Source organism: Ornithodoros turicata, chromosome 5 (assembly GCF_037126465.1).
Source record: "Ornithodoros turicata isolate Travis chromosome 5, ASM3712646v1, whole genome shotgun sequence".
Classification (NCBI taxonomy): Eukaryota; Metazoa; Arthropoda; class Arachnida; order Ixodida; family Argasidae; genus Ornithodoros; species Ornithodoros turicata.
Genome location: NC_088205.1, coordinates 12367963 through 12650990, shown reverse-complemented (window position 1 = coordinate 12650990; position 283028 = coordinate 12367963). Strand labels below are relative to the sequence as shown.

Below are 283028 nucleotides of genomic sequence, written 5' to 3'. Positions count from 1 at the left end.
TCAAGCCATGTGTGACGATTGCGTCAAAAACAATGTCCGTACGCCGATCACATGCATTTCGATGACGGCTAAAAGGACATCATCATCTCGGTAGCTTATCGACTTCCTCGGTAACTGTCCTTACGGAAGGACAGGCGTAAAACATTGATATGCTTGTCCCACGCTCGTGCTGGCGATCACGCGTACGCGATAAACATTAAAATCTGGCGGACGAACCGTGACCTACAGAGAAATTTCCCTGGGGTCAGCAAACCCGCCGGACGAAGGCAGGGCAGCCGTCGCGTTTCCTGCCGTCCTTGTTGAGGACGAGCGATCAGTGAAAGTGATGACCTCCAATTCCTTCGCGCTAGGAAGAAAAGAACTTGATAATGGATTGGATAGGTGTCCTTATGGAGGACTCCCAACTGCGTCCTTTTGGCGAAGACTTTCTCGCACGCACTTTTCGAAAGTTCGAGAAAATGGCAGGCAATGCCGATCGCGGTGCCCGTCCTTGGACATTGCTGCAAGAACGCGAAAGATCAACTGTGGTCGCTCGCTTCCGGAAGTGACGTCAGGCGTCTTTGTTATTATTGGTGCTGGGTAAATTAGCATGTGGCATAAGGAATGAGCTTTGTGGTAGGAACCTTGCTGGTAATGTCCTTGCAGTCCATGATACTGATGCACCTGTCTTAATTATTGCATGTAAGGCGGAAACGCGGCCTATTGAAAAGAGTCATTAGACGTACTTTGAACAACAACAACAACATCATCATAATCATCATAAGAGCAAAGTCTGCGTCAACTTAAGACAAGGGCTGATCACAACAAGGAACACGCCGAACAAAAAAAGAAAAAAAGAAAACGTCTCTCCTCCTATACCGTGCCTCAGGGATTATAACCATAACATAACTGCGAATAGTTTTGGCTACAATACCGTTAGATTGCTCTCACGCGAATACATTTTTTTTTTTAATTTCAGTTACCTCTTCTAATCGCTTCAGGTTTGTCCTTCTGCATTATAGTAGTGTCTCGATATATATTCAGAAAAGAAACGTGGAGGTTGTTTACCCGCTGTAGAAATGCCTTGGTTTTCCCGGCGGCTACACGAAACAATACTCTCTCTGGGGTTGTTATGCAAGAAAATAAAGAAGTTCAGCAGAGGGCACACAAACAACAAGCTCGGCGACCGCAGTGACCATCCTAGCAAACGTCGCTATCAAAGGTAATAGTTTCTTGCCCTACAGCAGGATTATCTAATCGTCGACTCCTTTGTTTGTATTAATCGTTCCGTCGCCCGCTTTCTTTGTGACGTGTGTGCCAAGTTGCAATTCTTCTCGCGCGTTCCGAATAAAGATCGTGAAACGTAGCTTTAAATGAACGACGCGTGCTTGCTGTAATAGACTTTGAGAGCAGTTCGGTTTGAGAAAGTAGTTTTGAGGTTCGTTGACATACAGCAGCATGTCATAAGACATGCTCTCTTCCTGCGGAAGTCCCGCCTGCTAGTCTTGCCGTTCTGCTAGTTCTGTTGGTTCTGCCTGATACCACGGTGTCAGGCACAACTACACTTGCGCACAACTATAGCCACCTTAGTGGCGATTTGTCTAATGTGGTGTTCTCTGTACTTGCTGCCTGAGAAGTAGGACGTGAAGAAAAACAATGTGCAAATTTCCGGCGATGCGCAGAATCAAAAATAACAAAGACGGTTAAGAGCATCAACTGTTTACTATATATGCACATTAAAAGGACTTTCGTACAGTAGGCTGCACTTCTTCAGCCTGTGCAGAAGTGCAGCCTACTGCACGAAAGTCTTGTTTTTAATGTGTATATAGTAGACAGTTGGTGCTCTTAACCGTCTTTGTTATTTTTGATCCTGAGAAGTAGCTGTGAATTCATAAAGCATGTCACGTGTTGTGGTCACAAAATAATTCTCTCGCGTGCGCCATCTGGTGCCCAAGGGGAATCGAGTCCTTTTACCCCGATATTATATAGTCTCGGGAGTGATATTCACATTTATATTTTTCCTTCTGTATTCTTCCCCTATATAAGTCCTGTCTCCATCGAAATTTTTTGGCCAGTAAGAGCTACTGTCGGACAGAGAGTGGCAGATATGTAAATGACCGTACCGTAACAAACTCCAAAGCTGTAAGTTCGGAGAGAAAAAATAAATAGAATAAAAATAAAACGCTTGGCACATAAAATTATCTTTATTTCCATCCAAAATGAAGCCCATAGTCGCCGTAACTAATGAAATGAGTTCCTTACTTTCATGAGATTCCTGCTGCATATCCAGGATACACAAAACACGCACAAAGTTTTATAAGGCATATTTTTTTTTCCAAAAATAAATATCCCGTTGAAACGCAATAGCGCACTGCAATCCTACTTGGCGTGGTCACGGAAACACTGTCGAAGTCGGGCTCAATGAAGCACTAAACCGCGTTAGATTTTACGCGGATTCACAACCACGCTTGCGCCCTTGAGCGCAACACCCACGTGACCGGCTCTTAACCAATCTCGATACGCGGTCAACCTATACCTTTGAATAACACGTGGCTGATTTTAGCCAATACGAACACTTTGAACAAGAAACAAACGCACCACTTTTTCTTCTCTCCACCAAACACCGTGGTCGTTTTGTTCGTATCGCCTCATGATGGCGGACGCGTGCAATGATTAGGAAGTGGTGATAACCGCTGGCTGTCCTTCTTGATCCTGTGGTAGTCCTTGCAACATTCTTGTGGTGTGCGCTACGTGCTCCTTGGAAGTTGTGTTACGTGGAGTGTTTAGATTCCCTATAGTATAGAGATATTTGTAGGAAAGGTCAGAACGTGTCATTAGGCAATAATTTTGCTTTCTTTTTTATTTTGTTCGGTGCTCTCGTTCCTTCCTTAGGAATTTCTCCGACAAATATTTCCGCGGGTTGCCCTCAGTTACACTTGTCGCCCTCTGCAGCCAAAAGGGAGGGTATTTAATTTTTAAAAATGGTTTTTAATTTTTTAGTCAATCAATGAATTTCGCCCTAAATCTTATATCCCATTCCTAGATTTTTCCGGATAAGGTGACGGAGAAATATGTCTGCGAAAAGGCAGATGCTAATGGCCGTCATAAATTGGGTGAAGAAGACTTCACGGTGGAATCAGCGTTGAGATCCTCAGCATTGCCGTTGTTCAGCAATGCGACTGAATTTTGCCGTCGCAACACAGCGGGTTCATTTACTAACCTCATTTTACGCACAAGAACGCAGCTGGGAATGTACGGCATGTACGGATTGCCCAGTTGTCATTTCAGTCCATACCAAAGAGCCTAACTGCCACCCAATCCTCTTCCATCCCCATCCAGGGCCGTCTTCTGTCCCGACAATGGACACCGGCAGTTGTTCTGAAGATGTCAACGATCGCCTATCTTCACGACTTTTACTCAGAGGCTGAGAAAATGTTTACGGACGGGTCATGCACCGACACAGGATCCTCTAGTGCGATACACTGTGCGTCTTTCACGGAAGGCTATAGGCTGTCGCACAGGACCTCCTCAACAAACGCAGAGCTCTACGCTATATACAAGGCTTTCAAATATATCAGCACAACAGACAACCCCAACTGGATAACCTGCACAGACTCGAAACCTGCCATCCAATCGCTACAATTCCCGGACATGAACAACTCCCTAGTCTACAAAATTTATGTTTCCCATCAAGATATAGTTAATAGTGGAAAAACAGTTACGCTCCAGTGGGTACCCTCCCATTGTGGCATTCCAGGAAACGAAACTGCGGACGCCACAGCAAGAATGGCTCACAGCCAAGCAACTGTATCGTCATACCGTTCACACCAGATGATGCGAAATGTCTCCTCACTCAAACTACTAAGGAAAAATCAGTCAAACTGTGGAAATCCTATCTTCGTTCATCAGACTACTTAACCTTCATAGACCCAGACCTAGCCTTTACGCCTCCACGGAACGTACCACGAAGCTTACAGACAGCCCTCCACCGAACTCACCTGGGTGTGCCTACCACTAACCAACAGTGTTGTGAATCGCTACAGACCATCGGCCTCCCTGACTGCCCTACGTGTGGCACCACCGAAGACACACTACACATAATAATGCAGTGCCAAAAGTACTCTACAGAACGATCAAGGCTTGAGAGCACGCTCGCTAAGCTGGATGATCGACCTCTCTCTTTCGTGAAGATCATTGGACCCTGGCAAAATGAAACGCATAAGACGGCCGCATTAACAGCATTCTGCAACTATTTAAAAGACTCCCGTATTATCACCCGTTACTAACACTTATGTAAATTAAATCACAACAGCACCGGGATGTACCTCACATCCCAAGTCATGTATATATTTATTGTGTGTGTGTGTGTTGTCGCATGTGTTTTCTGTTCTGTATGCATATTTTATTCATGCGTTATTGAAACGCTTTCGAGAAATGGAGCAGCAGACCCCTCATGGGTGTCACTCAGCTCCAATGTTTGTAAATAAACGGGTATTCTCTCTCTCTCTCTGTCCCGTGTTTGAGGAAAACGGCGCAACCTTCCGTCCCATGACCGGAACCAGATCAATCCCCAGGCGCTTCGCGTTTGGGAATCAGATTTTCTGGAGCGTGATGGACTGGCAACACCTCCGACCGTAAATCGGAGGATGCGGTCCCTTTTCACCGACCGCCGTTTGTCCCTTATCGAAGTATGAGGAAGTATGAGTATCGTGAGGATTGAAGGGGTTGTGACACTTTGATAGATGTGGTTGATTACATCATGGACACGAGCCTCCTGGACACGAGCCTGGAGGGAGCCTGCCGTGACGTCATAGCCGCATGAGTTTCGGTACTCGCAGTGCCAGGCTTCTATACGAGTCTATTACACCTTTTGCTCTAAACTCAACTGCTTGGGCCTCCGGCCAACCCTGCGCATTGGATTGGAAAAAGATAGAAAAATATGGAAACCCAGCGCATCAGCTGGGCCCTTCAGGCAGTTCTTCAAGCCCTCATCACCAGCAGCAGGGCTCCTGCGTGAACTCCGATCATTCCTCACCATTCAACATCGTCTCCCCCTCAAGCAATGGGACAGGGTGCCGCCTCAGCGGCGAAACATCCGGTTACGTCATCGTCACTTATTTGTTGTTTGCTGTAAATTTCCTGTAAAGCTTGGATATCCGGAATAACTTGAGACGAAGTGTCCCAACTTGTGTTGTTGTTTTTTTAATTCCGTGTTAGCGCCGCGAAGCAACTGTGGCTATATGAGCGGCATACAGCCGTGGACAGATGGAGAGAGGACAGCAGGAGGAAGTGGAGGACGGGGGGCTTAGTATGGCGTCCTTTGCCGTCTTCAGGGAGGTGCTGACATGCGTCCGGAAAGTCTGCCGGAAAACCCCGGGGAAAACCTCACACGGCACAGCCGGTGCCGGGATTCGGACCCGCGTTTACCTCCCAATCTCGGGTAGCCCACGTTGTGCTCGGCCCTCAATGTTTCATTAGCCTCAACTAGTACATTACGTCTCTAGACCGTGAACATTCTGGTGTTGTGAATCAAAATGCCACTAAACCCTTGCCGCCAGAAAGTCATGAAAGCCAGGTTCAACTTTATTGTAATGTGCGGCCAATGTGTATAGTGGCCACTCTTCCGACGCATGCTAAGACCCTTTGATTACATAGAAAAAGGCAGACCAAAGGTTTGACTTTTCTGACTAAAACACAACTCCACAAGGTTTCTACCACCGCGGTCAATTTTGGTCTAGTCAAACACCACTTCCTTTCTCAGTCGTCTTTCGATTTTACGGCCTGACGATCCGGAAGGAGCCCTATGGCCAACAAGACCATCTGCCTACTTTGCAAACAAAATATGTCAGATAGGTGATTTTAAAATATGGTACGTAAGACTAGCTGAGTCGGCAACGCAAACGCTTATATGCACGCAGCGGCCTGACCTCGCGCACACCTCATAGAATAGTGCATATGGTGCCGTGGAATGTTTTTTTTTTTCTTTTTTTTTTTTTAGTTTCATGCTCGGAGCGGTGCGCTTGCGTTCCTCGGTTGCAGCGCCACCACAGCTAACAATCGAGTCTTACAAAAGAAAAAGAAATCATGAACTCGAGCGAAAATCGCCTTTTGTAAATATATTGGTGTCGTAAGCAAATACTTTTTTTTAATCTTTTAGACCGTTTGCAGGTGACACGCTCACGTAGATTCTCGCCAGGCGCGAGAGTACCGCTAGACCCCCAGACCTCCGGCACGCGCAGCAGCAGCGACGCTATTTCTTCGGAGTCCCAAAGCGCTTGAGCGCTCTCTATTGTCGTTCAAAGCCAAACTTTCCAGAGCTGAGAATTTTTGTCAAACGCGATTTTGTTTGCCGTCGACACACCGTCGACTAAAGTTTCATCTCACTTGAGCCCTTACTTACACCCGGCTGCATAACGAGCTCGTGATTTTACTGCGAATGACAGGTACTACGCGTTCTTTAGCCTTTCTCCCTTCAAGAACCCTAACAGAAAAGCGCTGAGCCCGAAAAACTAACACGTGCATCACGCTGAGTGCATCGCATGCGTTTGAACGAGTTTTCACGCGAGGCGCCTTGTTTGTAATGCTGTGCAGGGAACCACTTATGGTGTATCCGAAGGAGAAACATCCGTTTTCTTTCTGGTCTCCCCATTCATCATCTTAAAATAAAGTTGTTGTTGTTGTTCTTTCTGGTCGAGGTGGGCCAAGAGTCTCGAGGCTCTTTGTTGATATTCTTCAATAGTGTCTTCTCGTATGTGACTCAGGTGTTAAATGAAGCTTTTTTCGCACCACAGACGTTTCCTGGATACTTGTGACACAGGAGGACAAGCCTTTCGAGTCTTCCGTTTCCTTAAGAGGAAACTTCATCCGTGGGAGATGGTATCACGGCGGAGGATCCGATCACCGTATGACGTGACCCCGTTACTTTCCACGCGAGCCGTGCTTTGTTTTGGATTGCATAAGTGTTACTCCACTGGGGCCCGCGGCATGACTTACCCTGGCTTCCTGCCCTTACGTGGCGGCTGCCTTTCCGGCCTTTGCTTCCGCGCCAGGGCGGGACTTCCTCGTTGACGACCGTTCCCAAACAACCCATCAAAGAAGCTCGCAGCCGGCCATGCACGGTGTAGAGTCGACCTGCTGCGTCTTGACGGTAGTTTTCGGTGGCTCGCTTTAAATGTTCAGTATGTGTCTCCGGGCAGCAAACATCGTCATCTATGCCTATGGTATGAGGGCATCTTAATTGAAAATGAATGCACGACACTTTTTTAAGTCTGATAAATACATTTGCTTAGTGAAACTCTCAATCTTACGCATATCCGCGTCTTCATTCCGGCAGTCAGGTCTGTTCGTTTGTGCTATCTCCTCAGACGTGGTGCGATGAATGCCGTATGACTGCCGCAGGTCATTATGACCATATGACCAAGGGCACTGCTCTTTTAACGGGGGCATCATGAGTAACCCCGAAAGCGGGTCCGCGTCTTGGCCGTTATTGGCCAGGAGAACCGCCGGTTCACAGTTCAACGGTCATAGTAACGAGGGTAAATGATACGTGTTCGCCCCCTAGTGATGCTGAAAATACCGCTCTTTGTCATATTAACGCAATGTCGTATTAACGAACAAGAATTAATGCGGAGGCCATTAGAAGGGAACGGTACCCGAGAAAAGGGGTCATAATAAAGCGGGGATGTCGTATTAACGAGGTTCGACTGTATTTTTCTGTCCATGATTCAGCAGTTTCCTGCTTCTTCTTCTTGTTCTTCTCCCCTGCGGCTTCATAAGGCATTAACCGCACTATTGCTTGGTTCCTAGGCAAATCGAGACACCAACGCGCTTCCCTGAGCGCACCTTCTGGACAAGGTTTGGCCTTCCACCAAATAACCGGGAGTAATGCAGGAGAGTATCTGCACTCTGCAGCCGGGGCGAAACACCCCGATCGCATAAAGTAAAGTGCCGTCTGCTTTGATTATATAAGCACGTTCCGAGAGGACAGAATAAGAAAGAATTTGTATGAAACATTCCCGAATCCTTCTCACGTTCCTTTTCTGTGTGCGTTCATCTCTGAAAGAGCGCGTCTTTTGGATTATTTGAAACCCACATAAATGCTCATCCAAATATTTACTTTTACACGCAATTACTTTTTCGCTACAGAGTTTTATAACACACGAATAATCTTCTCGAGCCATACACAACTACGGTGCTTGGTGAGTGTCTTTCGATAGACGGCTGCCGACCAAGCCACCAACCAACCAAGCTTTGCAGTTTTCTGCAGTTTCCACCAGGGCGGCGGTGTACCGAGACATAAACCATTCCACAAGTCACTACGGTCTTCCTATACTGCTCGTATATCAGCTACATTCGAATGTACAGTTTTTAAGAAGCTTATACTAGCAGACTGCCAAGAAGCAAAAGTTGCACCACAATCTTTTCGTTCGCCCACATAGTGTGGGCACCGGGCTCGCTGCGCTTCACTGAATCCTCTAATCGTCTCTCGGAGATGGTCAATTCATTCGCCGTGACTTTTGCACGAATACGGAATTTCCGGCCACCTTTCTTCCGTTTTGCCTTCATTGCGTCCAGTGAAGAAGAAGAAGAAGAAAAGTACTTCCGCTCTATTGTATCGGCCACAGTGGTCGGGTCTGTGTATTAATTTTGCCCACCCGAGTGTTCTTTAAGGTGCGCCGAAATCTCGACATACGGCACACCACATTTAACGTCCCTCGCGGAAGACGGCGTGACTGAGCAACTTGTACCCTTCCGCCAAGTTGCCACCGTCCTCCGGCGGGTTTGAACCCGCGATCTTGGGATCAGAGTGCAAATACGCAAATATTAATCTTGCTCGACCCCCAATTGAAACATTCCATATTTTCGCGAGAAGGGTCGATGTTTCTATTGACTTTCTGCGCACGGTAGACGTGTCTTTCCGAATGCGCTTTCCTCTTATGCTGGTTCCGGAAAAGGCGTTTTGATTATGGGTTTTTAAATATATATATATATATAATAATGCAGTTGAGGTATGCCCAGATTTTCTAAGCGCGTTAAAAACAGGTTTTCTCGTCATCCTACACGCAGTCCCCAACTTCAGAAGTCGAGCTCCTTACCCCGACCTAAAGAGCGAAACTCTGTCCATTTTTAGCGAATGCCCCGCATACTTTTATTTTATCTACAGCTATCTTTCATCGAATACATGGTAATGGAATAGGAAGAAATGAAAGAAAAAACATCGTCTCGTACGACAGAAGACATTTTCTCTCTCTCTCTCTCTCTTCTTTTCTTTTTGTTTGTTTGTTTTTTGTTTGTTTTTTATTCGCGGGCAACGCTCGTCTTACTGGCTGGTGGAGGATGGAACATGGTGAAAGTACCCAGACAGAAGCTTTCAGTTCGGGAATCGCCGATATTTCGAACAGAGACTGTTCAGACAGAGCTCAACTGTAACAGTCAGTTTTCTAAATCATCTTTCTGTATGGATTGAAGCGAAATCTTCAGGCGAGGAACCGGCGATATTTAGAACAATATCGCCTCATATTCGAAATCGAAATATCGGATATTTTGAACACAGTTCGGCTGTTCGAAATATCGGTGCACGTCGCTTGCAGTACCAATACTTTGAATACAAAATTTCGCGCGAATGGACAGGAACTTCGCAGTCGCTTACTTTATTGTCTGCTCCGCAATTACCTGGCGTGACTTTCGCGCGTAGTTTTTTTCCTGAGTGGCGGCCAAGCGATGGCAACCTTGATATGGGTCAAGATCTGCAGGGAGGCCGGATGTTTGTGTTTGTCGAGGAGGGTGCTTCTGAGCACCTCATCCAAATTGATAGGCGCAAACAAGGCCTAACCGGGGGACTTTCAGGGGAATCGCCTTCGTGGTTTTCGAGGCAACTCCATTAATGAGGCTGCATTATAATATATACACGAGTGATTAATTCATTGGTTTCTAAATGGCAATGAGAAAAATATACATTGACTTCCCTCTTAAAGGTCACGACGAACAAATCAACACTGGATACCTGACAGTTGCGGTTGTGACATTATGGCGGAACTTATTCTTCAAGTACGATTGAACGACGTCGCGCCTTGGGATAGTCATTAACACCCCCCCCCCCCTCTCCCGGTGGTGGATAATCGACCATACATGGATATTACTCCTTGTGGAGCCGGCCTGTTCGCTACCAAATGTCTCTCATTCTCTTGCATGATTCGCTTTTTTGCCTGTTTGTCGACTTTTAGGGGTACTGAAGCTTATAGTATCAGATAGTTTTAGTACATCGTACGCAAATGCGATAGCGTACGTAAGAGATAGCGTTGGTGGCTCTGCGCACTGCGCGAAGCTCTCTTTCTGATGTGGGCGTGCGCAGAACCGTCAACGCTATCCCCTACGGACGCAAAAGCGATAGAGTACGATGTACTAAAACTCTCTATGGACAGACCACGTCGCTCTTCATCTTCCCCCCTTCTTTTTCTTATTATCTATCAATTTGTCTTTCTTATCATCAACAGGTCGACAAGTTGCAAATTCGGGACCGTCGAGCCCGAAATTCGCAGGAACCCGAAAGTGTTCGCAACAGACAGGCGCAAGCCACTTGCCCCGCATATCTCCCCCTCCCCACCCCCGAATATTTGTCTGCGTGTTCTTATCGGGTTGACATAGGAGGGAAAGCGACCCCTTCGCCAATTCGTCGTTGCCTCGCGTTTGGAGATTAGATAGTCGAAACCAGGAAAAATTTCGAAAAATGACCATTACGTAAAAGTAAGTAAGTATGTTCCGCCTACGGTCGACGGTCTCGCAGAAGACTGATAGCTCTCGCACGCACCCCCACACCATGTCTATACAGAACCCGTGCAGAGAGTCGCCATGCGGAACGAATACACACTATACATAAGAAAACGCTCCGTTGCTGTCACAGCGGAGGAGCTCTGAAAACTGCCACTTTCCCTCTTCTTCGGCGTCTTTTCACTTGGTGGCGGTGGCTCCCTCGGAACAGTGTCTCCATGATTCAGAATCCTCAATGGTTTTCCTCAGATGATTTTAGACGTCACGCCTCCCCACGAAATAGGCCCTGGGCGCACTGCAACCTGCAGCCCGGGGCGAGACGCATCATCCGGTAATCAACGACACCGCATTCCTCTTCCTGTTTGTCAGTTTATGTGGTAGACTGGGCCACGACCCACTAGATTATGCAGACCGTATTCCTTTTGCGCCCCTCCCCTGCGCCGCAATTTGCAGGAGGCTAGCGGCGGCGCGCTGGTCATCGAGTAGATATGGAAAATGGATACAAGTTGCGCTCGTTGTTAATAGGTCCAAGGTTCTGCTGAAGACTGCAAGGTAGTGGGTTGGAACCCTAGCGCCTGCTGCGCTGCCTCAGGCTTTCGCTGGGTTCTTCCTTCCGGGAGGATGGCAGCAAACTTCCCCCAGAAGACAGTCCAGGCCGAATTCCGCTCCTTTCGGTTGTGTAACGGAGCGTCACAGTACCGCACTCGGCCCGAAAGGCAGCCGAAGCTCTTTGGCTGCCCGGAGAACATGTGTTTATAAGCCCCAAACGACGTCAACTACCGTATTTTCACGCGTATTAGCCGCACCGCAGATAAGCCGCAGGACTCGTTTTTCGACACATTTTGAAAATGTTTTTGCAGATAAGCCGCACTCGCAGATAAGCCGCGGGTAATACGACGCGACCGCTTTGTGCGCTAAACGAGTGATGCACAAACAAAATCAATAGAGACTCTCAACGCTCGTCGACGCCGCACTCCCTGCCAGCTGCCCTGTTCCTGTACTGGTCCGCGACGTCGACGACTTTTAGTTTGAAGCCGCTGTCGTAGCTGTGCCTCCGCGATGGAGCCATGCCTTACCTATAACTGCCGTGTCCACAAATGCTGCTGCTCAGGTCAAATGAGAACTGACGCTTAGCTGACCACGTTTTATCCCGATGTCAGGTGTATTGAACCCTTCCTGTGGGTCTGCCGACAAAGGAGACCGTAGGGAAGGCCACAAATCCTGTGGTCTACATTCTGGTATCGGCATGATGTATAACAAAGGAGGTCAGTTCTAGTGTTCTACTAAGATCGGATTGTGCCCTTGTTGGGTGTTTTTTGTGGATTGACCAGTTAGTGGTGTTCCAGGAGACATTAATCACTGTAACCCCTTTCGTTAAAGCTGCATGGGGGAACGTATTCGGAAGGTCAGTCCATTCGAATGTAGAGCCGCCCCTGTTCGGTATTGTTCGTGCACTGGCATGGCGGTCCTGTTCCGAAAAACATGCGGAACTGTCGGCCCTTTCGTTTAATCCGGGGTATGGGGAAAATACCAGTGAAAAATAGCCATCAGATAAGCCGCACCCGTGGATAAGCCGCAGAGCGTCCGCGAAAAAAAAATTCGCACATAAGCCGCGGCTAATACGCGTGAAAATACAGTAATTTTACAGAGAAGAATGACGTTCGCAAATCTCTGAACGTATTCAACATGCCCGCGTCGCGAATACAGTCAATAGAGTTACTCGCCAGTTGCTTTATCTCACGAATCTGCGAGTTGTCGCTCAAGCGGAGCATAGAAATCAGGAGGAGAGAATTGTACGAGAGAGTTATGAGAGTTCTGTGGCCCGGAGAGTTTTATGGCCCGGAGCCTTGCGGACAGAATCGATATGGGAACGTGGCCACGCAGAACGGCGCTGATCACGTCACTTCCTGTTCCCGGGTTATATTAGCGCACGTGAACTGTTGGCTTGCCCTAATAAGCACTCCATTACTTGATTCCTTCAATCGGAAAAGATGGCTTTTTGCTTCGGGTAATGGCAGCGGTGCTGGTAACGTTGTTGCAAATCTCCAAGATCCGAGTTTCGAACCCTCATATCAAATAGGCTATCCTACAGTCACTAGGCTATCCCGGTCACACAATCAAAAGTGCGCTGTGTAATGTTTACCATTTCCCTTCAGATAGATGGCGGCCCAGTTCCCCCTGAAGTCTGTCGAGGACGCATACTACCCCCCCCCCCCTCCAAAACTAGGGCACTGCACAGGCCCGGGCTTACCCGAAAGCCCGGCCCGCGACGGTTTTGCGTTCTTTTTTTATGCGGGCCTGGGCCGGGCTCGGGTTTCAGCCACCGGGCCCGGGCCGCGTACGGGCTTGACAACGCCGGCCATGGTCGGGCATGTACGCGAACATATTTCACGAGACTGGACAGCTGAAATTTCATGTTACTTTTTTTTTTTATTGGATATGGGATATCATGGTATTCTCATCTGAGAACTATCAATTTTTTTATATATGTGATCATGCTTATTTCGTGTAATGGGTCTGGATTTCACACGTGCACTCACACACATCTGACATATTTCATTCGCGTGAGAGCGTTCGGACATATTTCGATCACGTGAGAGTCCAGCACGAGGGTCAGTTAAGTTAGGTGTTCTGACATATTTCGTTCACGTGAGAGTTCGAGAAAGTGGAACTAACACCGGTGCATGCGCAATAGAGCGGAGTTGAATCTCTCTTGAACAGCAAGGTACATACATATCGCCCATCGCCCACGCGCCGCTGCGCGCTGCCTTCCCAAGCAAGCAAGCACCAGGCACAGAGCGGCTTGCCGGCAGAGAAACACGGCCGCTCCGTTCGAGTGTACCTCCTCACTCTCCACCAATTAGTTGCGTCCTTTTGCTCGCTGCGCTGTACTCTTTAGTAAATCTAAATGTGCCGCCGGGCCTCGAGAACACATAGAGCAGAGGTGGGCTGGGACCGGGCCTGAGCATGGAAACAGTTGGGTACGGGCTGGGCCTGGGCAGACGGCGAGGGCTGGAAATCCATAGAAGACGTCGTGCCCGGCCCGGGTGTGGGCCTGAAAATTAGGCCCGTGCAGTGCTCTGTCCCAATCCTTCCTGCTGTCCGCTATCTATCTGCTCACGCCCGTACGCCGCCCAAAGCCACAGTTGCTCCGCGGCTCTAACACAGAATCGAAAACCTTTCTTCTTGGGTTAGTTCTGTCCGCATGCAAAGTGTTTCGTCCGTTGTGCCCAAAAGTGATATTCGAAGGACCTTACTGTATCCAGAGAAAAATTTGGGACCAGATATCCTATGGGAAAATTTCCCACCTATTTCGAGTAACTTTAGAGACTTCAGTGGCGAGAAACTGAATATTCTACGGAAGCCTGAGGTTGGCCAAGATCAGTAGCGTAGCCAGAAAAAAATATTTCAGGAGGGGTTCTATGGGAACTTTGCATGAGTGAGGAGGATTTCACCGCCGTTTCCTTCTCCTAAATGCACTACCAGAGGTACGGTTTCGACCGATATTATGCTTATTTATGTTTATTCGTATGTCTTTTTTGTACCCTAAGTATGCTCTTGTCTGTATCTACACAACTTCCGATCCCTGTTTCGTGAGCTCTTCAAAAAGTGAAACAAGTCTAATAGTGAGTCTCTTCCCGTCCACTTGTGTTCCGTCCGTGTCGTTTACTCCAAACTGATGGTTATGTCTTCTACTACTAGTCTGCACCAGCTAGCTTGCGGCCTGCTACTCTGTTCTGAGATTTAAAAAAAAGGTCCTGGTAATGAATAATCTTTATTTGGAAACCCGAGTCTCAGGAAATACTGCAGAGGTCCAGAGGCAGGCTTATGTGCAGGTCCTTCGGAGTGTCCTATGTATATTCTTTTGAAAGGAATTCATTGGCACAGAACCGTTTCCTCTCTGAGGTTTTTAGAAGTTCCCGGTACCAAGGGCAATACCTTTAGGCTTTTCCTAAATTGTGGGCCTCCAGAAACTCGCATGTTCTAGACACGGAGTGGAGGGTTCTGTAGAGTGACCTACGATATATAAAAACCAATGACAACTGGGCGAGCTGACGAGCGTATGTTATACACTTGTTCAGTATCTGCTTAGTGCTTGTGCTGTGCTAGCTTGTGAGTCGTCGTGTCGCGCGTTTGCAGACAGAGAACTAATCCTGAAGTCTCCGGCCACCTTTATTTGTGAGACTCGTGCATCTTTCATCTTTTTTTTTTTTTCGTATTCAGCAATGGGTTTTATGGTACAATTTGTGCTGTATGTGGCGTCATTTCTGTAATAATAACGTTTTTCGCTGTTCGCGGCCGATCTCCTGAATTTGCGCCTGCGTGACCTGGCAACACTGGTTGACTGTTTTTGTTTTGCGGGCGTTGCGCACCTTGAAATCAGCCGGGAAATAAATCGCGCGTGTTTTCATCACGACCTACTAGGTCCTGGTTCCCACCGTGGTATTCATCTATTGCGCCTTGCGTAAGTTGTTCATATGGGTGAAGATTGAATTTGTTGGAGTGCCGGTGGTGTTTAATTTTGAAGTGTGACGCCTGTATCTGCTGCTTTTGTGTCGTTTTTGACATATTTTGAGGGGAGGCATTAGGGGGGAAATTCCTGGGCATGGCACTACTGTGTTGAAATGGGGTAGTCTGTATCTGATAGACATAGTGAAGCACAAGATAGACACATATACACCACATGACATAGTTGTTGCTGCCTGTCTGCCTGTAGTCCTGTCCTTGCATGGCAGCTTGTGCTTCACTATGTCCTGGGCACGGGCCTTTTTTCCAGCCCCATACGAAATTCGAAAAAAGCTAAATACACCGGAAAATGTGTGCGAACATGTATGAAAATTAAAAGGCGCAGGAAACTGAAAGAAAGCTGTACGACTGGCATATGGAAGACATTTCTCATACAGTTTTACCTGTGGCATAATTGTACCGGCGATGCAGCGTGTTATAAAACGGCGAGATTGTGAAGGAACAGAGTTGGACCAGTGCTAGTGATTTATGTAGTGTTACTTCTTAGTTCTATAACATTCTAGTTCATTCGTTCACTGTGTTGCGTCATTCATAATATCTGCATAATATCTGTCCTAAAGTGGCTGAAACAGTTGTATGTCGCTGGCATAAACTGTATTTGAGAATGGAATTTGCTCTTTATTCATATAAGAATCATGTATAAGTTCCAAACAGGTCCAGACCCATAGCACTCACTCAGTAGTGGGTCAAAGTTAGGCAATGGATGCTTTGTGTCCAGCCACGTATTTCCAGTGCCTGCTCAGCATGTTTATGGGCAGCAGCCAAAGGCATATGGGTTGTGCACCAACAGGACTTACTTTCCACTTCTATGCTCTGACTTTGATGACACTTTAAGGCTGCAGAAGGCAGTGAATGCCCCCTAATGAGCAGGACTGAGTACTCACACCACGTGCCTTGCAGCCTTCCACTGTTTCCGTTCCCCTACAGTGGAAGGGACAGCTAGAATGTCTGTTCTTGTTGCTGTAGTCGTCTTTCCCCCATAAACCTTATCATGTGTTGTGCTGTTTTGACACCGCTTTGTCACACTTGCTGACTCACTTTGTGCTACTGCAGGGTGATGGAACGTTCCTCTGCACCTCGGACCAGTATGTTGCCATACAGCGCATGTATCACCACAAAAAAGAGCTAGTACTACACTCTTCTGGGTAGTTTGGTCTGATGCAGGGTAACAGAAGCCTCACTAGCACGGAAGCCTACCAGGAAGCCCAACGTGAGTTTTGTTTATGTCCTATGAAGACAATTTTCAACTTGTCTGCTACCTCGTTTGCTGCAAAACTGGATTTCATTGCGCAACTGTTATTGGCATCTATCGAATATAGCTTTGAGCAACCTATCGCAGCTTTTTAGATGACTAATTCGAATTTCTTTTCTTTTTATTTATTAAATATGAAAACGACTGTGAAGAATAATTTCAATGGCCTGTCTGACCTTCAAGTTACTTTTATGCAAAGGAATTCCACAACTTTTGGCCACCAATGAAGAGCTCTGAATAGAACTCCTGGAAAGATATTTGCCAAATACTCGCCCTATTGTGCAATCTGCAAGAAAGCATGATCAAAGTGTGAGGGTAGTAAGTGTGTACAAATTTTTAGGGACATTGGGTACCTGAAGCCATGGAGGATGAAAGAGAAAAAGGTGCACTAAGAGTTTCCGAGGGAAGAGGAATGCATGGGGCAAGTGACATACGAATGAGTTAGCTTCTTGGAAGCCCTGTAATGGTCACATTCACTGAACAGGCCACCATGTCAGTACACAGACTATTCCAACTTTTCATGTTAGTGCAGTGGGAGGCTGCCCCGCATTATTGCGCTTCTTGAGAAAGTAGGGAAGAGGGAAAAGTGCATATTCCAGTTTCCTTCTCTGTTCCGCGACATCGAGAGCTTGCTTACGCACCAGGTATGCATGCTGCAGTTGTACTTTTTGTATGAATGTGTGTCCCAGGGCTTGTAATCTTAATTTATACTCCTCCTCACATGTCCTTTCCTTTCCTTTTTTTTTTCTTTTCACATTATATTATATTGAAGGCGACCAAATAAATACAACAGAGTTGCAGACTCATAGCCAACAGCTTGTGTTGGGTCTGGATAATCTTATGTACAGACATGAGGAATAATATAATGTGATCTTTAAAACAAGGACAGGCGGATATTATGTACAAAGCTACTTAACTGCAGCATGTTTTCCATTTCTCCTTTTAAAATTGCACTAAATAACAATAAATTACAGCATGTACAAACCAATTAATGTGAGATTTCATCGAGTACGCATGTACGCAATCAACAGTACAATGTGCAAAGCATACAACATAATTAATTGTCAGTGAGTTAGTGAGCCAGATGTTTTTTAGTGCACAAGAAAAGCTTTGTGGTTGTTTCAGAACATTAGGTAATGCGTTTCATTTTTTAATGCAGTTACATTGTAGGTGTTCTCGATAAACATTATTAGTAGTACTGGAAAATGGGTGACAAAATAATGAAACATGGAAAGGACAGCTTACTGTTAACATTGTACACACACCGGTACTCTCCCTAATGCAGGAGCATGCAGTTACTCAGCAAGCATTCTTCACTGGTGATTTTCATCTGTTGAGCCCCTTTTCTACTTCATTCTCCTTTCTCTTATTTAATCTAGCATAGACGTACTGGGCTAGCCAGTCTGATCTTGTTGTTACTCACATTCCAGTTTTCTGTCTTGTTCTTATCATCATCATTAACATTGTCCCGTTATATATTGAATAGAGGATCAATACTCTTTCATGCGTTTCACAGATTCATTCGCTGGACTTGCTCTGCATGGACAACACGTACCTGCCAACTTGGAACAGTTTTCAGGAAATGACTAGCCAAACTTCCCATAGCATGACGTTCAACAGCATCATGTATAAGAAGTACTCTCTTGTTGTGCATGTGAGTGACATACATTGCTTATTGACATATTAATGGTCGCACACGTATGAATACCGCTAAAGTACAACATCTACAAGCACAAGGCGTGTGCAGATACGGTATACCGGTACTTGTGCATGTAACACATTGACTGCTTACTGCACAAACTTCCTGTGGCATACAATCATACATTTATGTGATCAAAATCAGCAAAAAAAGTCATGCCAAACTCTGCCACAAAACCACAAAAACGTTGCTCTCTGTGGGGCATGGCGGCCCCCTCGCAGTTGAATTCAGGTTCCGCTAGGGAACGGAATGCAGCATGCTGATGCAGGAACAGAAATAAACTCCTACATGGATGTTTATTTCTGTTGTCTCGGATTCTAAACTGTTAGCACTCCTGCCCTAGCAGTGCACACAACAGCCATGCTTGAATCGGTATAGCCCGTTTAATATGCACGGAGAGCAATGTGACGATTAAAAAAAAAATGCACTACTGAAAGATTGTCAGTAAGCAGGCAAAAGACGTTACATACGCTAACGTGGGCACACTTTATTCACGCACACCCTGTACCGCAAGTAACTGTAGTCATACAAGAGCAGGTTATCCCTAGACCACATCTATATAGCACACTGTAAAAAATGATGAGCCTTTCTTCAGCACCGTATGGCGTGCGTGAACGAAGATCACGTTAAAAACTTTTGCTGAGCCATATTTTGCGTAAAGCAAAAAGTTTCATGCTGCCCATCTCAGTGCACTGAAAATGCATGCCGATTCATGGCAGGGAACAGTGAAGGCTCACCCGTAAATTTTTATTTATGGCAGTGGTGGATTGTGCACAAATAACACGCGCTTTTGCACAAGAACAATGGCTGGAGCTAACCTGTAGCATACAAGGGAGGACATTGATATGCACTCTATAGCCCTGCACTGGTCGACTTTTTCGGGCCTGACCTGGCCTGGACGCAGCGAAAAATGGCCTGGCCCAGTCCTCATGTATTTATACCGCCCGACCCGGCAACTCAGCGAGTAGATCACGGCCTAGTAATCCCAGCCATGACGCATGTGTCTCTAGAGCTTATCAAACAAATTTAAGAGTACATCTATAAGAAGGGAAGACAAGGTCACAAACATACATACGCTGGCGGTTTGACAACGCGACAGCACGAGACCAAATTATATCCAGAACGCGCACACGCAAGGGCGTTATCTTTAAACTATGATCTTTTTGTGGAGGTAGAGGATGCTGTCGAAAACTCCTCTTAGCTATCCCTACTCCGCTCACCCAATGTGATTGACATGAGGAGTCAGGAGCAATGGCTTTGAGAATGTTCTAGAGCATTAAATCATATGCACAATGCAGTGTCCTTTGCTGGCTTTTGCAAATATAAGCACAGGAATGAAGGAAGCACGTGATGATATGAACTAATAGTCCTTCATTATGCGGAATTAGCTGCGTGACCCGGCTGCGTCTGACTCTCAGAAACATGTTTCTTGGCCCGGCCAGGAGAACCCAGCCAACATCGAGCCCGGGCACGTGAAGGGCACTAATACGTGCCCCCTAGAACCCCCCCCCCCCCTTTTTTCAGAGGGCATGGGGGCTCTTGACGGACTGCTGAGAGCTCTGAGCAATCCTAGTTGTCACTGCCTTGCTCCGTTAAGCAATCGAGCCAGCAGTTTCATTTTGAAGAAATCTGCCTGAACTAGAGGCAGAAACACAAAGGTGCAACTTACACATCAAGATTTTCAAACAACGATTAGATAAATATGGCATAACGTAACGACGGCTACATGAAAAACAAAATGAAATTTGCAATCCGCTTGCAGCATGCCTAGTTGTCAAGCATTACCAACACCTTTTCGGAAGTTGTCAATTTTTTTCTTACATCAACCACGGTGTCATTGGAGGAGCTCATACCTCAACTCGCATGCACAGACACTGAGGAAATTCCTCAGTGCTGTCCTCAGTAGCTCGCCAGTGCTTTGTGCTCGAGCAATGTTGAGGACAGTTGCATGTGCCAGAGGCACAGCCAAAGCTCCTGGCGGACACGAGCCGCGGCAGCAGCAGCGCAGCATGACAGAGCGTTGTTGTCCTGGCTCTGCAGGTTTCTCACGAGACTTGCGTTATACCTTTAATACTGAATTCCAACCATCCCTGTCCATGTCCGACACAGAAGGAACCCATTCCTCCTTCCCAACCAGACACTTCGCTGTCGTCCTTCATCCTCATCATTTCCGCAAACGCAACAACTTGTAGCGTCCCAAGTGTTTGGGCCAATAATCTTTCTTATAGAGGGCCAATAATCTTTCTTATGTTTTGCAGACTACCGAGCATTTCCTGGACTTGCTCTACATGGCCAACACGTACCTGTCTACTTGGAACATTTTTCGGGAAATATCTGGCCATTGGTCATTCAACAGCATTGTGTGCAAGCAGTACTCTCTTGTTGTGAGTGACATACATTGCTTATACACATGGCATGGTCACACATGTATGAACACGACTGCTGTACGGAACCCTAACCTGTTTAGCCATACGTGTTTGGGGGATGTTTTTCATACATGTATGAGGGGATGTTTGTGTTTAATTTATTATATATAAACAATGACATACTAGATTATAACGACCATGTCATAGGCACCCCTTGTCAGCGCCGCATTTGGAAGCTAGCGGTGGCGCTACTCATCGGCCCGGTTATTGCTTCCTCAATTTCTGCAATACTTTGTACTTCAGCTTTCCTTAGTATTTTTATACAAGCGGTTGATGTCCAGCGAGAGATACATCGTTCTAAAGTTGATCACCATCATTCAACACGTTTTCATAGGAGCTGTTGCTGTCGTCTGCTACGGTAGTCGTGTGTCCGCTTCTGCACGTTCAAAATTCAAATTTCCATTGTCCAATAATGACGTAGATCTCGCAGGCCGATGAGTAGCGCCCCTAGCAGATCGTGCAGACGGGCTCCTCATAGGGGTTGCCGATTATGACGTGGTCATTATAATCTAGTACGTTTGCTGTAGTGGTAAAAATTTGCTGTAGTGGTATTTTCGTTAAAAAGGTGTTCGCTATAAAGGAGTTTGACTGTGCTGTAAGCATATTTTTATTCACGATGTATTAATTTTCGCGAATCGTGCATTCAGTTATTTGCGAAGTTATTTGCGCGTAGTTAATTTCGCGATTTCATGGCTGTTTCTTTTCGCGGGATAAATGTCGAACTGTGTTAGCGAGTACCAGTTTTGGCGATTTTTTAGTGGTCACGAAATTCACGGAAAATTAATACATCGGGAATAAAAATACGTTTACAGTATATAGGAGCAGATTACGAAACAGTCAGATACAGTCATGCCATTGAATGTATGGGATTCTATCGGGACCGCAGTTCTCGTTTACTATAAGCAGAGATTTACTACAAGAGGAGTTACTATAAAGAGGTTCTACTGTATTAGGGGTGTGCGAATCCGAATATTTTAAGTCGAATCGAATATCGAATATTCATGCAAAATTTTCAATATGCGACTTTCGCACTAAAAGTTCCCATTTCGTAGCCCATGCCTTTAGTGTAATTTTTATAGCATTAACTGTCACAAGAGAGACATGCAATTCTTCTGTTCAAAGCCCCTACTCGTTAATGTTACATGAGAGTGCTTCCTACTTTTCGGGTGAGCCTACACTTACTGGAGTGGTTACCTTCATTTCAAAATTTTATGCCAGGCAGTAGCATATTATACGGATGAGGCTGTAATTGTTTCAGACAACCACAGGCCATTTGTGAAACAAACGAATTGGCATCCTGCCTCAGCTTTGTCATGAACACCTTTTAGTTTCTTTGCACTCGCCCTAAGAAGTTGCACTACTGAAATTTTTGATGCAAAGGATATCTTTAAGACATCCTTCTTGTTCGTGGGCTGTGGTCATTATTCGAGAGTGCTAACTTTTTAAAGGAAACCTCACAGACATCAAATCAAAGTCCCTCGTCGGCACCGCTAAACTGCATGTGGGAGAGGCGCCGCCCCTTCCACAGACGATGTCTACAAAACTAACTTTGGATAACGTTATCTTAAACTAAACACCGTCCCGCCTGTGTTGGTCCTGCAGCAAGGCAATTTTGTGAACCATGCTTCTCCTCGTGCACGGAAGCATCAGGTGAAGCCCACTTTCGGGTTGTATCGTTCATATTCGCGGAATAGTCGAATATTCGAAAAATCGAATACTGGATATTCGATTCGCGAATCGAATAGTTCGAGCGTTTGATATTCGATTCGAATTCGAGAATTCGAATAATCGCACACCCCTAATATATATGTGCTACCGCCATTGTCTGCCATTTTCGACGACTGCCAAATTTCAATTGTTCATTCTCTTAAGCACCTCAAGGTTTATGTTGTGTCCGTCAGTTGTGTCCTCAGCCTCAGAACCTCAGAACCATTACTCTCCAGTGTGACTCTGGCCTAAATATTAATGAGGCTCTTTAAAGTGACAGCTACATAAATGTGTTCATAAAACTAACACCAAGATACTTTGCATAGTTTGACATTCGATTTGCCTGGCTTTCTCTCTAAAAGGGGACTAGATATGAGACAAATGCATCATACAGACTATGACTGTAGAAAACAAATTTTTTTAAAGACTAGCGTGGCCTGTCCAGAAGCGACAACACCAGTGTGAGGTACTTTTGAAGAGCAAATCTGTAGTAATCGGAGGAGAGTGCACCATCAACAACAGGCTACTTTGGCCACGATGACTGATTTGATAATCAAACATAGCTCAAGTTGTCGTCCTTCTGGTCATTCAGTATAACGGTGCCCTGTAGTCTGCGGAATGTTGCGGCAATGAATCTATGCAGGCATCACTTTGTGGTTACTGCTGTGTCGAAAATCGACTCTCAGATCTGGTTTCCAAATGCTCACTGCTTATGTTCATCAAGGGTGTGCTTTCGTTGGCCAGTTTCGCTCATACATTTTTGTCATGTTTCGAAAGAGGGACTCCTGCCATAATGTCCATAAACATTGTCTTCTCCTGTAGTGTATGTCGTAGGCTTTACACAAAAACTACGCAAGCATTTTCCATAGAATTTTTTATGCATTCATTGGCAAGCTCGTCAGGTATGCGTTTGCAAGTGCAACTTGTAGATGCAGTGACTTTTGAACCCATGTCTCCTGACCAACTACTCTCTTCAAAGAGAATACTGGAGCTGTGCGAATATGCGAATATTTTAATTCTCCATTCAACCAAAATAAGACAAGAAATATGGAACTGTGCATGATATGCCTTGCGTTGTAAGGGGATGTGAAGCTTTTCAGAAGGCCTGAGCAAGTCAGTTACCAGTGAGCACAAATCGCTGTACAAAGTGCACCAGCAAACATGCTATTCGCAACCTATTTTCAGTATTCGAAATTTTCAATTTTTTTTTGTAGTACTGAAGCAAGGTACCGTTATTGCCATTCTGCAACTGAGCTTCACCTCAATACATCCGGGAGTTAGATGAGGCCCACTTCACGTTATGGCCATTGTTCTTTGGTGTGCAACTCCGTTCTGCAACGATGCTTCACCTCATTACTCACGAGCGTTAGGTGAAGCCCACTTTACACTGCTTACAATATTCTCTCACTAAAGGCTACAAATTCACTATATTCAGTGCATTGCATGTTCAAGTAAATGTACTCCCATCTTTGAGTTATGTTCCATAACAGAGGGAAATATGTACAGTTTCTGAAATAAGGGCAGGAAATTCACAATGTAAACACAGAGATAAGGAGATGCACACAAAGCAGGCTGCATAGAACATGTTGACTAACTCTCAATGCTGTCTACCATACGCAACACAGAGGGACTTTTCTCTCACTATGTGTTATACTGTGTGTGCTAGACTCACATGTTTGGCGCAGAACATCATCTAATGAGCACAACACCACACAATATTTCACTACGAGGTACTCAAAGTTATTCAAATTGGGCCTTTTCTGATTATTTAAATTCGATTCACCATTCGAAGAAATTATTCGGATTCAGTTCGCAGTGTAAGTGGAATATTCTTAAACTACTGGCTATGGGGATTTTGCTATTCGCACAGCTCTATAGAGAATACAACAGCAAGTAGCCAGACCTAATGCAGGCATATACAAAGACAGCAGTAATCAGCCTAACAGAGAGATTACCTTGGCAAGGTGTTGACATCTGCTTTTAAACTTCCTAGAGCAGAGTTTCCCAAACTTTTGGCGGTGACGGACCCCCGGAAGCGATGAGAACCAATTCACGGACCCCCCCCCCCCACACACACACACACACACAAATATACCGGAATACGCGCTGTGTACACTGCATTGCAGACCGCGTTTAATATGCGCGACAGGGTATAACACGGAACGAAATAACATTTGTGCAAGCATAAAGGTGGTCAAGTGACTGTCTAGACAGAAGCGAAGTTGACTTCCAACGCCGCGTTCAGTGCGAGGTATCATCTGTAGTGCCACCATCGCTGCAAGAGGTCCGCAGGCTGCCAAATATAAAATGCGCTAAACACAGGAACACTCTTCAGTCAGTTCGAACTCGAAGCAAAACGATATGACGCACTGTATTTCCCATGCTAGCTAGTGCATAACCAGCAACCTCGTCAGCTGCTGCGTGCTTTTGATACAGCTTCAGAAAGGATTCCGGACTGGTTTCTTCTTCTTGTTTGTATGTGTATGACGCGGACAAACGTGCATTGCAGGACTTTTCTATCAGAAATTAGAAGCTAGCCGTTGAAGCATGCTTGTAGCAATTTTGGAAATTCTGGGTGTTTGGAAATCGGGCAGCATGTACGAGCGCGTGTTTGTTGGGACGAAAATCCTCACTGAAATGTGAAAGACGGTCGCGGACCCCCACGGACACTCTCGCGGACCCCCAGGGGTCCGCGGACCACACTTTGGGAAACACTGTCCTAGAGCAATACTCTGTTCGTGCCCTTTGAAGCCACTTCCGCTACATGAATTGAAGCTTCGAGCAATGTAAATTCTTTGCTTTGCTTGAAAGTTTAGACGTTCAACCATGGGGTATTATTACAGCTCGTTAAACTTCTTGCAGCATGTTGAATGTGACTGACACAATTAACGAGACAATTTGAACTCTCCATTCAACCAAAATGAGACAAGAAATATGGGACTGTGGATGATTTGCTTCATGTTATAAGGGGATGTGAAGCTTTTCAGAAGGCCCGAGAAAGTCAATTACCAGTGAGCACAAATTGCCGTACAAGTGCACCAGCAAATATGGCTGGGACTGTGGTGAAACATCATTGAGTGATGCTGCAGCTAGTCCAAGAAGAAAAAAAAGCATAACAATCAGTCAAATTTGAAGTGCTACAACTGTAAGGAATATGGGCGTTATGCAAGCGCTTGTCCCAAACCTAACGGGCCCCAAGCCGCGCTAAATGCAAGTGAGAAAGTCGTGTCTCGAGGAGTTGCACTCCCGGTGTGCGGCTGTGAAATGATAGCCGGGACAGTAGCACAATTCCCAACCAGGTGCTCCAATAACTTGTGCGGGTGGAAGCCATTTCTTTTGACGTGAGCCAGAAATCTTTTGACACATGATGCTCGAAGCAATGTTTACCTTATCTACGTTGTTTGAACGTTGTTTGAACGTTGTTGCTACGGTCCTAGACTGGGATCGAACCTCTCGAGCTCAGCAAGCAAGCGTATTGCCGACTGAGCTGCCGAGGGCTACCACTTTCTGAGGCCCAAGTAAAGTATCGTTGCTGCCATCTCCTTTTCTATTTATTTACTGCTACCGCTACTGTAAACGCTTTTAACGGATTTCTTTCGTCGATAAATTGCAAGGTTTGTAAATAATAAGAGTTGGTAAAACAAAATAAATTGAATTGAAATACTATGCCTGCAATATCTGCCTCCTCAATAAAGGAGACAGCCTTTATGAAGTGCTTGCCTGGATCCATGTTGCTCGTTAATATGACAATTCGCTTTATAACCGAAATTCGCGGGAACGGCCTCGGTCATATTAACGAGGGTTGACTGTACATGAAGCCTAAGTGAAGCGCACATACTCTGCAGATTGCGCATTGTAGTATGTACTTGCTGGTAAATAGGGGCAAGCATAAAGACATCCAAAAGTTGGGCCATTGACAAAATCAACACAAAAACAACAGGTTGGCCTTACCTCTCCAGAGAACGCACTTTATTATGCACAAAATCATAGCCTTGGAAATTTTGCCAGAATAAATTTGGAAATTGCCAGGAGGCTTACCTTTTTACCTATCGCCACCTTAACATGAAAGTGTTCGTCTTGACCTCATATTAAGTACACCCACTCAGTAGAAAGTGTTCTTTATTTTGCAGATGAACGGGGACAAGGACACCTGAGATTAGAAATTATCAACAGGTGAACCTTACCCTTTTTCTGTTTTCAGCAAAAGCATCCAAATTCTCATATTGAGCTGAAATCAAGCGTACTGTAAAAGTATAAATTTTCACGAGGACTTCATTTGCGTGATTGAACTTTTTTCCACGAAATTAAGGTTGGTAGTGGGGATGAAAAAGAAAAAAAAGACAGATCGTCTTACTTGACGACCTTTATACTCACCAATTCGATCTTGTGAAACATTTCCATAATTGAGACGCCACTTTAACATCAGTAGTCTATTCCCACACTATCTCACTTGGCACTACAGATACCTGCTCTCACAAAGCTAGCACGTATGTCATTGTCACAGAACTGGAGTTCAAACATGCCAAACCTGAAAAATTAAGGGTCGGCGAAATTTTCTGCAAGCGAAACACGCTTTCACACAAAGTCGCGAAATTAAGGACCAGCCAATAAAACCCCAATTGTGCTACCACACAAATTCACGAACTATTAAAACAGCGAAATTGACCACTTTTACAGTATGTACTCAGTAGAAGGTGCCCTTTATTTTGCAGGTTAAATGGGACAGGAAAACAAGCAACTTCCACATTTGGTCATATGGAAAACATCGAGAGGTTAGTCTTCCATTCTTTTCTAATTTTAGTCAAAATAATTTACCTATTTATTTAGCCTTACCTTTTCGGATTTCAGTCAGGATATAACTGGCCCCCATGTTAGATACAGTCACTCGATGGAAAATGCTCTTTATTGTGCAGGTGAAAAGGGACAGGTAGAAACACATTTAAAATTGAGCCTTAGGAGTCACCAACAGGTGAGCCTTACCTCTTCCAATTTCAGCCAGAATAATTGGCCCCATGTTAAGTATAGCTACACAGTGAAAAATTTCCTTTATTTTGCAAGTGAAAGGGGACAGGAAGGAAAACCTCCGAAATTGTGCAGAGTAATTCGTGGCAGAATGTTGTGTCAAAATACCTGCAGCACCACTTGTCCCAGCTTGCCGTGACAGACACTCTTCTGATTTGTAATTCTGCCTGTGTTGTTGAGTACCTAAAGGAAACCACGGGAGTGCAAAGAAGCTTTTTCTCCGTTGATGTAGTGGACCTGCTTTACTCAGTTCCGCATGCCACACTATTTTACACGGCATGAGCATGCATTGAGGAGAATGGTGTGGTACCTTTCCAAACTTCCTGCAGAGTCAGTGAGCATTTTTCTGAAAATCTTGAGGTTATACCTGTGCTCGACCTTTGTTACTGATAGTGACAATGTGTACATCGTCTAAGGGCATCTGTATTGAATCCTGTGTGGCTATAGTACCATGTGACATTTTTCTGTACTCGGTTGATCATATCATATGTTGGCAAGGGTGCTTCCCCAGCTAGGTGTAGAAGGAGATGTTAGATATATAGACGATTTTCTTGTCCTTTTCACGGGGCCTTGCATGGATGATAGACGCGGCCCTTCATCCTTTCTTACGGCTACGGTGTTCGTCTTAGATTCACTTATGAAGTTGCAGTAGATGGCTGTAGTATTCAATACACAAACCTCCGTCTAACAACATCGACGGAGCACATTTGTTGGCAGTATTCCCCTCCGCCAAGAAAAGGCCTACCCCTTTCCAGTGTGCTCATTCTCAGATAGTAAAGAGGGAACTAGCTCTCATGCTTAAGGAACACCCTGGTTACATAATGCCACCACCACATGTTTGTGTCGTTTTCAGTGCAGGTGGTTCGCCTGCGGCAAGCTGGTTTCCCCGCTGATCTTATTTCCGCCATAAATAAGGCATTGCTACAAACGTTACTAGCAACGTTTCAGCAAAGTGCAATGACGAGCAATCAGGGGTCCTCCCGTATGTCCTACAACCTGTAGAAATGTTGCTTTGAGATTGCCATGTCCCTCCTGTCTTTTCAGCCCCTAACAAGCTACACAGACTGCGTGGGATTATTTCTCGCAGCGATGTTGCATAAGAATGACCCATAAAACATGCCAACAAGTTTGTCGAGTGCAAGAGTAATGTTGTTCACAGTATTCAGTTTACATGCGTTATGATCTATGCGGGCCAGTCAGGTAGATGCATTAATGTACGCCTGAGGGAGCATCCCAACTCCCTAAAAGGTAACCCCCCTTGCAACCTGACTTTTCATTCTAGACAATGCGGTTGCGACCCACTTTTTAATTTGAGAAGAAATAGTTTCTCTTTACAGTATGCTGTCATACGGGCACTGCAATAGTGGTGATGATGGAAAGGATGCCGTGGGACAAACCACAAGCCGGGGTGTCAGCATGGGACCCGTGGGTCTTACGGAACACATTCACGGGCTGCCACCTGACAATACTGTCTTACCTACCCTCTTCTAGGCTACTTTCTGTCACCACTATTATGCCTCAGCCTCCCCTTAGAGCTATCCCATGCCTGCACCAAACCTTACGACAGACAGATCCCGTTTCAAACCTGGGTTTTTCTGAACAGCAGTCAAGCACTAAACCAACTGAGCTATCCACTTTATTTTTTTTTCCCGAAGGAAAAGCTTTATGCACTTTTACAATGTTTACACTGTGCACAGACACAAAGCACAGCTGAGTAAATTGGAGGGGCTTGGAGGGTTCGACCAAGGTAAATCTTGAATCGACCACCATGTCTCTTCTGTTTATCCTGTCTTCAGATGAGCTTGGGGACTTTGCAGTACCCCTCAGCAGATAACTACGGGTTTATGTGCCATCGTCTGGCAGTGGGCTCTTCTGCTGCACTGTCCATGGCTAATTTGATTTCCCTCCAATGCTTGTCATCCTTGTGTCTTAGTTTCACGAAAGGTCCACTTCAACAATCCCCGGAAATAGCCCCAAGGTGTTTTCAAGATTGCTTCCTGATTAGCCACAGCTGTCCGTGTCAGCCAGAGTAAGTGCAGACCCAAAACGATCAAATTGCAAATATATGCTTCAGGCTTTTTGTGTGTCCAAGAATTTGATCAGCTGCTAGTCGACGTCAAAAATCGGGTTGAACACTTTCTTGAACTCTGCCCAGAAAACGAAGCGTATCCACCCACCCCTCCACCCACCCGTTCAAGATGACAGGAATCCGTTATTAACGCCATGATAACACGCAGCATTCCAACCCTCTCAGTAACTGTGCTTAATTTCAGCTCAACATGAACACTTCTAAAATTTGCTGAAAATGGAAAGTATTGCTCTCTTGGTGTTTTCAAGGGCCAAATTAGCAAGGTCATTCTTTGTGATCTCTTCCACATACAGAGTAAAGAATGGAAGAATACGAACTGGAAAGATAATGGAAAAAGGTAAAGAATAAAAGATCGAGGTTTTCTATGCCAAATTTCAAACGTCATTTGTCGTGACCCGCAAACCATAGCTGCAAACAGAGTGTGCTTTCTACAGAATCACTGTGCTTCAGCTGCACAGCTTTCAGCTCAATATGTGAGCCCTTCAAATAGAAAAAGATGAAGCTCCCTTATTTTTCTTGGGCTACATTTCAAAGATGTTTCTTAGAGTTCTACCCGCAAAACAGGAGAAAGCCAACAACCTTCCAAGCAAGACCAAGAAGTTTCTTTATCAACCTGAAATTTGGGTTCAAATTAAAGCGCATGTTCCACTGACTCTGTGTGCTCATTTCTAGTTCGATTTGAATACTTTTATTTTTTGGCCGAAAATGAAGAAAAAGGTAATTATCTCTTGGCATTTTTTAAACTGAAAATTCGAAGGTTCTGTATCGACCTCAAATTTGGGTTCATATTAAAGCGCACGTTCCACTGACTCTGTGTGCTCATTTCTAGTTCGATTTGAATACTTTTATTTTTTGGCCGAAAATGAAGAAAAAGGTAAGCCTAACCTCTTGGCATTTTTTAAGCTGAAAATTCGAAGGTTCTCTCTCGGCCTCAAATTTGGGTTCATATTAAAGCGCACGTTCCACTGGCTCTGTGTGCTCATTTCTAGTTCGATTTGAATACTTTTATTTTTTGGCCGAAAAAGGTAAGCCTAACCTCTTGGCATTTTTTAAGCTGAAAATTCGAAGGTTCTCTATCGGCCTCAAATTTGGGTTCATATTAAAGCGCACGTCCCACTGACTCTGTGTGCTCATTTCTAGTTCGATTTGAATACTTTTATTTTTTGGCCGAAAATGAAGAAAAAGGTAAGCCTAACCTCTTGGCATTTTTAAGCTGAAAATTCGAAGGTTCTCTATCGGCCTTAAATTTTGGTTCAAATTAAAGCGCACGTTCCACTGACTCTGTGTGCTCATTTCTAGTTCGATTTGAATACTTTTATTTTTTGGCCGAAAATGAAGAAAAAGGTAAGCCTTGGCTTTCAAGGTTTCAAGGTCAAATTTAAAATTTTCAAGGTCGCGACCGGTTCAAGCCCTGGAGAACGTTGATCCTCGGAGACGTGGTCTGGGCCCTGGAGAGCTTTTTGAGGGACGTTCCGGCAAGGGTCGTTCCTCGCGACTACGTGGAACGTCTGGTGAGGCGTCTCGCGAGAAGGCAACACGAAGAAGATCAATACGTCGCGCACATCTTAAAAATACTGTGTGAGGTCGAGTGGGGTCTGTGCGACCAGGAAAAAGTTTACAACGAGTGTTATATGAAGTTGCCCGCGTACGGCACTTTTATGGGTGCCAATTTGTTTGTGTTGGCCAAAGAGTGTGCCAGAGTTGAAGAAGCTTATCAAATATTAGTGAATTCCTGGAATCGTATATGTCGCCACGAAAACGAGTATTTAATCATTGAGGATGAAATGGGGGTACGGAAAAGTGTCTGAGCTCCGATCTTCTTGCGGGTGGTGGTATTCGTGCTTCTTCGTGAGGTTGAGTTTGGTCCAGAGTGTTGATGCGTGCGGGATAACCTCCCGCGCTGGTGAGGGTCTCGGTGTAATTGCGGAAGTTGTCCGGTGGTTTGGCTCTGAAACCGTGCGTGTAGACGCGTTCCGTGGCGCGTGTGCGATACACGTGTGCCGAAGCGCTTTCCATGGGTTGGAAGACGTGTAGCTCGCACAAGAAGTAGTTGTAGAAGCACAAAATCAACATCTACAACATTACGACAATGGGTTAGGTTAGGTTGGGTATAAATAGGGGCGTTGGCTTCGCAACTCTGCAAAAGGGTGACGTCATCTAGTTCTTGGTGTCCTGTCGTCGATGTTGAAATCCAACGGATTTGGGCAAGTACTCGGCCTCCAAAGACGCGCGGGTATATAACTCGATTTCCCCCAGCGCCCGCACACACTCGATGCGCCTCCCTGGCCACCGCTACCTCGGACCCGGCAACCCCCTGCACAACGGTCCACCCGTCGACGAAGACGACCGCATCGCCCAACGCCTCGACCGGGCATACGAAGAAGCGAGAGACGACGAATCCGTCTTCAAAGCCGACGTCCACGCCGTAGGAGACTTCGTTTCCGACTTTGCCGATCGAGGATCCGTCCATTCGTTACTGGGAGCTACCGGCCTAGGAAGCAAGCACCTGTTTGAGAAGTACGTGGTCGGACGTGCCATCTATGGAGGAATGTCAACCGGACGGAAACGTCAACGTGACGATGCCGATAGTGAACACGACATCGACGACGACGCTCGGCATCGAGCGGGCCGGCAGAGAGTCATGGACCTCTTGTTCGGCAACAGCCAAAGCGAAGGAGGACAGGAAACCCGAACGGCAGCCTTGCACACCACGTCGTCCGGAGGCGGCGGAACCGGAGTGGGAAGTAACACTACGAATGTCCCAAACGGAGTTGGACAAATTTTGCGAGCTCCTAGTGACAAGGGCATTGTCACCGTATTCCGTGACTCCAAGATTCTTACCACCTGGGCCTTTATCATCAGAAACCTAAATTTCAAAGTCGGCAAACCATCGTTCTCCCCGATCTTCACCTCTCTCAGCCACATACCCGTGGAGTGCGCGTACTTTTACATGTCTCCGCACCAATTCAAGTCGCTGTTGCCCGGCAGTAAAGCCGTGTGGTGCGGCGTAAAGGTCACCCCTCACGGTATTCGCACACCGTGGAAGACTGGCCAATCCGTAGTCCAGCCAGTAAATTCGGACATGATGGTGTACGGGACCACGGCCATCGGACTCAACCACGTCTACGACACCATACCGGTAGTACCCAAGACCTTCAAACCCGGAGACCCGATGCAAGTGACGGCCATAAACGAACTATCGTTGGATAATCACAAGGACCTCGCCCGCAAGTATTGGGCCAACATGGACACCGAAGACATGAATCAGTACGTACCCACGTGCATGGGCATACCCCGTCACAACCACTTTTACGAATCGATCCTCACCTCTAACGACCACCACTACCCTCGTCTGACGCAACACTCGAACGTTTGGCCGTTCAAGGGCCACGTCGGTCTACCCATGGTAAACTACGACTACTCGTTCGACGGCGACGCTTCCCACCTGAAACGTCCAACGGACAACCCGGTGGTACGCAACGTGTGGCCCATAACGGCTAGCGACAGCTACCGCCTTTCCCAGCGCGAGCATTCGGAAAACAAGGACAACGCCAAGATTTACGAAACGGTCCCCACCGTGCACACCGACGAGATGGCCGACAAGTATTACTCGACCATCGAAAATCCCGGTACCAAGACGGGTCTGGGCCTCCACTCGGTGTCTCCAGTCCAACCGACTCTAGACGTGGGCATATTGGCCGTAACCAAGTCGAACAAGGACGGCACGACTTCGGCAACCTCGTTCCAGGACATTTGCGCATTTTGGCAAGTGGACAGCGAGCTACACGTCTTCCAACCCATGGAAAGCGCTTCGGCACACGTGTATCGCACACGCGCCACGGAACGCGTCTACACGCACGGTTTCAGAGCCAAACCACCGGACAACTTCCGCAATTACACCGAGACCCTCACCAGCGCGGGAGGTTATCCCGCACGCATCAACACTCTGGACCAAACTCTACCTCACGAAGAAGCACGAATACCACCACCCGCAAGAAGATCGGAGCTCAGACACTTTTCCGTACCATTTAATCCTCAATGATTAAATACTCGTTTTCGTGGCGACATATATGATTCCAGGAATTCACTAATATTTGATAAGCTTCTTCAACTCTGGCACACTCTTTGGCCAACACAAACAAATTGGCACCCATAAAAGTGCCGTACGCGGGCAACTTCATATAACACTAGTTGTAAACTTTTTCCTGGTCGCACAGACCCCACTCGACCTCACACAGTATTTTTAAGATGTGCGCGACGTATTGAGCTTCTTCGTGTTGCCTTCTCGCGAGACGCCTCACCAGACGTTCCACGTAGTCGCGAGGAACGACCCTTGCCGGAACGTCCCTCAAAAAGCTCTCCAGGGCCCAGACCACGTCTCCGAGGATCAACGTTCTCCAGGGCTTGAACCGGTCGCGACCTTGAAAATTTTAAATTTAACCTTGACATAACCAAAAAACTTGATTTCCTATAGAGTGACCTTGACAGTGACCTTGATGTTGACCTTGGACATTTAGGTATGACCTTGAACATTTAGGATATGGCCCGGCCCTTCTTCCATCCTGTCGTTATGTTGTTGTCGTCAGTCCATATTATAAAAGGTATATACCCTTTAAATCTTTTGAGTTACCTACAACAACAGCACTTCGACAGGTCCTCGATGACGTCAGCACTACCCGGAGCCTACAGCTGCACTGACACTAACGCCACCTAACCTAACCGCTTTTATAGACCAAAAACGACCTCGATCCTAAGTAGTAAAACGACAACACCCATGCCCATATATGGTTTAACCGGCGACGCCCGACCTCGATAACTAGTATAAAAGGGGGGCTCCGTTCCCACTCAAACTCAGTCCGGCAGCAGGAGGCTGCCCATGCAACACCTGCCCAGGATCTCCCAGGACGAACATGACGACGACCGCCAGTATGGAGACCGAAGACGTGCCGCTACACTACCTCCTGGAGATGACGCTCGGCTCGGACATTCACCGACGGTCGACCCTGGACGACCTCTTCGCCATGGCCGGGAAAGGGGTGAGTTGGGACCTGGCCCAAGCCTGGATGTATTTTCGTCGCCTGGTACTTCGATGGATGGAACATCAGCACGAACCGCAACCGAACCAAGAGGCGGACCAGGAGAGGACGGAGCAGATATACGGACCGCACCGAATTGGGCAAGACGTATTTGCGACGTTCTTAAAAGAAGAAGAATTGTGCACGATGTCGTTCCCGTCATCGACTCTGCAAACGCTCTACGAATTGCTAAACGCATGTACGACTACCACGACCATCAGCGACGAAGACGCAGACCATTTTGCCAGACATTTGCCCATTTTGTGAAGCACAAAATCAACGTCTACAACATTACGACAATGGGTTAGGTTAGGTTGGGTATAAATAGGGGCGTCGAATGAGTAGTCGTAGTTTACCATGGGTAGACCGACGTGGCCCTTGAACGGCCAAACGTTCGAGTGTTGCGTCAGACGAGGGTAGTGGTGGTCGTTAGAGGTGAGGATCGATTCGTAAAAGTGGTTGTGACGGGGTATGCCCATGCACGTGGGTACGTACTGATTCATGTCTTCGGTGTCCATGTTGGCCCAATACTTGCGGGCGAGGTCCTTGTGATTATCCAACGATAGTTCGTTTATGGCCGTCACTTGCATCGGGTCTCCGGGTTTGAAGGTCTTGGGTACTACCGGTATGGTGTCGTAGACGTGGTTGAGTCCGATGGCCGTGGTCCCGTACACCATCATGTCCGAATTTACTGGCTGGACTACGGATTGGCCAGTCTTCCACGGTGTGCGAATACCGTGAGGGGTGACCTTTACGCCGCACCACACGGCTTTACTGCCGGGCAACAGCGACTTGAATTGGTGCAGAGACATGTAAAAGTACGCGCACTCCACGGGTATGTGGCTGAGAGAGGTGAAGATCGGGGTGAACGATGCTTTGCCGACTTTGAAATTTAGGTTTCTGATGATAAAGGCCCAGGTGGTAAGAATCTTGGAGTCACGGAATACGGTGACAATGCCCTTGTCGCTAGGAACTCGCAAAATTTGTCGTACTCCGTTTGGGACATTCGTAGTGTTACTTCCCACTCCGGTTCCGCCGCCTCCGGACGACGTGGTGTGCAAGGCTGCCGTTCGGGTTTCCTGTCCTCCTTCGCTTTGGCTGTTGCCGAACAAGAGGTCCATGACTCTCTGCCGGCCCGCTCGATGCCGAGCGTCGTCGTCGATGTCGTGTTCACTATCGGCATCGTCACGTTGACGTTTCCGTCCGGTTGACATTCCTCCATAGATGGCACGTCCGACCACGTACTTCTCAAACAGGTGCTTGCTTCCTAGGCCGGTAGCTCCCAGTAACGAATGGACGGATCCTCGATCGGCAAAGTCGGAAACGAAGTCTCCTACGGCGTGGACGTCGGCTTTGAAGACGGATTCGTCGTCTCTCGCTTCTTCGTATGCCCGGTCGTGGCGTTGGGCGATGCGGTCGTCTTCGTCGACGGGTGGACCGTTGTGCAGGGGGTTGCCGGGTCCGAGGTAGCGGTGGCCAGGGAGGCGCATCGAGTGTGTGCGGGCGCTGGGGGAAATCGAGTTATATACCCGCGCGTCTTTGGAGGCTGAGTACTTGCCCAAATCCGTTGGATTTCAACATCGACGACAGGGCACCAAGAACTAGATGACGTCACCCTTTTGCAGAGTTGCGAAGCCAACGCCCCTATTTATACCCAACCTAACCTAACCTAACCTAACCTAACCTAACCTAACCCATTGTCGTAATGTTGTAGCATCGACTGTGTGCGGGCGCTGGGGGAAATCGAGTTATATACCCGCGCGTCTTTGGAGGCTGAGTACTTGCCCAAATCCGTTGGATTTCAACATCGACGACAGGACACCAAGAACTAGATGACGTCACCCTTTTGCAGAGTTGCGAAGCCAACGCCCCTATTTATACCCAACCTAACCTAACCTAACCTAACCCAACCCAACCCATTGTCGTAATGTTGTAGCATCGAGTGTGTGCGGGCGCTGGGGGAAATCGAGTTATATACCCGCGCGTCTTTGGAGGCTGAGTACTTGCCCAAATCCGTTGGATTTCAACATCGACGACAGGACACCAAGAACTAGATGACGTCACCCTTTTGCAGAGTTGCGAAGCCAACGCCCCTATTTATACCCAACCTAACCTAACCTAACCTAACCTAACCCATTGTCGTAATGTTGTAGCATCGAGTGTGTGCGGGCGCTGGGGGAAATCGAGTTATATACGCGCGCGTCTTTGGAGGCTGAGTACTTGCCCAAATCCGTTGGATTTCAACATCGACGACAGGACACCAAGAACTAGATGACGTCACCCTTTTGCAGAGTTGCGAAGCCAACGCCCCTATTTATACCCAACCCAACCCAACCCAACCTAACCTAACCTAACCTAACCTAACCTCCTCCTTGTCCTCCTTCGCTTTGGCTGTTGCCGAACAAGAGGTCCATGACTCTCTGCCGGCCCGCTCGATGCCGAGCGTCGTCGTCGATGTCGTGTTCACTATCGGCATCGTCACGTTGACGTTTCCGTCCGGTTTGCCTCTTGGCATTTTTTAAGCTGAAAATTCGAAGGTTCTCTATCGGCCTCAAATTTGGGTTCATATTAAAGCGCACGTTCCACTGACTCTGTGTGCTCATTTCTAGTTCGATTTGAATACTTTTATTTTTTGGCCGAAAATGAAGAAAAAGGTAAGCCTAACCTCTTGGCATTTTTTAAGCTGAAAATTCGAAGGTTCTCTATCGGCCTCAAATTTGGGTTCATATTAAAGCGCACGTTCCACTGACTCTGTGTGCTCATTTCTAGTTCGATTTGAATACTTTTATTTTTTGGCCGAAAATGAAGAAAAAGGTAAGCCTCTTGGCATTTTTTAAGCTGAAAATTCGAAGGTTCTCTATCGGCCTCAAATTTGGGTTCATATTAAAGCGCACGTTCCACTGACTCTGTGTGCTCATTTCTAGTTCGATTTGAATACTTTTATTTGTTTGGCCGAAAATGAAGAAAAAGGTAAGCCTAACCTCTTGGCATTTTTTTAAGCTGAAAATTCGAAGGTTCTCTATCGGCCTTAAATTTGGGTTCAAATTAAAGCGCACGTTCCACTGACTCTGTGTGCTCATTTCTACTTCGATTTGAATACTTTTATTTTTTGGCCGAAAATGAAGAAAAAGGTAAGCCTCTTGGCATTTTTTAAGCTGAAAATTCGAAGGTTCTCTATCGGCCTCAAATTTGGGTTCATATTAAAGCGCACGTCCCACTGACTCTGTGTGCTCATTTCTAGTTCGATTTGAATACTTTTATTTTTTGACCGAAAATGAAGAAAAAGGTAAGCCTAACCTCTTGGCATTTTTTAAGCTGAAAATTCGAAGGTTCTCTATCGGCCTCAAATTTGGGTTCATATTAAAGCGCACGTTCCACTGACTCTGTGTGCTCATTTCTAGTTCGATTTGAATACTTTTATTTTTTGGCCGAAAATGAAGCAAAAGGTAAGCCTCTTGGCATTTTTTAAGCTGACAATTCGAAGGTTCTCTATCGGCCTTAAATTTGGGTTCAAATTAAAGCGCACGTTCCACTGACTCTGTGTGCTCATTTCTAGTTCGATTTGAATACTTTTATTTTTTGGCCGAAAATGAAGAAAAAGGTAAGCCTCTTGGCATTTTTTAAGCTGAAAATTCGAAGGTTCTCTATCGGCCTCAAATTAGGGTTCATATTAAAGCGCACGTTCCACTGACTCTGTGTGCTCATTTCTAGTTCGATTTGAATACTTTTATTTTTTGGCCGAAAATGAAGAAAAAGGTAAGCCTAACCTCTTGGCATTTTTTAAGCTGAAAATTCGAAGGTTCTCTATCGGCCTCAAATTTGGGTTCATATCAAAGCGCACGTCCCACTGACTCTGTGTGCTCATTTCTAGCTCGATTTGAATACTTTTATTTTTTGGCCGAAAATGAAGAAAAAGGTAAGCCTAACCTCTTGGCATTTTTTAAGCTGAAAATTCGAAGGTTCCCTATCGGCCTCAAATTTGGGTTCATATTAAAGCGCACGTTCCACTGACTCTGTGTGCTCATTTCTAGTTCGATTTGAATACTTTTATTTGTTTGGCCGAAAATGAAGAAAAAGGTAAGCCTCTTGGCATTTTTTAAGCTGAAAATTCGAAGGTTCTCTATCGGCCTCAAATTTGGGTTCATATTAAAGCGCACGTTCCATGACTCTGTGTGCTCATTTCTAGTTCGATTTGAATACTTTTATTTTTTGACCGAAAATGAAGAAAAAGGTAAGCCTAACCTCTTGGCATTTTTTAAGCTGAAAATTCGAAGGTTCTCTATCGGCCTCAAATTTGGGTTCATATTAAAGCGCACGTTCCACTGACTCTGTGTGCTCATTTCTAGTTCGATTTGAATACTTTTATTTTTTGGCCGAAAATGAAGAAAAAGGTAAGCCTCTTGGCATTTTTTAAGCTGAAAATTCGAAGGTTCTCTATCGGCCTCAAATTTGGGTTCATATTAAAGCGCACGTTCCACTGACTCTGTGTGCTCATTTCTAGTTCGATTTGAATACTTTTATTTTTTGGCCGAAAATGAAGAAAAAGGTAAGCCTAACCTCTTGGCATTTTTTAAGCTGAAAATTCGAAGGTTCTCTATCGGCCTCAAATTTGGGTTCATATTAAAGCGCACGTCCCACTGACTCTGTGTGCTCATTTCTAGTTCGATTTGAATACTTTTATTTTTTGGCCGAAAATGAAGAAAAAGGTAAGCCTAACCTCTTGGCATTTTTTAAGCTGAAAATTCGAAGGTTCTCTATCGGCCTCAAATTTGGGTTCATATTAAAGCGCACGTTCCACTGACTCTGTGTGCTCATTTCTAGTTCGATTTGAATACTTTTATTTGTTTGGCCGAAAATGAAGAAAAAGGTAAGCCTCTTGGCATTTTTTAAGCTGAAAATTCGAAGGTTCTCTATCGGCCTCAAATTTGGGTTCATATTAAAGCGCACGTTCCATGACTCTGTGTGCTCATTTCTAGTTCGATTTGAATACTTTTATTTTTTGACCGAAAATGAAGAAAAAGGTAAGCCTAACCTCTTGGCATTTTTTAAGCTGAAAATTCGAAGGTTCTCTATCGGCCTCAAATTTGGGTTCATATTAAACCGCACGTTCCACTGACTCTGTGTGCTCATTTCTAGTTCGATTTGAATACTTTTATTTTTTGGCCGAAAATGAAGAAAAAGGTAAGCCTAACCTCTTGGCATTTTTTAAGCTGACAATTCGAAGGTTCTCTATCGGCCTCAAATTTGGGTTCATATTAAAGCGCACGTTCCACTGACTCTGTGTGCTCATTTCTAGTTCGATTTGAATACTTTTATTTTTTGGCCGATAATGAAGAAAAAGGTAAGCCTAACCTCTTGGCATTTTTTAAGCTGAAAATTCGAAGGTTCTCTATCGGCCTCAAATTTGGGTTCATATTAAAGCGCACGTTCCACTGACTCTGTGTGCTCATTTCTAGTTCGATTTGAATACTTTTATTTTTTGGCCGAAAATGAAGAAAAAGGTAAGCCTAACCTCTTGGCATTTTTTAAGCTGAAAATTCGAAGGTTCTCTATCGGCCTCAAATTTGGGTTCATATTAAAGCGCACGTTCCACTGACTCTGTGTGCTCATTTCTAGTTCGATTTGAATACTTTTATTTTTTGGCCGAAAATGAAGAAAAAGGTAAGCCTAACCTCTTGGCATTTTTTAAGCTGACAATTCGAAGGTTCTCTATCGGCCTCAAATTTGGGTTCATATTAAAGCGCACGTTCCACTGACTCTGTGTGCTCATTTCTAGTTCGATTTGAATACTTTTATTTTTTGGCCGAAAATGAAGAAAAAGGTAAACCTTTTGGCATTTTTTAAGCTGAAAATTCGAAGGTTCTCTATCGGCCTCAAATTTGGGTTCAAATTAAAGCGCACGTTCCACTGACTCTGTGTGCTCATTTCTAGTTCGATTTGAATACTTTTATTTTTTGGCCGAAAATGAAGAAAAAGGTAAGCCTAACCTTTTGGCATTTTTTAAGCTGAAAATTCGAAGGTTCTCTATCGGCCTCAAATTTGGGTTCAAATTAAAGCGCACGTTCCACTGACTCTGTGTGCTCATTTCTAGTTCGATTTGAATGCTTTTATTTTTTGGCCGAAAATGAAGAAAAAGGTAAGCCTAGCCTCTTGGCATTTTTTAACCTGAAAATTCGAAGGTTCTCTATCGGCCTCAAATTTGGGTTCATATTAAAGCGCACGTTCCACTGACTCTGTGTGCTCATTTCTAGTTCGATTTGAATACTTTTATTTTTTGGCCGAAAATGAAGAAAAAGGTAAGCCTAACCTTTGGCATTTTTTAAGCTGACAATTCGAAGGTTCTCTATCGGCCTCGAATTTGGGTTCATATTAAAGCGCACGTTCCACTGGCTCTGTGTGCTCATTTCTAGTTCGATTTGAATACTTTTATTTTTTGGCCGAAAATGAAGAAAAAGGTAAGCCTAACCTTTTGGCATTTTTTAAGCTGAAAATTCGAAGGTTCTCTATCGGCCTCAAATTTGGGTTCAAATTAAAGCGCACGTTCCACTGACTCTGTGTGCTCATTTCTAGTTCGATTTGAATGCTTTTATTTTTTGGCCGAAAACGAAGAAAAAGGTAAGCCTAACCTCTTGGCATTTTTTAAGCTGACAATTCGAAGGTTCTCTATCGGCCTCAAATTTGGGTTCATATTAAAGCGCACGTTCCACTGGCTCTGTGTGCTCATTTCTAGTTCGATTTGAATACTTTTATTTTTTGGCCGAAAATGAAGAAAAAGGTAAGCCTAACCTTTTGGCATTTTTTAAGCTGAAAATTCGAAGGTTCTCTATCGGCCTCAAATTTGGGTTCAAATTAAAGCGCACGTTCCACTGACTCTGTGTGCTCATTTCTAGTTCGATTTGAATGCTTTTATTTTTTGGCCGAAAACGAAGAAAAAGGTAAGCCTAGCCTCTTGGCATTTTTTAACCTGAAAATTCGAAGGTTCTCTATCGGCCTCAAATTTGGGTTCAAATTAAAGCGCACGTTCCACTGACTGTGTGCTCATTTCTAGTTCGATTTGAATACTTTTATTTTTTGGCCGAAAATGAAGAAAAAGGTAAGCCTAACCTCTTGGCATTTTTTAAGCTGAAAATTCGAAGGTTCTCTATCGGCCTCAAATTTGGGTTCATATTAAAGCGCACGTTCCACTGACTCTGTGTGCTCATTTCTAGTTCGATTTGAATACTTTTATTTTTGGCCGAAAATGAAGAAAAAGGTAAGCCTAACCTCTTGGCATTTTTTAAGCTGAAAATTCGAAGGTTCTCTATCGGCCTCAAATTTGGGTTCATATTAAAGCGCACGTCCCACTGACTCTGTGTGCTCATTTCTAGTTCGATTTGAATACTTTTATTTTTTGGCCGAAAATGAAGAAAAAGGTAAGCCTAACCTCTTGGCATTTTTTAAGCTGAAAATTCGAAGGTTCTCTATCGGCCTCAAATTTGGGTTCATATTAAAGCGCACGTTCCACTGGCTCTGTGTGCTCATTTCTAGTTCGATTTGAATACTTTTATTTTTTGACCGAAAATGAAGAAAAAGGTAAGCCTAACCTCTTGGCATTTTTTAAGCTGAAAATTCGAAGGTTCTTTATCGGCCTCAAATTTGGGTTCATATTAAAGCGCACGTTCCACTGACTCTGTGTGCTCATTCCTAGTTCGATTTGAATACTTTTATTTTTTGGCCGAAAATGAAGAAAAAGGTAAGCCTAACCTCTTGGCATTTTTTAAGCTGACAATTCGAAGGTTCTCTATCGGCCTCAAATTTGGGTTCATATTAAAGCGCACGTTCCACTGACTCTGTGTGCTCATTTCTAGTTCGATTTGAATACTTTTATTTTTTGGCCGAAAATGAAGAAAAAGGTAAGCCTAACCTCTTGGCATTTTTTAAGCTGAAAATTCGAAGGTTCTCTATCGGTCTCAAATTTGGGTTCATATTGAAGCGCACGTTCCACTGGCTCTGTGTGCTCATTTCTAGTTCGATTTGAATACTTTTATTTTTTGGCCGAAAATGAAGAAAAAGGTAAGCCTAACCTCTTGGCATTTTTTAAGCTGAAAATTCGAAGGTTCTCTATCGGCCTCAAATTTGGGTTCATATTAAAGCGCACGTCCCACTGACTCTGTGTGCTCATTTCTAGTTCGATTTGAATACTTTTATTTTTTGGCCGAAAATGAAGAAAAAGGTAAGCCTAACCTCTTGGCATTTTTTAGGCTGAAAATTCGAAGGTTCTCTATCGGCCTCAAATTTGGGTTCATATTAAAGCGCACGTTCCACTGACTCTGTGTGCTCATTTCTAGTTCGATTTGAATACTTTTATTTTTTGGCCGAAAATGAAGAAAAAGGTAAGCCTAACCTCTTGGCATTTTTTAACCTGAAAATTCGAAGGTTCTCTATCGGCCTCAAATTTGGGTTCAAATTAAAGCGCACGTTCCACTGACTGTGTGCTCATTTCTAGTTCGATTTGAATACTTTTATTTTTTGGCCGAAAATGAAGAAAAAGGTAAGCCTAACCTCTTGGCATTTTTTAAGCTGAAAATTCGAAGGTTCTCTCTCGGCCTCAAATTTGGGTTCATATTAAAGCGCACGTTCCACTGACTCTGTGTGCTCATTTCTAGTTCGATTTGAATACTTTTATTTTTGGCCGAAAATGAAGAAAAAGGTAAGCCTAACCTCTTGGCATTTTTTAAGCTGAAAATTCGAAGGTTCTCTATCGGCCTCAAATTTGGGTTCATATTAAAGCGCACGTCCCACTGACTCTGTGTGCTCATTTCTAGTTCGATTTGAATACTTTTATTTTTTGGCCGAAAATGAAGAAAAAGGTAAGCCTAACCTCTTGGCATTTTTTAAGCTGAAAATTCGAAGGTTCTCTATCGGCCTCAAATTTGGGTTCATATTAAAGCGCACGTTCCACTGGCTCTGTGTGCTCATTTCTAGTTCGATTTGAATACTTTTATTTTTTGACCGAAAATGAAGAAAAAGGTAAGCCTAACCTCTTGGCATTTTTTAAGCTGAAAATTCGAAGGTTCTTTATCGGCCTCAAATTTGGGTTCATATTAAAGCGCACGTTCCACTGACTCTGTGTGCTCATTCCTAGTTCGATTTGAATACTTTTATTTTTTGGCCGAAAATGAAGAAAAAGGTAAGCCTAACCTCTTGGCATTTTTTAAGCTGACAATTCGAAGGTTCTCTATCGGCCTCAAATTTGGGTTCATATTAAAGCGCACGTTCCACTGACTCTGTGTGCTCATTTCTAGTTCGATTTGAATACTTTTATTTTTTGGCCGAAAATGAAGAAAAAGGTAAGCCTAACCTCTTGGCATTTTTTAAGCTGAAAATTCGAAGGTTCTCTATCGGTCTCAAATTTGGGTTCATATTGAAGCGCACGTTCCACTGGCTCTGTGTGCTCATTTCTAGTTCGATTTGAATACTTTTATTTTTTGGCCGAAAATGAAGAAAAAGGTAAGCCTAACCTCTTGGCATTTTTTAAGCTGACAATTCGAAGGTTCTCTATCGGCCTCAAATTTGGGTTCATATTAAAGCGCACGTTCCACTGACTCTGTGTGCTCATTTCTAGTTCGATTTGAATACTTTTATTTTTTGGCCGAAAATGAAGAAAAAGGTAAGCCTAACCTCTTGGCATTTTTTAAGCTGAAAATTCGAAGGTTCTCTATCGGTCTCAAATTTGGGTTCATATTAAAGCGCACGTTCCACTGGCTCTGTGTGCTCATTTCTAGTTCGATTTGAATACTTTTATTTTTTGGCCGAAAATGAAGAAAAAGGTAAGCCTTTTTCTCTTGGCATTTTTTAAGCTGAAAATTCGAAGGTTCTCTATCGGCCTCAAATTTGGGTTCATATTAAAGCGCACGTCCCACTGACTCTGTGTGCTCATTTCTAGTTCGATTTGAATACTTTTATTTTTTGGCCGAAAATGAAGAAAAAGGTAAGCCTAACCTCTTGGCATTTTTTAGGCTGAAAATTCGAAGGTTCTCTATCGGCCTCAAATTTGGGTTCATATTAAAGCGCACGTTCCATGACTCTGTGTGCTCATTTCTAGTTCGATTTGAATACTTTTATTTTTTGACCGAAAATGAAGAAAAAGGTAAGCCTAACCTCTTGGCATTTTTTAAGCTGAAAATTCGAAGGTTCTCTATCGGCCTCAAATTTGGGTTCATATTAAAGGGCACGTTCCACTGACTCTGTGTGCTCATTTCTAGTTCGATTTGAATACTTTTATTTTTTGGCCGAAAATGAAGAAAAAGGTAAGCCTAACCTCTTGGCATTTTTTAAGCTGACAATTCGAAGGTTCTCTATCGGCCTCAAATTTGGGTTCATATTAAAGCGCACGTTCCACTGACTCTGTGTGCTCATTTCTAGTTCGATTTGAATACTTTTATTTTTTGGCCGAAAATGAAGAAAAAGGTAAGCCTAACCTCTTGGCATTTTTTAAGCTGAAAATTCGAAGGTTCTCTATCGGCCTCAAATTTGGGTTCATATTAAAGCGCACGTTCCACTGACTCTGTGTGCTCATTTCTAGTTCGATTTGAATACTTTTATTTTTTGGCCGAAAATGAAGAAAAAGGTAAGCCTAACCTCTTGGCATTTTTTAAGCTGACAATTCGAAGGTTCTCTATCGGCCTCAAATTTGGGTTCATATTAAAGCGCACGTTCCACTGACTCTGTGTGCTCATTTCTAGTTCGATTTGAATACTTTTATTGTTTGGCCGAAAATGAAGAAAAAGGTAAACCTTTCGGCATTTTTTAAGCTGAAAATTCGAAGGTTCTCTATCGGCCTCAAATTTGGGTTCAAATTAAAGCGCACGTTCCACTGACTCTGTGTGCTCATTTCTAGTTCGATTTGAATACTTTTATTTTTTGGCCGAAAATGAAGAAAAAGGTAAGCCTAACCTTTTGGCATTTTTTAAGCTGAAAATTCGAAGGTTCTCTATCGGCCTCAAATTTGGGTTCAAATTAAAGCGCACGTTCCACTGACTCTGTGTGCTCATTTCTAGTTCGATTTGAATGCTTTTATTTTTTGGCCGAAAATGAAGAAAAAGGTAAGCCTAGCCTCTTGGCATTTTTTAACCTGAAAATTCGAAGGTTCTCTATCGGCCTCAAATTTGGGTTCATATTAAAGCGCACGTTCCACTGACTCTGTGTGCTCATTTCTAGTTCGATTTGAATACTTTTATTTTTTGGCCGAAAATGAAGAAAAAGGTAAGCCTAACCTTTTGGCATTTTTTAAGCTGAAAATTCGAAGGTTCTCTATCGGCCTCAAATTTGGGTTCAAATTAAAGCGCACGTTCCACTGACTCTGTGTGCTCATTTCTAGTTCGATTTGAATGCTTTTATTTTTTGGCCGAAAACGAAGAAAAAGGTAAGCCTAGCCTCTTGGCATTTTTTAACCTGAAAATTCGAAGGTTCTCTATCGGCCTCAAATTTGGGTTCAAATTAAAGCGCACGTTCCACTGACTGTGTGCTCATTTCTAGTTCGATTTGAATACTTTTATTTTTTGGCCGAAAATGAAGAAAAAGGTAAGCCTAACCTCTTGGCATTTTTTAAGCTGAAAATTCGAAGGTTCTCTATCGGCCTCAAATTTGGGTTCATATTAAAGCGCACGTTCCACTGACTCTGTGTGCTCATTTCTAGTTCGATTTGAATACTTTTATTTTTGGCCGAAAATGAAGAAAAAGGTAAGCCTAACCTCTTGGCATTTTTTAAGCTGAAAATTCGAAGGTTCTCTATCGGCCTCAAATTTGGGTTCATATTAAAGCGCACGTCCCACTGACTCTGTGTGCTCATTTCTAGTTCGATTTGAATACTTTTATTTTTTGGCCGAAAATGAAGAAAAAGGTAAGCCTAACCTCTTGGCATTTTTTAAGCTGAAAATTCGAAGGTTCTCTATCGGCCTCAAATTTGGGTTCATATTAAAGCGCACGTTCCACTGGCTCTGTGTGCTCATTTCTAGTTCGATTTGAATACTTTTATTTTTTGACCGAAAATGAAGAAAAAGGTAAGCCTAACCTCTTGGCATTTTTTAAGCTGAAAATTCGAAGGTTCTTTATCGGCCTCAAATTTGGGTTCATATTAAAGCGCACGTTCCACTGACTCTGTGTGCTCATTCCTAGTTCGATTTGAATACTTTTATTTTTTGGCCGAAAATGAAGAAAAAGGTAAGCCTAACCTCTTGGCATTTTTTAAGCTGACAATTCGAAGGTTCTCTATCGGCCTCAAATTTGGGTTCATATTAAAGCGCACGTTCCACTGACTCTGTGTGCTCATTTCTAGTTCGATTTGAATACTTTTATTTTTTGGCCGAAAATGAAGAAAAAGGTAAGCCTAACCTCTTGGCATTTTTTAAGCTGAAAATTCGAAGGTTCTCTATCGGTCTCAAATTTGGGTTCATATTGAAGCGCACGTTCCACTGGCTCTGTGTGCTCATTTCTAGTTCGATTTGAATACTTTTATTTTTTGGCCGAAAATGAAGAAAAAGGTAAGCCTAACCTCTTGGCATTTTTTAAGCTGAAAATTCGAAGGTTCTCTATCGGCCTCAAATTTGGGTTCATATTAAAGCGCACGTCCCACTGACTCTGTGTGCTCATTTCTAGTTCGATTTGAATACTTTTATTTTTTGGCCGAAAATGAAGAAAAAGGTAAGCCTAACCTCTTGGCATTTTTTAGGCTGAAAATTCGAAGGTTCTCTATCGGCCTCAAATTTGGGTTCATATTAAAGCGCACGTTCCACTGACTCTGTGTGCTCATTTCTAGTTCGATTTGAATACTTTTATTTTTTGGCCGAAAATGAAGAAAAAGGTAAGCCTAACCTCTTGGCATTTTTTAACCTGAAAATTCGAAGGTTCTCTATCGGCCTCAAATTTGGGTTCAAATTAAAGCGCACGTTCCACTGACTGTGTGCTCATTTCTAGTTCGATTTGAATACTTTTATTTTTTGGCCGAAAATGAAGAAAAAGGTAAGCCTAACCTCTTGGCATTTTTTAAGCTGAAAATTCGAAGGTTCTCTCTCGGCCTCAAATTTGGGTTCATATTAAAGCGCACGTTCCACTGACTCTGTGTGCTCATTTCTAGTTCGATTTGAATACTTTTATTTTTGGCCGAAAATGAAGAAAAAGGTAAGCCTAACCTCTTGGCATTTTTTAAGCTGAAAATTCGAAGGTTCTCTATCGGCCTCAAATTTGGGTTCATATTAAAGCGCACGTCCCACTGACTCTGTGTGCTCATTTCTAGTTCGATTTGAATACTTTTATTTTTTGGCCGAAAATGAAGAAAAAGGTAAGCCTAACCTCTTGGCATTTTTTAAGCTGAAAATTCGAAGGTTCTCTATCGGCCTCAAATTTGGGTTCATATTAAAGCGCACGTTCCACTGGCTCTGTGTGCTCATTTCTAGTTCGATTTGAATACTTTTATTTTTTGACCGAAAATGAAGAAAAAGGTAAGCCTAACCTCTTGGCATTTTTTAAGCTGAAAATTCGAAGGTTCTTTATCGGCCTCAAATTTGGGTTCATATTAAAGCGCACGTTCCACTGACTCTGTGTGCTCATTCCTAGTTCGATTTGAATACTTTTATTTTTTGGCCGAAAATGAAGAAAAAGGTAAGCCTAACCTCTTGGCATTTTTTAAGCTGACAATTCGAAGGTTCTCTATCGGCCTCAAATTTGGGTTCATATTAAAGCGCACGTTCCACTGACTCTGTGTGCTCATTTCTAGTTCGATTTGAATACTTTTATTTTTTGGCCGAAAATGAAGAAAAAGGTAAGCCTAACCTCTTGGCATTTTTTAAGCTGAAAATTCGAAGGTTCTCTATCGGTCTCAAATTTGGGTTCATATTGAAGCGCACGTTCCACTGGCTCTGTGTGCTCATTTCTAGTTCGATTTGAATACTTTTATTTTTTGGCCGAAAATGAAGAAAAAGGTAAGCCTAACCTCTTGGCATTTTTTAAGCTGAAAATTCGAAGGTTCTCTATCGGCCTCAAATTTGGGTTCATATTAAAGCGCACGTCCCACTGACTCTGTGTGCTCATTTCTAGTTCGATTTGAATACTTTTATTTTTTGGCCGAAAATGAAGAAAAAGGTAAGCCTAACCTCTTGGCATTTTTTAGGCTGAAAATTCGAAGGTTCTCTATCGGCCTCAAATTTGGGTTCATATTAAAGCGCACGTTCCACTGACTCTGTGTGCTCATTTCTAGTTCGATTTGAATACTTTTATTTTTTGGCCGAAAATGAAGAAAAAGGTAAGCCTAACCTCTTGGCATTTTTTAAGCTGAAAATTCGAAGGTTCTCTATCGGCCTCAAATTTGGGTTCATATTAAAGCGCACGTTCCACTGACTCTGTGTGCTCATTTCTAGTTCGATTTGAATACTTTTATTTTTTGGCCGAAAATGAAGAAAAAGGTAAGCCTAACCTCTTGGCATTTTTTAAGCTGAAAATTCGAAGGTTCTCTATCGGCCTCAAATTTGGGTTCATATTAAAGCGCACGTTCCACTGGCTCTGTGTGCTCATTTCTAGTTCGATTTGAATACTTTTATTTTTTGACCGAAAATGAAGAAAAAGGTAAGCCTAACCTCTTGGCATTTTTTAAGCTGAAAATTCGAAGGTTCTCTATCGGCCTCAAATTTGGGTTCGTTACGCGTACGCCATTACGTACGCCATTGGTGGTGGTGATGCGTGGGAATAAAATAATGAGCCCCTTCACAATAAGGATTGAAATGCTACGGTATCCAGAAAGATAAGAGAGCTTTGAGGGCAGAGCGTTGGCGGGCTGGATGTGGCCAGGGACCAAGCAATTTTGTGAGAGAGAGGGGCGCGAGAGTCCAGCACGTTAAGGGTTCCGGAGAGTAGGGCTCGGGAAGGTTGGTAGTATGGGAAATGGAGAAGAATGTGCTCTAGATCTACTACAGCACCGCAGGGACTGTATTGGGGAGAGTCAACTTGTGTCAAGCGGTAACTCCACTGCGCCATAAAAGTGACATCGAGGCGCATTCGATGGACTAATGCGGCATCTTGACGAGCGAGGCATGACGAGGCATGCGGAAAACGCGCGCTGGATCAAATCTGCTCAGCATGGCTGGGAGAGAGTACCAGCGGTCCATTGACGGGAAGCTAGAGGAGTCATGAGGCGTCGCGTCAAAGTACGTAACGATGATCTCCTCTCAGCAGCGCTATACGCGTCCGTCTACGAGACGAGAAACCTGCTTCTGCGGCGCTTTCGGCATGTTCATTGCCCTCGACACCGCAATGAGTTGGATCCCATTGGACAACCAGCCTGTGCCCTACAATTCGTAGACAAGGCTGTAAGCCATTAACACATTCATCACCAACGGTGGGGATGAGCCTCGGATGCCAGAAGTTTCAATTGCTTGCAGCGCAGATGTAGAGTAAGTGAACACGACCCATTCCCGCGGGTTAAAATCAACGATGCGCTGCCGAAAGAAAAGTATAGCGTCTATCAGAGCGTAAAAATGGGCTCGAAGGACTTGCGGGGGAACCTGATCTCTTCGTCCCTGGAGGTCCGGAAGACGTACGAAGGTGGGTGGCACAGGCAGAGACCAGGGGGCGTCCATCGGTGTGACGTCCTTATAGCTCTGAAGCCAGTGAGAGCCTGGCGTGTCCTCTGCGCTACGCGATGGAAATCACTTTCAGGACGGTATCGAATAGGCCATTTGCAAAAGTTCGAGGGAGCAGCGCGCATGCCGGGAAATGCTGTGCAAAACCACAGCGCATGCGCCAGTACGACGACGACGACGATCGGAGACGATGGGAAATCGCTGTCGTTTTGCACAGCATTTCCCGGCACGCCCTGCCAGAGCGCGCGCTTCTCCCTTGAAGTTTTTCAAATGGCCTATTTTCCTGAGGACTGGACGATGGAGAATGTGCGCACACAAACGTAGGAAGTGTCGAGCCACGTGGGCCACGTGGGTGTTTCCACGTGGCCACCCCTGCTCGATCTGTATTAGAGCCTTGCATAGGCCCGGGCCCCCGACCCTTTGTGCCCCCGAACCTTATTGGCTGTGTGCTCCGGACTGGGACGACAAAAGACGCAGGCCGGGCCCGGGCCGACAAACATGTTTACGAGAGTCAGGCTGGACTCGGTCACGCAGCCAATTCTATGCAATGGAGGACTATTACTTCATATCATCACGTGCTTGTGTCATTCCTGTTCATATATTTGCAAAAACACGCAAGGGACACTGCATTATGTGCATGATTCAACACTCTATAACATTCTCCAAGCCACTTTACATTGCTCCTGACTCCTCACATATTTCAAAAACACGTTCGCAAAGGTTGGTGAGAGGGGTAAGGATTGCGGGAGGAGTTTGTCGACAGCATCCTCTACCTCCACAAAAACTTGGTGGTGTAACGATAACGCGCTTGCCCGCGTGTGTTCTAGATTTAATTTGCTCTCGTGCTGTTGCGGTGTTAAACCCTTTTTAAAGAGTTCTTGTATGTTTGTGGCCGTGTCTTCTCTTCTTATAAATGTACTTATAAATTTGTTTGATAAGCGCTAGAAACGCGTACGTCACGGCTGGAAATACTTCGCAGGGCTCTATTCGCTGAGCCACCGGCCGGGCCGGGCCGCATAAAAACGTGAAGGTCTGGGCCCGGGACGGACCGTTTTTCGATGCGCCCGGGCCGGGACGGGCGCGGAAAAGTCGGCCCGTGCAGGGCTCTAACGTGAGCTTAACATGTCAGCTAAGCATAGCTATACATAGCTGAACATAGACGAATTTATCAGCTAAACATGTCAGCTTAAATATCAGCTAACATGTCAGCAAAACCTATAAGCTAATGTATGAGCTAAAGACATCAGCACTCTTTCGCTCTCATGCCCCGCCCTGCAATGTCCTAGCGCCAATAGAGTCTATTCATTGACATCACTTCGCCGCCACACTGTAGGTCCCTCGAAGTTATGTTCCCGCATTCGTTCGCTGCTATGTGGTGTGGTGCACTTGCATAAGCTACAAATCACACAGCACAATAACTTTGAAACAGCAAATATACAGTGAGTGCGATATGGGTGATGATTTGGATGGGACCTACAATATATGGCGGCCGATGGCAGCACATCTGCCTGCTAGCGACAGTGGCGGCCTCCTACGGATGACGTCATGTGACTAAACCCTATAGCGACACGTCATTTTGACGTCGCGCATCACCAGCCATTTAGAATGGGGGACGCTTATACATTAATTTTGTTGTAATGTCGAGAAGTAAGGTCAATTCTAAACATATCCCCACTTCTCAAATCCAAGGTAGCCAGTTCAAACCGTACCAGAACCCCTCAATATTCTATTTCACGTGCCCACTATGTTTTCAGTGCTGTATTGCTCCGCGAGGTCACCGCGATGTTCCTGCAACCGGTTCCCTCGCGGCCTGCAGCTTGTATCAGTGAGGTCCGTCATTGACTAGGAGAGCGAAATCTCCCCCACGTCCAGCGCCTAGAATTTGGTGTTGCTGTACGTTAGAACACGGTGATGTGACCCGGTTCCAAGGATAAGGGGAGACTCACGCGGATTATGCTCCTGGAATGGCATTGTTTCGTGTTGAAGACGCGCGCTAGAAGCAAAAGAATTTCATATTTGGATATCGCGAGCTACGTTCTTTCATTGAGCATAATAATCGGAGAATGTCCCTCGGCCTGTTTTGTGCCCCTATAACCTATCAGCCAAACATAGTTAAACATAATTGACAGAAGGGAAATATATCAGCTAAATATAGGTTAACATAGCTAAACACGTCAGCTAAAGTATAAGCTAACATGTCAGCAAAACACGTCAGCTAATATGTGAGCTAAACATATCAGCTAAAAATAGACATAGCTGAACATAACCGATTTTATCAGAAAAAACATGTCAGCTAAAATTTCACCTAAACATGTCAGCTAAAATATGAGCTAATATGTGAGCTAAACATATCAGCTAAAAATAACCATAGCTGAACATAGCCGAATTTACAGCTAAACATGTCAGCAAAACACATCAGCTAATATGTACTTATAAATTTGTTTGATAAGCGCTAGAAACGCGTACGTCACGGCTGGAAATACTTCGCAGGGCTCTATTCGCTGAGCCCAACATAGACATTCTGAGATAAACATAGACATAGCTGAACATAGCCGATTTGGTGAGCTAAACATGTCAGCTAAAATATAATCTAACATGCCAGATAAAATATAAGCTAACATGTCAGCAAAACACATCAGCTAAACACACAGCTGAACATAGCCGATTTTATCAGCTAAACATGTCAGCTAAAATATCAACTAAACACAGGCTAAGCACAGCTAGACATAAGTTAACCTATGAGCCAAACAGAGCTAAGCATAATTGACAGAAGGGAAATATATCAGCTAAACATAGGTTAACATAGCTAAACATGTCAGCTAAAATATCAGTTAAAATATCAGCCAACATGTCAGCCAATATGTCACCTAAACATATCAGCTAACATGTCAGATAACACGTTAAATAACACGTCAGCTAAACATGTCAGCTAAACATAGCTAAACATGTGAGTTAATATGTGAGCTAAACATATCAGCTAAACATAGCTAGACACCTGAACATATCCGATTTTATCAGCTAAATATGTCCGCTAAAAAGATCAGCTAAACATGGCAGCTAAACATGTCACCTAAATTATCAGCTAAACCTAGGCTAAGCACAGCTAGACATCGGTTATCCTAGCAGCCAAACATAGCTAAGCATAATTGACAGAAGGGAAATACACCAGCTAAACATAGGTTAAGATAGCTAATCATGTCAGCTAAAATATCAGCTAAACATGTAAGCTAAAATATCAGCTAACATATATTAGCCAAAATATCAATTAACACGTCAGCTAAACATGTCAGCTAAACATGTCAGCTAATGTGTGAGCTAAATAGACATAGCTGAACATAGCCGATTTTACCAGCTAAAAATGTCAGTTAAATATTTGCTAACATGTCAGCTAAAATATAAGCTAGCATGTCAGCTAAACATGTCAGCTAACATGTCAGCAAAACACATCAGCTAATATGTGAGCTAAACGTACACATAGCTGAACATATCCGATTTTCTCAGCTAAACATGTCAGCTAAAATATAAGCTAACATGCCAGCTAAAATATAAGCTAGCATGTCAGCTAAACATATCAGCTAACATGTCAGCAAAACACATCAAATATGTGAGCTAAACATAGACATAGCTGAACATAGCCGATTTTATCAGCTAAACATGACAGCTAAAATATCAACTAAAGACGGGCTAAGCACAGCTAGACACAGGCTAACCTATGAGCCAAACAGAGCTAAGTATAATTGACAGAAGGGAAATATATCAGCTAAACATAGGTTAACATAGCTAAACATATCAGCTAAAATATCAGCTAAACATATCAGCTAGCATATCAGATAACACGCCAGCTAATAACGTCAGCTAATATGTGAGCTAATCATATCAGCTAAACATGCCTAGACATACCTGAACATATCCGATTTTATCAGCTAAACATGTCAGCTATAATATCAGCTGAACATAGGCTAAGCACAGCTAGACATTGGCTAACGTACCAGCCAAACACAGCTAAACATAACTGACAGAAAGGAAATATATCAGCTAAATATAGGTTAACATAGCTAAACACGTCAGCTAAAGTATAAGCTAACATGTCAGAAAAACACGTCAGCTAATAAGTGAGCTAAACATATCAGCTAAAAATAGACATAGCTGAACATAACCGATTTTATCAGAAAAACATGTCAGCTAAAATTTCACCTAAACGTGTCAGGTAAAATATCAGCTAATATGTGAGCTAAACATATCAGCTAAAAATAACCATAGCTGAACATAGCCGAATTTACCAGCTAAACATGTCAGCTAATATGTGAGATAAACATAGACATAGCTGAACATAGCCGATTTGATCAGCTAAACATGTCAGCTAAAATATCAACTAAACACAGGCTAAGCTCAGCTAGACATAAGTTAACCTATGAGCCAAACAGAGCTAAGCATAATTGACAGAAGGGAAATGTATCAGCTAAACATAGGTTAACATAGCTAAACATGTCAGCTAAAATATTAGCTAACATGTCAGCTAAACATGTCAGCTAAAATATCAGTTAAAATATCAGCCAACATGTCAGCCAATATGTCACCTAAACATATCAGCTAACATGTCAGATAACACGTTAGATAACACGTCAGCTAAACATGTCAGCTAATATGTGAGCTAAACATATACATAGCTAGACACCTGAACATATCCGATTTTATGAGCTAAACATGTCCGCTAAAAAGATCAGCTAAACATGGCAGCTAAACATGTTACCTAAAATATCAGCTAAACCTAGGCTAAGCACAGCTAGACATCGGTTAACCTAGCAGCCAAACATAGCTAAACATAATTGACAGAAGGGATATATATCAGCTAAACATAGGTTAAGATAGCTAATCATGTCAGCTAAAATATCAACTAAAGATAGGCTAAGCACAGCTAGACATAGGTTAACCTATGAGCCAAGCAGAGCTAAGCATAATTGACAGAAGGGAAATACACTAGCTAAATATAGGTTAACATAGCTAAACGTGTCAGTTAAAATATCAGCTAAACATGTCAGCTAAAATATCAGCTAAACATGTCAGCTAAAATATCAGCTAACATATATTAGCCAAAATATCAGCTAATACGTCAGCTAAACATATCAGCTAACATGTCAGCTAAACATGTCAGCTAAAATATGAGCTAACATGTCAGCTAAACATGTCAGCTAACATGTCAGCTAAACATGTCAGCTAACATGTCAGCTAAACATGTCAGCTAACATGCCAGCAAAACACATCAGCTAATATGTGAGCTAAACGTACACATAGCTGAACATATCCGATTTTATCAGCTAAACATGTCAGCTAAAATATAAGCTAGCATGTCAGCTAAACATATCGGCTAAACATGTCAGCTAAACATATCAGCTAACATGTCAGCAGAACACATCAGATATGTGAGCTAAACATAGCATAGCTGAACATAGCCGATTTTATCAGCTAAACCAGTCAGCTAAAATATCAACTAAAGACAGGCTAAGCACAGCTAGACACAGGCTAACCTATGAGCCAAACAGAGCTAAGTATAATATACAGAAGGGAAATATATCAGCTAAACATAGGTTAACATAGCTAAACATGTCAGCTAAAATATCAGCTAAACATGTCAGCTAAAATATCAGCTAAACATATCAGCTAACATGTCAGATAACACGCCAGCTAATAACGTCAGCTAATATGTGAGCTAAACATATCAGCTAAACATGCCTAGACATACCTGAACATATCCGATTTTATCAGCTAAACATGTCAGCTAAAATATCAGCTAAACATAGGCTAAGCACAGATAGACATTGGTTAACCTACCAGCCAAACATAGCTAAACATAATTGACAGAAGGGAAATAATATCAGCTATACACAAGTTAAGAAAGCTAATCATGTCAGCTAAAATATCAGCTAACATATCAGCTAAAATATCAGCTAACGTGTCAGCTAAAATATGAGCTAACATGTCAGTTAACATGTCAGCTAACATGTCACCTAACATATCAGTTAACATGTCAGCTAATATGTGAGCTTATGTGTGAGCTAAACATATCAGCTAAACATGACACCTAAAATAGCAGCTAGACATAGGCTAAGCACAGCTAAACCTTCGTTAACCTACCAACCAAACATAGCTGAACATAATTGACAGAAGGGAAATATATCAGCTAAACATAGGTTGAGATAGCTAATCATGTTAGCTAAAATATCAGCTAATATGTTAGCTAAAACTTTCAGCTAAACATGCCAGCTAACATGTCAGCAAAACACGGCAGATATGTGAGTTAAACAGACATAACTGAACATAGCCGATTTTATCAGCTAAAATATCAACTAAAGACAAACTAAGCACAGCTAGACATAGTTTAACCTATGAGCTAAACAGAGCTAAGAATAATTGACAGAAGGGAAATATACCAGTTAAACATAGGTTAACATAGCTAAACATGTCAGCTAAAATATCAGCTAACATGTCGGCTAAACATGTCAGCTAACATGCCACCTAAACATATCAGCTAACACGTCAGCTAAACATGTCAGCTAAACATAGCTAAACATGTCAGCTAATATGTGAGCTAAACATATCAGCTAAACATGTCAGCTAATATCTCAACTAAACATATCAGCTAAACATACCTAGACATACCTGAACATATCCGATTTTATCAGTTAAACATGTCCGCTAAAATATCAGCTAAACTTGGCAGTTAAACGTGTCACATAAAATATCAGCTAAACATAGGCTAAGCACAGCTAGACATCGGTTAACCTACCAGCCAAACATAGCTAGACATGATTGACAGAAGGAAAACATATAAGCCAAACGATGGTCGTCCATCGACAACGTGATCGACCTGGTATCCAGTGTCCAAGAAGAACAGTCGGAAGCACGTTTTACTGTTGCCGTCTTTTTGGATGTCATGAAGGCGTATGATAGCGTTCTCCATAGTGCCGTTGTTGCTACCCTGCAAGAGTCGGGAGTGGGAGCTCGAATGGTTTCTTGGGTCCGTGACTTTCTGTCCGGCCGGACGCTGTTCGTCCGTACTGCATCAGGAGATACGCCAGCTTTTCCCGTCTCCCGTGGAGTGCCACAAGGTAGTGTACTGAGTCCGCTGCTGTTCAATCTGATTATGGCATCACTCCCGGCGTGCCTCTCTGAGCATATCCGCACCACAATCTATGCCGACGACATCTGCATATGGACATCCGGAGTCCGACGGGACGCCATTCAACAACGCTTACAAGGCGCTCTCAACACCACCGCGTCTTACCTTGCCGACCGAGGACTCCGTGTATCCCCTAGCAAGACAGCCGCCATGGCGTTTACTCGGCGGCCCTTCACCAGCTACCCTCTCCATGTTGCCGGAACCCCGCTTCAATTTGTGACGCACTGCAAGTACCTTGGCGCGATTATTGACAGACAGCTCTCGTGGTCTAAGCACATAAAGAACCTCTCCGTCAAGACGAGCAGATCAGTGAACGTCCTACGCCGCATCTCCGGAGCGTCTTAGGGCCCCACCTGTCGCGATCTTCGCCAAATTCACAGCTCCCTCGTGCTCGGCTTCCTGCGGTACAGCATCCCAGTGCTGCACGGCCTGCGGACGACTCACGAGCGGGAACTCCTGGACATTCAGTCTCGCAGCCTTCGCGCATGCCTGGGCTTACCCAAGACAACGGAAACTTATTCGGTACTTGCAGAGGCCAGGGAACCACTTGTTACCACCCTGCGAGATAGAGAGACCCTCCGCATTTACACGCGGCTAATGACTCGGCACCCTTTCCACTACCTCAGGACCATTGACCACGACAGCCCCGCGTCTGCCTTTGGTAGCGCAGTGCGCCGTCTGAAGGGTGTTGTCCCACCTCCCACATCTCACGTATCGTATGCTACCCCAACATGGGCTCTCGACCAACCTCCCATATGCACATTTATCCATGGCCTCGGGAAAAAAAGCGACACGCCAGCGCCTGTAGCACGTCAACTTGCCCTGGAACACCTAGCCTCGCTGCACCACGGAAGGCCGACCGTCTATACTGATGGGTCTGTGATACCTGGTGGAGCAGCTGCAGCCTTTTATGTGCCCCACGAAGATTTTGAGAAAGCGTCCAAGCTCCCCAACGAGACGTCCTCCACGGAAGCAGAGCTATTCGCAATCAATATGGCCCTTCAGCACATCTCGTCCTCCCCACCTGCAGAGTGGACGATCCTCACCGACAGCAAGCCAGCCCTGGAGATCCTGAGTTCTCACGCCACCAAAATCATCAGCGACCTCCAAACGGCTATCATCGCCGCATGCGACTCTCTTTGCGGCTCTGGCCACGGTGTGCGGCTACAGTGGATTCCCAGCCACATAGGCCTCAGTGGGAACTCCCGAGCGGACGCCGCCGCGAGGCGTGCCCACCAAGACGTCGGCCCGCCAGCTAGTATGCCGCTCACATCGTCCGCCTGTCTTTTAAAGATCCGCGAGTGGTGTGCCTCCGAAATGCGTCGCTCTGTCGAAGACGCTGTACGCTCCAATGCGTATATCCAGTCCATTGACCCGACAATGCAATTCGCTCCATACCAGCAGCTCGTCCGCGCAGAAGAAACGCTGCTGCATCGGCTCCGACTCAACGTCGCATATACACCGCAATACCTGTGCAGTGTCGGAAAGCGTCGCTCAGCTAGCTGCGCTACCTGTGGCGCAGTAGCAGACGTTGAGCACCTCCTACTAACCTGCTCGGAGTACTCTGCAGCCCGCGCTGTCCTCGCCAATCGCCTCCAACGCCTGGGACACGGCTCGCTCTCACTGGCCGTGCTTCTCGGCCCCGTCGCACGCCAACAGCAGGGAGCCGTTACAAGGGCTCTCCTGCAATACCTACAGGACACCCAACTGAGTGTTACGTTGTGAACTGAGAACCGTGGCCCTGGGCACTCGCCCCCACTGCAAAGAAACCGGCCGGGTTTTTTTTCTTCTTTTTTTTTTGCTCCACCAGGGCGTAGCAAGCCGACATAGGTCTGGCTGACCTCTCCTTGCGTGGACGCCACCTCCTGTTTATTAAACTTATATATACCCCCCAAACATAGGTTAAGATAGCTAATCGTGTTAGCTAAAATATCAGCTAACACGTCAGCTAACACGTCAGCTAAACATATCAGCTAAACATGTCAGCGAAACATGTCAGCTAAACATAGCTAAACATGTCAGCTAATATGTGAGCTAAACATATCATCTAAACAGAGCTAGACATACCTGAATATCCGATTTTATCAGCTAAACATTCCGCTAAAATATCAGCTAAACTTGGCAGCTAAACATGTCACATAAAATATCAGCTAAACATAGGCTAAGCACAGCTAGACATCGATTAACCTACCAGTCAAACACAGCTAGACAGAATTGGCAGAAGGGAAATATATCAGCCAAACATAGGTTAAGATAGCTAATCATGGTAGCTAAAATATCAGCTAATATGTTAGCTAAACCTATCAGCTAAAAATAGCCCTAGCTGGGGATAGCCGAATTTATCCCGAATTTTATCCCGAATTAAGCCGAATTTATATCAGCTAAAATATAAGCTAACATGTCGCTAAACATATCAGCTAACACGTCAACAAAACACATCAGCTAATATGTGAGCTAAGCATTGATATAGCTGAACATAGCCGATTTTATCAGCTTTCACGTTGAAGACGCTCGTTTGAAGCAAAAGAATTTCATATTTCGATATCGCGAGCTACGTTCTTTCATTGAGCATAATAATTCGAGAATGTCCCTCGACCTGTTTTGTGCCCCTTTAACTTATCAGCCAAACATAGCTAAACATAATTGACAGAAGGGAAATATATCAGCTAAATATAGGTTAACATAGCTAAACACGTCAGCTAAAATATCAGCTAACATGTCAGCTAAACATAGCTAGACATAGCTGAACATAGCCGAATTTATCAGCTAAACATGCTAGCTAAAATATCAGCTAATATGTGAGCTAAACATATGAGCTAAACATAGCTGAACATCGCCGAATTTATGAGCTAAACATGCTAGCGAAAGTATCAGCTAACATGTCAGCAAAACATATCAGCTAATATGTAAGCTAAACATATCAGCTAAAAATAGACACAGCTGAACATAACCGATTTTATCAGCCGAAGATGTCCGCTAAAACATCAGCTGAACATGTCAGCTAAAATATCCGCAAACATGTCAGCTAAAATATCAGTTAATATGTGAGCTAAACGTATCAGCTAAAAATAGCCATAGCTGAACATAGCCGAATTTACCAGCTAAACATGTCAGCAAAACACATCAGCCAAGATGCGAGATAAACATAGACATAGCTGAACATAGCCGATTTTGATATATCAGCTAAAAATAGGTTAACATAGCTAAACATGTCAGATAAAATATCACCTAACACGTCAGCTCAACATATCAGCTAACATGTCAGCTAACATGCGAGCTAAACATATCAGCTAAACAGAGCTAGACATACCTGAATATCCTATTTTATCAGCCAAACATGTCAGCTAAAATATCAGCTAAACATAAGCTATGCACAGCTAGACAATGGTTAACCTACCAGCCAAACATAGAAAAATATATCAGCTAAATATATTTTAAGATAGCAAATCACGTCAGCTAAAATATCAGCTAACATGTCTGCTAAACATATCAGCTAAACGTAGTTAGACATAGCTAAACATACCCGATTTTGTCAGCTAAACATGTTAGCTAAAATATCAGCTAATACGTGAGCTAAACATATCAAGTAAACATCGCTAGATATATCTAAACGTAGCCAAATTTATGAGCTAAACATGTCAGCTAAAATATCAGCTAAAATATCAGCTAACCATAGACATAGCTAAGTATATCATAAGCTAAATATATCAGCTAAATGAGGCTGAACAATGGCTAAGTAAAGCTAAACATACCAGCTATACATAGGTAAATACAGCTAAACATATCAGACGAACATACATAAGCATATAAGCTAAATATAGCTGAGCATGGCCAAATCTTTCAGCTAAACACACCAGCTTAACACAGCAAAACATATCGGTCTAACATGTCAGCTAAAATATCAGTTAAGCTGAAAATCAACATACCAGCTATAAATAGCTAAATATAGCAAATCTTAGCCAGACATAGCTACTCATATATATCAGCTAAAATATCAGCTAAACATAACTAAATATGTCAGCGAGCATATCTGCAAAGCATAGTTCAACATAGCTAATCATCGCCAAACATATCAGCTAAACATAACTGAACATATCTAAATGTATCACCTAAACATAGCTAAATATATCAGCTAAACATTTCAGCTAAGTATCAGCTATACATTCCAGCTGAACATAGCTAAACATGTCAGCTAAACATATGTGCGAGATATCAGCTAAACATAACTAGGCATGTAAACGTATCAGCAAAACATAACTAGGAATGTAAACGTATCAGCAAAACATAGCGAAACATAATTGACAGAAGGGAGAGTGCGCAGACGCCAAAACGTGTCCTGGCGTTACGGAAGAGAACGAATATTTCGAAGCTAATTCAACTTGGCACGAGGATTTAATTGGCGATGTGTTCTTCAAACAGTGGGTACCAAGACTCCGTAGCGGACTTGAAACTATGATAATTGCGTATGAGGACCTCCAGTTCCGCCTCACAAAAGAGTGAAGATCGCAAGACTCACTACTTCGTAGCAAAAGAGCAGACACGGTTCCTAAAGCAGCTTAAGCGTACCAGTCCGCATAACGAAGTAATAATGGTCATGAATTGAATGAAGATCGAAGATGGAATGAAGATGCCCTGAATTTTTAGGAAAGTTACAGTTTCGTGGTACAACACTCTCCGCAGTCATTCTACTGGCACGCGACTCACGGAACAGTTCTACCCTTTATTATTTATTACCGTGACTAGCACATAGAAGAGCGTTGCTTGCAGTACAAAACATGTCCCTTTCCCTTTCGCATGACAATTAGATAGTACACGCATTTCAAACATAGTTTGTATGACGCTTCGCAGAAGTTTCTTATAAACTGTAACTGTAAAGTAACTCACTTACTTTAACGTGATAACCGCAGCTATGACTAATTACGTTTAAAAAAACTAACTCTTGCTCAGTTACTATATGTGAAGACTAACTGTGAGTTAGTTACTTTTTAGTATCTTACGCACGAGTGAAAAAAAAAATGCGATAACTGAAATGACCATGATGTGGTGGTCAAGAGGTCACAATATAATGATTTAGGACGCCGATATAGGAGGTCAGTTAAGGAAGACACATAGGTATCCATCATTTGAACCCCGGTACCAGCCGTATGTGCTTCCGTTGGGGGCACCTGTGACGTTCTCAGGTCCTCTCCCCTAAACAAGGATATCCTGCTGAGTGTGCCTTTTATGTTTTCATTAGCCGTGTCTGAAACTGTCTTGTCTTGTAAACCAGTCTCATATATCATATAGCAGCATAGGATATCGTTTCGAAAGGAAGGTCAACACTATACGGTCGCTAGAATGAGGTAGGTCAGTCAACAGCTCTCGAATGAACTGCGCTCCTGCCAGGGACACATCCAGCTACTGACTAGCGACTCGCCCTTGGCGTGGCTTTGCGGTCGGTCCCTTAAACAGCCACTAGGGATTTCAGCTGACATGTCGGTCCATGTAAACGCAGTTAACCACATGACTTGTTAAGACACGGAAAGACGGGCACACTAGTTCGAGGGACCGCCACGTCGAAGTGTAGTGGAACAGAAACCTCAGAGAGTGAGTTTATGCGAAGTGGACAGATCCGTGTAATGGTCTTGGTTGAGGCGAATCCCTCTGTAGCAGCCGTAGATTCGCTCTTTCTAAGGTTGCATTCGTAGGCAATTCGAATCATAGCCATATTACCGCTCACACCCCAAGACAACCCAGCCTGTACGGGCCGTTTTGTTCTCTCGATGCCATTACAGGTGTCTCTTCTCCAACAACTTACCCGTGACGTGCACTCTCGTTGGTCTTGCTTCATTAGTACTAGCCTGTGCCCGCCCCGCTGTACTGAAAAACGACTCAACTTCAGCGATCGTCTTCTAGCAGAACGCAGAACACACAGAGTGCCTAGCCTCGCGTCGCTGTTGGCGTCTTCCAGTGACACCTGTTCTGATTAATATGATAACGCCTTGCTACAGGCTAGCACTCCAAAGGTAGATGGTATCGATTTTGTGAATGTAATCTTTGAGTACGTTGGGATGATTCACTCCAGCGAAAAGAGTAGATAACGGTTCGAGTTCCTTCTGCTGCGTTTTTATTTTATAGGGAGGGAGGACAATGAACATTTAGGAGCGTAGACTGTTGGGTAGCTAGTACATAGCTTTTGGATGGTAATGAACTCGCCCTATTGGATTCTTTCTTGTGTCCGATCTTCCCTGCGCTCTACAATACCGAAGTCTATGGACACCTTTGGAAACGAGAAACAGGGCTTGACATTAAAAACGTGCAGAACAAGAGTTCCGCAGGGCTTTGCCTGCAATCACGCCAAAACAGGCTTTATTTCACTTGCACATTGTGTAAGTGCAATATGCAGTATAGCGTCCTTTTATTTGCAGCACTCTTCCATTGCACGCCAAACAGGTGTGCTAAGTTCGGGTCTGCAACCTCACTGTGCGGATCATGCAGCTTCATATTTCGCGGTATTTTATATGTTAGTTAGTGCGTAATATACTTACACCGTGCCTCGTGTAGATCAACTCACTTTCAGTGGACCATTTTTCGTGAGCTCTGCAAACGATAGTCGCAGCACACTGTTCTTCTGCAGTCGAACCGCTCGCATTGTGTTTAAAGACTAGGAACGTGAAGTTTAGATTTTTAATTCGTGTTAGCACTGAGAAACTGTGGCCATGACCGAAGGACCTCGGGAAGGAAACGATACTGCCTCTCTTCCCACATAAAAATCAACAAGGCGTCTTTTATTTTTTCTTTGGAAATGGAAAGTACGCCAAGACGTCAATGTCGCCTTGTTTGTTTCGTCATACAGCGAGTGAGATTAAATATGACAAAATTAGCATGAGACCACAGCTTCCGATGAAATCGAAAGCGTTGCTCATAGCCCTTCGGATGTGAGTATTAGCTGCCGTTTGCGGCGACAGCGCCGAGGCCACACGCTCTTCGTACGTCATGATGGCCTCTCGAGCGCCTTCCCATCTATGAGGACCTTCCAAGCGGAACTGGTACGGAAGGCAAGGCCCCGTGAAACACTGTAAGAACAACGTTGGGTCTTTCACGGCCATGCGAGCTAAATTGGGCCTAACCCCGATGGAAGACGCAAGATCATCCATGTACTCGATCCAGCGTACCTGTGTAGCGTAACGGTCACTTTTGACGCCGATTCTTCTCGTTCTTTGCGATATTTCTACCAGCATAGAACGAGTGTCCGGAACGGAGAGTTTTCCGGTAAAGACAGCGACGGCGAAGCGTGCCTGCATTTCTGCGACAGACCAGAACGCACCGATGGGGTCGATCAAGCCGACAAAAGCCAAAGTCGGGTGCTCCAGCCTGGTGGGGAAGATTAACTTATACAGGTCGACACGGTCTTCCCGAATACACTTGGCGACTTCCGCTGGAAGGAAGTCGAAGTGTTTCCAGTAACCAGTGGCGAAGATGACGTCATCGATGGGGACCTGTTCGCCGTCCTCGAACGTTACAGAGTCAGTGTTGAACCGCGACACGTTGGCATGCACCCTGATGGTCCCGCTAAGAATGCGGGAAGGAAGCACGTCACTGACGAATGGTTGCTGATTGAGGGCTCTGTGCTCGGGACGTAAATTGTAAAGGCTGTGGTCGAAGGCAGAGTTGAGGCGACGTTCGAATAGGTGGCAAGCTGCGCTTTCAGGCAAGACTCTTCTGGCTGTGTCCAGAGCCCTCGTGTTCAAAGAGAGGTCGGTGGGGCGGCCAAAACGTCCGATGCGCGGCATGACCCAGGCACCTCGTCGAGTGCTCAGGTGGACCTGGAAAACGAATACTAAGGGTCACATGTATACGAGCTTGAATAGGTTTTCCACTGACATCTTTCATTGACTTGTAGTGGAATGGAGTAGAAAATTTTACAGATCAACCGGCCTAAACAAATTATTGAGATTTGCTCTAAAAGGTATCAAACTGAAGACAAAGATCGTGTGATACCCGTCATTAGGGTGGCAAAATAATGCATAGAAATAGTATACTGTTGACCGCGTATACTCGCACTCACATGTCAAGCAGTCTTTCATACCTTCGGTGAAGCATTCTGTGTGCGTTCAATAGCCTATTCTCTTCTATTTCTATTCTATTCTATTCTAGCCTATTCTCATTCAAGGCTTTGCCACAGGTGTGAGAACACCGAAGTGTGAAAGGAACCGCGCGTTGCTAACAAGTTATCACCTATCACATTCTGTATAATACTTCGTGATTTGTTACCTGGCTGCAGACGTAACTGAGCTCTGTAGCAATGTCACCTGCTGAGTTTCCCAAGCCCACTACCAGGACAGCGCGATCTTCGAAAGGAGCAGCCTTGCGATAGGAGTGTGCGTGGAGTACACGTCCCTTGAAGTCCCGAGTGCCAGGGAAGCTAGGCCACTTGGGTTGGGCATTGTGGCCAGAACTGACGACCACGGCGTTGACCAGCGCCACAAATGGAAGGCCACTCTTTAAGTCGTTGCCCTGCACAAGCCAGCGGCCAGTGGCTGAGTGGTCGACACAAGGCAGGACAGACGTCACTTGGTGATTGAATCGGATGTACCGTTCCAGACCATACTGGTCGCTATACAACCTGGACAAAAGTGGTTGTCAATCCAATAGAAGAGCTTGCACACTGAAGGACACCAACCTGAGGTATTTAAGTAAAGCGCTGTGGTGCATGAAGTTCGGAAAGTCGGCGGGGGGCGGAAAGTCGCTGTAGGCTGACATCTCCTTGGAGGAGTTGAGCACCGTGTTCCGCGCTACGCCGCCGACACCCGGAGCGGCTTCCTCAGTGTATTGCCACAAGCCGCCCAAGTGGTCTGTCTTCTCGAAGCAGATCACATCGAGGCCTTCCTCGATGCATGCTTTGATCGAAGGCAGACCGCTGCTTCCAGCTCCGACGACAGCAACCAGAGGACGGCCGTCGCCGGCCATGGCCGCTGCAGGACTTTGGGATACCCGTAACGCACTGTACAGAAACTGTGGATACAGCGATGAAACAAATATATAGGCAAGGAACTTCATGTGCAAGTAGATATTTGCAAAATTAATAGGCGCATTTCGCGAACTGGTGGACCGAGCACTCGAGGAACTTTCCTCTGCACCTCTACAGTCAACCTTTCTAGCACGTGCAACAAGAAGTACTACTTCGCGTGCAGAGTTTGGGACATTTGCATGACAATACAACATTAAAATCTTTTTAATAGACAAATATCCTCAATATAAGACGGAACACACCAACGAACGACCGTGTATAGAAGGAATTGAAAGTTGTCGTGTGTCCGGGATGCGTTTGCAGTCCAATCGATACGGAACTCCTCGTAGAGGTGTTTACTAAAACGCATCAGTGAACGCAGTATTCTAGTACCACCATCAATTAACACTGAAAGGTACCTGCGTTTCATTCTCGAAGAACGCGTTCTATTTCTGTGCAACGTACCGTATCGATGTCCTTCTCCGATGTCCATCGTATACCCTGTTGATGTCGATACCTTGTGAGGTGGTGCTGTAGGTAATGCATTTGACGGAACATAAATGGGTGCGACAGACAAGCTCTCACGTATTGAATTCCTATAGTTGCTGAGCGTATTGTAAATATCGAAAGTAAATAGAAAAACGCGCACTCGTCTCATTTCAGTGCGCATGGGGCCTGAGAAACCTGAAACCATTGCACTGAAACAGATCCCACTGGTAGCACAGTAATGCGCATCCGAGATTCGTAGTACCGTTCTTAGTGTATCTAAGATCAAGGCTATCAATGTGTACTGCGATCGAGCTTACGTCTTTTGTGTCGTCAAAAAGGGTTCTGCGGTTAGTACTTCTTACTGTTGGCCTAACCATCACCCCGACCTTACGTCGGTGGAGCTGTCAACAAGGTGTCGTGAAAAGGCGGAAATTTTGCCCGCAGTCATCCTTAAAGCCTTTACGTACGTGAAGAGCGCATACAAGAGTTGAGTGAGAGCAATAAAATCTTCATCGTACGTAAAGTGTGCAAACATGCTTCCTTCGACAACTTCCGTGTACCACCTTCAATAGGTCCTCTCAAACGCCGCTTCTTTTGCCACGATGTGACGAAACATCGGTCGGAATCTTCCTTTTTCGAAGCTCAGAAAACAGAGGCCACCCCCAAGCTCAAGCTGCTGAGGACATCGCCATATTTTTCGACCATGAAGCCATATGCAGGGTATTAGATTTTCTGCCTTATAAAGCATATTTTACACGATTTTCATGTTAACTTGTATAAATTTCGCTTACGGCATGTAAATACTTATGGCAATCATCGTTTAACGCTCCTCGTCTCCTTTGTGTTCCGCACACGATAACGAGATTTTATAGCATGCACCTACCTCATTATTTATCGTGCATTACTTAGCATTACTGGTGCGCAGTCACTATAACCCTCTCATAAAGCACACGCAAAACGTATAGAATTCGTGAATGTCTATTTCCGTTACTAGACTAACCATTTGTAATGGAAGCTGTTTAACATTGTAGTTTTGTATCGTTCTATTGCGCCCTTTTCCTGTGTACAGCAATCCTTGATATTTCAGCTCGCCCAGCCGGCTGCGGCGAATGACTGGTTACCATCCTGTATTTTGAGAACAGCCAGTAGTTGATTTGTACCATAAATGTCCCCCAGAAACCAAAACATGACTTTCCATATGTATACTGGGAGGTATAACGTAATTGCAGTATAGACAAGGTGTCTCACTTCCTGTTGCCTCACTTTGTCTGTGCTGGCAGCCTCGTGTAATATTCAGGGAGACATTTTATATTGACCTTCGTCTTATATTCATTGTGAACTACAAGGCCATGGAAAATGGCATCGGGGCTTTGTGTAGGTTCGTGATCATGAATTGCATGACTCGAGGGTGGCTAGGTTCCCTTTGTTTTGAGCAGAATCAGTGAATTTCAGCAGCCACTTGAAAATAAAGCAAAAAGCATTGGAAAATAATACAATTCTATTAGAAAAAAGGCACGAAGACACAACAAAGATGGAGCGGAGAGGTATAGTAAGGGATTTCGCTTAGTGCATGCATGGAAGCATATGAAGCCTGAACGTCTGAGATGCAAAGAGCGAAGGACGTCACCAACGCGGAACATCTGAGAATGTTGTGTGGTGCATGTGGTCACCCGTCTTCAAGCGCCTAAACCGCAACAAGCAAACGAGCGTCTAAAAATCGCTCTAAAGAAATGAGAATGGCTGCCTTGTTAGGAACAGATGCATGCGAAGAAATTAGAACTATAAACGGGGGGTCATATAGGGAAGTGGCGCGGTAAAGTATGTGTCAAATTTTTAGAATGCGCGAACAAGATTCCAGCACGATTTCATGATTCTTGGAGCTCGAGGCGCTCGCATTCCTTTCAATCTCCTCTATTTCTCTAGGGTGAGGGGCGTACACAGAGTAACGCCAGCAGAGTCTCCCTTCAGCATCCAGCGCATGGACAAACGCAACAGCTATACAGCACAGATGAGAAACTTCTAGCGACAGGTCTGGAACAAGAGCCAACAAAGTCACGATCCGGGTCAGCTGTAGCCTGCAAAAGATAACATCGGAACGTGCACCACCTTTTGCATCGGATGGACTACAGGGGCCAGTTCCTCTCGTATCGGCTGAAAGCATGAAATGGTGACTCGCTAACCGACATAGGCTGGAGTGGTATAGTATATATATAGTCTGGTCCAATGTGGTACCATGAAACACTGAAGGCCCGTGATGGTCAGTGTGGGCTCACGTTGTTCCAGCATTAGAATTTCATATAGACTGTCTATACGTCATCGTGGGTCAAACACGCCCGTTGTATTCCCTTCAGCTGAAGGCCATTCTCAACAAGACCATGCTCCACGGTTCCAGCAGCACGAGAGCGGGTTTCGTTCCTTCCAAAGTTCTCTACATACAGTTTCAGATCCTGAGCTCAAAGAGCAACCTTTGAACTATATAAGTGCGTGGCGTGCTTTTTACGCCTTGAAAGAGACACCATCAAACCAGCATATAATCTGCAGAATGGTCTTATACCCACTGGATGAAACAGCGCATGGGACAACACAAAGAAAGATACAGACAATAGAAGAGCGGTTGCGTTGTTTGTATCTTTCTTTGGGTTGTCTCCTGCGCTGTTTCTTCCAATGGATCTGTGCACCAACTACCCCAATTCTCCGTCTTAGTGAATGGCCTTATGTCAGCATTTTGCAATACCTATCCAGTATTCCTGGACATCCAAAGTATCCTGGGTATCCAGGCGGTTCTGGCTACATAAGTGATACGGCTGAATTCCTACAAGGTGTGCCTAGCAACGTGCTACTGAATGTAGGGTGTAGGGTGCACCTGTGAGTGTAGAGCAAGATCAGACACGGAGCAAGACGCAACATTTTTTGCTCGACTTACTCGTAGGTGGCTTTGCATGTCCGCTTTATTGCACGCGAGAATTACCCGTATTGGTTTATGCGTCGAAAAGAAAATGTAGAGACATTCTGCCTGGAATGTAAAGACCTGATAAAAAGGCGCGATTTTCTCTAGTCGTTCTTCTTGTCATCTGTGCAGCAGCGTTTCGTAGGCTTATTCTGCCAATGTAAGTCCACATTCTATTTCTTTATTCATTCATCTATATACATGCAAAATATGGGCACTCTTGGTTTTCCGGTGTTGAACAGAAAAATTAATTCATCCGATGGTATGCACGGGGCAAGACGCGACAATTTAATGTAATTTAAATTTAATAGAATTTAATGTAATTTAGAAACGTATAAGTCAACAACTATAGGTGACTTTATGCTTGTTCCTCAGATATTTCTTGTTCAGATTGTCTCATCTTGCCCGAGGGTTGTGGCAAGCAAGATGAGACAATCGGCATTTCTTAATTTCTTGTTGTATGTTCACCTTACACCGGCTACGTCCATTCTGCATTTACAGGTCAGAAGCTGTAAGACCCTGAGATTGCGCCTATGGCTAGATTTTTTCGTTTTTTAACAGGAAAAATAAACATTTCATATTCAATTGCAAATTTCTGTCTCACCTTGCCCCACCTTACCCTATATACTGTATACTCTAGCCATATATCAGGTAGGAAACACGGAAGAGAGAATCGTGTGAAATGTCGCGTGAGCACGTGCTTGGTATCACTGTATTGTGTTCTCCGCACCAACCACTATTTCGTCCAAAAATACGACAGGAGTCAAGGAAACGCTCTAGTCACAATTTTTTGCTCTTGGACTTCACGTTTATAAAGACAATACTCCACTCCACTGCGCATGGTTTATCCTGCCTTGGGCGTCAGGGGTCCTCCGGAACGTCCTGACGTCAGTGCCCGTCGCTTATTGTGTACGTGTGATTAGGTTTTTCGCCTCGATTATCGCGAGCGCGCGGTTAATATTGCGCCGCGGCAGGTGTACCTAAAGAGCGTCTTTATATCAAACGTGTTGGGCAGGAAATTGTTATTTGAAGTGTACGCCACACAAGAAGGATCGAGGTTTTCCTAGTTGGAGACCTTGTCTGTCACTCATACAGAGGCATAGATTGGATTGGATTGGAAAAGAAAGAAAAATATGGAGAGGTTAGTCCCGACCCAGTCAGAACTGGCTACTCCAAAACGCGGCAGGCAGAGGCATAGAAAAGCCAATATGCTGCGGATCACCCATTTAAACGAGCATCTGATTTTAGCCATTTTTGTGAACAGCATCGGTGTAGGCTGAAGATCTGCTTTCTGTGCACGAGCACACCGGACATCAAGTGTGAGTTTGAATGTAAAAAAAGGGGGGAAAAGAAATTGAATTCACAGCGGACATTATTTTAACATTGTGCTGACAAGTTGTAAAATGAGCTCCATGAAGCGAAACGTGTGCTCCTTCTAAGGCATCAGGAGACGTCGAAGATGCAGACGCAACGTAATGAACAATAAGGAATCGTGAAAATCAGTCGAGAGATGTGGTCGTAGGCACGTGATTTTATAATAACTGCAAAGCTGATCTCGGCTGAACTGAGCTACATGCCACCACGTCAGGAGTGGACATCTCAAAGATAGGGCAGGGTCCGAAAACAGGCACAGATCGCTAGATCTAAATTACAAACGCGAAATCTGCAATTACTTTCGGACAACAACGAAATGACATGACTCATTCTAGATAGCGAAACAATCTGCGGGACATCCATCACCCAACTGTGACAGGCCAGATACTCGCATATTCATTATAACCACACACACGTATACGCCAGCCACGCACACACAGTTTGCCACAGTGACGTCTACACAATTTTCGGCAGAGTTTCGAGATGAACGCGGCATTGAGATTCTTTCCAACGGGGCTTTGTGTGGGGAACACCTCTGGTTTGTAGAATAGTGTAATAATGAACAGAGTAATAATGAACCACAACTCACATATTAAGGCAACGTCTTCCCGTCGAGCATGCTGGTTTCCTATGCGTCATCCAGTTGGCTCGGAACGGAGTGCGCGTGGAACCCCGAAGACAGGGAAGTCGTTTCTAAATCAGGAAAAAATGCGCCGTTCAAAGACTACCTGCATGGATGACAACGTTGACCTACTTTGGAGGCGGCCGATAGTTGCGCTTTCACTGGATGCTCCTCTCTCCGTTCACTTTCTCCGTTCCGTGAGAGGCCCTCCTTTACGGTTTCCTTACGGCACTTTCACTTTCACCCGTCTTGAGCGCGACCGTCTGCTCTTACGGCGTGCCTAATACTGCGTGTCTGAAGGCGGGAGAGAATGAACCAACGGGGCATCATAAGAGGGACGAAAGCGTAGCGAATTAGTTGATGACCGTCCGTTGTTCCACAATAGAATCGGGGTCTTGTCCGAGATTATTCCGTCGGCGACGTGCGACAGCTAAACGGTGATCTACCACGCTACGAACGGGTGGATATTCCGCAAGTGTTTTTTTTTTATTCCGTGTTAGTACCGCGAAGCATCTGTGGCTATAAGCAGCGTACAGATGTGGACAGATAGCAGCAAGGAACGAGTGGATGGACAGGGGTGTTAGTATGCGTCCTGGGCCGACTTCGGGGGGGAACGACCGGTGCCGGCATTCATCTGGAAAGTCTGCCGGGAAACCCTCAGACAGCACAAACGGTGGCATGATTTGAACCCACCACCTCTCAGTCTTCAGCATGACCTTGGGCAACCACCACACCACATGTACCGTATTTTCCGGTGTATAACGCGCGCGTTATACAGTAAAAAAGTGTTCTGGAGAGGTCCTGCGCGTTATCTAACGGTGCGCGTTATACACCGAAATAAGTTCCTTTTCAGGTCGGTGACGTACAGCTTGGGACAAACGTTTACGGAACACCGAGGTGTCGCATTTCGCTGTTGGGACGACACCCTAGCAGCCAAAAGAAGCAGACACACATACTGAAATATTAACAGAATACAGTCAAGCTCCTTTACAACGAAACTCAAGGGACAGCAAAAAAATTTTGCAGTAAAGGTATTTTCGTTGAAAAGGATGTCCGTTATTGGACCTATAGGGCTCCAGCGGGACCGCAAAAAAATTTGCTGTAGTGGTATTTTCGTTAAAAAGGTGTTCGCTATAAAGGAGTTTGACTGTAGCCGGTCACCCGTTTCTTGTTCGATCTCTTCCTAATATCTAACAGGGGACCGCTCCGATGAAGAAATATGCCAGTGCCGTGTTCCGTAAACTTTTGTCCCAAGCTGTACAAATTCTAGCATCTACCAGGGTGTGCTGTGGCTTTGTCCCAAATCTCTTAGGGTAAGTTGACAAAAACGGCGAAAGGGCACGGAACCTCATAAAAGGTTAAAAGTGTCTGAGATCTGGTGGAACTGGACACACCTACGAAGAGTATAAAATGCTGCTCAGTTTTGAGAACGCACTGGCCGCATTTGCTCTTGAATTGGGCTTTTCATGTCCCTGGACTTCGCGCCTGGCTGGCGTGATTGAGAAGGGACGCGAAACCGAAAGCGGAGAGGAGACTGAAGTATACTGACACCGACTCTGTTGCATAGGAGTTTAACGGCTTTGACTAAATGTGCTTCAAAAAAAGCATATGCATATATGATACACCGCCTTGGTTTATTGTGTATACTGGTGGCTGTAATAAGCTTGTATAGGAACATTGCGGTACATCAAACTTTTTCCAAATTCGGCCCATTTTTAGGGGTGCGCGTTATACGCCGGAAAATAGGGTATTGGCACATCCAGCTGTGTCGTTCAATGGCATATTTCTTACCACAGACACTGCGCTGTGAATGGTAGAAGTGCAAGGGCGCGCTGTCAGTTGATACAAACATTTTGAGCGTGCAACCGATTATAACAAGATCGAAGCAAAGGCCTCAGGACGGGAACAGCTGATATTTCGTGCTGAGACTGTTCTTCTGCCTCGCAAACTGACTCTGTTCGAAATATCGGCGGTTCCCGACTGGAGGTGATGGTTTCGATATTCCTTCCTCAGATCGCTAGATTTCCCACTTTCGATGATGGCGACGAGGTTCGTTTACGCCGGGATTAATCTGGGCCAGCGAGCAACGAGTAGCCGCATAGGTGTCGTAAGACAGGTTTCGTCAGAACTACGAGAGCACTTTCACTTGAGCGCTCGTTGGATTCTGTACTCGAAAAATGCGCTTCTCCCGTTTCAACTGAAGCTAATGGACTACGGGTTCGGATGGACTAACTTGAGTAGAATTTCTTGATCCGTAATAGACTGCTGCGTTATCTTCAAGTCTCTAGTCCGTTGCTTTGGATATACCTAGACATTGAAGTGACATGGATGTAGTTTCTTGGAGAAAGTGGAAGTCGGAACCTTCTGTTCTAGAAAACAGCGTACCATTATCGGAAGTCAAAGTATCGAATTGGTCGAGTGCCGAATTCAATTTCTCCGTGTCTTTAAAATTGACTTATCAACTTATTTTTATCAAAGTATGGAATATTCAAGTTCGCTCGAAGATAGATTTCCAATCATTAATAGCACAAAGGATGACCTTATTTTCTAAGCGCCCTATTTCATGCAGGTGATAGCCCACGTGCTACAGCACGTCGACGACTACAGCTCTACATGTGCCGGCTGTGCAGTCTTGGGGTTTTTTGCAGGGTTTTCCTCAGACTCTTCCAAACATATGTCGGCACAGTTCCCTTAGAAGTCGGCCCAGAACACACATTCCCCCATGGCGTCAGTCGTGACGTTGCCCACCTATGTGAGGCCGACCACGACCACCGCCACCACCACCACGCTCTACACAGCTCTACACAGCTATATGGGAGTTGGACTCTCCCCGCAGAGTTGTTCTGAACGTTTCTTTAACAGATCCTGAGCTGTTTATCACAGTTTTGACACCTGCGTACGTTGAACTCTCAAATGTTGCATCGCATCCAGTTCTCCTTTCCCCTTCCCAGTGTGACCTTAACATTTGAAGAGGATAACACAAAGCAGACAGCATGACAAAAACTGCAGTTTTAATGCTGTACTCCCGCTTCAGCCCCCCCCCCTCCACACACACACACATAAATGGGATGACGATGTGGTGGGTCATTCTCCGCCGTTATGGCGGTATACACTGCCCCATTGCGCTTGTGAAAGGGATGAGAAAGTGATGATGATGGAAAGGTGTCCTATTAGAGTTCGTCCATTAGTCTAGTGCTCGAGAGGAACTCAGCAACAGCTCGTAGGCCTTGCATCAGATGTGAGGGGTCCGACCATGGCCCGAGAATTTTGGCTAAGTCGAACTAGCGTTGATCGACGCGTTGCAGAGCAGTTTCCATGAGGGCGCGCTCGAGATCCCCCCCCCCCCCCCCACACACACACACCTCCTCAAGGCTTCGAAACACCTCCAGAAATTCAATCTTCGCCTCTATGCTGCAGATGATCTCAGAGAGGTATAGGTACATCCACAGGTGCAGATTCAGAGGGGGATCTTGAAACGGCTCGGGAACTTGAAAAGCGGACAGCAAATGATGTCCTTATAGCTTAGACCATACTATTCTACGTCACACAAAACTCGTGGTAGCGGACACCGAAGTCGAGAACACAAGTTCACTTTAGTGAACGGACCATTCCTTCTTGTATGCCGTTCTTTTTCTTCTTTTTGTGGTGGCTTCTAGCTCCGCTGTCTCAAACTGATTGTATTAACTGTCAAATTAAAATTAAACGTCAATTTTGCGTTTTACTGACTATATGCACTGAAATCGATAAGTTGCTGCATCGCGAAAACCCGGGGGGGGGGGGGCGCAATATTTTATATATTTCATGGTTCGCAGTCTCCTCCTGCTGAAGGGTGCTTTGCATTTCCTGTATTGTATTTCCCGGAGAGCTGAGCCGAGGATGAGTGAGCAAAGAGAGAGTGTAGCGCGGGAGGGGGTGAGCAGTGAGGAGGTGACGTAAAGTGTATCTGCTATCCACAGCTCTGTTGGAAACACTCCCTATGTCTCTGAACCTTCCTTAGGGAATGCCGCGACGACTTTGGTGCACTCGGTTCCTGCTTCCAACAATCCACCCCGTCCACAGAGGTTTTCTTCTTGTACTGATGTCCCAGTATCATATTTTTAATAAATTATGTTGCTGTTCGATGCGTAGCATTGCATACAAAAATGCATGCCTACCGTGTGAAACTTTAAATTAAGCATGCTAGCGGCGCACAAAACTACAACGACACAGAGAAGACAGACGAAACAATTCCGCTGCACTCGCAAATACAGAGTGGTTGTAATACGCAAAAAGGATAGCACAATAAAGGGGAACTTCCTTTTCGGTGTGCGCTGGTGTAGTAAGCCACTAATTAAGTAGCAAATTTCCTCAGTCATCGTCACTCCACGTATTTGTTGTTGTCGTTGTATATGAGATGTATTTTTATCTACTCTATAGGTAAGGTTCCGTGTTTTCGGTTTTAATCGAAAAACAACGAATACAGAGGGACATTCCAGGAACGATGACAGAGATAAATTCCTGCGCATGCCCAGCAAGTTGTTGATGCACATCGGAAAACCATACAGAAATACGATGGTTGTGAAAAATGTCCGTTTACTTTTTCGTTAGTCGTAAAACGCCACCGCAGTGAATAACGCCATGTGCAGAAATTACATTGTGATTTCTATTAGCCGATAACTGTCAGGTAAACCATGTACACGCCGTGAAAAACGTCGAAAAACGCCGATTTCGTGAGAATCAATAAACACCGCAAAACATACGCCGAATCCGCCCAAAAGTAAAAAACGAAAACGCGGAAAGCTATCTATAGGTCAGCCTAAGCGGGGAAACACCCAACGGCATCATCATTCACAATTTAATTGTTGTTGTTGTTGTACTATAGGCAAATTTTGTCACTCATGGTCACTACATTGTTGTTGCACTCCAGGCGTTTTTATTCACCCCTGTAGGGTCAACAGTACTTGTTTAAATAAATAATAGCCTCGTGTAGGAAGTTCCTGACGTTTGAGGCTTTCCCCGTTACATGAGTTTCCTCCTTTCTCATCACAGCTGCTCGTAATATCTACGCGACCATTTTCTCGTACTTTCTCCACATATTCCCCAGCCCCAAAGTGTCGACCTTCGTTTTCGACTGGTGATCGCGAAATGTGTCGGCCCAATGACCCACAACGGTCGACCCACAACAAGGCGATCCAGGCCGCGGTGATACGGCGGGAGAAGGGTTGCCTTCATCCGTCTCTTACGTAACAGCTGGGGAAAGAGAACAACAACTCCTCCGGGACCAGTCGGAGCGCCGGCTGTGCCGCAGGTTGACACGCCGTTCGAGTGAGTAGCATTTCTTTCTGTCTCGCAATTTTTGCGCGAATCTCTCGTAACGCGGTTTGGCCATACCACGACGTGGCTATAGTAGAAACCACATCTCTGCGTTGTGCTCTGGGGGATCAAAACCTAACTACGGCTTTAGGTGAAGAAGATGACCGTATAGTGCGGGGCATGTGTCCCGTAAGGGGACACCACTTCTAGGTCCTTACATGCCACAGGTCACGCGTTAGTATCCGTTTACTACAGCGAAAAAATATAATAAACTTGAGTGCGCTCTAAAGTCCTTTAATTTCGCGGCTCCAATGATTCTCGAAACCGGAACACAGGGCACACATTAGCAGCCACTAAATTCCGCGAATTTTCGACTCTGCAATCTGTGGCTCGGTTGGTTTCCTTTGTGATTCGCACGACAGTACTGCCCCTACTAAGTTTGATTGATTGATTGATCGATTTGTAAAAGAAACAAAATTGAGATGTTTGATAAAAACTGCACCGCGCATGCTTGAGTGCATAGCAGTTAAATGCTTACTAATAACACGCCCAACAAGCAGTGAAAATAAGGTTTGCGCGGATTGCAACATTGATTTTGACGTGTAAATTATTGACCGAAAGTCTCGCGTGCTCTTAAAATTCGCCAAATTCGTGAACATTATGGGCTGAAGAACATTAATGGTTTTTACAAGACATAGAAATCTGGTAACAATACCGCCATAACCAAGAAAGCTGGAATATATCGTTAATTGCTCTCTATTGGCTCGGGGCTTTCCATAGGCGTCATGGATGGAGTCGCGGAGTATTACAGTAAGGCTATGCAACTACCTTTATAGCAGATCTTAATCGTTCGCTGTGACGTTGGCGCTCTTCGTACTACTGTTGCCCAGCTTTACTTTAAGCCGGCTTGGCCTTCCTCTAAGTGAGGGGAAGGGAGATATGTAAAAGAAAGATTAATGTAAAACAACACTGGGGCCTGCTATCCTTCGCATTCCTGGCTCGTCAGCTGCTAGCAAATGGAGCCAGGCGCGGCAAAAACGAAAGTGGGGATCACATCACATCACATCACATCAGTCCTATGGATATAAGGAAATGGTCAAGTTAGGGCTGGTTAGGTTACGTTGGTTTTTCCAAAGGAATGGCGCTTGTTGCGTTGCAGCGTATGCAGATGAGTTACGAAAGAGGGAAGTTTGGTGTCCATAACCTTGGCGATAAACCAAATAGGTGAAATCAACTGGAAGGAGTTGCCGTCGCGGGAGAAATAACTTGGAAAGGTAAACAACAAACACGTCAATTAACATTTGGACGTGCATTTATGCTCTGCACGGAGTTGGCAGGAGCTTGCAAGTTTCCTGCCCACGGTTTAAGGTCAAGGAACCCCGAGCTTCCGAAAACTCATGTTAACCTTTCATGATACAGCCTAATGGAGCCAGTGACCTCTACAGCGCCCTCTGTGAGTGACAGAAGGCGTTATTTTGAGCCAAGCCCGCAATCCGCGTGGGTGTGCCGAGAAACGCCAAGATGATGTAACATATTGTTCGAGAGCACGTAAGGTGCGACAGATATGAGGACCCGCAAGTTCACTTGATGAAAATGTGGTACCAGCGAAGCCAGTATACTGTGACCTCTATGAATGTTTGGAGATCTTCTTCGCGGTCCCCGCAACATAGAGACTACAACAGAACGTTCTAAAGACGTCCATCTGACATCCATCCCATGCAGGTTGCCGCCATAATACCGGCTTCCATGATCCATGCGTGCAAAGCGCGCGAAGTGGTTTGTGTTCGTGAAAGTCGCAGGAAATAGAAGAAATGACATTTCAATGAAGGCGGCGCGTTGATGCCGGGCTAATGACGAAGAAAGCTGGTCTTTTCGATTTCCGACAACGGGAAGTCTCTATCCCTGCGGGGTGAAAAAGCGCAAATTGCCTTCAACGCAAATGAAAGGCAGGATAATAATAGATATCGGCTGAACTTGAAGATTGACGTGCATCTCGGAACCTCCAAAGAAAGACATGGCGCACTCCAAGCACGAGTTGTGGTTCGTTTTCGCCTACAAGTATAATCACAGCGAAGGGTAACGGAAAGATGACGTCAGAGCGTATACGACTTTACGTAACAGTAGGCCAGAAGGTGGCACGCATTCGGGGCGGCCGCCTTACATAATCGTACGTTGTTGCGTAATTTGACAGTTCAGGACGGCTGACCTCTTTGAGCGGGCAAAACACTCGCTGTGAGACACTTGATCCTACTCTTGGAAGCAATACCTTTTTGTCAGCATGCTGATTTCGTCTGACAATAAGAGATCACGCCGTGCAAGACTTATTTATTTATTTATTTGCGAAATTCAAGACAGACTGCTGCGTGCAGGCCGCCAACGGTGTGCCGCATAGCTGAGGTGCGGCGCTGTTGAGAAACACAGTGGGAAACCTTTCCAACGGGCATTCCTTATACAGCGCACCTCTTCATGAGAATCTGCATCTCTGATGTATTGGGGTACCTACTTCAGCAAGAATACAATGCGCTGAGGCTGTAAAGCCCAGAACAAAGTGCTCGGAAGTGACCGAACCCCCTGTCTTAACCACAAAATTCCTCCAAAGGCTTGTCGGAAATTTTCATGAAGAGAAAGTAAAGAGATGAGAAAGGGAAGAAATCTCTCAGCCATGCCTTCATTCATTCATTCATTCATTCATTCATTCATTCATTCAGAGATAAATATCAAGGCGATTTGGTCTTGTTGATACAGCTTTGTAACAAAAGTTTACGGAACACTGGAGCAAATAGGAGCGGAAGAGATAGGAGGAGAATAATAGGAGGAGAATAGCCCGGTCACCCGTTTCTTATTCCATCTCTCACTGATAGCTAGCAGGGAGCCGCTTCGATGAAGAAATGCGACAGTGCCATGTTCATAAAGAAGCTCAATAAAGCAAAAATACGGACATGTCCGTATTTTTGTTGGAGTCCGTTCTGTGCCCTTCTGCAGAAAGGGAAGGGCACAGAAATGACTTCAACTACCAACAAATATTATTACTTTAAAAATAATTGCAATTTATACGGGTCTTCCGCACGCGCTCTGTCGGAGGTGTTCCATTTCTTCAGGATTCAAGGTTATCGATTCCACGCTTACACATTGCGTTCTTCTTCCAGAGTCCAGAATGCTCAGAATTCACTGCACGTCGGTGTAGCAACGATGAGAAGGTCTCCTGATCACGATCATAAATATGACGCATTTTTAAAATCCATTAAAGATCCAGTTCAAGGGGAAAAAGAAAGACCCCGATGCCATCCGGACAGCTCCTCTGAACAGTTAGCTTTGCAACGCTCGAAATGCTCACCGAAACGTTCTTCTTCTGGATTCTTCGGGTTCCATGCAATGCACCGAGATTTTATTGCTACTACAAGAAGGCACGTGGTGAAGTCGCCGAAGGTCAGATCCTCCTCGGTAGTCTCTTCGTGGAAGGAATCGAGGGGGACTTTCCCCGTAAATTCGTCCTCGTCGAGTTTCCTGACTATTTTATTTTCCTCACTTTCGATATACATCTTCCTTCGCCACTCCTTGCCCGTTCACATTCTTATAATCTTTACCACCAGCATTTTGCGCAACCGGGAAAAGACGCTTTCAGAGCGTACATTGCATTGCAAGGTATCGTAATTCCCATGCGGTGAAAAATACCTCGTGCAAGACGTTGCTGCTGTTGTTATTACAGTAGAAACCGGATTCAGTCTTGCAATGATAATTAGGGCTCCGTGCCCGCGGCCTTCATTTTTGCATAATTTGAGGGAACGTTTAGAGTGATTAATATTTTTTTTTTTCGGGAAGTGTGGTATTTTTAGGCATTAAATAAGACTCGGAAATATAAATGCCGGGATTCGTGGCCTATGTCTACGATGGCTCTCTTAACGAATCGGCTGCGTGCGGACGTCGGAGTTGCACGCTAAATATGCAATTCGCGGAAATCACTGAGCGTCGCGGCAGTTGTTATTGCAACAGAGACAATATAACATCATTTATCACCGCTGTCATTAAGCTGAAAGCTGTATTTGATACGCATGCAGATCCCTGACCAGGAATGTGTGTTTATCTTCCTCTCATGATACACAAGAATGTCTGTATATATGGATCTCGATGCACATTTGTAATGACAGAGGGAACACATGGTGAGGTGGGAGGAACGCAATCCTGTACGCCAATCTGGCCATGGGAATACTAACAAACCTCTCTAACCTTCTTTTTTGCTGCTTTGTCTCCACTTGTACACCAATCATAACCACACCAGTTGCTTCGCGGCGCTCGCACGGAATCAAACAAGAAAAAAAAAAGGGTCAGCTACATTGCATCTGTTACGAATTATAAATTTATAATAAGTGGAAATGAAAGTATTATTATTTATTTGCGTTACGATACTGCGATCTTTTGCGGGTACAATGAACTTTTCATTATAACCGGAAGCGGATGGACCCCCCTCCACAAAAAAAAGGGGGGATATAAGCAGCAATTTGATAAAGGTGGAAGTGCCATAAAACAGCGATAGTACCCTCTGAAACATTGCGGGAGCCTCAAAACAGTATTCATGTGAGCAAACTAACATTTGTATTCAACAACTTTGGCAGCCTATTAAAAGAAGACGAAAGCTGGGTTTGTCGTGCGGGCTGCCCGGCGGATAAGTACGGTATTCTCACTAAGCAGAGTCAGCTGGCGGTGTACTTCGTATAATCGGGTTCGAAACGCACGCATTTCGGTCGGGACCGTGTGAGATTTCAACAACAGCAACAACAACTTTACTTCAAGTTGGGCGACACTCTACCTAGTACCCCATTGCTGGTGGTGACGTGAGGTAGAGTTTTCGTAATATGAGTGTGAGATTTCGAATAAAGCGATAATTGGGGAAAACGATCTCGTTATAACGAATGTTTACTACGCATTTATGCTGTCTATACCAGGATCGGTATGTCAACTATGCTCTATACTGTGTGCATGCGAACGCGGCTTGACCCAAAGAGGAGGCTTGCAAAAGAGACTGTTGAGAAAGTAGAACACTAGGCGAGAGTGAACTCCGATATGGTGAAACATCTGTGAAGAAATCCGAAGTGAAAGTGTATGATGGAACGGGCCTCTATACTTACAAGAGCACTTCTATGGAGAGGACAGCTTTGTTTGAAGAACAGGATTTCGTTCTGTCTTTAGCACAGACGTCTAACGGTCTTTATCCGCTCTATTCCTGACTTTTGATCAGTTTAGAGTTTGCATGCACAAAGTGAGTGACGTCCAGGAAGTGAAGGAACTTTCGTGTGGACGTTGCGTGTCTTAAAATGGAGTTCCCCACTTGACGGGCAGCAAGAATAGCCGGCCGACTGTGGGAATCTGCGCACACATATGCACGTGAACTTCGCTGTACTCCCTGCATAGTTATAGATAGCATAACCTTCCCTTACCCTAGCATGCATTCAACCGCGTCATCTACTCTTTGGAAGGCAAACACATAAATTTCGTACCTCACATATACTTGTTCACTTGAGGTTTCACGCTATTCAATGCACGCTATTCCCTACTATATGCCCTCCTTTCAGAGTTTACGGCGTTTCTTCACGGAAATGCATCGTGTCAATCCAGATTTGCGGCACAAGGACTCGTGACACGTCACTATTTCAACGGGAGTTCTCTGCAGACAAAACGGTTTATTAACTTGAATAAGGGACAGAAACTTGTAAAACTGGCACATCTGTGGATGTCCAGTCTTACAGGGGCCCAAATAGTCTAGTCATTCGAGCGATTATAGTCGTAGGGACTATAATCGCTCAAATATGGAATCCACAGAAGTCCCCTTGTATACCACCGGCGTGAGCAATGACGGCTACGTCGCAGACAGTGCTGTTTGTTGTCAATTAAGATATATCTACGCACTGCTTGCCGACACGTCTACGGAGTTTGTTTTTTATTATGTTAGTGCCGCGAAGCAACTGTGGCCATGAGCGGCGTACAGACGTGGACAGATGGAAAGAGGACACATCAATGAGTGTGGTGTAGGTGGGAGAGGGGTTAGTGTGCGTCCTGGGCCGACTTCAGGGGTACTGTGCCGACATTCGTCTGGAAAGTCTTCGGAAAACCCAGGAAAAACCTCAGACGGCACTGCCTGTGGTGAGATTCGAACCCACCACCTCCCAGTCTTCAGCACGACCTTGGCCATGCCGCTGAAACGGAGTTTGTTATCGTCGTAGCCAACTGTTCTTTACTGCCTAAAGATGTCTATGACCGAACACACAAAAAACAGAATTTCACTTCATAACACGGCCATGATCAGCCAGCGTGGTTATGTCGTCTGATTGCTTAAAACGGGAGGCGTACGCCCCTTCTGTAACACCTCTCATTATCGCAAAGTGTTACAGAATAAAAGGACTGTGTTACGTGACAGAGCAGGTAACGAACCAGCAAGCCGGTGTGAGCGGCTAGAATCCTCAGCAGACAAAAACAAAGACGGCGAAAACGTAATCGAAGTCAGGTAACTACGTAGTCGTATATTTCCGGACAAGCCAGCTCCTACAGGTCAACATCGCTCACAAATCAAAAGACGTCTGTGATTGGCTTAGGTGTGCACATGACGCCTCCGAGTGACAACTCAGTGCCCCCATATGCTTCAAACTGTTGCTTGCACACTGATCACGTTGTGAAACCATTCATTCACATGTGAATCGGCTTGCCCGTCTTCATGGCGTTCGCCGTCTTCTGCGCGGACTGCATTATCCACTCGCGGAAACATACCTCTCTGACTGTAGCTCTTATGTTGCCTATGAATATAGGAAGCTGGAGTACCCGGAACGGGACAATGACGGCACTGCTTTCAAGTTCAGTGTGGTCGAATGTGTCCAGAAGAATAACACAGAATTTCGAATGCGACCGTCTGGGCAGTGTATATTCCGGGGGAGGTGACCTTTAATCCATTTTCTTCCGGATTTGACCGTCGGAGCGAAAATCAAGGGCACGAGTGGACTTCCTGTTTGTGTGCGAGAACGAAAGTGAAACTACACGAGGATTGGTGGAGGTTGTTGCCGAAAAAGAGAAAAGTGTGCCAGCGCGTTCTGGTCCGTCGGCACGAAGGTTGTTCACCTCCGGGGGGTCCCATTCTCTCCTGGCGAACGCACCAAGGAAGAAAGATGGCGGCCCAAGTGGACGACGCGTTCTGCGGGATCACAATGCACGACACGTAAGTGTTTGTTGTACGCGATGGGTTATTAGTGTACACAATGACATTAAGAGGGACATGGCTCGCAGATCATGAAGGACAAACACATTGGAACAGAAGGGGGCGTGTAATAATAGCCAAGATCTCATCGCGTAGATTTTATCGGTGGGAAGACGTGCGATTCATTGATTGTGTGGTTGAGTTTAGCATGCTTTCCCACTCCCCGCGCCTTTTTTACACGCGAAAGCGCATGCCCACTTTCATGTCTTTTCATAGGCTACTTGTTGCGCGTGCATCAAGGTTGATGCATTCGCGTGTTCCTAGAAAACCGTTGAGTAAGCAAACTTTACTCTCTTTGTGTAATATTCGTACAATTATTCGTACATTTTGACACATTGTTCACGCGATATTCCGTGTATCACACATCAAGTTTACGCTGATCGCGTAGGCTCGAGAATAAGGTGAACCGTACTTGTGCTTGTTGTTACGGACATTCTTCCGACTTTCTAGGGCACTTTCAGTCAATGAAACTTTTCGGCCGACGGAGCGTAATTTACTTTCCCGGTCTCTTTTTCTATACTCGCAGCCGTCTTGCCGAGTAGTATATGACAATGAACGCAATTCACGCAAGCCGTTCTTACACTCCAGGCGTTGCAGACGTATGTCCGTGATCCTTGTTAGTGGCGTGACATTGGTTCACCGATGTACGTTGTGGCAGGAAATGGTGTCACACAAGAACGCCGCCCTGCATCCTACACTGGATTTGTGATGCCTAATCCCCCCCCCCCCCCCACACACCTTCAACCGTATAACCTTGCAGGGCGCGCCCTTAAAGTATGCTGTCTGCACCTGGCACTGCCACATAAGCAAACAACAACAGAGACGTGAGGTGACAATGAATTAGGAAATTTGCCACTTAATTTGCCGCACATAGTTAGTAGTCAAAGACGTTGGTACACATACTTCTCAAATAGCAGCAGCAAGACATCCAAGAAAGATACCGCAATGAAAAGAACTCGGAACAGGCTTGGGGTGGAAAGGGTGTAGTGACATTGGAAGCTTTCGAGTGTCACGGGGCAAAACGATTTGAATTCCGTGTTTACAAGTAGCAAATCAAACTGACTCAATTTGTATACGGTTTTCTATAACTCTAGAACTGTACAACTAACAATCCCCTTGCTAACAGCCTAATGTTCTAGTTCAGTGTAAACTTCAGCAAGAGCCCCGCATACTTTTATTTGTATGTAATTCTGTATTTCCATATTTCTATTAAATATACCTGCGTACATATAAAACTCCGCCGTGTGCACGATGAGGTTACGGCAGATCGCCGACTCGACATCTGGGCCATCGCTCAGGTTACAGGCATATCCAAAACAGATGGACACATCTTGACCCAATATCTTGACATGCACAAGGCCGCTGCAAGATGGGTCCCAAGATTGCTCACACCTGATTAAAAACGCGAGCACGGCACCGCGTCCACGAACAAACTCCAATTGTCCAGGAGAGATCCTGTGGAATTCCGTGTCCGGTTTGTGACTGTGGACGAGGCATGGTCCATCGCGAGAGTGAAGCCAAGTGCAAACAGTGGAAACACCGCTCCTTCCCACCGCCGAAGACGGGGTCTGTTCATCAGTCAAGGTGATGCTGATCCATCTACTGCTGAACGCCATCAAGGCCGAACAACGCGGTGTGCTCTGGACGAGGGTCCTGTTGCACCAGGACAATGCGACCAAACACCCTGTTGCTGTGACGATGGCCGTTATCCACTCCTGCGGCTTTTCTATGGTCAATCATGCACCCACTATTACTCGCCAGATCTCGCCCCATCGGACATCCATCTGTTCCCCTAGGTGAAAAAGGAACTCTCTGGTATCCACTTCGCCAGTGATGATGACATCATTGACGCCGTGGCCCGTTCTTGAAGTACCGAACATTCAAATATTTTCCACGGGGATCTGAGGACGGCTGAGCGAAGTGTCTGGATGTTGGCGCTGACTAGTTGCAAAGTAACATTGGTTCATTCACCTCGGCCACCTCCTTCTGGGCCAGACCGAGAAGTTATGGAACACCCTCTTGTACGCAGTACAATACCAACATCATATGAGGATATATGTCGTTTGTTTATGGAGCATATGTGCCTGAATATGTGGCAACTTTTCCTAGTACTAGTGAGGGGATGTCGAATGCTGTCATTTGCCTGCTGTTAGGAGGCGCCCGACCCGTCTGAGCTTGACATTAGCCGGTCCCCCGAGCGCGGTGAAAACAAGCGCTGCAACAAAATAAGTAGCATACTAGTACACAGCGAAAAATCGGGATATCGAAAAATCGGTTAATTATCGCAGAGTACTAGAGTAGGAGCACAGAGGTAGCCAGTCCGAACTTGTCGAGACTCACTCCGTTTTCAATTTTAGTGTAATCACCATCATCATACTCAGGAGATGTCAGGTGTAAAATCATGATGACTTCAAATCTGAAATTTGTGACCTGCGCCATGAGGTTCTTCCCAGAGTAACGGATGTCCACGATAAAAGCGCACTGAAAACGCGGAGCCGAAAATAGTCTTCTGCATTTCTGTGCACGTTCGTATTCTTACCCCCACAACCACGAAAACCGCCCACTTCTATGTAACGTTTTAGAAATGGGTGTGAAGTGTTTCCGACATGTTTGAAACGAAGCGTACCATTCCGCAATGACCTACATACTGCACCAACAAAGAGAAGTGAAAAGCTGCATTGGAACATCATTACAAATACAATCAGTGGATACTTCAATTGGAACCGCTTCGTCCGAGGACCCCTCCGTTACTCATGGCACGGATTACGGCATGACAGATCTGTGCCGTGAGTCACGGTTGGCCATTATGGAAAATAGCTCCAGTTGAAAAATATCAGCCGCTGAATACATTTCAAGGGATGTTTCAATGACAGCTTTCACTTTTGTTCGGTTAGGCTACTGGGTGGATAAATCATGTCCACTAAGTCGTCAGACCTCTGTGTGTGTGTGTGCGTAAGATAGAAGATTGACCTAGTTGATACGAAGTCATGACTCAGGGACTATGTGTAGTTGCCTTTCGCTCTCAGTGTGCCACCGGAAGGATATCATACCGTAAGTGTCATTGGCTTACGTGACTGCAAGCCATTTTAGTGAAAGTAACATAAGTTGCTTTGGACAGTGTACCGCAGGGTGCACTGTCAAAAGTCTTCGCAAATCCCAAAAGCATTTTATCTATTTTACGCCCGTCATCCAAAGCTCTATCGGTTGTTTTGATCGAAACGATCTTAGTATTATCCAGTAAGTTTAAAATATGAAACTACTCCTTAATTATTTAAATTAATAATGCGTAGTCGAACGGCCCTTCACTAACTGAGAAAGCTTCCTTTCCGCGACATCGCTCGTTGAATCTGATGGGGTTGGAACACTCGCGCAAAGAATGTTGTAGAGGCTTAATCGATAATGAGGGCAAACGCAAAAGCAATTATCTTCATAGAAGTGTGGGTTCGACTCCCGCCACTGTCCCTCGCTGACTTTGCGTTGGCCGCCGACCTTGAGATCTGTATGGAAAGCTTCAGACAATACGGCCGGCGGTGGGGCATGACCCCACAACCCCCAGGCTTTAGCGTGACCTTGAAGCTGTCACCGCTGCCGGACGAATGTCGCGTCCACTTAGCCACTGCCGTCGAACCAGCCAGATGCAGAGCACCCTCTGGATGTGCCTCGTTGCTTAGAGTTTCGAATGGTCTGACCGCTATATTCTTAATCGTTCCAGAGGGCCGAACAGCATCATGTGCCGCGACGAAAGCCGCCGGAAGCGCATCGCCATCATTGGCGGCGGGTCGGCGGGCATCGCTTCTGCAAAGTCCTGCCTCGAAGAAGACCTGCTGCCGGTGATCTTCGAGAAGACCGATCACCTAGGTGGATTATGGTACTACCGCGAGAAGCCGGAGTACGGCGTTCCATCCCTCATGCACGCCACCATCATCAACACGTGCAAGGAGATGAGCGCATTCAGTGACTTTCCTCCGCCCAAGGAGTTCGCAAACTTCATGCATCACTCCATGCTGGTGCGTTATTTTGAGATGTATGCTGAGCATTTTGGACTCATGAAACACTTCCGCTTCAACACCGAAGTGATGCGCGTTGTGAAAAGTGCCGATTATGAGGCTACAGGCTGCTGGGATGTCACTTACAGGTGAGGCCCTTTTACCGTTACGACTAGCTGAAGTACGCTACCATGCACTTATGAGGTGACTTTTCAGCCAAAATGACTTTACGATCTCGGTTCGGGACTTTTTTCTGCACAAATATGTTCTCTCCCCCTAAAAGCAGACGCAATTGCATTTGAATGACAGTATGACAGATGGGCGTCATCAGGTGTCGTGTATGGTAGAGCGCGTCCACGGACACCGCGCAACGAAGACTTCACTTTCAGATGTTTTCGCCATGTTCCGTTCATTGCTCTGAAGTAGCAGGTCCCACGTTAGAAAGGCTTATATATAATATTATTTCACCACCGTCATCATCATGTTGGAATTTCTGGAGAGTACCCACCTCCGACAGTTGTCTTCTACATAGCCTACCCATGTCTCTAATGGTAACCCGACTATGCAGCACCAAGAAGGCAGACGGCAGCCTGGAAACAAAAACAGAAACCTTCGAAGGTGTTCTCGTCTGCTCGGGTCACCACGTCATTCCACACGTGCCTACATTTCCCGGATTAGACAGGTTCAAGGGCGAAGTTCTGCACACTCATGACTACAAGATACCCGAACGATATAGAGATAAGAAAGTGCTGATCATAGGTGTCGGCAATTCCGGAGCGGATGTCGCAGTGGATCTCTGCCCTGGAGCCAAAAAGGTACCTACTCACACCGCTTTGGCGCTTTTATATTGAAGCAGAAGCATCCAAGATAGAGCAACTATGCCGCCACACGTAAAACAGAACCAGGCGTGGTGACTCCAGGCTGCTTCAGCAGAGCAGCTCCGATGTGGGTGCAAAAGGGGCGGTAGCCCTGGGCGCCTTTTCCTGTTCCCCTGTAGGGGAGACGGACGGCAGGGATCTCGGGAGCTCATAAGGTTCGGAAGTAAAGAGAGAGCGAAAATAATTTTCACTGTAGAATTCAGGGTACTATTTCTATTTCGACTTTTCACACTTTCAGGGGGGGGGGGGTTCGGTTCGAATTTTTTTGTAGGGCTTTGAAATGCACAACGCATCTGCAACAGAATAAAAGCCTGTCATATCTATACGGCTAAATATAAAGAGCATGCGTAAGTTCAACGCCTGCAATGTTTTTGGTCTATTGTGCAGTCTTTAGAGAGTGTTTCTAGGAGGTGGGTAGGGTGCCTTATGGTCATCCTGCGCCAGGACACAAGGGACATAGAGCAGCATACACTGTACGGCAGTTTCGAGTACAATTCTAAGTAGTGTATACGAGCATTCGTCGTAAATGCCATTGCAATAATAATCTTGCAATAATAATCTTGTCTTGCAATCTTGATTAAGTGGCACATTACAACAGGTGTACCTGAGCACGCGCCGTGGATGCTGGGTCATTCGGCGCGTTGGTCTCTTCGGGCTTCCTGCGGACTCTGTCCTCAATCGTCGCATCACAAACCTATTCAACCACATGGCACCGGAGTCTCTGGTGAACTTCGTGTACGAGACGTACTCCAACGAGGCATTCAGTCACCGGTTCTACCGGCTCAAGCCCGAACATCGCTGGCGGAATCAGCATCCCACTATCAATGATGCCTTGCCTAACGGGATCCTCAGCGGACGCATCATCGTCAAGGGAGACGTGCTCGAGTTCACGGAGACCGGGGTAATTTTCAAGGGCGAAGAAGGTGAAGAAGTCAAACTCGATGTCGTCATCTTGGCCACAGGTTATTTGGTAAGACACGATTTAACAGTGAATATACTCCATCCTCATCGGTGGATGAAAAGTTCTTTTTAAAACCAGGGGACCTGGGTGGCAGAGACAATAAATGTTTTCAGAATGCTCCGGCGTTTAGCTTGCAGGGGCCAGTAAATCAGTGTCTCCGTGTTCTTGAGCTATGACACTCGTCACATAGCGTCTCCGAGCCAGTATTATTACAACTAGCATAATGCCGTGCGACGGAGGACCACTGAAGCTTCGAAGAACAGTTGAACTATCCGGGGAAACCTACTGTCTATTCCCTCGTATAGGGAGAGGACCAACCCCTCGTTTCTCCGCTGAACCATTCATATATCTGTCGTCCTTGTTGCACGTACATGTACATCGGATCCATCTTGCGATCCTCAAAACATCGATGAACACCGCAAATTTACGGAAATGGCTTACGTACCCGAGTGCGTGACCGCTATCCGTGCCGATCAAGAAGTGTCGCTGTGCCATGAACTGAAGAACAGAAACTGATATGCATACATGTCTCTATAGCGCAATTGACGTTTTTGCCATGCAACATTTGTCGACGATCAATATAATTTCTTGGCATAAAATATTCACCTCGCGGTAATGTATGGCGGCCGTTGATTGGTTAGTCGACCTCGTTATGCTGTATACGTCCCCGGATCAAGTTATGATGCTTGGGTTATTTGGTTTGAACTTCAGAGAGGTGTGACGCTCCTTGTTGTGCAGGCGACGTTCCCATTCCTGGACCATGACGTGCACAGGACGGAGAAGAACAAGGTGTGCCTGTACAAGTACGTGTTTCCCCCGCACCTTCCGCACCCGTCCCTCGCCTTCATTGGACTCCTGCAGCTTCTGGGAGGGGTGTTTCCAGCTCAGGAAGCTCAAAGTCGATGGTTTGCCCTGCTCATGAACAAGAAACTTTCGCTGCCTTCTTCCGAACAGATGATGGCCGATTACACGAAGATGCGTGCACGACTCGAAAGTCGCTACGTTGACAGCCTCCGCCACACTTTCCAGGTATTCTTCATGCGTCGATGACATGCCGATACTCGTCTTTCTAGTTCGCGATAACACAACCGCCCTTGTCAAGTCGCAACCGTACATTCAAATACTCGAAAAAAAATCGTGCTATACTCTCCGCTAGCAAGGTCTAAGCCAATCTGACTTGATTCATTTCAGGCGGACTGGGTAGACTACATGGACGACATAACATCCCAGATTGGTGCCAAGCCTAACCTGTGGAAGATGTTTTGGCAAGATCCGTCGCTCTTCTGGAAGTGTTATTTTCTCCCCTGTCTACCCTACCAGTACAGACTACAGGGCCCTCACTCCTGGTCTGGAGCACGGAATGCTATCTTCACGATGAACGAGAGACTCAAAGGTCCGCTGGACACCAGAAAGATGCCATCAAAAAAGGGGGAGAAGCGGATCCAGAGGGCTGTGCCAACCGTCTTGTGGGTGGCTGGACTATTGGTTCTTTTCATCTACTTGTTGACGTACCTTTTCAAGGGCTGATGTCCCTCACTAATGACGATGTGCCTACCGACAATGTATTGTAGATATGATCCTTCGAGAAATATGTCATCATCTCAGCGCAGAAACCGCTTTGCGTGGGCGAGTGCCAAGCACACTGTTGTCAACTTGTCCTCTAGAACACAAGGCAGAGTAACAGCACGAAACGGCTAACGGCTCCAGTACGACGGGAGCGTAAATTTGTATCGTGCGGAAGGAAGAGAGGATGTACTTTCGTTTTACACCTCATGCTAGACAATCGTGGAAGGCAGGCGTGTGACATTTCTCTTCGGTCGTTAACTTGAGCGAACCACTCGACAACACGTGGCTCGTCAGATACGAAGCGCCCTGTATTCTAGAGGAAGCTGGCAAATATGCAACTTCCGAAATCAGACCACGTGGAAAGCCGAAGTGACACGTGCACGGTTCTACAGCATGCCCTCATGTTTGCATTGTTGCAACATTTATGCACACGTTGCTGCTGAGGGCAAGATTCCGAAATAAACTTGTACGACAAGCTATCAGGATAGGACCACGCTTCTTTGAGCCTCACTTGCATTCACGCGCACAACTTCAAAGTTGGCCTTCGAGGTGTAAACACATCCTCCTAACGAGTGTCCAATCTTCTCACTTTTTATATTTGTAATGTGAAATAACTCTAGTAGTCTCGCTTGTTATATATATATATATACAGGGTGTCCCAGCTAAGTATATACAGATATTTTAAAAATATATATAACACTTTTTCCAAGATGAATTGCAATATAGCATATGCTGAAGGGCACTCCCTAGGAGGGCATAGCAAAGTCCAAATGCAATGTCTTAATTAACTTTCAGTAATTAAATTTTTAATTATAAAAGCTACAAGTTGCTACAAAGTTGTCCCAAAGCTACAAAGCTACAGCTACAAAGCTACAAAGTTGTCCCAATGAGAACATCTGTTCCTTTCGGTTGCCTGATATCGTAGCCGTTTCCAGAACAAAAATCCGTTCGATTGATCGGCTGCAAAAAATTCGTGAAGGAACGCCATTTTTTTCTTTATTTTGTTCATTGCGCTTCTTAGAAGACGCGTCTTTCCTTCATCCCCAATGTGAGAGGGAGAAAGAGCACACTATCGCCTCTCGCGTCCTGGAAAAAGATTAAAAGGAAACAGAACATGCAACCCAAGATAAGGCCAGTTCCGATAGTCACCCGATACATTTGTTTTTGAACATGAAAGAACTGATGTTCTGAGGCTGGAACAACATAGAAGGGACAAATGCATACAAAGCCTCAATTTGCCTAAGAAATTAACGATGAAAGATGAAAGTCACTGGAAAGGTTAGCCAGCTGTAGGACTCGAACCCACATCTTCTGGATTGCCGGTCCAGGGCTCTACCAATTCAGCTAAGCTAACACGCCTTCTCAGCGACTTCCAGGGTGCGTCATCTGAAGGGACAAACCAGCCACTCTGAAAGGAGGTTGAGTGAGAGAGTGGCTGGTTTGTCCCTTCAGATGACGCACCCTGGAAGTCGCGAAGATGTGGGTTCGAGTCCTACAGCTAGCACATTTGTTTAGCTTTTAGCTTTCACATTTGTTTTTGTTTTGTTTCCGCAAGTTTAAGCTCATCTTCGACGCATGAGGCGGCACTGTGCTCTTTCCCCCTCTCACTTTGGGGATGAAGGAAATACGCGTCTGCGAAGATGCGCAATGAACAAAGAAAAAAATGACGTTCCTTCACAATTTTTTTGCGGGCGATCTATGGAACAGATTTTTGTTCTGAAACCGGCTACGATATCAGGTGACCGAAAGGAACAGATCTTCTTATTGGGTCAACTTTGTAGCTTTTATAATTAAAAAGTTAATTAATGAAAGTTAATTAAGACATTGCCTTTGGACTTTGCTAATGCCCTCCTGGGGAGTGCCTTTAAGCGTATGCTATATTGCAATTGATTTCATCTTGGAAAAAGTGTTATATATATTTTTTTTTTTTAATCTGTATACACTTAGCTGGGACACCCTGTATATCCGTAGAAAATTGTAGCGGGATCGGCGAAAAGCAAGCATAGCAAAGATCTCACTGACAAAGGTAAGAAAGAAAAATCGAAGTGGCATCGCAAGCAGCTAGAGGGCATCCCTACTCAAGAACCCGAGATTGAGGGACAAAAAAGGACACACACTACAAGAAATATTTTCTGTCGGTCAATATCAGGGTTTTTGAGTGTGGATGTCAAGTATCACCAGCTCGCCTGCTCTCTCGACGTTCTGTCAGCTAGAGTTATACGCCGACAAAAGAGGAAGTAACCAGAGGTGTAGTATGGCAGTATGGAGAGACCATCGCTGCTCTGCATATACAGGCAGTGAAACCTTACGTGTGATACACATCACCGTTACCATTATGAACTGCTTTGCATATGAGTGCGTTCAGACAGGGCTTTCTGCTTTATATCCTACTTTACTCTGAATGAGGAATAAGGCGTTTGTACCTTCGAGTAACGCTCACAATCATTCCGAAAGATGCAAATACGTTAAGTAACTGGTGTCCTGGCATCCGTTAACACGAGACACCGTTCGACCCAATACAGTAAAACACTGACACCGTATTCAAAGGGAATCCTTCAGCTGTCACCTGCTAGTGCGACGAATGAACGGGTTTTGCCGGTGCATAACTCTGCGAAAAAGACTTTCGTTCAACGCTGAGGACGGGCCCATTGTGTGAACCGACGATTTGCTCTGGATTATCATTATGGGGGGGGGGGGGGGGGGGCGAGGAAGGTGATATATCAGCCTGCTGCTGGTAGTGCACAGGCTGACTATGGTTCAGCGTGTACCTTCTCGTGATGACTAAACTGCCTTCTAGACCTGTCCACAGCACACATAGAACTATCTCTCAACTCCGTGTTAAGAGTGTTAGCACTGTGTTAGCACCGCGAAGCAAATGTTGCTTTTGCCAGCGTGCAGACGTGAACAGACTTGGGGAAGGGACAGCACAAAGGAGCGGGAGGCGAAGGTGCAGTACGTGTCCTACACGCGGAAATGTTCCAACACCATGTTTGGAAAGTCTCACGAAAAACCTAACCTCAGACAGCACGGCCTGTGACAAGATTCGAAGCCACCACCTCACAGTCTTCAGCATGACAGGGCCTGTTGCTACAGCTCGCGTGAGAGTTAACTTGAACGTCATTTCGTCCTCCGGACCCTTGTGGCGCTCAGTAGCAATGACGGCGGAGGATGTTTTGGTCAGTTACAGGAGTGACCCTCGTTATGATGGCGTTGTTCTCTGCTAGGCTCTGGCAGGGTGGCTTTCTTCCCGCTTCGCAGGATCGAGCGGTGTTTAAGGTAGCTTTGACGCGAGCCGTATGTGTGATTGCCATTTTGCAAGCGCAACTTAAAAAGGACCAAGAGAGGAGACGAGACGACACAGAGCTAACTTCCAACAAGTTTTATTGAAGCACATCAGGAGGCAGCCTTGAGTATTGTAAACAATGTAAATGCGAACCCGTCCTGTCCTGGTGCCCAGGTAAGGGTGGTAGCACCCCAACAGAGTTACTCGCGAAATTATCCTGGCAGGGAAGACGAGCAAGAGTGTGTGCCTTCCATTCACCTGTCCGATAGGGAGGTTTCGTACCTCGGCACGTGGTACGTCCAAATGGTAATGCCAAATAAGTTCCTGGCAGGGGTGAAGGTACAGAAGGCCGCGTCCTGGTGTGTTTCAATAAAACTTGTTGGAAGTCAGCTCTGTGTCGTCCCGTCGCCTCTTGCTCATTGTTAAGTTGCGCTTGTAAAATTGTATTCAGCGTGACATTCGGGACACCACAACTGAGCAAATACTGTATCCATTCAGTCGTACAGTACAGTAGTACGGTCATAGACGGGTAGAAATCCGGCGAACCGGTAAGGAAGTATGAAGGGAATTGCCTCAGGAGTCAGGACGAGAGCCGACGATATTTCGAACAGAGACTGTTCTTCTACGGTAGTCTACAGTAGAACCCGTTTATAACGGTACTGACGGGAACGTGAAATCTGATCGTTATATCAGAGTATCGTTATACATGAAGTTTCGCGAAATCGCCGGTCAGGATCACGTCAACGAATTAAACGGTACAAGTAAAACGTCGCCGGACAGGGATGTTTGTTGTGAGTACGAAAGTTCTTTATCTAGCTGCAGATTGACACAGCTGATTGGCGTAGCCAGAGGGGGGGATTTGGGGGGGGGGGGGTTCAATCAACCCTCCCCGGAACCGTACCTTTGGTAAAGCTTTTGGGAAAAGAATAACATAGCTTTTCGTCGAAAGCTTTTCCAAGGACAACATAACAGCCGATATCACGTGCTGCTCTGCAATTCTTGAGGTGGACGACTTTGTCCATTGCTCGTCATCATTGGCCTCACTATCGGAACTGCGGCGTCTTTTAGAATGCGCCTCGTCCACGGGTAATTCGTCATCACTGTTTGAGTGGCGACGCGCGACGGTCAACCGGCTCACATTTTTGGAAGGCACGGTTCTTCGCTACGGGCTACGGGGGAAGGCTACGAGCAGGTGCAAATTACAAGTCTAGCAATGTGCTCAATTCATGAAAACGCGTCCCGTAGCCACATCCGCCATCACAGCAAATCAGAAAAAAACGTGAGGGCGAGAGAGCCATTCGGAGAGTGAGCAACCTCTTTCACCTCCCGCGAGCGCCTTCGAGGTCGCGCGCATCTAATACCGGCAAATTACGCGCGGTTAAACGCACCGCGTTCTCACTTTAATGCTCATGGAGGCTAAGCCTCTTGAAAGTGCCCCCTAATTTATTTTCAATAAAAAAACGGCCGCCGGGAGAATACTGCTCGCTCTACGCATTTTTGCCTGAGCCGACGGGAACCAGCAATTTGATCGCAATATGGGGTTATCGTAATATCGGAGTTAAGGCTGATTCACATTACTGCGCTTACGGCTGCGTACAAAGTCTTACTTGTCCTTTCGTTCCATCCGGAAAGGTGTTCCGTTGCAATGATTCGCTGTCAGCGTACGTCACACGCAAGCGCAACCGTGACCAGCAGCAATGTGAATCGGCCTTTATCGTTATACCGAAGATCGTAAAAAACGGGCTCGATTATCAGCAAGATGCGTCAGGTCGAGACAAACGGATGATCCAGAGCATCCCAGTGAGTACGCAATCATATACTGTATTGTTACACGTAGGAACAACGACGACAAGCAAGATCATCTCCCACTCATTCCTGTTAAACAAACGACTATGGTCAACCTCTCCCATATCTGCCCAATGGAATGGCAGTTACGCTGACAGGTCTACACTTCGAACACAAGCAATCAAGGTCACTACAAATACAGAAGTACCACATACTATACAGGGTGTCCCAGAAAACGTGTCATTGAATTTTAATAAAACAACGTCACATAGAATCATGCGGTCAACAGCATTTGTTCTTACTAGGTTTTTGCCATCTCCTGATATGCATGTCGTGTAAACCAAGTTTAATTATGTAAATTTTTGCGAACTGAACTCGGAAATTTGCCAAGTAAAGGTCACTTTTTTGCCCCACCAATGTGAAGAGCATGCCGAATTTAGTCAAATTAATGATAATTGACAGGGATATTGACGAGCTATCGTATCGGAAAAAAATAGCCGAAAATCATGCTCTACGGAGCTCCCAGAGTATAGCACGCAAAGAATTCTTCAGCACAATCGTTGTCAGTCCAACGAAAGGAGGTTGGAAACCCAGCCCACACAGGCGTGGTAGAGAGAGATAACACAGACATGGCTTATCGCGTCTGGATTCGGCTGGGACCATACCCAGGGTGTCTACAAAATTGCAACCTTCAAATTCCCTGACTTTTCCAGGTTTTCACAGACTATTTCAAAAGGGAACTTTGTGTCTGCTCCTATGTTTTGATACACATCCCTCGTAAAACAGACCATTTATTAAGTACCACTGGCTACCCTACTATCCTGACTGACAGCTTGTCATATACTAGCAAACTGCTACTAGAGATAACATTGTTGCTCGCAATCCACCTCACATCAACACGGCACTTGTCTGCTATTTTCCTTACTAAAGTGACAGTTCCTGAAATTGGGAGAAGGAAGTTATGATACATTCCCTCTCCCAATTTCAGGAACTAACTTTTTCCACTATCACTCTGTGGGCTGGGTTTCTAACCTCCTTTTGACAAACTGACAGCGATTCGAGAAGCATGAGGTTCAGCTATTTTTTTTCCCCCAGATAGGATAGATCCTGAATATCACTGTCAATTCGGCACGCTCTTCACATTGGTGGAGTAAAAAGGTGATCTTTACTTGGCAAATTTTCGAGTTCAGATCGCAAAAATTTACATAATTAAACTTGCGTTACATGACATGCACATCAGGAGGCGGCAAAAACCTAGTAAGAACAAATGCCGTTGACCACGTGATTCTTAGTGGCGTAGTTTTTTTTATTAGAATTCAATTACACGTTTTCTGGGACACCCTGTATAAATGTATGCAGAAATACCATTCTCTTTGCAACAGATGATAAAGCAATACCTGAGCAGCATTGATATAGAGAGAAGCCAAGTATGCCAGCTAAAGGCCTCTCATATTACACAAAGAATACCTACTAAACATACGTGCACGAAGATCTGAACACACTTTAGCAAATACAAAAGTGCTTCAGTATGAAACTCTGCCCAACTGGCCTTCTACATCAGGAAATGACCCTTAGACCCGATTGCACCTAGAGATAAAAGTACTGTCAAATAAACAGCTTCACTTTTAAAAGATGACTTATTTTTTACTGAAAAGTACACCAGGTGACAGCTGACACAAAACTTAACGTAAAAAAATGTGGTGTAGACTCATAAACAACATGGCTCTTGAAAATGTACAATGGAAGATGGCGGGCTAGTAGAATGGAAGACTCAAAGTTCTGTGTGAGGCTTTGCATCTGCATCTGCATCGGAATCCAAATCCACGTCGCTAAGGTCAATGTCTTCAGGCTGCTCAAGCTGAAAGAGGGCATGAAACACTATTGTAGCCAACTATAACAGATAGCCTTCCACTGTATAACTAGGGTTCCGGGTTTTCGGAGTTTATAATTCTTGAGACCTCTGGAAACGTGGCAAAAATGAACCCAAAAGCAAATTACAGTGATACAACATTGAATGGGCTCGTAATATTATGAAATAACAGGATAAGTTCTGTTTGTCAGCTACAGCTGCCACATTTCTGGAGGTCTCAAATTATAAACTCCGAAAACCCGGAACCGTGTGTATAACCTATGTATAACCTATGTATAACCTATGTATAACCTATGTATAACCTATGTATAACCTATGTATAACCTATGTATAACCTATGTATAACCTATGTATAACCTATGTATAACCTATGTATAACCTATGTATAACCTATGTATAACCTATGTATAACCTATGTATAACCTATGTATAACTAGGGCCCTCAGTTTTCGGGTTTTATTTTTTGTGAAAATCGGGGGGTAAATATCGGGTTGAAAATCAGGACCTGCCAAACAGGGTAAAATCGGGCGATATACTGAGAAGTGATGTATTTTCGGGTGAAAAAAAAAAACTTTTATGTGTTGAAATTAACTAATTAATAATTGGGGGTATACGTCGCGAGACAACTGAGATCATGAGCGATGCCACAGCAGTCGGTCTGTGGAGTGTTCAAATTAAGTGAAAGAATATTTATTAAGAGACTGGTAGATAATTCACTGTATAACCACTGCATCCATCACTGTATCCATCGATGAGCATTGAGAGCATGCTCACGCTCGCGTTGGTATGCCGCGTATATCGTTGGCTGTTGCTGCAGCCTCTTTACTACTCCGCGTACTTTGCTGATACAAGATACTCCCTACAAGATTTGAAAGTTGGCTTCACCTAACACTTTCGTGTATTGCGGGCAAACCCACTTCAAGGAACGCCGAGCGTTGCTTAACTCTGTTTCTTCTCTGTTTAGCGTGATTCCTGATTCCTTTACTATTTTTGGTAACAGCACAATCGTATACGAAGAGGGGAGTCAAGTCCTGTAGATCACATAAACAAAATACAGAAACCGACACCGAAGATCTTCAGTGTCGGTTTGTATTTTGTTTATGGTAACAGCACAAGAAAGGGTCTCGCCGACGTCCATGGAAAGCACTAACAGTACAGAATCCAACACTGAAGTTTTCAACTTACTTATTGACACAAGCTTTCATGTAGCAGACTACATTTCTTCTGGTGTGAAAAACATAGGGCATTTTTGGTACGAAACCAGGGTATTACTTTGGTTGGCGTTGCCATTCTGCAAGGCGGCTTCACCTCATTATTGAAACGGATTTTGAGGGACAAGGGACGCTGTCATGGCCCCATTAATCTAACTTATCACTAAACTAACCAAGTTGATGATGTCTTAGGTTAGTTTAGTGAAGTTAGGTTAGATTAATAGGACCATGGCCGCTTCAATAATGAAGTTGGGAGTGCGAGGCAAGCTGCCACAGCCGCACTAATCTGACCTAATATATCACTAAACAAAGTGTATGATGTCATGGGTTAAAGTTGGCTTTCCCGTAACACAAATAAATGAATCGAAAGGTTCCGCTAAATCTACAAACGTACACTTAAAGCAACACTAAGCATTCGCTGACGTGGGCTTGACCGCAATACATCGAAGTGTTAGGTGAAGCCAACTTTCAAATAGTGACGCCTACAAAAGGAACATTTTTCACGCTAGAAATCGGACCTGCATGCAAGCGTTTACAAACCCGACCTGTTTTGTTTACTTTACCAGCAAGACGCGGCGCGGTCGGTAGCAAATCGGGAGCCGTCGCGCGATTGCCGTAGTTCGCGCGTGTGCGGATCAAGTCCTTGGTTTGCACTTTCGGAAGCCCGGTTTACGGGTTTTATCGGGTTAAACCCGAACTATTTTGATGTAAATCGGGGGGTAAAAACGGGCTTTATCGGGTTTTACCCGAAAACCGAGGGCCCTATGTATAACCTATGTATAACAGTTTGCTCAGATCATGCCAATTTCATTTGAGGCCACGTGGAAATGTGAGAAGCTCAATTTTGCTGTGCTTCATTGTGTCACTTGGCTTACTCTAAAGGTACTCACCGGTGCATCCTTGCCATCCCACGGCTCCACTTCCACAATGTCCGGAAGCTTTGCACCTTTGACGGGCACACTGGATCCCCGACCCACGGACACTTCCCTCAAGAACTCGTTGATGCCCTTAAAACTGAAGGAGCCCTTGAGCAAAGAGTACTTCATCTTGCGAGTGTTGAGAACAGCCATGGCCGGGTACCCAAACCCTCCCATCTCCAGGGCCTCTTCCAGCTGCGGCTGGGCCATGGCCTCCGACCACACCCAGCCCCAGCGGTTGCGCTTGAACTTTTCTCCCAACTGCCGGAGCGTGTCCAGGTATCCGTTGCGGCACTCAGACTGGCAGTCGTAGATGTGTGGCAGGATGCTCACCACACAGAGTTGGGTGCCCTCGCAAGTTTCTTCCAGAACGGAGCCCTTTGTGATCTGCTCAGAAAGCATCCCTTTGTAGCTACGCAGGCGTACAACATGAGCTGCCAAATTCTGCACCCGTTTCGACTAATTGATCCAAAGGCTGCGCAGCAGGGTAGTTTCCTTTGTTTCCTCAAGCAGTTTCCTCACTACCACCACCTTTGTTTCCCCACTCTGCTATTTCCCATGTGTAACCACAAAGTCTGTGCAAGTCGTATTAAAGGAGTCATAAAACACTGTCTACGCTGCATCTCACCTTTAAGAAATTATCATTCCCCTCCAAACAGCAATGGTGCAACGTGGCCCAACATTTGCTACTTTCTACAAACCACTGCACATGTTAGAAAGGACACCCTAGCCCAAAGGAATATTCAAAAAGGACGAAAACGTCTCCGCCAAATTATTACAACTACATTTTCCAATTCAACCACTAATAGATAGTACACTGGTCCCATTTAGTTGCCTGGTTTCAGCAATTACTGCTGGCATTACTGTGTTCAGTGACTGGAGTTCACACCAGCAACACCAATAGCACAGCACTGTGTTTGAAAGTAACACATTCTTTCAGTGCGTGTGCATGTGTGTTAATGTATAATAATCTACCAGTATGTGTTATACATAAGGCCCTATGTTTTCCAGAGATTCCGCGAAGTATCGCGGAATCCTTCGTTTGGCATGGAATTTCACGGAATCCCTTATTTTTAGGGGTGTGCAGATATTAGAGTTCTCGAATTCAAATCAAACATCAATCACTCGAAGTATTTCATTCGCGAATCGAATACCCAACATTCAGATTTTCGAATATCCGACTATTCGTCAACTATTTGCAGACTACGAACGACACCTCTCGAAAATCTGCTTCACGTGCATGAGGTGAAGCCTGCTTTACAAAGCTGCCCAAGTTGCAGGACCAGCACAGTCAGATTTTAGTTTAGCTTAAGATAACGTTAGCCCAAGTTTATTGTGCATACTTCGCCTGAGGAAGGGGCGGCGTTTAATTGCCTCATCTACCACAAAATGTCGAGTTATACATTTTTTAAGTTCCGCTAATATTTGAGGGTGCATGTTATGAACTGGAAAGTATGGTAATTAACAAGATCGAGAATAATATTCAACCTCACAGTAGGTATTAACTTTTATTATCCTTACTAGAAACGCTGTTGTAAGAGAAAACAGCAAAATTTTATGCTCCAGTTGTCAACTGTAAATGGCGAAGCACAAAGAAGTAGAGCAATACCGTGCAGCGTTATCTCTGTCAGTGTTTCCTCAACCTTTAGTGCAGTTTGGTATGCAAGGATGAGGACGGCAACACTAAAGCAGTTTTGGGAACAGCAATTGCTCGAGCACACGCAACTCGGCAGTGGTCAGAGCCATCGTCATTCACGGAGGCAGCAGAGGTCACATCCACACCCGGAGAACCCAGGGGGCGCAACATGTTCAGCCTCTCCAAGAATGGATTGTGGACTCATCACTCCACACCGTGCTGTTGTCTACAACTGAAGGGTCTCACCTGTTTGAGCTCTGGAGCCGGAGCACTCTCGGCCACCTTCTCGAGGGCCCACTGCACAATGTCCCCAGAGGTCCTACCACCGTTGTAATCTTCGGCGGAGTTCTTGTCCTTCTTACCGGCCGGGAAGTACTTGATCGTGGGGTATCCTTGTACCTGAGAGATAACGTTACATATGGTCAAATGCCGGACATGGGCACTTAGTTTTTTCTATGGGTGAAACCAGTATAGCATTCCAGTTGCTAGTATGAGCTTGTGTGTGCTGTCAGTCTTCATTTCGTGTGCTCGTTTTCAACATGAACAAGAAATATACAGACTGCCAATGAATAAAGGAATTTACCACAACCCGGAGACATGCGGATCGGTAAAATACTAAAAAGTTGGCCTTTACTATGAGAAGTTCAGAAGGTTCCTTTGCCACATGTCATAATGCTGCATACTATTATTATTTCTGTTACAGACAGATTATTTTGTGCTCGAGTAACATCAAACATTTCAGGCGCAGTCATTTCACCGCTTGTTACATCGCGACATGTCATTTTAACGAATGTGTGGCCCCACAATGTAATATCGACACGTTATTTCGTACTTGAGCATATCACAGTGACGATTTTGGGAAGTTATTCCGATCCACAATCTGAAAGCAAACCCACGCATTGCCAAGTCTGTGTCTTTGACTGGACATATTCACACTTTGGCATCTTTTTGCAAAGGCAAATCAATGTTGCAAGATTCCAAAGGTTGCAGTGCATGTGTCTTAAGATGTCTGTAAGGCCCTAACATGACCTAATGCTGACATGGCCAACGACTGTGTAATTTACCCCATATTGTGAGGCTAGGCCCTGGTAAGTAGTGGCATCCACAGCACCAAGCTTGACCTGTCCCTTGAGCTCAGTGGCCGCCTTTGCCCAGTGTGGGGCCAAATTCTTGCAGTGTCCACACCAGGGGGCGAAGAACTCAACTAGCCACAAGTCTTCACTGTCGAGGACAAGCTCCTTGAAGTTGGTGTCATCGAGCTGCACCACATCATCAGACTGAAAGAAGATCGGAAATTCCGTTAGCACAGAGGTAAGGCCGGGTTACCAGGTTAGCGGCGACAAGGCAGTTTCAAGTATCGGAAGCAAATGTTACGAGAATGGCTGAAGAACAGAAAGAAATGAAGAATTGCACTAGCTCAGTGGATTTTAAACACTTGGTGCGATGCGCCTGACGACACTGTCATGCGCGCTTTTAAAAAGTATGGTTTGTCTAACGCTTTGGACAGAACGGAGGACAATAACCTGTGGGCAGATAGCGACAAAGAAAACTGATGAATAAATAGTATACAACGATATACTTGGTATAATGGTATGGTTTACTTTTGTTCCATATTCTTGTACCCTGAACTCGGGGGGTCGTCTTAGATTCAAGGTTGTCTTCAATTCGAGAAAATACGGTAACTGCTTCTTTAATAATGTTGGATGTGCAAATATTTTTAAGTATGAATACAAAGATTTGTCAGTGCCCATGTGATGAAAGGCTTGCGCGTGTCAAATATACGCAGCATGAAAATGGAAAACATTCTCGTCCATCTTGACAGCCCAGAAGCAAACCTAACCAAACACACACCGGGAGCGAACACACAGCATGTGTGAGAAGTATCGTGTGTTTTGCCTGTGTTGTCCCTCATTGCTCGTTTGTTCACTAATAAAGCTAAGCATTGAGCATCCTTAGGATAAATGTGCTGGCTGCCAAGTAGTCGCAAAGACACTCTGCTTGTATCTTGGTATAAATTTCGCAGAGTTGCTCTGGCTCCATATCATCTGCCTGCGGTTTGTTCATGCTCATTCAGTTTATCTTCGATTAGCTCATTTATTCTTAAATGTCCGATTCAATGGTTGCATGCAGAGATATTCTTTGCTCCCTAACTGAGGCACCTGCTGACCACTTGGAGAAATCTGAAGCAAAGAACCAAGCATCGGCATGTGAAGATGTAAAACAGACTTTTGTGAGCTGTATTGATATCCCCATCAAGAATTGGAGAGTGCCAACCTTTGATCCTCCTCCACCACCGGTCTTCTTGCCCAGGCGCGAGTCCACCAATTTCCTGAGTTCCTGCAGCGCGGAGGCCGCGAATCCATCCGCAGTACGTGGCCCATTGTAGTCGGCGGGACTGTTTTTGTTAGTTCCAAATATCTTGATGGTGGGGAATCCTCGGACACCGTACTGGCCACCCAGAGATTTATCACTGTCTGCATCTACTGCTCCAACTTTAACAATGCCCTGCAATAAATGCAGGATTAGAAGATGTACAACGTCAAAGCAAACTATGTTACAACATGCCAATAGGTCTACTCTATAACAATACGTATTGTTTGTTGTGGTAGAAATTGCAGAGGAGTTCTAAACAACCTTCATGCTGTGGCATTTAGTCAAAAGTCAAACACAAACCTTAAGAGCAGTAGCTGCTTTCGAGTATTCTGATACGAGGGCTTGACAATGGCCGCACCTGAAAATGGTGAATGTAATGTAAATATCTAAAGTACAAATAAAATTGTTATTAGCCACCAGCATCATACAGCAAATAGACAATAGTCTTCATACTATGATGCATTCACTCGGTATTAAAAGAACTCCTAGCAATATACACACTCAGCTGGCAAAAGCCTGTAATAAATGAAGGGCTACTAAGTGAAAGGTTCGGATGCCCTGTGCGATTACTTACCAGGGTGCAAAAAACTCTACAATCCAAAGTTCATCACTGTCTAGTACTCTGTTCTTGAAATTTGCTGAGGACAGTTGAACCACATCCGAAGTGCTGTCGTATAGGGCAGCTGCTGTTGAAGCGATCGCTGCTAACGTGGCAATGAATGCTGAAAGATTCATAAGGCGACCGTTAAGGTCTCCACAATTTTGCGGACGTAGTGCAATGTGGTCCGAGATCAAAACCTCAGAACCACGTCTAAATGCGTTCTAGCTGTCAGGGAAACTTATAAAGGAATATTATATTTTTCAGAACTTCCGTATCTCAAACAGCTGGTAAAATGTAAACTAAGCGTGCTTCCAACACATGTAGTCACTACCTTATGCCAAACAGCCCGTTCACGAAGAGTTGCAAGAAGCCTTCCACTTCACTCATCGTGAAAACAGAGCCGTTTTGTATCACAATTTCGAAATCAACCATCTCATAGTTCTCGAAAACCAGTTTATTGTCACACGATGCCTACAAAACGTGTCACCAAATATCTCCACAGACAAGATCCGCCTACATTTGCGGTTTTGTCGTCGTCATACACAGAAAGAGGTCTTCTGTCAAGAAGCCGGCGAAGCAAAGGCAGAAGATAAAGCTTACCTATCTTCATGGTGACAACTTGTGACACTTACGAGACAAGTTTATAAATACATATAACACATAAATAATGCGTACACGCGGACTAGAAACACTTCTGTAGAAAAAGCTAATGAAGAACTCTGCGTGGTAAACGTGTTTTAAAACATGGAAGCTTTTCGTGGCCGTTCCTCATTGGTCCAATTCAACTATATGATAAGCACATTTTGTGACCGAAAATGGATGACTCAATACAATAATCTTTTTATGGTATCGGCATATTTAAAATAAATCCAGCTATTGGTTAAAGGATCCGTGAACCCGAAGTAAACTTCTAGATAAACTGTGGCAACCAAGAGATGGCAGGGCAACACAAGTGGCTTGGCGTGGCTTCTTGCTTGTGGTGACCCAAGCCGTTGCCAGGTGCGCTCTTGGCGGTTCTTTTAAAAGTTGAAGCCCCCGTGCAGTGATTTATCCAGACCCAACTACACCCCAAATGCTTGGCGACACCCTTGCAATTCCAACTTTAGACACATGTAATTGTAATAGTGACCCTCACCCTTTTTTTTCTTTTTTTTCTTCTTTTTTGCAACATCCCGCGCTTGGTATTATGGATAAACCACTGCTCTCCTGCCTATCGTTCTTTCGCAGGAGCCCACTTTATTCGTTGCAGGACAAGGCACAGCCAACAGATTAGAGAAACTTTTGATTCAACTCAGATTCCTTAACATTTCCCTACTGGTTCACTAGAGCTTCTAAAATCAACAATAAAATAATTTTTGTTTGTTGCGTCAAATGAAGACCAAGGTCTCCTGTGGGTCGCCTCCCTTGGTGTTAACAAATCAGAATTGCTTGACGATTTTGCATCGCACAAAACCATTTCTTACCGCTGTGACCTTGCTAGATAAAACATCAACACTTGAACCATAATTATTCTCCCTCGATTTTCATTAGATTAAGACGCACCTTGCTACAGGTCTTGGGAGCGTTACCGCACACGTTCCATAGTACTCTGGTTTTGACGTACGTGCTACATGCTTCGGGAATCTTATCAGAAGTGGGCAACCGTTGGCCTTGCATCTCATGATACTTTAATATTAATAATTTGGGGCGTTACGTCGCGAGAAAACTATGGTTAGTTGATTTGATCTTGAAGCAGGCACAACCTACTCAACCAATCACGACAACGAAGAGAAAGATTCTTCTTCGACTGACACAGAGCGTTTTCTTTTCTTTCTAGATTTATCGGCGGTGATCACGGAGAACCAGTGAGAATTAAATGTACTTACCGAAAACTGGTTGATCTCTCGGGTTAATTGAGATTCACTGCGCTGCCTGGAAAACTCCTTCTCGATCCCAAAACGAAAGTGTTACAATAAGCGAATAGCCACAGCTGGTTATATCCCACAACATTATCTATAAAACACAGATTTATAATTACCATCTGCCACACGATATTGTTTCATCCTCCTGGTGAAATTCTGCGAAACTAAATGCAACTGTGGATAATCCGCTTACAATATATCAAAACCAATATAGTTGTGCAAATACGGATTCATTTCTTCGGTGTCTAACAAGAAGAACGCCGACATATGACAATATCCCTAAAAGAATTGCCACAAGGCATGTGATCCTGCAACTTTGATCCGATAGCAATTAATGAATTGATTAAGATAAAAGATTGGAGAATATAAGAAAGTCCGTACAGCCTACGCAAGGACCATGTGTTTCACTTCTTGTTTCGTAGTTTCGGTTGGTTCCCGTTTCTTTTTCTTTTTCTCGTCAGGAATACTAGCCTCCCTACAAGGGCAGAGAGGGTAGAAGTTCGCCAAGTTCGCCACGAAGTGACTGACGTGCTTGTCGTAGAGTTTCAATATCACTCGACACGTCCGGCGAAAGAAATTTACATATTTACAGCGAAAAAAATGATATTACGGTACACAAGACAAATACTCGAAGGTGTAATACAATACGGGGCATTGCTATAATATTGCCGACCCCTAGTGGAAAATCCAATTCTTCGTAATGCGACGAACGCCGTAGGATTATCTGGCTGGCTAGGACGTAATTTGTAATGGGGGAAAGCAATTTGGAGCCAAACCATTACAGCGAAAGAAATCATCCGAACATGCGAAAGAATATTGCGGGACAAAATTGTGTAATACGCTCCTTTTTTGGCAATTTGGAAAGCAGCCCTTTGAAAAAAAAAAAGGAAATAGAGAAAAAGGAAGAAAAAGTGGCAAAACATTGCGCATGCGCAGCCCGATTAATCCACCCGTGTGTATCGAACACCACCAGCCTGTGCAATTTAACGGACACGTTGCGACGAGAAAAGAAATAAAAGAGGAAAAGAAGCACGGCCTCGTTGTGAAAAAAATCTTTATTCTCCTCCAAAGTAACTGCACCTGGGCTCTCAAAAGCACAGCTGGAATGCGTGATAGACATTTATGGTCTACGCAGAAAGCCTTCCCCTATAGTATGACACATTTTATACATCAGATACTAATCTGTGAACAACACCTGTATAAAGGTCGTAACAATGAATGTAGATGTACGCCGTATATGCGTTAGCTCACAGCTTACAGACCGAATGTTTCACCTGCACGTTAACATCAATCAATTTTCGACCGCATCCTTCGGACACATTTCTCAAAGTATCATTTTACTTCAACTTTATTCAACTTTTATTCAAACTTTAAGAATGCAATGAAACGAAACCAACTTCACGTGAAAAATGAAGCAAATTTTTCGTCGTTTCGTTTCTGGGGCGTGTGCGTCAAGCATAAGGACAACACGTCAGAACCTACTTTTTGAACTCTTCGGTGGAAAGTGGTCGACTGAAGGTCCTTCAAAATTGGTACCTCTCAATCTATGATGACGTCACGACAAGGACTTCGCAACGTCCAAGCTGCCGTACGCAGCTCTGACGAGAAACTCTTCGTGACACGAGATGTACAAAAGCTGCCTTCTGTTTCATAGGAACAGAATGACATAAATAACATTTACAAACACTGTATACACGTACTGCCAGGCTTCTCTACCGACAAAGGCAATACAACACAATTCGTCTTGCGTCCGATGAAATCACGCCTTGGCGGCGACTCCCCTTCCTATGAATTTGTCCATCACGGTGAAGCCACCCAAGGCACGGGACAGGGCCAGGACGGAGTTGACGGGAAGCATTCTGTGTGAGAAATAAATATAGAGGAGAGCGTAAAAAAAGAAGAAATTATGTGTGCGTGAAAGACAAACGCTGCAAAATCCCTGACGAACCACCAAAAAGACGTGCGAGAAAACAAGACTTGTCAGTGTGAGACCGATTCATCTGACAGATTAGACATCGAACCCTGAGCAGAATTTTAAATTCGGCAGTCACGACAGCCGCCGTAAAACAGGATCAATACGGACGTGTGAGCGCCATTCGCCATGCGACACACATTCTTTCCCGCCGTTACGTAATATGGGTAAGAGACCGCGGCCTTAAATTTCCTCCGAAAAGATTTTTGGGGGATTTGCTGTGGATCACGGGCGTCCCACGTGACCTGCGTTGCGAGACGGCTCGGAAGCCGTAAAAAAGTTTGCGAACGTCCTCCGTTTCGATGTTCCTCGGGCTGGTCACGCACTGCACTGCCGTTGAAAGTGACCTCTGCGGTAGATGAGCAGATGCAAACGTGATTCCTTTCACGCAAAAAGTCGAAGGGATGGTGTAAAGATGCTTAGCAGGGCAGGCGGAATAGAAGGATGTTTTTGCTGGTACTGAAGGGCATATTCCACTGTTGGTATACGTAATGGCTTTAAATACGCAGCCGGTTCTTCTTATAAAGCTTTATGGTAAAGAAAGAAAAGAAGTCATAAAAAGTTTCCCAGCGCAGATTGTCCCGCGCGAAAATTACTTAGGAACCCCGACAAAAATAAAAACGAGGAAAAAAGATGGATAGGGGGTTCCCTGATGTAAGTTGTACTTTAAATCGTTTAAGCGTCAAAAAAACTTCCTGGCGCAAGAACCTAATTACGCAGCTCATCTCATAAAAGAAACAAGGAGTAACGAGAAAATGGGTGTCTTCGTCGTTGTTCCTTAATGTCTCGTAAAACGGCCTCCCGTTAGGGGGAAACGGGAAAATGACCTCACCTCAACGAGGTCAACCAACAACTGAGGTTCGAGCAGAACGTAAGTAGCGAGCAAGTAGCGAGACAACGACTGGAAAACGCGTCTTTATTTCTTTCACCACCCAGGTATAAAAATGTACATATATATATATATAGATGCTTACTTTGGTTTACACTTTGGTTGAACACACAACACTTTTCACTTGCGGCGCTTTCAACAGCGCCGACACTGACCTTGCAACTGACCATTAGGTAGTTCAGAGGGTGGTGGTCCCTCTGTTAGTTTGACACGCACGTATGGTTCATAATCTCAAAGTAGAGAAAGAAACAAGCGAGTGAATTAACGCGAAACCGGCTCCATGCGGCGAGTGAACAAAGCTGACGGCATCGCATGTGGGAATGCACCTTAGACAGTTGTCACATGTGATGGTTTGGGTTCTATGAAAAAAAGAAAAATATAAAAGACAGCAACATGCATCGATGTGATCATGCAGCAGCAAAATGAGTCATTGATGCTTAGATAGAGAAAGAAAGAAAAATGTCACCACAAATACCGAAAGTGATGCCTCTGTGGCAGTCTGGTAACCGCGGACAGCGGCCTGGGGGGAGGTCACGTGCTTATGAGAACAAATAGGAATTATCGAAGCTCTTGCTCCTCTGACGTCACTGCACGAAGCGTCAGTACTTTCGAGTGTTTGTATGTCGTCAAATGCATCACTTAGGGGAATAATTGTTTTTACTTTTTACCGATTACTGACTGCACTGGCGACAATGCGCATATGACGCCATTAATCACCAACATCAATGTGTCACAACCCCTTTAAACCGCATTCAATGGAAGACGAATTTTAGGTGTTGAAAGCTAATAACAGAAACAGATAACAGGCTGACATCAGAAATGATGACTTCTTGCTGTTACTTGGCTTACTGATCTGTCTTCCCAGTGTGAGTGATAAGCTAATGTTGGCTTTCGGGAACCATTTATGAAAAGAGTTGATGTCGACATCCACAGCCGGACAGAAAGTCGATACAGCGTGTTACCTAAAGACACTTACATAATGAATGCTTCACATGTCGTTGAGAAATAAGCCTCTTAGGGTTATGTAACAAACTTGATAGAACACTCAACAACAATAACAATCTGTAAGGCACACGTGTACAATGCATAACCATTAACATATCATCACAGCACCTTCCGAGCTGTAACGTTCGCCAATACTTGCGAATACTGACTAGCACCAATCGGGTCTTTGGTCCAGGAGAAATGACTAGTTTGATTTATTGCTGTACTCATCGCATTTGTGGACGTTTAACTGCGAAAACGCTCGAAGCATTTTGATCCAAAGTATTTCCAGGCACCGTGTCTCTATCGGGAAACACTACGATTTTCTTTCTTTTTTTTCTTGCGTAATAAGGTAAGTTAACATGGTAACTGTAGCTGGAACCAGTTACAGCTAGAAGAGTAACTAAAACCCAGTTACTATTTTCATACGTTGGTTGTAATTGTTATTTAGTTACTTTTTATAAGTAACCTTCCCATCACTGGTATTATTGGTATTTCTTCGGAACGGCTGACTGGACAAGAGGCACCTTGGTTGCGAAGACTCAGTGTGTCATTATCGTTCCTTATGACACGTTAGAGATTTTATAGTTTTTTTTTCGGTATTACGTTTTTAAATTGTGTATAGGATGAATAACAAAGTTGCATGCCACATTTTCCCTGCAGTATCCTCGTCAGGTACACTCGACCGAATAACGACGTTTTTCACAAATACATAGAAAAACAAGGTCAAAAGGTACGTTCCGTTCCAAATCATCGCATGCAACAATTATATATAGCTTTGATGAAGGCTCTTAGGTGGCGGATGATTTCTGTCGACCGACGAAGGCATCCATAGACTTTGCCACTCCGAGCAGAGGTACCATAAGGTTACCCACTTTATAAGGAAGAAGCCTGAAAAAAAAGAACATATTTTCAATCCCCCTGGACGTATTCTTTTTCGTGGTTAGCATAAAACGAGTAGATAAACGGAAAGCAACCTTGGTTCAGCATATCTTCGCTATTTTTAGCTCATGAGTAACATAAATGCTTTAGTTATTATTATTATTATTATTATTATTATTATTATTATTATTATTATTATTATTATTATTATTATTATTATTATTATTATTATTATTATTATTATACTTATATATTATTATTACTATTATTTTGACAATTATTATTATTATTATTATTATTATTATTATTATTATTAGTTAGCCTTTCTGTATGACGTCTTCTGGACTACGTAAAGTGACATCGCTTTGAGTAAGCTAAGCTTTTTTACCCTAAAAGCATAAGATAAGACTAACGATTTGCTAAGACGGTGTGCCATTTTTCATACCTTTCCGTACCATTAAAAGCCGTGCAAAAGAAGCTGCAATGTACACATAAGCAAAGCAACAAGGAACTTCTTACATGCAAGTAGATCCGGGCAGGCAGCGTGCGGGTGACTCGGAGTGCAAAAGCAGACAAGCTCCGTGCAGCAAGCGCCAACGGCAAACGGGAGCAACAAAGAAAGAGGTGCTGCACAAAATAACTCCCATGCGGGGGCTCGTTAAACGAGAGACAACAACGGCAGTCTCCCTTTGTAGTGATGCCTAATTATGCAACACTATATCCTTTCTGGTTTCACAAACCGGTGAGATTAAAGGCGGAACCTCAAGACAACGGGGCTAAGACAACACAGGACGAGCTTTCTCGTGTCACGCCATGTGGATGAAGCACAAACGACATTTGACCGAACGTAAGGCAGCAACACAACAAACCCAATTGTTTCACAGACGACGCTACTCAAACGAGTTATATACCTGCAAACATTGCAGCAAGCAACACTGTCAAGCAGACGGCGCAATATCACTTCTCAGGCATTCGCCGTCGAACAAATTATATACTCACGTCTTGAGAGCTACCAAGGTGTAGAAGGCCTTAGGCAGGATGAGTATCTCGTAGTTGGCGAGCACGGCGTCTATCGTGTTGTCTGCCACCTCCTGTGGATCGAGGAACCCGAACATGCCCGGATTGGCCCCGGCGAACATGCCCGTGTTGATGAAGAAGGGACAGATGGTTGTGCTCTTGATGCCCGTGTAACCCTCCGTGGCCAGTTCCATGGCCAGAGATTCCTGGAGCCCGACGGCGGCGAACTTTGAGGCGCAGTAGTCTGTGAGACGGCAGACGCCACCCAGGCCCGCCAGGGAGGAGATGCTCACGATGTGACCGTGATTCACGGCCAGCATATCCGGCAGGAAGGCCTTGATCACCTGTCGCAAAGACGCAAACTTTTCACGTGCTCTTCTGTCAACTCTACTTCCGCCTATGTCTAAAATACTACACCAAGTGTCACTACAAACTAATATTCGTATTATAACCTCGCCCCTAGACGCAGTGCGCAGAATATAAACGCTCTCAGCGAACACTACTCGCTTCCACCAATTTTCGAGAGACTCCGCAAGACTTCATAGTTTCTGATTCTCCAAGAGTAAGCGAGACGTCTGGCGTCAGTCTCACACCAACGGAGCACCTTCCCGGGCTCCGCTCCCTGCCCCACGTTGGAAGACTGTCAGCAACTGTGACGGGGAAGTGGGAACCAAGATTCGAGGAGGAGTTGCCAGACGCGTATACCAGATGGAGCACCCTACCCTCTGAGCCTCTGACGTCATACTTTTCAAAACTATAGAAATTTATTTTGTGATTACGGTGGGAAGTAACTGTCCCGTGGCTGGAACACACAAACAGACAAACACAACACATGCCTCAATGCTTTAAAACGTGAAAGTTAAATATGGCAGTCGCTGTCTGCGTCCATGGCTCTTCCGATGACTGCCGTATTTCAACTGTTTTATATACTTCTGCGTCACACAGAGAACAAAAATATTTCGAGAGAATTGCGGCCCCTCAGCTCATACCAGGACAACTCATACCAGTCAACTCACACCAAGTCCAACCCATACCGGGACAAGTAATACCACACTCAACTCGTACCAGGACTACTCATACTTCGAAAACTCATACCACGAAAGATTGTTCATGATCCAGTAAAGATCTAAGATAGACAGTGTCTCTGTTTCTGTCATTCCTGATCTGTTTGCTCAGGCCCTGCAGCAGCCCATAAGGCGCGCCAACAGTATCGTTAAATAAATAAATAAATTTATACATGTATCCGTTGTGTGTATTCCACGACCTTTGCAGGGCGTTTCGACAATTGTTTAATGTACCTCAGTAAAATGTTATTTGCGCGAATTTTCGTCGATATAAGCCACATATTTCGCGCCATGAGTTTTCCTGGTGAGAATATGTGAGACACGTAGGATGGCGTAAACTCGGTATACTGAAGACACGATCACAGCTTGTGTGGAAAGTTGATTGAACGAACGAAGAAAACGATGTTGTTAACCTCCGTACACCGTGTCTAAGACGTCTATCAATCAAATGTCAGCGCCACAATGAAATCGATTGACGGACGGCGTGTCGCGTGACTTCTTTCCTCTGACCACTTGTCCAATAAACGTGTTGGCCTTGGCCCAAAAGCACAATGGACAGAAAATACGGGGAGCTGTTTGCTACGGTATGATAGGGCCTGTCGGTCACCCACAGCATTGTGGTGCTTTCTCCTTGCATGTCACATTATAATATCTTCGTAATCTTGCTGACAAGCCATTATCATTGTGCTGCGCAGACCTCGATCCCCCGAATGGTTAATGGGTAAAATAGTATTGACGCGTTTTGCCTGCATTTCGACGCACAAGTTGCCAGAAGGAAAACAACTTTGAATGACCGGTCGACGGGTGACATAGCGGCATGTGGATGGATAGAGTCGACACCACATGTCTGGCAGTGTGCCCACAACACGTGGCTTCTTCTATGAGGTGTACGTGATATAGTACACGTATGTGCCACATGAGTGTTATCCACATGTATAGCTTGTTCCCATGGACGCTGGTATAATTTGCACTACCTACACGCTTGTCTGCCTGCCTGCCTGCCGGGTGAATTCAGTCCAAGGACGAAGTTCAAAGTTGTCAAAAGCTTCGCGTGCCGGACCTCCAGCCCACGAATACACAACCGGAAGTTACGTACAGCTCGGCGCTCTGATACGATCCAGTTAGGCCCCTTATTCAGATGAAAGGACGAAACAAAGCAAACACCGATTATAAATTATCTGATGCAATTTCTTCCCAAATATTATGCGTGGCGGATGTGAGGAGCACTATTAATCACATAAGAGTGTTTTCTCGACTTGTGTTCGGGACCAGAACATGTCTTTATGTGACGTTGCTCAAAAGGGGAAGAGAAATTACCCTGTGCAAGACAGCATCTATTTCGAGCGTTCCTTCCGTGCTGACAGAAACTTTGAGAAGCGTTGCTCGCTCGTTTTGTTACTATAAAGTTTCCAAGTTTTCTGTTTCTGCATGGGAGGTTACCATTAATATACAATTAATAGGTACGTGTATAGTTTAACGATAATATTAGACCTGGACAACGATAATGACTTCAGCTTCAGATCTGCGTTTGCCTTTCTAACAGCAGGTCGCGTCTCCGACAGTGTACACATCCTTCGTAACTCACGATACGTGCCCATCCGATGCTGCTTGTGATGTAGCGGTAGAAGGCGTGATGATAATCCACAGCTCACGTTACGCACTTCGAGACAGAGGCAGACCTTGTAGGGCTATTGTATGAAGGTCCTAGGCTGTTGGACATCAACAGCCGCGTAAGCCGCGTGATCCCGTGCGGACCTTACACGACAGTTGTCTAGGACAGCTGTATGAACAATAACGCCCCTCAATGACGCTCCGACTTAACTTTGTAGTCCGACCGTTGTCTCACCTCGCCTTTGTCTCCAGCGTCTATTGCACCTCAGTGCCTGTACACGCGCATGTGTAGGGGGGTACTTTTGAATGTAACAATGAATGAATGAATTTTATTTCCACTTTAAGTCGTGGTGGGAGCCGTGAAAAAAAAAATTATGATGATGAATACTACGGCGGAACGAAATCTGCACGAATACTACGGCCTCGGTAGCTCGATTGAGAGTGCTGGCCGTATGCCGTTGTTCTACCTATTGTTCTACTCTTGTTCTAACTATGCGGAAAAAAAAGGAAAAAGAAAGAGCCCCGGTAGCTCAGTCGGTAGCGTGTTGGCTTGCTAAGCTCAAGATCGCAGGTCCTACTTTTCTTTCAATAGGAGGCAGCAAACAAGTGCCCACTCGTGGAACCCAGCCCTCCCCTTCCGATTTTTTTTTCGGTTTCAGTCTGCCTACCAACGTCATGATGGCGTTTCTCGGGTAGAGGTCTATTCTCGAAATTATCCGCAGTCCTTCCCTGCGGCACGTGCAGCATGTACCACGTAGTAGTCACACAAATATGTGAGCGAACTCCTTTCGTTTAAATCTGCTCACAGTTATTATTACGAATACTATTTCACTTTTATGTATTTCGAATTCGTTTTAATAGACGGTTTGTAAAACGTGCAGTACCATTTGTAGGCCATTTAAGAGGAATAATGATGATGTTGATATGAAAAATAAAAATAAAATGGGTAGACAAGATATAATGAGAAGCAAAGAAATAACAGATGAATAATATATAATGAGAAATATGTGATGAGGTTCTGAAAGAAGCTTCTTGCAAGCTAAGGGCAGAAAACACCATAATGCATGTCGGGAAATTCGTTGAAGGGTACCTCATGCGCTTTCTCTGAGCGTTTCGGTTTCCTTGTAAACAATAATTGAACACTTGGGGTACGGCGTTACGACAGACACATCTATAACCTTCCCATCAAACAACCAACACTTATATTACGACAGGCACAAGGTCTCCAAACATAATATGCGTGACCTCGACATGCTGCACACAAGTACTGGCGGGCGCTTTTTTCTTCGTGACGATCACGTGAATTCGGAATAAACCTTTCTGTTATGCCTCGCAATAATTGAGGAGGAGGATGATGATGATGGTCGGAGAAAAACATGGAGATGGATAGGAGTTGTGTCGGCGCACATACCCAAGCAGCAGAATGTACTGAAAGTTAAGTGCAATAGGGGTGGCCGGTATGTGTCTTATCAATGTTCTTTAGTATGAGAATTATGTTCAAGGCCTTCTACCTACCCGTCCACCCCTATTGCACTCGACTTTCAGTACATTGTGCTGCTTGGGTATGTATGATATGTACGTGACTCAAAATTGTTTTTGTGCTTTAGAGGCTCACTCACGGTTTCGCAGGAAAAAAAAAATAATGAATAAAAATGTCGCGACGCCCGCAAGGTCACATCTCCAAAATACCCAAACTTCCTGAAAAAATACTGAAAAAAAAATTTGTACACACTCCCTGTTCTAGCTGTGACGTCAAAGAAGCAAGTGCTGCAAGCACGTGGCCCTTCCAGCGACCGCCTCACTGGCAGCTTTTCCCCATAATTGTCTCACGTATATTAAAGTGGTTTCGTTTAGCTCTTGTAATGAATTTTCATCCTTTATTATATTGAAAAAACTCCGCTCCTTGCATTCTCAAACGTGTTGTTCTATACCACCGGCTGTGCTGTCTGAGGTTTCTGTCTGAGGGTTTTCCGAAGACTTTCCTGACGAATGTCGGCAGAGCAACCCCTGAAGTCGGCCCAGGATGCATACTAACTCCCCTGTCCCCCACTCCCTCCTGTTGTCCTCTCTCCATCAGTCCACATCTGTACGCCGCTCATAGCCACAGTTGCTTCGCGGCGCAAAACACGGAATTAAAAAAAAATACTATATATAACGTGTCGTGCCTATATCGTCCGCATTATCAATCGTGAATTGGAATGCTTAGCCGCACAGCTGAACATGCAGACCGATAAGACACTTTTATCACTGCACCGATAAGGCATACCATGGTTCAACTCATGGGTAATCAGTCGTTGTTTTCTATATAGGAGTCCCTGTATGTAAGTTATTTTTTGCTCCGCGATATAGCACCGCCGAGCGATTGTAGGCAGCATAGGAAGGAGTATATGAGAGGCCCCTGGGCCGGCCTCAGAGGGACCTAGTGCAGACATCCTTCTACAGAACGTGCCGGAAAACCTACGGAAAATCTCGAACCCAGCACCCCTCACTGTTCAGTATGACATTAGAGCTAACGCAACACCAGCGATCCACTTTGCGGCGTGTTTGTAGGGTTCAACATGTCCTCTTGAAGCACACATTCATCTGTCGTCCTTACCACGTATCCTAGCTACGCGGTCTTTCGAAAGAAAGCAACAGTGGTGATTTAAGCAAAACAACTCGATAGAGCGTTTTTTTTTTCTTTTTTACGAAGGACGAAGTTCACGAAGACATTGTGAAGCCCTCTAGAGATTAAGGTCACGAGTATGCGTTCTCGTGCGCAGCCCCACCGATAGGAACCCGCGTATTTATCTTCCCACCTCCAGGCGCTGTCTAAGACCGGAAGCGCCTTACACGTATTCCGTTTTCTAGAATGATCTAATTACGTCGAATCGCTTGCGTCACACGTAGGTCCGCGGTGTCTCACGCCGCACGGCAGGACACAATGGGCCAGTGGAACAGCTATGGCGGAGGTGAATATCAGGGATTTTCCCAGGATTTTAGCCTCAGGGTGGTGTTGGTGTCCCGTAAATTCCCCATAAGGAAAAGTGGGGGTGACATCTATATATCCTGCTTTTCTTGCTTTTTTTGGCCTTTCTGGCAGGCACTTGGGGGTGTTAGGGGGTGTGGGGGTGCTGGGAAAGTACCTGAAGGCGATCACAAAACGTTCCGCAGACTGGTTCAATTCACAATGTATGCACGCTGAGGATGTGCAAACGATCGTCCCAATTGACGCTGTAGTACTTTACTTTCGTTTTGGTGGTGGTGGTAGTGGTAATGGAACTGCTTGCAGTAGTCGTCCACGCTACGGCGAACAACGTCACGACTATCGCAGAAGGGATCGTGCGTCCTGGGCCGACTTCACAGGGAAGTGTATCTTACGAGGAAAACATAGTGAAAACACCCAGACAGTACAGCACGCGCCCGGATTCGAACCCCGGTTCCGTGATCATCGACATCCCCTTTAGAACGACCAAGAAGATAAAGATTTACGCGTCACGAGCAGATGTGTCACGTGGCATTTGACCCAATAAAACACGAGTGTGCCCGAGACACTAGGGAAAAGTTAAGAAACTTACGAGCTGAGAAGGTTCAGAAAGGCGAGTTAAGAAAATTGTTGCGCTCCTTATAGAAACAAAAAATCAATAAGTAAGGAACGTGGACAAAAAGTAACATCCAACAGAGGCGTTCATTGCCGCGTCGGGAACATCTGACAGGCATTTTTGGCCGGCAAGCGAGAAATAAAAGATTATGGTGATAATCTCGGTTCTGCGCAAGTTATGGACGCACTTAGGAGGTTCGCCATCCGTTGAATCCCTTTATGCGCTGCGCCCAGCAAGTGTCGGTTCGTTAAAGCTATTTCCCGACTATCATCCCTCGGGGACCCCGGGCAATTTCCGAAGCCTGGTCTCGTAACGCTCGGAGTGTTGTGTCATCTCCGCTAATCATAGGTGTATGCAAAACAGCATCGCTTATACAGCACGCCATTCTACGCACTACTACCCTACCATGCACTCTCCCTATTGTCTCTCGCAAAATACCTTGAGAGGGGACGTTGTTTTTCTTTGGCAGTTTTCTATAGCCTTGAACCGGGTGGCTTCTGGGCAGACATAATGTCGTACGTAATAAATGACCCGCGCTGCCATCATTCAAATTACCATTAATGGTCACGCGTAATTGACCGAAATAAGCGAAAGACTTTTTCTGTTCGAAATTTAGCACGAACACGTGTAAAGTGCGCTACTAACGCAGCCGTTTGAGATGAGATATGATACGCGAAATACTTTCAGGAATAAAGCTGTCCCAATTAATACACCGTGACGTCATCATTCATAATTGAATTGTTGTTGTCTTGAATTGAATTGAATAGTTGGGCAAATTACAGATCATTTTCTGTTTTGATAAATCATGCAACACACCAGAGTCGTCACAATGAAACTACTATAGTACTTATCACTTGTCAGCTCTACAATACGGATGTTGGGAGCGGAAAGGATCGAGACAATAAGAATAAAATATGTAGATAAAACATCTCCTTATAACACGTAGAACAAGAAAGAATAGAACTTTGAAAGTGAAATTAGTGTTGTCAGCTACGTTAGCACTTCCGTTGTTCCGTACAGACTTTGTACAGACTGGTGGCCTTCACGGTGCATTTTGGAATAAAGAGGCGCCAGCGTGAACTACCTTGGGATATTCGCTTCATAAAGAAAGTCACCAGCGTATAACGCCTTTCTCTCTTTGTTTGCTTACAAAAAATGTGCACGGCGATCAACAGTGCGCGTCCCCCAGCTGCGACGACATTCTGTTTGCTTTTGTACCTATACAGGTGGAGGAAAAGTTCGTGCACGGGGAATTTTCCGTCTCACGTTAGTTGCAGCAGGTAGTTGCAAGCTCACGAAAGGACCAACGACCTATCCGCGTCTCATTGCACTGATACAGGTGAAAAAAAAAATTAAAAAGTCGGGGACAAGCATGTCCTTTTGCACCGATTGCGTCTCAGAAACTAGTACATCAAAATACAACAAAGAAAAAGAAAAAAAGTGTTCAAGTTAGCTTCGAGAAGAAGAAATACGAGTAAAAGAAGCTGCTTTTCCTCGGGTGTAGTCGAAAGATGCGTCCGGAGCTACTAAAAAGTATGGTTGTAAAACGCCGCGTTCCAACCTTGTTCATCTGGGTATGATCCACGCCATAATTTTCGCGTCCTTGGTGGGGGAGGAAGAAAATGTGAAACGCCATCTGGTGTGGAGCTGTAGTTATATTTTCTTCACACTCGTTAGACGCTTCCTCTTCCAGTGTTGTCGGAGTCGTGGATCCGTCCCTCCTGTAGATATTGCAAGCCGGAGCATATAGCAATGAAAAGTAAAGGTTCGCTTCTGCTCGGAACAAATGATGGGGGAAGTCACGCGGAAAGGTCACATGATTACCATTGCATGTGTGGGCAGATGTGGAAGGGAACTTTGGAAAGCAACCGAGCAAAGCGTTCATGGAACGGAAACTCCGCAACGGTTCACAGAAGGCTGTGCACTAAGTTATGGCACTTTCTCTGGCTATTTCTTCTTCTGGCTTTCGTGAGCGTAGATTGCCAGTACATTACTTTTCCCCTTTGTATTCTTGGTTAGGACAGGCGCCTTTTTATCAAAGTTAAGGACGCATTAGCTTCGAAGATTGAAAAAAAAAGGAAAAGTCGTATCAGTACCATGAAGCAACTATGGATTTGAGAGGTGCCCACCAGGGGTCACTGTCTCCCCCGCTGTCTCCCTCTCCTTCTCGCGTCCTCCCAACATCTGTACACGTCTGTACGCTGCTCATAGCCGCAGTTGCCACGCGGCGCTAACACAAAATCAAAAAACTAAAACTAAAAAAATAAAGAAGAAGAAGGTACATTCACCAGTGGAGTAGGTTACCCTTCCAACAACTGTTCCGACACATCCATTTTTAACGGGCGAAAAAAAATATTTCATCACAGGAAATATGACAAAGGACTTGTTTCCACAGAACGGATACCTCTTGGCAGTCCGTGTCCTATAAAGCGTCCTTACGCAATGTCTTTTCGCGCACATCCTTCCAGAAGATCTTTTCAATCTAATGTCACTACCAAGGGCCGCAGTTGCAGCATATCTTTCCAGGCTTATCAGATGGCGAATACTCAATGACGCTCTTTCGTCATTCCACGCTACTCGATACACTGCTTTCGCCCGGATTTGACGAAAAGGGTTCAAAGGATTATGGTAACGAATGAGAATAACGAAAATCAATGGGGTAATTTTGACTCAGTAATTTTGAATTCAGACTCGGTGCACTCCAAACGACAGAGCATCAATGACTGAAGTCTCTGTTGTCACTTCAGTTGTTGGCGACCTCCTCCTCCTGTGTCCCTCGCACAATTGAACAATACATGAATGTATGTTAAATTATTGGCTCATGGCCAACACAGCACCAGCTATAAGTCCTATACAGACACTGGTTAGCTTCCCTAGGGACCTCCTGGAAGCCTAATGTGTTGTGTCTCTGCCTCTCCTGTATCTTGTTTAATTCTCTCAATGTTCCGGAATAGGCTGGAATTCAATGTCTGGGAATAGGGACATGAGGTGTACCAGACACACGAAAATCACTTAATTTTTCTAGATCTACACCAGTTTGGTGGTGATCATGATGACCTTGGCGGCTATCCCCGCTGCTAACATCCCGCTCCACCTCCATACCTTGTGGTCCAACGATCAAACAGTTATTTAGTACGCTACGATGGTGTAATTGCGGCCCCCATGGTCACTTTTATCGTTATGCGTCGTACAAATACGTTACGAATACGCTTCCGTAGGCACATTGCAAAAGTTCTTCCAGTCAGCGACCTTCTGGAACATCCGTACGACCTCGGGGAGGCGATAGCCATCAGAGTGCGTCGGACATTGAAAGGGTAACGCAAGGAGGACACGGGCTTTATCAGATCCACCAAAAGAAACGCGGAGATATACTTGTAAAAAAATAAAAAGAAAGCAAATATTTCACATTCGTTTGGCACCTGTGATTCCTGCCATTGCGAGGATATTACCCTGAAACGAGCTGACAAAGAACAGACACACGAAACACGTTACAAGGCAGTTGTCGAAAAACCCAGATAGCGGCAGGACTACGAACACACGCACACACACACACACACTTCGTGATCGCCTGTCGAGAGATTGCCCTAACCATTGCACCACGCCTGCGACTTGCTTCTTTCAGAAGACGGGTCACGCCCACTTCGCACCTTCTCCTCTTGTGCACCAGCCTAGCCAGCCTAGGTTACTAGGTGCTCCTCATTAACTTTATTGGTCCAAAAGCTCGGGGATTTTCACAGCACCCACTCCTAAAAATCTTACAAACCCCCAACCCCTTCCTAAAAAAAAAAAAAACTGAAAGTATAAAAAGAAACAAAGAAATCCAAAAAGCCCCCCCTCCCCCCGAAAAAAAAAAAGAGCCTGAAAGGTTAGCAGACATGGGTGTCGCCCCCTTGCATGAAAACCCTTCGGCGTTCGCAGGAGTTTTTACAGGGGTTGGGGGGGGGGGGCAAAGTGCTTCCAGGAGGGAGGGAAGGCATGCACCCCCACCTCTCTTCCTGGAGACGGACGCTGCGGACCGCGCGGGTGTTCAGAGCAGAGCAGAGTTCCGATGGGGGGGGGGGGGGGCAAGCCGCACCAGGCGTCATCGCCAGAGGAGGCACCGGACGGCAGATTACGGGAGCTAGGTTGGGCAATAAAACGAGACTCAAGAGAATTTTGAAGTCGGAATCGTCATATGAGCTACTTTCTTTGTGTGCAGAGCGTCCAGTGGGAGAGGGGGGGGGGGGGATGCGCTTCACGTAATCGTACCCCAGGCGGAGGGTCGCCTAGGGACGGCTCTGGTTCAGGGGTTCATATTATGACATTGTCCCTGAGGCACTTCGAGGCTATATGTGTTGCGATTGTCCCTGGGTAGAGCTCGCCTCGGCTGTTTTACTTATCTCATTAATTTTCTCAAACCCCCCCACCAAAAAAAAAAAAGAAGTTGCTACACCCCCCAAAAATAGCGGCCAGAAAGGCCAAAAACACCAAACAAGCAGCAGATGTGGGAGTCACCGAGACGTCCAACCGAGATGGAAATCCTGGGAATATCCCTTGCCTATCTGTCGCGCGAAATAATTTTGAATGTCTTCTCGTAAAACACAACAGTTTGCAAGAAGATCCCGTGTAGAAAGTGAAAACTATACTTCCTAGGGGCATTCTGGTGGCAAGGTCGTTCCTGTCACTGACCTTGAAAGTGAGTGACGTCCACTTCCTTAATGGGGGGTAGGAAGTACTACCTGTAGGCAAGGCCGACCACGGGTCGACGTCAAAATGAAGGATGAATTCCCGGAAGGTGTAATAAAGGGTGTGTCAACCGGTCCTCACGAGCAACAGCCAAAAATTGCGGTGCTTTTCTTTTCTTTTTTTTTAAAGAAAAATTCAACGGGACGAAGCATTTGTTCTGCGTAAAACTGACAGCGTCTTCGAGACGTACTTCGAAGCGAAAACCAAGTATTGGGTTCTCTTTGTATGTCAAAGGAGAATCGTGCCCAGAATGTCCACGGCTATAGAATACGTGCTGGGAAAAATGATGTTTGCGATGCCTCTCGCAATTTCCGACGTAAAAAGTCATTATGGACGGCGCCTGTGTTGTAACAATGCTACGAACAACGAGAGGGCTTACAGTAGCGGTGTTATATAAATGTATACGCATATGTACGTACGTATTTTTTGTACGTTTTCTTACCTACTCTAGCGTCAGCTCGTACGTTGTTTTGCGAAAAGTTGTTCAACGTACATCACTTGCTGTCCAATCTACTTTGAAAACGCGTGAAATCGCGCGCGTTTTACTGAATAAACGAAATATGTAATTCATTTCATATAATGATTGTGTTAAACATGCCAAACATGTTCACATTCAAGTCTATCTGTGTCAGCTTACATTTTGTTGCTTCTTTGTATGCTTCAACAACTTAGTTATGGTAGCATTATTTTGCTCAGTGCAACATCCTCTTAGCCTCATTCCTGCGAAACGTTCTTGGGACTTGCAGTGTTTGATAAATAAATAAATATCGCTCACTGCTAAAGGTTTCTGTTTCCGTGCAGTTTGCGCACTGTGTGTGTGTGTGTGTTTTTTTTTTCAAGCTTTCTTACTAATAAAGACATTATTAATAACCTGATCAAAATTGAAACGTTATATTTCACGTAGAAATTTCACCAGGCTGTATATAAAATATATAAAACACCTTCCGGTGTACGATTGGTACTTTTCAATTATATTTACGATTTCTCGTGGGCCGCAGGTATTCGTAGTCAATACTGATTCCGCCAATTATTCAAAGCGAGTGTTATTCACGTACCTTACGCAGAAGCCAGACAGAAAACGCAGCAAGTTTCTTCCAGCTTTGACTCTCGTAGAAAGACTAACAGTGCGACCATGATTGGGGTTCTGTGCTGCGTAATGCGACCGACAAACCCCTTAATGAGAATGTGATGACATTACGCACGATCTGATTATCCCCGATTGCTACGAGTACCCGACCGGCAGAGGTGAGACAAGGCAGCGACCTGATTTCCTCACACACACTTGTCTATGGGGTATGCCGAGACGAAGCAACCGACAACCGCGGCATATCCAAGCTTTCGATGGGAACTACGGACAGTGTTAAAACAGACAGGTCATCCAGTGACAGAAAAAGCAGCCGAAAAACTCGCGCGAGAGGGCGGCAGGCGTGAGCAACTCGTGCGTAGGAATGACCCTGAACTTTGTATAGAAAGGCGCGCCAGGAAGCCGGAAAGCGTCTATATTTACTTCCCGATAGACAGGACTCAAAAGGCACGCAGCAGATCGTGTTATATCCGTGGGCAGACGCAACCGGTGTAATAATCGCTGCGCACGTGTTGTAAAAAACAACTTACCCAAAAATGTGCCAGTGTGTTGACTTCAAAGGTCTTGAGGATCATCTCGTCGGGGATGTCGAGAATTTTCTTTCCGGTCACGACACCCGCATTGTTAACGATGATATCCACCCTGCCAACTCGCTCCTTCACTTCTTTGGCGGTATCGTAGACTGCCGTCCTATCGGCCACGTTACAATGAAACGGCCACGCTTCACCACCCGTAGCTTTGATCATTCGTGCCGTTTCTTCGTTACCGCTGCGGTCAATGTCCCAAAGCACCAGACGAGCACCGCGCTTCGCGAAGCGGACGGCTAGCAGACGACCCAGGCCACTACCGGCGCCCGTTACGAGAACCGTTTCGCCGACAATGCTCTTCCTGTACAAATACTTTCGAGGCACGAGTTTGAGAACGAACGCTTCCAAAATGTAATAGAAAACGAGTGCGAAGTTGTAGAGTAATTGTCGGACACTGTTGAGAACTCCTTCTTCTGCCATGGCGCGTCTGCTTGCGAAGCGTCGTCTGCTCAACTTTGCCGTCTGCTTGGAGAGAAAAGTTTGCTGTCCCTCCCTGCCTCGTAAAGCAGGAGAGGGGATATGCGCTCTCTCACCGAACACTTTCTGCCGTTCTCTAGATACGGAGCCTCGATACGGTCTGCCGGTGTCCTCCTTCATTACAGATGACTCCCTGCGGACGAATTTACGTCTGACGATCTTTCATCAGCACATGTGTTGCCGGATATATGTACGGATTGACGGAATAAATTTCGCGGTGCTCCTTTTGAGGTCAGTCGCTGGTGCCAAACGCTATATCGTTAACTTTCTCACTTTTCACCATTTTTTCTGCTTTAATTGGTCCCCACAACACCAGACTTACAAGTTCAAAGGATGTTTTTACATTAGTGTTCTCCTGGCGGTCCGTTGATAGCAATAGTTCCTTGTAGTTCCCTGGACATAACAGGTTCATGAAAAACGCTTACTTCGCTGGCGACACTGCATGAATACATACACAGGGGATCTCGTTTAGCAGCTACGTGCACAGCACGGTGCTTTCTGTCCCACAAACTTTCCCCCCTTTGACTCACTGGGGAACTACGACTAACCTTGATAATGTGTTGTTATTGCAAAGACAACAGAATGTACAGTGCACACGAGTGAAGGTTTATGATAATGTGTAACCTGTTTGAACGCTGAAAGAAAAAGAAAAACATGACAAGCAGATTGAGTAACCTATCGTGAGAAATCCCCCCCCCCCCCCCCCGGGCACTAATTTTGGTACGGTCTGCTTCATTGTTGGAGTGTAACTGTTGTTATGGGTTTCGGTTGCGCTTTCATGGTGGTATTTTTGCAGTTCGCCATTCGGATACAATATTCTTACAAGGGAAAATATTGGGATGTCGTGCAGCATTTCTCTATCGAAAATGTGTGTGAGTCTACGTCGCGGCCTTGAACAAATACAAAAACAAAAAGTACACTATTGATATACCCCTTCTACACCGTTCATGAACGGGGCAGCAAGAGGATTTCATTTTACCTGTACATACATGGGGATCACATCAATATTTCATATATTTTATTTATCCATACAACCATTATACAAACGAAAGAAAAAGTGCTAGACCGCTGGGATAAACCCGTGAGGCGGTCTCTAATACATCGCAACATTGTGTATTGTAAGGCACCACACGAACGAACTAACACACAAGTGGCTCAACTTCTGAACATAAAATTTTTACATAATTTTCTAAATACATGTACTACAGATACATCCCTAACTTCATGCGGCAAGCTATTCCAAATCTTTGCACCAAAGTAGCTTATGCTACTCAATCTATAGCTGGTTCTAACCCTGGGCAACCGTAACTGCAACGAATCAGACCTGGTAAAATGCGGTGTCACCAATCTCGTTATATTAATAGAATCAACGTGTACATGCCCGTGGACCACTTTATGAACAAGTAATACAGTTCGATATTTGATTAATTGAAAAATTGGCTGCATTACGTAGGTGCGTAAATGCAAATGTGACAGATTCTCTCTGAGGCAGATGCAATATAATCCTGAGGGCTCTTTTTTGCAACAAGTAGACAGGGGTCAGGGTTGTACCATAAGCTAATCCATGCACCTCAACAGCATACGTGAGGTGGGAATGAACTAGCGCATAATAAACAGACAGTAATGTGTTTAGTGGCAATAAGTTCCTAATTTTAGTGAGCGCAAAAATTCCCAGTGACATCTTTTTCCTTACAGCAAGCACGTGTAGATCCCACTTCAAGTGCTTGTCAAATACTAGACCAAGGAACTTGGTAGAATATGCCTCACGTAAAGTTACACCACAGAATACCAATTCCTCGTTTGGGATGACAAATCTTCGTTGTGCAGAGTGAAACACAATATAGGATGACTTATTTATATTTGGAATAAGCTTGTTGGATGCTAACCAGTTTCCAAGAATTCCAAGCTCCCGATTGGCCCTTATGTATAAGTCAACCTCATTTGTTGCTGAAACAAATATGTTTATATCATCTGCATAAAGAATGCTTTTCCCTGACAAAGAATTGGCCAAATCGTTTATAAATGCTAAAAAAAGAAAAGGTCCCAACACAGAGCCCTGTGGTACTCCGACTATGTTCTGTTTTATACTAGAGCATGAGCCATCAATAGAAACATACTGCTGCCTATCAGTTAAATAGCTCCTAATTAACTTTAACGGTAGTCCTCTAACCCCGTATCTTTCGAGTTTACTCAATAAAATCTCATGCCTTTGACAGGTCAACAAAGATGCCCAGTGTTGAGATATTGCGTTCAATATTATTTCTTATTTGTTCAGATATATCAGCAAGGGCAAGTGCAGTAGACTTTCCCTTCGTATAACCACACTGAGCAGGCGAAAGTAGCCTCGCTAAGTTAAAGAAATACATGTTCCAGTCTCTTTAATAAAAGCTTTTCAATAACCTTGCTAAAAACCGACAAAGTAGCTATAGGTCGATAATTTTATACTTCAAGCCTGTCCCCTTTCTTAAAAACAGGTACAATTTTTGCCATCTTCAGTTCCGCAGGAAACACACCATCTTCAAATATCGCATTGGTAACACAATTAAGCGGGTGTGATAGACCGTTACTACATTTTTTAGCAAAGACGTAGATATACCATCACATCCGTAACTATTCGAATTTTTTAAACCGCGAATGATACCATCAATCTCCTCTGGATATTGGCGCTAGAAAAAAAGTACTGGAATTAAAAGGGGGCAGTGCTACAGGTTCATCTACAGCAGCAAAACGACTGACACTTTCAGCAACCTCTATAAAGTAGTTGTTAAAGTTTTCGGCAATCCTGGACTTATCAGTTAAAATGTTACCCTGGGAGTCCCTCGTGGCATCAATCCGATTTCCTTTACCAATCACAAAGGTATGAAAAAAAGAAAAGAAACTGAAATAAGAAAAAGAGCCGGAAGAAGAAAGCACTGCGTTTTGCTTCCATAGCGTCCCATGAACGAAAAGAAAAATTATTAGTCGAAAAAAAAATTATGACTCAGCCTTTTCTGGATTAACTTGTAATATTAGAAGTATCATGATTTTACGGAGTCTGTAGATTCACCATCCCTCAGGAGCTAGAGTAATTAAAAGAGTCATTCAAGCTGCTCCCCAAGCATTTCTTTTTGTTTTTTATTGCATTAAGACAAACAAAGAATGTGGCATCATTTATATGTCTTGTACGTTGCTTTCCCAGAGCAATATTGTCCCCTGCATTCATCAATGACTGCCATGTATGTTTTTCTGTAACAGGCAGACAGGAGTTATGTTTCCAGTGATTGCCTATGCAGTGGTTACAGAGATGAGATTGCGGTGATACAAATCTGTGTGCGTAAAATTGGTGTTCGCACAGGGAAGCAATGGCTAGTGGGATGGACAGACGTGCAGAAAATGACATACCAAGTATACAGTATATATATATTGTCTTCATAGCAGATCTGCAGCAGTGTTGTTTTGAGACTATAGGATAGGATTTCATTCGACGCAGGACAAAAAATCATGGATTAGAAGAATTACCACGTTCCTTTCCTTCCAAGTTGACAAGCTTTTCACACGCGCGAAGCACTTTGCTGCCCAAATGCAGTGCGCATGCCATGGAGGAAGGAAATACAAGGCAAGGAGCGGCCCTTCCCTCCAGACTAGCGTAGCCACCCTCTAGCGGTCGCTCGAGTCAAAATCGCCATTGCTTCCTGTCCACCACGTGATCCCCTCTGAAGTTTCGGTTTTGCAAAGCCTTGTTTCTCGCGCTGCTCTCCGTATGATTTTGCTTTTTGGAAGTAATCTATTGTGAAAATGTGACCACCGTCGTAGAAACGACGTATGGTAATGTGTTCCTGTCCCGGCTGGGGCTCTCGAACTGAAAGCAGCTCTGTCACGGGAACGCGTTTTGTTGGTACACGGTAACTTGCTTTAGTCGCCCGTGTGTCTTCGAGTCATTTTGAATTGTTCATTTGGGACCTCAAACCCCGCCGCAGATTCATTTCATATCTTCTGTTGTTGTGCAAAGCTGATTAATGGAACGGCATTCTTTACCACTTCGTCAAGAAAAGTACATACGTTGGAAGTAACCGTTGTCACACGTGATGTTTCCGGTCCCGCGTACTCCTTTTGCGTTCTGCACACTGTGACTGGTCTTCTAATAGAACAGTAAACATTCGAACACACAGAAATAAAGTGCAAGCACGCGTTCAACGTAATACTGCCTTCTGAACTGCGACCCCACTACAGCTCGCGTCGTCTGCTTTGCTGGAGCCATGCCATGCTGTCTGGAAGGTCACGTGAGCGGTCACGTGGTAGGCAGGAGCATCCCAGAATGCAATGGGGCCGCCAATGTTTCCTTCCTCCATGGCGCATGCGCATATCACCAGAACGCCATACCTAGAAAATTTTGCGAAAAAAATGTCGCGAAAGAGCAAATATGACTTTGAGAAAACATGGTCGTGAACATAAAATGAGAAATCATATCAGACGATTTTGATTCCGAAAATATGTCGATTACAGAACGTAGACGGGTGAACACACATTTGAAACCACGTTTGAAACCATGTTTGAAACACACATATTGGAGCCATGACTGGAGCACTAGGTCAAAAATATCTAATATATTATGAATTATATAATTTCTAAGAACATGTTCCTGTGATACGAGTACTATTTAGTCATTCAGTAATTTTAGCACAACTATTTTCTGGTTTGGAAACCGGAACTGGTAAAAACACCGGTCTCGAGAGGGCAGTGAGATCGCCGTAAGCGCAAAGACGCGGTGTTGCTTGGAGGTTTTCTTGGTTAGATGTGCTAGTGAACTAGAAAAACATGTCTTATAATTACGTTGTGACCGCTCACAAACCCACTGGGGTATGCGCGTGTGCCACAGGTAAATCTTACGATGGCCGAACGCTGAAACGGCAGCGTGATGTGAACTCACAAAATGGAATCGCAGTTGTCAGCACATGCCAGCCTTCGTTTTCATCACAAAAACATATCACAGCTCAGGCACGCATGTCCTCTAAGCTATATTTATGTTCGGAGCTCACACTGCGTTATCCTTCGCTGCGTGCTAATTATGGAAAACAACAGACACTTCACACACTTGTGCTCTGCATTCTCGCGTCATGGAAATCAAAGAGCGCGCAATTGTGAAATGAAGGCTGTCGGCGGTCCAACGGTTTCCTGCGTTAAACATGATCGATGACAACACAGCCTTCGCTGGTTGTGTAAAAGGTGCACATCCCTCACTCGCATTTCAGTGATTGCGCGCAGGCTTTCACTGATCTATTGATTCGTTACTCAACGAAACGACAAGTACCAAAACCTACCTGTAACGAGTGTTCGTAGAACAATACAAGATTTCTGAAACAAGACATGCAGTGTAAAAGGTTTTTGAATTGTCAGAACAACTCTATTGGTCGACAATGGTATAAAAATACCAAGGCGAAAAGCAGTGCGCAATATAAGCTGCATGACAATATACCTGGATTACCTACCGCGAGGTTAAATACATTTTATGCCGTGTAAGTCATACTAAGGAGGAGTATATTTGTGTTTATGTTTTTGGGTGTAACTGGTCAGCATGAGTGTGGAACAACAAGTCTACACTTCTCTACAAACTTTGCATCTTCACAGGCCTACACAGCTCATACCTTTACACATTCTGCTACAGACCACAAATGTCTTGTGCTGCTTCTGATTGGCCATATTCATATGCTTGGTACATCTCCTGCCTCCCCTAGGAAACTTCACATCACCGGACGACTTGAACCTCATTTTGGCGAAAAATACGAGACTGGAAATCTACGTTGTCTCACCTGAAGGTCTACGACCGATCAAAGAAATAGGAATTTATGGACGTATCAGCATTATGAAGCTTTTCCGCCCACCGGTAGGCTTACCTGTCATGTATTCTTCTCCCAAAAGAATTTGCAATACAACTTTGAGGATTAGTGATGCTTACGATTACAATATCATACAATCCTTTAAAATATTTTATAGGCACAGGTAATGCAAACAACACAATTGTATCTCTGCTAGAATCCCACAATAAATACTTCACATATATCGCTTTCATTGTCGCTGAGTGGATTGCTTTTGCTGGCCGCTAATTATGGAATGGCTTTTTGTTGTTATTTGTGTCGTTAATTACAGAACTTTTGTTACTCTTCAGGGCGAAAAGAAAGACCTACTGTTCTTCTTGACAGCAAAGTACAACGCAGCTATATTAGAATGTGTACATTACGGTGACAATGTTGAAATCATAACCAAAGCACATGGAAACATTGCTGTAAGTTATAAAACAGTGGGAACATCCTGCAGACTTTCAAGACTTTCCTTCCATATAGGACACCTTCTCGAGACCGTCTGAAACGGGCAACATTGGCATCATCGACCCAGAGTGCAGGGTGATAGGCCTCCGCCTGTATGACGGGCTTTTCAAAGTAATACCATTAGATAGAGAAAACAGGGAGTTGAAGGCCTTTAACATCAGGTAGGGATGCAAGTAATTGACGCAGCGTTCCTTCAGGGTCTTTGGCATTTCAGGATGGAAGAACTTACGGTGCAAGACATAGAGTTTTTGCACGGTTGCAAAACCCCGACAATTGTCTTGCTGCACCAGGACACACAGGCACGACATATGAAGACCTACGAGATCTCTTTAAAAGACAAAGAGTTTGTAAAGGGGCCATGGCAGCAGGACCACGTAGAAAGTGAAGCCGCCATCATCATCGCGGGTAAAAACAGTTAAATGAAATTGGAACCTTGGTGTGGTAACATTAATAGAACACTATCGAGCTAATAAGTTCTCACAAAACTGCAAGCAAAAATTTGTCTCGTGATGTGGTGTCACAAATAAAATGTTGGAACAACTTGCCAGGGTTGCACCTACACTCAAATGAATTTATGCATCACACATGTTTTCAGTCCCCGAGCCTTTCTGTGGTGCCATCATCATCGGGCAAGAGTCAATCACCTATCACAGTGGCGATCAGTACGTCGTCATCACGCCTCATATAATCAGGGTATGTTAATGATTTGCAAGTGGGTTCTTTTCATTCCTGACACTCAACTTCTCTTTGAAGCAAAGTACGGTGGTGTGCTACGGCAAAGTGGACTCCAACGGCTCTCGCTACCTGCTGGGTGACATGGCCGGTCGGCTGTTTATGCTCCTCTTGGAAAGGGAGGACAAAATGGATGGAACGGCCACCGTGAAAGACCTGAAACTCGAGTTCCTCGGCGAGGTGATAATTCCACTTGGACTGTGATTTCAGTTGGAAGACGTTCCATTGCTATGCAATGACCTTTGTGTCTAGCCCGAAAAAAAGAAGTCGGAAGTATGGGAGATATCATAAAAGCGGATGTTGCACAGTCATCTGCCTTTTTGTAGTGTGTTTTTTAGCTGTCAGACCATTATTTCTATATTTTCTCGCTTGCCAGTCTTGTTTTCCCTTGGCACAGTTGGTGGTGTAGAATGGAGAACGTCTTCAACAGAGGTTTCCTTCTGTGCATGGCAAATTAGACAGCGGCGCAGCAATTTGCTTTGTACGAGTTGCATAGTTGTGGTTCTGCCACATGTGAGCAACATTGTGTGCAGATAACAATACCGGAATGCATGACATACCTGGACAACGGAGTGGTATACATCGGATCTCGTCTCGGAGACTCTCAGCTGGTCAAACTCAACCTGGAGCCCAACGAACAGGGATCCTATGTAGAGGTCATGGAAGTCTTCACCAATCTGGGGCCCATCGTGGACATGTGTGTCGTCGACTTGGAACGCCAGGGACAGGGACAGGTGCAGCTAAAGAGTTCGAACTCCCGTATCTGTTACTTCTAAAACATCATCTTCTTTCAGCTGGTCACATGTTCAGGAGGATACAAGGAAGGGTCGTTGCGCATCATTAGGAATGGCATTGGCATTCACGAGCATGCCAGTATTGACCTCCCGGGCATCAAGGGCATCTGGCCACTGTGTGTCGGATCGGACGGACCGCACGACAACATGCTTGTCATGTCTTTTGTGGGACAAACAAGGTAGTCACTCCTCCTGCTCTGATGTCAGAAATGATGTCTTTCACTTGGTGGTGGAAGGTGCAGAATCCTGTGGACCGGAAATAAATTTTGATAATATGGACTCAAAACAATCTGGAACTCAGAAGCATATCGAGAGCTAGCTTTCTGTAAGGTTCCGTGAAGCGTGATTTGCTTAGCAGTTAGAAGAAGTGAAAGCAGGGGAGTTGCTCTCAGAGACCTCGAGTGTCGTAATATCTGTTTAGTAGCCGAAGTGCCATAAAACAAAAAAAATCATCATCCTGTTTTGACAACGGGTGGTTTTTTTTAAACTTATAGTCAGTATTCTTTTTCTCGTTGCCGTTTGGTAGGGTGTTGATTCTGAACGGCGAGGAAGTTGAAGAGACCGAGCTTCCTGGGTTTGACACAACACAGCAAACTTTCTATTGTGGAAACGTGTCGAATAAGCAGTTGATTCAGGTAGAGGTCTTCTTGACAACCCATCGCTTATTTGGTGATCCGTATGACGCCTTCACTGATCCAAGGGTAACTGTTGCACAAATAGGTGACAGCACTGTCTGTTCGGCTGGTGGACAGCTGGTCGAAGCAGCTGAAAAACGAATGGAAACCTCCCGGAGGACGCAACATTAGTGTTGTCGCCAGCAACCAATGCCAGCTGGTGTGTGCTGTGCGCGAGAAACTATATTACCTGGAAATTGGAGACGGAGAATTGAGGCAGTCGAGGTATGCTCGCCGGCAGAGAGCCCAGACACGTTAAGGCAATGAGTGCTCGTTACGCGTTTACAGTACGTGCGAAATGGAGCACGAAGTGGCCTGTCTGGACGTCACTCCCCTCCAGGACGGGGCCACCAAGACGGACCTGTGCGCTGTCGGCCTGTGGACTGACATATCTGTCCGTCTGCTTCGGCTTCCCACATTGGAACAGCTGCACAAAGAAAGTATTGGAGGAGGTAAGGCCCTTGCCATAGTCACCACTAACGAACACAACTATGTCTTTTTGTGGGTTAGCTGTTAGACAATTTAGTAGGGATGGGCCAACACGAGTCTACGAATCATAGGCAGGGATTCGAGATTTGGGAATCTCGGTGCCCAAAACAGCGAATCAAATCTTTCGAATCCACGAGCCACGTCTGTTTGTTCCTTTTAAAAATTGGTGCTTCCGGAGTCCGCCGTAAGCCTGATTGCCCGGCGGGCCCAAAACCAAAGCGTAAAGCTTCGGCATTACAAGTTTAAAAGTAACACGGTTTTGCTTTTGATTGTTTCTTAGTTTTATGAAAAGAATTCAGACACGATAATTTATGTATTTCCTGCAGTTGATGAACAACATGTTAAACAATACACCTAGGAAGAAGTATGTTTTCTCCTCAAAGTGAACTATTATTTAACTTGTTTTTCATTAAATCAAATTCTGCTTTAAAACACTTTTCAGTAGAAATGTTTCTTCCTTGGCTTTTTAAACTCTCTTTTTTTAACAACGGATTCGTAAGATTCATTATTCGCAGAACCTTCCTTGGATTCGGATTCGGGAAATTCTGAATTCGTCCCGTTTCTACAATTTAGGATGAAAATTACTGGTGAAGTTTTTATAAACTCTATGGTCTATATTGGAATTTCTTTTTTCTGGTGAAAGTGAGAAGCTTTAGCAATCCAGCGGTGTTGCTTGTAGAAGCTGCCATTGTTTGTCTGTTCGTCTATCAAATAACACACACAAAGTTTTCCGTTTTCATAATGTTTGTAATGAGGAACCAGTTCTGTACTACCAGCGTTGGAGTAACTTTCAAAGGGTGAGACTTATTAAAAATTTCCGTGTTTTCGCCTTCCCCGCAGAAATTATTCCTCGGTCCATTCTGACGACCACGTTTGAAGGCACTGCTTACTTACTCTGTGCTCTAGGAGACGGATCTCTTTTCTACTTCTCACTCGATGTCAGCCACGGACATCTGTCGGACCGCAAGAAGGTCTCTATACGGACTTCTCTGTAGCGGTGTCGTAACTCGCGGGATGTTACATGCCACTGCAATTTCATGTCCAGGTAACCCTGGGCACGCAGCCGACCGTGTTAAAGACGTTCAAGTCCCTATCGACCAGCAACGTGTTTGCCTGTTCGGATCGTCCAACCGTAATCTACTCTAGCAACCACAAGCTTGTTTTTTCCAACGTGAATCTCAAGGAAGTGAATCACATGTGCCCCTTAAATTCGGACGGATATCGGGACAGGTGAGGAAGCGTCGTCTGCTATTATGCTTTCGTGGCAGGTTTCAGTTTAGCGTGCGTATAGTGCTTGTGTGTGCTCAGAATAAGAGTCAGTTTTTTTTGTTACTTTTGATGTCACCCGTCAAGTGGCTCGATTCCTGCCACTGTCTGGCTTTTTAAACGACTGCCATATTTGAATTGTATTTTTACTTTGCCTAGTTCAGTATACTTTAGAAAAAAAGCTCACAAGAGTAACTATAATAACACAGCACACATACTTTGACGTAGTACACAAAATTTTTAAAAATATAATTAGTCTTGGCATGTAAGATTCCAAATTCTGTTTTTTTTTAAACAGGCGTCTTACACCGAGTTGTTTCAACATCACATGGGGTCTCCATATGCATGTGTTTTTAAACCGTCTTAGAAACATATTGGCATGTAGCACTATCAAAAAGTTGCAAATATTCCTGCCTTTTGTGACACACCAAATTGTTGGCCACTACCTAACAACGATCATGTCTTTCATTTAGTTTGGCCCTGGCAAATGACAGCACCTTGTTAATAGGAACAATAGATGAAATTCAGAAGTTGCACATCAGAACAGTACCTCTCGGGGAGCTTCCAAGGTACGTCCGCCTTCTGTGCTGAAAGTACTGTGCATGTGTAGAATGTTTATTTCCAATTTTCGAGATTAGAGCTTGAGAAAATGGAGATGAAAGAACAAATTCAATGTCAATAGAAAACTTATATTTCAAAATTTGTGCTCCCTTTGTCCCTGCATTTCAGGCGAATCGCTTATCAAGAGGCTACACAAACCTTCGGAGTGATCACGATACGACATGACGTGCATGACAACAACGGACTCACTCCTGTTCGACCAAGTGCCAGCACCCAGGCACAGAACATCACTTACAGGTGTGTTCCCATGCTTCTATCTCTATCTCCCAATCGACATCTTTCATACTGATGTGTATTATCTGCAATGCACACTTGTGTGTTTGGTAAAAGACATATGGAAGTCTAAGTAAATCACCTATGAAAAATGTGCAAACAAAAACTGACATACTGTTCCAGTTCCAGCATGACATCTGTTTTTAAGCCTGGCACAGGAAGTACATCCAGTATGGACCAGTTGGGGCAGGAAGTTGAAGTACACAACCTTCTCATCATTGACCAGCACACGTTTGAAGGTGAGAACGGCTTTAATTGCTGATGAGTTAATATTTTGTAGTCGTGCAGTGCTTAATATATCAGCTTTTTAGCTATGTGAGTTAATATCACAGTTGTATGCAAAATAACTTGAATATCAGAAAATGTACATGTTGAAGTAGATTGCATTACATTGCCTTTTTGTCAGAAATTGCGGTTTGCTCTAGTTACTTCTCAACAAGTTTTTGAGAGGTGACCAGAGCAAAGCACAGTTTTAAAAACAAAAAGCGGGACCACGAAATTTAAGTTTCCTCATGAGTTATTTCTTGTTGCGTTTCAGTACTACACGCCCACCAGTTCATGCAAGCGGAATTTGCCATGAGCGTCGTGTCGACCCGACTGGGAGACGATCCCAATGTGTATTACATCGTGGGCACTGCCATGGTGCTGCCAGATGAATCTGATCCGAAGCAGGGACGAATAATCATCTTCCAGTGGGCTGATGGTGAGACCAGACAAAGGAGATTACCGCGAGTCTTTTTGTCAAAAAAAAATTTTTTGCAGGCAAGCTGCAGCAAATAGCCGAAAAAGAAATCAAGGGGGCCCCCTACTCCCTGCTCGAGTTCAACAGCAAACTATTGGCCAGCGTCAACAGTACGGTGCGGCTATTCGAGTGGAATGCAGAGCGGGAACTCCACAACGAATGCAGCCACTTCAACAACATCCTCGCTCTCTACCTGAAGACGAAGGGGGACTTCATTCTGGTCGGGGATCTCATGCGCTCCATGTCACTGCTCGCTTATAAGCCTCTGGAAGGAAGCTTTGAAGAGGTAAGCGCTCGTCTGAGGCAGTTCAGCATTTCTGACAGAAGCTGCTGAGCAAAACTAAGTCTCTCTCTGCCACCTGTTAAGAGCTCAGCTGTTAGGGTGTCTCGGATATTTTTTTTCCCTTCCACGTAGATTGCCAGGGACTACCAGACAAACTGGATGAGTGCAGTGGAGATCTTGGATGACGACACGTTTCTCGGAGCAGAGTCCACTACCAATCTGTTTGTGTGTCAGAAGGACAGGTGGGGTATTCCACAATCACAGGGGCACAGCTTGCCTTTACTATGAGGATCGTACCACTTAGTTGGGTTGAGGGGAATGCGCGTGACAAGCACCTCTTTTTTTCTTTTTTAACTCGCTCGGGGGTTTATCGTGGAATTTTGCGGAAGAGTGGCCGTCGTTATGCGCTATTAGTGGCCAGCATGCACTTGGTGAAGTACAAAAGCTTTATTTGGCATGCGAGTAACCGAATCCTTCGTAATGATTGCAAAACAGTGCAGCGACAACCGACGAAGAGCGTCAACACCTGCAGGAAGTCGGTCAGTTCCACTTGGGGGAGTTTGTAAACGTGTTCCGGCACGGTTCGCTCGTTATGCAACATCCTGGAGAAAACGCTTCCCCTACACAGGGATCTGTGCTCTTCGGAACAATTCACGGCGCCATAGGTAAGCAGGGAATGGTTAGGACAGGTAGAGCAACTTCACGGGTTATGTGATAGGCAAAAGTTTTGTGTTGGTGCAGCGGTTTAACCTGTTGCCGTCACAGAATACAAGTAGAGCCCGAAGTTTTAGGGATTCACCCTATTCTTCCCCGAATTTGCACCCCAAATTGAAAACTTGAATTGAAAATTGAAATTTCAAAATTGAAAACCCCGACTTTAGGGCGAAACCCAATTTTTACCAGGCAAATTGCCCTCTCTGGGATGTCTGTAGGAATGCACCAACGTACTTGTTTGGCAGAAAAATGCAGTTACATCACCGTTTGTACCAAACCGCTACAGTTAGTTTGAATAACTGAGCCCGATTTCTCCCCGATTTTAGCGTAATGGAAGTTTTTTCACCCGAATTCGCATGAATTTAGTGCAGGTGTTTATTTATCCGATTTTTACCCCCTGAATTTAGAAAAAAATATTTCCCGAAAACTTAAGGCTCTAAATACAAGTAGCTACACCAATATGCGACATTACCATTCCTGAACTTTCTCGCATTTGCTGTAGATAGTACCTCCTTTCATGTATCGCTACCTGGCCATTGTTCAGAGCACATCATATTTTACATGCAAACTTATAGGCACACTCTGTTTGTACCTTATTCCACATAGCATAATATATATTGTGAACACCTGAGTGTTTCTTGTTGTTTATAGGTCTTGTAGCACAGCTGCCTGCTGACTTCTACAACTTCCTCTATGAGGTGCAGGCCAATCTCACCAAAGTGATCAAAAGTGTGGGGAAAATAGACCACATCTTATATCCTTTTTTTATGCTGCAGTGGATAACGATAAACCATTTTAGAGGACCCGCGCCCTTATAGCGCGAAAAACCTTTATGCGGACGTTCCTCTACGTACATGTGGCACGTAATTCTAACAAGAACATTACGGGGTGATAAGCAACTAGAGGATATGATGAAACGTTACGGCTACAAAGTTACTACATACTTCTCCAATGGATACTTTCTTTAACGATTGTCACCTGGCGGTCATTCTCGACGGAACGAAAAACGGAGCAGCCTGTGGGCTTCATCGATGGAGACCTCATTGAGAGCTTCCTGGACTTGAGCAGAGACAAAATGCAGGAAGTTCTGCAAGGCATTCAGGTACGCAGGATTAGAGCCCCTAGCTTTCCGCGATTCCGCAGAATTGGCAATGTCTCGCGGAACCTGCTGTTCCCCTCAGAATCGTCCGGGATTTTCTTTCTTCTTTTTTTTTTTTTTTGCAGAATATTATGTTTTGCAGAGTTATATAAGGATTTCAATGGATCTGCGACATATTTGTGGTTTAAACCCGATCAGTCGCGATTGAAGTGCCCGACGCCACTTAAACGACTGAATGTCCCACGACAAAAGGAAATTTAATGACAGCAACACCCGGTGAGAGATTGACAGAGATTGATTGATTGATTGATTCTTTGCGCACTGAAAGGTTACGAAAGGCTGGAAAAGTGTGCGGGATGAGTCGGTACGCAAGTCTTGGGAGAATACCTATGGCCCTGTGTTTTAGGGTAAAACCCGGTACAGCCCACTTTTATGCCCCCCTTCCCCCGATTTGCATCACCACTTTGGGTAGAACCCCAAAACACCTGAAAATGAGTTTGGCAGAGTGCCAATTTAGCCACCAATACGGACACTCAAGTCCGCTGTTCTGAATCTTACGTTCATCTAAAATATGAGAAGCACTTTTTTTCGTCTTAAATATCTACTTTTTCTCCCGATATCACCCAATTTGACCCTGTTTCACAGCTCCTGAAAAAAAAAACAAAAGAAAAACACTACTACCCCCTCATCCCCGATTTTCAAAGAACATAAAACCCCAAAACACAGGACCATAACAATACTCCACTTTTTTTTTTTTACACTTTTCTCACCCGCAGAATCACGCAGATTTGTAAATCGCACTTCGCAAAATAACTTTTCCACCACAGAAAGCTAGGGGCTTTACTGGATGAAATGGTGGTTATCTCTGTCTGTCAATTTTGGTGGATGCTAAGGATCCTTATGGAAAATCCACTTCACATTTACCCAAAAAGTCACTACGTGTGCCGGACAATAATGCTATTATTCGGAAGTAGGACCGACTACTTAAGTAATTGAAATCGGACCTTTGGACTGCATTAAAAGCAGTCTTCTCAAGCACCACTGCATAGTGTAAAGTCAGTGCTGTCCTTCAGCTACAGTGGTCATGTGCATTATGACTCATCGATGTTTCAAATAAAACCAATTCACCTTCGAACATAATTTGTCAAGCTATGGACACAAAATTATCTGTACAGTGTTGTCGGAAGAGCAATTGAAGTGATGCACATCACCTCATGTGTGTGTGTAGACCTCAGTTTCCAAATGCTGCCTTGTCATGCTACCACATGTTTCTTGCTTGGCTCTACTTCTACCTCTATACATTATAATTCGGGTCAGATGCTTACAGAAACCAAATCGAAAGCTGTACTGGTACAAAACTATGTGCTGTAAAACCCTTAATATTTACAACCCCCAATTGTCCTAACTGAAAAAATGCATTAACATATATGCACGAGGTAATTTAAGTCAGGAAGAGACACTTTAAACAATATGCTACAACCGCATACTTGAATTTCACAGCTGATTAGCTGTATGTGAGTGTGTTGAATTTCACAGCTGATTGCGTAAGTTACTATCAAACACTCGGACTACTTTGCAGTACAAGCAGGCACAGCGCTGCTTTTATCAAATGCGGTACGGGCAGTCTTGGGCTCGTCACGAAGCAACCCAATCAAGTCACAATTTGTTGCATCCAGAATTCAGGAAAATTTAGCATACACAAATGTGCGCCCTTCCTGTGCTCGGTTCATGAAAAATTAGGGCAGCGAACATTGTTGTCTTAAGGTAGAATGCCTGCACCAAAGGTGGCTTGCCTTTCAGATTGATGATGGAAGTGGTATGAAGAAGGATGCAACAGTGGATGACCTCATCAAGATCATAGAAGAAGTCAGTCGAATTCATTGAACTCTGCTCTTTACATTTTCATCTCACCACTCGCTGCCATTTGGAGTCGAAGGAAGCTCTGCAGTACCATGCTTGGCTGCATCTGTGTGGATTTTTAGTGCAGAGGGTGTCACAAAAAGAAAGTATTTTTGCCGAGCTGCCGTAGTCAGGCCCCTACGGAGGACAGGCGGTCACAATGGTAAGAACTGCACTATCGCCCCATTGTGAGCTTGGTGCAAGATTTACTGAGAAAATGCCACCTCAGCGTTTCATTCGCTGGCGGATCGTTTTATGTTGAAACCGTGAGATTATGTTATGCATAACATTAATGTACAGCACAGCCTTGCGACTAATGCAGCGGTCATTCGTCCTGTTGTAAGGCGCTGGCCCGTAGGAAATAAAAGAGTTTGAGAGGACGGTTTGTACTTTTTATACCTGGCCATTTCAGAGCCGTCTTCTCTGCAATCTCGTGCTCACTGTGTGGAACAAAGGAATATACTCTGCAAGAAAAGTTTGTACACACTGTTGCCATGCCACATTTTGATTCAGCATGCTTTGCACAAATTTTTATTCTTTACACACAGTATAAATAACATTTTATCAGACATGGTACTTTTCATTTATCTGTCCTGAGGACACGGGAACAAGTTTCAGTCATGTTGGCTCTGAGGAAGCAAGCTGAGCAGCAACATAGATAAGGTGCATGCTTATGAGGTCTTTCTCGACCTGAAACACAATTTCAGCCAAATCAAGCACTTCTCTGTTGTATTTTCCCATGCTCTTACCCTTAAAATCAACTGTTCGGCTGACGTTTTAAAAGGAAGGTAGCTTCTCTTCAGCTTACTCTAGTACAAGCACAAAATCTGCCAGAAGGCCTGTTCACTACTCAATGTGGCATATCGCGAATTGTCTCGTCAATCATAACTGCCCCTCCAGCCACATTATCCAGTGAAACAAGCAACCTTCCGATGGCCATTTGTAATCGCAGGCTTTCTATGCTGGAAATCGTCTGCAGCAATCCATCGAGGTGCATGACCCAGGGACTTTATGTGTCACACTGCAGCGGTGGAAGGGGAGGACTAGATAGTGTTGGCATACATGACTAACGACTTTCGTTTTAATCCTGCAGTATAGAGAAAAGTTCTTCAGCAGTGGCTGCGTACCCTCACGTAACAATTCGAATGGCCGCGCCAGGTACTGCTTCTGTATCTTTTGGTAAAGGGTGAAAGAAACTGTACATCAACTTATAGTGTTTTACGTGTTCTGGCTGAGCCATGACAGAGTCCAGGAACAAGGCTATGTCCTTCTTGCGCTTCAGGGCGAGTGCTTCATCGCTCTCTGACCCAAATACGGGCCCGCGAGACAAGGGATAGAATTCATACTCCACAAACCTCTTGCTCATCTTTCCGTAGAGTTCGAGGAACTGCTTGTACGTCCTCATCACTTTCTGAGCAGGCGGAAACTGTCTGGTAACACGGACAACAAACACATAGTACCTCTCGGGGTGGTAGCGCAGCTTCATGTCCTCCAAGGACAAGGCGACAATACGTCCCTCTGAGGCCATACTGAACTCCTTTGGGTTAAAAGACAGCTTCATGGCACACTCCTGCGTCTGATGTCCCAAACTAGCAATGTTATGAATGAGAAAGTTGATGCTGGTCGCCAGGGTTGCCACACTCTCCCGTATCCGTTTCTCAAAGTGCCTGGCCGCCTCTGCATCCGTCTTGTCGAGGGACATGGATCGACGGAGGTACCCTATCGCTTGACCCGTGACGTCTCCGATGCCAGAGTAGGTCATGATCTTGAAAAGTGACAAGAAGACACCAGCATTGCGCCGAAGCACATTGTAAGCGTCGCAGCACAACCTGATGAACTGGGTGTCGCTCCCGTTCTTGCGGATCACGTACACCATGTCGGGTGTGAGAGCCACAGGTGCACGGTCTCGTCGAATGCCACCCAACGTTTCTGCCTTTCCGAGGACCTTTCCAAAGTCGATGTGCAGCATGTGGCCAGAAGTGGCCAGGAGAATGTTGTCGTTGTGGCGGTCACCAACGCCCAAGATGTAGGTGGCCACACAGCAACCGGCACAGGAACGGACAAAGTTTTCGATAGCCGCGTGGTAGTTAGCTGGATCGGGGTGTTGCTTGAGGAGCCAGTCGGCTATGGTTCTCGTGTTGAAGGATCCAGTGATGCCCAAGTGTTCAGTCTGGATGTAACGCAGAGTGCTAACATTGCGAACGGCTTCGAGTATACCGCGATTCTTCCCCGTGGCTGTGCACTTGAAGGTCAGCATCCTGAAATTGTGTAAAGTTTCTTTTTTAACTTTTTTAAGAAACAAGGGCAGCTTCACACCTGCATATTCTTGAACATGCAACCGGTTTTAATGCCTGCAATGACAATGTTATTGCATCGGATAACAACGTTAAAGCTCATTAAAAAGCTCGCAGAGAGGAAATGTGAGTACCTGAGATCTAGCCCACTTTCCAGCCACAGCTTATCCATCAGCTGAATGAGATTCAGAATAAACATGTCTTGTCGCAAGTCATCCCCCACTTTGTAGATGGTCTCAAACTTCTCAGCATCGGTATCCGTTGGCCTGAATACAATCTTCATGGGCAGGGTCTTCGAGGGGAAAACGCAGCAAGACTCTACGTCGATTCCACCGACGCTCAACGCCGGGTCGAACGGCAGTGTGGCACTACATTCCTGCAGCGACTCATCGACCCGCATCAGACCATGGCGCATAGTTTCCTCCCGCTGTGTATCGGCATTCTTCACCTTGAGCGCGATGTCCGCAAAGGTACTGTCCAGGCTCATCTGGTTGCGGACGCTACGGGCCACTTTTTCTCCGGCCATAAATGCTAACGCCTTGATCATGATGCGGACACGGCATCTCATCAGCGGTTCCTCAACCATGCATTTTAGGAGCCAGTACAGCTGATGCGCCAAGCGTACACATGTCCTCGCTCTTTGCAAAAGGAACAGTGCCAGGTGACTGTCGTCCCAACATTCGTACTTGAGAGATTCGACCAGGTGTGGAAGGTAGAGGGACAGCTCGTCGCTGCCCAAACTCTGCAAGCACTGCACTGCGTATTTCCTCACCGTGCTGTCCGGATAGCTTGGCGTGAACAGCGCCAGGGCCTCCTCGGGAGTCAATGGGTTCCATAAGTCCAGGAGGGCGTAAGTCTCGCGAATGTTCACCGCGAGATATGCTACGGGAAGGGAGAGGAAGTGGGGAAGTAGACTCGCATGGTCGCACAAGTGGTGTCTGTGCTCCCACAGTTTCGTACGCATGCTTTGGTTCAACGGCTGCAAGAGGTCATCCGTCATGAGGTCCACGAATTCGTTCTGGGTTTCAGCGTCGAGTTCGGTGAAAGCCTTCCTTTCGACATTCGAAGACTTGAGCGGAACCTCCAGGTCACTGACGTACGGAAGACTGAGAAGGATGCTGCCAACATTGTTCTCGTTTCCTGAGGCCGGGCCATTGATAGAACTCACTGTGGGAGGCCACAGACCCAGAAGGAATTCCCCGCCATTGAAGCGACCCGGGTCGAGAAAGAGATTGAGTCCCGTCCATCCGACGACTTCGTCGTGCCCGTCGCGCAGGCCCATCACCGTTAAATAGAGCCGAGCTTCTCGAGGGAGATGCTTGATTGGGATGTCCTTAAAGCTGAGCGTCTCCTCAAAGCTGGCGCAGCTGAAGAACTTCTTGGTCACGTACACGTGGCGCGTTTCCTTCCTCGCGATGGCGCGCTCCCCGTAGACGATGCAGCTAATTATGCGGAACGTGTCATAGTTGTTGACCCAGCCCTTCTGGAGCTGTTGCAATGTCTTAATCTTGGGGCAGAAGCAGTGAGAAGCGTCGAGAGTCCATCTGAGACTCTCATCAAAGAACTCTACCTGAAAATCGACGGCGCGTTTAGAGGAATACAAGTAAATCAGATGAGCTATACATTTTTCCAGTTCTTCCAAGAGCTGCGTAATGAGGTACACCTTCTTGGTGTGGCCGATATCGTCCCTCTTTTCCGCGATGTCTGCGTAAAAATTTCTCAAATCGGCAACGGCCTGGTAGAGGTCGGCCGTCTCGGTCGCTTTTAGCAACGCGCACAGATTCTTCACTGATTCGCACACTTTCTTCACCGCTGTGTCTGTATCGTCGGGCTCCACGGGACCCACCAGTTCTTGTGCTATGGACTCAAAGGACAAGACCCTGTCCTTGATGTGGTCGAAGGAGGGTTCGTCGAAAGCGTCACACTCAATATTGAGATCGCACCATTCTCGCGTACAGAGTTGCCAGTTGCGCGACACGGCATTTCGGTCGACAACCGTCAGCCAGATGTCTTTGTCCAACCTCTTGCAGGCGCACACGTGTTCGTAGTCGCTCAATAACGATTCATTGGAAAGATACTCATCGTACCCGGTGACTTTAAACACGTACTCGCCTTTGGGGCTCCCGAGGAAAGGCTTAAGGCTGTCGATCAAGTAGCCCACTTTGGTTCCCGCTGGACAGGAGAAAGATACGGGTTTATGGAACTGCTGGGCAAACACTTTCATTCTAACCGTAAAACTCTCCGCGAAATTATACTGCAATGTTGGACTGATGATAAGTCCCGTGTATGGCGTCGCCTCTGGCTGCACTCGATTGGCAAGTTTTGTGAGCTTTCGTTCCAGCTGTTGACTATGAAAGTTGAAGCGTTTCTTGCGAAGACAGCCTGCCAAGAAGCGAAATGTATGGGGGGCGCTTTGGTGGCTGACGCTCGTTCGAGGGGACATTGAGGCACTTCGTGGCCTCTCAATTCTTGGGTCCAGTGTGTCAGGTACCTGTAAAAGAGATGTCTGTTTCGTCGTACAGCTTAGTAAGTAGGATATCTCACGATAAAATTCTGTAGTTTCTTAAGGGAATGAGCGTGTGCCCTGGAATAACTCACTGCTTGCGCTTTATTAAAGGGAAAGTTCGCTCTGTCTGACCCTAAACAACTCTCCTGCGATATACAAAGTGTGTTTTTTCTCTTTTTTGACAGAGGCTTTATTTAAACAAACAATTAGAGAGTCATAAATTTCGTTTTTGCAGGTGGGGCTAATGGCCAGATGGACATCCAGTAGGACAGTGTATGCAACTACTGGGCTACTGATTAGCTAAAATTCATTAACTTATTAATTATTATTAGGTGTTTTCTGGGAAATGCCAGCAGAACTGGAGCTAGTCATTATTCAAGTTCATCCTCCTCATTAAACACAATGAGAAGCGAACGGACCTTGAAATATAAATTCCCGAATTTTGCTATGCAAATGAGCCGAAAGGAGCGACAGACATTGCACGTGAGAGGGCCACGTGCTGGAGTTCATTGGAGTAGGCGCTAATTTGTTGGTCAAAGAGACCACTCTCCGACCCAGGTAAGGCCAAGATCACGTCGTTTCTGCGCTACAGAAGTGCATAGTTCTGGTTTCGGCTCATTTGCATAGCGAAATTCGAGAATTTATATCTCGAGGTGCGTTCGCTTCTCAGGGTGTTTAATAAGGGCGATGGATTTAAATAATGACTGGCTCCAATTCTGCTGTCACCCATTTCCCAGAAAACATCCGATTAATAAGGACATTAATGAATTTTAGCTAATTAGTCGCGCAGTATTTGCATATGCTGTCCTACAGGATGCCCGCCTTGCCGCATAACCCACCTGCAAAGATGGCATCAGCGCTGCTCTCACAGGTTTCTTTTTTAATTTCCTTCCTTTTTTTTCTTTTCGATCTGTGTCGAATAAATAAATAAATAACACCGTGTATATTTCCAGTGTTGTTCGTGTATTGTGGTGACAGCCGCCTGGCGGACACTGACCCACGGGGAGGAGCAAGCAGGAGAACCTGCTGACCAGCTCGTGTGACGCACACATAAACTTCCGCTAGGATGACCACGTGTGCGTGCACTCGCTATACACGTCCTCTTCACGTATTGTGTTCTAGCGGCTCTCCAGCGAACCACGCTCGGCGCCCTCCAAAAGAAATCCACGTGGGCAGCACAAAGGGCCAAAACCGGTCTGGAGTGGGACCGACGCGAGCTCGCGCCGTTCGTGCGGTCTCCCCACTGGTCCCCACTTCTGTCGTCCCCATACTGCGCCATCTAGTGAAGACGGAGATTTTAGGAAAAAATATTTCCGGAAACAGCACCACAAGCGATGCTGCCCCGACGACCGCTTGATAGGTCGCGCGTTCAAAGACACGGCCCACCCGGGGGCGGACCGTGTTATCAAGGGGCCCCTCTCCAGTATATGAGGGATATGCTCCCGTTTGCCTCCCTCCACCGCGTACGCGGAGTTGAAGGACGGAGATAATTCTTTTCGGCGCCTCAAGGTTATGCGCATGCGCGTAGCCCGTGGTGAAAAAGGTCCGTACCCCCAGGGAGCTTATAGCGCCGCTATGAACTGAAACTCGGCCCATTATCCCATTATCCACGAGGCGTCAAGGTCAGCGAAACCGAAACGTGAAGGGCTGTTCTGCCTCCCACATGACAGTAATCTCCCAGGATGCAACGCGTGCGCTAGGAGCACCGGGATTTCCGCGACAGCGGCGATCGAAGCAAATCATTCACAGAGTTGAGGTCACGAGCCGAACAGAATTGTCGTCACGCTGACGTCGCGCATATCACGCTCTTCGGGGGAATTGCAAACCGTATGGATTCCAATGATTCATAATACCGACAATAAATTCCCCGCTCCAGCCAACGAAAGGTGAGGCAGTGATGCACTATCCCGCGGCAACAAAAATTTATGAATCGATGCCTGATGAGGGAACTACCCAGGGATCCCCCCCCCCCCCAAGTGACACATAATAACATACTCAAGTAATATACCGCTACCGAATTCCGACACTCCCTTTTATGGCGAACATCTTGGGCAAATCTGGCTGGCACCATCCCTTTCACGGAACGGAAAGAATTCTATCGAGGTATCGGGCTACTTCCACTGTACTTATCCACTACGATACCGACAAAGCTAATGCAAACGCTGTTCATTGGAGGTTACAAGGGAATGGAATGCTATACGGGAATGTGTACCTGCGTCTCCATATTGTCTCGCTTGCGCGTTTTCTTTGCAGTTGTTCCGTGTCTTCTTCTCCTCCAAGTTCCCTGAAAAAAAAAAAAAAAAAAAGATGGAGAAAATATATGTAAAGGGTACTTTTTGATAGACACGATCTGATAAGATCACAGACAAAATGCAAATACTACACAGACGGATGCACTCGAAGGACTGCATCTCCATAAAGAGGTGGCAGATAATAGGTTGAAACCATGGACAGGGTTCAACCTCTGCGGACACGATAACTCGTGGTAAAGACGTGCCAAACCTGCCGTTCGTGAAGCCACGCAAAATGCATCCTTGAGGACATGAAAAACTTGCTGGTTCACGCTGCCCAGCGAAAGTCACATAGAAGCCACTGTACTGAATGAGGCGTGGCAAATCGCATTTGTTCCTGCTTGGCAGTGTGTTGTTTCCCCGGTGACATCCAACCAGGAAATGCTACAAAAGTGTCCCTACAGCGACGGCGGAGCCGTTGAATATATCACCGATTGAAGTACGCGATATTGAAAAATGGAAAATTCAGCGATCTAGCGAAGAAGCAAGCAGCACAAATCCTGCAGACAGAAGCAAAAGCCTCAGGTCCGGAAGGAGATGCCAATATTTCGAAGACTGTTCTTACTTATGATGGCCAGATGCGTATACGAAGAGGGGAGTCAAGTCCTGTAGATCACATAAACAAAATACAGAAGCCGACACTGAAGATTTTTGTTTAATTTGTACAAGCTTTCGCGTGGAGGTCCACGCTTCCTCAGGTACCTGAGTACCTTGGTACCTGAGGAAGCGTGGACCTCCACGCGAAAGCTTGTACAAATTAAACTTAAACAAAAATTTTCAGTGTCGGCTTCTGTATTTTGTTTATGCTGGCCAGTATGATATATGCATTGATTGAGAAGTTACCCGTCAAAAAGAACTCGTTACAAATTAAGCTACCGTGTGAAGTTAATAACCAAGATCTTCAGCCGAAATGTAGCTCGCAGTTACTGAGTTACTTAAAAAGAGGAACTAGTTACTTCCAGTTACATCGGACATCAGCATTACGCAGGTGCAGCGCGCGTGAGCAGCTGAGTTAGACCTTGAGTTGCTAGCGAAGGAGTGCAACACGCTTATTTCGTTTATATCCAACAATAGACCTCTTCCTGTTTGTAAGCAAATGACGTCATAGTGTTCGATAGAGGTCGAGCCCGAAAGCCACGGTCCTGGGGCGATTACGATGGTCCCTCAAAGGGACGCGACCTTCGGTCCTACTTTTCTTTCAGTAGGGGGCAGCGAACGAGCGCCCGCTCGTGGAACCCAGCCCTCTCCTTCTGATTTGTTTCGGTTCCAGTCTGTCTGCCAACGTCATGATGACGTTTCTCGTGTAGAGGTCTATTCGAATGCTTTCCATCTGACTCCTTGTGGGCGCACAATGGTTCAGCTTCATTTCAATGGCAGCAGTTATTACCTCCTGAGTAAAATACTGTGATTGATTGAATATCACGTTTTATGGCAAAACATGCCACGAAGAAACCGGAGAGAAAGCAATAAAATATGTGCACGTGAGTGAAAAGCGAAGTAAAAGTAACTTGGAACTTAAGTTACTTTGGCAAAGTTACTTGAAAAAGAAACAAGTTCCTCTGAAAGTTACCACGGCGCAAAAGTACCGAGTTAAGTTAAAAGTTACAAAAAAAAAAAAAAAAGATCTTAGTCACAGTAACGAGTTACCTCGAACTCTCGGTATATGTACCGGTAGTAATACTGCGTAATTTCTTCGAGGGTCTCCTTTATTCTCGTCCACTTTTCGAATCCTTTTAGTCATATGAAAAGAAGGCCTGTCCTGCGTTTGTCGGAAACAATTCAAGGAGTCAAACAGACCTCGGCTACAGAGGGAGTCAACCGTGCTTTTCCGAAATCGGGTCCGCGTGTAAGAAACTCTTCGCAAGATGATTCACTCTCACGAACCTGCATATTCGTCACCGAAGGACACCTACCTTTGCGCTTAGCAATCACTGTGTGTTTGAGGGCTTCATAATACAAAGTCGAATCAAATGTTCCGTCGTGCGCCGAATTTGTTGCGAGGCGTCCGGCAGTAGAAGAAGGAGTCCTCGCTGTACCTGGCTGTTTATACGATGTCCCCCACTAGTCAGCAATTCCTTTCCCTCGCGTTAGCAGAGAAATCGGCGAGATTAGATGTCCTCTCTCAAGGTGTGTATACGTAAAGATAAGCGGACAAACATACCGGGCTGTGGAGGTCTGATATCTTTAGTATTCGCGTCAAATACTGGAAAGACGTGGGAGGGCCGTATAAATGAAGTTATCGGAGCTATATTGAATATGTGAAGTCTTCAAGGAGCACGGAGAGGGCGTAATAAAAGGCATAAGAGGGCCTTCGGAAGGAGGCTCAGGGACACACTGCAGGGAATGGGGTCGGCTGTTGGGAGTCTTTGCTCTTTGAACACAGATTCCTTTCCATAAAAGGGCCCACATGATGAACGCTCACCGACCATACGGGTAGGACTGGTTACCAACCGATATTTGCCCTTCGAATCTACTCTCGCCTGGTTCCGGCTTCGTGGTGAAGTTTATTTACCACCGGCGCACCAAGAGAGTAGAGAGACTGACAGCAGGACTTTCTCCGACGTACGTGCACTAGATACGTTCCAAACAATTCCTAATCACTGGAAAGCCCGCTAACAAAGGTTTGACACACAGTTTCTTCCATATTTGCGTAATGTGTTCCCTATGGGACCTCATTCTGGCCAGGTCGTCTGTGAGAGGGTCTTTTGGCCAGACATCCACCTTCTATGTCAGATAATGTGCAATTCGTTTTACGAGGGTAACGCCGTACGACCGAGAGATCGATTATTTTCGCTAAGAAACTGCGAACCTACTTACATTTCTCCACATAGTACCACGCAGTCGGCTTATGCCGGTAAACATACGACATAGTGCCGTGTTCCGCCCGGACATCCGCGCTTACCATCGTTGCATTCTGCGTGTTCCGGCTGCCTATCTGTCTCGCAGTTCATAATTGTAGCAATATTTTGTGACGTCTATCGAAAGCGAGGAAACATTCCTTTTCCAGAGGGAATCCGAGGGTACTCGAAAGCGATGATTTGTCCAGCCCCCCCCCCCCCAAATGTTCAGTGACACCCCCCTAACTTTTTCAGCTGTTTACCCTCTACAGGGGATGCCCTTTAGACACATGTCGGTAATGGTAGGTGTAATGACGTAACTAAAATAATGACACCCCCCCCTCCATTTTTTTTCTAACACCCCTCCGGGCTTGGGATTCTGGACGAACCACGGCCCGAAAGTTATCAAATTGGTTACGTTGGTTCTCGTAACCAATCAATCATGAGCTGCTCTAGAGGGTGGCGGTTACTAAAACAATAAAAAAAAATCAACACAAGAACAAGAGAGAGGAACAAAATGGTGCAGCATGAAGCATTGAGATTTGCAATAGAAAGCACAACAGGAAAAATATCCCCCATGACAGCAAATAAAGTAGCGGAGGAGTTACACAGTGAAGGAAGTGACCTGCCGATCTGCCTATACTTCAAGTACCATCTCCGAGGAGACTGCAATTTAGAGCTACTTTATCGTACGAGACATGAAACACAGATAAATAGGGTTCGTTCACGCGTGACTTATCGCGCACTTTGCTCGCTGTACGCCAAGGCCAACCAAGAAGGCCAAAAATGCCGTCTGTGTACCATTCCTGATCTTTAGCTCCACCGCAGCGAAATTTCATCGTGGTCCATATGCACTCACCTGCTGAATGTTGAGCCCGCATGAGAGTGAAGAGAGATCCCGCCTGTGCTTCACAAGAAGGATCACTTGCTACATGATTGACCTCAATTGCTCAGATGCTCGCTTTCGTCCCCTTCCTTTAGATGTGCACTTGAAACCCTCCCTTGTAAACACGGTGAGCCGTCAACGCTAAACGACCCTTTTTAGAAGATACTCGTGATCCGTATATTTTGTTACGCCGACTGGATCGGACATGTGGACTAAGAATGTTCATACAGAAGGGTCACTAATATTAGAAAGGAATGAACCGACAATTTACGCTTATGAATCTATTAGGAATGACTGGTCCAGAAATAAAAGTGAAATTCACGGTGAAGGGACAAAGCGCAAAATAGGACCTTAGAAAAACTCGTTTTAAGCGTGCAAAAATAAGATTTTTAAAACGGGGTCCGAGGGCACCACGAGGCTAGAGAAAGGTACACTGAACGTAGCACACTATAGTGAAACTGGTAGGAGGCGGGGTTCGTCTCTTTGTAGGAGTGCCACTCACTCGGTACTACCTGATTTTTACTGCCTGGATTTGAGGGAAGTGCACCAACAGCAAAATCACATATACAACAGACACGTGCAAAGCAGGGTGATTTCACGCCGGGTCAGGCAGGCTGGCAGAACGTAACTTCGACCATCTCTGAAGCAAAAATTTTTTTGATGTGCTGTTTTCAGTCGTCATGAAGAACGTTTGTGAGTAAAATGAACGATGTCACGAGTGGGAATACATATATGGGATGCGCGCTGTCGAATTTTCGCATTTTCCGTAGACACCCCCTCACAAAAAGACTGTTGGGGGCGTTGCCCTAATTCACAATATGATGTACTCGCTATGCGAAGGAAGAGCATTTCGAGATGAACACAATGATGTAGATCACTTTCGGGTATCACAACTGGGGGACCAGTTGTGAGGTTCCCAAAACGTATCATATTTTACAAATGAGACAACTTTGCGATTTTTTATCTCCTCAAAGGCAAACCTTAGGATCTTCAGAACTTAGGAAGCAATGCTACCCACCCCAGACAATACGTGGAAAAAAATTCAGCTGAGTATGTCAAATAGTTATGAAGATACGTGGCATCAAACTGCGTAGGAAGCGCAATGGTCGAAATGCCCACATTTGAATGATAATTCATTAAAAAATAACCACCAATGATCATCAACTACTTTCACCGCCAATATGCCTCCTAGGGACAAAGCTTTAACATATGTTTGAAAGAAAAAAATTGAAGGGGTCGACCGGACCAGCCTGCCTGATCCGGCGTGAAATCACCCCAGCACTCAAAAGTTAAGTTACCGAATGCCAGGTAGAAAATCAACTGAGTATATATAGGACACTAAAGACTCAATCTTGAAAAGTATTTGAGTAGAGCACCGTATATATATATATATATATATATATTCGTAAGAGAAATTCGGAACTGTTTCTGCCACCAGACTCGACGTAGGGCAACAGTGCAAGGACACATTGTGCCTATACGCACGGCGACTCTTCGAACGAGCAAACATCGTCAGCACTTCTGAACAGATCGTTGTTCATGCACTGTCACCGGTCGACGACCGAGGCAAATTGGTGACCAGCATCGCCCTACTCAGTTCATGCGGATAACTGCGATGTGGAGGACAGAAATAAAGCGTATAGTAGTAGCGTAAAGCGTATATAGTAGTAGTTGAAGAAGCTCCTGAAGGCAACATCCTGCAGTGTGGCAGCGCAAGGTATGTGTGGTGTAGTGTGTGAACTGCCCAGTGGGAACTTGCTGGCTACCAATTATCGGCCGGTCATCGGCAGTCGGCAGGCAAACGACGTCATCGGCCAAGGATGCTTGAGACAAGCATAGGACAATGTTGTTGGCTAACGGACGCTGGCCCCACAACACGCCCTGACACCTTGTCGACATCGTCGACGACACCGTGTCGACGTGTCGTTAGAGCCTTGACATGCACCGTCTGACCAACATCGGGTGATTGCCGCGAAGAGATTCACAGAAAAGAACGCACAGCCGCTATTTTTTCGGTAATACAGCAAAGCATATCACGAGATTTAAACCGTATTCTTTTCTGTAGACACTTCTTCATTAACGAGTGTTCAAAAAGTTTGCAAAAATGATTTGAGGAGTATAAGTAAGCAACAATTAAGATATATCCGTTCATAAATGTTCAATCTAAGTGTATAAGTAAGCAATAAGTTCATAAGTGTGGGAGGTTCAGTGTACAGATGTGTGTTGCCGGCAATAAATATCTGCAATTTTCTTTCGTTCTGTTCCTTTCAATAACTTTACCTGTTCTAGAGTTTATTGTGAAGAAATCTGGCTATAGGGTTTTCCGCAAAAGCCTGCCACATATGGTTGATGGTCCAGACTTGGCCCATGCTTGACCCATTAGTATAGGTGGCGGTGGCGGTGGTGGTGGATGAAAGGGCTCGCCGTTGTCGGCCTCACAGAGGTGGGCAACGTCACGACTGACGCCCTGGGGGAATGAGCATCCTGGGCCGACTTCTAAGGGAACTGTGCCAACATATGTCTGAAAGCGTCTGAGCAAAAACCCAGGAAAAATCCCATTAGTAAATGTGGCTACAGGCCAGTGCTCAGCCAACAGCAGCCCTACTTTTACGCACTGTTGTGTCTAGATGGTCTAGATTGGTTGCAGTACGGCCCTATCGTCTATAGGTCAGCATTTTCTAATGGCTGAATGTTGGTAATAGCAAGTTGGCCCGGGTGAGGCCAATGTCAAAACCCATTCTGGTGGGCAACGGCCCGATTTCACACCGATTTTGTTTTTCCCATTGGGTGGTGAACCCATCGCCATCGCTCTACAGCTATCTCGCGCTAGTGGTTCTGTTCTGTTTTGTAGAAGTACGTGGTAATAAACCTCTACCCGATTGAATACCTTGCGTACAAGACATCACGCTGGCGACGAGCGAGGCCAAGAATGTCCACGCAAGGTGGAACAGCAGACTTCAACAGCACATCTTGGTCCCTGTGGATCAAACAGTTTTGCCAGCTACATTAAACTGACTGAATAAAGTGTTCCTTTCGGTTGTTAACGTTTGTAGACGTCCTCTCCTTTAGCTTCCATTCGCGCTGTTCATCCAGACACATTTGTCCGACGCATCCACTAAACCTGAGGTGTGTCTGCACATCTGCTTACCGCAAAATGACGTTTCCGGAACATCTGAAATGAAATGTATGCTGTGCAGGGGCGGATCCAAGAGCCTTCTGCAAGGCGTGTGCGTTGGTCTAAGACAGCATGCTATACATACACTGTCTAATGGTGCCGACAGCAATTGAGAGAGGGGGGGGGGGGTCAGGACATCCGGAGCCGCTCCTGATACCGCCCAGCCAAGAACACCTCAAGTTCATCGTTTTCTGTACCTCCCTGCTTCCCGAAGAAGTATATAAGGAGCAACTTAAAATATGAGACCCAAGTTATACTGGCTACTGAAAGAAGTTGTAAGATGCAAAGAAACCCCCAACAACAGTATTCAAGATAGGGTAACTTGAGTAGTGGTATTGAACAGTGGTATGTCCAGAATCGAGCAGGGTGTGGAGGTGGGGGGGGGGGGGCGCAGGTCATTGGGGGAGATGGTATTATTAGTTATACGTTGTAACAGCTTGATGTACGATTGTCGACGAGTGTTTCAAGCTGAAATAACAAAAACCCACTCTGGTGGGGGCGCCGCCATACATTTGTGGGGAGGGGGGGGAGGTCTGGATAAATCGCTGGTATTTAGATTACGCGCAAGGCTGACAAATATATATTGGGACAGCCGCTCCTTCGCCGCAAGTCACAGGAAGAAAAGCTGCACGTGCAAGCAAAAAAAAAAGACCGCCCGTGAATGTGCGATCGTCAACCTCCTCCGTCACCCATTGCCGCGACCTTCGAAGGTTCGAACAGTTCTCACCGAGCGTGACGTTCAGAAAGACAAAAGTTAAGCAAACGTATGGCAGTGAAAGCGGGTCTTTGTTCGACCGATGACATCTCGTTACATGGGACGGTCAGCCAGAAAAAACGAAAGACCACCAAAAGTGAAGCGCGCCGCGACCAAAAAGCTTGCCGGAGGGACGAGCGGACGTTACTCTACGGCCCCCCAGTAACGTCGAGCGAGGGGAGGGGACTACCCACTTTTCAAATCCAGACGGACGAACGACGCTTCGGCTCCTCCGCCGGCCCTTTTTTTCTTTTCACTCCAAGCACACACACACAACTATCGAAAACGTTTCTTCATTCCGGATCACAGGCAGGTAAGTCGAAACGTTTTTGGTATCGGCAAATTAAAGAGGAAGCTCCTCGTGTTGTTTACAAGATCCGGACAAAGCCTTTGTCGCGAGACCGGGTTCATCGAGGGACGTTTATTGTCACGCCGCGGCCCAATTTTTTTTTTTGTGCAAAAACTGTAGTCGAACCTAAAATACGTGCGTCGTGAATCCCTTATAGCTGTCTTTTGGGAGTTGTATTCAAACCGACTGGGTACGCAAACAAAGCCGGCCTAGAAGATGCCGTTGCTGTCCACTTTGTTCACCCTGAGCAGGGGGGCCGATAACATATCGTAGCATGGTGCTGTCCGAGACCCATGATTACATGATTCGTGAAACGCTATTGTGGTGATCTTACGTGGTATCACTGAATCGGCTACCCTCACTTTCAACGCGCAGCCTACCAAATTAATGCTTTTGTCATGCCCCTCGCACGACCTATGAACCGAGCAATTAGGGGAGGTCAATCGTTTCCGACCCGGCACCTTTATAATTGTTGTCGGGCATACTTGAAATGTCCCGTTGTTAACATTTTGAGGCACAATTTAGAACGTTCTTTTCTTTTCTTTTTCTTGCGATCTAAAGGAGAAGAGTTTAATTACGAAACGGCTCGCAAACGTCTGTGCCAACGGTTGGTTCATTTCAATATTGACAGCGATGGTTTCCTGCTTGTTTGCCAGTGCGGTAGAAAATATACGTATACCTACACTGCATACAATGAGTGAAGAAATATGTTTTGCACATTGACCTTGAGCGGTTCTCTCCGCGCCACCCAAAAAGATTAAAGGCAGCCAGATGCTCTCAACATGCCGAACGATCCTCTTGAAATCCGGCATGTCCTTTCTTTTTCTTTTCTTTTTTTTCCTTCTCAAAATAGATGCTCGCGAACCGAGAAAGGAGCTCATCCCTTCATCAGAATGTATATTGCACCACGGCTAGTCGCCTACCGAACGCCCACAAGTTCCCTTTCGCTTGTCGGTGGGGAGGGACAACCATTTTGGGGACAATGGCTCGCTCGCACCGAGACTTCACTTTATGTAACACCTTCAGTCCGTCGTTTACGAACACTACGATTCTTTTCGCCAGCCCGTGGTGGTCAGAAGGCAGGCCAGAAGCGAGTAGGCTGCACGCTTTTCTTTTTCCTCTCGTTGACGCGTCTTTTTCAGCGTTCTTTTTTTTTATTTTTTTTATGGTGTTACTCATTAGAAAGGGCGTGTTCCCCTTTCTCCTTTTCTTAGCGTACTGCAAAAACGCTTTAATTTCGCGGCACCAATCTTTCGCGAATCGGATACAGGGCACACATTCGCGGCCAGTATTTCTTTCACGAATTCGACATGCTACTATTTGTAGCTTGGTTGGTTCGCTTCGTGATAAGGCCGAGATTGCCTGTACCGCATTTGATAAAAGCGGCATTGGTAAACACGAAATAAAACTGCAACCAGGGTTCAGGAAGGGGTACTCGAGGTTCCCGTGTGTACCCTTCCTGAACTCCGGTTGGAGTGTTGTGCTTACCACATAGTCTGACCCAAGAGCAGACACACTTGTATCGAGCTGTTCTATAGGCACATTGCGCATGCTTGTGCGACGAAGTTGTTCAAATTCTTACTAATATCCTTGCAACGTAGCAGTCGGTTGTTACGCAAAATTTTCACGTGCGCTCTAAAACATACGCGAAACGTTCAATAAGCGAAAACTAGAGGTGCGCGAATATTAGGAGTTTTACAGCATGCAGATGTGCGACGTTATCTGCAACTTCGCGGCATGTCCAGTTATTGTGACACGCTTTTCAGGAGCATTTTCCCCACTTGTTGCGTTCCCTCCAAACTACAAAAGCGCCCCCACCCCCACCCCGTATTCCAAGCAAAACTCCCGTCCCATTCCCAACGAAAAAACGACTTGTCGGTCGGTGGTATTCCACTGCTCTACATTGAATACCTTTTTTTAACGACAATGAGGTATGCAGAAGTTAGACGTATTAAACCTGTCTGTCTGTCTGTCTGCCCGCGTGCACTGCATTTCTGCGTTCTATAGTGCACATCGCAAGTCGTACAGTGATTAATGCCAAGAAGCGCCGTATCGCAATGCTAACTCATGCGTGCCCCATCTGCTTAATGAAGAGCGCCTATTTGTGGCTTTCCCGCAATGCACCGTCACGAAGGTCCACACGCCCAGTGCACGCGGGTCCTCTTTTCGGTAGTCAGGAAGTTCTACGTGTATTTCCCGCTGCCGAAATAAACGAATGCAGGGAAAAGAAACAGCAAGTCTTGCTCGAGCCTTGTATAGAGTTCAAGGGGTCGACAGACCAGAGGAGTATGCTTCGCATACATTTATAGGCCATTGTTCAGGTCTATAAGGAATGGTAATCCTCGTGGGTGGACATTGGATTTCATTGGAGCACGTCGGTCCGGATAGTTGTTTTCAGGGCGTGCTCGTAAAATATGGAGGAAAATATTTAGAATGCAGAGGCTGCCGGAGGTTGCTAGATGGGCTTTGGACCACCTTCTTCGGCCGACAGTCTTTTCTCTATCAATGTACTCTTTTTTCAAATTCTATAAAGTACGTGGAAGTCAGCAACACAGGCGTCTGTGCTTAGCTCCGAAGAAATGGCAGTATGAAACATATTTGGCTTGCTAATTAGTTTCTAATGGGTTTTACACGATCTAGTCTCTGAAATCGACGATGGCTCGGACCACAGCTGGATACATCCAGGGCATGGCACATCCAGGATTTTTCTGAGGAAGGTGTCCGGTCTTGAACAGCATGCAACGTACAAAACTTAGGGTCAATAAACCTCAACCCGACAAACGTCATCTTGGCTTTGGTAGACAGACCGAAGCTCGCGTCCCTTTCAGAAGCCATCGTAATCCCCTCAAGACCGCCACTATAGCTTTGAACGTAGTTCAACTCTATCAAATTCGTGGCGCTGTCGAACACCATGACGTCATTTGTTTACAGACAGGTAGAGGTCTATTGAAGCACCATGTCACGACAAAAACTGAGGAGCATTCAGGGCATCCGGACCCCTACTGAATCCGCTCCTGGGACCAGGACCTCGGACCATGTAGGGGTAGAGGAATATGCAGAATCTCAATGCCTCAAATGTTATTCAGGATGCGAACGAACAGCCTCGAGAAACGGCTTTCGCTGTCGTGGTCCGAACGTGTTTGCTGCCATGCTTTACGGGGCATGTATGAGGTGACAGATAACGCACGTCCACCCCAATCGGATCTCGAAATATCAAAAGGGTCACTTCTACCCGCGGGGACGATTCTCCCGATAGAGCACAGAAAGAGGAGGTTAGCAGGTTTCGCGGTTACGGCAGCCGGTTTCGTCTTGTTTTCCAAAACTTTTACGTAAAAGAGGTACAGGAGACATTGAAACGCCTTCAGTGGGACAAGATGCGTCAAGTAGCCGCCGTTTACGATGCCATAACGTGAGTGCCTCTCGCTTCTACTTTCTCTTCCCAACCACGAGAAGACCCGTAAAGTAATTCATTAGTAATTCATTACAAGTAACCCAGCTACTGTACCTAATTATATTCTCAGTAATTAACTGCTTCAATGGTTGTTTTCGGTATTACGTAATTGTGCCTTTAATTTAACCACTTTTGCGGGCAAATTGTAACGCACTTTGAGCTACTTTTGAAATTACTTTGCACACATTTTGCACGAGAAAAGGCCCCTTCTTTCAACATTTACTGTGGCATTCTTACGACATTCACAACGTTTCTTTGATGCTTTCGCAGCCTCAGTTCAGACCTGTCTTTATGTATCTGCTAAGCATAGTATTCAAACTCCAGTCATTTCATTTGTCCTTTCAACTAATATTTCCGCATCTGCACTCTGTTCTTCATGGAAGAATAAAGTTGTGCATCAAAATTATGTATTGAAATAAATGCAGCGCGGTGTAACCCAATTACTTTCAGACTAACTGCCCTTATTAAATTACAAGTATGATGTTGCAACTGTAACTGCAATTCAACTGCTTCGGAAAAGTAATTTTTAAAGGTCTGGCCACGAAGATTCGTAATTTGCTCGGTTGCAACGTCCATATGAGATCAAATGTTACGTAGTTTCCGGACGTTTTTCAGACTTTTTCTTTTTTTCACTAACTCGACGTCTAGCATAAATTCTGCGGTCCATAACGTAATTTATTTTCGAACGATACCCATGGATAACGATGGACACCCAACGATGGCTCATGACTGACCTTGCATTTAGTCACGTGATGTCTGTGCCGCGACAGGCGCGGTTACCGAGTCCCTCCAACCATATGGATCCAGCTGCGAATCCCCCGAAATAGCGCTACTTTAACAGGAAACACGGGGGTTACGTGGGAGCTGCACTACATCAGCGCCCCTTTTCACCATCTCGGGTGCGTGTGTATGTTTACGATGTGGAGTGTATCAGAAGCCTCTTCCTGACAGCCGTATATGGCGGGCCCCTTCCTTCAATGCATGTCGTGTACTTTTTCTTGTCGATCATCTTCTTCTGCTTCCAGGATTTTCTGCTTAGTTATCGCACATCACCGAGAAATTTTGAGACACTCAATATAATTTCATCACTGCTTTTCAAATCGCAGTAATTCACCCTCCAGGTGTGAGGGATCTCTCGACCAACCGTAGTTTACCCAGAAGAACAAGCACGGGTAGGGGTGAGGTGGGGTCATAATTATAATGACGTTGTAACGCGAGCGAAGTAACGGACAGGGCCGTGTTCTCGCTGCAGCACGTTCAGATTTGCTGACTACTATAGTACGAGAGTGGCCGGCTTCACTCTCGTCCTGGTTGGCTAAGCAGGCAAAGTGGAAAACGGTTCCTCGTGTCGGAATACTTTTTTTTCTAATCCTGATACCCTGATAGCCGAGGTAGATAACACCTCCAGCGATTTCTTGCATCACACGCGCATTGATCGTTTTTCAGGATGACAATCGAGGTAGAAGGAATCGACCACAAGAGCCTGCCGGAGGACGGCATTGAAGAGATATGCAAAGAAGAAGTGGAGGAAGACCTCAAGAATGGTGACCTGAAACCTATCGACGGTGTTCCCATAACGGACGACGACGACAAGATAGAGACCGATAAAGTCGAGACAGAAGAAGCCCCCAAGGACGAAGTTCTTGACATTGACCAGGAAGAGGAGGAGGGGGAGGAGGAGCCCAAAAAGGAGTCGCGTCTGCTGAAGATTGCCCCTCCAAAGTTCTGGGAGAAGTAAGGCATTTTTATGTGTACATCCTTCTTCATAATTTGTTTTTTGGTCCCCCCTTTTGTGTTTCGTTTGTCTTTTTTTCCCCTGCACTTTACCACACCAGTAATGTGATTTTGAAGCGCTTTAGAGTATTTCGGATAACATACGTCATTGACCACCTTTGACATGGTCTTTCCATTTTTGTCTCTCAACTTCGAAAGATCAAGTTACGGTCGACAGAGCACAACTTTTTATGAGGCTGCGACAATTCTCCCCCAACTTATATCAGATAAATGTGTTACTTGCATCGAAGTGAACATTCTTAAAGCAGCGACGAGGACAACCGTAGCGTACGGAATACTGAAAGTCATGCCCTTGCGGCATCAGGGCAGACCGTACCGCCAGTTTCCCGGCAGTTGCATCAGATAATTAAAATACTCCTTTCGGCTTTCTGGAAAGGCATATGCTTCTCGCTAAGTCGCAACGATGAACGCAACACAGGGAGACACTGAAACACGAAGCGATGTCTGTCCATGTTTTATGTTGCGTCTGTCGTTGCGCCTTGGCTAGAAGGATTGGAAAAGACGGCGTTCTTCTGAGAAACAATAAGAATGACCGAGGCGCGCTTTTTAGACGTCATTGCTAGTGACGCAGTCATGAAGAACATCTGCGCTTTACCGGACATACCACGCAGAATATAGTTTTTGTCCTCCAGCTTCCCTTGTAGCACGAACTTCTGTTGCTTTTGCAGATGGTTCAAGAAAAGTGAGCCTCCAACGGAAGCCAGCAACGGTCCCGTAGATGAAACAGAAATGGTCGAGAAACAAGAAGACAAACCCGATTCGTGTGAACCTGAAAAGACGGACATCGAAGAGAAACAGGAAGAGGACGCGAAGACGGACGAAAAGTCCTCCGCCGAGGTGACCATCCCCGTAGGAGATACAGAAACCACCACAGAGAACCTCAAGGAACCTGAGGAAGACAAGACCCTCGAGAAGGCGGTTCTGCGTGACCGCATTGCCATGTACCGCAGCAAAGGGTATATACTCGCGGGCGTTGCAGTGGGGTTGCTGGTCCTTGTCACCATCATTTTAGTGGGTACCGCATTGACAGGAAATGGTCTCGCTTTCGAAGAGGACTGGAACACGCCCGTGGCAGTCACCGAATGTGGTCCCGTCGAGGGACACTTCGAGGACGGTGCCGTTGTCTTCAGAGGCATTCCGTACGCACTCCCGCCGACGGGCGACCGTCGTTGGAAGCCGCCGCTGCCCTTCCAGAAGCTGGAGGACTGCTGGGTCGGAACGCGCCAGGTCCACGAGTTTGGACCTCACTGCTACCAAAGGGAAGTTCCTGGAATGAAGTTGAACATGAGCGAGGACTGCCTTACGCTGAACGTGTACAGCCCGTCGTTGTCTCGGCGTCGACAGCGTCCCGTTGTGGTGTACATTCCGGGCAGCTCCCTGATGGGAGTGAGCGAGTCCGATCTGGGTCTGTACCCGTCGCCCAAGATGAGCAAAGACAGGGACGTGGTCTTCGTGACGTTCAACTTCAGACGGAACGCCTTTGGTTTCATGGCGCTCGACGAATTGGCGAAGACCGCCCATCCGCCGACGTCCGGGAACTACGGCCTCCAGGACCAAGTGGCGGTTCTCAAATGGGTGCAGCGGAACATTCAACAATTTAACGGCGATCCCAACAAGGTACGTCCACTTTACAATGGTAGGAAGCAATGTGGGGGTGTCAACAAGGGATGCGTTCGTTTATTGGACTCGAGCAATAATAGTAGACTCCTGGTGGGCGAAAATGCCGCGGCGTCGTCCACTTGACAGCGTCTCCTGTTTTAAAATTCGAGGATTCAACACTAGAGGTGCTCGAGAGTCGACTCGCAGCGACTCTCCTTTCGATGCCATGCATGTCGCCTGTGTCCCGCTCGCCGTTCCTCGCGAAATTCCCGTATAAAATTGAGGCAGCCTCGTCTCCACGATTTTACAGACATTCATATGACCGCATCCACAAGGAACATTTCATGGACTGGATGCAGGTTGCTGAGGTGAACACAGAAGCTGTTCATAACAGTTGAGACGTTGATAGCTATCATCCGAAGTTTGTGTTTATTTTTATTTACAACGCAGTATGCCGTGTCAGCCCATATAACGAACGTACGTACTCCTATACCACGTCGCCGCGACTTCCAGTTGCGTATGGTTCTACAATTACACGTGACAGGAAGCAAGATAAGGTCGCCATCCTGATAGGGGGATAGTATTACTGGGTGAATAAGGCAGTGTACTGTTATCTTGGACGATTTGCAATCCCAGGTGACACTCCTCGGTCACGGAGCTGGTGCAACATCTGCTCTTCTCCTTATGGCATCGGAACTTTCAAAGGGTCTCTTCAGCAAGGTCTGGGTCACTGGACCTTCAGTGAGTTTCACAAACAAGACCTTGGCCGATGTAGCTATAGACAACGAGGAGTTCCTACGGTAAGGACATGTCCTTAATCACATATTATATGAATTTTCCACCGTTGTTGCCAGCCTTCAGTGGTCATGCAGAAAATGGTGTCAAACTCGTCTATCACATTTGTCCTTTCACAGCAAACTAGACTGCGAGAGTCTCTCCTGTCTAAAAGAAAAGTCTGCCGCGGAAGTGTTGTCAGCTGTTCCGAAGTCATGGTACAACCATCAATTCCATCACTTGCCAAGCACAGAGGAACCAGATAGCCGTAGCTTGGCTTTTGTTGATGGTAAGAACACTCCACACCAATGAAAATTACCCGTCATCAAATTTTGCCGTTTGACCATTACCGTTGCAGTCATTGAGGTGCTACTAAATTCTGCAATAAATCTCATTTTCAGGCTACTTTCTGAAAAATTCTGTCAATGAACTATGGAGCACCGGAGAACACAACACAATCCCCATTGTGATCGGTTAGTCCACATTAAGGTAACCAACAACAAAAAATAATCTCGGCTGTTTCGCCATTCAGGTTCTAACCTGCAAGAATACGCGATGGAAAACGTGCTGCGCCAGAATGCAGACGCTGCTGAAGTGTCAAAGTATGTCAGAGACAAGCTTGACACCATAGACCAGAGGCTGGCGGAAGATGCTTTGGAGTTTTACATCAGCAACAACACTGTGCCATCAAAACAGCTTCACACTATGGTAATTCTTCTTGTCAAGATTTTAGGCATAGGCCAACTTTGACCACTTTGGGCATTCCCATATCTAACGGGCCAATCACAGGCACTGTGGGCAGTTTTGAAGCGCATCAGTCAAAGTTCGGATTCTAGAATACAGATGGCGGCTGGGAGGCACCTGGTGCAGAGCGTAGTATGGTGTAGGACACAGAATTTAGACAACCCGGAATTAAATTAGTAATTACAGTGAAAATTATAATACCAGAACACTCATATAAACTACAGCAAGTTTTCCTGTGCACACAACACAAGATAAGATGTCTACCCTAACATACTGCTCGGCGCGTTATTTTTTTATAAAATCTCGAGCTCAGGAATTCAACGACAATGCACTTAACATGAGGTCAACAGGGGAGATGAAATACAACCGAGCGCAAGAGTTAAAATAAAAACAAATTACTCGTTCGAGCGCTGTTGTAATCGCAAGATTTTGCTTCTTCATGTGGGCATGTAGACTGTCGTATTTTCGGGTTTTGTGATCTTTGAAAATCGCTCGGCAAAAATAGGGTAAGCTCTAGCCATATTGTGCGTGGGAAAAAAAAAAAGAAAGAGAGAATGCGTCTTGGATTTCAGATGAACACGAGCATCCGTGTTGAATGCACAGTGCTTAGCATTCTCCAGCGCCTGTACTGGTGGCTGAATTTGCACTTTCGCAAGTTCGTTTCTGTGGTGTTTCAGGTTTTACCGGGTTTAACCCCAAAAGAGCGCTACGTGTATTACAGCTCAAGAGCACGCGGCTTTTCTACGGGCTATGAACTCTCGCGTACATATATCAAACTCATTTGTTGTACGTACGAGAATCACAATGAGACAACTCAAAACAATTTCCTCCCTTCTTGCCGAAATAGATCTCGGACGTGCGAGTCACTTGCCCATTGCAAGTGTTGACCCGTGACCTCCTCAACGCAACAGGAGGCGGCGCACATTTTTACATCGTGGACCAACCGCTGAGCTCTCCAGTCACCCTGTCCTCCGCCAAGAAAGCCACGACGCTGTCTGCCCACGGCTTGGACGTCGCGGCCATCCTGGGACAGCTGGACCGCTACCTTCCCAACGCGACACGCTCAGATAGACAGTTCCAGCACAACCTCCAGGAACTGTTCTACACGTTCGTGCACAGCGGAACGCCCTCCCTTGGCTCGCAACCGCTCAAGGAGACGCCCTTCACAAATTACGTGGGCGAGAGCGTTCGTAGTCGCTCTTCCCAGCACGAATCGTGCGACCTTTGGAAACGGTACGACGTTCTCTCCAAGTATGCCAAAAAAGATTGAGGTTGCTATTGGGTAGCGTGAGAAATGCGCCGAAACTACTTAAAAGTAAGGAGGTTATTTTTTTTTTAAACTTTTTTCGCTGCCCACCACAGAAAAATCTCTATGGGGGGGAGAGTTGTATTTCCCTCCGCAGCCATTACTTTTGAAAATGGTGGAGAAAATGTTACCATTGGCATCTAACACTTGCAGTGAACGCGAGCCCAAAAATTTATTTGATTTCTACAAACGCCATTGCATATAAGTCATTTTCTCAGCTACACACAGAGTCATCGAGAGCGACGGCACTGGAGCACAGTCTCTTTGTAGCCAGTGTTTAAGACTGATCTCTTGAGTGGCTGGAAGTCGTACATTCACTCTCAGTGTTACATGCCATGTTGTAGGATTTCTCTATCGACATTTTTGTTCTATCTCTGTGAGATACGTCACTCTTAATCGACAGGTGATGCAGATCGCGTCCACCTCGTTTTAATGGACCGGGCTGCACGAGCCAGTTAGGTCTGCACGTCACGAGCTGTACGTCAGTTAAATTGTAAGCTATGGTGTCATTCAACAGGGGTGTTCCGTCACTGGAGCTTTCTTGTGCCAGGCATTCCATCAAACTGTACCGTACAAGCTGAACAACCATGGTTTACACCCACTGTAAACGATGCATGAAGATCTGTTTTGGAACAATCTATTTAACTAATTGTAATCTCATTCTAAGCGGTTTTGAACGTTCCTGGGGGCATTTCTCAATGTACATAAAATTAACTAGAATATCACGATCAGAGGGCTACATGCTTCAGTAAAATCGTGCACACTTTACGCTAAAGGCTGCACAAGCACAGCTGTGTAGAGTGTAAGTGCTGTGGCCAGGACTGTAATACACGCTGTTGCTCCATATAAAACCCATTCTTTTAATACAAAAATGGTATTGAAATGAGGTGCCGTACATCCAGCATAACTGAAACAAAACCTGCACCTACTTATAGGATTTTCTAGTGAGTATTTATCGACGGTGAAATGTGTATTGGCGAGGACACCTTCTACACGGCTCGTCATTTTCTGCACTAGGATCTCCACTCAATGTACGCCACCTTAGTTTCCAATCGCCCCGCCATGAAAAATACTCATTTTTACGAATCTCATTGTGCCTTTTAATTTAAAGCTTCACCCGCGCAACAGCGGGAGACACTTCATCGATTCGTCATCATCGTGTGTCCGTTGTATCATTCGTTCACCATCGTCAGTTTTTTTGTATACATTTTATAGTGATCTTTTTTGTGCTGCTTGGATAACTGTGGGGCTTCTAGGGAAATGTCTGCTTCGAAAGCAGAACAAATTACGTCGCCTGGAGTCCTCTACCCCACAAAGTCACTTTTTTTACGTATGTACTCCGTAAAAATGAAATAAAGTATCTTTTCAAACAAGTGCTTTCTAGTATGGCATTGTCAGAGCCTTGCATGTCCTAAACTCTGATAGGCATCAATATTCTTCGTGAGATATACCAATATTCTGATTCCTCAAAGCAGTAATGCAGTGACAATATGCACTCCTCAATACCCTTCTCCATTCATCAAGCACTCTCTGAGGGGCCACCACAAAAGATATTTTCACTGAACAGTGGCTTGCCAATTAATTTAAAAAACTGCCACCAAAAGCCCCCGATATCTTGACCTGATATTATCAGGTCAGGGTGACGTAGCATCAGCATGGCAAGCAACCGTAAGGTATCATTCCCTACAGAAAATTTGGACACAGCGTTGTGGTACCTGTAGTGTAGCCAACATCACTCATTCACCTGTGGGCTTCTCTGAAAAAGTTCAGGGGTTTCCAGATGGTGCGCAGGCCAAAGACCTCTCATACACATTAGTGGTCACCTACAATTATTATTCTTGAGCTCATGGTATATGTTTAGAGCCTGAAATTGTCGGGAAATTTTTTTTTCTTCTAAATTCGGGGAGTAAAAATTGGGTAAATAAACGTGTGCTCTAAATTTATGAAATTCGGGTGAAAATAACCTCCACTATGCTAAATTCGGGGAGAAATGGGTCTCAGTTGTTCAAACTAACTGTACTGGTTTGGTACAAAATGCTGATGTAACTGCATTTGCTGCCAAACAAGTTTACATGAAGGTCTCAGTGAGGGCAATTTGCTGGGTAAAAATATGGTTTCACCCTAAAGAGGCAACCTTCAATTCGGTGTGCAAATTCGGGGAAGAATCGGGTCAAACCCTAAAACTTCAGGCTCTATATATGCTGCACAATCTACAGCAGCAGCCACAACCGAAAAAAATTGATGTGTGCACGCCCGTAACCACTGGGCTGAGCAGAATGATAATTTGTGACTGTACATCACAAGACATCTATGACCACAGGCAGCGCCATAGTGGCCAATCCTAATGAAGAGCATAGCAGAGTGTGACAGATTGCAAAGTATCACAGTGATAATACATGTAATAAAACAGACACTGGTATTCACATAAATAAATCCATCCCGAGAACTTAAATATGAAACGTGTTACCAAAATATGCGAGTTGTGATGGCTACCCTGTGCTGCCCCCTTCAGGAACTGTCTACTCTGCAAGCTTTGTGAGGCTTTTGACCCGCTTGAGCCTGTCTCACTTTCTCCCCTTCTTCGGCAAGAACCCACCTTCTTACTAAGGTTTCCTGGTGGCAAAAAAGCAATGTTCAAAAAATCCGCAAGCAACGTATTTTTCTTTAGCTCCACGTGGAGATTCCTACCTGAACCATTAGGCTGCGCACACATTCTGGGGTGGACAGGTCCACATCAGAGGGCAAGATCACATAGCACAGTAGTACGGTCTGAAAAAGTATGAACGTTGTACATTCTGAAGGTATTTATGAAAGGGTGGAATCTGTTCAGGGAAGGGTTCCCTTGTGCTCTATGTCGTGTGTGTACAAATATTTCGATGCACCGTGACCTTAAACAATTTGAAGGATAAGGTAAAACATGGTAGACATTTAAAAGTACTAAATTTGTCGCAAGTTACCACTGATTAGTACAATCTGTGTTGGAGCCACAACTCTAACTGTAATGACAGAAAATGGTTTTAACGTAACCTTTAATGTTCGGTCCTGTTAACATCGCTGAACATGACCTGTTACATGGCTCATCTGTGAATAACTAAAAATAGTCTATAGGCATAAAGTAAAAACACCGAGATTAGTGAACAACAAAGGTGCTGCACAGCATTTCTGAAAGACTCAACAGATGTAGCTTTTTAACTAGGTAGCATTGGGACACAAATTTTGAAAAGGTTTAATATGTCTCGTGTATCTCCTATATCCAATGTTTTATGTATCTCCGCAGACAATAAATGTGTTTACAATAAAGAAGACAACAGTACATAAACATGACCACCAGCTGAATGCTCGAAATACGTCGCAGCGTACAAGATAGGACGTGCCAGACAAATTGACTACTATAACTCGACACACTCAACTGAGAGCAACGAAAAATGTTACCTTCGTAGAATTGAAGTTGAGCCTCACGAGGCCACTGAGGGACGTCCACGATCGGAACCTACAGTCCTGAACTTCACGCAATTCAGCTCCCTGCGTACTTCGTACCAGGACAGAGAATGTAGCGTGGTAGAATGGGGGGCCGTCTTTATACAGCACTGGAAATAACGCGATCTGTCAGGTAAACCAGAGTAATAACATAATCCGCAAGAAAAACCACCCGTTACCAGTAACGTAGCCAGAAAAATACTTCCGAGAGAAGTTCTACGGGACTTTTACCCGTGAAACCCCCAATCATCATCATCATCATCAAATTACGTCATCAAATTCTTTCAGGCACTCCTGCAATAGTCTCCATTGAGACTGCAGTATATGTAAATAAATAAATAAATAAATAAAGTTGTTGTTGTTGTTACCCTGAGGAGGATTTCACGCTCATTTCCCCGTTTGGAGGGGGGGGGTTTGTGCTCGAAACTCCCTACAGACGAGTTCAGCAAATCCCAGAGTGCTTAGTGCCGCTTTGAACTGTGGGAGTTTACTAATACGAAAGAAATTCGGAAGAAATTCGCTGTCAGAACCTCATGGTCGCATGCTTAAGGGACTGTCATGAAACCTACCAGAACTAGTGCGGCGAGTGGAGAACCCCGGTATCTACGAACGTGAATTTTTGCCCTCGCCTCAACTCCCAAGTACAATTCCCAAGTCGACTCCCAAGTACAAATGCAGTTCTCAAATCAAATGTTCAGGAATTCCCATATCTTACAGTAATCGGTGCCATATTTGGATCCAGTTCGAACCACCCATCCCTTCGTCCGGAAATGGTGATAGACTGTGTACCGTGCCGGGAAGTTTGGACGCAGCGTACACAACCTCTGCCACAGTTCCAGGAGTTCCAAATCCTAAAAAAAGAAGCACGCTTATTCGCGGCAGACTGTCTGCGCAATTGTTATTTGTTGACATTCTTCATGGAGTATTAGTGTTGGGCCAACAAGAGAAGTATGTCACATGGTTTGTATAACAGTGTAATCAGCACATAGAAGATGGAAATGTACCTTTCCATCCTCTTGCACTATCAGGCAGCCCAAGCCAAATGACAGAAAGAAGGCCTGCAAAAGATTGCTTATCAGTCAAAAGAGAAATACAAAAAGTACAATTAAAGATGCCATTCAGTATAAAGATACGTCAGCTTTTGGTACAACACAGAATTTGTCATTGGTTCAAATGGGAAGAAACAATTGCTATAATTTCTTGGAACATGAGTACCCTAAGGCCCAAGTTCCCTTTACTTCTTTACTTAGAGCATTGTGGTTTCTGGCTTTAGGTTTCCCAAAATCGGCAGTAAAGACCGGGTCTTATATCAGGAGCTGTAAAATCAGGCTGTATGTACATATCGGGTGGAAAAGCAGTTTTGAGGTCGAAAATAAATAAAGTGTGCATCTTGCATTTCAGACAAGAGGCTCTGCTGATTGTGCAGTGCTTTGCATTCTCTAGTGCCTGTATTGGTAGGCGACTTTGCACTTTTGCAAGTTCAATTTTCGGGGATTGTCAAGGTTTACCCGAAGTGGTGATGATGATGTAAAACGAGGTAAAAACACTTTGTACCTGGTCTAATTCTAAAACACAATGTCCTATCTCTACTGCACCTTTCTCAAGTAAACAAATATCTGCCATGTTATCGACTTTAGTTTCATTTAGTCATTCATTCTTTAGGACGTTCATCTTCCCAGCTTCACGACCACATCGAACGGTTATCGCCCTTCTCCAAATCACACAATTTGATGCACCTCCTCGAAAAAAAGCTGTAACTTTTCATCTATGGGATAAGGGTCTTCAGTCAAGTAGTAGCTATCATTTTCATCTTCTCCTCCCTCTGCTGTCTCTGTACAATTGTCTTCCTCTTGCCTGACCAACACTGTCTGGGGGGACTCCCTTGTTTCAGGCTCTTCTTTATTGGCGAGCCAACAGTGACGCTGATACCTATCAGGAGATAAATGAATCAAGGTGCGCAAATATTTGTAACAGTACAGAAACTTGCAACAGTGTACCTTCTGCTGCTCATTTTTGGAGGCAAGCTGGAGTTTGTGGTGCCTTTCTCTGGCGCTGAGCGAGATAGAGAACCCTTTCCAAAGTACCCCTGAAACGTTTCAAAATTTATAAAACGCGAACAGGGGCTAAAAGTGTGTACCATGTAGTAGAGGTTTTTCATCTCTTCTGAAGTGCCGATTTCGACACCGTCCGGTTTCAGCGTTCCTCTGTAGAACTGCCATGTGACAATACTCTGTTTCTCGTCGCTGCCCAGGTGAAATATGAGAGGAAACGGTGACTTCTTCGTGGTTGTCACGCGTTGTTTCTTTTTGATTTCAAACAGCACGGTTGCTGCCATGCTCACATCTGTACGGGAACTCAAATGCCTCAGTTAGAGGTTTAAGTATACGTACATGTGCTTGAACTCAATCAAGCTAATAAGAGGCAAACCGGGAAAACCGTGTACCGTAGAACAATTATACGGAAAGAACAAAACTACTAAATGCATGAACTGAAGAAGGGTGAAGGACACTGGTTGTAAGTGGCTAGAGTAAACACCTCTTTCTGCGCGTCTAAAATCAATAATCTTGTGCCGAATTTATTCTTAGATCACTAGGCATTTGACTGAGAAAAAAAAAAGCGTTCAAAGAGTGCATGAAAAAATGCAACAACTACAGCTGCCACCTAGTGCCCAGAGCAACGGACGCTTTTGCCTGTTACGTGTGAAAAAGTGAAAATCTTCTAGTCATCGCCTCCGAATATAATCACTTTTTTCGCCTGTGGTATCGGTTCATAGGTTCATACCTGCCCTGATTTAAAAGGGACTTCAACTACTTGAACCTGGCAGAGTCACAAAGCACCTAGCGGGAAACGTCGTAAGCTCACAATGTTCTTTTTTTTAAACTTCGTTGGTGGTCTGCTAGCCCGAACGTCCGGAACAACATTTCACTGTGACTTACGTGTGCACTACTGGGTAATGTTGCAGTTTTGAAGCAACAGTTAATCGACGAGTGTCATAACGCAAAAATGTGGCAAGTAACCAAAATGTGCAACGAAAACAAAGCTTTGTGAACAACTCGTTGCGCGCGTGACAATGGTTGTCCCGTAAACAAGAGAATGTTGACTATGTCTTCCCATCAACTACCATCCAGTGTCAGGACGTGCACAACGATTAACACGTTAAAGTTGGTCGTGGTGAAGCTTTATATCGTTGTGGTGGTGTTAGGGACAGTATGTGGTGAAGTGCCTTTATTTTCTTCGCAATCACGTCCAACGCGACACGGCAATGAAACATTAGGCTCTTCTCCAACAAATACAACGTCCGACGTCGACTATCAGATTGACAACTTGGTACATGACAGTGCGCAAAGTCCGGCCGATGTGACGAAAGCGCGAATTTTGAAGTCCTTCGAGAAGAGTTCGAAGTTGCAAGGCGATTTTCGACATTCTTCACCTTTGCATCGAAATTGGCCGCAATCGGATAGTTGTTATAGGAGGGCGAAGTGTGAACCCTTGTTGGATAACACTTGTTTTGGTGTTGAACTGCCCTATGCAGAAACGAGCATTCAACTCGTTAATGATTCCACCTCTCAACTTGAGATACAGGTGAGTTGTTTACAGCGCACACTTTAAAACACAGCAAATATTAGGGCTGTCGAAGAGAATAGATGACCCTTATAAATAGACATCATCCCTGTTGAAGCAGAAAACGTTTGACTGAATGACCTTGAAAATCACACTACAAAATTGGAATCTGGCATAATTGTCACTAGTAAGGCATGCCATCACTTCGAAAAAAACTACACGCTTTTGGAGCTGTTTTGCTGTTGGAGCTTAAAAACACAATCTGTCATGGTTAAAAATAAGTAATGCTATCACATTTTGCGAGAAAACTTTTTCACGCTGCTGCCTTTCAGGAGCGTCTGAACCTATGGCAAGGCCTCGAGCAAATTCCACGTTGTTGGGCGGTAGTCCAACCCTTGCTATGCGCCTACTACCGACCCCGTTGCCAGGACGACCAGGTGGCCCTTCCGAGCCAGGAGATGTGTCGCCTTGCGAGAGGTTTTTGCAAGATAGCGGCCGTCGGTTCCGAGTGGCCGCCCTTCTTGCGCTGCGAAGCGGACTTCTTCCCGTCGGGCTGCAAGGTAGGCAAGGCAACGCTCTGTGAAAGTTTGACACTGCTTTTTTAAAATTTTCTTAAGATTCGTAAGTCAATCTCTTCACAAGATGTGCAACAGTTACCTTCCCAAGGTACACGAAAGTGGTTTGTAGTAGAATAATGCAAACAGATGTACAGACGGCTCACCATGATTAAAGCCCCCAACTTTCTGTGGTGGAAATTTTACTTTTCCATGAGGCGGTTTTTACAAATCCGTAGGGTTCCTTGGGGCAAGAGAAAAGAGGAAAAAAAAAGGTGGTGCATTCTCCCAAAATCACATACCGACTCTTCCTGCGCACTTTTCCAGCCTTTCGTAACTTTTCAGTGCACAAAGAAAGCCAGACTCAACTCTGTAAATTTGTCTCCCGGCATTGCTGTAGTTAAGTTTCCTTTCGTAGCGGCACATTCAGCTGTGTACGGGCCGGCATTATTAGTGCTGTCAGGCATTGCAGTCGCAACTGATGGAGTTCAGTCCGCGAAAATGCTGCAGCTCGATTGTAATCCTTATTTCTGTAATTCTTCTCTAATTCTGTAAGGTATCAAATATTCTGCGGAAAGCTAGGGGCTCTACGCCTGATAGATGATTTGTGCCTCTAAACAATGTGTCTTTAGAACAGAGTAATGCCCCTTTTGAGGGAGAGGCCTTCTACGATTCTAACAACTGGAGTTCATACAATGCAGAATGAACTACGGGAAATAAAATTCAACACGACTGGCCAGTGTGGCACTCCGCTGGTGGCTACACCTAGCCAGAGCAGTTGGTACCAGGAGGTGGAGGGCTGCGGAGTCAGGTGCCAACACCCGCTGCTCAACGAGGAGGAACTTAGCAGCATGCGCACCTTTGTCGTTTTTGTCACAACCTTGGCAGTCATAGCGTCTCTCTTTGCAGTGGTGAGTCATCCTCTACATGAAATTGATGTTTCTTCCGCTTGTCAGGAGGTGCAGGTCATCGTTTACTTCACTTCTATGTGACTTGATTATGTATTTCCTTACATGCACAATCGCTTTCAACTTTCCACAAAAACTCCTCTTGATGCCTGGTGTCGTAACGATATAGCGCTTTTATATCCATTCGAAATCATTCTGGACACCTCGTAATCAAGTGTCAGCCCCAGAGGTGAACGTGAGATGAATTTTGTTTCAGCTCACTTTCCTGATTGGCTGGAAGGAAGCAAGCCAGTATCCAAACGTAATGGTGTTCTACATCAACTTGTGCCTCCTGTTTGTCTGCATCGGCTGGCTGTCACAGTTTGTGCCCGGTGCCCGAGAGGCCATCACGTGCAGGAGAGATGGCACACTCAGGAACGGAGAACCGAGGTACATCCGCAATTCTGCCAACGCTTCATTGTTGTTTAATTATAATTAGCCATTTTTAAATTTTCTAAGGTGTCGGAAACTTGTCAGTGCGTTATGTGCTGTCCGTACATAACTGTTATGGAGCAGAGAATAAATAACTCGATTGTTTTAATCAGCTCTGGAGAACACCTGTCCTGCATGGTGGTGTTCTTCCTGGTCTACTACTTCTTGATGGCGGCCCTCTGTTGGTTTGTGATGCTCGCCTACGCCTGGGACCATCGCTTCCAGAGCCGAGGGGGTCCCCAGAGGGAGGCATTGGGGGCAAAGTCTGCCTACTTTCACCTGGTCGCCTGGAGTGTGCCCTTTGTGCTCACAATCTCCGTGCTGGCCCTCGGAGTGGTATGGAAATTTGTAACCCTAACCGTGTATTCACACGAGCGACATTCCCTGTAGAAGCAGATGACGCGATGAAGTGTCATAGCCACAAGATATATTCCGTAGCAGACGACAGGAAAGACGCTGACGGTGTCGTCTGCTAAGCGCGCAGTACGCCGCTCCCGATATTCCGCACCGTGTGAATGCTCAACATAACACAGGTCGGAACTTTGTCTCTGTGAGCAGTGTTTTTGCTTTTCCTTCCACTAGAATCTTCCGTGAGGACGTCTCTCGTGTGAATACACAGTAAAGGGCAGCAGTAAATAGTTTTGTAGACGAGAACTGATTTGAGAGATTGATTGTGCCAGCATCAATATCTGCATTGCTGTTTTCATTGCAGGTGGATGGAGACTCTGTGATGGGCATCTGTTTTGTGTCATCTCGTAACCCTGTGGTGCGTTCTGTGTTTGTGTTGTGCCCTGTAACGGCCGCATATCTGGCAGGCAGTTATTTTCTTTGCAGGGGTAAGCCATTCCGATACCTATTATACTCGATCGACGTTATAACAGAAATCTCTGTTGGGGCTGTCAGATGGTACTAGGCTTGTCGGTGTATTGTCATTAGGGCCGTCCTGGCCATAGACCTTGCAGGTCTATGTTCCAGTCCAAACTATCAGGCCGTGGATCAGTCTGAGATATTTTGTCCACATCCGCCGTCACTGACTCTCAGTGAGAGCTGTAAAATTGAGCATGCAGAGCTCAAAGAGACAATTTGTTAGTTATCCTTGCAAGGTATTGCATGTTTTCCCCTGGGCACACGACCCTGGAGCTACTCAAATATCATGCACTGATTGGTGTCATGTCCAAAGGTCAGCAAAACCAGTCTAGAAACATATCCTTATCTTCCTTTTGTAAATAATGAGCTAATAGGAATTTTTTCTACTCTTGCAGCCAGCTAGTTGACACGTGACGTAAGTAATAGCGCCATTAAATGTGACGTGAATAGTTAAATATTCGCTTAACAAGCATTAAACTTCAGAATGTGGGTATGACTGTTTGTTTGAATGGTACAGCTCCCATCAACCTTAATAATAACACCGGAAAAAATTTGGTCTCGTTTCCGAGCGCGATAATAGCCACCCTGGGGGAATGTTAAGTGAACAGTGTCCTTGCGTTAAACCAAGAGAATAATTTTATTCAATTAAGATTTCCTCACGGCCTCAAGGGTTGCTGTAATCGCGCTCGGGATCGAGACCATATTTTTTTTAGTGTTCTTATTAAGGTTGACGTGAGGTGTATATAGGTATGTTTCATCCTGTGATATGTTTGGGTTTCTTTGTTGTTTCAGAGCTTTATAAACTGATCACCCTGAAATCCAGCAACGGAGGAGTGTTGAATAATCGGGTCCGCGCGAAGATTCAGCGCATGATACTTCGGATCGGTGAGGTCACATCATTTCTTCGTCCTGTCTTTCTGTGTTCTGATCTCCATGCTGCATAATTTCAGGCCTCTTTGTCTTACTGATGACTGTTCTTGTATCGTGCACTTTTGTCTGTCACGTGTACGAGTTTCGCAACATTCCTGTCTGGCAAGCAACCCTGAGAGATTACATCGCGTGAGTCTTCACTTTAGAATTACACTGGGCAGCTGCACCTGTGTGCTATCTTTGTGTGTGTGCTTTCCTATGCAACTCTCACCATTGCTAAGGTGCTTCCTATGTAGCCTTGATACCGATGTCTTCATGTCTCTCGTAGCGATGCCCTTAGTCTGCTATGGATTCTGTCTATTCTACATCCAATGTCACTATGTCAACCCTGTTTAAACCACTTCCTACAACATTTACTAGATGTATCACTGCAGATATGGCTGTGATGTTGTCTTATTTGGCGGCTTCCAGGACACTACTTTAAGTATGACAAGATTTGCATGGAGCTTGGGAATATAAGCATACAATTTATATTTGCATCTCAGCTCTGTCGCAAATACTGTAGCCCAACATGAAGTGCATGGCTTGATGTATGCCATATAATATCGGCATGTTGGAATTAACAAAAAAAATTATGATGGTCACTGGCTTTGCTACATTGAGTATTCTCTGTGGTTTCAATAGCTGTCGAGCCAAAGTGTTGGCAGCACAAGCTGCCATCCCAGACTCTTCTCCCCACTGCAACATTGGCACCAAACCGAGCTTGGCCATGCTACAGCTACACCTGATGGCTTTTCTCGGAACTTGCGTTGGCTTGTCTTCTTGGATCGTCACTTCTGCAACGGGCTCCACATGGAAGCGCTTCTGGCAGAGGTAACCTGCTCCTTCGCCTCACATTTTACGACACTACAGAGAAACTGCTGTAGTGGATGAGTTCATTCATTTGATGCATATTTTACTCCTACATATGTACAGCTAAGTAACACTTACAACAGCTAGATTCATAGCAAACTCCAGTATCTAAACAAACTTAAGTAGTGAAAAAATGACTAGGAAGCAAGCGAGCTGGTGAAGATGATGCATAATGTAAAAAAGTAATATAAAGTAATGTAATGTAAGTAAATGTAAGTAATGTAATGTGAGTAATGCAAAACTTAAGTAGTGCCAGTAAACTAACAGGCAAAAATGGGAGAAGTCTAGCACTCGCAAGTGAATAAAATAAGTATTTAAAGAGATTGAAACATTAAACATTAAAATAAACGTTTCAATCTCTTTAAATACTTATTTTAGTGCCAGTAACAGCATTCTTTGTAGGCGAACTTTACATGGAAACCTGTGTTCCTCCGCAGAAGTATACTCCGGCAGTCATCAGAGGAGCCCACAAAATTGCAGAGGCATAAACTGATTGCTGAAGCATTTGCTCGCCGTAATGAACTCAATAGGGGTCAGGGAGGTCTGCACAGCACACACGACGATCCTGTTGGTAATGAGCTATTCTATCTTCGCTTTGTAAGCTTGTAAGGCAAAATAAACAGCCACGATGACATTGTTCACATGGCAGGAATGAACCTGGACTTGAACAGTGTGACGTCCCAAGATCTGTCTTCCACGTGGGCAGCCGCACTTCCGGGTTTCTTGCACAGGAGGGGAGCCGTTGCTGGTCCCAATGTCTTGCCTGTACGGAGATACTCTTCAACATCTGGTGCGTGTTGTTTCGTTTACATAGTATAAATAGGGCCTGACTTTTTCGGGTTTTATTTTTGGCCAAATTCAGGGGGTAAATATCGGGCGATATTTTTCATTTGAAAATTCAGGTGTGTTCGGGTTAAATCCCGTTGCGGCATATTCTGTCGTCAGGAATTCGGGTGTCTTCGGGTGATTTTTTTTTTGTTTAATTAAAATTTGTCTTAACATGGAACTAATGTTTAGCAATGTTATCAAACTTTATTTTAATGCACGCTTACGAGTGTGCCACGCGACCCGGATGTTTTCGGGTAGATTCGGGTTAAACCCGAATTTTACAGATTTTGTTCGGGGGGGGGGGGGGGGGGGGGGGAAATATCGGGCGGATACGGGTTTAACCCTAAAAAGTCAGGCCCTAAGTATAAACTGCCTCGCCACAGTGCCGGCAAAGTTTCCAAATTTTTACTCTCAAAGAGCCAACATCTATTTGCCTTTAATTAACAATGCCCAATTTTAATCCACATGTGTTGTGAAATGAATGTTTTGAGATGGTTACTGCATCTTCTGTTTCCATGTTATATATATAGAGCATAAAGTTTTAGGGTTTAACCCGATTCTTCCCCGAATTTGCACCCCAAATTGAAGGTTGCCTCTTTAGGGCGAAACCCGACCTTTACTGAGCAAATTGCACACACTAAGACGTCTGTAGGAATGAACACTAACTTGTTTGGCAGCAAATGCAGTTACATCACAGTTTGTACCAAAGCAGTACAGTTAGCTTGAGTAACCGAGCCTGATTTCTCCTCGAATTTAGCGGACTGGAAGTTTTTTCACCCGAATTCGCACAAATTTTGGAGCACGTGTTTATTTACCCGATTTTTAACCCCGCATTTGGAAAAAAAAAATGTTTCCCGAAAACTTCATGCTCTAGTTGTATATCTTCATTGCAGGACAGTATGGGCAAACAGTACCGGGTGGAATAAATGAACTGCTTAACTCGGAAATTAAAATTCTACACTCACTTACAGATGTAAGCCGCCAGATGTCAATGAGCATTCGGCGCCAATCCTTGGACTCCCAACTGAGCTATCAGTTGACTGCCGAGCAACGGTGGCTGGCCGCCCAGAGAGCCATCGCTCGGAATCAGCGTCGCAAGACACGGCGGGAACGGGAACGCCTGCTTCAGCGCCAGTCTCCGTTCCCCCTCCCATTCCGACGCGGAAGTGACTCATCCATCCAGAGCACTGCACTGCGTCGCTCTGCTCGACACGCCCCAGCAGCTGTGGCGAAGGCGACAAGTACGGGAGACCTCAATCCGGGCTCGGTGCTTTCTCAGAAGCCACCATTCCGACCCAGGGTCCTGGCAGCTCAGCAGAAGAACGGAACGCTCATCAACCCTCCCTTCACCCACGGAATGTCAGACCAGAGCCGGCCACGCGAAGCCTCCGTTTCTGCCGCCAATACGACCGCGCAGGGCACAGAGGCATCAAGCAGCGCAGCGGCTGCCGAGGCGTCGGCGAAGACCTTTCCCACGCTCATGCCACCTTTTTCTGCCGTCCCCAATCCGTACGCGCCCTACATGGGCGTACCTTACGGTTACCCACCGTTCTACCCTGGCTTCCCATATTTCCCACCAGGGATGTACCCGTACGGACAGGCATTTGCCTCGTACCCGGACCTCCACCCGCAGCATACGCCGCTGATACCGCTTCATCCTATGCCAGACAGCATGAGCGAGACGAGCTTTATTCCCATAATCACGTCGGACTCTGAGTACACGGACGTGGGAATTCGGAGCTTCGACGAAGCGCAGCTGGAGGCAGCGAGGAGGATAGTGGAAGAACGGACGAGGATGGTCGGCCAACCAGGCTCGAGGCCGCAAACCAATCAGGAGACCCAGACTGAACAGACCGTCACGGAATCACCCCTACCGAGGGCGGAGCTCAATCCCACGAGGCTCTCTGTGAAATCTCCCACCGAGGCCATAGAGATGAGGGAGATCGGCTCTGGGCAGTCCCGAAGATCTAACCTCTCGAATGCGTCGAGAGCGCGCAAGTCCCCGATGTCACGAGCGTCCGTCATGAACCCTCCGCCGTCGTCCGTATTTCCTCCGACTGCTCACGCGCAGAACAGAGCAGAGCTCCAACCGCGGAGTCCTTCACAATGTACGGCGCAGAATTTGTCGGTGCACCTGGAACCGTATTGCAACCCACAGGTCACGAACGACGGGAACCACTGGCAGCAGCAGCAGCAGTGTTGCAGCGGTTGTCCGTGCGGACAAGACCCTCCGGCGCGCAGCGGCTTGGAGAATCCTTACGGAAATGGCTACCTTCAGGGACAGCAAGTGGTGGGGCCTTATTACGGCGAACACCACGTCAGTAGCAGTGGTCCGGCCGATTCCTGTCCGTCCCATTCGGACGGGGTACAGAGCTGTCACACGTACATGTTTGCTCCAGTGGCTTCTCCGACGCACGTTCACTGCTCTCAAAACGATGCCCCACAAAATGGCGGCTTCTTCGGGCCAGCGGAGCAACATCACACGTTCGGCTACAACGGTTGTGCAATTGCGACGTCGCCCTGCGAGGGAAGCTCGGCTGGTCACGCAGGAACGTGTCACAATGGGGGACCGCAGGACGCAACGGGGTTTGTGTCGCGATGAGTTTCGCCCTAGAAGGCTGTCTTGAAGTGCCAACAATGCCTCTACAACAAAATTTGAGGAACATGTTTTTGTTTGCATACACACTTTCGGGTTTTCCCCGGTTTTGGTGCTCTTCGTTGCGGTGCTAACCGCAGGAACGTTGTGCAATGAGCATTACGAACATTTTGTTTACAATTTCTAGATTTTTTAACTGTAGGATCTGTGTTACACAAGTAGTGCAGAGAATCTAATTTTATGTGACACTCGATGTGCAGGAAAGATTTTGGGGGTTGCAAGAACTTGTGATCGAGCAAACCAAACTGTTCAAACACAACATGATCTCTTTGTAGCCAACAGTGTGAGGCATGCGAATGTTGTTCACAAATGTATATTGTTGCTTTTGTTTTGAGTATGAAACAGCCTCCTGTCTTTCATAAAATTTTTACGTAAAATTTTTGGATACATTCACACATGAAAAAAAAAAATTAATAGGTGAGCAGTTTTTCATGACCTGCTGAAACCATAGTTTCTAACCATGTGCAAAGAACGCCAGCTCAAAACTTGCTCGATAGCACTTTGAGCATTGCGCATTGTGCGATGTTCAAGATGTCAGAAAAGCAATTAGAAACAATTTTTTCCCTCATAAATTTGAAAATCACAGACATATCATGTAATGGCCACAGTTTTGGGCTGGCCACTGCTCCTCTTTCAAACTAATTTGCATTTCTCGTTGGTAGTTTCCAGTTTGCCACTGCAATGCAGCTTTGTTACATAGAGCATGTTTATAAGGATACTTTATAATCACACTAAGTCATGCTGTCAGGTGTTACTCGAAAATTTTGCGCATTTGCCGTACCAACACAATCTTTTACGTACTTGATAATGCCGTATAATCTTTTACGTACCATCATCTTTGTGTCCAGCGACTCGGAACGAAGAAAAATTATCTGCCTGGAATACATACTGAACACGAACTCACTATACTGAAATGCACAAATGTTTCTGGTATTGAGCTACATTGTTATTAGAGCCTGAAGTTTTCGGGAAATATTTTTTTCTAAATTCGGGGGGTAAAAATCGGGTAAATAAACATGTGCCCTAAATTCATGCGAATTCGGGTGAAAAAACTTCCATTGCGCTAAAATCGGGGATAAATCGGGCTCAGTTATTCAAACTAACTGTAGCGATTTGGTACAAACGGTGATGGAACTACATTTTTCTGCCAAACAAGTAAGTTGGTGCATTCCTACAGACATCCCAGAGAGGGCAATTTGCCTGGTAAAAATCGGGTTTCACTCTAAAGAGGCAACCTTCAATTTGGGGTGCAAATTCGGGGAAGAATCGGGTAAAATCCTAAAACTTCAGGCTCTAATTGTTATCACTCGGTCAGGTCCCTGTTCGGAGTACCCAGTTTCAAGCCTGTTACCTTCTTGCCATAGTCGATTCCCTAACATACAGGTTACCAGTGATGGCCACTAACTACTTCTACAGTAGTTTAACTATAACTACTAACTACTTCGCGATGGAGTAGTTTAACTACAGTAGAACCCCTTTGTAGTAAACTCTCTGGGACCATGATGAAATTTTACTAAATCAGGAGTTTTATTATATCAGGTGTGCCATTGAATGTACGGGATTCTATCGGGACCGCAGTTCTCGTTTACCATAAGCAGAGTTTTACTACAAGAGGAGTTACTATAAAGAGGTTCTACTGTAGTAGTTCAACTACTTTTCAGGGGAGGTAGTTAAAACTACTTCTTTAACTACTGCAATGTATTTTAACTACATCTATAACTACTTAACGTTGTCGATTCACACCAATCACATTCTATAGTGTTCTTGGACACCTAAATATGAATCACAAGCAGTGATAAAAATGAAGATTTAGTACACATGCACGGCACAATTGCTCTACACCTCCGTTCTCATCAAAGAAGTAGCTCAAGGTACAAGTCGGAAGCGCAATCGTGCCGTAAAGCTTGCGGCAAAATCGCAAGTAGTTGGCGCCTGCAGTAACCTAACTACTGTAGTTAACTACTTGAAATAGTAGTTTAACTAGTAGTTGCCACTACATTTCTGCAAGTAGTTGATAACTACTTTTTAACTACAATCAGGTAGTTTAACTAGTAGTTTAACTACATGTAGTTAACTACTGGCCATCACTGCAGGTTACACGTTAATCAGGTAATATACATCAACAAGACTTCCGTTTGGCGATGACCGGCATGTTTTATATGTACCCGTTGCTCACAGTAATTTGGTGAGAATATAATCATGAGCGAAACGATGTGAGTTCAAAGTCCTACATTGTGAGAAAAGTGAGCAGTACGCCTTTCCTAATCTTATCACAGTTCAGTGACACTTCAACGAATTTATCTTGGCACACGCCGAAACGATCGCACGTGTGCAGTACTCAACCCCAAGTTAATCTTGGAGATGCAACGGACAAGCTTTCCTCTTTCTGAACCGTAGTCGAAGAGAGATGCTGTGCGAGAATTGAACTGCCAATAGCATCTATCTGGTGAGTGCATACAGAGTGTTTCTCGTTGCCTTCAAGGTAGTAACTGTCAGTACAGTTGTGACCACAAGAAAAATATTGTGAACACTTCTAATTTTGTAACAGAAAGTGTTTGTAAAATGTAGTGTTGTAGTCTTGTTCAAAAAGGAACAGCTAACAGAAAAAAAAAGTGGAGAAACTGCTAGCAGTGCACTATGATGGACCCTTACCGCTGGTGCAGATTTAATGGGGTCCAGATCTCTTGACCCCACCTCAATTTCTGCCGTCAGATAATGCTTCGATGGACCTCTTTCAATTGATTGTGTGTGCCTGAAGCCTGTGACTTCGAAGGCGCTACGGAACATTCTCTCTGCACTCGACAAGTGACACTTTAGAGATCTGGTTCATAAACCGTTTCAGCCGGAACACCTCTCGGAATACAACGCATGCTCAGAACATATGCGGGGCACAGTTGCTTCACAGCGCTAAGACAGAATTTAATAAAAAATAAAAAATACATACTATGCTTAATCCTTGACTGCCAAAAGATTGTAGGAAAAATACATAGAAGTAAGAGCAATAGTATGAATAGAAAGGGCCTCACCTAGTGCAGTGAGGTCCCGAGAAGGGGGAGGGAGGGTACAAGTGATGGTCTGCTAACACAGTTCCCGCGGTTGGCTATCTCCACAGAGTTTTCCCCCATTTGTCTGGCTCTCTTGACAGAAGCTTCGTTTCGCGAAAAAAGGGTTTCGGAATTATTACAAAGGCAACTGTGCTCCACAAGTTCGTGATTTTGAGATTAAGATTTCAGTTTAAAGGTTGTCTTTTTAAATGCTCTCAAATTAAGAGCAGACACACTCCGGTTCGTTGACTGCTAAGAGGTGAGCCCATTTGTACCCTGCTGCTGTAGTGGTGTAGTCCGAAAATATTTTGGGAAGGATTCTATGGGGACTTTAAGTGGTGGAGGAGGGATTCCCCCTCAATCATTTCCCTATCCCAAATGTACGACTTCGGGGGGTGGGGCTGAACCCCTCCCCCCTTGCTATGCCCCACCCCTGCTGCCGTTATAGACGTCGTTTTTGCAGTTGAGTTCTGTGACAGGGCGGACATCCTCTCGTGAAAGAAGCAAGCAAGCAAAGAAAGAAGCAAAGAAAATGTGCAACTACAATTAAGTTTGCAATTAATTTCGGGCAAAAGCGAGATAGCAAATTGAATGACTCCTAGTTGCAAGCCATTTCACGTTTAAGAAATCGTGAAACACGAACGTGCGTTAAAATATCCATCCCCGAATTCCGATACGCAAACGAGCCGAAACCGAAATCGCGGCGACCCGGAACGCGCGGAGTACAGCGCTCATTTAACGCTCGAGAGCCACGTGATTTGGAGCGATGGAGATGATTGGAGGAGGTGCCGCTTCACTGGCCAGATAAGGCTCCGTCGGCGAGGGTGACGCGCTCCTCAGGTGCGCTTTTTCAGTTTCGGTTCATTTGCATATCGAAATTCGGGGATGGACATTTCAACGCACGTGCGTGTTTCAGGATTTCATAGAACCTGGAATGGCGTTCAACGATCGAAGGTTGGCCCCTAGTTCTGCTGTCTCGGTTTTGCCAGAAATTTCCTAATTAAAGAGTTCATTAATGATTTTCAGGTAATTAGTCGACCATCTTGTAGTTACATACTCTCTTCCAGAGGATGCCCGCTTCGCCGTAGAACTCACCTGCAAAAACGACATCTATGCTGTTCTCATAGCTTTTTTTATAAGAATTCTGTAAAGGCTAAAGAAAAACATCCTGTATTCTCTAGCCTAGCCCCCTTTTTATTCCGTGTTAGCACCGCGAAGCGACTGTGGCTATGAGCGGCGTACAGATGTGGACAGATGGAGAGAGGACACCACCTCTGGATCCGCCCTCCTTAATATGATCGTTACCGAACTCGATGTAAAATTTATCAATGGCATTCTTCATGTTTTCGCATCGGAACACCCAGTATTTTTCGGTTTTAATGAAGATACGCGGCCTGCGCTGCTTCTAGGCGGCCAGCGAGAGCGAGGTTCAAATGTTCAAACAAACCGTGCCGTTAGCAAGCTCGTCCGGGTTGCAGGCTGGAGGTGTTGTGGTGTGATGTTGTGAGCGAGTTTCGGAAGTCCATCATTTGCCACTGTGAAGAAGAAGCCGGGTGCAAGATGGCTGCTAGCGGCAAATGTTCATTTGTTTGACTGCTTGTGAGTGTAGCTGGCAGAAAAGATACCACACTGGAACCGGACTGGTTAGGGTTGACTGTACGCAGAAGTGCCAAAAAATGTGGATGTCATCACGCACATTTCAACGAAATGTCAGTGCCCCCTGAGTGAGAGCCTGCAAGCAATACGTTCCAAGGTACAGAGGCGAAACTAACAATGTGACGGCAACGAGGGTAAGCCTCAGTCCAACATCGATCCAATGCTCTTGGAACCATAGGTCGGCGAGATCATGATCGCGGCAGCCTTGCCAGTGCTCGTGATCGCACTCATGATCGCGATCATCAGGCTTTGATAAGGCACTGTGATCATGATTGTGCCGACCTATGCTTGGAACACGGCGCGTTTCTATCCTGCAATTCTCAAACAAGTGGTTCGCATGTCAGGGGCATTTATCAAGACGGTTCCGATGAAGCTACAGAAGGAGAAATACATGTGTTACACCAGTAAGGGCCAGATATGGCTCATTTGAGCAACGCTTGTACGGAACAGGCGTTACCGATCGCAAAGTGCCGATGACTAAAGTGCATGGACGCTTGTACAGATGTTCAGTCAGAGTACAATTCTGAAGGACGCTCTCCATTGACATACATGGACTTGACCAACGTTCAAGGTAAATTAATCTTGATTACCACAATTTGGGAATTGTTGAGAGCAGTGAATAATGTGTCAGTACATTGTTCTTTGTAGAAAATTCTGTCACGCCAACTTCTGCACCATGACTGTTCCCCGACACTGAAAGACCTGGCCGTTGCATGTGAAGTGAGACGTTGTTACAGAAAACGATCACTCCTTGTTTAAAATAGAAGAAATGCTGTCACGCTGTCTCTGCTGCTGCATCAAAAAGCGCAGACCAATCTAGGATGTGCGGTACGTCTCTATACCTACGTGGTAACCTGATTGATTTTTAAAAGAAAAAAAAAATGACAACCTTATTCTCACTGTATGATTCATTCCACTGTTTTGTTCCCTTACATTGAACTTACATACAGACATAAAAATATATATAATAATATAAAATTACAGACATTCGTCATGCAGTGAATGAAGCTGGGCATCCAGACCTTAAATTTCGGGGTTCTGCGTACCCCGATGTATTGTTATGTATTTCCAGCCAAACAAAACGCTTTTGAACATGCTTTCAGCATGGTCGTCAAGCAAATCCAACCCAAATTTCAGAACCGCTGGATGACCTTGACAGTTTATGCGCTTCATATCGCTTTCGACATTGTCACACAGAGTCCCACACAGTCCGCCAAGTATACAACGATGCAGTGGAAGGCGAGGGAAATGGATGAGCGTCTACTTGAGCGAGTGAGGCAGTCAGCCCAGCTGTATGTCTCGGTCCCAGCCAATAAGGCAACCAGTCGCGCAAACTTCACAGTATGGTAAGCCAATAGAGATGCTCCCAAACGATATTGTGATGCGTTGAGTGTTGCATGGTGAACTAACTACAAAGCAAACCGTTTCAGCTGTGCGTATCCCAAGCAGAAATCAACAAGATGAGCGGACTCTCCCCCCTACTGCTGAAGTTTATATCCTGCACATGGTAGGAACATTTTCCTGTAGGTTAGAAGTGCATTACATATCATAACTCCGTAGTCAACATCATAAAAAAGAAAAAAAAAGAACGCGTACTATACCAAGCATACGATTCCCTAAGTTGTCATTAATTTCTTCCCTTTTCTTTCTCCCAGGTATTGTGCATGAGTAGCTGGTGCTCTTAACGAGTGCCTACATCTCCATTTTTGTTCTTTGTCATTCCATTCATGTTGCACATATTTCCAAATCTGTACAAACATTTCTAACACTCTGTACTCATGAAACAATCGTGTGCTTTGACGTAAAAAATGTCATCTCCTGTTCGCACGTCAGCGGAGCAGATGCTTGGCACATCGGTCACAGGTATGTAGCTTTCAACGTTTTCCTTGATTTTGTGGCAGATTGCACCTTTTGTACATTGTTTCTTCTTCTAGGTCTTAGGGTGTTAATACGTGCTTCTCGAGGGCCGTCTCAGGAGATCTCCCCACATCGGAAGTATATACCTCCACCTTGCTTCTTTGCTTCAAGCGATAGGGCACAAAGCAATTTATATAATTTACTTTAGCCTTTACAGATGAAGTGCTCAGAATGGTGCATACCATGATGCTTATCAGGAGCACCACACCGCGCGGCTTGACCTCGTATTAGCTCTTAGTCAACCAGCATTATCTTCATTAACTTGTCAGTTGTTCCTTATTGCTCGTGTCCGTATCACGGCGTGTAGTGCCAACGCTGTATAGGTTTACCTATAGTAAAAGCGTGTTCTGACCTGGAGATTTCCTGCCGTTGGGAAGTGCCCGCAAGTTAAGCATGTGAACATTTTATGGAATAAATATTCATTTGATGTGTGCTGCCACGAGACAGATTTGTTCATGTCCTGTTTTTGTCGCGCTTTCCAATCTGATCCACGAGGTGACTCCTCAGCTCAGCAGGCAAGGTCATCAGATGAGAGTGTCTGCAAGTAGCGGTCCTTATGTTTCTCTGGTGTCTGGCATAAAGCGTACGTCCACGAGTCCGGGTAAGATAGGAGGAATCTAAGACTACAATCGCAGCGCAACGGATTTCCATACATGTACACATACGTGCTGTTTCTAAGTGGACGTACACTGTCCTCTTCAATCGTCGTTAAGTTATTCCGCCCGATGTTGAGAAACTCCAGAACTGGCATGTCCTCGCCAATGTCCTTCGGCAGCGAAGTCAGGAGGTTTCGTTCCAAGTCCAATTCTTTAAGCATGGGTGCCGGTCGCGGCAACATTGCTCTCGTGAACTTCTTCAGGTGACTATCCTGAATGATAACCAGGCGAAGATTTTTTAGCTCTGACAACCAGTCGTCTTCCACATAGCCAATGCGTGATTTGTAAATGTACACTCTGTTCACACTCTGTGGTAGTCCGTTGAAGTCTCGAGTCAAAGCCAAGTAGTTGTAGTTATGAAACTCTAGCTTTTCCAACATGTTCAGCCTGTTGAGCATGCTCCAGGTATCGGGCAAGGTGCTGTCCTTGAACACAATTATTTCCAGCGAGTTTTCAAGTCCCCAAAATGGATTCGGCCCAGAGCCAAACTGCGCGTAGCTCTTCACTTTGGCGCCGTTAAATTCGAGCGCGGACACGTTGTAGTCCATGAACACTCCGGCGGGGTAGTAGTCGAGTTCGCCGTCTTTCACGGTGAACCAGACATTTTCATAGTGCAGGGCACTCCTGGCGAAATGGTAAAAGTCGCCCACCTTAAAGATGTTAACGCACGTGTAGAATTTGTAGCTGTTGCACTTGGCAGTACACAAATCGGAGCGGTCTTTGTTCTGGCACGAGGGAGCGGACAATGCCGTTCGCAGAAGGTGTAGCACTATAAGTAGCCAAACGTGATGCGTTGGAGCCATCCTTATACTGCGTGGCTCAGCACATCGAATGACACGTGCGTTAAACTTTCAAAACCGGTTGGGACGAAGGTTGTTCGCACAAGTTCAAGGCATGCATAGACATGGTTATCCTTGTAAACTTCCGTTACACATATATTGCGTAAGTACATTTCGCGAAAACTCACGGAAAGCGAAACTCTTCCGTGCTATAGCAATGAATTGAACCAGTCATATGAACGGGAGGAGTGGAATCAACGAACGAGCTTTTCTAGGTCTCTCGTTAGTCACGGAGCCTCACGAAAGCGCGCTCAATGTTTCGAACGTTCGATAAGGCTTCGCTAAGTCATGTGCAACGGCGATGACGTAACGTTTGGTACGAGTGCAGGAAATCATTTCAGTAGCCCTCCGCATCAGAACAAGTGGTGCGTGAAAATCTGAATGCTTTTCAATGATGTACGACCACAGAACCGAGCACTACAAGGAAAGAACATCAACGCGCAATTCGGAAACGACTGGTGGTACGACACCATGAAAGTGGCGGCAGCTAGAAATTGCAGAATGAATGAATGTCGATTTAATCACTCTGGAGCACATAATGGCCCATGTTCTGATTCATTTTTTATATATGTTTTCCTTCTGTCTCTCTGCCTTGGGTGGTGGGGTCACTTCCTGCCACCAATGTCCTGTCGTCCATGTACCAACCTCGTTCTGATACTAAGAACAGTCTATTTACCCTCAGCACAATCTCACCACCAGGCAGGCGCGTGATTGTCAAAGTACGTGGGACGAATAGACTTCGAAGCCGCCACGGAAATACCTCTCGTATAAGTTGAGCGTGACAAACGAAGGTCGTCAGTCCATGCAACCAAAGGACGGTATTCGTTCTAGGGCTTACGCTCGTAGTGAGCAAACCGGACTGGGCGGCCCCGTGTACAGCGATGTTCGGATATAACGATTACTCGTCGCTGTGACACCAAGATACATTGAATAGTCGCAAAGGAGGGTATTTGCATCGATGTGAACCGGTGAACACTATTTTGCAAGAAGTGTGGAAACTCGCTCGAAAACAAAGCTTCCGGGCAGAGCCGTCGCGAGGCGAGTTTACGCCCAGGGCAGGGCAAGACTGGAGCGACTCCCCCCTCCTCCTCGCCCGTTGAGGTCAGAAACCCTGTAAACAAAGAAAAGAAAACGCTTATTTGCACTGCCGAGGTATATTGAAATGTCGCATAAGGCGGGTATTTGCATCTTAGCGGAGCGAAGGTCGATAGCGCACCTGAGGAACACGCGGAAGTGTTCCCCGGCTGGACGCAACAGGTACTATGGACCTACGCGCTTCTTGACGGTGCATGCCCTGACCATATCTAGCGGGATTTCGCGTTGACTGCATTGGTGCACCAATGCAGTCAACGCGAAATTCCGCTAGATCCCGCTAGGATCGGACATCCTGCTTTCGATGCCAAAAATAGGACACCGTCTGGCTTTCCCCTTCCACTGATGACCAACATTTCGCGGACAAGTCGATAGTGCTCGAACAATAGATCCGCATAAGTTCAGATTGGCACGAAAACCGGCCAGATAGGAAAGTATACCATAGGATAGGACATCGCGAGTGACTGCCTACCAGATAAGGGCACACCTCCCATCATCTCTCTGCTCATTGGTCAGCCCCTGGAAGATAAGGGGCGGGCTTCGCAATAAATAAGAGCAACGGTATTGAAGAGGTCATTGGTGACATCTGTTTTGACAACCAGCTCCGTAAGTACATTTCCACTTGTTGATAGCGTCGCGTCGCCTTTCAAGCACGTCTTTGACGTGGCTGTCTCAACGGTGGTGCTCATGGGTACCTATCAAGACTCAGGACAGGACTTGCTCAGCGAATCTCTGGAGGAGTAATCTGTCTCTAGCTATAATGGCGCAGCGTCACCGACAGCAACCGTTCTCATCGTATAGAGTTCAAAGATTAGATAAACTCTTGTATGGAAGAGAATCCGGAGACAGCATTGCATTGGTGCTCTGCATCCCTCGTAGGTGCAAGTGCACTCCGCCTATGCACTCGGCTGCCAGATGCAACAATTGACTAGGAATAATGTATTGTACATTCTTAGCCCCTTAGCACCAATTTTTGCGAAGCGCATAAGTGACTCAAGGATAACTACACAGTAAATCATTTTACACCTTTCTTTGCTCAGAAAAGGTGTATTCTTGTAAGAACACCATTTTCTATTCCGCAAAGGGTGCAAGAAGAGCATTACTAATAGTGTTATATCAAGATACACCTCGTTTTATCCAATGTCGATCATTAATGGTGCAAAGTGGGGAATTGAAACAGGTGTTTATCGTCTAATACAGTACACATTTTTTACACTCCATTTGAATTGGGAATACGGTGTTAAAAATGGCGCTTTATTTCGCCAGAGAAAAATTATGCTGGTTTCACAGCTCCGCTCAGCAAGCAATCACATTATAGACGATAACCTGAGTTAGAAACACAGTATTTGACAGGGAATAATGTTAGGTATTTAGCTGATATATTTGACTTGTTGCAAATGTGGGTGTTCATTGCAAAGACGTATTCCCGTCACGGTTACAAACGTTTCCCGCCCCACCACATGTAACGAACGTTCCCCAGCAAATTGTATTTCAGTATAAGATCCATCCAACACGCCAATATAGGCTACTGGGGGTGCCCGAGGTCTCCAGGCCTCGGCACTCACCTTGGCCCCACAGTGTTACCAAGCTACCGAGGCGTGCCTGCGACGCACTGCGTTCCAGCTTAGGTTCCACGATGGAACCACGGCTGGAAGCCTGCAGTGTTCAGGGTGGTGCTCGCCATAGAAGCAAGAACGTCGAACAGTGTGTCTCGACCACTGGTCTCGGCATGCTGCCACAGAAGCTTTCATTACACTAGCTATTTGCGAGGGAATATTTGCCAGCAAACAATTCCATAATAAAGGGTGTTTTTAATAGAAGACTCCCCTTTTAAGGGTGTTTTTGTTTTTTAACGCCCATTATAATAGTGTTTCATTAGGAATACACTTAAGTAACGGGTGTATTAGAAAACGCCCATCATTTGAGTGTAAAGGCAACACGAAAAAGGTGTGCGCCATGGGACAAGCCATTTACACCAAAAAAGTGTAAAAGAGTTTACTGTGTAAGATAAGCTCCTCAAAAAGAGCCACTGGCGGCAGTGAAGTGGTCTGTCAGATGTGGCGCTCACGTGGGTCTTGGCTGATGTCACTTCGAGTAGTACCTTTGAAATATAGCTTATCTCGAACGGGGAAGCACTCCGTATCGGAATGTTTGTCAAGCACCCAAGTCTGTACAGTTGCACATTTTTACGTCAGCAAAACGATTCCCGTGAGAAACTGCATCCCATGCAGCCATGCTTCCTTGCTAGTGTTACTAGCTCTATAAACCATATTTTCCAGTCTTGAGACCACTCTGGTCTAATCCGGTCGGCTCCGTCGTGCGCCGTTATCGAGCATAATCTCAGGGCATCGACATGCGATCCGTTCTTGCCTCCTTGTTGTCGAGGCTTGTGTTTACACTGGAAAGTCCCCATATCGAGCGATGTGGGAGGAGGGGACTGAAACGTAGCAGAGATGGGCTCCCTTTTTGGGATACTCTCATCAAAGGTGTACTTGAAATTTTTTATTTTCCAAATTGTATGGTCGTAACCTTTTGGAAGGAGCTTAACCGTGCAACTCTGGTTTGTACTAGACACGTACTGTACTAAGCACTTGTGCATTCCACACAACGCCACTGAAGGTTCCATATTATTTCGTCCTTTGTCCAAATCTCGAAGGCTCTCTGCGCAACATTTCAGCAACCGCGTGGATGTCAACACCATATGGCATAAACGAAATGGCGTTCTATATGGCGCACACAACAAAGAGATCGTCCTAGCAGTGCTTTGTATGTATTACTGCTGGTGGCAAATAAACAACCAATCAATAAATGAAATACTGTAAATCCCTTATCGTTCGCACGCCCCTAAGTTATCGCGGATCTCACAAATTGAAAAATTCGTATTAAACCAGTTCAATTGAAAATTTTAAGGGCACATGAGAATTCAGAGAAAGAATTGACACTTTGAAAGCAAGAGAGAGTGCTAGAACACCGTTGATGACGTCACAGAGAAGATACCCCAAGCAGCACAATGCACTGAAAGTCGAGTGCAATAGGGGTGGACGGGTAGGTGGAAGGCCTTGAATAGACTCGTGAAACTAAAGAAGATTGATAGGACACATACCGTCCAGCCCTATTGCACTCGACTTTCGGTACATTGTGCTGCTTGGGACCATGCCTACCGGAACCAATGACAACGTGCATGACTCAGAATCTTATCAGTAGATTGGTTGCGGTAGACACGTGTCTCACCGTACGGCCATGTCTACCCAAGCAGCACAATGTACTGAAAGTCGAGTGCAATAGGGGTGGACGGGTAGGTGGAAGGCCTTGAACGGACTCGTGACACTAAAGAACATTGATAAGGCACACACCGTCCACCTCTGTTACACTGGACTTTCAGTACATTGTGCTGCTTCTGCTTGGGGGTGCTCTGGAGCCACGTTATCAACGGTCTACTAACGCTCACTATTGGTTCCGGTAGGTGCGATAACTGTACGGTTACTGTATCAAACTTGGTTGCCTAATTGTTAGCATTTGAACAGCTTGAAATGGGACAATCAGGCCACGAATATGAGCTCTGTGCCGCGCGAAACGAAAGGGTTTTACAGTAGGTGACTTTGGATGAGGTTCAAGAAACCGTATACGTGGACATTGGGGTAAAAAGCTGGTGCCGGATAGATCCCCCCCCCCCCCGGGTGAGGGCAACAAGCACCACGCAAGCCGTTTTACTGTCCACCGCTAGAGAAATGGTCATCGTAGATGCACAGTTCCGCATCCAATGTGCAAGCTCTCTTTCTCGGTGGCATGAGAAAGATTCTCGTAGCATTCCTCAAAGAATAGGCACCGCAATCCCTGCGCAGGATGTAACAGATGCGTTCACACATAGGAATGCGTCAAGACCTATCGTGTCCCTTACTCGTGGTCATTATCTTATCGCTTGTTTTCAATACGTTGCCAAAAAGAACGCTCTCATGTGCGATCCTCGTGCTATATGTAATTTGCGTGATATGTCTAATCTGAGGAGCCGGATCGCGAACGCATCCCGATTAGCACCGAAAGAGCTGAAATGGCCAAGAATACGAAGAGGCTTCAAACAAATCAATAAATCTTTTGTTAGCGCGTCTGAACAAAAATGAATCCTTCTGTACATGTTCTGTACATGGTCGTGGTCCTTGCTACTTGTGTCGAAGGCCCGGTGACATGACACACTAGTGTGCCCCAGTGGTCTACCCTCATGCTTGTTTTTGTACACTCTTAAAAAAAAGGTGTACTTTAACTCCTTTCCTTGCCACATATATAACACCCTTTTGGAGAGTACAATTACGCTCAAAAGGGTGTCTCCTCACTCCCTCAAAGGAATAGCATAACACCTTCTCCCTGCCGGGGAGTAATATTACTCTCTAGTAGGGAGAAAGGTGTTATGCTACTAGAGTGTATGTGTGGCTTTAATTCTAGCTACGGCTATATCTGTGAAGTCGTGCTACCTGCAGTATGGGGGGGGGGGGGGGTGATGAAGCGCCCCAGCTGTGTCGACTTCACAGGGAACTGTACATGTTTGTGAACAAACGTCTCGGAGAGCCCCGGAAAGCCGTGGCTATACAGTGACCAGTCGTGTAACATCAACCACCGTGTTGTTTTTTTGCTGCAGATGGCGCGAACAGTGCTGTCCCTTGTGCGAGCCATGAGCCGTGGCGCTCCCCGACCACGACTACAAGGAGGATACTACCAACAAAGACGTACGTTTCAGCAGTGTCCTGCTTGCAAAATGCTGCTATCTGCTGTACACACTTTCTTTTCATGGATACCAGTTAGGGTTCTTCGCTATCGCGTTAAACCCGATTTTTCACGATAGTTCCCCCCCGAACAAGTTTTCAAGAATCCGGGTAAAACCCGATATCTACCCGAAATCCTCGAAATCGAACTTGTCGTTCTAGCTAAACCGCCGGGAAAGTGAATCATATGATTAGCAAAGAGAGCTGTAGAGGGATACCACCTCTACAGCTGCGGGGTGGTACGCAGTCGTCCTGATATGCTTGGAGCCCAGAAGTGTAACCAGGCTCCGGAATAGACGGGATTCAGAGCTATTTGTGACAACCTAGTTGTCCTCCTTTTATAATCCCCTCCTGCAGGAGTGAAAGACGAGCTCTTGTGGAGCTCGGGCAAGTGTTTGGATACCACAGTCATTCACTGTCCCAGTTCCGAGCGGAAATATAAATTTCTCGTCCAAGTGTTACAGCCATGGCTTGTTTCTGTTAGGTTCAACTCTTTAAAAGGAGGATATAATATGCAAGAGACGGGCGAGTCGCCCGTGATACATGAGTTTCGCTCTGCCCAAGCAGCTTCGACTGAGGAAAAACTGCGTCAGACGTAACGCGAGCTTCCCTTTGCTTCTCAGCCTTTAGGTACGTTGCACCCTCACGTGGAGAGCTTCGAATACAATTGCACGTACACGTACGGAGAGCACAGGGAACACCCAACATCTCGCTCCTTAACTCTGGTCGTACCCGTAACGGGTTGGTGGCTTCAGATGTCTTCCCTAACGTGACGTATAGGTCCAGACGCTTCCGGTACTGTTTGTGGAGTTGTCCCATCGGATGGACTTGGAGGGGGAACGCAGGGCAAACGGGAAACAGACAGCTGATCATCGTCAATGCTGCTTCCTCGGTGGTCAAGCACTAAGTGCTTTGCATTTCGGCGAACGGTGCCCTGATCTGTGATAACCCAGTAGGACCGAGGAATGTCAGCCACACTCAATATGGTTCCGTGACGTTTAAGGTCAGCTACCCAGACCTTCTGCTGATGTTGGAACTCCTCACGTTCTCGGACAGAATGGCGCCTGTTGAAATTTATTTCTTGCGCGCTCACAGAGATCGTAGCGCCCGATTCCGCCCCGAATTCTCGTATATGTAAATAGCACCCGATTTTTACCCCCCGAATTTGAAAAATCACAAAACCCGAAAACGAAGAACCCTATATGGATACTCCATTTATATGTGAGAGCCACCCTGCTATACGGGCTTATAGATATCATCATGATGTATAGGAAAACCGAGAGGCACAGACAAAAAATAAAAAAAATAAAAGGAACACACGCACACACACAGATCGTCAGAAGTGTCGTCCTGAGGTGTGTGTGTGTGTTTTTGTCCGTGCCTCTCGGTTTTCCTACATCATGATGAAATACTAGCTTGCCTGCACCCTATCTCTACTCTCACATATATCATGGGCGAGACCCATAAAAGTACTGAATGTACAATATAAGAATGTATTTCTCATTGTGCAGTACGCGAAAAAGCTCGGTACAGCTTACTTGTTAGGTTACTGCTGTGTGCCAGACATGCCGCTAAAAGACGACGGTCTCGGCACCCACGCCAATGGTGCATTCCACACGGAGAGGCCCACATTAGGGGCGCCTATAACATCGGGTCAGAGTGCACCTGCGCTGTCGGGATGGACTCTCACCTCGCTAAGCAGCCGGTTTCCTTCGAGCATCGGAGCCACTCGCTCGTAGGCTCGACATGTAGCCCTATTGATCAGTATTAAATGCTTTATGTTGCTGTAGCCCACTCGGGTACATTTCAGTTAACGATTTCTATGTCCTGTTTGTGTAGTAAAGTGTAGCATCTTACATTCTGATGCAGGCATGTTGTGAATGTTGTATTATAAGTACGCAGCGGTGCGCACACCTATGAAAAGGCTATATTGAAAATGGACGACTTTCTTTGCATTGGATCAACGATGATGTGCGAAAAATGTTAGCTCACCGTGCATCCTACTCAGTCCTACTCTTGTGCCATAAAGCACCAAAACACAACCCTGTCCTATGTGTATCGGACAACGCATTTGAACTCAACGTGGTATGACATTAGACATGGCAACACACTTGCTAGCTTTAATTCGAGTACCCAGTAAAGACAATTCAAATAAGTGGAGCCAACTGGAATTTAATTATCGGGACATATGGTTGATATCGGCTCGCGAAAGCTTCGAAACTCGCGCAAAAAGAGAAGACGTTCCATGACAAGCAATGTGCCATCATCTCCTTGGAAGAAGAAGAAGAAGAATGTGCCACTGAGGCTGAGGTGAAGATGCTGGCACGACTGGGGCCCGCCTTGGCTCGGCGGTTAGTGCAGCGACGCCTGATTAGCAGTGAGTGGAGGCTTGAGGCTATCGCTACTTGCTCCGGATATCTTTTGCAGTATTTACTCTTTGGGAAAAAAAAGAAAAGAGTGGCAAAGCGACTGGCATTTCTATCCCCGCCAAGGGCAACGTCCGAATTTTTGAGTTGAAACCCCAACGGTTGCTCTTCCTATTGTATACCCCTTTTGCCCTTACAAAAAAAGGCAACGGAGCAAAGGCAAACGGTGAAAGCATAGGGAAATTGATGCGAGAAAATGGAGTCTGGTTATATTTCAAATGTTTTGGAACGCGCGCTCTATTATTGGTTTGTGGTGCTTTGTGTATCGCCTGACGAATGCCGAATAAAAGGTACATTGTCCTCTAAGGTACGCTTGGTATACTTTCCAATGAAAGGCAGTACTGTTGTATCCATAAATAGAGTGAGCTATCTCGTAATAGGTACGGTCGCTTTGCATTCCCGCCAAGAGGAACTCCATTCTCTCGGCGTCGCGACGACTGTGCCATTGGGCTCAGAATCAGTCAAGGTCATCTTCAACGATGACAACGCCTGCGACCTCAACTACATTTGGGTATGAAACCTTTTCTTTTTCGTTCTCAGTGATTATTCAGGGCAATAACGAATTTGTCTGATTGGCAAGAAGCGATATAACCAGTAAATTCCCCAGAAGTCGACCTTTGGGGGCGGGGGTGCTGAGCTTCCAGAAAGTGGAAGGATGTTTATGCTACCGCCAGCTGTATTGCGCAATCTCAGAAATTTTCGAGGGAAGGAGAATACCTAGCTGCAACATACTCAAGCTCGATGTGGATACGCTGAGCTTCAGTGTAACGGCTCAGTGTAATTGACCTCTCCCTGTTTGTAAACAAATGACGTCATAATGTTCGACAGCGCCACCAATTTGGTAGGCTTAAAGTACGCTGGAAGCTAGGGGCCCATTGGACACATCCTAGAAAAGTCGCAAACGTCACAGACGTCTCGTACGTCACATGGATGTTGCACGGACATACACAAGGATTAATTAAACGCCGTTGCAGACATAGCTTAATTGCAAAGAAGCAGTCTCGTCACAATTACAGATGTTCCACACCCTACTACACTTAACCAGCGTCCCTCGAAATATTTAATTTTAGTGTATTTGGTTCAACCGGTATGCCATAGTAGCTGGTATGCACGGCTAACGATGGATGCCAATGATTGCATTGCTTACCGGTTTAGAGGGAGATCGCCATATGAGCACCTGCATGCTCTTCGTTTTAGGCGAGGGCAGTGTCATTTTTGTCACGGGATGTGGTTGAGCAAGCTGGCCTTCCTGCCGCCTTAAACTTTCACATATATTCTAAAATTGTGTAATTTTGAAATAAAATGTATACTATAAAATATAATATAAAACGATATGTGAGTCATCAGTATTAGTATTCGTAGTAGTCAGTAGTTAGATATTGCACCGATGAACCTGTCACGGCACTCTTAACAGATTGCTCAGTGAATTTCAATGTTTACGCACACGCATAACATGTGAATTGGTTTGCTCTTGGTGCAGCTCCGTGACAATTGTCCCTGCCCCAAGTGTGTCCACCCCGACAGTAAGCAAAAACTCGTAGACACAGCAGCGCTCGACTTCAATGTAAGGCCACAGCAAATGGCAGTTACGCCGGACGGCTCCCTGGACATTATTTGGAACGAGGGACAACACGAGTCGGTCTACGACCCAATCTGGTTCGTTCCTCCGAGCCACACGTTAGAGAATATCGTATGTTTATGAAAGCAATACGCAGGTTATACAAGAACGCCCGTAGCTACATGCTAGACTCCTTCCACAAAGCTGCGTCCAGCTCGAAGCCTCCGCCCTTGGAATTATGGGACCGAGTGTCCATATGGAAGAACATGCCCGAGTTGTCTTACAAGGAATTCATGACCACCGAGGAAGGCCTCTTCCGCTGGCTGGACCTAGTCTACCGCTACGGGGTCGTTATCTTACGGGACGTGCCACAAAAGAAGAACCAGATTCTGGAAGTCGTGAACCGGGTGGCCTACGTCAAGTCCACAATCTGGGGAGACACTTTCGACGTCGTGTGTCAGCCAGTCCAGAACGACCCCAAGCATCTGGCCTACACTGGCATGTATCTGGAGCACCACACAGATATGAACTACAGGGAAAAGTCTCCAGGTAAGTCCCACTCAGCACGCCATAACCCTACTCAATGGTGTTTGTGCCACAGCAGCCGTCTAGCTGCGGGTCTCAAGCAGTTCCTGTGGTGACCACGAATGCATTATGAAGCACTGTTGAAGCTGTTCCGATATTTTTGCTATTGGATTGACGTATCCCGAGGGATCTCGGAATAAAGCAAATATTCCGGGCATTTTCACGATGAAGTTATATTCGAATGGCTCAGTGGGCCTGTTGGTACATAGCTATACGAAGAAATTGGAGCTGTAAGGACAAGGGACATGAAGAACACACGTATACACCGTCGCAGGAGCAGTCGGTCCCGTGTCAAGGGCGGTTCCAGGATTTTTTCCAAGGGGGGCAAAGGTCTTCCGGGGTGGGGGGGGGGAGGCAGCGTGCAACCCCCTCCCCTACCACCTCTTTTTCTGCAGGCGGACGTTGCGGACTGTGCGGGTGTACAGAGGATCCTATTATGATATCCGAGAATAATCATTACGACCCGTGACTAAAAAGTGCACTATTTTCACAGGCGACTTTGGGTCTCTAAAGGGGTGCCACGGCCCCCCCTTGCCCCACCCCCTCGGTACGCCCACGTCCCGTGTACGGGTGTTCTTTGTGTCCCTTGTCCTTACAGCTCCAATTTCTTCGTATGTACTCAAGTTATATTCGTACACTAAACTGACCAGTGCTGAAGCCCACATCAAACCGGAGTCGAAGGAAACCAGACAAAAATCTGAAATGCTTCAATACCTCGTGACGGTTGCAGGGCTGCAAATGCTGCACTGTCTAGAGTCCTCGAAAGACCCAGGTGACCATGGCGGAAAGTCCTTCCTCGTGGACGGTTTTATGGTTGCCAACTGGCTGAGGCAAAACAACCCGGCCGCCTTCCACATTCTTTCCTCTACGCCTGTTCAGTTCAGCATCAGCTCGCATAATGTGAGGTGTCTTTTGCGCTTGCGGGGCACACTCGCTAATAAATCCTCCTAAAAATGTCCAGATGCGGTACAGCCAAACGACCCCGATCATCTGCGTTGGGAAGGACGGCAACACCGAGGAGATCCACTATAACAACCGCACCATGGCACCTCTTCAGGCGCCACCGCAACTCGTCAAGCCTTTCTATCACGCCCTCAAGTATGCGATAATTACTCCACGAAAGTACCAGATCTGACTGACTGAAATAATGCGTGTTTCAGGGAATTCGTCCAGAAGTTGCGCGACCCTGCATCCGAGCTGTCGTTCCACATGGTGCCGGGTGACCTTGTCGCTTTCAACAACCGACGAGTGCTGCACGGACGAACCAGCTTCGATCCGACAAAAGTTTCCAGGTACCAGGGTATTTGCGTAGCAATTATGCGAGTGTCGCACTGGAATGACGTCCGTCTTGTTGTGGCCCAGAGAAAACTGCTCTTGGTATAACGATGCCTCCCAAATTCTAGACGTACCTTTTATAAAGGGCGCTTGAATTGCTCGCACATTTCTATGGCGTCTACTATGTGCACTACAGCATATGAGTCATATGAGCTTGTACTTTACTTAGTAAGTGAGAATGCTTTGGGAAAGCCCGGAGCTTCCAAAGCAACGAAGGAAGGCATAGCATTATATGGTGCAAAAAAGAATAAGAAGAAAAAGACTCAACACCTCTAATGCAGGCTGGTTTTCTGTTGCAGGCATCTTCAGGGCTGCTACGCCGAACTAGACGAAGTTTTTACGCGGTATTTTGCCATGCGCAATGGAAAGAAATGACAATCACTCTCATTGTTCTCTGTATAAAATTTGCAGATCATTACATATAGCAACTGTGAGATTCTTAGTCAACCAGCATTATCTTCATTAACTTGTCAATTGTTGCTTGCTCGTGTCCGTATCACGGCATGTAGTGCCAACGCTGTATAGGTTTACCTATAGTAAAAGCGTGTTCTGACCTGGAGATTTCCTGCCGTTGGGGAATGCCCACAAGTTAAGCATGTGAACATTTTATGGAATAAATATTCATTTGATGTGTGCTGCCACGAGACAGATTTGTTCATGTCCTGTTTTTGTCGCGCTTTCCAATCTGGTCCACGAGGTGACTCCTCAGCTCAGCAGGCAAGGTCATCAGATGAGAGTGTCTGCAAGTAGCGGCCCTTATGTTTCTCTGGTGTCTGGCATAAAACGTTCGTCCACCAGTCCACGTAAGATAGGATGAATCTAAGACTACAATCGCAGCGCAACGGATTTCCATACGTGTGCACGTACGTGCGGTTTCTAAGTGGACGTACGCTCTCCTCTTCAATCGTCGTTAAGTTATTCCGCGCGATGTTGAGAAACCCCAGAACCGGCATGTCCTCGCCAATGTCCTTCGGCAGCGAAGTCAGGAGGTTTCGTTCCAAGTCCAATACTTTAAGCATGGGTGCCGGTCGCGGCAACATTGCCCTCGTGAACTTCTTCAGGTGACTAGCCTGAATGACAACCATGATAAGATTTTTTAGCTCTGACAACCAGCCGTCTTCCACATAGCCAATGCGTGATGCGAAAATGTACACTGTGTTCACACTCTGTGGTAGTCCGTTGAAGCCTCGAGTCAAAGCCAAGTACTTGTAGTTATGAAACTCTACCTTTTCCAACATGTTCAGCCTGCTGAGCATGCTCCAGGTATCGGGCAAGGTGCTGTCCTTGAACACAATTGTTTCCAGCGAGTTTTCAAGTCCCCAAAATGGATTCGGCCCAGAGCCAAACTGCGCGTAGCTCTTCACTTTGGCGCGATCAAATTCGAGCACGGACACGTTGTAGTCCATGAACACTCCGGCGGGGTAATAGTCAAGTTCGCCGTCTTTCACGGCGAACCAGACATGGTCATAATGCAGGGCACTCCTGGCGAAATGGTAAAAGTCGCCCACCTTAAAGATGTTAACGCACGTGTAAAATTTGTAGGTGTTGCACTTGGCAGTACACGAATCGGAGCGGTCTTTGTTCTGGCACGAGGGGGCGGACAATGCAGTTCGCAGAAGGTGTAGCACTACAAGTAGCCAAACGTGATGCGTTGGAGCCATCCTTATACTGCGTAGCTCAGCACACCGAATGACACGTGCGTTAAACTTTCAAAACCGGTTGGGACGAAGGTTGTTCGCACAAGTTCAAGACATGCATAGACATGGTTATCCTTGTAAACATCCGTGACACATATATTGCGTAAGTACATTTCGCGAAAACTCGAGGAAAGCGAAACGCTTCCGTGCTAGCAATGAATAGAACCAATCACATGAACGGGAGGAGCGGAATCAACGAACGAGCTTTTTTCTAGGTCTCATCGTTAGTCACGGAGCCTCACGAAAGCGCGCTCAACGTTTCCAACGTTCGATAAGGCTTCGCTAATTCATGTGCAACGGCGATGACGTAACGTTTGGTACGAGTGCAGGAAATCATTTCAGTAGCCCTCCGCATCAGAACAATTGGTGCGTCAAAATCTGAATGCTTTCTCGTGCACAGAACCGAGCACTACACAAGGAAAGAACATCAACGCGTAATTCGGAAACGGCTGGTGGTACGATACCCAGCCTATATATATACGGCTCTGACGATACCATGAAAGTGGCGGCATCTAGGAATTGCAGAATGAATGAATGTCGATCGATTCAATCACTCTGGAGCACATAATGGCCCATGTGATTCGTCTTATATACAGGGTGTCCCAGCTATATAAATGCGAACATATTTCTTAAATATATATATATCACTTTTTCCGAGGTGAAATCAATTGCATTATAGCGTAGGCTGAAGGGCACTCCTGAGGAGGGTACCGTTGGAGGGCATTAGCAAACTCATAAAGCAATGTCTTAATTAACTTTAACTTTTTAATTATAAAAGCTACGAAGTTGTCCCAATGAGAACATCTTGTCCCTTTGGTCACCTGATACCGGAGCCGTTTTCAGAACAAAAATCCGTTCGATAGATCGTCCGCAAAAAATTCGTGAAGGAACACCATTTTTTTCTTTATTTTGTTCATTGCGCATCTTCTGAGACGCGTATTTCACTCACCCCCAATGTGAGAGGGTGAAAGAGCACACTATCGCCTCTTGCGTCCTGGAAAAAAATGAAAAGAAAACAGAAAATGCAACCCAAGATAAGGCGTGCGTTCCACAACTAACTCTCGAGTAGGAGCTGGTCACGTGACAGGGTTGTACCACGTGACCATGGGAGTAGGTTAACCCTCGGCCTCGGGTAGGTTGTGGAACGGGCGCGAGTACGATTCTCAGCATGGCGGCAGCAGACGACAGTGACATTTGGGCCTAGGGACATCAGAACCGCTGTCTGCTGCTTCGCTTTAGTGTGACATTGTTGACTTCGGTATGGGGTCATCTGCGTGGGTTCGTAAAGCATTCATGCCACGAATTAGGGGTACTTACCGCACGTTCCGAGAAAGGGTAACCCATGGAACACATGGTAGTCAACTAGACGTCCAGACCTGTTCTAGCCCTTGACTTTAGGGATAGTGCCCAAACTAGACGTTGACTAGACGTCTAAAAGTCTTACCATTATTTAGACGTCTAAAATTAGTGATTTACTAGACATCTTGTAGACATTTAGTAATTGACGTCTAATTGTAGACGTCTTGTAGCTGGCCTTGTATGTACCACATATTAGAAATCATCAAGATTTTTGTTTTATTAGCTTTTTAAGAGGTGTGAACACATTCACACATCACATACAGTCACTATATTATAAGAGGTGGTTTTAAGCTTAGCTTTCAGGCTTACAAAACTGAAGTTCAATTGTTACAAAACATATGCAGGAAACTGAATTACTTGATGGCAGAGTTAACATAATTGTGATGTTCAAGTTGTCCGTGAACCGGCCCTGGTGAGTAAGTCTGTTCGCCTTCTGATCCCGAGATCGCTGGTTCGAACCCGGCCAAAAACAGCAGCAACTTAGTGCCAGGATACAGGTTGCTTAGACATGCCATCTTCCACAAGGGACATTAAATACGGTGTGTTGTGTGGTGAGCTTTCATTGCACATTTAAGGACACTCAGGTGGGCAATCCACAGACCGACTGCTGTGGCGTCGCTCATGATCTCAGTTGTCTCGCAATGTAAACCCCAATTGTTATTAAGTCTTCCATGCTGGTATTTGTCCACAAGAGTCGTCACAAGAAATCTAAAAAATGTAGCCAAATGCAGAAAGAGAACTGGAATTAGGAGGGCCATCCAAAAATAAGTTTCCCGATATTTGGTATTCAAAGGAAACACCACTAGGACAAACTGAATGGTGTAGTAGTTGGGTGTGACATCCCGGCACTACAGATGTTGGGTAATGGAGTGCCGTTCACCTAATGTGTCAGGCATTCAAGCATGGATGTAATGTTTCCGAGTACGTCTGACTATCCTAGTACGGAAGAGTTATCCTACTTTTCGTTAAAGAAGAAAAGAGTGAAAGAGTACTTTAGAGAATATCCACTCACAGTTAACACCTGTTTATACAAAACACTTTACAGGCATTGAAATGGTGTGTCCTCTATACAGGGTCGTGAAAATGTGCACAATGAACAGTACAGTGGGAGATCAGCTATAACACCACGAAACGACGTTTCTTTTCTGAAATTCCGAGAATTGTTAACGGAGACTGGCGGGTCACTGGTACTGCACTCTGATACTAATGAGAACAAATTTCCTTCAGCATGGTCAACGAAAGTTATGCGAGATGGGGGCCACATTTGCTCGGTAACATTTGTAAAGAGCAACGAATGAATGCAGCTTGCATTTTCCTTCAATGGTATCAAGACGGTCAAGATGAATTTCTTGGAACAATTTTTATTAATGAAACCTGGATGCATTATGCAAGTGCTGAGACAAAATACCATAGGAAGTCATGGTGGGTGCCCGGTGAAAGCATTCTGAAGGAGGTCAAACTCGCGTTTTCGTCTGGAAAGGCTATGCCGACAATGTTTTAGGACTATCATTGTGTGCAATTTGTAGATTATCTCACATGCACAATGACAGTAAATGCAGATGTACTGCGAGATCCTGGGAAAGCGTCAAACTACAATGAAACAAAAACGCACAGGACTTGGAAGGGTGTAGTACAACCACGTCAACGCTGTCTGCACTCGTCTTGAAAGACTCGGGATTTGTTCGAGAAATTCATCTGGAAATTTGCCAAAGAGAGAAAAAGTACACAAGCGAGCTGGTGCAACGTTGAAATAGGAAGCATCACCTTGAGCATGAGGAGAATGAAGTATACAGGAGACACACAAACGTGAGTTTCCTTTTCGTGGGCTTCCTGTATACTTCGTTCTCCTCGTGCTCAAGGTGATGATTCCTACTTCAATGAAAATTTGCCCAATCTGCTGTTCCATCTTCCTCTCAAAGCACCCCTCGGCAGTCACCAATTCGCAAGTGATCATGAAACACAAATTGATCAGGTGAAATGCAAAGTGAATGCCTCACAGTTTCAAAAATGTACAGCTAAATAAGTGACTGTGTTAGGGAGTAACGTTGAGCTCTAATCTGTACATAAATTTTTTCAATGTTGTGCTATAGGTTTATTATTTTGATCACAGCAGAGGAACTTTTGTTGGATGATCCTCATACATGGAGGAAATTCCTTATTCTCTTACTTTCCATCACACGTGTGTGGAGCAGCAAGTACAATCTGTTTGCAAATGATCATACTGAGGTAATAAAACTGGACTCTGCAACAACCTTCAGAAACTATGCAAGGAATGGACCACATTAACTTTGTCCAATTATATTATGACCAAATGGATAGTATGTAGTCTTTCATGTTATGTGAGTTGTATGCCCATATATTGTAACAAAAGATCAGTCAAATGAAGGCAGTCTGACTGAGGTATGTAGATAATTTAAATAATGTCCATACATATGATGATCCGAGTGTTTTTGGCTCACTGACATGCATATACACTGACAGCATCCACAACTAGAAGACATTACCGGAATCTAAGTGCTGTGAAGTAATATTTTATTTTACTGAATATATATCTTTTTTTCTTAACGGAAGCCCGCATTTGTTCGGGGCAATGTTTTTTGAACTAGCGTTCCTGATGGCGTTACCGTTGCTGGTAAATGTAAATTCTGTACGAAGTAACTCCCCTGCACCAACACCTTAGCACCAACTGCTACACCAACTTAAAGAAATCAGCAACTAAATTATTGAATCACTGAAACGTCAATAAAAAAGTCGACGACGCCGACGAATCGTGCAGCGCAGCACTATAAACCATAGCTCCACAAACACAGCAGCACTTTGCACGTACTGTGGGCAGCAGATAGCAGATGTTTGTTTACTGCACATAACATTTTCCCACAAGCTACACAGCTGCAGCAGTAAATGGAATCTGACGTGACTTAGGGATTTCAGAACCCTTCAAAAAATCTTGAAACTGCCCATGGTATCTCTTTGAAACCACTGAACAGGCAATGCGCTACATATTAGGCACACCTGTAGCTCAGTAGCAAAGGCACTGATAAAATGTTTGCAAAAAGAACAGCGATTTTCAACACATACATCACAAAATACGACACTCGTCGCTGCAACAACGATGGCGATTGCATAATGATGATGATGTTGGTGTAACTTCCGCTGGATTGGCATATGTGTTATTTAACATTTAACCTCCACCATCCAATTATAATGAACGGCCACGGAAATTAAAGATATTACAAAAAATAAGTACTCAATAAGCACGAGCTAAAGCAATGGCAATGACGCCTGCCCGTCTACCCAATCACCATCCATCATCCATCCATCCAACCAGTTCGAACCAGTTCAGTTTCAACGGTTGGAACTTCAAACTTTCCGGACGCGCAACGGGTAGCAGTTGGTGTCTTCACGGCTGCATTCCACTGGTTGTTATACGAAAATCTTTCGAAGTTCTAATCTCCCGCGCGTTTTGTCTTGCAATTTTTGAGCATAGCGAGAACGTACGCCGTGCTGTCCAGTGATAAAAACTGTTGAGCGCAGCAGAGCTCCCAGAGTACTGTGGTGGACAACGTTTCTTTGTTCTCTGGCTTTCAAGTTTAAGGGGTGAGTTCACTTTTCATTAAAGTATGTGCCTGTTTCTGTGCACCAAATCGCATGTAGTAGAGATGCGTGGCATAATATTGGAATATCGTTTCCTTTATTTCGGCTTCGTATCACCGATTGAAGCATATTGGAAGTGTGGGTTGACCTGACTGCACTTGCATTCAAAGTAGTGATTAACGTTGTATGTTCGGCAGTACAACGTTTCATTAAGTGCCTTGGTTCGTCTTTGTGCTAAAACAAATACGGTATCACTAATTAACCATCGAGATTAACGAGTTTTCGATGACTGTTGAAGTCTTGAGTAAACGAAAGTCGACAGTTACGGTTTGCAGGGCGGACATGCCGGAACATAAATGCTGGTTAGTTCATTGTCATGTCAGCCCGACTTCGGTTGTTGCATTTTTCGCTGGTAGTGAAACTACACACTGAAAATTTTGCGCAAGTACTTTTGTTTGCATATCATGGTTTCATAGCAACTGGGTTTTTCTTTTTATAGGTGCTTGGACTATCTTGCATCGGTGGATATGAAAATAGTGGTAACCTACCCTACGAAACAGCTGTTTGCACATAAGCTTAACAGTTCCCTGTGAGGTGAGGGGAAGCAGTTGTCACTGACGTGTGACTGTGTTGCCCTCCAATGTTCCTGATGTTCGATGTGCCCCCTAATCTTACTCTGGAGGGTGCCTCTTTAAATTTTTTGTCAACAAAGTATTGCAAATATAGTTGGTGGAAGACTCTAACTGCTTTCCATTTACATGGTTGTCTTGTGGTTAACGAAATCGAACTTTTTTTCAGATGCTGTGAAAGTCAGCAGGGAAGTGCGATGTAGAAGAAACGACTGCCAGAAGCTTGCTAAGGGACCGCACAACCTGTGTGGGCAGCAGACAAAATATTCATCAAATGGTACAAAACTAGTATTTTTGTGCTTGGTCGTTTTGAGACATCCTTGGTATTGTATGGAGAACAGCGTGACTATGTCATTCCGTCTTACTTCACCAAACAGCTATCTGGTAGTAGTGCAAGATTTGAGTTCCTAAAAGGTTTATTCACTGAAGTCACCTCAGCGCCATACTATAGGTCCCGCAATGTTTAGTCCTTGCATTTGTTTGCTGCATTACGCTTTTTAGGTGACTATTAACACAAAAAATATGGAAATTGCTCAGACATTCTACAAATCACAGAGCAACAAGTTTTAAACACCAGATATACGGTGAGTATAATATGGGTAACAGCTTGACTGAAATCTACAATAGGGCCGATGGCAGCAAATCTGCCTGCTAGCGACAGTGGCGGTCTCCTGCGGATGACGTCATGTGAATAAACTTGTATACTACTTGTACGTACTTATAATATTTGACGTGGTGATACAGCTCTTGCTTTGTATTGTCTTTTATAATATACACAGTGTTTATTTTTATCCTGTACAGAAGTTTTGCACCAAAGTTATGAGAGCAGCACAGATGTTGTTTTAGCGTAATTGAGTGATGGAAGTGCTGCGCCAATCATGGAGTGCTTAGCAGTCGCCTGCTCGACCAGGTAAGGTCGTGTGTCACGAGAAAACGCCTGTCACATTGATGTACTTTCACAGCGAAAGCTGTTACATCCTCATTTCCCTGAGATCCTGGCAGCGTCTGCTAGAGCCCTGTGCAGATAAGATTTTTAGCATCCGCGTGCACGTTATCCGATCCGCACCGTTGCATACACAACCGTTTAGATCCGCAAGTTTCGAAGGACGCGTAAACACAGCCGGAAGAATGTTGGTATAATTTCGGATGCCTCCATGCTCTCATGGAAGGACTCATGGCGACAAGCAAAGATAAACCTTTCAACAAACGCGATATGGAGAGACTTCTGGAACGCTTCCTCACCGGTGCTCGTGTGGACGCCAAAATGCCTTCTCTCCCGTCTTGGCCGTGCATGGTCAAAGGTGAACCCGGACATGCGGTCGCTGTCGGTGCGCAATACAAATAAATTGCTAGTAGAAAAATTACAGCATGCGGTATATCTGCATCCGACCTCGAGCCATCCGATCCGCACACCGCAGAAAGTGATAAATTCTCATCCGAATCCGCAAGTATCTTACGGATATCCGCTTCCATCCGCGGATGGTGCAGGGCTCTAGCGTCCACATCAGGTAGTGACGCGCAAACAGATTTTCAGCTGTTGCTGCAATTTGTGTTGTGTAGCTGTAACAGTTCTGTGATTTTCGTACGTGCAGCTTCTTTTCTTTGTGTCTCTCAGATCAGTGTTGATACAGCTTTTGCTCTTATGTGGCCAGACAAGCATCCCGTGAAAGAGTGTGCATAGCCACTAAACAAACTAGTTAGAACTAGCAGGCTACATAATGCTTTCTGACATGTTTTGTTCTATTTTCTAGCCACAGTGAGTCATTGGAGGCAGTGCTGCAGCACCAACAATCACTCGTTGGAAGAAAGGAATGAGGTGGCCATCAACACCCTGCTGCCAGTTCAACACTCCTCAGTCAAAACACAAGACGCCTGCTTGGCGGCAAAGTCAATTCAGTTTTAGACAAGAGTTTTGTACCGTAGACTTTGTGTGTGGTTTACTGCGAATAAATGTTTATGCTGAGATCCGTGTTGCTATCAATTATATCATATTTCTGCATGAATGCATGCCAGGACGGTAGCAGGACTAGTCATGGTCTAAAGGTGGCTAAAGTAAGGTACAGGAAATGTATAACCCTAGACCTGTCGCCTGAATAGAGGGATAAAATTGGTCTAGCTGTAGACTTCATGTCTAATACATGGTTAAGTGTCTGACCCTGTTCCAGACATCCAGGTCAAGAGAGTGTCTAAATCACGGCTAGGTACATAGACATCGGATGTCTAGGGCTAGATGGCTAGGTGGCGTAACGTTAGACGTGTTATTTGACGTCTAGTGGAGGGATACTAGACATTTGGTCTAATTGCCTAGACATTCCTTATCTCTTTTTTTAGACGTCATTTAGACGTTTACTAGCCCACCATGTGTTCCCTGGGAACACTGTTCTCGTCCGCAGCTAGCTCTAAAACGCACAGAAACAGGCTTCGACCTTCACATGCAACGATCTGATGTGTGTTGTATGTATGGTTCCGTGCATGTTGCTCTGAAGAAAAGATCAGGTCGCAAAATCCGCATTGGAACTTTCCTGGATCCTCTATGATGCTGCCGAGACGAGCAGCAGCAAAAGCAGACGACCGTATATTTCAATGCAGACGACAGCTCTGACGTCACTACTCTTAGCTACTCCCGTCTGATAGGGAGTAGAGCGAGTCGATCTCGAGTAGCTACTCTCGAGTAGGCGACCCGCTTTTGGAACGGGGGTCGTGACGTCATCGAGTAGGTTTTGGAACGCGGAGAGTAGCTACTCCCTACTCTCGGGTCGACCCGGGTGAGTTCTGGAACGCAGCCAAGGGCAGTTCCGATAGAGTCCCCCAATACATTTGTTTTTGAGGCGGCACTGTGCTCCTTCACCCTCTCACATTGGGGGTGAATGAAAGATGCGTCTCCGAAGATGCGCAATGAACAAAATAAAGAAAAACACGGTGTCCCTTCACGAATTTTTTGCGGACGATCTATCGAACGGATTTTTGTTCTGAAAACGGCTCCGGCATCAGGTGGCCAAAGGGACCAGATGTTCTCATTGGGAAAACTTGGTAGCTTTTATAATTAAAAAGTTTATTATTGAAAGTTAATTAAGACATTGCCTTAGGAGTTTGCTAATGCCCTCCTAAGGAGTGCCATTCAGTCTATGCCATAATGCAATTGATTTCATCTCGGAAAAAAGTGATATATATATTTTTAAAAATATGTTCGCATTTAGCTGGGACACCCTGTATGTGTTTTTCCTTCTGTATCTCTGCCATGGGTGGGGTGGGGTGGGGGGGGGTCACTTCCTGCCACCAAAGTCCTGTCATCAACGTACCAACATATTTCTGATACTAAGAACAGCCCATTTACCCTCCGCACATTCTCACCATCAGGCAAGCGCGTGGTTGTCAAAGTACGCGGGACGGATATACTTCGAAGCCGCCACGGAAATACCTCTCGTATAAGTTGAGCGTGACAAACGAAGGTCGTCAGTCCATGCAACCAAAGGATGGTATTCGTTCTAGGGCTTACGCTCGTAGTAAGCAAACCGGACTGGACGGCCCCGTATACAGCGATGTTCGGATATAACGATAACTCGTCGCTGTGACACCAAGATACATTGTAGTCGCACAGGAGGGTATTTGCATCGATGTGAATCGGTGAACACTATTTTGCAAGAAGTGTGGAAACTCGCTCGAAAACAAAGCTTCCGGGCAGAGCCGTCGCGAGGCGAGTTTACGCCCAGGGCAGGGCAAGACTCCAGCGACCCCCCCCCCCCCTTTCTCGCCCGTTGAGGTCAGAAACCCTGTAAAAAAAGAAAATAAAACGCTTATTTGCACTGCCGAGGTATATTGAAATGTCGCATAAGGCGGGTATTTGCATCGATGTGAACCCGTGAACACCATTTTGCAAAAACTGTAGTACCATAGTGGAAACACGCTCAAAAATAAAGCTTCTGGGTGGCCCTCTCATACAGCGACGGTACCGGATATAATGATTACTGGTCGCTGTGACACTAAGATATATTGAATAGTCGCATAGGCGTGAACCTCCGAACAATGCTTTGCAAACAGGGTAGTACTATAGTGGAGAATCGCTCGTAAACAAAGCTTTTCGGCGGCCTCGTATACAGTACGTTCGAAAATGATTACGGTCACTTTTCGCTGTGACACTAAGACATATCGAACATCGATCTGGATCTGCAGACCCACAAATACCCTGCTGTGACATCACTGGAGTCGCTAAAACCGCCGTGAAAGCATGGTTTCTGCTAGATTCAGGTTCCTGGTGAGTGAAAGCCACAAACCTAGCAGCCAAGGTGACTATGCACATGTGCCACTGATGTACTATACACTGACCAACAAGGAATCAGGTCTCACGCTTTTATATGACTCAGTTCATTATGTACAGTCCATTCCAACTCAAGTCTGGCAAACAACTGAGGTGGTGAGCATGCGATAGTTTTATCTTGGATATTCATCTTTATTATTTATGTCACTATATTTACTCATTCACGCTTTACCAGCAATACAGTACTACAGCTGCCATTATAAAAAAATCTGCACACTTTTATCTCAATGGTGGCCATGCCTTGTGGTCTTGTAGTCTTTGTGATCCAATACTTGTGTCTTTTGGTTCCCTCATTAACGCAAGCTGTGACGGAGAACACACTTTGAAAAACGAAAAGTCTGTACTATATGACTTTCACAATACTAGATACAAGCTGTGTCATGAAACAGAATCTGGGAAACGTGGGATTGTGCGCTTCAAGCTTAATGATGACATACTTTCTGAAAAATTCTTTCGAGAGGGCGACGACCGTTCAAGACTGAATAAAGGTCGTGACAGATTGTCATGCGGCACCTTTGATGTGAAATGAACAGAGAGCACTCTCCATGCAACCTGTTTATCACAAGAAATGTACCCTCAGCACAGCCCATATCGATAATACTGATGTTACTGTTGCCCATCTTACACAGGATAGGAATAGATTCTCCAAAATTTTCAGTTCTACATGCTTAATGGTCGCTGCAAATACACTTTAAATAAACCTTTGGAATAAACTTTGTATAACGTCATATTTCACTTTGCACACACGCAGATATAGGCACTCATGATTCTCCACGAGCGACATTACATGCAGCAAATATGCTTAGCGAGCTCAAAAAATCAGGTGCTTTTGTACATGCAACAGAGGCATTTTTCACGTCATTTTTCAGGCATTTTTCAACGTCACGTTACGCTGAGTTGCTGAGTACCTATGATGACCTGATGCCAGAATTGAGGAAGGTACATTCTTTTGTGACATTTAACTGGCAAGATCTCTATCAGTCCTAGTGCACTTGTGAACCAGAAATAAGGAATTGTTTTGGTGTGATACACATCTTTCAGTACAAACTGCACTGCTGTACATAAAGTGAGCGCTTCTGACTTCTGATCGAATTGGTCAGATAAGCTTTGAACATCTGCCAAGTGTTACTAAGAGGCAAAACTTCGGTTTAAATAAGAAAAAAAAAAAAGAAAGAGTGGGAACATTCCTGTGGTACCGAGCGATAACTGCATTATTGGAACCAGAGATAAAGGAAAGCGGGGGAAAAAAAATTTGAAAAAGTGTCCACTACTCTCCAATGTCTTGCCCCTCTGTTCATGTTGTGCATTACAAACTTTGTCCATCACCGTTTTTAAGCATACAATGAGCAAAACACTGCAGCAGACATTGACCCTGAAAACTTGCGTACAATATGCAACATCGAAAGAAGAAAAGAGGTGGGAACCACCATCATCTTCACTTCGTTAATAGAAAAGGAAGCAACGACCAGCTGTTAACGGCTTCTTCTTTAGGTTGTTTGAAAAAGATGCGGCTGACAAAGTTCCTGCGTTCTCGTGTGGTATATCACAATAGTGAGCGTCACTCAGACGAGCTGAGGAACACGATTTTCCCAAAAATGCAACTCATGACATCTCCACCAAGCACGAAAATATGTGACTCTGATGCTCGAGTTGAACTGTCACTTGTGTAAGAGAGTTCTGCGTTGCAGCACCTTTAGACACTACTTCTAAGTAAAATTAATATTTTACTAATTAATGCTTTGGCCCCAGAAGAAATGTTTCTCCTGGCGTGGCAGTGAAACAATTACGCTGCATCTTTAATATGTTCATATTTATTGTGGATTTAAAAAAAAAAAGCCCCAAATTTTCTGCATTTTTAAGCTTAACTACGCGACAGAAAATAACTACGCAGAATATTCTTGACAAATAGAAGATGGAATGTACAAAAGAACACTGCTAGAAAACCAGCTAAGTTTTTGTAGTGTATAGCTTTCAACATATGGGAACAATATGCATGTATAATTTGACATGCAAAGCTCGCCGTAAAATCCCCTACGCATCATCAGATTCTCGCGCCACCATGTAGCGACGACGTAAAAGTGACGCAAGTCCACGTGTTTGACTGCGGTAGCGACCAGGACAAAAAAAATAAAAAATTCATTGTTTCACAGTAAGGACCAGCCCTTTGCCGCAGCTAATGACATCTTAGTTCCTAACCATCCCAGAAACGCTCACAATCACAGACGCTTCTCCCAAAGTTTTGTTTTACCCTAACCACAGTCATTATCACACCAAACAGTGTACTACCTTCCATGTGCACCGGTGAAAGACATCACCCGGGTGCAAGAAGCTGCCCCCATGCACCCCTTTCTTCAACATGCACACACCGAGTCCGCGTCGCCGACGTTGTAACGCTGCTGTTGCCGCAGGGCAACAGTTCGCGGCGGAGAATCCTTGTGGGAACGGAGTGGAGGCGGCATCATGGGCTTGGAGCTCTTCAGCTTGTGAGCCAAGGTGAGAAAGATGGCCTCAACGTGGTCAGACTCGCTGTCGTCCTTAGCGGACGTCTCAAAGAGTGGCATGTTGTGTAGGTCAGCAAACTTCTGAGCCATGTTTGTGCTCACGGCCACCTGCACGACACAGCAGTAATGCTTCGCTTGTGGCAGTATTATAAAAAAAAAAGTGTGAAATAGTGATTAAGCTGCAAGCTGAGGTAAGGTGCAAGATGTACGCCCCATGGTAGGTCCCTTTCTCCTCCCCCTAAAAAAAAGAAAAAGAAGAAAAAAAGAACAGAAAGAAAGAAGAAAAAAAAAATCGGAAAAATATTCTCGGCAGCATGCTCTTCCATGCATGTTGCCATCAGTGATTTCCCCAGAAATTCACTGCTGTGGGGGGTGCCGAGCTTTCAAGGGGGAGGGGGGGTTATGCTTAGTGACGGTTCCACTTCAGGATTTTTCTTACACACGGAAAGAATTGTGGCACAATGGTGACATCTCTGCACAGCTTTCCCGTTTTATTTGTACATGTTATTACGTTAGAACACAGTACATTAGAATACAGATTCATTATGGACGGCATTTCAACATTAAGATGCATAATCACACGTCCGACACAGAAGAAAGACTAGCACCTTGTCTCACCAAGCTCAATGAATACGTAGCACACAGATTGGACAAATGCATGGTACGATCATCTGCATGACTCTGGTCCTACAGCCCAAGTTTGACAGTACAGGATGTAATTCGCTGCGCCAAACTCTCTACCAGAACATGTTGCTGGCCGAGCTGGGTGGGGTCACCTGACAAATTTCAGGGGGGTGTTGCAAAAATGCAGGGGGGGGTGTAGGGAAATCCCTGGTCGCCATGCGTTCGCAGCATGCACAAATGAAACGTTACCATCCTACCTTGTCCTTGCAATCGCATTTGTTTCCCACCAGGATCCGAGGCAAATCCCCCGTGAGGCGATGGGAGTCGCACTCCTCCAGCCAAGCAGGCAGGCTCTCGAACGAGGCTACCTTAGTGACGTCGTAAACAAACACGACCGCGTGGACGTTGCGGTAATAGTGCTGTACCATGCTCTTTCGAAACCTCTCCTGACCAGCGGTGTCCCATAGTTGGAGCTGAAAGAACGACAGCAACACTCTTCTCTCAATCGCTCGATGACACTAGACATGTACTCGCCTTGATTTGTTCGCCGTCCACTTCGACCGTTCTCTCTCTGAAGTCGACTCCGATTGTCGCTTCAGTTTTCAGTGGAAACTTTCCTCCGCAGAATCGAAAGGTCAAGCATGTCTTGCCGACGTTCGAGTCCCCAATTACGATTATTTTAAAGATCCGTTTCTGCTTTTCGACGCTTACTCTACTCGCAGCCGGTTCTCCGCTCGCTTGCTTTTGTTGACCGCCTTCGAGCATTGTAGACGTCAGCTGTTTCGGGCTGCGCCTGTGTTTGCTCAGTGTCTGGTACTGTCAGCACTGCTTCTAACTCAAGTTTTAAAAATAATACTCCTAGTCTTCACAAACTACTCCTTACGCATATCAGTTCCGCATTAATTGAGCTGCTCAAATGTGAAATGCAATTTTAGGTGCAAGTAGTGATGCTTCTGCTTGTTGTACCTCGGCCGCCATTTTTGTTGTCACAACGGAAAGATGATAAACAAACTCTGTCACGAGTCGTTTGCTCCCTCTGGGCTTCTTGACATCTCGAAAGATGTTCAAATGTGCATTAAGTTCAAGAAATGTTAGCAGTTTAACACGCAGATCAGAAGAGCGAAGATTAGGCCTGCGCGCGTAGCCCATTTTCGGTTTCGATATCACATGCGATTAAATTTTGAACAATTGCTGCATGATTGATGACAAAAGCCTACGCGTTAGCGACAAGTAAAACAGACGACAAGGCGTTAGCTCATTTTTCTTTTGGTTTCTGTATTTGTTTCTAATTCCGAAGGAATAAATGTTGCAGGATGTCGTAGGTTTTTCTATTGATGTTGCCTTTACCACCAGTCTTGCTCTCTGTCCCCGACCCATTTCTTTTCTTGTCACTCATTAGTGTTCAAAAGCGCGAAACCTCAATAACGCGAGCTGCTACAGAAATCGACCGTAATTTTCCTGCTTTTTCTGGCAACATTGTATGATGCTCCAGAGGCCGCCATTTGGGGCGCCGTACCACGCGGTTTTGGGCACGAGTGTGACTCGTCTTCAGTTTCATTCATCAATTCTTTCCCTGGCTTCGGGATGTCCCCAAGCCAGCCTTTACCTCCGAAAGAAAATGCCCTTTTTAAGAGAATATTGGTGGGTATGATCGGTGTACACAGTTATTTACACTCGGCGTAGGCCTACACCTGCTCAAATTTACTCGGTTATCACGACAGATAACACTATTGGTCATCATCTTTTTGACAATCGTGAAATATTGGGCAGTTTTGGTACCATCTGAGGGTTCTTCTTAGCGTTAGTGGACCAACGTGTGCCGAGTGCCGGTTTGTGAAGCCGCCTCCATGTATGGAATTTCTTTGTGGGATATTTCAGAAATGCTACGAACACAAACAGTACAAGAATGGCTTGAAATTTGCGAAGCAAATTTTGACCAACCCAAAGTTCGCCGACCATGGAGGTAGGTCTTTGTAATCTTCACTGCCACATGTCGTACATTGTCTGTTATGCGCAATAATTTGACGGCCATACGTACGCACGCAATAAAAATACATTTGCTACCCATCACGACTTCATCTATGTACCATTGTATTTGCACATCGAGTACTTCTGTGCTGTTCCTATATGAATACGAGTGCCTTTTAGAAATTTAAAAGCTAGATTCCTTCTGCTTCACATTGAAGTGAACTTTAATGTCAAATCTGTAGCAAACATGAGAATATTCTCAAGCATGTACTCTCGGTTGAAGAAAAACCTGTAACTTTCTTGCCAAATATATTTCTTTAAATAATAGTTGGTGTTACATTTCAGAGACCCTAGCCATGAAGGGCTTGACCCTCAACTGCTTAGGCCGCAAAGAAGAAGCGTATGAATATGTTCGCAAAGGTTTGCGCAACGACCTAAGGAGTCATGTCTGTATCCTTTGTGACAGCCCTACATGGGAGATTAATTAAATGACGTATGTGTTATAGTGCAGAGTAATCAGCAACGAGGAGAACCCCTTATGCAGGCTACATTGTCAGTTCCAGACACCGCTTGAACTTGGGCGAATTTTCATGCTATCTATTTTGTAGTAGTTATATTTATCACTTTGGTAGTCATACATTAGAGTTTTGTTAAGTGCCTTCTGTTTACATTTATAGCCTAATAAAATGTTTGTATTGTGGAAATAGTTCAATACAGTATTAATATATACCAAAAATAGTTATGCCATGCATTTGCTATCTTTGAGGATTATATCTGTTAATCAAAAAAAGGCATCTCAACCTTAACTGGATGACACAGGTTGGCACGTATATGGTCTTCTTCAACGTTCGGATCGGAAGTACGATGAAGCAATCAAGTGTTACCGTAATGCTCTCAAGTGGGATAAGGTACATCTTCACTTTGTGAAATGCAACTTTGAAGCATATTCCAGATGAATGCCATTGTTGCTGTTGAAGAAATTGTTGTATTCATTGGTATAAAGCTACACATTAAACATACCGGCAAGAGGTGTTGATGTGTACTATGGCACCTGTCAGAGAAATGCTTCATGATCCAAGACCTGGTTCAACTGGAGCGATTCTTTTTGGCATGTGCATCTTGCTCCGATATTGGGTTGTGCACATACCAGAGATGCTAGCACGTCCTTGCACCCATGATGGCCATTTCTAATCCGTTGGCATTTGTAATTTTTCGCTTCAGGACAATATTCAAATCCTTCGGGACCTGTCCTTGCTGCAGATCCAGATGCGAGATCTTGAAGGCTATCGGGTATGATCTAACGTTGTTTGACACGTTTCGATTCCGTAGGAGTCGAGTTGTGGGGCGGTAAAATCATCAGTACTCTTTGTTCAGGACACAAGGTACCAGTTGTTTCTGCTGCGTCCAACGCAGCGTGCATCCTGGATTGGCTTCTCCATGGCTTACCATCTCCTCAAGGACTACGACATGGCACTCAAGATCTTGGAAGAGTTCCGCAAGACACAGACTGTCAGCCAGGCGGTACGGCCCTCTTTCGTTTTTTTGTCTTTGGGGGCAAAGTACCGTTGGTTTGAGAGCACATTTTATAGGAAGTGTCTCAGGGCGAGAGCCGCTGATATTTCGAACAGGAACTGTTCGTCTTTGCACCATCATCATCATTGGCACAGTATCTGAAGACTTTAGGGATGAAGGGTATTAGGGGACTAGGGATGAAGGGTATTAGGGGACCAGGGATGAAGGGTATTGGGGTATTTAGAGATTAGAGATGAAGGGTATTGTAGTCAACAGCTCAGTGGATAGGAAAAATACATAGTCTTTCTCGTAAAAGACTGGATGGATTTTTCATGTTCACCGAGATGTTGACCTACAGTACCAGCACCAGCACTGGGATAGAGTATCAACCCTGGCAATGAAGGTCCCCATTAATCATCTCCAAATAAAGTTGTTGTTGTTGTTGTTTGCTTGTAGAACTGATATCCCTACTGCCCCACTACAACTACCTGATTTATCTATTTTAATTTGGTTCAGTTTCAATTTATTTGCATTACAATAATGTAACACATGACACGGCCAAAGAGCAACAGAAATGTCGCTTATTTAACCGTAGAACTCTCGTATAGCTCATCAAGGAATACGTAGTTGCTTTTGGTGTGCCGGTGGGCTTGTCACGATTTAAGTCACGTATGATGCCTCGAACAACCGGTAATAATTTCAGAAACACGGCTACGACTACGAGCACAGTGAGCTGCTCCTGTACCAGAATCAAGTGATGCAGGAAGCCGGGGAACAGAAGGAAGCCCTCCACCACTTGGATGAGTACAAGGAGCAGATACGGGATGAGCTGGCCTGGTACGAGGCAAGAGGTCAGTGTTGCACCCCTAACTCGTTTAATTTATTTTCGCTGCTAATAGACTCCTTATAAGTAGGGAGTGACTTTTAAACCCGATTCCACCCGGTTATTCCCCCCCCCCCCCCCCCCCCCCGCCGCCCCGAACTGACCTCCGACCAATTCGGGTTAAACCCGATTTCTCCCCGAATTCCAGTCACTATGAAATCCTAAAGTGACGTTTCCACTGAAGACGAACAAAGGTCGCCATGTGTAATGCGTGTAAGAATGGGTCACATACGTTCCCAGCAATACACCCATGTGTGCTAACACTGCCTATGTCTTCGGGGATTACCGCTGCAAGGTCAGGATCCCGCAAAAACAACAACAAAAAAGAGAGATCAGGAAATGACTTAATACATGAGAGGAGAAACAAAAACACCCGATAACACCCGAAGGCACAATCATTGCCCGATTTCTCCCCGAATTACAGATTTAAAAAATAGCGCCCGATTTTTACCCCCCGAATCTGAGAGAGGCATTTAACCCGAAAAAGTCACTCCCTACTTATAAGTCCCTTTTATAAACGTGTGGTGTATGCTGAAATGTGTTCTATTCGCACATGTTTCGAATCGGGTGCAGACATTTTCAGTAAGTCTTACATGACACTGAATGAATAAGCATATCTGGTCCTTGCTGTGTCATTGTATTTGAGGGTTTTCATGTAACGTTTACGGAATCCTAGGTATTCTTGTCCTTCGCCATGCATTACAACATTGTATCAGGGAGCAAATGGAATCAGGGAGCGTATGCTGGATACGCTTATTTTGGAAAGTAAATTCCAGAAATTACATTGATGCAGCAAACAGCTGCATTCACTCGCTTGCATCTTGAAATGTAACTTTGCGAGTTATTTTGTAAATAACCTACATTGTTATTAATCCGCTGACATTTGAGTTACTCCTAATCTGTGTCCAACGCAAAAGCGAACTAGCAACAGCTGCAAGCAGTGATTTGCTGCAGATGATTATTATTATTATTATTCGATTTTAATGGTGCACAAGCAACTAAGGCTGATGTTCTGCAGAGCCCTGGCCGAGTGGTTGCCCAAAAACTTGAAAAAAGTTACGTTGTAAAGATCGTGGCGGGTTTGTGCACCCAAGACTTGTAGGGCTTATACTATTTTGGTTTGCTTCCAAGCTGCTTCGTGTAAACACTACAGTCCCCTGGAGATGTGGTTACCGTAAACAAGGTTCTTATGTTACCGTACCTTGTGCTGTGACGTGCGCCATACTCTCAACAACTTGTGACTGCCGTATATATGTCGAAACTGCCTGCAAAATACTTTTGTTCTTTTAACGAAACTTTCACGGTTGTAAGTCGTAAACCGGGGGGGATACGCCGAAATTTTAGGTTCTATGTCTGTGCGCGCTACTACCCCTGTAAACATTTTCCATTTTTTCCCGTTTTGCAAACAGCGAGCCTTCTCCTGGAGCTTGGGAAGTACCAGGCTGCCGAGAGCGACTACAGGGAACTGCTACAGCGGAATCCGGAGAACCACCAATACTATTATGGCTTAGCTCGCGCCCTTCGTCTAGGTGAGATCAACGTTGGATGGCATTCTCGAAAAATGTTTTTTTTTTTTTTCTGCGCTGGGATTGGGTGCCTGTGACATGGTCGCTAAAATCTACAGGTTTTCCTGCTGATTTTAATCCAAGTGCCAGCTAAATTAATCCGTGTGCCACGCAAACTTTATGGGGCACGGATTAATTTAGCTGGCACTCGGATTAAAATCGCCGGGAAAACCTGTAGTATGTCACGGTTAAAACCAGGGGAATAAAAACGAGAATGAACTTGCATTAGTGTAAATTGAGCCACCAATACAGGCGGCAAACAACGCTGGACACCGCGCGTTCCATGCAGCCGCTTGGCATCTTGTGTTTGACTGGAATGTGAAATATGCTGTTTTTTATTTGCCACCTGAGAAGCTGCTTTTCCACCCAGTGTTGCCCGAGTTTGACATATTTTACAGCTCCCGCTACGAATCCAGATTATTATTTTTTTCTCCCCACTTCCGCTCGATGGAATTCGTAAATTACTGTCGCTGATTGCGTGCCAACCAATAGGTACAGCTAAACCGTGGTGTGATGTATGCCAATGTAAATAGTTTTGACATTCTACAAAAGTTCTAAAGTTTTTCAAGAACCAATACTTTTTCCTTTTGAATGTGACTAAGTTGCTGTGCCAAAGCACGAGACAACTACGGGGAGTATACTGCGTGAAGCATGTGAAATGAAGCGGTGCTGAAGCTTGTCAGCATGATACTTTGTTCCATCTTATTTTTTGTGTATTATGCTGCACTGAACCATCAGCGTAAGATTCAAGCGCAAAATAATTAAAAAAGTGACGCGCAGAAGTGCCTGAATGTCGTCTCGAGCTCGTCACATGAACACTTAAAAGAGCTTTTTGCTGCGTTTGGTATTTATTATTCCAAATTCTTCTCGTTGAATCTGTAAAAGAAGCATGATTTGTTTTTTTTATCGTACAGAAGACAAAATAGTTTTGAGCAGCATCGAAGTTTCACATTATGCCTTTGCATTGCAGACACTCCCGAAGAGCAGATTCGACTGTTTACGGATTTACAGAGCAAGTACCCCCGTGCACAAACGCCTCGGAGATTGCCGCTCAACCATGCAACGGGTGAGTGGTAGCTGCTTCCTTTCCCAGCGTTTCACTTTGCCGCTCCAGTCAGTCTATTCCGTAGTGCAAACGTATACAGTCAACCCTCGATTTACGAACACCCTCGGTTCCCCGAAAAATCGTTCATAAATCGAACGATTCATAAATCGAAAATTCAGTTAACTGAGTACTATCGAGCAAATGCAACAGTATTTCCGAGTTGGGATTGTGTTTGTAATGCCATATATTGTGTAATTTTGCTTTTGACCATGCCTTCTGCTGTATCAATCTCACAAAGAACAGACGTTAGCGCATTTACACTCTGTTTATTATGCAATACTAAATTGTTTAATTTTGCTTTGGACCATGCCTTCCGCTGTGTCAATCTTGGAAATAAGAGATGTCACCACATTCGCACTAGACTGGTCTCGGATTTCCTCCGTGATTTTTAACCTCCGTTTATTAATCTCCGGGTGACAGCGACCACCTTATTCATCAACTGAGGTCAAGAACACTCGGTCGCACCTTGTGCGACCCCGGAAAACCCGTTTGTTGTTCGGATTTTGAGGGGTTAAGAACCGAGGGTGCAATACCTGGAAAACGTTTTGTCTGTTCAGGCGTCATTCATAAGACCACGGAATTATCCCTTTGAAGGTTTATGTTGACCTCGGAACGATCCGTTCATAAATTGAGGGCAAAAACTCTGGGGAACTCCTAGTTGGTTCCCAGAAATTCCGTTCATTATTTGAATATCGAGGTTCACAAAACGAGGGAAAAATTAATGGAAAAAGTTTGGTTCCCCGTGCTCGTGTTCATAAAACGAGGGAATTCATAAATCGAAGGTTCATAGATCGAGGGTTGACTGTACCACCTTAATAAAGGAACGTCGATATTGCAGGGGAGAGGTTCCATTCCTTGGTTGACCACTACATGCGCCGTGCGTTGAGGAAAGGCGTGCCTCCGCTCTTTGTTGATCTTAGGCCTCTTTATAGCAATCCCGACAAGGTGAGGAGGATGATCCTTACTTCGTTCGACGTGGGTGTTGTACGTAGAAAGGAGACATTCATGGCTGCTTGGTGTCGTTCGCAGGTGAAGATAATCGAAGATCTATTACGGAACTACATTAGGTCCTTAAAACAGTGGGAGGTGTTCTCTGAACAAGGTAAGAGACGCTGGGCCAAGCATAATGTGTCTTAACGTAACGAATGATCTGGTTACAGACAAGAACGGGGAGAAAGAGCCAGCGACGGCCCTTCTCTGGGCCTACTACTATGCAGCGCAGCACTACGACCAGCTGGGTAGCACCAGCACGGCATTGGAACTGGTCAATGCTGCCATTGAACATACGCCTACCTTAATAGAGCTCTTTGTTGCGAAGGCACGCATATACAAGGTGTGTTGTCACTTATTTCTTGTTGTGGCTCAGTCCTGCACATTTCCATTGGCTAGTCTTGACTCTTGCCATGCTGGGTGCACAGAAGCAAAATGAGAAGAACTGTCGAATTGGCGGCATGCTCTTTGTCATAGGCAGCTCTCCTTAGGTCAGGTCTTTCACGAGATAATTGTTAAGGGAAAGGGTGTGGGAGCCTATGGAATCTTTGGCAGATCCACATATAGGTTGGCAAGGAGGCTTTGTCACCGTATTAGGCGCAATTTTATTTACGTGTCCCTACTCAGTCATTACCTTGCTCGGTTAGTTATTGACGTCGTACGGCATTTTAATTTCTTTGCTGCCGAAGTGAGAACTGAGCAAGATTGTATAGGGGAGACTACTACAAACCAATCCACAGATGCTGAGATGCTCAGCATTAGAGTATGTGACCTGCACCCCGTTTTCTTGAAATTGCTGGGGATCATTTTAGTTTCATTACAATTTTGATCCTCACCAATCGCCCCATTGCAGCACGCTGGAGATATTGAGGAGGCCTTGAGGTGGCTGGACGAGGCACAAGCTCTCGACACGGCGGACCGCTACATCAACTCAAAGTGTGCAAAATATATGCTCAGGGCGAACCTGGTCAAAGAAGCAGAGGACATGTGCTCAAAGTTTACTAGGGTGAGTCACATTTTGCACAGATTGCTAAAAGTTGCTCTCCAAAGAAATTTTTAAATTCTAATGTTGTCCTTTGTCTTGTATACTGGTGTTCAACCTAAGAACAGCACGAAATGCTGTCCATCAATCCTAACAGAGTTGCACCACCTGAGAAATTATACCGCAGTTCCAGCAGGTGCCCTCTATAGGTAAAGCCCCTAGCTTTCTGCCGTGGAAAATTAGCATTTCCGCAAAGGTGGGATTTACGAATCCGCGGGATTCCGCGGGCATGGGAAAACAGTCAAAAAAAAATATTGCAGCATTCTCCCAAGATCCCTTAGCGACTCGCCCGGCCTTTTGTAACTTTTCGTGCAAACAAAATTAGACTCAACTCTGACAGTCTCTCTCCGCGTGTCCTTGTTCTTAAATTTCCTTTCATCGCGGCACGTTCGGCTGTGTAAGTGCGTAGCAGTATCAATTGTGTCAGACATTGTTGTCGCGACCATTCGATAGATCGCCCGCAAAAAGTTCGTGAAGGAACGCCATCTTTTTTCTTTATTTTGTTCATTGCGCATCTTCCAAGACGCGTATTTCATTGATCCCCAACGTGAGAGGGGTAAGAAGCACAGTGCCGCCTCATGCGTCGAAGATGAGCTTTAACTTGCGGAAACAAAACAAAAACAAATGTATCGGGTGACTCTATCGGAACTGGCCTTATCTTGGGCTGCATTTTCTGTTTCCCTTTAATCTTTTTCCAGGACGTGAGAGGCGATAGTGTGCTCTTTCTCCCTCTCACATTGGGGATGAAAGAAAGACACGTCTTCTAAGAAGCACAATGAACAAAATAAAGAAAAAAATGGCGTTCCTTCACGAATTTTTTGCGGGCGATCTATCGAACGGATTTTTGTTCTGAAAACGGCTACGATATCAGGTGACAGAAAGGAACAGATGTTCTCATTGGGACAACTTTGTAGCTTTTATAATTAAAGAGTTAATTAAGACATTGCCTTTGGACTTTGCTAATGCCCTGCTAGGGTGTGCCCTTTAGCATATGCTATATTGCAATTGATTTCATCTTGGAAAAAGTGTTATATATATTTTTAAAAAATCTGTTCACACTTAGCGTGGACACCCTGTATATCAAATAATTAGAGACTGAAGTTTTCGGGAAATATTTTTTCCTACATTCGGGGGGGGGGGGGGGGGGGGGGTAAAAATCGGGTGCACTAAATTCATGCAAATTCGGGTGAAAAAAACTTCCAGTACGCTAAATTCGGGGAGAAATCGGGCTCAGTTATTCAAACTAACTGTAGTGGCTTGGTACAAACGGTGATGTAACTGCATTTTTCTGCCAAACAAGTAAGTTAGTGCATTCCTACAGACATCCCAGTGAGGGCAATTTGCCGGGTAAAAATCGGGTTTCACCCTAAGGAGGCAACCTTCAATTCGGGGTGCAAATTCGAGGAAGAATCGGCTAAAACCCTAAAACTTCAGGCTTTACAAATATTCTGAAAAAAAAAAAGCACGATTCTGAGCGAAACAGCAGGTTCCGCGAGACATGGCCAATCACGCGAGATAGTTGCGGATTCTCGGAAAGCTCTCTGTAGTTTCGACATTGGTGCACAACTTGTCGTAATGCGGTCAGCTACTGGAGCCAATAGGAACAGGCGTATTGCAGGACGTACCATCGTTAGAGTGAACGAGACAACATATTATGTGATTAGGGGTATGTGACTTCAGAGCTGTGTTCAGTGTAAATACGTACTTACGCTCTAAATTTCTTATCTTGTGTGTTTCTAACGAGAATGATTAGAGCCTGAAGTTTTAGGGTTTTACCCGATTCTTCCCCGAATTTGCACTCCGAATTGAAGGTTGCCTCTTTAGGGTGAAACCCGATTTTTACCTGGCAAATTGCCCTCACTGGGATGTCTGTAGGAATGCACGAACTAACTTGTTTGGCAGGAAAATGCAGTTACATCACCGTTTGTACCAAACCACTACAGTTAGTTTGAATAACTGAGCCCGATTTCTCCCCAAATTTAGCCTACTGGAAGTTTTTTCACCCGAATTTGCATGAATTTAGTGCACATGTTTATTTACCCGATTTTTACCCCCCGAATGTAGGAAAAAATATTTCCCGAAAGCTTCAGGCTCTAAGAATGATCAATTTCTCAGGAGGGCGTGTCTGCTGTGGAGAACCTGAACGAGATGCAGTGCATGTGGTTCCAGACAGAGTGTGCCCTGGCCTACCAGAGGTTGGGCAACTGGGGAGAGGCGCTCAAGAAATGCCACGAAGTGGACAGGGTAGGGCCAGACTGTTCTCGCCACAACCTCTCTCTCTCTCCCTCTCCTAATCGTGGACTTTTGTGCGGTGTAGCATTTTAGCGAGATAATGGAAGACCAGTTTGACTTCCACACGTACTGCATGCGGAAGATGACCTTGCGAGCGTACGTCAGCCTCCTGCGTCTGGAAGATATCCTGCGCTCTCACCCCTTCTACTTTAAAGCTGCAAAAGTGGCAATCGAGGTACGTGTCTCGCCGTTGTGCTTCCTTCCTTTTTTTTTTTCACTGACTGGATTTTCTGCCCCGTGCGGGACTTAGGTATATCTCCAGTTGCACGACCACCCGGTTACCGACACAGAAGCGGAGGAAGAGATCAACACGGGTGAGTGGACTTTCCTTTTGCTGGAGATGTGACGCGAACTTCTCTCCCAGCCATTGAAGAACCTAGTGTCAGGAAGAGAGGAAATACTTGGCCAAAATGTAATCCCGTTGGCTTTACTTTTTACCGAGGCAGAATGCATTACTAGAGCCTGAAGTTTTCGGGAAATATTTTTTTTCTAAATTCGAGGAGTAAAAGTTGGGTAAATAAACATGTGGTCTAAATTCATGCGAATTCGAGTGGGAAAAAAATTCCACTACGCTAAATTCGGGGATAAATCTGGCTCATTTAACTCGTTCGGCACAAATGGTGACGTAACTGTGTTTGCTGACAAACAAGTGAGTGTGCATTCCTACAGACGTCTCAGCGGGGGCAATTTGCCGAATAAAAATAAAAAAATTCAATTTTCAAATTCAAAAAAATTCAAAAATCAAAAATTCAATTTTGGGTGCAAATTCTGTGGAAGAATCGGGGGTAAACCCCCAAACTTCAGGCTCTATGCATTACGCCCAGTCTCTGGTAGAGTCCAGTGAGCAAACTGTACTTCTTGTGCTGCGAGAAAAATGCAGCCGTAAAAATAATTGATCTAAATGATGTGACACAGAAGTCTGCAAACCATTCCTTAATGTTGTGCAGTTCATAGTGCCGGATTACTAAGAAAACAACCTGTATACTGTGTGGATGCTGTTGATGTTCTTCCAGTCGTCAAGGTTTTGTTGCGTACATTGCGACATAGTTACCAGAACGCTTGTTGTAGCCATCACCTTGCACCTATGTGTACACTGCACATATTGGGACTTCCGTTAACAATATGTGTCAAATGCACAGTCAAAAGTTGGCTAGTAAAAACAGTCGACCACATTTCACTGAACTTTATTCTCTAGAATGACTGCTACAGACTATGACTGTGCAATGTGTGCGTGCCGCATAGAATACTATATCGATTTTCATTATTAAGTAGCACAACTTTCTTCTCACTAAGTTTTACGCCTTTTATTACATCGCGTTTATGCATTCCGCTTGAAGATACGGTGCGTTGAAAAATGGTGTGTTGCGTTGTAATGCCCAACCAGAGTTGAAGTCCACATAGGAGGAACAATTCCAGGTCAAACCCTCTAGAGCAAGCCCCCTTGCGGAACACTTGCATATAACTGGTACTGCACGAGGTTGATTTGTTCAATACATCCTCTTTCCTTCCTTCCATTAGACCGTAGGCATAGGCTTTCACCCACAAGTGTTCTTTGTAGAAGAATATAGTTTGCGTGACAAAGACCATGAAATTTTGACAAAAATCACAAAAAAATACAATGCAAGATATTGCCGGTATCACCCACCATTATCATTGCACTTAAGTGGTTGCTCATGTTCCATCACCACGGTCTTAGTGTTTAAGCTCAGCTCGCTATGACTCCTTGTAGGTAACCGTCCAAGAGTACTCTTAAGTACAGTGTACTGGTCGTTAGAATCTCCTGAAGTGTGTAGGAATGTAAAGCAGCGTGAAAGTACAGCACTTTTTAGGATGCCGCGATTTGTATACCATTTCTGAATATGTACAGTTTTGTCTCTCAGACGAGTATTAAGCATAATGCAGATAGAGCAAAGCTAGACTTCAAAGAACCTTCGCGGCAATGACTTTTACGTTAGGACTTCGATACGCGCATGACTTTGCGAGCGCTTTTGAAGCATACCTCACGTTTTTAATGGGGCTCTAGTAAGTCATGGCAAATTGGCATAACATGGCTGTCGAAAGGATCCGGTTTCCATTAACTTTACGTGAATCCTGTCAGTAGCCACACTGGCAAATGGAGTAACATATAATGCTGTGCAGGGGCAAGCTCTTTGTGTGCAAGCTTCTGAAAATATTGTAGTTGATTTTGAAACATAGAGTGTGTTGCGTTAGACCCCATTTGTCATGTCATACTATATGAGGGGGAATGTGACAGTTTTGTAGTGGTCTAACATAAGTGCATTGTCATACTGGAATCCTAAAGATAAGAAGAAAGTCCCCACGACGAGTGTGTGGCCTTTCAACTGATAGGAATGCGTGCATCATGTCCCCACATATACAACCCCCATTTGGCTTCAGATCACAGTCCGTGAGCTCCTGCAGCTTGCCGTTCTGTGGACACTGCAGCTGTTCCATGTCAGGTGCTTTTCCCACACCTAAAGCCACTCTCTTTGGCCGTGCAAGGTTGTCATGCCAATAGTTAGAGCCGCCACTGGTTTGGTTTCCGAGACTTCCTTAGGGAGCACTCAACAACCTTGGGAATCAGGTGCGTATGAAGTAGACGAAACCGCCCGGCTTGACCTTGCCGATGGGTGCATTCACGGGGAGGTACACCTGACGGTGGAAACGTGTGCACTTGTGATTGCATGGCTGGCTACAAAGTCCACAATGTCAATATATCCATGTTGCATCCAATATCCATCCATGGGCAATGTCCAAGTTTTTGTTTTAAGTTCTTAAGCACCTCCACTGTGCGAGATCATCAAATCGTCACTGCATCGTCAACAAGTCAAGTCAAGTCAACGTCATCGAGTTCAGATAGATTACCTTCTTCTCTGTGGTTCCCTCATTGATCCTCATCTTTCTGGCTTACATGGTTACATGGATGTCCTAACAATTGACAACGCGTAAGTTGCTTTAGGGAAGAGCTCATTCAGCTGTCGCAGCCGTAAAATATGTATCGAAATATAAAGCAGCCCGTTTCTCTTTAAGTGGCACCTTCACCATTTTGTGGGCTTTCAAATTCGATGTGCAGAGTGCATTTGTGGATCCACATCTGCACTCCACAATGTTTGGGACAACTACTGTAAACAGACGCCCAACATTCGCATGGAAGGTGGCTGATTCAAAGAGTCTCAAGAAATGCGTGTGTGAATCACATATATGCAACTTTGCCATGTGGGAAAACGATAACACATTGCTGTAGTTAAGGTTGCGTGTGTGTTACCTGCGGCGTTGGTGGAGGTGGTGGTGGAGGTGCTGGTTGAAAAGCAGACAGGAACTGTGTCCTGGGTTCCCTCTGGCCAAAGACACTGTTGTTTTCAATGTCGTTCACTCGTGCCGGGAAATGCCCGCCGTGGAAGATGAGGAAGTTCTTCCGGGGTATCCGTTCGGGGTCCAGGGTACCACCCCTCCGCCGGGAAAATCGACCCTCCCGCTTACTGCGCTCGAATTCCAAGATGCTGATGCGCTCATCGTTGAACTTGAAGATCCGAGGGTGCTCACCATCTAGCCTTCCTCCCAGCACGTAGTCGTACTACATACGTACGTAGAACATGTCGTTATAGCCCGGAGGAGGAACAAGTCTCTGTTAGAAATATCTGTGGCCCTCTCCCTGAGACACTTTCCTTAGCGTTTCCTTACTGATTCGCTGGATTCTCTACCCTTCTGTATTGTTATAGCGGCAGTTAAGTTGCTGGCAGTTACAGGCAGCTGTTTTGAAACAAGTTCATAATGGACTAAGCTCAGTTCAGCAAGGTGTTCCTGATTCTGCCTGCCAAGCTGTGTCTCCAGACAACGAAGCCATCAAAGTGGTGTACCTGGAGGCAAAAGCATACCTATGCAGTACTTGCATTTATCTGTGTTATGACACAGGTATTGCACCCAATGTATCAAGGTCTGCTGGGGTTTCTCGCAGGGAGAGGAGAGACTCTGAGTATGTCTGGGAAATTGTCAACGTAAAAGAAAACAGAAACAGCGTGCTACGACTCCTTGAAGACTTCTCCACCACTTTGCACCTGCATGACCCGTTGTTCACAGCGCACGTTACTTTTGGTGTGCTCGGGGTCTCCTACGTACCTACAAAGCGGCCGTCCGTCCTTCGGAAAAAGTATACTGGGAGAGGATGTGTCCTGTGTCCACGGGCACACACAGTGCCTTTGGGCCCATGGCTACCTACCTGCGGGAAAGTGTTCTTTGGTGGGCTGGGCTGTGGTAAGATGTTCACCACAGGCTGAAGGAAGGTCAATGGTGGTGGTGGTGGTGGAGGGATACTTGGAGGTTCTTTAGGCGGAGGTGCACCAAGAAGGAGCTGAGGGGGGAGGCCTTCCTTGTTTGGGTCGGGGGGAGGAGGGAAGGGATCCTGGAATGGGTTTGTAATCTGTTAGTGGGAGGTGGGGCATGTCAGTCTGCACCCGACAGAACGGCGCTCGATGAAAGCAACACCTGCATTTGAGCATGGAAAGTATGACAAGTTGCACACGTGATGTACCTCAAAAAGCCTTGGTAGTTGGGGTATAAGTTGCAGAAAGGCTTGCGGGTCTCCGTTGAAATGGACGGGCAAGGCGTTGGCATCAAATACTCCGCGGTACTCGAAGTGATTGGGTCCCACGTTGGTGAAAAAGAAAGATGCCTGGGGCTTTGGGTTACTGCCTGTGACCCCTTTCCGTTTCTGCACTTGATCTTTGTTGTACTGCACACAGACGCACGTATGAACGATCTGAAAGATATCTTAAGAACACACAACAGTTCCTACCTTGTATGCTTTTCCAGTCTTCACGTAAGCAGGATTCTTAGTCTTTGGGTTAGCCAGATGGGCAGGAACCCTGAGTCGAGGAGCAGGGGTAGGCTTAGTGGACGCGACCAGCGTCGGAGGAACCGTGCGCACGGGCGTGGGTCGAGGAGCAGGAGTTAGCTTAGCGGACGCGATCAGCTTTGGAGGGACCGTGCGCGCAGGCGTCCGTCTCGTTACTGCCTTTGCCCTCGGTTGCCTCGTGGGCACGGGAATCCTCGGCACCCGTTTGGTCGAAGCGAACAGCCCAGGGGGAATGGTAGGCCTGGGCTTAGGTTTAGGCTTACGACTGGTGGGGACTTCTTCAGCGTCGTGACTTCCGCGAGGCGATGGTGTAGAGGTAATCTGCTGAGGTACGACGAAAGCTTTGGGGGGTTTGAGTCGTGTGCCGAACGGTAAGAGCTGCAGTTTTTTGCTCGGTTTGGCGACACTCTCCGCAGTGTCCTCTCCGCGCGAGTCCATGGCGTCCGACAGGAGGTAGGCGTCCATGGGGTCTTCGGCGTCGCGTGCTGCGAGCAATCCGCTGCAGCAGAGTAGTAGGACAAGGAGCAGAACCTGACCAATAATGAAAGTTACGTTGTGATATCGTGTCAGGCCGTACACTGTGCGGGTAACTTGGGTGACGACATGCCTGTGTAGGAGTGAAAGTCTCTCAAGATAACCTCGCACGACAGCACCTGCCCGTCGCAATTTCATCGGTCGTCGTGTCATGCGAAGAAAATTTCTGAACTCTAATCATTCTCATATGCAATGATTCCAACGAGGATGGCCGAATTCGAGAAGTGGTCTCCTTCAGCAGAAAGTGGAGTATATTTGCGTTTGCTTTGCGGCGACCTGACCTGCGGCGCGAAGGTCTCTTGTGGGGGCTGGCGCAAGGGGGGTAGAAGCAATGCAACCACATAATTCCGCGCTTATGTAAAGACGTCGCATTGGAGGAATCGGGCTTACAATAAGTTCATATATGTGAAGTAAAATTTTCAGCTGTGTTTGAGACTTCCTGTTGTGTCTGTCCCTTCGTGTTGCCTAGTCTCGGGGGTTTTTACATTATGCATCATCTTCACCAGCTCGCTTGCTTCCTAGCCATTTTTTCATTGTCATTCGAGTCGTCTTTATTGTGCCCACAGGGTTGCTTGTTCGTGCAAATTCAGCCATACTGCAACTTTTTTTCTTTTGTACGGAAAGCCCAGTACAATGTGCGCAGAAATCTGGAAAAATTGTCACGTTGTTATATGGAACGGGATGTCGGAAAAGTGATATTGTGCAACCTAAAATATTAAGTAGTTCCAAATAAAATTCAGCGATGAGATGGAGGCCTGTGTCTTTGTCAAGAACTACACGGTTTCCGTGTAAGAAAGTAGGCGAAGAACCTAACCACCCCCCTACCCCCCGCATCACTGTAAGGCGGAAAAAGTTTTTGAAATAACTTCGTTTTAAAGCGCCGTTGCGAAATGCGCGGCGATGGAACAAAAACGCGGTGCCCATAAGGAACGTGGGCTCGTAGAACTGTAGGTGTCTGCGAGGACACGCCAACTTTGCATACGCTACACGCGTGGGCTTCTGTTATTTCGCGTGGAAATTCCGTCCCGGTTTTCACGCGATGCTTTTCGACTCTGACTTCCACCTTCTCCAAACGCCGTTGCATTGCGAGAACGAAATCATGGAAGAAGTGGCTCCCCTCGTGAGGTGATTTTCGTAGAGCACTGCAGGTGAGGGGTGAACAGACCACAATGTTCTTTTAATTGCGGTCCAAGAATAGTGTTTGCACATTGTCGACCCGAATTGGTGGCTAAATTACCGGGCTAAATAAAGCGCATGCTGCAACAACTTTCTTCCTCGAGTATTTTCGTGCGCCATAGACTCGACGGGAATTTCGTACGCGATAGATCCTGGTGTTTACAGGTTCTGTTTTTTTTTTTTTTCTTCTTCTTAAACGGGACAAAAAAAAATCGGGCTTTATCTCAGGAGCTCTAATATCGGGAGAGAGAAAAAAAAAAGGGGGGGGGGTAATTCTCGCATTTGAAACGAACACGAGATGCCGAGCGATTGTGCTAAAAGCACTGCGCTAAGCGTTCTCAGATTCCCGTATGGCTGAACTTGCACTTTGACAAGTTCGTTTTGAGCGTTTTTCGGGTTTCACCCCAGTGACGATGATGCAAAGCGCGGAGAAAAAAAAACAGGTTTCACCCTAAAACACAAGGCGCCTTACACTGGGCGCATATCCACTTACATCATACGGTACATGATGGGTGAAAAGAATTCATCTTTTTTGTCATCCTTTGGTGACTGAAGGCCAACGGGAATCGGGGTCGCCTTTTGTTTCCTTCTAGCCAGTGACGCCACATCTTATTTCATGATCCTGCCCTTGTGTCCGATACCTGCCTGGCGGGGTTAATTGTGTCGAGACATTCAGTGTGTGCTTGCAATACGGCTGCGAGACACGCCATCTCTGCCTGCTTTCGTCCACTGGATGGACAGAACAAAAACACTGCCGTTTAATGATTCTTTACGACGCTTCGAGCCACCGTACGAAATATTTCGGTAAAGTTTCGCAATTTTCCCACAGATTGGATACACGTGTTGTACATTATGCTTGAGCAGTTTTCGAAGCGGTCATACAGCTGTTGCCTTTATTTCGGTCGCGCGCATCTCTGTGACGTCCGAGATCCTCTGTCCGTCACAGGTCAGGAGTTTGCGCACGGCTTTCGTTTTGGGGAAGTCGTTTGAATGCTATGTGTGTGGGGTTTGCGTGTGAATATGGCAAATCGTGTATCGTTTTCCTTCTCTCTCTATCTCCTTTTTTCTATATTGGTAAAATCTTAGAAGGGAATTACGGGGGATGCCAGCCTCAACCGACACAGGAAGTGCGTGTGTGGTTTCTCTGTGTGGAAAAGTCGACGAAAAGCTTCGGTGGCAGCCTCCACCATCGGTACCGATGGCTCAACCCCATCAGATCATAACGCTGCCTTTTCCGCAACCTGCGGAAACTAATGAGAGATAATCTAATACTATAATCTATAACTATATCTATAATCTATATATATATATCTATCATCGTTCCATGAGTATCTGTATATCTATATCTATATATATATATCTATAAAATGAAAAAAATAGCCGGAGCTCTTTGGCTGCACGTCTATCTATCTATTCACTGGTCTATCTATCTATTCACTGGCTTGCACTGTGGCATTGAGGAGTGCTCAGTCACCCTCCCAGGTGTATATCGCTCGCTGAGTGACCCCTGGTTTGCCAATCCCGAACGATGCGCAGCTACCCAGGGCCGACGAGCCGCAAACACGGCGAAACACGTGTCCTCTGGTGCTGTCGCATCGTTCAATGAGTATCTGTTTTTCTACGTGCAGCCATAGAAGCCATTTTAATCTGTAAGTTTGAATTTCAAACACGTCTAGCATCATTTAATTATTTTTTTAATGGCTTTTCCCCCTCTTTATATATATATATATATATATATATACTATAATCTATAACTTTTCTGAAGGTGCTTTTTCTAGCCGTCAGTATATATTTGGAGTGGCCACAATACAAGGTTTGAACTTGTCGTATGCGTTGGAGGAGGATTCGAAGCGCTAACACAATTTGTGCGGGGTGGGGGGTGGAAAACTGGTATTCTTCGTGGCTGGAAACGTGACACCGTGAATGCAATCTAGAGAGGAACGATTGTTTACCTACGCCCAACGTTGATACCATTTCTGCATCTGAACGTCGAGGAAACAATGGACGTTCGCGTGAGTTAGCCACAATGGCTTCACTAACGGGATCTTCTCTCCACATCGCCGGCCGGTCGGTCGGATTTTTGATGACCCGCGACGAAGCGATTTAATTCAGCCTTATTTTTCACGCTCAGCTCGGTGTGCTTTTCCTTCAATCGGTGCTCGAGTGACAATGGCTCCACGGCCATGGGAAGCTATACCCTGTTGTGCAAGAGAGAAGAAAACTGGACTCTCCTGCATGTGACCGTATGCGATGTAGACACGATAATTGTGCGAATACGTTTCTCTTGTCATTTACGGTGCATTATGGCTGACCTTGCGCGGGGGTCATTAAATTGGTTTTCGTTAATGCAGTAAGTTGTGAAACAGTTTCTGAAACGGCTCTCAGAAAAACGTTTTTGCAGAAAAGAAGTACGTGAGAAGCACTTCGCAATACAGGACGGCATAGAGCTGCGTGTTTGCCACGAGAACAAGTGCAAATATTTGCATGAGCTGACATGCGGAATTTTTCTTTTCGAATCTTCAACGGAAATTTGGAGGAGCTACAATTGTAAAATGAAAAAAAAAAAAATGGCTAGGAAGCAAGCGAGCTGGTGAAGATTATGCATAATGTAAAAACCCCAAGACTAGGGAACACGAAGGGACAGACACAACACGAAATGAGACTTCGTGTTGTGTCTGTCCCTTCGTGTTCCCTAGTCTCGGGGTTTTTACATTATGCATTATGCTACAATTGTCTTCTTTCGCTCGGGCTTTCACATTCTGGAGCGTTCTTAATTTCTCAGCGGTTTGGCGTCGGGACCAATTGGACATTTCTCTCTCTGCATATATGCATAGAAAGGAAAACAGAGATAGAGAAAGAGAGAGAGGAACGAATAGAAGGCGGACGTTGTACAGTCCACTCGTGTGACGAGTCTGACAAGAATAACCGAAAGCCATGCAGATGGGGTATCTGAACCAATTTTCGGCGTCTCGGCGGGATCCACAACTGGTTCGGCGTGCACGCATGCGTTTCAACAAATCGTGATGGACTTGACCATCCTTGTTACGCGATTGCTAAGTGAACTCTGATTACGATGTGCTTGGTCAAATATTCGTTATCACTGCAAGATAGGCACGTAGTGGTAATATCTGATATGTGGTGGCGTAATGTAGTATAGTAATATAATAGTAGCATAATCTCAATTTGAATGGGAACCGAGTTGTGGTTGTTCGAGTCTGCGCACCACGCGGATTTTGAAACGGAAGCCCCCCACGTGCAGTGGGTGCTGGAAACGTCTCCCCACATGGAGAGAGTCGATGTGTGCGGAATAATATATTCCTGGCGCGAATCTCGTTGTACAGGAATCCGTTAGTTTACCATCCGCGAGATTCAGCCGGGTAAAAAACAAAAAAGAAAACAAAGAAACTTGAAATAGTTCGATAATGCTCGATATATAGAAATATAGTTCGATAAAAATTCGATAGAAATAGAAAAAAATTCGAAATATAGAAATTGTTCGATATATAGATATAAAATACTTGTTATAGTTCGATATAGCTCGATAGTTCGATACTGCCCGATTCACATTAGTCATAATTGGGTGGCATAGGGATATTGCAATGGCAATAATCAGCTAAACTACTGGATGAGGTTTCCCTTTCAACTCGGCACAGAACATTTACAAAATATGTCAAGCACAGTGTATGAAATATGTATTGTGAGGAAGAATAATCGATATCGCATTCTCGAGCATAGTCGCACATGAAACAGTCGTTCGCCCTAACCTAGTACTCTATAACCTCATAAAAATTAGAGTGATTAAATTTTGACGATGCCATCATCCAACGCAATGTCCAACTGAAAATCCGCGAACGTTAATAATTTGTAGTAATTGCTAAAGAATTATGAACAGCAAGGCCATCAAAAGTGCTGCTACATACACGATTTTGCGGTACTTCGATGATTTTGTTCTCAGCCGTTCCTAGGGTAGTGAGCGCAGGCACTGCGCGCGCTTTCCGTGCTAAGGGAGCCGGTAGATAGTGACACTTCCGAAGGTTTGCTATTTCGTTGACTTTTTCTTTTTTTTCTTTTGTGCTGAAGTAATTTTGGGACGAAAAGCGAACTCGTAGTCGTAGCATACTGCGTACGCAATGATGTCCGTAGTTAACATCGTGTCGAGCGAATTTGGCAGCTTCTTCGTTCAGGGGGTGTTCGTCTAAAAGGGGGTTAGGATCAATATCGCCTCGCTACTGCCGTTAATATTCACGTAAGATACGTGCTGTGGAATATGGATCGGATGGGGGCAAGTCCGTTCGTGAAAGATCCAACCGGTGTCATTTTGAAGAAGAAACACGCGATCTCACCTGAAGAGAATGGTATCCGCGCATGTTTCCGTCACACAATATGCACACAGCAGTGACGAATGACTTTCTCAAGAGACGAGTGGAGGAACACACGGTGGGGGGGTCTCGGCCCCGCGCGACGGGAGCATCGCTGCTTGTTGCTCGAAAGAGGAGGGCACGTGCTCTGTTGGATGATTGTGCGGAGAAGATGACCCCCCATCCTTTGTGCCGCCGTGGCCTACTTGGAGGGGGCTGGACGGCGGTGAAAGTGCGCGAGAGATGCGCCAGCGGTTGACCTCGCCGACTTCCTTTCCGCTGGGCTGGACACGCTACGCTCTTTGGAATATTCGCTTCCGAAATGCTACTCCCAGCATCTGGAAAAAACGAGAGCGAAAGAGCAACATTCCATCTGCCACTCACACGAAAGAAAGTATGAACCATGGAAGAAGAAGAAGAAAGTCCGTGAAATTCGGAATTTCCGTGTCTGTGTATTAGGGGCTGAAAAAGCCTCTACAGAGAGCAGCATACATTATAGAGCTATGCGACCTATAGTCCTTGTAGTTTACAACTACTACTTATTATTATTACTTTATTGTTATTTTACTTTACAATCGAAATGAGTTGCAGTTCCGGCGAGTAATGAATAATCAGCATTATTATAATTGAACCTCTGTATGCGATAAGGGGATAAGTAAAAAAATCCGAAACCGAGAAAGGGGGCCTGATCTGGTTGCCCGTCCCATTGACATACATGCATTTCCCATTTCTTACCTTCCTGTAGCCGGCCAATGAATTGCAATAAAGTCTTAAATTTTCTTTGGCAGGCGGGAGCTGTACATACTGGTATGTAGATGTCATTGCAGCAAAACTAGCAAAAAGGGGATAAATCGACTTATCCCCTTATTGCATACAGAGGTTCAATTGTCGAACTAGCAAGACCTTCTTGGCCACAAAAATTCGGTAAGAGCAGTTAACAATTTGCCGATTCGTCTCCTACCCCCTATCAAAAGATATAGACAAACAGAAAAAAAAAAAAAAATACTAGAAGAAAATCGGACACAATATAAGAAAGTCGGGTACCAGAAAATCATTACAGGTTCCTTTCTCTCTCTCTCTCTCTCTTTCTCTTTTACGTCGGAGGGGAGCTCTCGAAATCCGAGCAATCACGCAGGAATCTTTTTTGGATACATTGCCGAACACAATACCCCCTCGGTCTGCTGTGCGCATCTCGGATGTCATCGAATTATGTTGATGGAAGCCGGAAGCGAACTCCTGACAACGGGGAAGAGTTACGTTGTATGTATCTCGTCATCGCGTGCGATCAAATTGCAGGCATCTTCCCGAATCATTTGCTTCTTGTTTGATCGGATCATTATTTGTCCGAGCATGGCGGTGGAAGTGGATCCTTTGTGTTCTGGCAACGTTCCTTTTGCTCTTCTTATTCACTCACCACCTTGTAGGGTGGTCGTCGTGACCAACCCTGGTACGCTGTAGTGGTTCCACGATTAGGAGCAAGTGGTGTCTCAGTGTGGCAAGCAAACGTGGAAAAGGGGCAACTTTGAACGATTGAACTGTGGGGTGGTTGCCGAACGAGCCAGACACGGGTATTCGAACGTACGCTCGTTAATTGTTCGATTACTTTCCATCATATACTTTGTGTTTGTTTGTTTTGCGTCGTCTTCTTTTGCGCTTCTGCCATTTTCACTGGCCTACTCAGTTTGTGGTTCGTCCCTCAACCAGCTATGTAGAATTGAAGGGAAATTTTCAGCTGACAAAAAAATAAAAAACAAAACAAAAACGGCAGTCAATTACGGTGTAAATCTGCAAACGTGGCACGTACCCAGGACAAAACAACAACTGTCTTGTAAGATCTTGACTGGGGAGTTTCATTGCCAGGGGCGATACTCTAGCCCATTGCGGAAACGTTAAAACCCTCGCTATCATTTTTGGAGTCAAGAAATTCCACCAATACCTCTGGGGACGGAAGTTCACGCTTTTCACGGTTCACAAGCCACTAGCGATGATCTTGCGGTAACCATTTCGCGATTTTACGGAATGCAAAGCCGGGGTTTAGGTCAACTCTCGCCAGGACGAACGCCGTCAAGAACCTTTCAGGTGAAGACATTTTCTTGAGAATTAAGAAACGAGAAAAACAATGCGTTATTCTTTCTTTTGTTTACGGTGCTTTCTACCATTTCGGGGGTCTTTTGTGTCCCGGAAGCGAATCTAATGAAACGAACGTGTGGCAGAGTGTTCGCACGCGTAATAGCTCCTAGCATGTAATGGGAGTCAACGGCTGCTTCGTTAAAAAGAGAGAGAGAGAGAGAGAGACAGAAAAAAAAAAAGGGGGGGGGCTGCGTTTTCTCTCACGAACATCTTTGGCCTTCGAGGAAAGCATCAAACGCGTTTCGCGGATCTGCCAGTGAGTTGCACCAAAAGACAGAACAAAGAAAGAGAAAACGCCTTTGCTTTTCTGGAACCCTCGAAAGACGAAAGCGGTTGATGCGGGCTCATCCCGTTTAGTTGCCATCCTCCGCTGTTTTTTTTTTTTCGACGCGTGCAGTTATTGTTACGTGTGCCCACGATGGGTCGACGAGGCGGAGGGTGTCTTCGTACGCGAACGCGCGTCCTTGTCGCATCCTTGCCTGATGAGCGAGGCCGCTCTTTTTAACCAGTGTGCAAGGACACCTCTGAAAGGAATCGTGCACTACCTGTCTCTCTGAATAGGGGCGTCCGGCCGGGCGTCCCTTGGATCCCAGCCATGTCTCGTTAGTGCAACGTTTAATTGGCACAGGCGGAATTCGAAGTATGGTGTTACAGAATGGCATCGTCCATCGTGCTCTTCTGTGGAACGCTCGAAGAACAATGACGCCAACGTGTTGCCCACGTTCTCTATGGCTGCTTGTCACTTGGCGGACATTTTGTAGACGATTGTCCGAACGCGATCAGTTGCGCTAGCTGCAGCAATTGAATGATTGAATGTTGTGTTCTTCCCTCTGTGTTTGATTGCTCCGTCCACTACGACGTTGCGGCAGCTACACCCCGAGAACGAAGAAAGGAGTAAATTGGAGAATAATTACAGCGTGCAATCATCTAGATTGCAATTACTCCCTATTTTTAGTCCCCAACTCTGAAATTACTTCCCAGCATTGCAAACGAGTCCCTAAATTTCGCGTAACTTTCGTGCATTTTGTCACCGAAAGGACGAAACGTGCTCCTTGTTTTTCGTGGAGTGTCCACAAGGAATCCTGGAAGTTGGAGTATGTCGGAGGGGAAAGGGTCGTACAGCTCCCGTCAAACTTAATAATAACACGGGAAAAAATTGTCTCGTTTCCGAGCGTGAGAACAGGGGCACTGGGGGAACGTTAAGTGAATAAAATCCTTGCGAACAAAATTATTCTTTTAGTTACAGAATAATTTTGTTCGATTAAGGTTTCCTCATGGCCCCAAGGGCTGCTGTAATCGCGCTCGGGAACCAGATTTTTTTTTTTTCACTGTTATTATTAACTTTGGCGGGAGTTGTACATGTTTGTAGCTTGCCTCGGCTAGATCTCGTTGTTTACGTGAGTTCGGGAGACACAGCTAGATTGCAATTACTCCCTATTTTAGTCTCCGACCCTGAAATTTATACCCCAGCACTGCAGGCAATCCCTAAATTTCACAAACTTTCATGCAAACGTGTGACCCGAAAGGGACCGATGGTTCCAGCAATTTATTTAATCCCCGAAATGACTTAAATCGTTTCTTTTTTCTTGGAGTGTACATAAGGAATCTTGATGACACGTCTTTACCCAGAGACGAATCCTTGCGGACGAGAGAAGCCCTTGTGCCCATATAGCGAACGAAAACGGCACAGACAGCTAGGAAGGATCGACCCTTACTTTCATTGAACAAGAAAGCGACGCAATGATGCGTATAGATGATGACTTTTCGTGATGGTTTCATCGAGAACCGCCGTGCACGTTTTTAAGCATGGCGCATGCGGAAGGAGTCATCAACATTGGTTTCGTCCTTCCTGAATTTGTTTTTTTTTTTTTTAAAGGTCTGAGGACTTCCTTCCGTCGAAACCTTTTTCTGATGGTGTAACTGCCTTCTTCTGGTCGTGAGTCCACAGGGGGCGTGACCCTTTCTTACTTCGAGAATGGATTCTTGTCCAGGAGTCAAAGGAGACTGCGAACTGACGGTGTTCGCGTTACCCAGTGCAAATTCGTGCTCCGTTGTTTTATGTGTCGTGCTAATATTTCTCGGAGACATTTTAGGACAGCTGTACATTGCTTGCACTTAGCGTGCAATTAACGCGCACCAACACTATATGCCTGTCGGGCATGACTTCTGTTGACCTCCGTTAAGTACAGTTGCGCTCTAAGCACGCCTAATATCGCTTACAGTCGGTGAATACCTAATGTGATGAGCGGGCGTTTTCATCATCGCTCTATTGCTAAGTAACGTGCTTCGAAAGTCGGCTGGTATAAGAACCGTGACATTGGCAAAAAAGGAGCGTCGAAGCTCCACGAACCGCACGGAAAAGGTCGCCGTGGCGTGTTGCAACGAAGAATAGGGCCCTTTGTTTCGTCTGGCATTTGTCTTAGCAGTTCTTATTGTGCGGCGGGCACTGCCGTATGCACGCGCATGTAAGCCCTTCATGGTTGTAAAGTATATTCAAGCGGGAAAATGTTTCCTTCCCATGAAAGATTGTCATGTCGCTGCCTTCATCGGCGTCTGCTACGTGAATTGACGACTTTGAATAGAGTGTATCTGTTATACGTATAGGGGCGAGACATATACACCCCTCGATGAATGGGATGTCACGAGCACATACGAAGGAGCTTCGGCGCGCGGGCGTTGTTGCGTTTTCGTTGAGGAAAACCTTCGGTATGTCCCACATTAGAGCCAATGTTCTCTCATAATGATGCCCTCCTGGATCCACCTTCTCGGACACAGGAACCTCCTCAAACGATGTCCAATACGTGACGCAAGTTAAGTTGAGTAATAGCCAGCTCATAGCCGCCCATCGGGCTCTTCGGTTAGAGTTTTCCTTTCTTTGGCGTGTACGATGTTCGCCGAATACGATTGAGCTTTACACGCTTTTGAATTTGCATAATCTATAATAACGTTCTTTGAAAGAGAAACAATTTTCGAATGGAAATCAATGGACAGGCGACTTGTTTGCGTAGCGCTCTGAAGTCAGGTCACGTAGGGGCTTCGCGTAGAGCACCGTCGTGTTGTTGTCTCAGGAAAACATTGTCACTTGACAGCTTCAAAGTTATGATTGTCGTTTTCGTTCGTACCGAACGATACTTCTTTCGAGACACTGTTCTGTGCAGGAGTTCGCGGAGAGGCTAAACATATCCCTCAAACTGACGGGGCCGGTGTCCGTGTTTGACCGTGTGTCTATACGTGTTGGCATTTCCACCCATAGTAGCTCCTTTTTACTGTTAACAGATAACTGCTTTGACTGTGACCTAACCGGTCAAAATGTGGCCAATGTACGCGTTGTGTACCTTCTTTCAGAACATATCGTCAGCGAATGAACGATGTGGACTTCTGTCGATGTGCTGTCGAAGCCAAAGTTCCCCATCCGAAACCGTTGTCCTTAGGGCATGTTTGCTCGTATCATCGACGTGTTATGGCGTTATTACAGAATTTTAGTGCATCGGCAGGTAATCACGACACGCCAGAGGCCTAATGATTCTTGTGCACTGTCGTCACGTTTGGTCACGTGACATGGGAAGACATTGCCGCACCGGAGTCATAGCAGGAGGGCATACCGTGAGTTGCGGTATACGTGCAATTACGAGAGCAAATGAGGCTTGTGCACATGACGTCACGCGCAGCCTTGGAGCCACGTGACATGGGGACGCGTCACAGGCATCTTACTGCGGGCCGAATGAGGCAGCAGCATGTGTTTTTGCAATTTTCTCTCGTAATTGCACGCATACCATAGCAACTCACGCCATGCTCTCTTACTGTGACTCCGGTGCGGCAATATCTTTTCCCTTGTCACGTGACCAAACATGACGTCACTGCACAAGCTTCGGCCCGCAGTATGACGCCTGTGACGCATCCCCATGTTTTTCCTATGTCACGTGGCTCGAAGGCGCTCAAAGGCTCTGCGTGACGTCATGGGCACAAACCTCATTCCTGTGAAGTGAGTGATATCACCTTGCTGATCTTTGACTTGACAGCTTCCTGTATCGTATCGTTTTCGCTGTGCGCTTCCGATCCGCTAAAACGTCTTCCGCGGCGTGTGCTCCAACAGGTGCCGCCCCCTGTTCAGACTTAAATCGCGGCACCTTTGGGCGACCTGCGACATTTGACCCGTTTCACTCTAGGTTGTGTTATCCATCGATGGACGATGGCACATAATGTCCGGTCGATTTCGCTCGGCCACCGGTTCGTGCCGCATGGCTAGCCGATGACCCGCATGCGCATAAAATGCGGCATCGTCGTGGGAAATGATTCCGGCAGAAGCTGCGAAACAATCCGTCGACTGTCGAAAGACTTGTATCGTGCGCGGAGAATTCCTTTCCTGGTCGGCGATAATTGAACTGACCGGGTCAGATCGTGACCGAAAGAACCCCCAGTGAGTCGTCCAGCCATATTCTACGCAAAAAAGTTGAACGCCTCTATTTGTGTGCTCTCCGGGGCACAAACACATTGCCACCGGAAGTGATGGATGGTTTGTTTGGAGTTACATATATCTAGTGCTCTTACTCATTGGCATTTGTGCGCACGAAGGGCTTGTTTCTCAATCGGTTGGGTGTTGGGGTAACGCGGTTCATACTTGGGCTTCCTGTAGACGCACGGTCAACTTTCCTATCAAAATTTTCAAATAATTTTAAGTATCGTGAATTGTTGAAAACTGCTCGTGTAGAATATGGGACTGCACTCGCCGGCTCGTTCTGCAGTCCCAGTTCCTTTGCGTGTGTTTTCTTCGAAGTACAAAAAACTGAGGACAAAAAAAAAAGCTTCTACTGTGAACCGAGTGTTGGATGAACGCAGTTAATATCAACAGATACGGAAAAGGCAAGAAACCGTGACAGCACCACGAAGCAACTGTGGCTATTAGCGGAGTACAGATGTGGACAGACGGAGGAGAGTACAGCAGCAAGGAGCGGGGAGTTAGTATGCGTCCTGGGCCGACTTCAGGGGAAACTGTGCCGATATTCGTCTGGAAAGTCTTCGCAAAAACCCAGGGAAGATCTCAGACGGTGGTAGGTTCCGAACCCACTACCTCCCAGTCTTCAGCACGTCCTTGAAAAGGTCGCAACATGCTTGTAACTGCGAAAATGAACGTGCCCTGTTGCATTTAGCAGGAAGCGGAGAGAGAGAGAGTCGAAAATTTCGTTTAATTAGCGTGTCAGGCTGAATTAAAGTATCCGTTCATCCGCCGAATCCCGACACTGTATGAGCAACGAAGATCCTTAACGGGATCCTTGCGGATATGCGGAACACCCTAGATGACAAGGTGAAATCTGCAGGCCTTCCAAGGAGAGATCGCTGCAACGGCCCCTGGGAAAATGTGGATCGTGCTTGACCCCTTTGATCCGCTGACCCTTTTATTCCGGCTTTGTGCGGCGGGTCATCTCCGCCAGTTAATTGGGATCACGTCAACCGGGTGGTTAGTTTTCATTTTGCCGTTAGCTTAAAAATTTAGGTCTCGCGTGTAATGCCGCGTGGGTCGCCGCGGTCTCCGCTCCCGAGTGTGTGCGGCGTCTGAACTGACGCTCGGTCTAATTGTAAAGGTCTTTTGCACGACACCTGTCCCAATCAACGTTGCGGGAAGAGTCCCCCTCTCTCTCTTTCGGAAGATTGCGTGCGCAACATTCCTGTGCGCTGTGGATAATTCATTACGGCGCTGATGGTATGGTTGTTCGTAATTTGTTGTCCCTGAGATGACGGTGCAGATAATATGCTGAGTGGTTGAAATGACTGTTTACCGCACCAAGGCTGAGGATCGAATCTGACTGTGTTTTTTGCGTACTTTGCTTGGATTTTTCCACGGATGTTTTGAAACCATCTCGGCATACTTTCCCACGAAGCTGGCCCAAGGCTTACGGTCTCCGTTGTGCAGCATGTCGCTGCCATGCATGCAGTTCGTTTAGGAAACTTTGTATGTACAGGAAGAGCGTACAGTGAATTTGAGGAAAAATGGTGATGTCGGCAAAGAGCAGCAATATACATGCGAGTCTTTTGTGCGCATTCCATAATGTCGCACGCGAGTCCATCGAGAAGATACGCGTTTAACAAAGAACTGTGCATAACTGAAGGACTTTCTCTGAATGATTCCGAAAGGAAAGACGTAACACTTGCGAACCGTTCGTTGTCTGGAAAGAAATTGTCAAACAGGACCGTTTCCTGCTGTACGGCCCGGAAACATTTGTTGGAAGTGTCTTCGATGTCACGGTTCCGCCGCAGACAATGTCATCTGCCACGGAAACGTCTCGCTCCAACAATCGCTTTCATTACGAGTCATTGTCTTTGTGGTGTATTGTTTTTGGCAGCAAAAAATAAGAGTGCCCCGTCAAATATTTAGAGTTCTAGCGTCGGTGCTGTTACGTAACGTCTATTTAATTTTTACGCATATTATTGTGGCAGCGTTAACAGCGGCTTTTTAAGCGGGATTTCCGCTCACTTTTGTGTGTTATCCAACAAACGGCTCGATACTTTTGGTACGAAAGGTGACCTCGATATATACAGCCTCGAAATATGCGGTATATTTGTAAATGCATTTTACAGATATTTGAGCATTTCTCGCTTCTCTGACTGGAAACCTTGCGTCGTCAACGTGTGCGCGCTAACTCGCCTTTGTGCAACTGGACTAGACAGTGCCTACTGACTGCTATAAGCGTAACGTATCCTCAGGAGTCCGTCCAACATAGTTACGTTTGTTCCGGTCGTCGCCGTGGAAGCCAGCAAGCCATGTGAAATCGTCTGCGGCGATTGGCAAAAACAGACGGAGGAAGGAGAGGAGTTAAACCGACGTCACCGAGATAAAGAAAGCCTGCGTACTGTCTCCTCTCAGTCATTCGCCACGTGGACGGGGAGTCGCGATGTCGTCTGCTTCACTTAGGCCAATTGGCGCGGTCGATTTCAAACGCAGGCTTTCTGTGGCTGCGAGTGGCTAATGGCTGCTCGCCTAGGCAGATACGGCCCCGTAGCACGATCGTGATTGGCGGACTCTTAACGATTATGTCACGTCGATCAGGCTTTGATTACTCCAGGTGGCGTTGGCTGAGCAGGGCTTTTTTTATCTCAGTGGCTTGCATGAACTCGCGTGTATGGCTAACATGCGATGCTGTCGCGCGCCCCCTCATGTAGGAAAGCCTTCACTCCGTCATCGCTATTCAGCTGACGTCACCAGTGTGGCGGAAAACAAAGCGCCGCGTGGTGGGTGTGGCTTCAATTTCAGCGTTATGTTTTGCATAATAATCGCACCAATGGCATAGTCGAGCGGGTTAAGGTGTCCCGCTCATTGGTGGTGGCCAAGGTCGTGCTGAAGACATGGGAGGTGGTGGGTTCGAATCCTACCACTGGCTGTACTGTCTGAGGTTTCCCTGGGTTTTCCTGAAGACTTTCCAGACAAATGTCGACACAGTTCCCCCTGAAGTTGGCCCAGTACGAATACTAATCCCCCTCCCCTGTCCCCCCCACTCCTTCCTGCTGTGCTCCCTACACCTGTCCACATCTGTGCGTCACTCATAGCCGCAGTTGCTTCGTGGCGATAACACGGAATTTAAAAGAAAAGCGTAATAATCTCCTTTCCCAGCTGAATTCACATTACATTGAGTAGATAAGCAGCACAGTAGCAAGGATTGCTGGAGCTGAGTGCAGCATGTAACTCAAACCTATAATGATGTTATTGTGCTTTACTGGTATTGTGACACCAGAGAACAAATCAGTGTGATATTGTATTTCAGCCAACATGGCACCCAGTGAATTGAAGAAGCTCAAGAGCAAGCAGCGCAAGGCACGACGACGAGCTGAGCAGGAGAAAGATAAACGGGAACAAGAAAAGAAGGGCGATCCAAAGACTGGTTCCAAGCAACAACAGCCTCCTGCACCACCACCACCCCAACAGCAGGACGGGGCTGAAGTAGATGGCATTCGAGACGAAGAGCTGGTGCCCGATCGCTTGGCCAGGGTAAAACTTTTTTGTCTCATCCCCTGCTGGATGTGCCTGACAGTGTGTGTGTGCTTTTTATCTTTTTTTTGAAGGAGTTTTACATGTTTAGATGTTTGTGTTTGTTTGTCAGCCTGCTCTGAATTAGTGGTTCGGTGCACCAAGATTGGAGGGGAAGGATAATGGTGGATTTCGGTAGTCCCACAGAAAGAGAACGTGCGAGCACCCCCTGTTGCCAATGGAATGGTCTCTGTTGTACGATACGAGTTACCCCACACGACACGTTGACATAAAATCAGGGGCGCAGGAATTTACGAGCGCGTCGCTGGACGTCATCACACGCGGTGCGTTGCGGGAGTGGATGTTGCCATCTCACATGTAGGTGGAGGAACAGTAATTATGACTCCAGAACACTGTGTGTAAAAACGTGGATATCAATGGTGATCCATCGTGAGGTGAGCGCTGTGTTTCATTTTTGCTCCTTCTGATCTAAGGAGCAGAAGAAGCATGCCTTTTGAATTTTGAATGCAGAAAGTAGACATCCGCAAGTATTCATCTTTCTAGTGGAACGGTAAAAGTGAAAAATATTTTAAAACTTGGCATGTTTTATCGCTATGTCACGGCAGCGGTTATTTATCCAGATCCCCCCCCTACACCCTCCCCCCCCCAAAAAAAACAGAAGACCCCCCTAAAATTTTGAGAGATTGCACAATATTTCGTCAAAAGCACGTAAGGACACCCCCATGCGGAGCCCAACCCCTGCAGCACCACCATTTGTAGAACCAGGAGTGGGTAAGTGCAGCGGAGTAGCAGGCAAGGGTGGGTGGAGCAACGGCAGTAGTGCTTGACTCGCACTGTATTGCATAATTTTTTTTATGGAGCAGTGGAGTAAATTCCAAAACACGTGCAGGTGGAGAACCCACTGGAGCAGGCTATCCAGTTCCTGCGACCCCTGCAGCAGTTGAGCCCCGAACGTCTAGACACGCATTTGTTGGCCTTTGAGATCTACCACCGGAAGGGTCGTCCACTGCTGATGCTGCAGTCGCTTAAACGCGCTTTCCGTCTTCAACCTTCCTGCCCGAGATTGCACGCCCATCTGGTCACCTTCCGTAGCGTTGGTGAGTCCCCCAGTATTGTTCTTTCATAGTCTCCAACTGCAAGTTCTCCACCATGAACACGGGCGCTTTCGCCACAATTCAGTCATGTCAAATGTGACCCGCATACTTAGGGTTCTTCATCTTCGGGTTTTATGATTTTTGAAACGAAAGGCACATGAAACAAGCCACCGCTGTGGCATTGGGACGAGGAACAAGAATCTTTATATTTCCGCTCGGAACTGGGGCAGTGGATGACCGCCGTATTCAAGCACTTGCCCCAACTCCACAAAAGCTCGTCTTTGACTCCTGCAGGAGGGGGATTATGAAAGGAGGACAAACAGGTTGTCACAGATAGCTCTCCTTGCTGATATTATGATTCACTTTTCCGACGGTTTACCTAGAACGACACGCTGGAGGACGGCAAGGATTTCGGGTAAATATCGGGTTTTTACCCGAATTCTTGAAAACTTGTTCGGAGGAACTATCGTGAAAAATCGGGTTGAACCCGAAAATGAAGAACCCTATGTGTGATTTACATAGACATCTTACTTTTATGTTTATGTAGCAATGTTTCTATGCAGCATGAGTCATGTCACAATTCTAACCAAGCACTTCGAAGGTTAGACTCGAAGCTCCACTAAAAGAAGTTTCATGAACGTTTCAGTGGCTGAAAGGAAAGATCTGCCAGGACCTGTTCTGGAGGTACTCAAGCAAGAGCTGGAGGAACTCTACCAGGGTTGCACGGCACAACAGCTCAACGAAGAGTTTCTATCCAAACATGCCCATTCGTTTCCTCACCTACTCGAAGGTTTGATCACACGCAATCTCTCTAGTTGTGAAACGCAAAGCTTTACGCAGAATAGTCCTGAGAACCTCTGTTTGTGTATTCCTTAGGTTGTCTCATGATGTACTACCTGGATAAGTCCAAACAAAAACAGGCACTTCAGATGGTCACATCATTAAAAAACAACAATCTCGAAGATGTCACCATTCAGGTATGCTGGCTACTGCATGTGTTCTAAAAATATACCGTGTGTACCGTCCAACCCAAAGATTTCTTAGCATGACCCTCACGAGCCCGTGTCATAATGGCTGAGGGTCATTAATTGGCGGCACAAATACTCAAAAGCGTTGTTCACTGTATAGGATAATCGAGGGTTACACTTCTCCTGAAACTTCCTGTGTGGTCCTGAAACTTCAGGTGCTTAGGTCTCATGAAGAAACATACTTATTAGGACAAACCAAAAAGAGTATTCTTAATAACGGGCATATTTTGTTGGGTGCTCCACAATAATATACCAACTATGAGGCTATGTGTTTTTTCTTCGTCTGTGTACGCCTCCAAAAATACCTTATTATTGACACGATGACACACACCGTTCCTACGGTGCATGTCAGGCTAAGAATAAGATCGACAACATGTCAGGTCTCTGTCAGTGTAGCTGCAGCTCGGAGCTGCACATTCTGTTCTGCACACGTCAGTGGAGATAAGGTGCACGAAGCTTGCAAAATCTTTTTGTGTAACATTCGTTAGCAAGGCACACGCTCGCACTAAAGGAACATGAGGCCTAATTAGGCTTTATTGCGATCGTGTGTGCACTCCCCCTTTGAATATCGGTCTTCTCAGCGGACGAAGAGAGGAGACGACAGGACAGGTGCTAGACTTCCAACAAAAGGATTTATTGGCAACATAGTACAGTCTTAAATTTGACACTCGGGAGGTTAATGTGTCATCCACACACTCGTCATCCTTTTTCTTGTCCCACGTTTTTAGGAATTTGACTTCATTATCAAACAGAGTGATAGAAGCCTGACTCACACACTGTTGCTCATTTTTCCTTATTTCAAATGCCTCTATTACTTCTCTGGTACGCTGGTACGATCTGATACGCTGGTACGATCTGATACATAAGATCTGGTACGCTGTCGTCTCCTCTCTCTGTCCCGTTCCCAGTGCTAGTTCGTCATGCAAGATCAACACCAACACGCCCGGTTTTTCACCTTGACCTCACATTTCTGTCTCACCCATGTGCAGACGTGCGTGCGTGCCCTGGAGTGCCTGAACAAGGGCCAGCTGGGACCCTGCGAGGAAGAAGTGGAACAGTTCCGCAAGCAATGCCACCAACGGTTTCCCTGGGCGACCGCCTTCCGTCCCGCGCAACCCCCTCCCACAAATAATCACCAGCAGGAACCAGAGGAATGACACCTATTCGCAGTGCCTCACAAAGGACGTGTGTGTTGTTTGGCCCCCGGGACTTGGGGCCGCCTGGCTCTTGCGGGGGTGCCCCACAATAAAAGCACCGTGTGCGTTTTTGCACTTGTGACCCCCCCTCCCCTCCCCCCAGTTGTGATCACCTCCAGGACGACCAGTCTCTAAAAATCACACCTCGGGGGGGTTGGACGGCAGTTTGAGGCTCGCACGTTTGGTGACTAGCAGGACAGTTTGAGCTCCTCTGTGAATCTAAAGCAGTAAACTTTTATTATGATGATCATGAAGGAAGGCTCATGTACTTTATTTTACTGTCACCGTTTCCTGCAAATGCGTGGGTCTTTCGTTTAGCGTGGCATGAACGAGTGTGCCGGTGGATGTGTAGATGAGGCTCGAATTGTAATCTGGTCCATTCTAGATGAGAAATGAAGCATAATTTGAAAGCATCTAATGTAGACGGTGCCCTGCATATGAAGCCCATATTTAGACGTACCATTTTTGTGAGTGTTGCCTCCTCCTTGTTCTTGAATGTCTATTAAGGCTTGTTTGGTCATCAATAACATCACTTTTTTTACATTACGGTGATTGCGGTACTTCAATTCAGTTGTTAGTTTGTACAGCTCCGGTCATTAATAATAACACTGGAAAAAATGCGGTCTCATTTCCCAGCTCGATAACAGCTACCCTTGGGGCACTGAGGGAATATTAAGTGAACAAAACCCTCTTGTTAAACTAACAGAATAATTTTGTTCAATTAAGATTTCCTCATGGGCCCAAGGGTTGCTGTAATCGCGCTGGGGAACGAGACCACATTTTTTCCAGTGTTATTATTAAGTTTGACCGGAGCTGTACTCTCTAATGCTTAAGGGAACTGTAAAAGCATAGGACGACTCCTATTGCATTGCCGAGCTATGATAGAAAGCGTAGACAGCGGGAAAATTTGTCAGTCTGACGATGGTCAGTGAAGGACAGGCCTCAGCATGTAAATCTGTGATGTTTGTGAGGTGCATCCCTGACTTGAGGCTTCTTAATCTAATTTGGTTGGAAACGTGACTTTTGATTTAGTTTTGTGGTGTGCTTTGGGATGGCCCTCCTCATAGGCAGTGTTCTAACCGAGGTTGCACGTGGAACACTGAAACAAGGTGCGAAGAAAAGGTTTTAATTGATGTGGCTCAAAATTTGTGTGGAATTTGTCGCAAACTCCATTTAGCATGAATGCATGCTATGCTGCTACCAATGCATGCTACCAAGTGTAGTGCAAACAAATCCTTTTTTCAGTAGCAGTGATGGTAGCCAGTGGTAGTAGCTAGAGAAAAGTGGCAGCTGTCCCTTCAACTCTTCCTCCTAACTGTTGCACATTGCTACCGGAAATGGCCAAAATATCTCAACTAATTGAGTATTGGGTGCTTGTTTTGAAAATGTAGCTATTGTACTCACGAAATACTCTTGAGTACCTCATACACGATATAGTGACATAGTAATACATACTAGTAATACCATGCGTTCATAGCGTGGATAAAAATGGAAGATAGCAAGATAGCATGCAAGATAGATTGCCAAATTGTGACATGAGGAATGTAGGGGTATTTATGGCAGAAGCATAAATTCTACGCAAGGCACTTTGCTTTTTGAGGGTCTCATCAGCGCCCTCGCAAAGTAATGTACCTTCATGTTGCTGCCTGTGCCAGCAGGGTTACATACAGCACTTGCCGAAAGGTACCACGTACCTGGTGTAAAGTGTGGCCTATGACACTAGCAGTGAAGGCTATGTTCGGACGCTTCTAAGCGACTCCTGTTTTCAGCTTGGTAGTGACATCGCTTTCTGTACCTTAGAGCAATGATTCGATCGAAAATTGTCATGGTACCGCCCGTTTGGAAGTACTAGCCGTCGCAAGTATCTTCGTTTTTCAGAAGTTTCTGCGACAGTGCAAGCACAGTACTCTCTTCACCATACCAAAGTATTGGCATGTTCGGGGAGACTCAACTGAGAGACATTAAATGAAGGCCACTGAAGGAAGGCTGAATTGAAGTGGAGGCCCCAGGTGGGACGCATATGTCCCGCTGTCACGGAGAGTTTGTGCAGTGCCGATGAACAGTCGCCTCGCTTGGTAAGACTGAGAGGAGGGCACAAAGGACCGTATTTATTGGCGTTTTTTCACATTCTATAAAAAAATGCGTTTACTCTGCAGTGTCAAATAAATTCACTTAAGAGAGCCGAGATTATTCCGCGAAAAAGAATCTGAAACCTGGGTGCGCTTTCCGTCGCGCCGTACTGGTGACGTATTCAGAAGAGTGACAAATTAAGCTCAAGTGCGGTACATGCCTTTCTGTAGGGCACGCGTAAAAGCACGGTGCGTTCACCACATTACGTAACTGAGGGGTGTTATTTTGAAGAGGTACACATTCTAGTAGTATAAAATAAACGTTAAAACTTTTCGGTGGTCGCACACACCCAGGAAAAAAATAATAATTTCCCTGTACAGCGTTTCCACCTTTTATTGACTGCATATTCGTATAGAATACTGGAAATACATAGCAGTCAAGATCGTCTCATCATAAACTGTCGGCGATGTCTCTTGCTTTTGTGCTACCCATTGGTGCAGCTTGCGTCAAAGTTAACTTGAACACGGCTCCAGCCTGCGAAGTGGGAAGAGAGCCATCCTGGCAGTGCCTAGCAGAAAACAACGCCTTCATAACGAGTGTCACACCACACAGTGTCACAACTGTAAATGGACGAGAAAAACACCCTTCGCCGTTATTTCAACTAAGCACCACCAGGGCCAATACGCTCTGCAAGTAACCGAGCGTTCTGCGCATATCTCCTCTCCCGGTTACTCCACTCGGGAAGCGCCATTGGCTAAGGCGTCGCCCTCCCTCTTCCCTCTCACTGCTCCTCTCATGCGCAGAGACGCACTTGCACAGCGTTGTTCAAGTTAACTCTGATGCCAGCTGTACATCATTCTCAAAGCAATGAAAGCACTCCTACCAGTTTAGTGAATAGACGTTTTAGGGGGGCACGGGTTCGCATCCGGCATTGCGTTTTGCTCGAGGTTTTTCGGCATATGTCGGCATAATTCTCGACAAAATCCGCCTGACGAACACGGACTGAATGTGGATTAATATTTCAGAAATGGCCTCGCTGGCAATGCTGAACACTTTTCTACAGTGGTGGCAACAGTAGGAGAAACGCGCTTGGAAAAAGTACAGGACGAATATTTCGTGAGGGTGCCCTCCAAATTCGTCGAACAGAGTTTTTCTGGCCCTGCCGAATTGTCTGCCGCGAAAATTTCCATCTTCTTTCTCTGCAAGAAACGCGAAAGTGAGGCTATCCCCGCGCATACATTCGCGTTAGTTTCGTTTTCTATGGGGGCTTTGGAGATGTTAGCCCAAGTCTGTCTGACTAACTCCACAAACGTGCGCGATTATCGTGCGCACCTGTTGCAGCTGGAACTTCCATATAAAACACATGTGGATTGCTTTCAGCAAAATGATTTGATGCGTAACAAACGGGCTGCGTGCAGCTTCGAACGTAAAACTCACTGCGGTTATGCGAGTGCGCTATCGCATCGAGAGCTGCATAAGCCTAACCAGTAGCTCGACGATGAAGAGCTCTTGCGAAAGCTAAAACTCCACGTGTCACGCTCCCTTTTTGAGCACCGGAGAATTCAATACGCTCGCGGTCGGCGAGCTTCCAACGAGACGCGAATTCGTAGAGGTGAGTCGAGGAGCAGCATCTGGACAGTGCTGTTCCACATGCTCAATAATTTGCATTCCAGTTATGTTTGGAGTGGTATCTTGAGCAGCATAACGTCTCGTTAGGCTACTGTTTCTAAAAGGGTTGATGTTGTTTCGTTGATGTTGACTCGTGAGATTCCGCGCGCGTGCGTGGCGCTTCAAATCTTTATTGTTGGCAGGAGTGCCTGGGTGCTATCTGCGTTCTCCAGTTCTTTTGTGTTTTTTTTGTGTTTTTTTTTGTTCGGTTTTGCTGGGGCAAGTTTGCTCGTGTTTTACCTTAGAGGTAACGCTGTTCCGAGGTTTGGAGGTGACACGTGTTCGAATCCCCGCACCGGCTGGCGTTTTCTCTGGGTTTTCCGAAGTCTTTCCAGACGAATGTCGACACAGTTCCCCTTGAAGTCGGCCCAGGACGCGTACTAACCCACATGTCTCCCCCTCCTTCGCACTGTCCTCTCTCCATCTGTTCACGTCTGTACGCCGCTCATAGCCACAGTTGCTTCGCGGTGCTAACACGGAAGTAAACGAAGGTAGTGTTGTTGAAGGCACTTGTTGTGGAATTCCAGCATTCTAGGACCGATAATTCGTCTGCCTAGTGGAAATATAGGAAATTTGAAGCGATTGTTGCTGTATGTAATAAGATTTTTTAGAAAATGATGTTTTACGCCCAGTTCTACTAGCTGTCGACCGCCGTTTGACCACATTTCATTCACTCGAAAAAGCTTTATTCTTAATACTTAGTGAACTGATCAGGCTAAAAATGTCTCCACCCCACAAAGGTCTCTACCACGAAGTGAAAGTAACAGAAATGTTTATTTCTGCTGCCATAACGTCGAATAAGAACGCTGTGCTACACAATAAATATTTTTCATAAATATATTGGCCTATGGGACACACGTCTGTGGTGTAAGTTTCACACCGTACAAAACACCATTCTTTATTGATTCTGCACACGAGGGTTTTATAAAACACCCTTCTCAGTAGTGCATTCTAAAAAAAAAATCACCATTTCAAATTGCATATTCTACATTGGTATTTGAAATACCATTTCACGGGGATGTATTGCATTTAAAACGGTAAAAAAAAATATCGGGATAGGTGTTTTGCAAACAGCTTCTTCAACACCTCTTTACCTCTTTTTCCTTCTTACAAACAAACAAACCTTCGTTGTTTATGCTGAGCAATGAACTAAGAGGCAAGCGAGCTGGTGTAATGAACGGGTAACATTTCCTTGAGAATGAAGAGACCCTTTGCGTGTCTTCGTCTCATACTCAAGAAAATGTTTCTTACAAGTTCGCTGTTATTTACACCTTTCAGTTGAGCCTGCAGAATATAAAAAGGCGAAAAAAAAATTACTGTGTTGCAATGAAAGACGTTTCCTCAATCATGAGACTCGGTGAATAGCGAGAGTGTGACGACACGGGCCCGGGAGTTCCCACAACATGCTTTTTTTTTTTTTGATGCGTTCTAACGGATACCCCCTCTAACGTTTCTTCATACATGACCAATCACAACGACACAATTCTACAATGTTTCGTGTATCATATAATTGCATATTTTGGCATATTTCTTCCTGATCGTCGTATAATATGATGGTTTCATATTAGCCATATAATATGACAATTCTACACAACTCTACAATGTTTCGTGTATCATATAATTGCATATTTTGGCATATTTCTTCCTGATCGTCATATAATATGACGATCGCATATTATGCCATATTTCGGCGCCATTCGGTTGCACATTACGTCACATTTCGACGTCATTTGTTTTGCCTTTCCGTTCCCTTGCACCGTTCCCTTTGTTTTGCCACTGTTCACGGAGGTCATCGGCCCCAAACCCGTGTTCCAGATATACACATCTAAGCTACGACCACGGTCCCTTGATCAATCTTGAGCTATCCCTTGAACTATTAATGGACCGTGATACTACGCTGCTTTTAGGCTCAGCGGCGTCACTAGGGGGGTGAGGAGGGTGCGATCCGCACCGGGTGATGCGACAGAAGGGGGTGACGTGCTGCACCAGTACCGCCGCCTCCTCTCTTTGTCTGTAGCGAGGCGACGCCAACATAAGAAGCCCTTGGCGAGCATGTGATTTTTTTTTCTGCGTACGATATGATACTGTTATTTATCGTGTATCGCCTCGGATGGAAAGGGTCACATTATTGTGGGGGCTATGGGGTGGGGGGTTGACGGAGCTCCCGCACCGGGTGACGCCACTGTTTAGGCTGTTACGTTCTACGCAATCAATGGATTGGGCTAGCCACCACTAGCGCCCAGAACCAACTTCTGAAGGCGGAACGCGCGACAAGTAGACAGCGAGTTCAAGTGTTCGAGTTCACCCGGGTTCGACTCCTACAGCTGGCTAACCTTTTCAGTGACTTTCATCTTTCAAGTTGTGCTTGATAAAAATAAGGAAATCAAAGCATTGCAATTTCTGAGCGCCGTTCTCGTGAAAGAAACGAACAGCACAGCGAAGAGCTGTCTGGACATGTGGCGCTATAGCTAATTGGTCGGAATAACATCCAGCGACATAGCGCACATTTTCGCAGTACGTGGTCTTAACTGTCAAAACCACGTAAAAATGCACGTGTGTGTGCGTCTGTGCACTTTCTGAAACCTGACTATGACTATGGTGGCATACTGCAATGACTGCAATACAGGAATGTCTGAATGTGCGCGCGTGAACGTACGTCCCAACTGCCAATAAGGAATGTGCATTTTCATTTGTAGAACTTTTTTTTTCACATTTTGGATAATTACAGTTCCAAGGTACGCAAAAGTTTTCGGAGCAACATTCCCGGCATCATCAATATTTCTGCATATTTTGTGCATATTTAGACGTTTCGCGCCGCATATTTTGGAAGATTTTTATGCATAAAATCCCGGGCCCTACACTCTTAAAAATGAGGTGGTGGTGATGGTGAAAGGGCTCGCCGTTGTCGGCCTCACAGAGGTCAGCAGCGTCACGACTTACGCCCTGGGGGAATGTGCGTCCTGGGCCGACTTCTACGGGAACTGTGCCGACATATGTCTTCAAATGAAGTTCACCACATAGCACGCTCCTAGTCAACCATCATCGCGGGTGACATCGTTCTTTCCGCTGATGGGGGGGCGTACGCCATTTTTGTGGCATTATTCGGTTCATAATTGTCACAAAAATGGAGTACGCCCCCCCGTTTTCATCAAATCAAGGAAGAGAAAGTTGTCATTCGGGATGATGGTTGTCTAGGGGCGTGCTATGCGGTGAAGCTCTGTTTTTAGAGTGCAGTGATGACTATTGCGAGGTCATATACGCACGGCCTTCATGTTCATGAGAGTGCAGGAGGCACTTCTTGGTATAAGCGCGGTGGTAAGTATCTCTGTCGCTGATAGTTCAGGTTCCTAAGTACGACGCAGGGTTTTAATTGAGGAACAATTAGGTATAACAAGCCCACAATTTTTTTTTTCCTGTCACTTTCAAGGTCATGTTCGAGCGTGAATGTTCTCAGGACGTTTTCCCCATTTTCCTCGAGGTTGATAAAGGGCGCTGCATTTGCATTTGCCTGAAACCCGAGCTTCGATAGCGTATCTACACGCGAGTCCTGCTTAGCTGCAGATCTCCGTTTACAATCGCGCCACCGTGGAACGATTCCGCATTATAGTGGCGCAACTTGCAAGTCTGCGTCGTCGAAGCCCTTGGTGACAGTTGAACATAAACAGACTTCCGAAACTCGAACCCGCCTGACTCTCGCCTCCGGTGTCGTTTTTCAGTTCGTGCGTTGTGCTTTGCAGGCGTCTGCCGGAGCTCGGTGAGGTAGGTCAACGATTTTCCTTGCCTTTAAACTCCATTATTTTCCCCCGTGAATATCTTGATTGGCACCGAACGCACGTGGCATCTGTGGTCTATCAATAGTTGAAGGGCAGCATAATGCTCCGGAAGGAAGTAGCGCTCGGTCTCGAGCTTTTCGTTGTTTTCGTCGTGTGATTCAGTAGTGTTTAGTGTTCGCCGTCAGCGCAAGACGTCCGAAGGTGAGCACGCTCGTATGGTTTGTACGCGCGATTTGATATCAATTTGCAAATCTCTGTTTTGCTGCGACGAAAAATTGCTAAACTGACGAAGGCTTCAAGCAGAACCTCGAAGGAAAGAGGAAGTGTGAACGTGTAAATAATATACAAACGAAAACATTCGTTTCTGGGATACAGAGGATCAACGCGCGTTTTTACCCAGTTTTAGCAACACTTCGAAGGGAGCGCGAAACGGATGGATGGATGGGCAACATATGCGTGGAGTGGGAACTTTTGCTGGAGGGTGCCCACGAAATATCACGTGTAACGACGAACTTTGCTTTTTTACATATCTCAATTTTTACTCGCTGCCGATACTCCATAACTGCTCGACACCACTTTTTCATTCAGGGGTAAGGATTTAAGTTTGTCAACTATTTTAGTCTTGGACGGTTATGGTCTTTCCGTTTTTTTTTTGTTTTTACATCTTCGTGCGCGGTGCCGTAACCAACCAAAGGTTCATTGGCAAGGGTAAAGCAAGCTATCGATCAGAATCCAAGTTTGAGGTGAATCTCTTGTTTGTCCTGATAAGATACCACATCAGCACGCGCACACTGTCTTGCAAGGAAGATTGGACACGGAACGCGCTCCCTGAACATCTCCCACTCACTCTTTAAGATTAACGAGGAGGATCTCGTGCAAATAAATAAAACGGAAGGTTCACTTCCTATACCTCATCATTTCAACGCGCTCTTATCGGCGAGAACTGATAAAGATGCATTAATGCTGCGCAAAGGTCATCGTACGTTGTTGTTGTTGTTTTTCTTTTTCTCTTTCTTTTTCGCTGTATACGATTACATGATACGATATGCAGTTCGCTGTGATATTTCAAGCGCACGTTATAGAGAACCGTGTGTTGGGCAAAATTATCGCATGGAGCGACCACTGTGGCGTCCGTCATGGTCATCGTTGTCTTTGTGTTTGTTTTATGGTTAATTCAAGTCGTCAATCCGCAGTGAATTCGCGCGTTTCGCCAGTCGTTTCAGGTTCGCTCTTGAGCACTCGCCGAGTTCGCCGCACGCACGCGATACTTCCATCAAACTCTTATCTGGAGGGAGATTGCTTTTCGCTGGGGGATTGGGTCCCACCGTACCTCATTCTTTTGGTATGGCTTCGAATTCAATTTGCGCGCTCCAGATCGACCGGCGAAAATTGCCATATAAATGTTGGTGGTGGGATGATGTAGGGGGAAGGTGCGGTCAGCCTGCTCAGTTAGTGGCGGCTCGGTGCACCCAAGGGAGGGTGAAAGAAGGAGGGGAGAGATGATGGTGGCACAGGAGAGGGAGGAGGGGTGTGCTAACCCTCTTGCTCTGGGATTTTGGGCAGTCCACCCAGGCAGGACTACCCACCACAGAAAACACGCGAGCATCCCTGAGTAGTCGTCATTGGGATGCTCCCTGTACCACGCTAAGTACCAGGATTGTTGGCGAAGTTACCCCATTCAGCTCGTGTACCGAACAATGTACCGACAGTTCAGTTGCATGGGGGTGATTGGCGGGTATTTTGTCGGCACACCGGTTTATATCGCGCAGTTTTACGTACAATAAACAAAAGAAAAACAGGCATCAAATACCCGTCCTAAAAGTGCGCTCTCACCATCAGTACATCCTAAAGCGGCGAAATGTGCCGTGAAAATGGGCGTGCATGAAAAAATGAAAAAATGGCAGTTAATGAAAGGTGCGTGCCAGCAGGATTTGCAACTGGCCTTTGACCCATACCCAAGGTAAACAAAGGCTGTCACAAGCTTTTGTGCTCGCCGCAACCGTGCAAAATATATCGATTAAATTCCCATCCAAGTATTTATAAATAAATAATTTCGCCGGCGATTTGGCTATCGTGACGTTTGTTTCTGTTCTGCCAAGCAGTCGAGCAACCGATTGCTGATTACGTTTTGTCGTATCTCCAAACAGTCTTCAATTGCCTTTGCTTTTGTCGCCTTTACGCTTCCCGTCCCGGTCACGCACTCGTGACTTGACTCATGCTTATGGCATCGTGAAATTGAAACCGGATGTCAACATGCTCTTTTATTTCAAACGCTACGAGTATGACGTTCTGCTGGATGACATTTTGCATTTGTCATTTACACGCAACTTGTCAGTCGTTCCTCCAAACCTCCAAATCACTCTGTTTCTCAGTTACCTCAGCTACTTCATCACCTAACACGTGAAGAGGAGCCAATTGCACAGAATTATACCGTTGTCGGTGCCAATTTATAAAAAGCGCAACGTGTACGCCTTTTGTGACAAGTACCATAACTTTATATGTGTCACAAAAAGACGTACGCCTCGTGTTTTCAGCCAATCAGGGAAGAGAACGATGTCATTCGGGATGATGGTTGGTATATCGGATCCTAGTGTGCAGTGGGGGGGGGGGGGGGGGGGGGTCTTCTTTCGTGCGTGCGGCCCTGCCAAACAAAGTACTCCACTCATGGGGCAGGGGTCGGAACTTATGACTCCAGCTCACTCATCTCCAGCTCAGCTCCTTGGTTGCTCACTCATGGTCACTCACTTCTTGTGCAGCTCACTGTTCGCTCACTCATGGTCACTCACTTCTTGTGCAGCTCACTGTTCGCTCACTCATGCTCACTCACTTCTTTTCTTGTGCAGCTCGCCGTTTTGCTTACTCATGCTCACACACTCTCTGCTCAGCTCTCCGTCTGCTCACTCATGCTCAACTCGTTCACCACATTAAGCGTGAGTGGGCATGAATGAGCATGCTCACCAGTCAGTTTTGCTAAGGTATATACCTTGGCAAAACGCCTGCCATCCAACCAAATGTTTGCACTTTAACATTTATAACACTGCGCCGTTTGGGATTGTTGTACGTTCGGAGGAATACACCTCTCCCTGTTTACAAACAAATGACGTCAGATGGTACAACAGCGCCGCCAACTTGGTAGACTGGAGCTACTATACCAAAAAATCAATGAGTCACAAGAAAGCAACGTCTTTCTTTTCGTACTGTAAAATATTTATGCAATTTCTTACATTGTGCTGTTTCGGCTTCGCTATGTCTACCAACGTCATGATGTCGTCACAGTGACGTTTCTTCCGTAGAGGCCTATTCGCCCGAGAAACATCGCTCGTCCGTCCATATGGCTATTGTAAGTGACAGAAGGAACGCCCCTTCTGGTCATGCAATTGGAGTGACAGTCGTGGTGTTTACATTACGAGTCGAAACTGTACGTGTAGATAATCCATCATGGAGAAGGATAATGCATCTCGTGGAGAATGACATCGTCTTCGCGGCCTACCGCTTTCGCAGTTCAAGGGTCTGGTGGCCTTCCTGTTTTTCTGTATTACCACCGTTGCTTTGAGCGGTGTGTAGACGTGGATAGATGGAGAGGGAAGAGAAGGAAGGAGTGCGAGGGCGACGAGGTTGGTATACGTCCTTGGCCGACCTCTATGGGAACTGTGCATGCCTCACAGCGTCTGAGAAAGAAAACCCAATGAAAATACCTAGACAAGCACAGCCGGTGCCGGGATTCGAACACGTGCCGCCTCTCTGCCCGCTGCTTGACGTAAGTCATGATGCAAACGTATGAAACTTGGGACACGCGGACCTGAGGTGACCGCTACTCCCGCATATTTTTATTTTTATTTATTTATTATACTTTTTGCCGAAGTGCAGTAGGAGAGGAAAGCGACCAATCCTCACAGAAAGAGCTCCTAGAAAGAGCTGTAATAAAAGGGGTCACGGTGCTACAGACAGGCAACTACTTTCGGCAGAAAATAAGGAATTTATTTAGGATATTGTTTAGAATTTTTTTATATTTAGGAAGATATCTAGGAATTTATTTATATTTAGGAAAATACTTTGGAATTTATTATGGAAAAAATAAGGAATCCTTGGGGCAATTTGTTCGGAAACGGTACTTTTTTATGTGTTTCCAGTGTTTGAGCCGTGAGCCACTCCTTATGTATCTTGACGCCATTAATTTCCTAACCAGCGGCATGGCCCGCTCGTTGCGGTGGTAGCCAAGGCGGTGCTGAAGACTGGGAGGTGGTGGGTTCGAATCCTACCACCGGCTGTGCTGTTTGAGGTTTTCCCTGGGTTTTCCGAAGACTTTTCGGACGAATGTGGGCACAGTTCCCCCTGAAGTCGGTCCAGGACGCATACTAATCCCCCCTGTCCCCCCACTCCTTCATGCTGTACTCTGTCTAGCTGTCCACGTCGGTACGCCGCTCACGGCCATAGTTGCTTCGCGGCGCTAACATTGACTGAAGACAAAGGATTAATTCGGCTATCGTGAATGGCATGTCTCTTTATGTAACATCCACACAATCTACGGCGGTCGCAACAACTCCTCAAGGTCACAACCACGGGAATTGTCTAAAAACGATAAATAATAGCGGTATTAACTATTGCAAATGTCGTCCTTCTGGCAGCGCTAGATAACGCTTGAACACTTTGCTGACAGACACTGACTTCGCATTCGCTGAACGTAGCACAGAATCTGTCTTCGTAAACCATGACGCGATGACACGCCATAACAATATAATTTACATTAACAACGCGATACAATAAAAAAAAGCACCAATTCAGACGAAGAAAGTGTATACACTGCGTTTATCCTGATTTGTTAGTAGCACTGAGCTGCATGTAATTTCTGTCATATCCGTTCGGACTCTCTTGTGGGAACATCGCCTCTAATTAACCTACCCTGTGACGCGCACGTGCTTCGAAAGAGATGCAAAGTAGCTAACTGCTGAGACAGGTGCTCACCATGTAGAAGGTCTATGACGTTCAAGGTCATCATGTACGTGATTCCTCGAAGGAAAACCTGTGGACAGTGAAAACAAAGCTATAAAATGAAAGCTCGCTGACATATGCACATAGCAAAAAATCTGTCGGCTATTATGGTTTGGCATAACGTATCGGCGTATGTATACCGAAAGGAGGAACGCCTTATTTACAATCTGTAAGTTGTTTTCAGACGCTTACGAGGAAGCGTTAGCACTCCCTTATTGCTTCACTCACGTAATTGTATACATTGTAATGTTCCCATCTACTGTATCCCTCGAAGCAACAATATCTTCACAATTGTCCGCATTCTTCGAAGCTCGCTTGCGACACCAGGGCTGCTGTAAGATGGTCGGATGATCCCTGAGTGGAGGGAATGGCAAGAGATCGTGCTGCGGCAGAGTATACAGGTCGAGAATCAAATAGAAAAGTCCTCGAAGCGCACTAGAATCCCCGTGGGCGGAACCGGAATACGACCTGAATGAAAGGGTCCCTTGAAGCGCATTAAGCTTCAGGAATCCCTTAGGGCGGAGCGAGAATACGGCCTGAATGAAAGGTTCCCTTGAAGCGCAACAAGCTTCAGGAATCCCTATGGGCGGAGCGAGAATACGGCCTGAATGAAAGGTCCCTTGAAGCGCACTAAGATTCAGGAATCCCTAAGGGCGGAGCGAGAATACGACCGGAATGAAAGGTCCCTTGAGGCGCACTAAGGTTCAGGAATCCCTAAGGGCGGAGCGATTTACATCTACTTGCACGTTTTCCCTCGTGTTCCTTCCTGTTGGCCAGGGTCAGAAATGGCGGTCAAGGCGCCCGTATTGGGCTCCCTTTGAGAACCCAGCGTTTCTAATAGTTAGTCCAGAACAACTTTCAAGTGTCCAAATCGAGTCTCACGCAATCACGTACTCTTCTGATTGAAGAGTACTATAATCTTGCTACTGCAGTTTGGAAAGTCCAAAACATACGCAAAAAGTTGGAATCACATAAATCACATAGTACCGTTACGAGAAACCATGAATAAAGAATAAAAAAAAAAGACAGGCAAAGAATCGTACTACTGGCGAAATATAGCTGACAAGCAGTGAGCGGAAAGCTCCCGCGACGTTCTAATACGACTTTTCGTGGTTTTACCAACGCTGTGTTACCAAGTGTAAGTTTTAATGCAACGCCACTGCACGTTGTGTCGGACGATATTTTAACCACGCAAATTCATTAACGTGTTACCCGCTTTACCGGTACTTTTAAAAAAGCAGTGAGGCATCACTCCAGCACCAGAACTATATAACCAGCTCTTTCGAAAAAAAAAAAAAAAAAAGAATACTGTCGTGCCTGTAGCGCGCGCTCTATGTCCTTGATCTGAGCACGCTCCAGAAACCCCTCGACTCTTTCAGAGAGTCTGAAAGAGAATGAGTGAGGCTAATGTCACGGGGACAGAGACCCGATGGTGGGTGCCGGTCGTAGGGCTCGGTAATCTTTACGTCACGGCAGCAGTTCGGACGCCTACCTCCAAGGTCACGCTGCTTTGCACAAGGCTCATTCAAGAAAAATATATTGCATGGCCCGCCCTTATAGAGTGATCGATTAATTAAGCAGGACTTCGAGCAATCTGATGTATACTTGGGGAATGTTTTGTTGTGTTGACTTGGGAGTCTCACGCTAGTCTAAGAGAATGTTATATTCGAACGAAACGTTTTTTGTGCATTTCAGATGTATGCGGTAAAACCGAGGGATGGTAGCAAGATTCTCTGAGGAGCATGCGTCTCCTTTGGGATGGAGCTGCGGAGGAGAGTCGGTGGGTGTATATTGTACGGTATCTCATCGGTTGCCCCGTCACGTGCACGTTTCAGCATGCTGCATACCCTGTGGATATTAAAACACGTACAATACACTAAAGTAAGGCCCGTACACAGCAATCTTGCGGAAGGTGTAGCCAATGGTAGCGGTTCTGTAGGGCGCGCTCCGTCCACTCCGTCCCTCTCGCTCCGGAACCTCTGCTAAACGAGTCCTCAAGCAAAGAGAGCGTTTCGTATGCACGTGATGTGTGCACGTTGCGTGCGCAAAGCGCCTCTGGGTGTCACTGCATGTTCTTTTCCGGTAGAGCCGTGTTCCGATGGGGGGTCCAACCGGCGAAGAGGGTGGAGAGGACGAAAAGCACTCCGACTTGCTGGTAGGAGCGCGGGAGCGCGCTACACTCCGCAAAAGGATATCCCGCTTAGTAAAGAGGAGCGCGCTCCATGTGCTCCGGAGAGCCGACTTTGCTGCGTAGAAGGGGGGTGGGGGAGAAGGTAATCATGTAGATGTAGCGCATTATTTGTAAACAGCTTTAAGCCCGTTTCAGCGCATGATTCCCCGATGGGCCAAAAACAGCAGTCTATGCACACACGCTGCTGAACTGTCTCCATCGTGAAATGGCACGGACGATGCATGCAGGCGTGGGAGGCCTCTACAGAGCGAGTGAAGGGGCTTTAAGTGTTGCACGTGCACTTACTCCAAGCTGCCTCGTTTCGGCGGTGCCTTTTACGGTACCGAGAGTCTTATAACAAGTTTGTAACAAGTAGACGGACATCTCCGGTGATGGTGATGTGATAAAGAAAAAAATGGGGATGCGAGTTTCGTACACCTAGGACCTTCATCGACTTGGTCCCTTGCCTGAGGTGGGTTAGAGGTGACGAATACAGCACTTTATACTCGCGCGCTCCAGTAAATGGAATCTCGTACAATTGATGTGTTACCTTGTATTTTACCTTGCCAATGATTTTCAATGGCATGCTAACACTTGCCTTGTGAGCATGTACAGATAAAATACTGTCTGCATGTACAGCACTACGGTCTGCTGCATACTGTCTGCATGTACAGATAAAACACCGTCCGTCTTCTTCGCTGATGAGGCTGATGTATTTCTTTGCAGCTTCTACTGTTATAGGGTTCTCCCTACTACTTCTCATCTTCACCACCGTTGTTTTTCTCAAGTTTGATACCATCTACCGGAAGCTCCTTAACGAGGTAAACAGGCAATGGAGAACGAACGTCGACACTTATGGGGAAAAAGAGAGCCATATCGCTACGGCCGCGGTACAATTGGCAGCGCGCATGACCGGAAGGCACTGGTTCCCACAGCCACGCTTCGTCGTCAACTCTTCCTTTGGTTCGTACGTAGACGTAAAGGGTCTAGACGCCTTATTCTCACTCCGCCTTCAGGGATCCCCAAAGCCTCTAGTCCGCTTCAAATGGCCTTCTTTTTCCGCCATATTATCGGTCCGCTCTTGGGGATCACTAAAGCCTGTAGTCCGCTTCAAGGGGCCCTCTCTTTCCGCCATATTATCGGTCCGCTCTTGGGGACCTGTAAAGCCTAGTCCGCTTCAAGGGGCCCTCTTTCCGCGATATTATCTGTCCGCTATTGGGGATCCCTAAAGCCTATAGTCCGCTTCAAGGGGACCTCTCTTTCCGCCATATTATCGGTCCGCTCTTGGGGATCTAAAGCCTATAGTCCGCTTCAAGGGGCCCTCTTTCCGCCATATTATCGCTCCGCACTTGGGGATCACTAAAGCCTGTAGTCCGCTTCAAGGGGCCCTCTCTTTCCGCCATATTATCGGTCCACTCTTGGGGACCTGTAAAGCCTAGTCCGCTTCAAGGGGCCCTCTTTCCGCGATAATATCGGTCCGCTCTCGGGGATCCCTAAAGCCGTAGTCCGCTTCAAGGGGCCCTCTTTCCGCCATATTATCGCTCCGCACTTGGGGATCACTAAAGCCTGTAGTCCGCTTCAAGGGGCCCTCTCTTTCCGCCATATTATCGGTCCGCTCTTGGGGACCTGTAAAGCCTAGTCCGCTTCAAGGGGCCCTCTTTCCGCCATGTTATCGCTCCGCACTTGGGGATCACTAAAGCCTATAGTCCGCTTCAAGGGGACCTCCCTTTCCGCCATATTATCAGTACGCCCTTGGGTATTCCTAAAGTCTTAGTCCGCTTCAGGGGGCTCTCTCTTTCCGCCATATTATCGCTCCGCTCTTGGGGATCTCTAAAGCCTAATCCGCTTCAAGGGGCCCTCTTTCCGCGATATTATCGCTCCGCTCTTGGGGATCCCTAAAGCCTGTAGTCCGCTTCAAGGGGACCTCTCTTTCCGCCATATTATCAGTACGCCCTTGGGTATTCCTAAAGTCTTAGTCCGCTTCAGGGGGCTCTCTCTTTCCGCCATATTATCGCTCCGCTCTTGGGGATCTCAAAAGCCTAATCCGCTTCAAGGGGCCCTCATTCCGCCATATTATCGTTCCGCTCTTAGGGATCCCTAAGCCCTATAGTCCGCTTCAAGGGGCCCTCTCTTTCCACCATATTATCGCACCTCTCTTGGGGATCCCTAACGCCTAGTCCACTTCAAGGGGCCCTCTCTTTGATTCTCGAAGCGGACTCTGCCGTACCGCTTTATTCCCTTGCCGTTCAAGGGCACTGGGCCACATCCGCATGATTCCAGGTTTCTTTTTTTCTTTTTGTCTGTTGTCATGAGGGACCATTTCTGACAAATGTTCCGGTGCAGCGTGTGAAATTGCGGGAAGGATCTCAGACAGACAAGTTGTGGAGGGATGTTGGACTGGGATTTCGAACAGCAGCCAAATTCTACTTCTTCAACATCACCAATCCGGAGGAGATTCAAAGGGGAGCTCCGGCTCAGCTCAGAGAGTTAGGACCATACACGTACAGGCAAGTGAGCTCGTGTACCTTGCTATTTTAGTGCTGATATAGCATTTTTAGGCACTTAGAAGGCATTTCGCGCTTTGCCGCCGTATTCTCGTTCTGCCCTCATGAGTACAAAGAGCCTAGTGCGCTTCAAGACTCATTCACAACAGCCTTGGCAACGCTTCATGCATGCACAGCGAATGTGTGCTCAATGCACCGCAAATGCTATTGGGTTGTTGGGTATTGTTGTGGGCTACAGTTCAGTGCATCGGTATTCAAAAATGCAGTAGTGCGCATCATGCCGCGCATACACGGAACACTACGATCGGGCCCGTTCCAAAACTACACGGCCACGGTAGGTATGCGCGCGCTTCTCCTGCTGTCTCATTGGATGCCGCCAATCTTTGCCACCAGGGGATCCCATTCGTTGCCGCCAAAGACTGCTCTGTTTTCATTGCGTTTTTCTTCTAAATGGTAGCGCTGTGTGAACTAATTGTGCTTGCATTACACTAATTGAAACACGGGCTTTCATTTGATAGCAAGTCGTTTTTGCATTTTAGTGTCCCTTTAACGACGGCAGTAGCTCGCGCAGCGGACGAAAGCTACCGTAAGGCACGCGTGTTGCAGTAAATGGAGGTGGTGGTGGTCCCTATGAAAGAGCTCCTGACAGAGGTGTGCAACGTCACGACTGACTCCCTGGGGAATGGGCGTCCTGGGCCTACTTCTAAGGGAACTGTGCCGACATATGTCTGAATGCGTCTGAGGAAAACCCAGGACCTAGTTGTTTCTTGTCTTAGCGCCTTTATCTTCCAATCGAGAAACCGCACCGTCCTCGGTAGCTCAGTCGGTAACATGCTGGCTTGCTGAGCTCAAGATCGCGGGTTCGATCCCGGCTGAGGGCGGTAGCAATGTGGGGGAGGCAAGCATATTGCTTCCAGCACCGTGTGTCAGAGATTTCCGGCTCACGTCAAAAGAACCCCCGCGGCACGTGCAACCATGTCGCCACACTGCGCAGACAAACCTTACTGTAACGTCGCGATACCATTACCATTGAGAAACCGCAAATGTACCAACGTCTCTCGTGCAGGACCAAATGGGTGAGGGATAACATTACGTTCAACGGGAATGGTACCGTCACATTTACACAGAAGATATTCTACTTCTTCGACGAGCAAGAATCTGGAGGTACCGAAGACGACGTCATCACTATCATCAATGTACCATTAGCGGTAAGCTATAGTGTAAGAAACAAGAGGGAAGAACTGAACCTTGTGCCTTTGTTCTTCTAGGCCTTTGCCGACCAGATCAAAGGGAAGAGCTTTGTGGTCAGGGGTTTGGCTCGAATTCCAGTGAAGAAGTTTAATCTGCAGCTCCTGGTGCGGCGCACTATACGCGAGCTGACATTCCAGGGATATCCCGATGTTCTGGTAACTCTAAAGGAAATGGCCAAGGACCGAGAAAAAGATTTGAGCGGCCTCTTCCGTTCGGGGTTTCGTACCGCAGTCGACGTCCTTGGCAAGAAGTCTCAAGACTCTTTCAAGACGTTTTCCTTCATGGGCGATGTACGTACGCCCACATAGTTCTCCCATTGCCTTTGGAAGGGTGTGCTCCGTTCACTGAACTAGGTTTCTTCCGTGTAGAAAAACGGAACTCGCAGTGAGACAATGACCATGTTTACCGGTGAAGGAGACATCACCAAGGTCAACAACATTCAACTTGTCAATGGGGAAACGTAAGTAACACTTCTGTGCAATGGTCGCACATTAATTTTTGCTGTTCTTTTTCTTCGGCTGACAGGCAGGAGGTAAGAGAAGCGTTTTCATTGGTTCCACTGTGCATAGAAATATTTAAAAAATATATTAAAAAATACAAAGTTATCAAGTTGTGCTTTAAATTGGATGCTAGAACAGTCTTCGAAACAATATTTCCAAAGTACATCATCATTTCAGTCACGTGCCAGTGTGGACGGAACCATGCAACATCGTCCAAGGCTCATGTGAGTCATCTAACGGTGAAATAGTTATTAAACGGTAATAGCTTCTGGTACCATCGAAATCCACTACAAAAATCTTCCGCATTTCCAGTTGGTCAAGTGCGACCCCCATTCTCCGCCTCAAATGACCAGGCTGTATTCATACCAGATCTCCTCAGGTGAACACGTTTTTACATTAGCGGTGCGTTCAATGTGTTCTTTGGAAATCAGTTGTCACCATTTCTTTTCATCTCATGAGAACTTAGGATCAACGCTAGTCAACTCTTTCATAACCACACTTACTTCCATGGATCGTGTGCCATAGACTGAGACTTGCCAATACTCGTGTTCAACCCAAGAATGGCAAACTTGAACCCCACCCTACACTTGTTCCTATATTGGCTGCAATAGCTATAGCCGCAACACTCTACGTCACGAGAAGTATGTAGTGCTCCGACCCCCGACGGGGGGTCCCCGAAATCCACCATTAAGAATAAACGTTTAAGAATAAAACATTCAACAATAATCCGCTTAAAAAATACACGGTTAAAAATATATCTCCTAAAATAAACCGCTTACTATCCCCGCTTACAGATCACCGTTTAATAATCCACCATTAAAAATAAACTGTTTCAAAATCCCCTCACCATCTAGCACGGAGGCGGACCGATTGCAATTTACGCTGGGTTATATCATATGTTATGTTAGGTTAGTTTAGTTTGGTTTCGGTTAGTTTGGGATAGTTTAGGCTAGTTTGGTCCTGTGAGGTTAGGTTAAGCCCCTTGCTTGCAGTTCACCTTGATTTTGCCCATACCACATGACTCTAGCAACTGTAGGGTGGATTTGGGGGGATTCTGAACCGATTTATTTTAACGATATATTTTTAACTGTGGATTCCTTAGCGTTTATATTTAAACGGGGATATTTCGGCGATTATTTTTATGCGTTTATTTTTAAGCGTATATTCTGGGAGATATATTTTTAACAGTGGGTACTTACGCGTTTATTTTTGAAAGATTATTCTGTGGTCAAAATACGTCTGTCACCAGTGATATCCGTTTCAATCAAAATCAATCTAGTTTCCCCAAAATGGTGGCACCCAGTAAATAAGGATGAGGTATAAGTACTGGATGGATGTAATAATAGAGAACTGTATTTTGACCTGTGATTTGCCAGAGAGCTCAAAACGTGGGTGGGGTTCCAGGTATAGGCATGTCCCATTAATGGCCCACTCCCTTTTAATACACGGCACTGATTTCTCCTTACTTGTTATAGGGCTGACGAACTCGGTGTCGTGTCGTTCTTATAGGTTGAGTACGGGTGTACAAAAAAAAAAAAAAAAAGAAGGAGAGGAGAAAGAAAGAAAGCACTCTAATTTTGTGAAACCCGTACAGTAGGTAGTCTATGAAAATACCCTTATAGGTCCGCGTGGACAAACATGCGTGTAATACGTATGGTATAGTCCCATACATAATCTTAGAAAAAAAATTACACCGAACGTAATGCATAGTGATGACTTCAATGGAAGCCGAAAGTGATTACGAAGGAATTGTGCGATCTCCGTCGCCCTTCCAGTCTCCGGAGAAAAGTTTCACCAACCATGTTCTGCTAGGACTCAGAAAGTTTTTGTGTGACAAGGCTCCAGATAGTTTCGGTGCCGATCTTCCAAATATGAATTTCAGGTCATTGCCTCTGTCGTATGCTGGAAAGTCGGTGGTCAACCGCATCAAGACACGACGCTTTTCGCTCGACGAGAAAGCGTTCGCCAGTGCTGAACTCGTTCCAGAGAATGCATGCTACGCTGGCTCAAGGACACTGCCCTCCGGCCTTGCAGATTTAGGACCTCTACGAATGGGTACGCATCCACAATGCAGATGTGGCATTGCAACAACGTGACCTGTGCCAATGCGACAGGTCAAGATGAGCGTGTTGTTCTTGTTCATCTTGTATGAAAACACAGAAAGTATCCAGTATTTCTGTCGAGATAAACAGGAAAGACGTCGGGGAATAGAGAGTTGCGACAGATGACGTTTACGACGTCAGATGACCAAAAACAGTCTCCATTTGCAGGAGCGCCGATTGCAATGTCACTGCCTCACTTCCTGAACGCGAATGCCTCATTACAAAATGCCATACAGGGCTTGAAGCCGAATGGGGAACAGCACATGCTGTACTTGGATAGTGATCCCGTAAGTGAAAGTGGAAACATAGCGCTTTGTCTTGATAAAGGTTATTTTGCAGGTAACTGGCGTCACACTGGCTGCAAGGGCACGCATTCAACTCAATGTTCTTCTGCAGCAGGTTCCGGGCTTCGAGTAAGTCAAATCGTAGGAGGTTACAGTACGGGGACTTTGGCATAGTTTCTGCAAATAAGTATGTAGTCAAATATCGTCGCACAGATAGGGACATTATCCTTAGCGCATTTCGACATTGTTTAGGCATTCTGTCGACTGAGAAGCTCTATATGCCTCGCGCCTTACCGCGTGCCACATGCTGAACTCAGGTCATATAGAACAAGGTTGAATGCTGAATGGGAACACGCTGGAAAGAAGGAAATATTCTGGGGTCTTTGTGTCGACGACCTGAGGCTGACAACGATTACGAGGCGAGACCCAATGTCAGGCATTGGTAACGCACTAGGTTGTGTCTATAGGCTGGAAAATGTGAAATAGTTGATAAATACAGTGTGATTATTGGCAAATCCAAAAGGATCCCGAAAGCTGTCACAAAAAAGTTAATATTGTACCAGTCGGTCTCCATAAATCTAAAATGCCATTTGGATGAACTAATACTCCCGCTACTTCGATTGATAACATATGCTTGTAAATCTCTAGTGGACTGCTTTGCGGTGGACTGGACGATGATAGTGCTGGTCACATACTGAACTGTCAAAACACGTCGGCTATGCCAAGACTGAACAGTCCTCGGATACCACGTTTCTTTCAACTGACTTCGCCGAGACGCAAAGAAACTGGTGATCGTTGCAGATGTTCAAACACTGAATGTACTGCACGTGGCTTTCCCCAGTAAACCAGAAATATCCCAGGGACGTCCCAGAAAAGTCTCAGACGTCACCTATGTCCAGGAAGTCCACCAGACGTTATTTGGACGTCCACAATGTGACAATGAAAATCGTCCGACATTGTATCTCCCAGGGACATCTGCAGGATGTAAAAAGAATTGCCCCACCGCGTTGCATTTTGCGCACATATCTGGGACACGTGACGCTTACTGGAATGACGTAAGCAAAGCGAGAAACATTTAGGGTTTAGACCATTATTTGCAGAGCAATCACATCATGGAAGATAGTTTGAATTAAAAACACAATGTTTGTGAGAAAGGGACGCCAGAAGTATCAACGGTTATGCTTCGGCGTTGTTGGCACACGAACTAATTAGTTACCAAGACGTCTTCACCGTTACAATCGTAGTTCACCGCGCTGTACACTTACTGAACGTACTCCTACAAGTCTCATTTCAGTATATGCTCCATCCAGTACGCCAAAAGAGGCCACCACAGGCCTCCGTAGGTAGTGCTCACTCGATGTCACATATGTGTGTATGTGCGAGTGCAAGCGGTCTCCCATAACAACAATGGGATACGCAAGGTCACGTGGCGTTGCCGATAGGTGCTGTATCCATAGCTATATTATGGAGGTAAGAAACTAAGGAGAGGGCTAAAAGATCGGAAGGCCGTGGGACCCCTCTAGCGGTCGCTCCTGGCAATACCACGCCCATCTAGTTGCCCGGTCACGTGATCCCCACATGTTTCGGCGTTATGGCGGTCTGCGCGGAGGCTTTGAAGTTTAGCAAACTTCATCTTCAGCAAACGCCTTACCTTCAAGCAGTCCATTCGCACAATACTTTGAAGGTTATGGGTTGTTTCAACATTTGCCGCGTGATAAATCGCAGCAAAATAGCAAAACAGAAGAGAAGCCAGGCAATGTCACGATGACGTACGTATATCTTCTAGCGATTTAGTGATCCATTGCTTCCACACTGAGATGATCTATCTTGTGTTTCAACGGGTGTGATAACTTCGAACTCCAAATATGTTATGAAAGCGGAAACAAGTTATTCGGCCGCAGCTCGTCTCTGTATTCAGGTAAGATACGCCGCGGACATGGAGGACGCCATGTTTTATGACGTCTTGCCGTGACGTTTATGGGTCACGTGTGTGGGCAACTAACCACAATGCCATGCGCGGGTCGCAGCACGCTCGCTTGCATTGGGAGAGGCGCTTAGGGCTTCTCCTTAGTTTCTTACCTCCATGAGCTATATACAGCGGTTGCATACCGCTCTCAAATAAAAGATGTCAATTATTTATCCAAAACAATTTCTAAAACGTGGACAGATAACAAAAACTGAATAATAATGCATAGTGCTCAGCATACAAGCTAATTTGATATGAAACGGTAAACGTCCCATTCACATCCAGATATCCAACAGAGACGTTCATAGGATGTCCCCCGGACTGCAAAATGAGGAAGAAAGTCTGTTCCCAGGGACGTCGCACGGACGTAAACGGGACGTTCACGAACATCCCTGGGATATCCAAATGTCAAATTCAGTTCTTCCCCAGGATATCCTTGGGACATATTTGGTTTACTGGGTCTAACTTGGCATGCCGTCTTGGACCTCCACTGTATTCCACTTGGGCGATACATTAAAGATTTCGCACAGAAAGCATACCCTATTTGCGAACTTTTAGCAAAAAGGCTCCACATTCCACTCAAATGTCAACCGCATAAGCGTCCGTCAGACCACTCGCCACATCAGCAGCTCCTTGGGCCCCCTAACAGAGAACAGGCTGCGGTGGCACAGGTCCATGGGGGAAGTACTCCAAAGATGTAATACGTATTTCGAAACTTTTAGTATTGGTTTACTTATAGACCCAGAAACTAATCACAGCATCATTGAGGGAGGAAGCTTGACCATCATCCGCGAGAGCAATATAGCGAAATTCAGGCGCCACTTCACCGTTCTAAGCATTTTGCCACGCTCCCTGGTGGCTGTATAGCGGAGGCAGTATTCAGTTGCATGACTCCTGCTCGACAATCACGAAATGCTCTTGAAGACTGAATGTGCTTGGGATCAATCGGTGGGTTCAGACCAGAAGCTTTTGGAACGTGGTCATGGTTCGCCATATCACTCTTCTCTCCGCGGTGCCGACCACCTCCCGTGGCTTAAGAGATGACTGCCTTGTGAAGACTGGGAGGTGACAACCAATCAACCGCGGAGCAGCGATGCTGCACGAGACAGCAACGTCTCAGTAGGTGACCAAGAACGGGCAAGGACGACATGCGCACTACCGACAGCTACCACTACAATGCTGCATTTAGTTCCCTAGTGTCAGTACCCAGGAAGAAATCTGCGGACTAGTGGTGCAGCAGAAGACCTTTGGCATGACGGAAGAAGCATATTTCGGTCAAGGCGCCTCATGTACCGCATGTGTCCACTCCAGGCATGGCAATACTGAGATAGCCTGGTAAATGGCAAGTTGCCAGTTGGAGGATGGGAACCGGTGTGTATTGTATGGATAACAAGTTTCCCGGTTAGTTGAACTCTGAATAAGCAGGACGTGATTGTACTTGCAACGCGCGAGCAATTTCAACGTGTAGAGTCTGTTTTTATGTGTGCTTCCAAAATGTTATGTATACCTTTACGACTGACGTATGTTGATGTTACCACGCGAGTGAGTTCAATGAAGATCGTTACTGGTTATCTCGCTCGATAGATGTTGTAAACGATGTCATTTAAGACACCTGTCGCACTTGGTTCCCATTTGATTTGATCTCCTGGAAGCGGGAGTGTTCTAAGTATTCTAAGCTTTGAAGTGTACAGCAACGAATTAAAAATAACAATATGATCTCTCTCTTCCTTTTTCAGTCCTTTCAAAAACATTCAAAGTCAAGTGGTGCCACTCTTCTGGCAGGAAACGGTAAGCAGTTTTCCTTTCACGATGCCATCATTGCGACCCGAGGTATCGACGTACAGTTCACCATATACCCAAGGTACCCACTTGTAATGGCGCGACGCATACGTTTCGTATTAGGTACTGCTCAAAAGCAGCCTGAGTACAAGTTTCGAAACGAAGCCCACCGAAAACGTTGGTCTCCGTTCCACTACACACGGTTCGTCCTTGTTCGGATATCTTCAAAAAAATAGGAGCCCCGTAGGCAAAGCAATACATTTGTGCCAGATTGACGGTGTGAACCACATATCAATATTTAAATATTGCGATATTAAAATGAAACACACAAAAAACCTGTCCGTTACAAATAGCGTGCTAGAAACAATCGCGAACCGCGCCGGCACGCTGTTGACGATTCCGCAGTGTCCGGATATAGCGATGCGCTGCGCGAGCCGCGGTACACCTCGCAGGAACAGCGTGCATAGCGCATCAAAATCACGACCGCATCAAAATCCTTTGATCCCACCGTTTGGCCACTGCGCCGTCGAGTGAGAAGCTAGCACCAATAGATTTGGCGACAACCAAACACAATTACTCTGTCCGTATGCCCAGTGCATCCGTCACCAAGTTATCAAGTAGGGTTCCGTCAAGTAGGGTTCCGAGTTTTCGGTTTTTATTTTTGAGCGAATTCGGCGTATGTTTCTCGGTGTTTATTGATTTTCACGAAATCAGCGTTTTTCGATGTTTTTCCCGGCCTGTACATGGCTTACCCGACAGTGATCGGCGAATGGAAATCACAATGTAATTTCCGCACGACACTCATTCAACATGGCGTTGCTCGTTGCGGTGGCGTTTTACGGCCAACGAAAAAAGTGAACGGACATTTTTCGCAACCATCGTATTTCTGTATGGTTTTCTGATATGCATCAACAACTTGCTGGGCATGTGCAACAATCTTTCTCTGCCGTCGTTTCTGGAATGTCCCTCTGTATTCGGTGTTTTTCGGTTAAAACCGAAAACACGGGGCCATACTTATCAGTAATATATGTACCCATATAGTATGTGCCCGTTCACAACAAGTATAACCTTACTTAGCAAGTACTGTATGTGCTTGTTTGAGTGTTCTATTCACTTTCAATTTGTATATAAATTAATTGTGGAACCATCGTCACGTGCAGTGTGCTGACGCAAAAGAGAACACGCTACGTAACATTCGGCTGGCGACGAGGCTTCCCTTCTACGTTAAAACACTCGCCACTGTCCTGTTTGTGCTCAGCATGATCGCCTTCGCGGCCGCGCTCACCGTCCTCATCAGGTGAGTTTGTCACGGTCTTTAAACGGACTGTGAGGTTATGACCCCGCAACTCCAAACACTGTATGGGTTCCTGCCCTGAAATAAACATTAGGCATTTTGGACAGCTGGTGTCCGTTGGTTATCCGAGAACATGTAGAAGTTTGCGTAGCGTGTCAGACGCAACGACGAAGTCCCTTCGTCCATAAGCATCGGGCTGATATGGAAGGGACCTTTTTCACATACCCGTCGTATCCGAGCGGCTCTCCAACGAACCACGCTCAGAGCGCGTCAAAAGAAATCCTCGTGGGTAGCACAAAGGACCAAAACCGGTCCGGAGTGGGACCGACGAGCTCGCGCCGTTCGTGCGGTCTCCCCACTGGTCCCCACTTCTGTCGTCCCCATACTGCGCCATCTAATGAAGACGAAGATAACCCTCTCCGGCGCCTCAAGGTCGTGCGCATGCGCATAAGCCGTTGTGAAAAAGGTCCATTCGTCTGGTGATTTGTTGTGAAGGTTACTCAAATTTGAACTCCGACGTCGTCTGCGTCAGGTGAGAGCAGTGGACTTGGTAACGTCACAAACTCCAGCGACACACACTTTTCAACTGTTCATTACTCTTGTCATTTATGCCGTGCTGATTTTTGCTGCTTTAAAAATTGTAATGTATATTTTTGCAGCATGTTCAGCATTTTGTAAATTGTTTATGAATGATATTTGCAAAGCGTGAGAGTGATCTGGTGGTTCATTGTGCGTTGTGGATCACTACCTCGTCGAACCAATGCACAGTTTGACAAAGTTATCTAAAATACGGTTCATTTATGTAATTCTCTGCTTCTGGTCTAACAGGTAGCTAGTGTTACCGAACGTCCTTCGTGATATTTATGTCGGCTTTCGATACAGATGTCGCTTGAGTACGACAGTTGTTGCTTCTTGCAGGTTCGCTCGATACCAGAAACGACGTATAACTACAAAGGACGAGAAACAGATCTCTGTTCTTCTGCTCGAGGGCTCCGGCCACCAGCCGTCGGATATCAAGTCTTCCATTGTATGATTTTTTTTCCTATCTTTTTTTCTAAGCTACGAAAGAAGAAAAGGCTCTATTTTTGATAATCTCTTCTCCAAGAGAAGGAATACTCGCAGTTTGTACCATAGCCTTCCTTCTGAACGTACATATTGAATAAAAGGCGATTTATTTTGTTTTTCCCTTCTCTTAAAAAATCTCGGTGAAACAGGGGAAGTCAAGTCCGATAAGAAATGTAGCACAATACAAAAAGCAACACTGAAGCTTCCTTAGTTTAATATATACAAGCTTTCGCGTGGGGGACCACGCTTCATCAGGTACAAGGTGTGAAGTTCGCGTATACAAGTATATAAATATATATATACAGAGAGAGAGAAAGTTTACAATAAGCAGACCCGACAAAAATTTGGGGGGAGGTACATACTGAAAACAAAACTGATACAACTGGAAAGCTACCAGTTCTTAAAAAAGAAAAAAAAAAGTCCAGTGAGGAAAATTCCACTTGTTATCGCAATATTGCTGTGTCTGTGCTGTAATCATCTAGTATGAGAACGTGAAAATGGAGAAGATCTCCATCTTGTTTTGCATTCGTCAAATCTCTTCATGCCATCGCGAGGCATTCAGTCAAGGTTCCACCAACTCCCCCAGCTGGATCCCAGCGTCGATAGCGTTTTGCTAACCGTCGCGCAATGTTACACCGTACAGGAGACGAGTAGGATTTTGCAAGCCCAAACGTTGCAGCGCCACACAGAGGCAGCAGTGACCACACCGAACACGTATGTCCACTTTGCATTTTGAAGTATGCTTAGAAATTGCATTTTCTCCGCGAGCGTCTGTTCAGCCGAAATGTAAGGAAATGACTCCTCCTTACTAGAGGTGTACAAATATCGAAAATTTCGAATACGAATCGAATACGAATATGTGCAGGATTGTCCTTCGAACATCGAATCGAATACCGCACGTCATAGGATAGACGCTTCTAAGAGTTAATTAAGTTAAGTGTTTTTTTTTAATTTAAAGAGTTAATTGAGTCCCAAAAACAAGCATCGTCCCAGTTGTGTTCTGCTGATCGTTAGAAAAATGTCTCAAGTGCTAATGAGGAATATGTACTCGCTTAGCATAGGGCATACATGCGTAGATGCACATGTAAAGTAACATTATTTTTACAATGAAACAATGTCCTGTTGTTCTCATGAGGCAAGCTGAAAACCTTGAAAAAAAAAAAAAAAAACTTGCACTTCAAAAATTTTTCATGAACAGTGAACACCTGTGTTGGCATTCTAAGTGCTGGTGAAACACACAGAGTGGAAGTAAAGGGCAATGCCATGTTCGGAATGCCGGGGATGGTTTAGTGATGAGCACATCTCAGAAGGAAAATGAAGGTGGCAAGCGCTCTCTTCATGCACTGGCAATGCCTTCCGCATCTGTCGTGTAAGCGAGAAACAGCACGGTTTCAGTGTGCTCTCACGCGTGACGTCACGCGTGAGACCATCGTTCCCGACGGTAATGCATAGTTTCGAACAACCTAATTCATGAGCGCAGTAAAACCACGAACCTCGACGATGTTGTATGGCTATGCTCATCACGCGTGATTGTTTCCGCCACGATCGTGTTGAGTGCTTCTTTTATTTCGCGGCGAAAATCTGCCTCAAAGCTTTGTCGCGCCGACGCGCGCGAGTCGCGAGCAAAATCGCTCCGTGCAGGTCGGGCTTATATGCGTCTTGCTATCAGGTGTAACAACAGTTAGTGCAGTTTCAAATGACTTTGCAGTGTTATTGTCGTCCTAGTTGGCACTTTTTAACATGCGCGGTCGCACAGCGCCGGAGTTGGAGAAACAATGTCGAAATATCGTCACGTCCCACTCCTCAATTATCGCCGTCATTGCACGCGACCATGATTCTATTATATACGATGTCGCTGACAACCGCAAACTGAAACCGAAAAAAAAAAAACACGTTCGAGAAGCGGGTTTTGGCTGTGCATGCAATGGCACTGTGAACGGCGGTGTTCAGCTCAACACCAACAAAATTTCGACCGGAATTTCACCGGAATTTTACCGGAATTTTGACCGGAATTTCACCGAGGCCTCATACGAATGTTCAGAGTTCGTTTGCAATCCACTAAAGCCGCGACTGTGTTGACGATGCACGAAGAGTACCGTGGTTTCGCGTTTGGCTATGGCGGGCTTTAAAATGGCGACTGCACACAACTGTGTACTTGTTTCGGTTTCAGTTTCCGAACGTGTAGCGACGCATTCGGAATGAGCGTACCTCGGAAGCTCCGCGCGTCGCTTTGCAGCTGTATACTATACATAGTCGTCGTTGTTACCGCAACGTACAAATTCCAGCGCACAGCCCGCAACAGCTTTGCAATAAACTGCAATAATATTCAAAAAAAAAAATCGAATATTCGAGTTTTTACGAATATTAAATTTTCGAATTACGAATCGAATGTCGCAAATATTCGATTCGTATTCGAAATTTCGAATATTCGGGCACCTCTACTCTTTACACATTAGTGGACTTATTGAGAATAAAATATTGACAGCTAATTGACACATCATATTTCGCTTTCTGGACGGGGTGTCCCCAGGTATTATCATACCTTGGTGGTGGTAGAACTGCCTGCCGTTGTCGGGCTAGTGTGACATCATTCTGATGCTTTTAATTACGCTAATAAAGCTAACTTTGCGCCCGTCTGACATGGCAGGGTCACCGAAATCAGAGAGGTCACAGGGGAAAAAGCAAGCGTGTCAAAATTTCCCGAATATTTATTAGACGTAACGGTATATGATATTCTGTCAATTTCTTCCTTCTGGAATTGATTAAGTATTGTCCTTGAAGGACGAAAACGAAGGGTCTTCGGCTCTGAGACATTCAGGATCAGCGCCCCAAAAATATGCAACGCGCGGTAGTTTAGCAGAGGACGTGGCACTTTCAAGTATACATGGTCACGAGTTGTTCGCACTTGGCAAGATGCACCGCTTTTTCTATGGATTTCCTACAGGTTTCGTAGCTCTCCTCGTCGCACTTCGCTTGAAACACCACGCAGAACCCGCTGATGAAACTCCCTACTGTTTGGATACGTGGCCGCTAAGGCCCGAAATGGCGTTTGCTGCAACAGGCCCGACGCGGCTGAAATGGGCGTCTCCTTCACGCTCTTCCTCTCTCGTGACTCTGACTCCTTCAGGTACAATCAAGCTGCTCAACGCCAAGAAAGTCTAAACTGGTCTAAAGTCTTGCCGCAAATGAAGGAAAATAACAATAATAATAATGGTGCAGTTCTGTTGGACGTTTTGCGACATGTTTCACGTGCCGCAGGGTAGGACTACGGGTAAGCAAAAAGAGAAGGCCGGGTTCGCCGAGCCACATTGCGAAAACGAAAACGGAAACTGAGGCCTTTCCGCTTGCCCGTTAGTGCGCAGAAGTGCTACAGCGACGTTCCGTGGAACAAACTCAAGATGCAAGATGCCTTCGAGAATGGTGCTGTCGCCGTTCGTCGTCAGATGGCACAACGA

At 45.6% G+C, this 283028-nt stretch overlaps 18 protein-coding genes and 1 long non-coding RNA gene across 47 annotated transcripts; 10 read left to right on the top strand and 9 right to left on the bottom strand.

Moving 5' to 3' along the window:
• The first annotated feature begins 15097 nt into the window (after nt 1–15097).
• On the top strand, nt 15098–29840 carry LOC135394049 (uncharacterized). 14 transcript variants are annotated; one of them, XR_010422755.1, is made up of 8 exons: nt 15098–15211; nt 16327–16483; nt 18042–18179; nt 20483–20608; nt 26488–26530; nt 27070–27129; nt 27271–28627; nt 28717–29840. XR_010422755.1 is itself a non-coding variant. In XM_064624495.1 (7 exons), exons 3-6 carry the CDS (start codon nt 18066–18068, stop codon nt 27286–27288), a joined length of 318 nt encoding a protein of 105 aa, XP_064480565.1. In that variant the 5' UTR covers nt 15098–15211; nt 16327–16483; nt 18042–18065; the 3' UTR covers nt 27289–27326; nt 29762–29840. The 14 variants fall into 14 exon arrangements, 10 of the variants coding, with proteins under 10 accessions (XP_064480565.1, XP_064480564.1, XP_064480563.1 ...); XR_010422757.1 differs by lacking the exon at nt 27271–28627; XR_010422756.1 differs by lacking the exon at nt 27271–28627 and having other exon boundaries at nt 28704–29840.
• Nucleotides 29841–33655: 3815 nt separating this feature from the next.
• LOC135395208 (uncharacterized) lies at nt 33656–36177 on the bottom strand. Its single transcript, XM_064626448.1, has 2 exons — nt 34839–36177; nt 33656–33888 (listed from the first exon to the last, which is right to left on the bottom strand). The coding sequence occupies exons 1-2, from the start codon at nt 36031–36033 to the stop codon at nt 33656–33658; spliced, it is 1428 nt and encodes a 475-aa protein (XP_064482518.1). The 5' UTR covers nt 36034–36177.
• Nucleotides 36178–57481: 21304 nt separating this feature from the next.
• Nucleotides 57482–59056, top strand: LOC135395207 (uncharacterized). Its single transcript, XM_064626447.1, has 2 exons — nt 57482–57669; nt 57712–59056. The coding sequence occupies exons 1-2, from the start codon at nt 57482–57484 to the stop codon at nt 59054–59056; spliced, it is 1533 nt and encodes a 510-aa protein (XP_064482517.1).
• Nucleotides 59057–64079: 5023 nt separating this feature from the next.
• Nucleotides 64080–71883, bottom strand: LOC135395307 (flavin-containing monooxygenase 5-like). Its single transcript, XM_064626539.1, has 4 exons — nt 71720–71883; nt 65994–66325; nt 65585–65936; nt 64080–65136 (listed from the first exon to the last, which is right to left on the bottom strand). The coding sequence occupies exons 2-4, from the start codon at nt 66278–66280 to the stop codon at nt 64159–64161; spliced, it is 1617 nt and encodes a 538-aa protein (XP_064482609.1). The 5' UTR covers nt 66281–66325; nt 71720–71883; the 3' UTR covers nt 64080–64158.
• A 5119-nt stretch (nt 71884–77002) lies between these two features.
• On the top strand, nt 77003–92149 carry LOC135395306 (flavin-containing monooxygenase 5-like). The gene is made up of 6 exons (XM_064626538.1): nt 77003–77056; nt 87994–88416; nt 88836–89082; nt 89744–90115; nt 90845–91135; nt 91298–92149. Exons 2-6 carry the CDS (start codon nt 88010–88012, stop codon nt 91631–91633), a joined length of 1653 nt encoding a protein of 550 aa, XP_064482608.1. The 5' UTR covers nt 77003–77056; nt 87994–88009; the 3' UTR covers nt 91634–92149.
• A 6209-nt stretch (nt 92150–98358) lies between these two features.
• On the bottom strand, nt 98359–106119 carry LOC135394046 (protein disulfide-isomerase A6 homolog). Of its 2 annotated transcripts, XM_064624483.1 has the most exons (8): nt 105949–106119; nt 105322–105469; nt 105048–105105; nt 104649–104879; nt 103439–103651; nt 102621–102773; nt 100712–101125; nt 98359–98598 (listed from the first exon to the last, which is right to left on the bottom strand). In XM_064624483.1, exons 1-8 carry the CDS (start codon nt 105956–105958, stop codon nt 98512–98514), a joined length of 1314 nt encoding a protein of 437 aa, XP_064480553.1. In that variant the 5' UTR covers nt 105959–106119; the 3' UTR covers nt 98359–98511. The 2 variants fall into 2 exon arrangements, with proteins under 2 accessions (XP_064480553.1, XP_064480552.1); XM_064624482.1 differs by lacking the exon at nt 105949–106119 and having other exon boundaries at nt 105322–105482.
• A 2166-nt stretch (nt 106120–108285) lies between these two features.
• On the bottom strand, nt 108286–126148 carry LOC135394045 (epidermal retinol dehydrogenase 2-like). 2 transcript variants are annotated; one of them, XM_064624480.1, is made up of 3 exons: nt 125589–126147; nt 112976–113337; nt 108286–109108 (listed from the first exon to the last, which is right to left on the bottom strand). In XM_064624480.1, the coding sequence occupies exons 1-3, from the start codon at nt 126063–126065 to the stop codon at nt 109009–109011; spliced, it is 939 nt and encodes a 312-aa protein (XP_064480550.1). In that variant the 5' UTR covers nt 126066–126147; the 3' UTR covers nt 108286–109008. The 2 variants fall into 2 exon arrangements, with proteins under 2 accessions (XP_064480550.1, XP_064480551.1); XM_064624481.1 differs by lacking the exon at nt 108286–109108 and adding an exon at nt 110121–111985 and having other exon boundaries at nt 125589–126148.
• A 3766-nt stretch (nt 126149–129914) lies between these two features.
• LOC135394043 (DNA damage-binding protein 1-like) lies at nt 129915–142390 on the top strand. 2 transcript variants are annotated; one of them, XM_064624477.1, is made up of 24 exons: nt 129915–129996; nt 131834–131982; nt 132265–132381; nt 132440–132585; nt 132639–132829; nt 133020–133117; nt 133178–133336; nt 133690–133890; nt 133951–134129; nt 134477–134585; nt 134671–134849; nt 134913–135076; nt 135954–136084; nt 136159–136343; nt 136853–136948; nt 137109–137237; nt 137397–137512; nt 137812–137976; nt 138036–138301; nt 138431–138540; nt 138794–138963; nt 139664–139766; nt 139991–140114; nt 141912–142390. In XM_064624477.1, exons 1-24 carry the CDS (start codon nt 129924–129926, stop codon nt 141993–141995), a joined length of 3444 nt encoding a protein of 1147 aa, XP_064480547.1. In that variant the 5' UTR covers nt 129915–129923; the 3' UTR covers nt 141996–142390. The 2 variants fall into 2 exon arrangements, with proteins under 2 accessions (XP_064480547.1, XP_064480548.1); XM_064624478.1 differs by lacking the exon at nt 129915–129996 and adding an exon at nt 130845–130977.
• A 135-nt stretch (nt 142391–142525) lies between these two features.
• Nucleotides 142526–170314, bottom strand: LOC135394042 (phosphatidylinositol 4-phosphate 3-kinase C2 domain-containing subunit alpha-like). Of its 5 annotated transcripts, XR_010422753.1 has the most exons (7): nt 170203–170314; nt 169459–169539; nt 169238–169383; nt 149023–149094; nt 144439–146810; nt 142760–144268; nt 142526–142700 (listed from the first exon to the last, which is right to left on the bottom strand). XR_010422753.1 is itself a non-coding variant. In XM_064624472.1 (6 exons), the coding sequence occupies exons 2-6, from the start codon at nt 169481–169483 to the stop codon at nt 143140–143142; spliced, it is 3744 nt and encodes a 1247-aa protein (XP_064480542.1). In that variant the 5' UTR covers nt 169484–169539; nt 170203–170314; the 3' UTR covers nt 142526–143139. The 5 variants fall into 5 exon arrangements, 4 of the variants coding, with proteins under 4 accessions (XP_064480542.1, XP_064480543.1, XP_064480544.1 ...); XM_064624472.1 differs by having other exon boundaries at nt 142526–144268; XM_064624473.1 differs by having other exon boundaries at nt 142526–144268; nt 144439–146795.
• On the top strand, nt 156878–168140 carry LOC135394044 (neurotactin-like). Its single transcript, XM_064624479.1, has 8 exons — nt 156878–157066; nt 162000–162287; nt 163016–163964; nt 164583–164746; nt 164861–165009; nt 165122–165193; nt 165253–165428; nt 166312–168140. Exons 2-8 carry the CDS (start codon nt 162001–162003, stop codon nt 166732–166734), a joined length of 2220 nt encoding a protein of 739 aa, XP_064480549.1. The 5' UTR covers nt 156878–157066; nt 162000; the 3' UTR covers nt 166735–168140.
• Nucleotides 170315–173105: 2791 nt separating the features above from the next.
• On the top strand, nt 173106–182251 carry LOC135394040 (protein smoothened-like). Its single transcript, XM_064624471.1, has 12 exons — nt 173106–173829; nt 174141–174368; nt 175064–175273; nt 175527–175699; nt 175855–176077; nt 176454–176577; nt 177401–177493; nt 177559–177667; nt 178163–178351; nt 178828–178961; nt 179040–179180; nt 180190–182251. Exons 1-12 carry the CDS (start codon nt 173341–173343, stop codon nt 181818–181820), a joined length of 3744 nt encoding a protein of 1247 aa, XP_064480541.1. The 5' UTR covers nt 173106–173340; the 3' UTR covers nt 181821–182251.
• Nucleotides 182252–184232: 1981 nt separating this feature from the next.
• On the top strand, nt 184233–202382 carry LOC135394038 (gamma-butyrobetaine dioxygenase-like). 5 transcript variants are annotated; one of them, XM_064624467.1, is made up of 9 exons: nt 184233–184320; nt 195709–195796; nt 198639–198769; nt 199739–199914; nt 199974–200365; nt 201132–201301; nt 201363–201499; nt 201562–201693; nt 202036–202382. In XM_064624467.1, exons 2-9 carry the CDS (start codon nt 195709–195711, stop codon nt 202109–202111), a joined length of 1302 nt encoding a protein of 433 aa, XP_064480537.1. In that variant the 5' UTR covers nt 184233–184320; the 3' UTR covers nt 202112–202382. The 5 variants fall into 5 exon arrangements, with proteins under 5 accessions (XP_064480537.1, XP_064480538.1, XP_064480535.1 ...); XM_064624468.1 differs by having other exon boundaries at nt 184257–184320; nt 195706–195796; XM_064624465.1 differs by lacking the exon at nt 184233–184320 and adding an exon at nt 191583–191684.
• On the bottom strand, nt 187598–190043 carry LOC135395305 (protein slit-like). The gene has a single exon (XM_064626537.1). The coding sequence runs from the start codon at nt 189948–189950 to the stop codon at nt 189000–189002; it is 951 nt and encodes a 316-aa protein (XP_064482607.1). The 5' UTR covers nt 189951–190043; the 3' UTR covers nt 187598–188999.
• On the bottom strand, nt 202119–203843 carry LOC135394039 (leucine-rich repeat-containing protein 24-like). The gene has a single exon (XM_064624470.1). It carries the CDS (start codon nt 203395–203397, stop codon nt 202447–202449), a length of 951 nt encoding a protein of 316 aa, XP_064480540.1. The 5' UTR covers nt 203398–203843; the 3' UTR covers nt 202119–202446.
• A 3854-nt stretch (nt 203844–207697) lies between these two features.
• Nucleotides 207698–210950, top strand: LOC135394037 (uncharacterized). 3 transcript variants are annotated; one of them, XR_010422752.1, is made up of 4 exons: nt 207698–208389; nt 208886–208980; nt 209185–209292; nt 209817–210950. It is a non-coding gene; the product is annotated as an uncharacterized LOC135394037 (long non-coding RNA). The 3 variants fall into 3 exon arrangements; XR_010422751.1 differs by having other exon boundaries at nt 209185–209925; nt 210767–210950; XR_010422750.1 differs by having other exon boundaries at nt 209185–210950.
• Nucleotides 210951–213348: 2398 nt separating this feature from the next.
• Nucleotides 213349–217458, bottom strand: LOC135394036 (putative Ras-related protein Rab-33). The gene is made up of 3 exons (XM_064624463.1): nt 216990–217458; nt 216713–216928; nt 213349–215939 (listed from the first exon to the last, which is right to left on the bottom strand). The coding sequence occupies exons 1-3, from the start codon at nt 217218–217220 to the stop codon at nt 215682–215684; spliced, it is 705 nt and encodes a 234-aa protein (XP_064480533.1). The 5' UTR covers nt 217221–217458; the 3' UTR covers nt 213349–215681.
• Nucleotides 217459–217922: 464 nt separating this feature from the next.
• Nucleotides 217923–252412, top strand: LOC135394028 (N-alpha-acetyltransferase 15, NatA auxiliary subunit-like). The gene is made up of 21 exons (XM_064624456.1): nt 217923–218096; nt 218334–218418; nt 218769–218873; nt 219243–219331; nt 219645–219713; nt 219798–219944; nt 220639–220786; nt 222228–222347; nt 223354–223449; nt 224327–224433; nt 224518–224590; nt 224649–224821; nt 225332–225484; nt 227636–227764; nt 227838–227987; nt 228063–228126; nt 248617–248840; nt 249730–249937; nt 250581–250724; nt 250811–250911; nt 251952–252412. Exons 1-21 carry the CDS (start codon nt 218040–218042, stop codon nt 252117–252119), a joined length of 2610 nt encoding a protein of 869 aa, XP_064480526.1. The 5' UTR covers nt 217923–218039; the 3' UTR covers nt 252120–252412.
• LOC135394032 (uncharacterized) lies at nt 229069–239020 on the bottom strand. Its single transcript, XM_064624461.1, has 6 exons — nt 238718–239020; nt 232605–233195; nt 232341–232541; nt 232029–232211; nt 231078–231386; nt 229069–230464 (listed from the first exon to the last, which is right to left on the bottom strand). Exons 1-6 carry the CDS (start codon nt 238739–238741, stop codon nt 230393–230395), a joined length of 1380 nt encoding a protein of 459 aa, XP_064480531.1. The 5' UTR covers nt 238742–239020; the 3' UTR covers nt 229069–230392.
• A 3291-nt stretch (nt 252413–255703) lies between the features above and the next one.
• LOC135394027 (platelet glycoprotein 4-like) lies at nt 255704–279689 on the top strand. Of its 3 annotated transcripts, none has more exons than XM_064624455.1 (15): nt 255704–255840; nt 266354–266438; nt 267555–267649; nt 269172–269335; nt 270399–270540; nt 270601–270873; nt 270952–271043; nt 271261–271307; nt 271396–271462; nt 272966–273138; nt 273354–273472; nt 273525–273598; nt 277172–277223; nt 278375–278511; nt 279427–279689. In XM_064624455.1, the coding sequence occupies exons 2-15, from the start codon at nt 266417–266419 to the stop codon at nt 279539–279541; spliced, it is 1572 nt and encodes a 523-aa protein (XP_064480525.1). In that variant the 5' UTR covers nt 255704–255840; nt 266354–266416; the 3' UTR covers nt 279542–279689. The 3 variants fall into 3 exon arrangements, with proteins under 3 accessions (XP_064480525.1, XP_064480523.1, XP_064480524.1); XM_064624453.1 differs by lacking the exon at nt 255704–255840 and adding an exon at nt 259489–259655; XM_064624454.1 differs by lacking the exon at nt 255704–255840 and adding an exon at nt 259714–259870.
• Nucleotides 279690–283028: the final 3339 nt, after the last annotated feature.

Excerpts from the sequence above, each read along its gene's own strand:
- LOC135394042 (XM_064624472.1), bottom strand. The coding sequence starts at position 169,483 with ATGTGTGCGCAGCCTAATGGTTCAG. Across the intron at positions 169,384-169,458 it reads TGCGCAGCCTAATGGTTCAG|GAAACCTTAGTAAGAAGGTG; the intron begins GTAGGAATCTCC and ends TTTTGCCACCAG. Across the intron at positions 146,811-149,022 it reads GAGACAATATGGAGACGCAG|ACATCTCTTTTACAGGTACC; the intron begins GTACACATTCCC and ends ACGACGAAACAG.
- LOC135394043 (XM_064624477.1), top strand. The coding sequence starts at position 129,924 with ATGGTAATGTGTTCCTGTCCCGGCTGGGGCTCTCGAACTGAAAGCAGC. Across the intron at positions 133,337-133,689 it reads AACTCGAGTTCCTCGGCGAG|ATAACAATACCGGAATGCAT; the intron begins GTGATAATTCCA and ends CATTGTGTGCAG. Across the intron at positions 137,977-138,035 it reads CATCTTCCAGTGGGCTGATG|GCAAGCTGCAGCAAATAGCC; the intron begins GTGAGACCAGAC and ends AATTTTTTGCAG.
- LOC135395306 (XM_064626538.1), top strand. The coding sequence starts at position 88,010 with ATGTGCCGCGACGAAAGCCGCCGGAAGCGCATCGCCATCATTGGCGGC. Across the intron at positions 88,417-88,835 it reads TGCTGGGATGTCACTTACAG|CACCAAGAAGGCAGACGGCA; the intron begins GTGAGGCCCTTT and ends CCGACTATGCAG. Across the intron at positions 90,116-90,844 it reads TCTTGGCCACAGGTTATTTG|GCGACGTTCCCATTCCTGGA; the intron begins GTAAGACACGAT and ends CTTGTTGTGCAG.
- LOC135395208 (XM_064626448.1), bottom strand. The coding sequence starts at position 36,033 with ATGCGCCTCCCTGGCCACCGCTACCTCGGACCCGGCAACCCCCTGCAC. Across the intron at positions 33,889-34,838 it reads ACCTAACCTAACCCATTGTC|GTCGCGACCGGTTCAAGCCC; the intron begins GTAATGTTGTAG and ends AAAATTTTCAAG.
- LOC135394032 (XM_064624461.1), bottom strand. The coding sequence starts at position 238,741 with ATGCGCGGATACCATTCTCTTCAG. Across the intron at positions 233,196-238,717 it reads GCGGATACCATTCTCTTCAG|GTTCTGCTCCTTGTCCTACT; the intron begins GTGAGATCGCGT and ends ATTATTGGTCAG. Across the intron at positions 231,387-232,028 it reads CAAAGAACACTTTCCCGCAG|TACGACTACGTGCTGGGAGG; the intron begins GTAGGTAGCCAT and ends GTACGTATGTAG.
- LOC135395305 (XM_064626537.1), bottom strand. The coding sequence starts at position 189,950 with ATGGCTCCAACGCATCACGTTTGGCTACTTATAGTGCTACACCTTCTG.
- LOC135394027 (XM_064624455.1), top strand. The coding sequence starts at position 266,417 with ATGGAGCTGCGGAGGAGAGTCG. Across the intron at positions 271,044-271,260 it reads CAACTTGTCAATGGGGAAAC|TCACGTGCCAGTGTGGACGG; the intron begins GTAAGTAACACT and ends TCATCATTTCAG. Across the intron at positions 273,139-273,353 it reads TTTAGGACCTCTACGAATGG|GAGCGCCGATTGCAATGTCA; the intron begins GTACGCATCCAC and ends CTCCATTTGCAG.
- LOC135394028 (XM_064624456.1), top strand. The coding sequence starts at position 218,040 with ATGTCCCCAAGCCAGCCTTTACCTCCGAAAGAAAATGCCCTTTTTAAG. Across the intron at positions 219,332-219,644 it reads ATGCTCTCAAGTGGGATAAG|GACAATATTCAAATCCTTCG; the intron begins GTACATCTTCAC and ends TTTTCGCTTCAG. Across the intron at positions 250,912-251,951 it reads TCGAAGATGTCACCATTCAG|ACGTGCGTGCGTGCCCTGGA; the intron begins GTATGCTGGCTA and ends ACCCATGTGCAG.
- LOC135394046 (XM_064624482.1), bottom strand. The coding sequence starts at position 105,482 with ATGAATCTTTCAGCATTCATTGCCACGTTAGCAGCGATCGCTTCAACA. Across the intron at positions 105,106-105,321 it reads GTAGAGTTTTTTGCACCCTG|GTGCGGCCATTGTCAAGCCC; the intron begins GTAAGTAATCGC and ends CACCATTTTCAG. Across the intron at positions 101,126-102,620 it reads CGGCTCCAGAGCTCAAACAG|ATCACAAAGGGCTCCGTTCT; the intron begins GTGAGACCCTTC and ends CTTTCTGAGCAG.
- LOC135394040 (XM_064624471.1), top strand. The coding sequence starts at position 173,341 with ATGTTGACTATGTCTTCCCATCAACTACCATCCAGTGTCAGGACGTGC. Across the intron at positions 174,369-175,063 it reads TCTTCCCGTCGGGCTGCAAG|AATGAACTACGGGAAATAAA; the intron begins GTAGGCAAGGCA and ends CATACAATGCAG. Across the intron at positions 177,494-177,558 it reads GCGCATGATACTTCGGATCG|GCCTCTTTGTCTTACTGATG; the intron begins GTGAGGTCACAT and ends GCATAATTTCAG.
- LOC135395207 (XM_064626447.1), top strand. The coding sequence starts at position 57,482 with ATGGCGTTTACTCGGCGGCCCTTCACCAGCTACCCTCTCCATGTTGCC. Across the intron at positions 57,670-57,711 it reads CTACGCCGCATCTCCGGAGC|CTCCCTCGTGCTCGGCTTCC; the intron begins GTCTTAGGGCCC and ends CCAAATTCACAG.
- LOC135394045 (XM_064624481.1), bottom strand. The coding sequence starts at position 126,065 with ATGGCAGAAGAAGGAGTTCTCAACAGTGTCCGACAATTACTCTACAAC. Across the intron at positions 113,338-125,588 it reads ACACACTGGCACATTTTTGG|GTGATCAAGGCCTTCCTGCC; the intron begins GTAAGTTGTTTT and ends TCTTTGCGACAG. Across the intron at positions 111,986-112,975 it reads ACCTTGGTAGCTCTCAAGAC|GCTTCTTCCTTATAAAGTGG; the intron begins GTGAGTATATAA and ends CTTTTTTTTCAG.
- LOC135394038 (XM_064624467.1), top strand. The coding sequence starts at position 195,709 with ATGGCGCGAACAGTGCTGTCCCTTGTGCGAGCCATGAGCCGTGGCGCT. Across the intron at positions 201,302-201,362 it reads TCAGCATCAGCTCGCATAAT|ATGCGGTACAGCCAAACGAC; the intron begins GTGAGGTGTCTT and ends AAAAATGTCCAG. Across the intron at positions 201,694-202,035 it reads GATCCGACAAAAGTTTCCAG|GCATCTTCAGGGCTGCTACG; the intron begins GTACCAGGGTAT and ends TTTCTGTTGCAG.
- LOC135394039 (XM_064624470.1), bottom strand. The coding sequence starts at position 203,397 with ATGGCTCCAACGCATCACGTTTGGCTACTTGTAGTGCTACACCTTCTG.
- LOC135394036 (XM_064624463.1), bottom strand. The coding sequence starts at position 217,220 with ATGCTCGAAGGCGGTCAACAAAAGCAAGCGAGCGGAGAACCGGCTGCG. Across the intron at positions 216,929-216,989 it reads TGGACGGCGAACAAATCAAG|CTCCAACTATGGGACACCGC; the intron begins GCGAGTACATGT and ends TCGTTCTTTCAG. Across the intron at positions 215,940-216,712 it reads AATGCGATTGCAAGGACAAG|GTGGCCGTGAGCACAAACAT; the intron begins GTAGGATGGTAA and ends TGTGTCGTGCAG.
- LOC135394044 (XM_064624479.1), top strand. The coding sequence starts at position 162,001 with ATGACAATCGAGGTAGAAGGAATCGACCACAAGAGCCTGCCGGAGGAC. Across the intron at positions 164,747-164,860 it reads GACAACGAGGAGTTCCTACG|CAAACTAGACTGCGAGAGTC; the intron begins GTAAGGACATGT and ends GTCCTTTCACAG. Across the intron at positions 165,429-166,311 it reads CAAAACAGCTTCACACTATG|ATCTCGGACGTGCGAGTCAC; the intron begins GTAATTCTTCTT and ends TTGCCGAAATAG.
- LOC135395307 (XM_064626539.1), bottom strand. The coding sequence starts at position 66,280 with ATGGCCGGCGACGGCCGTCCTCTGGTTGCTGTCGTCGGAGCTGGAAGC. Across the intron at positions 65,937-65,993 it reads GCTTTACTTAAATACCTCAG|GTTGTATAGCGACCAGTATG; the intron begins GTTGGTGTCCTT and ends ACTTTTGTCCAG. Across the intron at positions 65,137-65,584 it reads TCAGTTACGTCTGCAGCCAG|GTCCACCTGAGCACTCGACG; the intron begins GTAACAAATCAC and ends TTCGTTTTCCAG.
- LOC135394049 (XM_064624485.1), top strand. The coding sequence starts at position 18,066 with ATGGACAACACGTACCTGCCAACTTGGAACAGTTTTCAGGAAATGACT. Across the intron at positions 20,609-27,069 it reads GCAAGCAGTACTCTCTTGTT|GTTAAATGGGACAGGAAAAC; the intron begins GTGAGTGACATA and ends TTTATTTTGCAG. Across the intron at positions 27,130-28,423 it reads CATATGGAAAACATCGAGAG|CCCCTAACAAGCTACACAGA; the intron begins GTTAGTCTTCCA and ends CTGTCTTTTCAG.